Source organism: Mesoplodon densirostris, chromosome 10 (assembly GCF_025265405.1).
Source record: "Mesoplodon densirostris isolate mMesDen1 chromosome 10, mMesDen1 primary haplotype, whole genome shotgun sequence".
In the NCBI taxonomy this organism is placed as follows: domain Eukaryota; kingdom Metazoa; phylum Chordata; class Mammalia; order Artiodactyla; family Ziphiidae; genus Mesoplodon; species Mesoplodon densirostris.
The window spans coordinates 69801124-70068249 of NC_082670.1; the positions used below are offsets into that span (position 1 = coordinate 69801124).

The window sequence follows — 267126 nt, forward strand, 5'->3', positions numbered from 1 at the left end:
CAACTACTGAACCTGCAGTCTAGAGCCCATGAGCCACAACTACTGGGCCCACGCACCACAACAACTGAAGTCCGCGCGACTGGAGCCTATGCTCCACAACAAGAGAAGCCGCTGCAGCGAGAAGCCTGTGCACTGCAACGAAGAGTAGCCCCCGCTCACTGCAACTAGAGAAAGCCCATGCACAGCAACGAAGACCCAACACAGCCAAAAATAAATTAATTAATTAATTAAATATTTTAAAAATTAAAAAAAAATGATTAAGATAGTGAAGTGAAATAAGTCAGAGAAAGACAAATACCGCAGGATCGCCCTTACATGCAGAGTCTAAAAACAAAAACAAATACAAGCTCACAAATACAGAGGACAGACATTGGTGGTTGCTAGAGGTGGAGGGTGAGGGGTTGGAGAAATGGGTGGAGAGGGTCAAAAGGCACAAACTTTGAGTTATAAAATAAATAAGTCATGGGGATGTACTGTACAGCATGGTGACTATAGTTAATAATACTGTATTGCATATTTGAAAGTTGCTGAGAGTAGACCTTAAAATTTCTCATAACAAGAAAAAAATTTTTGTAACTATGTAAGTTGATGAATATTAATTGGACTTATTGTGGTGATCATTTTGCAGTGTATACAAATATTGAATCAAGTTGTACACCTGAAATTAATGTTATATGTCCATTATATCTCAATTAAAAATTTTTAAGGGGCTTCCCTGGTGGCGCAGTGGTTGGGAGTCCGCCTGCCGATACAGGGGACGTGGGTTCGTGTCCCAGTTTGGGAAGATCCCACGTGCCGCGGAGCGGCTGGGCCCGTGAGCCATGGCCGGTGGGCCTGTGCGTCCAGAGCCTGTGCTCCGCAACGGGAGAGGCCACAGCAGTGAGAGGCCCGCGTACCGCAAAAAAAAAAAAAAAAAAAAAAAATTTTTAAATGGTTAACATGGTAAATTTTATGTGTATTTTACCACAATTAAAAATTTGGAAAAAAAGAGAGAAGAGACCAACAGGGACTTCAAATATTGAATTTATTAGATATAATCCATAAAACCACTATGGTTTTTTTCTCTCAGCTTTATTGAGATATAATTGACATAAAATATACTAGTTTAAGGTGTACTATGCTTATTTTTAAGAAATAAAATATAAGTTTGAAACTTTCATCCAAAAATTGGAAAATTGTTAGAAGTGATAGGTTTGAAAAAGAGCCAATGAGAAAATATAATAAATGAAATTATAAGCTTACTGGACATACTGAGCAGTAGATTGGACATAGCAAAAGAATCAGCGAACTAGGGAGATAAGTCAGACGAAATAATTCTTGAAGTTCAGAAAGATCAAAAAACGGGAGGCAGGGGGCAAGGGGGACAGGGTAAGAAAGAAGATACAGTGAGAAGTTCTAATATACATGGAACTGGAGTCACAGAGGATGAGAGAGAGAGTAGAGGCAATAACCAAATAATGATTGAGAGCTACCTAAAAATGACTACAGATATTCATAGATTCAAGAAGCCTAACAAATCCCAAGCATGATAAATAAAGAGATTCTCTATTAGATTCATTTCAGTAAAACTGCAGAAATTCTAAAAGATGTACATCAGAAGAAAAATGATTTCTGATTTGCAAAAAGGAATGAAGGGCAAAGAAAGTGGTAAACAGTGGGTAACTCAATATTTACTGCATAAAACAAAGTGTGTCTTGTGGGGTTTTAAAATGTAGAATTTAAATATTTAACAAAAATAGTACGTAAGTTGTGAGTGGAGAAATGGTAGTATTCTAAGAAGGAAGGTAAAGATACTGATTAACATTAATGTTTGAAAATTAATGATGCACGTTTAATTTCTAGTGAACCAGTAGAAGAGTAGAGACTTGTGTACGTCATCCATAATAGTAGAGTTAGAAAATAATAGGCAGTAAACGAGTGGAATTGAGTATAGGGACAAATGAAAAATAGAAAACGGAATGGTAGCTCCGGCCCAAAATTTATCAGTAATTGCATTAAAATTCTTAGAACAAAAAGGCTTCACTTAAAATGCAAAAATTTCAGATTGGATTTTTAAAAACTAAATATTTCTCTTTCTCTCCTTCCTCTTCCCTTTCTATCCTGAACAATTTATTCCAAAAGCTATTAGGTGAGCATCTGTTTGCACAGGGAAGGAGGCTATGGCAGCCCAGATTGGGGTGTCACAGTCTGAGCCTGGTGAGAAGGGCATCCACACGGTGATTGAGGGGCTGTCCCTTCTGAGATGTCACAATCCAAGAACAGTTAGGAGGGCATCCATGTGGGGGCAACCCAGCACAGGATATCAGGTCCCAAATGTGGTAAGGAGAGTGCTCAGGACACAGAGGAGCAACATGGCATGAGATATCAGAGCCTAGGTGGAGTGAGAAGGGATTTCACATGGGAGAGCTGCCTGGCATGTTTGATCTGAGCCTGAGACAGGTGAGGAAAGCCTCTCCACGGAGAGAGCAGCCTGGCATGAGGTGTCAGAGCCTGAGGGTTTTTTTCTTTTATTTTTTTTAATGGATTTATTTATTTTATGTCATTCATTTTTAAATTTTTGGCTGCGTTGGGTCTTCATTGCTGCGTGCAGGCTTTTCTCTGGTTGCAGCGAGCAGGGGCTACTCTTCATTGCGGTGCGCAGGGTTCTCATTGAGGTGGCTTCTCTTGTTGCGGAGTACGGGCTCTAGGCGTGCTGCCTTCGGTAGTTGTGGCACACGGGCTCGGTAGTTGTGGCTCATGGGCTCTAGACCACAGGCTCAGTAGTTGTGGTGCACGGGCTTAGTTGCTCCACGGCATGTGGGATCTTCCCAGACATAGCACATAGCACATAGAAATTCTAAAATTGAAAAACACATGTACCACAATGTTCATCACAGCTCTATTTACAATAGCCAGGACATGGAAGCAACCTAAGTGTCCATCGACAGATGAGTGGATAAAGAAGATGTGGCACATATATACAATGGAATATTACTCAGCCATAAAAAGAAATGAAATTGGGTTATTTGTAGTAAGGTGGATGGACCTAGAGATTGTCATACAGAGTGAAGTAAGTCAGAAAGCGAAAAACAAATACCATATGCTAACACATATATACAGAATCTAAAAAAAAGAAAAAATGGTGCTGAAGAACCTAGGGGCAGGACAGGAATAAAGATGCAGATGTAGAGAATGGACTTGAGGACACGGGGAGGGGGAAGGGTAAGCTGGGACAAAGTGACAGAGTGGCATGGACATATATACACTACCAAATGTAAAATAGATAGCTAGTGGGAAGCAGCTGCATAGCACAGGGAAATCAGCTCGGTGCTTTGTGACCACCTAGAGGGGTGGGATAGGGAGGGTGCGAGGGAGACGCAAGAGGGAAGAGATATGGGGATATATGTATATGTATAACTGATTAACTTTGTTATAAAGCAGAAACTAACACACCCTTGTAAAGCAATTATACTCCAATAAAGATGTTTAAAAAATAAATAAATAGGGCTTCCCTGGTGGTGCAGTGGTTGAGAGTCCGCCTGCCGATGCAGGGGACATGGGTTCGTGCCCCGGTCTGGGAAGATCCCACATGCCGCGGAGCAGCTGGGCCCGTGAGCCATGGCCGCCAAGCCTGCGCGTCTGGAGCCTGTGCTCCGCAACGGGAGAGGCCACAACAGTGAGAGGCCCGCGTACCACAAAATAAATAAATAAATAAATAAATAAATAAATAAATAAAATACAAAGAAAAACACATTACGGGTAATTGAAATTGATAAGTTGATGGGTAGTTTTAATAGAAAATTAGATACAGCTGGGTAAACTAGAAAATCAAAAGAAATATCTAGAAAGAAGCATGGAGAAATAAGAAAAGAAAAGATAGAGTACAGTGTAAGGCACATAGAGGCTGTAAAGGTACAACATGTATTTAATTAGATTTCCAGAAGGAGAGAAGAAAGAGAATGTAGCAGAAGTAATATATGAAGAAATAATGCCTGATAATTTTTGCTTTATTTCCAGCAATAATCCTCAGAATCAAGGAGACCAAGTATCTCAACAAGGAAAAAAAAAAAAGCCATACCTAAACACATCATAGTGAAACCATAGTTTACTGAGCCTGTGCTCTGGAGCATGAGAGCCACAACTACTGAAGCCCACGTGCCTAGAGCCCATGCTCCACAAGAAGAGAAGCCACTGCAATGAGAAGCCCGTGCACTGCAATGAAGAGTAGCCCCCCCTCACTACAACTAGAGAAAGCCCGTGCGCAACAACGAAGACCCAATGCAGCCAAAAATAAATAAATAAATAAATAAATAAATAACTTTTTTTTAAAGGGCAACGACGCCAGTTATGGGATAAATCAGCATGGCGTGCCACACGATGAGAAGAGGATGGTTCACTTCTGTGATATTCCTGCCAAAATGCTTGACTTAAATCTGATCAGGTGGAAACATCAGACAAATCCAAGCTGAGAAGCAGTCTACAAAGTCACTGGCCGGCACCTTTAAAACCTATGCAGGTTGTGACAGATAAGGAAAGACTTAGGAACTGTTCCAGATTGAAGGAGACCAAAGAGACATAGCAAACATACGTAACACATGATCCTGTACATTATTGGGACAACTGGCAGAATTTGAATAACGTTTGTGGATTAGATGATAGTATTACATCAATGTGAAATCAAAATTCCTCATTTTGATGGTTATGTGGAGGAGATCTTCCTTATTTTTAGGAAATACACACTAAAGTATTTAGGGGTAATTGGGCATCACATCTGCAAACTTTTAGAAGAGAAAGAAAATATAAAGTAAATGTGATAAAGTATCAACAAGAGGGGAAATTGGTAAATGACATACAGGAATTCTTTGCACTCATTTTTTTAAAAAATTATTTATTTATTTATTATTTATTTTTGGCTGCATTCGGTCTTCGTTGCTGGACACAGGCTTTCTCTAGTTGCGGCAAGCAGGGGCTACTCTTCATTGCGGTGCATGGACTTCTCATTGCGGTGGCTTCTCTTGTTGTGGAGCACGGGCTCTAGGCACGCAGGCTCAGTAGTTGTGGCTCACGGGCTCTAGAGTGCAGGCTCAGTAGTTGTTGCACACGGGCTTAGTTGTTCCGCAGCATGTGGGATCTTCCCGGACCAGGGCTCAAACCCGTGTCCCCTGCATTGGCAGGCAGATTCTTAACCGCTGCACTGCCAGGGAAGCCCTGCACTCTTCTTTATATTTTTCTGTTAGTGAAATTATTTCAACAATTTAAAAAACGTACTTAGATATAGTTCACACTACAGTCGAAGCCTTATGACAATTTTTTTTTTTTTTTTTTTTTTTTTTTTTTTTTTGCTGTACGCGGGTCTCTCACTGCTGTGGCCTCTCCCGTTGCGGAGCACAGGCTCCGGACACACAGGCTCCGCGGCCATGGCTCGCGGGCCCAGCCGCTCCGCGGCACGTGGGATCTTCCGGGATCGGGGCACGAACCCGTGTCCCCTGCACCGGCAGGCGGACCCCCAACCACTGCGCCACCAGGGAAGCCCACAATTTTTTATATAACAGTAGGAATAAAGATCAAACCAGGTTTAATAATTTGTTAATATGTGCTGGCCAGAGTTATGGCTCCAAGGTCATTTCCACTCATTCTCTAATGAGAGTACAGAGGACAGTTAAATTGAAACATACACTACAATACATTCAGAAGGATAGTGGTGACATTACTTCTGGATCCCTTGTGAGTCTTATTGGGTTGGCCAAAACGTGACTTAGGTTTCTAAGTAAAAATAAAAGACACATTTTTCATTTTCACCAAGAACTTTATTGAATAATGTATTCACATTTTTGGTCCACTACCTTCTGCCATTTTTCATGCAATTTCATAATTCCATCTTCCCCAAACTTTTTATCTTTTTGAGCAAAGAACCGTTCCAGGTGCCTTTTACAGTCTTCCAGGGAATTGAAATTTTTTCCATTAAGAGAATTTCGTAAAGACCGAAATAAATGGACATCCGAAGGTACAAGGTCTGGTGAATACGGCGGATGAATCAGAACTTCCCTGCCAAGCTGTAACAATTTTTGCCTGGTCATCAAAGAAACATGCAGTCTTGCATTATCCTGATGGAAGATTATGCGTTTTCTGTTGACTAATTCCAGACGCTTTTCGTCAAGTGCTGCTTTCAGTTGGTCTAACTGGGAGCAGTACTTGTTGGAATTAATCATTTGATTTTCCAGAAGGAGCTCATAATAGAGGACTGCCTTCCAATCCCACCATATACACAACATCATCTTCTTTGGATGAAGACCGGCTTTTCGTGTGGTTGGGGGTGGTTCATTTCACTTGCCCCACAATCTCTTCCATTCCACATTACTGTACAGTATCCACTTTTTATCACCCTTCACAATTTGTTTTAAAAATTGAATGTTTTCATTACATTTAAGTAGAGAATCACGTGCAGAAATATGGTCAAGAAGGTTTTCTTTGCTTAACTTATGCAGAACCCAAACATCAAAGCAATTCACATAACCAAGCTGGTGCAAATGATTTTCAATGCTTGATTTGGATATTTTGAATATGTCAGCTATCTCCTGTGTGTATAACGTTGATTGTTCTCAATTAATGTACCTATTTGATTGTTATCAACTTCAACTGGTCTACCTGACCGTGGAGCATCATGCAGCGAGAAATCTCCAGCACAAAACTTCACAAACTAGTCTTGACACGTTTGATCAGTCATAGCACCTTCTCCACACACTGTATAAATCTCTTTTTGTGTTCCAGTTGCACTTTTACCTTTCTTGAAATAATAAAGCATAATATGCCAAAAATGTTGCTTTTTCTTCCATCTTCAATATTAAAATGGCTACACAAAAATTCACCAGTTTTGATAAGTTTTTTCCTAAATGCATGCTGATATGACAGCTGTCACAATACAGTCTAACAAAATTGTTTCAAATGAAGTTAAAGACAACTAAGCGCCACTAGAGCCATCTTATGGAAAACACCAAACGAACTTTTTGGCCAACCAAATAGTTGGAAGAAACTGGGGAAGACTCACTGCTCAGTAGGCCTCCTGGAACCCGAAGGAACCAAAGTCTTGACAAGACAGGCTAAAGACCAGGGACCTGGAGAAGTTTCCTTCACCTGAGGAACTTTAAGATGCAGTTTGAATTAAAGTAGAATTCAGTAACTATCAGTTTAAAAAAATTTAGTGGAGGGTCATTTACTTACAGAAATGCATATAAATTATAAGTGTAGAGCTCGCCAGATTATGCCAAAGTGGACCCCCTGTGTAACCACCACCCAGCTTATGAACTGGAGACAGCCAGAAGCTCCTCTCCACACCTTCTCCAATTATTACTGTTTCCCAGAGATTCTCTGACTTACTGCACCAGAGATTCGTTTTACCAGTTCTAATAATACTTTCAACTGCTCAGGGGTTTCAGCGTTAAATTTTATTTTTAAAATTCAATTTTCTTTTGTTTTTCTGCATACAAATATGTACCTTCACATCCAAGGTAGAAATTCTGAACATTCACTATGTCTTTTAAAGCTTTAACAAATGGCATAGTTCAGTTCTGGAAAAGCCATTTAACAAGGATGAATTTCACAGCTCAACTTTAAAAGTTCTTTCCCTTGGCAGTCAGTCTGGAAAGAAAAGACTCCATTAGCCAATTCATACTCATTCCATAAAGTTATTAGACATCTACAATGGGCCATAGTAATATACTAAGGTCTTAGTAGCATAAGGAAATTATTCTGTTCCCACGTGACATCAGCTAAATGAAGTTAAAATGAGCCATTGCCTACTTAAACACAAGTTAAACATAATTACTGGTTTCAAACTCAGCCTAAGTAACCAAGTATTATTTGCAGTCAGTGACTCTTGACTAACAGCCACTACCACTAATTAACGTAGTAAAGATGAAAATGGCAAAATTGGACAACTGGTCACAGCAGAAGGGTGTTCCCACATATGAATCCCTCCTGGTTCTCTGCTTCTCCTAGGAAGGGCTAAGACAAAGCCCCATAAACTTTTGAGCAAATATAAAGGCAAAAGTCAGAAAAAGAATCCTATCTGGTAGTACACCACCAAGAGAGTGAACAAACCATAAGATTTTTCAATGTTAACGGTTAGCCAGAAAGATTCATAACAGTCTTCAACAACAGTAAAGACAATATCTTGTATAAATCTATTTGTCCTAAGATCCAATGAAGGCTCTCTAGCTACGGCTCAAAGCCTCATTCTGTAGCTATAGCAGCCATATTCACAGAACATCTAACCAATGCCCATCAAAAAATCTGGCTCCCTAGATCTACCAGGCAGTTAAATACATCCTTGGCAACTATTTTGAGCAGCTGAAACTCTAAGGACCATACTTTTTTTTTTTTTTTTGGGAATGAGTCTTAGATAAAAGATAAGTCAGGTCTAAAAGAAACGCATTCCTGCTTTGTGAGAATCTGACCGAAGTACTATAGAGAGTCCTAGGGGGAAGAAATACAGTAGTGAGCGCTGCTGACCTCTAGCGCTGAATAGAAGAATTACATGTCCCACTCAAAAGACCCAAAGGACAGAGGCCTGGCACCAAAAAACCTCTGACTAGCTTGGTCACTGACTTCCCCGGTGTAAGGGCAAAAAGGAGCAAAGTTTAAATCTTTTACATTCATTGTGATCATTGCTATGTTTTGATGTACTGTTATCATCTCATATATATGTATTTTTTCTGTTTACCATGCTTTTTCTTTGCTTCTCTTATATCCTGCCTTCTGTTCAGTTATTAGTTTTATTTCCCTTTGAGTGGCTTGGAGAACTATATTTCTATTTCTTTAGTAGTTATATTTACATTCCTTTTATACGCTAAATAAAATTTTCTAACAAAATCCTAAATCATTCACCTTCTTATCTTCCTCTTAAATAAGACCTTAGTCCTCCTTCTGAATCAGGGGTGGGCATTATTGCCCTAAGCGTTGGTTCATTTGCTCATGATGTGCTTATTCAATAACTGCATTTTTATTTTCTAGGAGTTCTAGTTGGTTCTTTAAATATCTACCATTACCATTTCATTTCTGACCACTTTTATTTCACAATTTCTTATTCTTCTAGAAAAGGTATCCTTCCTTTATGTCTTTGAGTGTTCTAAATATATTTGTTTTAGGTTTTTTTTAACTTTATTTTTTGGCCACACCACGAGGCATGGGGGTTCTTAGTTCCCTGATCAGTGATCGAACCCGCACCCCCTGCATTGGAAGTGCAGAGTCATAGCCACTGGACTGCCAGGGAAGTCCTTAAACATATTTATTTTAAAGTTATTATCAGTTTGCTCCATTATTTTCATTTCAATTACAGTGAATTCATCTCTTGATCCTGATTTTGTTGGTTATCTTTCTTTTGGCTAGGTTTTCTTGTATGTTTTGGAAGCTTAACTTCTAAGCTTTTCATGAATGGAAAAAGTTTCCCCGTACATGTTATCTTTCCTCCCCTCATGGTTTTGTGGTAACCTCTACCCAATTCTCCAGGAACACCAACCAGAAACAAGTCTTACATTAGTAATTTGAGACTCTGTTCGCACCATGAAATTTGGGAGACAGGAGTTCCAGGCACTAAGTGAGAGGGTAGCTGGACTTAGGTCTGGATTCAATGTTGTGTCTGCTTCCTAAGTATTCAACTTCATATAAACTATGTCTTCATGCACAGATGGGATGTAGTTTTTTCAATCTCTATTGAGTTTAGGGAGCCCTAACTAAATTCCTAATTGCAAACAGCAATCCAGGCCCCAGTTAGCCACATGCCATGGTTTTACCCACCCCTTCAATCTGTTACCTTTTAAGTTACAAACTCCAGACTGCCTCTATTTCTGGATCCATAGCCCAGCAAGATTACAGCTCCTGTTCCTGGTCAACAAAAGAGTTTATCTTGCTTTTGAATATGGATATGTAATTTCAATCTTTTCTTGTTAATTCTACCATGTGTTTTGAGCAAAGGGAGTGGCATCAAAGTGTGTACTATCTTGACCAGAAGTCAGTTTCATTCACTTTTCTAAAAAGCCTATATGTTGGTCCTTTGGCAGTACCATGGTTAACAGTGATGGCTAAAAAGCAGCCTGGGAGCTACACATTCTCTTTCCAGTTTTACCAATAAATATTTTATAAGGTTGGGGATAATTGACTTGTACAATTTGGCCAATGACATTAACTAGAGCTTCTGTCAGAAGTAATTGATTTTATAACTGTGTTTACTGCATACCTAAACACGTGATACTTCATTACCCAAATTCCCCTATCTTTGCACTTTGAGGTCCAAAAAATTAACCCATGGAAAGTCAACAAATAAACTATATTCATGTTTTGATGTTGCAGTGATACCAAACTTAAAATATTGGTGCAAAGGACAGGGATAAGATTCAAATTTACCCAAAAGAATTTATCTATAGTTAAGAATTATAAAAATTATATTAAGGATTTACCAGCTTTTTAAAAGTATGATACTTGTTTTGTGACTGTGCTGAATAAAAAAAATCTTACAGAAATGCACCCCAGAGTTTTTACAGATGAAATGGTATAATCTGATTAAAAGAATCTGGGGTGGTGGACATTGGCTGATGGGGATTTATAGATGAAGCAGTTTTGGCCTTGAGTTGATAACTGTTAAAACTAGTTGGGAAAGATGGGGACTATGGGTGTTCATTGTACTGACAGGAACTATGCAGGTGCAGGTCTGGAATTTTAACCTACACAAGCTAAACTGGTAGCTACCCTCTTACTATTCCACTGATGATGGCAGAAGACACAAGCCCCCAGGTCAGACACAAAGGATGTTAATCACAGCAAAAGCAGTTGCCAGACATTCATATTGGTTTGCAACAGTTCTCCTGCCGCAAGTTTCCTGGGTGCGACACAAAGGGCTGGCCACCTTTGTCTGCTCACATAATGGATTTCATTACCAGAGAGGAACACTGAGCTTGGTAGATTCAGTTTTTATAGCAAGTGGAAGCTAAGTCTGCCCTTTGTCATGGGGGAGATAATACTTCTTCCCTCAAGGTTGCTTGCTGAAAACACAATCCTGAGAAATAGCCCAGGTAAAGAGCAGTCAGGGCCTTGCACTCTTGATATACCCAACAAGAACTTGCAGGGGTGCTCAGGGTCCATGGCAGATTGCCTCACCTAACACACACTATCTCTTTACTTGTGTATGTTTGAAATTATTCATAATAGAAAGTAAATTTTAAAAAAGAAATGTACAGGGCTTCCCTGGTGGCGTAGTGGTTGAGAGTCCGCCTGCCGATGCAGGGAACACGGGTTCGTGCCCCAGTCCGGGAAGATCCCACATGCCGTGGAGCGGCTGGGCCCGTGAGCCATGGCCTCTGAGCCTGCGCGTCCGGAGCCTGTGCTCTGCAACAGGAGAGGCCACAACAGTGAGAGGCCTGCGTACCGCAAAAAAAATTTAAAAAAAAGAAATGTACATCTGAGTTGAATATATGTGAAAAGGTATGCACAGCTGCCAGCATAGGTGTGTTAACAGCTACCATTGTAACCACATTTCTTTCTCAGAAGCCCTACATATTCCAAATACTTCATTTCTACTTTTTATTATCATGAAAGGAATGCATACTTTTGGCTCCCCAAAAGCAAACCACATAGAAGAGTATTAACTGAAAACTGAGAGAATCTGACCTAGCTGTACAGTTAAGAATTCTGATATATCCTTTCAGAAATGTCCTGTGCTTACATAAGCATACATATAAACATGTTTTTTTTAAAAAAAATGCCACTTGGTGGAATCTAAAGAAATGGTACAAATCAACTTATTTGCAAAACGGAAACAGAGTCACAGATGTAGAGAGCAGACTTACGGTTGCCAAGGGGGAAAGTGGCGGGGAGGGATGAATTGGGATATTGACATATACAAACTACTATATAATATAAAATAGATAACTAATAAGAACCTACTGTATAGCACAGGGAACTCAACATTCTGTAATGACCTATAATGGGAAAATAATCTAAAAAAGAGTAGATATGTGTATGTGTATAGCTGATTCACTGTGCTGCACAGCAGAAACTGACACAGCATTGTAAATCAACTATACTCCAATAAAAATTGATAAAAAGATAAAAATAAAAAATGCACTTGAGGACTTCCCTGGTGGCGCAGTGTTAAGAATCCACCTGCCAATGCAGGAGACACGGGTTTGAGCCCTGGTCTGGGAAGATCCCACATGCCGCGGAGCAACTAAGTCCATGCGCCACAACTACTAAGCCTACGCTCTAGAGCCCGCGCGCCTAGAGCCCATGCTCCACTACAAGAGAAGCCACTGCGATGAGAAGCCCGAGCACTGTATCGAAGAGTAGTCCTCACTCACTGCAACTAGAGAAAGCCCAAGCACAGCAACAAAGACCCAACGCAGCCAAAAAAAAAAAAAAAAAAAAAAAAAAAAAAGTACTTGGAATCATAAATGTACTGGTTATAGCAGTTGCTTTTTTTACTTGACATTTCCTGTATATTTTCCATGTCTGTACACTAGATCTAACTCATCCTTTTAAACTGTTGCTTCCTCCTTCATTTAATTAATTTTATTATGGACTGAATTGTGTCCATATGTTGAAATTTATATGTTGAATACCTAACCTTCAATGTGACTGTGTTTGGACATGGGGCCTTTAGGGAGGTAACTGAGGTTAAATGAGGTCCTCTGATTGGGGCCCTAATATGATAGGACTGGTGTCCTTACATGAGGAAGCAACACCGGAGACCTCTCTCTCTCCAAGCAACCACAGAAGAAAAGCCATGTGAGGACACTGTCTACAGGTTGTGAGTAGAGGTCTCACCAGAAACCAACTCTGATGGCACATTGATCTTGGATTCATAGCCTCCAGAACTATGAGAAAATAAATTTCTGTTGTTTAAGTCACCCAGTCTTTGGTACTTTGCTCTGAAAGCCCAAGCAGACTAATACAGATGTATTTTTTGGGGGGGGGTCATGCCGCACAGCATGTGGGATCTTAGTTCCCCAACCAAGGATTGAACCTGCGCCCCCTGCATTGGAAGTGTGGAGTCTTAACCACTGGACCACCAGGGAAGTCCCAGATATATTCTATTTCGTTCAATTAGTCTCCTAATAAGAGATGTGTAGGGTTTTTTTAAACATTAAGTATAAGGCACCAATGATTTTCTCACACATTCATGATGATGGTTAGATACACTCTTGGAACTGAAATGGGTCAAAGGGCATGCACATCTTAAATCTGATACTGCCAAACCACCCTTTAAAAAAGTACTACCAATTTCTGTCCCCCCAGTAGGAGTGCTTGTTTCCCTAAACTGGAACCAGCCTCCCAGGTGAAAGTGCTCACTCATTCAACACTTATTCAGTACTTATTTCTGAATAGGACCAGGCACTGTGCAATGTGCTTAGGACACAGTAGTGAACAAAGCATTAAGTTCTTGCTCTCAAGGATCTGTATTCTAGGGAGAAACAGTTGGTAAGTAAGAATACACACATAAATCCATAGGCGGTCTGGGAAGCTGTCTCTGAGATAACATCTGAGCAGAGACCCAGATGGAGACAGAAAACAAATCTTACCAATACTTGAAGAAAGAATGCTAAGAGTGTTTCATGGTTTTAATTGTCTTTTAAAAATAAGCAAAGTTGGGGGACTTCCCTGGTGGTTCGGTGGTTAAGACTCCACGCTTCCAGTGCAGGAGCGTGTTCTATCCCTGTTCGGGGAACTATGATCCCACACGCCACGCAGAGTGGACAAAAAAAAAAAAAAAAAAAAACCAACAACCGCAAAGTTGGGAGTTCCCTGGTGGGCTAGTGCTTAGGATTTGGCGCTTTCACTGCCATGGCCCAGGTTCAGTCCACGGTCGGGAAACTGAGATCCTGCAAGCATGAGAGGTGCGGCCAAAAAGAAAAAAAAGCAAAGTTGCAATTCTATTCCTCCGTATACACCAAACGAATTGAAAACAAACAGGTATTCAAATACTTGTACACCAATGTTCACAGCAGCACTATTCTCAATAGGGCTACCACACACGGAAGAATAAACTGCTAATAGAAGCTCAAAGTAGCGCCTTGAAGAATGAGTAGGAAACATCAGAAGAAGTGGAGGTTTCTAGACAGAGATGTTAGCAAAGAATGAAATCTAGGGACTGGACAGGGATGAGAAAAATAAGGCAGTGTTAAAGTAATGACTAGAAAATAAGAGATAAAATATATGGGAGGGAAGGGAAAAGATAGACACTAACTGGCACTCACTTTGATATAAAATGGATCATTCTATCAGCCTCACCAGATACAGCCATTCATTAAGAGTCCAAGGTTCAAGAATAAGAAAAGACCTTCAGGGACAAAACTAAAAACATAAAATGTGCAAGAAGGAAAAAGTTTAGAATGTTCTACTTGTGCCTCTTGCAGTGCCGCCTCTAGCTTTTGATTTAAGACTTATTTGCACGCTTTTCTCATCCTCTCTTGCAGATTAGAATTTCCTTTGGAGCAGAGACCACGTCTTTATCATTTAACATTCACAACAGCACTTCAAACACAATCTGAATAAAGCTGAATCTATTATCTCCAACTTAATCATATTAACAGTGCATAATCCCTCCAGTCACTCGGGTACAAAGTCAGGTCTCCACACACCTGTGGCCAGGGACCAGCCTGGAGCTCTACAATCACCCTCTCCTTATCTTTCTTGTCTTTTTCTCTGCTGAGCACAGTTCAAGCCCTCATTACACTCATCTAATTAGTATCCTAGCTAATATTTTCCCAGCCAACTCTACCCTCACACTTCCAGAATAACGTCCCTAAAATACTGTATTTTACTCTCATACTTAGAACAATGAAAATGTCTTACAAAAAATAATTGATTAAAAATAAAGTCAAAATCCTAGCGTAGCATTCCTGACTCTGCTTTTTCTGCTCTATCTCCTCTAAAGAACATTCACATACCCAGCCCTCTCTTCACACTGAACTACCGAATAGTTTTAGGATTTGCCCTTTGTTCCACCTGCATGCCTTTGCTCACATGGTTCTCTCTGCCCCTGGAATACTTTATACTTCCTCCCCAGCATTTATAACTTTCTTTTTGCTTTACGCAGGTTTTCATCTTCTCTACTAGGCCCTAAGCAGGGTCTTTGCATTCTCCACACCTGCCTATCAACTGCTATATATCAATATTCTTGCAGGGATCATCCCCACACGTCATAGCACCACGCCCTGCTCAAAATAGAGAATAATTATTTAAATGAATGATGGTCCATGCTCACCTCCCTCACCCTTCTGTCCAACGCAGAGAGAAAGTAAATAACAAATACTTGTTGAATTTAATTGTTTGGACAAAAATGAAGGGATATGGCCACATCTTAAAAGCATATTCTAGGTCTTTCCAGCTGTAAAATCCTGACCCAGCTTCCGAGGTATCCCCCACCGAGATCTCTCCTTTTGAAATTGGATTCCACTGAACGCACACAGGAGCCTCACCTGGAGGACTGCTGCATATAACGGGGATAAGGCCCTTTCTCACTTCTGAGACGTAAGGGCGGAGGGGGAGGGGGCGGGACCTTCAGACCCGCCCAGCAGCACTCCGAGCTGCAAGTGCCACCTTGTCCTTTCCCTAGCGTTGTACCGTTTACAACGCGCCATCACGTAGATTTCATCCTCGTAACAATCTCGTGAGGCAGAAATTCTCATCTCCCTAAAGAAACAAAATCAGAGATGGAGAAGAGAAGAGGCGTGGCAACGAGCCGCGGCGAGGAAGGCGGGTGGAAGCCCGGAGCGCGAGCTGGATTTCGTTCCTGGCTCAGCCCTGATCCGGCCTGCTCACTCGCAGCGCGAGGAGCAGGTCAGGCGCGCAGAGGACCCGAAGGCCCTGCCGCTCTCACACTCCGGATGCTAACACTCTGCGAGAACCCAGACACTCAGACTCGCTCTCTCGGCACCCCCCAGGGCCCCCCGCGCGCCCGCCCCCTTCGCGACCCTGCCGGAAGTCCCGCCTCGCCCGCCGCGGCCGTCCCCCATTGGGCTACGCGCCGGGGTCTCGCCGCCGGTTGGCTGCTCGGCGGCGTGAGCCCTGGGCGGCCACTGCAGGCCCCTGGCGAGGGACCACATCGAGAGCCGCAGAGACGCGAGGTCCAGCGCGGGAGGCGGGGCTGGGGGCGCGGGACGGGGAGCGCCGCCGGCCGGCGGGACTTCCGCCACGGGACCCGGAAGGAGCCGCGCTGCCGCTGGTGGGAGTTGTAGTCCGGCCGTGGTTGGGGGGGGCCCTTGGCTCATGCGCGGTGCACCGAGGCTTGTTTCACATCTGTAACAACAGGTGAATTGGGCTTTTGATTCTCCCTTTTCGTGCCCCATTGAGGAGCTTACCGCGGCCGTGGGTGGTCAGCGCGAGGAGGGGTCCGGGTCCGACCGCCGGCTTGGCGGAGAGTGGGGCGGAGAAGCGGGCGGGCCGGAGGAGCAGGCCGGGCATCCGAGGCCTGCCCGGGAAGCCGGCCGGGCCGAGCCGTGAGCAACCAGGCCTCGGCCTGCCGTTGCCATGGAGCCGGGGCGGGGGCGGGGGCGGGGGCCCGACCGGTCCGCCAGGGCGGGCCTCGTAGCCAGGGGCACCGCGGGGGCCGCGGGAGAGGCCGCTTCATTGGCGCAACGACGCCTCCGTCTCAGGGGATGCTCTGTTTCCCGAGGCAGGGCCTGGAGGAAGCCCCCGGAGTGCCCTGGGACCTTTGTCTGCCCCCGTGCCGCCTGGACCGTTCTTCCACAAAGAGGCCTGGTGCATTCTGGCCCCCCTGGTTTGCCCCCTTTTGCACCGACCTTGTCACTGGGGGAGGCCAAGGGGTGAGGTGTTCTTTGTTTGCTGGTGGTGACTTGCCCCATTTCGCAGGGGAAGACCTAATGCATGTTGGGTCCTTTGTTTGCAGTGAACTGGAGTCCCAGGGGTCCTCAGAGCCCCTGAGCCAGGAGTATGGCGTTAGCATGCTGTCTAATTAGTCCTCGTGTAGCAACACTGGTCACCTTAATTGTGATTTTGCAAGGCAGAGGTTGTCCACTTTGCAACCCCCATCCACAGGGGCTTGTCATACGCTGTAGCAAGTGGACTGCAGATGGCTACTTGCAGATTCTCAACCTGTTTTTGGTTGCAACTTACTGGCCAGAGCGAAATGAGACTTTGATGGTTTCCCTTGCAGTTTCTTTAAAGGCGGTAATCCCGCCGTCATTGTGGGTCTTGACTACATTTTATAATTTACACTTAACCCTTGAAGTTTCCAGGAGGGAGAATTTTTTTTCTTGATGTAGTATTTGGGATTTATATAGTGGTCTTTATTTATGTAGCTGTTTTAGGTGCAGGAAGTACATCCTTTGCTGCATTTTCTTCCTATGTAGGTTGTCCCTTTACCCAAAAGATACTTACTCTCAAAGTGTTTTAATTTATGGAATCGTGGTCCAGAGTTTATCAAAGTTCTTTCCTCTTTCAGGCTTTGAAGATGTCAGTATGAAATATTCTTTCAAAGAATGAATAGGCAACAGCATGATATCATGGAAACAGCATGATATCATGGAAATAAGTGGTATGGTATAAGCATAGAAAACTCTGGAGCTCGGTACCTTAACTGCAGGTTTGCATTCTGCCCTGAGGCAGTTATAACATCTTGGGCAAGTTGTGTAAACTTCTCTGGGAAAATCTGCCTCAATTTCCTTCTCTGGGAAGGATATTTCCTACCTCACTGGGTAGTTGCATAGGTTAAGTGAGATAAAGTCTGTGGAAGTACTTTGTAAACTATAAAAATGGTACTTAGCATTTAATTTTGTTATTTTCCCAATCTGGAAGAGCTTCTTTATCTACCTTAGCTCGATTCATATGATAGTCAGATGGGAGTAGAACTCAAAACTGAAGTAAGTTTTGCTCTGGGCGTGGAGAAAATGCTTTGGGGACTACACATCCCTCTTTACCATGACATATCTTTCTTGGTATCTCACAGGTGTGGATGTAGGGCAGCTCACAATGTGATGGGTATAGAGTGCGTCATGGCAGGTCCTGAAGTGAGGCCAAAGTGTACTGTGTGTGTTTCATGCCACTAACATAACTTGTCCTTGTTGTCAGAGTTAGTAGATGAATTTCAGTGGTCCGGAGCAACTTTCTTTCCCTGCGGGGGCCATCACTTTAGTGACCCAGCATTGTACTTCCCAGGAGGAGGCCCAGCCTCGTGATGAGGAATAGCAAAGAGAGAATTCAGCTCCAGTTCAAAAGCCCACAAAATCTGAGACTGTCACTGCTCTTGTAAGGTAAGTTGATCTAGCCATGCACACAAAGCAGTGGTGGGTCTCATGCCCAGCCACACTGTAAAGCAAAAGGCATGTATTGAATCCATTTGTGACTGTCTTGGAAGAAGGGCATTTTAAATTATACCCTCTCTCTGTCCTTGAATCATCTCATAGTGATTCTGTCTGGAGTTAGGTTTCATTATGCAAGAAATCTTGACATAATATTATTTAACTTATCTCTAGATTATTTTAGAGAAACTCTAAACCATAAAGGTTTCTAACATAATACTGTATAACCAGGAAGGTGGTTTTCTTTTAGATCTCTATGAAATTTTCTAGAGCTCTGTAAAATATCTCTAAAAGATCCTATCTTGAATCTCATAGTATATTTTTTAAGACTGATACATGAAAAGATAGTGCTATATGAGCCTTGGTTGGCATGGAGAGGATCAGGGGCTTTTTAAAAAAGCAAAACCAAGAGTCTGTTTACGAGCAGATGAACTTAAAACTTCTTAGGAAGAAAGTATTGTTTCTTAAAAAATAATCGCTTAGATGTTTTAGATTTTATAATATTCAGAGTTTCTTTAAAATTAGAATCTCAAATTATACTCCTTTTCTTTTAATTTGGATAGAAGGAGTCTATAGAATGTAACTTATTAAAGTAAATTGTATTATTGTTGATATTGTATTGAAGTTTTCTCTCTGAGCTACCATATCCTATCGGCTGAAATTTCCGGCATCCCTGGGGGAGAGGAGGCCATCAGGGCAGACCTGCTATGGACCTGAAAGATTCGTCCCCAGGTCAGCCCTCCACCCCCACCTCCCCATGATTTGAGAATGAGAGGGAATAGCAGTCAGGAACAGGAGTGTAGGCCCCATTAGACTCGTAGTAATGTTGGACATCATCATGATTTGCTAAAATGTTGTGTAGATGTTTTAAACTAATGCCACATAAGATTACTGCACCAACCCAAGAGTACTACAGTATTAGAAACATCTGTAGGGACTTCCCTGGTGGTCCAGTGGTTAAGACTCCGTGCTTCCACTGAAGGGAGCATGGGTTCAATCCTTGGTCGGGTAACTAAGATCCTGCATGCCGCATGGGGCAGCCAAAACAAAACAAAACATACAGACGAACAAAAAAATCTGTAAGTGTGAGTTGGAGTGTTTTTTAAAACAAAATTGTTAAACCAGAGGTGTTACTTATTTGTGTGTGTGTGTGTGTGTGTTTAAGTCTCAAGGTATATTCCTCAGTTAAATGTACTAATAAGCAAAATGCAGCAAAATTTTTGGCCAGCAGTTGAACCTTAACTTAATATTTGTTATTTCATAGAGACTCCGCCATGAAAAGCTTTTTATTTTGAATCACTCTACAGTTACTCTTTGATACTCTCAGTCAAGTCCCATTCCTAAGGGCTTGACTAGGTTTTATGAAAGCCCAGTACACCAGTTTGTTCATAAGGCAATCATCAGTCCCATTTCCTGACGCCACATGAAAAAAGGGGTCCATGTAGGATTTCATTTCTTCCTACACGTCCCAGGATAACTGCAAGTATTGTGATGAGGTGGAAATATATGTCTCTCACGATGGAATGCATCCCTTTCTGTTTAGCAGGGATCAGGGAGTTTAGGACAGAGAAAAGAAGAAAGCTCTCAATTAGAAACAGAGACATGTAATTACTTTGTAGTGGAGATGGCCCTTCCATCCTTAAGACTGGGAGCAGTTGGGGCTCATTAGTGAAGAGCTTCATTTTTCTTGTCTTCTGGACAGTGCTGTCTGTGTTATTGAAATCTTCTCTGTGGGTTCCTGGACCATGAATATTAACCATTGTCTCTCGGCCCTCCTTCTTCTCAGGATTCCAGCTTTCCCTCCTGGCCAGAAATGTTCAGCCTGGACTCATTCAGAAAAGGTAAGAATGTAATTGTGCTTGTGGCCTCAGGCCCTTCCTCCCTGTGACAGGCAGCTATGAAGGCTGTGGAAGTCCCTCACCAGTGTGTAGTCCTTGGACGCCCCTCTTTGGATGACTTTCCAAAGTCCTTTCTTAGCCTTCCTCTTGCGTGGTGTTTATAACCCTTGCCACCCCTTGTCTAGGCCTTTGTGTACATTAGCCACCCCTCTCCCTGAACACCCTCTCCTGCATATTCGCTGCTTATTGAAATCCTACTATTTTTCTGGGCCAGTGTTTTACACCATTTCCTCCGTGAGCCATTCTTGATTCTGTCAACCAAAGACCATTTCTCTTCTCTCTGATTTCCTCAGCACCACATCTGTACTTTCTCGTGCTTAGTCTATCTGAATTACTCATTGCATCACTATATTAGAAGCTCCCCACAGCCGGGGCCTGTTGTGCTCTTCTATCATCCGTGGTACCTGGCATAGCATTTTGCACATGATAGAGCTCAGTAAAAGCTGGTGGAAATGGATTGAGTCATTGTTTTATATTAGTGGTTAGAGAAATTGTGGCAAGTCTTGAAATCAGTACCCTCCAGCAGCTGAGGTGAGAGGATTGCGTAAGCAGTAGCAGAATTGAGACATGGCAGGGCGAGAGGGTAGCATTCAAGGGCTGCTTACAGGAAGAGATATAGGTGGTGAAGACTTGAAGGGGCCAGATCCCAAGGGCATTGTATATCTTAGATAGGAGCAGGACTTTTCTTCTTTAAGGGAATAAAGAGTAAAAGGCCTGTGTCACCTGTATTGAAGCTGACTCTGAGCCTCCTAAGCTGGGCACATTTTACAAATAAATGAGGACCATAACAGGCCATCCTGTTATGGTTCTGACGGATGGTCATATGGCCACTGTTATGGTCATAACTGCTGATGAAAAAGATCCTCCCAGTTGTGTCTCCTCTCCAACTTACGTTCGTAGAGGCCTGGAAAACCTTGGCCAGATGGTGCCCTGTGTAACCCACTGAATGGGGCCAGAAGGAGGCTGGATGTTCCAGGTCTCAGAGCAGCCTCTTCCTGTCTCCTTGTTTGTCTTCAGCCCCTCGATCTGTTTACATATTGCATGAAAAAATTAATCTGTCATCCTCGTTGTATTGGTTAACTGTGTCTGAAAAGGGAAACATTGAACTTGAGTTTAGTGTGGATAGCACATTTTGAGCTGAAAATTAAGTACATTTAATTGCTCTGTGTTTATCTCCTCCTCAGTGGGCTTTGTTGTCCACCCAGTTGTAAAAGGATGAAGACAGGTTCTCTCCTGGTGGGAGAGTCTGAATTAACAGTACTGATTTCATAAAGAGATGGAGAGCCCAATAAAATCACAGTCCTCCTCCTCCCTGTGATAGGGAAATGGTATCAGATGAGAGAGTTTTCGGGGCAAAGTTCCTTTCTAGCATTTGTGATTTTGCTTTCTAGGCTGGAAATTGATTTCTTCAAGAGGTTTTCCTTCAGGGGTGACACTGTCAGCACTCAGCTTAGTGGGAGGCAGCAGGACCTCCCTGAGCCAAAGGCGCCTGGTTCACATCTCACTTCTGCCTCTCGCTGGCCGAGGAGGCTTGGGTGGTGCCTGAGCCTCGCTGTGCGTCCTTCCTTACTATTTAAGTGGGCATAGGGTTGTTCCAAGGATCAGATGAGTTACTATGTGTAAAGAGCTTAGAACAGGGCCTGACACCTGGTAAATTCACAAATCCAAGGTATTAAGTAGCTTCAGGACATAATAATCGGACAGAGTCTGATTTGGGACCTCGCTTTCCACACAGGTAAATGTTTTGTGTTTCTACCAAGAACCGTTTTATGCTTGAAGGTCTCCGGGAAAACCATTAATCAGAAAGAGTTGCTGATTTGAATATTTTCCTTCAGGCAAACCTGTCTTTTCATGGCTGTAAGGCTGAATGCCTTCTCCTGTCTTATGAATGCTGGTCTCATTTGTGGTTTGCATCATGACCTTGGCAATTGGTCATGGGTGGCCTTGTGACACTTTATTGTTGTATAGGACTTCTTTATCTCTTATGGAGTTTTTATGTATTTCTTTGTTCCTCATGGTGAAATTATGAGCTCCCTAGGGCATTGTGAATCTTGAGAGAAAATTTAACATGGTATAAAGCTTGATTCAGACTGGCTAGGGTTCGAATCTGGTCCCCACTAACACTAACAAGGTGTTAACTTACCTGTTTCCCAGCCCCTGTCTTCAGGGGTATAGTGAAGTTTAGAGATGATATAGGAAAAGCACTTGGCTGTAGTCTGTCCCCAGCCCTTAGCCATAGGTTGGCAGGCCTTTAATAAATGATAGGAGGTTGATCTATTTGGGGTACAGCCCTGTAGCCCATGTTTTTCTGGAGAGTGACAGCCTGGCCTCAACATGCACTGTGCTGTGTGGCTGCAAAATTGAGCACCTGCCGTGTACAAGCCACTAGGGTAGAGATAGTTGTATTTCAGAGATGCTTTCTGGCACTCAGGGCTTTACGATCTTAATGGAATGGGCCATTTGATGGTTCTGAAGGTAATGGCCCTAGCAATTCCCTGCAGCGTTGTGGACGGTGGCCCACTGGGTCTTGGGGCTACCATCTTTCCTATTATGTAGTTAAACAGAGCTGCCAACGCCTCCCAACTAGAACCTGGTAAGTGTGCCTGGTAAGTTACCTGTTATTGCCTTCACCAGCATCTTAACACAGGTTTCTTGTCTCTCAGCTGTAATGCCATCAGAATCAGGCCACAAAGAGCAAGCTGAGTCTTTTACAGTCAGCACAAAACTTTGAAAAATACTGTATCATCCACAAGAATGTGCAATTTTTCTCCAGCTCCAGTGGTCAGAAGCGGGCTCAGTGATGTTGTTGTGGAATTGTAACAACCTTCCCCCAGTTACTGAAAATGCTTAATGAAATAAAATAATCATCAAATCATTTATTCTCTTATTTTTCAAGCCAGCATCCTTGGATATGAATGAAGACCTTCCTCAAACAGGAAAGGAGAGGTTGAGCTGGTCATTTACAACCTTAGCTTCAAGGCAAAGCTGGAATTAGTTCCAAGATAACCTTGATCTTAGGCACTTTGTTCCAGAAGTAGCAACATTTCTGCTGTAACAGTACATACGTTTTCTGCAGAATCACACACCTGCAATGTTTTAAGAGGGCTTATGAGAAAAATAGAGTTGAGGCTGTACACCTGCAACTTTATGACCAGAAGATGACAAAAACAGTCATTGGTACCTGGGAAGGAGCTTTGGACCACCAAAGCAGGCAGCTCAGTGTGATGCTACAAATGTACGTTGAGCCTTCTAATGAGAATGGAGCTGGCAGTTGCTGAGACACGCAGGTGGAGGTGGAGCTCTGAGCCCGTGGGGCAGCCGTTAATGAGTGTGTGCCGCTGGGAATGTGGGGGAAGGGGACCTGAGTGCAAGTACCTGCTTTCCCCTAACATTTTATTATGAAAAAATTTCAGAAATACTGAAATGTTGAAGAAGTTGTATAGTGACCACCCATGTATCTACCACCTCGATTCCCTACAGGCACTTGATTTTAATTTTTAAAAAATACAGCTGAAGGGGCTTTTTCTTTTCCTGCTGAAAATTTTCATTCCACTCCTGCTTTTTAGTTCCCTTGCCTTAGAAAAATCAGATTTGAACCAAGGGTTCTTATGTTTACTGATATTGTTCCCCCATTTACCAATTGTACATGAGCTAATTTGCATTATAGAAAAGGACATCATTTTAGCACTACAGGCTGTTGCTCAAGTGTGTAGAGTGTGTATGACTGTCTCTCCCTGCTCCTCTCCTGCCCCATTTATTATACCAAAACGTGGGGCAGAGAGAGCAGAGAGCTCTTGCACCTTTTCCCCCAGACCAGTGATTATCTGATGTTTTCACCATTTCAGTGCTTTTAAAGACCTTAAACCTTTCTTAGTCATACGTTTCCACCTTCCCATGGAACACTCAGTGAGTGTCTTAATTGTAGTTCATGTATATCAGAATTTTGGAACTCCTTAAAAATGTACTTTATGTACCCACTGATGGGTAGTATTTAGTCTCCAAATGAATGGAAATATTTGGAATAGTAAATCATTAACTTTTAGAAAGAAGGAGAAGGCTGGAAAGGGTGGATCTGATACTGGCTCTTGGGGAGGACACCAGCAGTCAATTAGTCCCTCTCTCACCAGTTCTTAGAGGGAGAGAATAATTTGAGATCTGATGGCTTATCTGGGGAACCCATAGCAGATACAGGGGTAGCTTATGTAAGTGGAGGAAAGATAAGTGGAAGAACCCCAGCGATGTGCATGGTACCATGAGACTGTAGAGAAGCACATGGGATGGGCGTTACACTCATGGAGGGTGGCTAAAAGAACAGGGAGAGTTTGAGGGCTTTTTTGAGAGCCAAGGAGGGATCTGTACGAGGCTGTCACGTGTCATGTCTGTATAAGACAATGCCTTCTTTCTGTGTGGCGTTGGTGGCACTGTTTCTCAGAACCTGTGACTGGCTCCAGATATGGTCCAGCAGCTCTGCTGCCCAGAGCTCCTCACGGGTGCTCTGGGGTGAGCCAATCCAGGTGTTCGGAACTGTGAGGGGTGAGAACATGTCACCCTGACGCCCTTTCTCTTTCCCCAGATCGGGCCCAGCACAGGCAGCGTCAGTGCAAACTCCCCCCACCACGTCTTCCGCCCATGTGTGTCAACCCTGCCCCTGGAGGGACCATTTCTCGAGGTAAGGGAGGAGCCATGCCTCCATCACCAGGTTGGTCCAGGGACTCTGGGGAGGCGGGTGGCAGCAGGACCCCGGGTGCCAGGGCCATAGGCCTCTGGAAAGTGGGTGAGGAGTAGTGGGGTTAGCAGAGCTCTCGGAGCCCTCAGGGAGACATCATTTGGAAAGGTCTGGGTTATTTCATGATGCTTGGCCACTTGGCTTAGACCCTTCAGTCTTGTCGGGCCTCCTGGTGTGACCAGGAATAAAGCCTAGGCTCAGTCTGGGTGTCTGGCACCAGTGTGGAGAATCAGAGGGCTTGGACCTTCTAGGCAGTCTCTGGCTCAGGTGCCTCAGAAAGTTCAGGGCGCTTGCAGCAGGGCCAGAACAGAGAGCCCGACTCGGCCTAGTGCCCTCCATCTTGGAGGCTTTGGGGATGCCCGACAAATCACTTCCCTATCTCCCCCAGCACCTCAAAGCACTTTACTGACATTAGAATCTGTCTCTCAGTCCATTTGGCAAGGTAGGCTCTCCTTTTGATCGGGGAGAATGTCAAAGCTCCCCGACAGGTGACAGCTGACCTCAGATCCCACTGGTACCCAGGGATGGGGCCAGTAATAGGACCCAGGGAAGCATCTCTGCTCGTGAGTGTCTCTTCTCTTCCCTCAAACTTAGATCTTTTCCAGGTCTGCTAAGACCAGTGCTCCTGGCGGCCTCTTGTCCTGACAGCTGCTCTTCCCAACTCCATTGGCCACCTGTTCACACGCCTCCCTCAGTTTTTTAGTGGAAGAACACTATTATAGTTCATAGAGTCTTTCCCTTATTTGGAGACAGCATGTCCACTTTAGGCTCTGTCTGTAAAGTGCTTTGAAGGTCAAGAGCTCAGGAAGGGTGCGGGGAACACACAGCACCTCAGTTTCTGCAGCACACACTGCTGCCGTGTTCCCACGTGGTTTCTACATGCACTGCCCTCCTGCCGCAGTGGCCCTGACTGTAGACAGCAGTATAGAAATAAGTACTTCTGGCCCCTGTGACCATTTGACTTAGGTATTAAAGAAATGCCACCCCCTACCGTTGCCAAAACAAGAGTTGATTGCCCTTTTTTCTTTCTTTCTTAAAATGCCCTGTAACTCGAAAAGGCTGAACGTTAACATTTCCAACATGGCAGGTGAGTGGCTCTGAGAGTGTCAGATGTGCTTTGGCTAAGCTTAAAGATGGTTAGTTGGGATTAACCAGGCAGCATGGCTAGGCAGTGCCTCCTTGAGCACATGCAGAGGAGAAGGCCGCTGCTCTTGGAAGGGGCAGCTGCTCCCTGTGGGGCAGCCCAACAGGCCTGCACTGTCTTCCCCAGAGGAAGATAGACACCCGTCTCCCCCTGCCCCCCAGCCTGATTGTCTCCTTACAGCTCCACCTCCAGAAGGTATCTGGGTATATGCATCTTTGCCTTCTCTTTCTTTTTTAAGCTATAAAGCGTTCTTGCCTCTGTTCCTTTATCACAGAAGCAACAATCTCTTAGTCCACGTGACTCTTGGACCTTTCTGCCATGCTTTCTGATTCCCTGCAGGCTTTGCTGGTACCTCTGTCCAGAAGAAGGAAATGCAGGGCAGAAACAATGTCTCCGGTGTTCAAATAGGAAAACAATGCTCAGAAAATAGTGGCCACTTAAATAGGTTACAGTGCCCATCAGAGTCAGATTTGGAATTGGAAAAAAATATCACCTCCTTTCCCAGTCTACCCTTCCCTCTACGGCCAACCTCTTACCAAGGCCACATTCCAAAGTAAAGGGTGAATAAATTAAGAAACTTGCCCCCAACCGTCCCCTGCGAATCTTCCCCACCCATGCAGATCTGAGATGTAGAGCAGCTAGAAAGCAACATGGGATAACACGCCTTCCCATGCAGATCTGAGATGTAGAGCAGCTAGAAAGCAACATGGGATAACACGCCTTCTGGCAGGATTCTGGGGACCACAGGACTGGTCCTGTCCATTCCCTGATATAGACGTATCACCTCTTGGCGTGGTGGTTTACCTCAAGGGACCTTGGGGCTATACATACATGGATGGGAGAGCCGTGAGAATGTGTCGGGTGGTCAGGGTGGCCACCCAGCCCCTGCAGGTCCCCTTACCTTTCTTTTTTCTTTCTTTTTTTTTGTTCCCCTTACCTTTCTCGTTGCCAACCAGGTGGACCATTTCTTGCCATTTTGACCATCCATAAAATATCTAACTATGATTAAGTTGACAGAACTTTGGCTGAGACGTCTAGTTTTTTCAGCTGTCAGTGGTCCCTCTCACTTTCCCTCCAGAAGTTCTCTGGTCTGCCCAAAGTCCATACTGTCTTGGGCTTCCTCCTGTTGCTTTTTCCTGGGGCCTCCAAAGTTTAGAATACTACAACATCCTCCTGTGTATTCAGAAGATCCTTTAACCTTAATTCCGTGCTTCTAGATGTCATTGTTTAGCACTTTGAGTACCAGACATTGTTCTTGATCCAGAAGTGATGGTGAGATCTCTGAGCCAGTAAACCCTTCCTTTTTTCAGAACTTCCCTTCTTTTTCACAGGCAGAGGAGTCAACTTTCTCTCCCCAAAGAATGGAGAGTGGAAGAGAAAGCTTAATGTTGGTGGAAAGGAACCAGGGGCATGCCTGAGCCTCTTTAACTTTCTTCAAGGTCCTCTAAAGCAGGAGTCAGCAAGCTTTCTTTAAGGATTGGAGAGTACACATTCCAGGCTATGCAGGCCATATGGTTTCCCTTGCAGCTACTTAACTCTGCCATTATAGCATGAAAGCAGTAATAGATAATACAGAAACAAGTGAGCAGGGCTATGTTCCAATAAAACTTTATTTTTAAAAACAGGCAGTGGGTGGGTTTGGTCTTCAGACTACACTTTGGCCACCCCTGCTCTAGACCAATGGGGAGATCACAGAACCAGAATGGTTCCAAGAGCTGGTCTAAGAGTTGCCCTCATTTTACAAAAGGCAATGAGGTTTGCGGAGGTGAAATATATGCTCAAGGTGACACCAGCTGTTAGAACCCAGATGAAGTAAATGAAATAGGAAAAGGGGACAAAGAGCGCCCAGAGAACCAACTAGTTGGTTGGCATCACCTGACCTTTTTTTTTATACATAAAATCTCAAATATCTGTTTGAAATATGTTTTCTAAAATAGAGAAAATAGTATAGTAAATCCCTATGTACCTATCACCTGGCTTGAACAATGAACAGCTCATGGACAATCTTACTTTGTGTGTATCTTTCCACTTTGGCCCCTTTGGAAGCAAATCCATGAAATCATAGCATTTCAGCCTTAGCCTAAGTGGCTGTCAGAGCAGAGTGCTATTCTGAGGGCTTCCTGAAACACCAAGATAGACCCAGGCCCTGCTTTCCAGATGGTTTCGGCTGTTGCCTCCTTCAGCCTTCAGACGCCATAATTTTCCAAATTTGGCCTCAGCTACTGCTGCCACTCCCAAGCTTGCTAAGTTTCTGGATTCTTTTGAGGGAATTTGGGCTGCTAACAATCCTTGAAAAGTACTCCTGAAGCTGGGTGGATGCCTTAGGTTTTGGCAAATTAAAGTGCCACTTGGCCAAATTCAAAGCCTTTGTAAATCATGTTCTGCCCCAAGGGTTTTGCCGTCCCTATATGGATGATCTGGGTAGGGGTGTTTGACATGGATGGTGATGTCCCTTTGTGACGTCAGACCACTGCTGCCAGGGCCACCTTCCCTTTTTTGCCCTTTCCTGGTTAAAAACCCACTGAGGAGGGAATGGAGGAGCAGGAGTTGAAGCTGCCCCATTTTGCTCTGGGTCTGCTTCTAAGGGACCTGTCCCCTGTTGTCTCAGATCTCAGAGGGCAGAGGCGTCTCTATCAGAGCACTCTGCAAAGCCCCCTTCCAAACATTCCGATTTTATATTAACCACAGCCATACCAAATGAGTAGAGCAAGTTTGTCCTAATTTCCCCCAGTGATAAAATGGCCCAAGGTTCACAGCTGGCACGTGGTAGACTTGGGTCTAAGCCCAAGTGTTATGACTCAAATCCCATGTTCTTGCCATAGGCCAGCAGTTCTGTGTGTGATCCCAGACCAGCAACCTCAGTATTATCTGGAAACTTGTTAAAAATGCAGATCTTGGGCCCTATTCCAGATCTAATGACTAAGAAACTCTGGGGGGGTGGTGGTGGCTCCCAGTAATGTTTTAATAAGCTCTTCAGGGGATCATCGGAATCACATCTAGAATTATAAAACAAACAACAAACAGCCCCCCACTGCCAGCTGCACCCCAACTGCACTGCCAACCTCTGACCAAGACCTCCTTCCAAGGGATTGAGACCTTGAGGCCCTTGCTGTCACCGCCGCTGCCCCAACATGCAGATCCAGTCTGATTCCCACCTGACCCAAAACCCTGCTCCTCAGTGCCAGAAGAGGAAGAGGAATGAGCCTGGCCAGAACCCAGGTGTAGTAGTTTGGAAGCAGAATCCCATCTGGCTTTCAAACAAGCATGGAACAGCAGCTTCAGACTTTCACTGCAGGAACAGCTCAATTCTTGGGCACAGTGTCCAAGTTGGGTACTTTACATCTTTGACTCCAGCTCTGGAGAGTAAACCTGGTTTGCTTATGTTCAAGAGGTCTTCCCTGTCCTGGCTCCAGATTCTTCACCAGGTTTATTTTGTAAGCCATTAAATGAGGTGGCTGTGCCCCAGCTTAGCAATGATCGTACGCTCTGCTGGCTGGGAGTGCAGACCAATTTGCAAGGGCATGTGGGAGGTATTTACCCGCAATGGGTAGGACCTAGAGGGAACTTCAAGTTCATTTCCTTGGATGGACATTAAGCTAAGGCCTGTACTATTTCCCAAGAAACCCCACTCTCTCTTCCTGCCTCAGCTTCAGATGACGAGTCTGTGGGTTGGATTTACTGGGGGAGTGATTTCGGCAGGGTTCCAGCCCCGGTCTGGTCGGCCCACCGGTTGACTGGAGCGTGCAGCGCTGGAGGCCCTGGGCTGCCTGGGGCGGGAGCCATCTCGGCTCGGTCCCGGGTCCGCCCGTCCGGCAGGGGGAGCGCGGCGCCCGGGCCGCTCGCTCCTGTCCTTCTATCCTGTCCCTGCCGAGCTCCGGAGTCGCGGGGGCGGGCGGGAGCGAGATGGCGGCCGCCAGGAGACTCATGGCGCTGGCCGCCGGCGTCTCTCCGCGCCTGCGGCCGCTGGCTCCCTACACCCCCGGGCGACAGGGACGCCCGCGCGGCCTCTCGACAGGCTGCATCCACCCCGACCGCACGAAGGCGGCCGCTGAGGCTGAGGCGGGGGCGGCCCCCGACGGGCCTGGGGAAGGCGACGGAAGCATGGTGAACGGTGAGGGCAGAGGCAGCCAGGCTGCGACGCCCTTGACTTCGGGGGATAACAGAGCTAGGGGCGCGGGCTGGGGTCGGGCCCTCTCTTGTATGGCTGAGACCGCCATTCATTGGCGGGCTGGAGCCCTGCTGTTGTAAAGCTCAGTGTGGCTCAGGCCCAAATGGTCCCCAAGCGCGGAGGTTCTGGGACTGGAGCGCTTGCACCTTGCAACAGTAGGTGATAGGTGCGTACCACAAGGGAGTTGGGGAAAACAGGTAAACGTCCAGTTCCTGCCAGGTCGGTGGTCAAGGGTTAGAGCATCAAGGTTAAGCACATCCTCGCTGTTGTGAGAAAGGCAAAGAGCTCAAAATACACCTGAGACTTCAGAATCTCGAATAGAGACAGAATGATTGCTCTAGTGGACCCCAGCGCGGTGCCTCCTGAATGGTGCAGGAAATGAAACTGGTAAGAGCATCCCTGCCCATCAAGGATGGACAGAGAGAGCCAGCCTCTGCCCTATAGAGCTGGAGGGGGTACCAGGGCACGTCTGCTGTTACATGTGTGTCTAGTGGGCTACTTAAAGTTGGGTCGTCCTGTGGGATGGAACCCCTTTGAGTCTACTTACATACTGTTTCTCGACTACTCGATTCTCAGTTGCTTTACAAGTTAACATTTAGAGGGAGACAGGGCCAGGCAGACTCCTCCCTCTTGGCCAGTTGACACAGGAGTCTGCTCCAAGGAAATAGCCTCAACCCAGGCAGCAGAGCTACAGCAGAACTCCTGGAGGAGCTTTTTCAAAAAACAGACTTGCCTAACATCATTGCCATTCTCAAGTGCCCTGTGGGGATCAGGGTGGGCAGTGCTGTGAAGAAGCTCCCCAGGTGACTTATGATTGATGCATGCAGGTGCACAGGTGCATATATGTACCCCCTACAAAATTACTTTTTGGAGCTGAATTATAATGCTAGAGACTGGGGGTGGAGAATGAAAAGGCTTCCCATCCCTTCTGCTGGTCTCTGACTCTGCATCTCTTGAAGATCCACTCTGGTGCTTTGGGGCTCTTCCTTTAGTTTTCAGCCACTCTCAGCAGGCTTCTTCATGGTCTAAGTCCTGTGTTTGGCACAAGCTGCTTCTAGGTGGACACCTCACCCATTTGTGCTCTGGGATTGATCCAAAGTGCAATCAACTTCTCACGGTGTTTGATGCATCCTGCCTCCACTTGGTTCACTGCAGTGAACTCCCGGGAGGAATAGCTCATGCCCGTGTCTAAGCTAAGGAGGTCTCTAATCAGTGTCCCTACACATAATCTGACTCTTGGGTGGCCTTTTGCATGGTGTTGAGGTAGAGTTGAGGACTGGGGCCTGGTATTCAGACTCCGCAGCCAATCCTCCCTGTTGTGTGTCTGTTATTTTAGGAGGGGCCTTGCATTGTCTTGATCTCCACTGTGTGTGTGTGGTTGATTTTCTTTTTTGTTTAATGCGTTCTTTCAGACATCAGATTTGGGGGGGTTGTTGCCATGTAGGCTTCTGTAGCTGATGTGTTAAGTCGGGAGCTTGGGTGGGGAAGAGGATCCTGGCTGGTTCCCCTCTGTGGTGTGGGGGGCATTGGCCCTTCTCTTTCAGGAGATGATCGTGCATTGGCTCTAGCCCCACTGTCCGCTGTAAACCCTGAAGTCATTCTCCCTCCTTTTTAAGATGCTCCTGGGTGGTTTGGGATCATGAGCCAACATCCTCAGTATCCAGTCCAGGGTTGTCCTGATACACACCCCATGGAGTTTTTAGAAGAAAAAGCACAACTATAATGCTTTTGTTCTTATTCTCTTAGCTTCTAGGGACCTATTAAAAGAGTTTCCACAGCCCAAAAATCTTCTCAACAGTGTGATTGGAAGAGCCCTTGGCATCTCACATGCAAAAGACAAATTGGTCTACGTGCACACAAATGGACCAAAGAAAAAGGTAACTCTGCTGGTGGCAAGGAGACATGTTGGTCTGATTCTCTGGAAGGAGACTGGCTGCTCCTTTCTCAGATTTCCTGTCAGGGAGGCCATAGAGTGGGTTTTCTGAATTGAGAATGGTCAGCAGAGAATCTCAGAGCAAAGCTAAGTCTGGAGGAGAGCCTGGTTTAGGGAAGGGGAACACGGGCAAGTGAAGTGAGATGTTCTCATCTTGTGTAAGATAGGCCTCTATACTGGGCCCTGGATTTGGTCCCTTCCAACTAATTGGAACTGTAGAGGGTTAGAGTTGATGATAATTCCTGCTCCTAGAGCCGTGTAGGTCCTGGGACCCACAGGAAGCATGCAGGCAAACCATTCTGAATGAAAAATTTTAAGGATAAAGATGGGTCCCACCTTGCCCTCTGGCTAGAACATGGCACTTTGAAGAAGCAAAACAGCTTGAGGTGGGACAGTGGCTTGAGGGTGGGGGAGTCTGAGCCTTCCAAGGAGTTAATGATGGGATTGGGGTTCTGTCTTGCACTCAGGCCTGCTGCCGTGAGGTCTCCAGCTTTGCTGTTGATTCTCCATGTGGTTTGTTATACCTTTGTAGTCTAGAGAGGCAGCGGTCCTGATTCTCTCTTCTCTTCCTCAGAAAGTCACCCTCCACATAAAGTGGCCCAAGAGCGTGGAGGTAGAAGGCTATGGCAGCAAGAAGATCGACGCTGAGAGGCAGGCTGCGGCTGCGGCCTGCCAGCTGTTCAAGGTGACCCTCCCCTAGTGAAAACCACGCAAACCTCCCTCCTGAGAGCTTCCTGAAGTGAGGTCTTTCTGGTGTCAGCTGCACCTAGGTTTAGGTTGGCAGGGTGTTCAGCCACTCACCTGTCCTAAGCCCTTCCCACCTTGTGGTTCCTTTTTTGCTTCAGCCAGTGATGGAATAGATTAATATTATTTTCTTGCCACTGTAGTTATCTACTTTCTGTGGTTTCAAAAACCACAGAGAAGAACCCCTTTATGGAGGACACTCCCTCTGTACAGCACCATGGTGAGACTTCTATTTTGGTTTCTGTTTTTCTTTCCCTGTTATTTCATGTATTTAGGTTTTTCCTTGTAGCCACATAGTCCTCTCTTACTTACAACGGAAGAATAATAGTCACTTCTCTCACTTCCCAGTGGTTGGACGTGGGTTGCTTTCAGTTCTTGATTGCGCAGCATTTCCTAGACCTTCATTGTTGTTCCCAGCCTTTCTTTCCATCCCTAATTGGCTCCCTTCATGGCTGTGCCAACCTTGAATCTTCCTCACATTCCTAGGTCTTTGCTCTTGACAAGGACAAAGCTGTATTCCTTCAGCTTCTCTCCCGCTCACGGTCTGCAGACCTTCATTGTCACTGCTCCTCCTGGGTCTGAGGAGGCAAGGTTCCTCTTCCTGTCCTGGTCTCCCACACGACCCTTCTCTTTTCTCTGTCCTCTCTGTCTCCTCCATCTTGTCTCCCACGCTTTTATTTAATTTTCAGATCTTTCCTCATCTGATTCTTTTCTGTAAGCATCAAAAATTCTTCAGTGTTGGGGAATTCCCTGGCGGTGCAGTGGTTAGGATGCCACACTTTCACTGCCGAGGGCACAGGTTCGATCCTTGGTTGGGGGAACTAGGATCCCGCAAGCGGTGTGGCACAGCCAAAAAAAATTCTTCAGTGTTCTAACCCCTTCCGCAGGCCCTGCTTCCCTGCACACAGCTCTCCGTGCTTGTGGTTTGCATTCTTTCCACTCCAGCATCATAGCCCATGCCATGGTTGCTGGTTCCCTTCACATCCTCATAGCGCCTGGTGGTTGTTGGCTGACTGGGGCAGCTTTGCCAGGCTCACCAGCCTCTCCTCAGTCCTTGCTCTGCTTGAACGGTCTGTGGCTTTGGCACTGCGGGGCATCTTTTCCTCAGCCCCTGGGTTATACCTGCTTTCCTTGTCTCTGGGTCACTCCAGGCTTCTCTTCCTCTCCCACCCTCTATAAACATCTCCTTTTTCTGTACTCCTTCTGCCTGGGGAAATCTTCTCTCTCAGAAATTCAACCATCCTTTCTGTGTTGAATGTCTTGGAAACCGCCGTCTCCCTTAGAGCACCTCTACCTCAGGGGTTGTCAATTTCAGGGGGATTTTGCCCCCCAGGGGACACTTGGTAACGTCTAGAGACATTTTTGGCGGCCACAAGGAGAAGAGTGCTACCTGGTGTGACGCCAGGGATGCTGCTAAACGTCCCACGATGCACAGCCCAGCCCCTCACAACAAAGAATTACCTGGTCCAAAATGTCTCTAGTGCCGAGGGTGAGGATGCTTTTCTGCCTGGATGTAGAAGGCACTTTAAACCAAGACCATGTGCAGCAAGTTGTGATCACATTCCTCCCCAGCCTGTTCTCTGTTCTCTATCTATGCTCATAGCCTTTTTTGTTTGTATGTTTGTTTAATTGTGGATATAAAATTTAGCATCTTAGCCACTTTTAAGTGTACAGTTCAGTAGTATTAAGTGCAGCCACGTTGTTGAGCACCCAGTCTCTAGAACTTCTTCATCTTGGAAAACTGAATCTCTATACCCAGTAAACAACTCCCCATCCTCCCTTCCCCTCAGCCCCTGGCAACCACCATTCTACTTTCTATTGCTGCGAATTTGACTACTCGTCACATAAGTGAAATCACACAGTGTCCTTTTGTGACTGGTTTATGTCACTTAGCATAACGTCCTCAAGGTTCATTCATGTTGTAGCAAGTGTCAGAGTTTCTCTCTTTGTAAAGGCCGATAATATTCAATTGTATGTATATATCACATTTTGTTTATCCATTCATCCATTGATGGACTCTTGGGTCCACTTTTTGGCCATTGTGAAATAAGGCTGCAGTGAAAAAATAACTCTTCAAGACCCTGCTTTTAATCCCCAGAATTGGAATTACTAGATCATATGGTAATTCTATTCTTAATTTTTTGAGGAACTGCCACACTGTTTCCATAGTGTACTATTATACATTCCCACCAACAGTGCACAAGTGTTCTAATTTCTCCACAGCCTCACTAACACTTGTTATTTTCTTTCATTTTATTTATTTATTTTATAGTAGTCATCCTAATGGGTATGAGGTGGTATCTCATTGTGGTTTTGATTTGCATTTCCCTAATGATTAGTGATGTTGAGCATCTTTTCTTGTGCTTATTGGCCATTTATGTATCTTCTTTGTAGAAATGTCTTTTTAAGTCCTTTGCCCATTTTTTAGTCAAATCTTTTTGTTGTTGAGTTATGGGAGTTCTTTATATATTCTGGAGTGTGTAGCCCATTCATTCCTCAATATTTGTACTCAAATTTGTTCAGCTTTTTTCCTCCCAAACTAGATGTGTTTCTTACGCATTGCCCTCAGGCTTGTTGTGAGGTGCTGGCAGCACAGAGGTGACTGAAGGTGCTCTCGGGGCAGCCACAGCCCAGAGAGGAAGCACCCACATGAGGGGAGAGGTGCACCTCAGCCTCCTGAATAAAGCAGGCTATTCTTGAAGAGTGAGTAGAAGTTTTCCAGGGACAGGGATGGAGAGGGCACTCCAGATAGAGGGCACAGAGGCATGGAACCAGGGTGCACGCGAGCAACTAGAGGATTGTGAACGTGGGTCTGAGTGCTTGGCGATGGTGCGAACAGGTGGGCAGGAGCCAGAACATCAAGCCCTTAGGTGTCTCAGGTAGGAGTCTTGATTGATCCTGTGGATGCTATGTCTGCTGACTGGTGGTAATTGGTGGAATGACACAGCTGAGTTTGCCTTTAGGAATAGTCCCCAAAAGCAGTGGGGTCAGGCAAGACCAGAGATGGGGGCACAGGATAGGTGAGAATGCCAGCAGCAGCAATGCAGGAGCTTTCTTCTGGGGATATTAAAGAGCTGGAAAAGACAGTGACTGGTCAGATGGAGGAGGGAGGAAGAGTGGGTTGGTGGGGAAGCATGAGCCAGCACGGGGAGCCCTGGAAGGGAAGCGGGTTGGGTGGGTGTTCATCATCAGGAACACCTCATGGCCTTGGGGGGCGGGTGTGAGTGGGAGGCAGGGAGGTAAAGCATGCTGGCGTCCTGGGGAAGGCCAAGGGGGAGGGTACTGTATGTGTTTTCTGTATAATCAGATCGTCCTTGTAAGCAGGCGGTGACATGACGCAGAAGCGTGGAGGCTGAGCCTTGGGCCAGGCACCCGTACTGCCCTGCCCTGAGTGACTGTGCTTTCATGCGTGTGGATGTGTGTGGCGTGCCCTTTTCACATTCTCTGTCACAGAATCCTACTGTTCTCATGCATCTGTGCTTCCACACAGATTTGACAATTTGTCAAGTGCCCAAAAAGTCTGTCCAGACTTTGATTGGAGTTATGTTACATGGGTTAATTTAGGAGGCTTTTGTCTCTTGACGCAAAAAAGTTTCATCATCAGGAATTCCCATATTTTGTGTCCTTTTACCAAGTTTTATACTTTTAAAAAATATGTAAATCTATTCCTTTAAGTTCATTTTAGGTAGGCTATGGTTATTGTTGCTGTTGTGAATAGAATTTTCCTGATTACATTTTATTTTTTTTTTAGATTTTTTTGATGTGGACCATTTTTAATGTCTTTATTGAATTTGTTACAATATTACTTCTGTTTTATGTTTTGGTTTTTTGGCTGCGAGGCATGTGGGATCTTAGCTCCCCGACCAGGGATCAAACCCACATCCCCTGCATTGGAAGGCGAAGTCTTAACCACTGGACCTCCAGGGAAGTCCCTTCCTGATTACTTTTTTTTTTTTTTAACATCTTTATTGGAGTATAATTGCTTTACAATGTTGTGTTAGTTTCTGCTGTATAACAAAGTGAATCAGCTATATGTATACATATATCCCCGTATCTCCTCCCTCTTGTGTTTCCCTTCCACCCTCCCTATCCCACCACTCTAGGTGGACACAAAGCACCGAGCTGATCTCCCTGTGCTATGTGGCTGCTTCCCACTAGCTACCTGATTACATTTAAAATTTTAGTTGGTTCAAAAAAAAAAAAATTACAGTTGGTTCTTTCAGAAATCTGAGGAGAGAGTTGTTGTTTTTTAAAGATTTAATTTTATTTATTTTTGGCTGTGTTGTGTCTTCGTTGCTGCACGCGGGCTTTCTCTAGTTGTGACGAGCAGGGGCTACTCTTTGTTGCAGTGCACGGGCTTCTTGTGGTGGCTTCTCTTGTTGCGGAGCACGGGCTCTAGGTGTGCGGGCTTCAGTAGTTGTAGCACGTGGGCTCAGTAGTTGTGGGTCTTGGGCTCTAGAGCGCTGGCTCAGTAGTTGTGGCTCATGGGCTTATTTGCTCCGCGGCATGTAGGATCTTCCCAGACCACGGATCGAACCCGTGTCCCCTGCATTGGCAGGCGGATTCTTAACCACTGAGCCACCAGGGAAGTCCCTGAGGAGAGAGTTGTAAGAAGCGAGTGGTCACTCCTCAGCTTGTTACAAGTCAGGTGTGGCTGAAGCCGCACTGTGGAGCGGTGCCTGGATTCTGGCACCTGCCGTCCACTGTCACATGGCTGTAATGTCTGAAACCCTCTTGATGCGCCTGGCTTACCCATGTTGTCTTTACCACTCCCAACTTGAATTTCTTGACCTTGTGCTCTATTCACGTGCTACTCCTGTTCTAGCTTCTTGCTTATTTTTTTGTTCTTTAGACTGTTTTTTTGCATTTTTCTCCTGCCTCTTAGATTCTGAGCTTCTTGAGGGCAGAGACCAGGTCTCATCCCTCCTGATGGTGGCCCGGGGTGGCAAGCATGTTGCTTTGTACATGCTAGAGACTCGGCAAATGTCTTATTTGATTTTCTCTAGAAAAGAATGAAACTGTAATATATTTTAAAATAATATTTTTGTATAATTGGCTTTAAAAACGTTTGGTGTGATTTCTAGAGTATGTTCCCAGCATAGGATTCTTGTGTCAGAGGTATATCTGTTTTATGGTGTAGACGACATATTTCCTAATTGCTACACTCACTGAAGCTTTCTAGATCACTTTGTGAATGCATCTGCTTCCTGTTGCCCTGTGGGGTTTTTCTTTGTTTTGTTTTGTTTCTTTGGTCTTTTGTCTTAATAGCTGTAAGAATTTACCTTGTCATTTTCATCTGTTGAAGCTAGACATGTTAAGTGCTCTCTCTCTGCCCAGTTCTGGACTAGGGCCTGAGGTGAGTAGACAGGTGAAAAAGCATGACTCCCACACATGAGGGACTTATGGTGTAACTGGGCAGGTTCCGAGCAGCCTGAGGTGTGAGGGTGGTATGGGCCCTCACAACGCCCCTTTTTTCCCCAGGGCTGGGGTCTGCTGGGTCCCCGGAATGAGCTGTTTGATGCAGCCAAATACCGTGTGCTAGCTGATCGCTTTGGCTCTCCGGCTGACAGCTGGTGGCGCCCAGAACCCACCATGCCACCTACGTCCTGGCGGCAGCTGAATCCTGAGAGCATCCGGCCAGGGGGACCTGGGGGCCTATCCCGCTCCTTGGGCCGGGAGGAAGAGGAGGATGAGGAGGAAGAGCTAGAAGAGGGGACCATTGATGTCACTGAATTTCTGTCTATGGCCCAGCAGGACTCCCACACCCCACTCAGGGATTCGAGGTACAGCCAGGGGCAGGGAATACAGGGGAAGCTGGCTGCACCTTGACATGGGGTGGGGCGTGTTCCCAGGGAGTCTTCTCTGAGATGGGAGGGCCCCTGCCCCACATCTCAGTCCGTGTCTCTGTTATTCATTGGTACACCTACCTGTTCTTGGGGAAAGCCACTTGTGGCCATGTACTGTATGGCTGGGCTTTTGTGAAGCAGCGGCACGGACCCTCTCTCCAGCTCACACTTGGGTCCTTCAGAGGCCCAGTAACTACTCTGCCTGCCCCCTGCCCCTACCCTCCTATCTGTTTGGGGGAACTGAGGGAGTGCCAGGTGTGCTTTGTGTCTGTGAGAGGATCACAGGCCAAGTGGAAATGCCCCAGCTTCCTGCAACTATGCAGTATCCTAGCCCCTGGGTCTCAGAGCAGGTGAAATTGGCCCAGGAAGAGAGAGTGCTTTTTCACCTAAACTTTCGGTCCTCCCAGGGGGGGTTCCTTTGAAATGACAGATGACGACAGTGCTATTAGGGCTCTGACCCAGTTTCCGCTTCCCAAGAACCTTCTGGCCAAGGTGATTCAGATAGCGACATCGTCCTCCACAGCCAAGGTGAGCTGGGTATCCTATAAGTATGTGTGACTGGGGAGCTGGCTTGGTCAAGTCTGGTTTTCCTCCAGACCAGGTGGGAGGGAGACTACAGGTGTATGGGAGGGCCGAAGATGCCCATTTTCCAAGCCCAGCCTGGGCCAGCTGGGGGAACTCCGGGTCCTTGGAGGGTTGAAGCAGCAGGGACAGATTGGAAGTCAGAACACTGGAGCACAGGGAGGGGGCTGGGGACTGTAGGAGTGGAAGACCTATATCTGTTCAAGGGTTGCGGGCAGGAAAGGAGGGTTTGGCGAGGGGGTGGCTGACTTGCTGAGGTTTTCATCTTTGTTGTCAGGCTGAGGGGCTTTGGTTAAGCACAGCTTCTCTCCAGGTACAAGGCCTTTTTGATCCCCCGGGATGTGCTTGGTTCTTAGCTTGTGTTGACAGCTTCAACCCGCAGCTACCATCACACCTGTTTGCTTTGAAAGTGCTGAGAGGACAGTGGGCTAGGAGGGCAGGTAGTGGCATTGCCCAGATGCCGTTTCCTGCTGTGAAATCGTGGTACCACAGGAGAAGCAAGGCCAGGATCCGGGAGCTGCAGCCCCACAGAGCTGGCTTCTGCCTGTCCAGTGGCACTTCTTTTGTGGCTGATGCTTGGTACCTGCTCAGATGGGGGTTAAATCCGTCTCTGTATCCCTTGGCATTCTGAGAACTCCTGGATGTTTTCATTCCCTGCCTTTTTGTAACCATCTCTCTTGCCCTTTGTGTAGAACCTCATGCAGTTCCATACTGTGGGCACCAAGACCAAGCTGTCCACCCTCACCCTACTCTGGCCCTGTCCCATGACCTTTGTCGCCAAAGGGCGTCGCAAAGCAGAGGCAGAGAATAAGGCGGCAGCCCTGGCTTGTAAGAAACTGAAGGTGAGTGCAAGGTCCTTAGTGTGATGCATGAGATGTCTTGGAGCTCACTGCTACCCTTGGCAAATGGTCCACTTTTCCAGGAAATGAAATCTACCGCTGCCAGGCTTTTGGCCTGGGCACATAAGTATCTGGTGTCCCAGCCTTGCTTGTCAGGCTGTGGGGTGCTGTTTCCAGGGCTTCTCGACAGTCCCCGTGGAGGTGCTTTGCCCATGAGCTCAGCCGTTTCAGCACTGTTGGCTGGAACCTGGGTGAAGCCAGGAGACATGCTCATCATTCTGAATGGTATGGAGCTGGAGAAATGATGTCTCTGTTGAGGGACAGACTTGGTATCTAGAAAGATCTTGATAACTTGGGCTTTGTGGCCAAAACAAACCATGCGAACTTCATCTAGGATGAATATTGAAGGGATCAACATCCAGGTGAAGGCAGTGGGGCTTACAGCTAGCAGTCATTTTGAAGTGGCTTTGGAGGTCAGCTGATAGCCCAGTTGTGGGAGTTACCTGAACCCGTGGGGGTCTGGTTTGCAGAATAAGAGAGGAAGGAGCCCCTGTTTACTCTGAATGGTCGGATATACCTTTGGTGTACATTTGGCTCTGGGAACTGAATTTTAGATAGAGCTGATAGTGAGGGGTAACAAGATCCTGGAGAACTGAAGAGGGATGGGCTCAGGTAAGTGGTGAGAGGGAATGGATGTGTCATTACCTGTGGCTCAAGAGAACAGAACTAGGGCTAACTGGGAGAACTTTGAGGAAGCCTGAATTTTAATTTGATAGACAAAAACGGTGATGAACTTGTTCCCAAGAACTCTTGTTTTAGGAGGGTATTTCCACTGTCCTGGGAGCATTTAATTCAAATTTGTGAAAACTAACGTTGGAATAAGATTGCAACTGTCACCATTGTTCAATCTGCTGAAGTCTGCATTTGTCCCCAAAAAATCAGTTTTCGTTGACTGATTTTATGAAGCAACCGTTACAGATTGAAACTGAAAAATAAATGCATTGACAAAAAACAAAAACAAACAGACAAAAAAGTGATGAGAAGAAGACCCTCAGCATGTTAGAGGCCTGTCTCAGGAAGGAGCAAGCTTCTAGGTGGCGGCAGTGTTCTGAGAGCAGCTGACTGCCCCCGGTCAGAGAGGCTGTAGGTAAATTCTCACAGTCCCAGGAAAGGACAGAGGCCTCCCCTGCAGCAAGGTGGCCCTGTTGGCACCTCTTCTGTTCTGGCACGAGGAGGCGGGGGAGGGGGATTGGTCCCTGTGCAGGTAGACTTCTTAAAGGAGGGAGTGTTTGCTCTGGGTTTTGGAGGGTGTGTGGAATCCGGACATGACAGACTATAGGGGAAAATGACTGCTTTTCCACATTTGCCCAATGTGTTGGAATGCTTTGTCTTATTTCTGGTGGGGTGGCTTTGGGCATATAGGGAAATAAAACAGAGAGTTTCCCTTCCAGTGGTTTATTTTATCAAGTTGCATAAGTAGGTATTTCTGGGAACTTCCATGTACGTTTGTACGGTGGACTGGGTGTCATGCAGAGACAGGTGGAGGTGTGGCAGCTGGACGTGAAATGTGTCAGGGATGGCTGGGGTGGGCAGGCAGTGAAGGCACAGGAGCCTGCGACTGGGTTCTGGGGTGGCTCAGGGCCTGGCTTGCCTGTCTCAGGTGGGGATTCATGGAGGTGAGCCTGGGCTGCTGTGGGGACTCCAGCTGCTCGGGAGAGGATTCTTTGTGGCGCCCATCTGCATGGGTGGGGGCTGTAACACTCAGACACGCCAGGTCTGGTTTTGCTTGAATCATTTTTAACATTTTTTTTTTTTTTTTTTTTTTTTTTTGGTGGAGACCTAACATTTTCCTGGTTCCTAATTTCTCCCTCTTGCACCATATCGGCCCAAACCCAAAAATGTCTTAGAAAAGAGGTTGCTCTGCACGACTTCTCTCAAGCTCCTGAGCAGGTCTGGGTCAGTTCTGGAGAGATAGGCATAGACCAGCCGCCCGTGTCCCCTCTGCAGAGCCTGGGCCTGGTGGACCGGAACAACGAGCCGCTCACCCACGCCATGTATAACCTGGCCTCCTTGCGCGAGCTGGGTGAGACCCAGCGCCGGCCGTGTACCATCCAGGTGCCTGAACCCATCCTCCGCAAGATAGAGACCTTCCTGAACCACGTAAGAGAACCCCCCCATTCCTCCTCACCTGCCCGCCTTCATCTACCCAGACCAAAAGCTTTCACCTGCAGCAGGTGGTAGTGACTCCCCGCTTTCCCCACTGGGGATGGAGCCTGGGCGCACCCTTGCCCTGAGCAGTCCTATCTTGCCCACAAGGGTCCCAGGGCAGTTGAGGACTGAGTCCTGCCCAGCGGGTGGGCCATAGCTTCTGGCCAAGGTGAATTATGTGGAGGGGCTGGCTGGCTGTGGGTAAATGAGAAGAAAGTATTTCTCTTCACCATTTTGTTTGCCTCTCCCGTCCCCCAGTACCCCATGGACAGTTCGTGGATCTCCCCAGAGCTCCGGCTGCAGAGTGATGACATCTTGCCCTTGGGCAAGGACTCGGGGCCGCTGGGTGACCCTATCACAGGCAAGCCCTACGTGCCCCTGTCAGAAACAGAGGAGCTGCGTCTGAGCCAGAGCCTGCTGGAGCTGTGGCGGCGGCGAGGGCCGGTCTGGCAGGAGGCCCCCCAGCTCCCTGTGGACCCTCATCGGGACACCATCCTCAGTGCCATCGAGCAGCACCCGGTGGTGGTCATCGCCGGGGACACGGGCTGTGGGAAGACCACGCGCATCCCCCAGCTGCTGCTGGAGCGCTACGTGACCGAGGGCCGAGGTGCTCGCTGCAACGTGATCATCACTCAGCCACGCCGCATCTCGGCTGTGTCCGTGGCACAGCGGGTCAGCCATGAACTGGGCCCCTCCCTGCGCCGGAACGTGGGCTTCCAGGTGCGGTTGGAAAGCAAGCCTCCAGCCCGAGGCGGGGCTCTGCTCTTCTGTACAGTGGGCATCCTGCTACGGAAGCTGCAGAGCAACCCCAGCCTGGAGGGTGTGAGCCACGTCATCGTGGACGAGGTGCACGAGCGGGACGTGAACACGGACTTCCTGCTGATTCTGCTCAAGGGCCTGCAGCGGCTCAACCCGGCCCTGCGGCTGGTGCTCATGAGTGCCACAGGCGATAATGAGCGTTTCTCCCGCTACTTTGGTGGCTGCCCTGTCATCAAGGTGCCCGGCTTCATGTACCCTGTCAAGGAGCACTACCTGGAGGATATCCTGGCCAAGCTGGGCAAGCACCAGTACCCACACCGGCATCGGCACCACGAGGTGAGGGGATACGCCCGCCCCGTCCTGCCCACAGCTCCTGGGCTTTTCTCCATGGATTCCCCTCCTCCTTCCCAAGCCTTGGTTTCCTTGCTAGAAATGGGAATGATCAGGCCTGCTTGACAAGGGTGTGGTGAGGGTTGGAGGTGATGTGTCACGTGCCTTGACCTCACCGAGTCACGGTGGCCGTGTCCTGTGCACGACCCCTGGCCCCGGGGCTGTGACTGGCCTCTCTTCCCCCACCCCAGTCTGAGGATGAATGCGCTCTCGATTTGGACCTCGTGACTGATCTGGTTCTGCACATTGATGCCCGCGGGGAACCAGGTGGGTGCTTTCTCCTCTGCCCCGTGCCCACCCTGCTCTCCATCTGCCGGGAGCCACTAGCTCATGCCTGCAGGGCCTTTTGCAGGTGGGATCCTCTGCTTCCTGCCTGGGTGGCAGGAGATCAAAGGAGTGCAGCAGCGCCTCCAGGAGGCCCTGGGCATGCATGAGAGCAAGTACCTCATCCTGCCAGGTGAGAGCATGTGTGCAAGGATGGTGGCCCCTGACACCAGGCTTGCCCTCTGTCCTGGGGAGTGACTCACCTGGGCTCAGGGCCTTGGGTTTCTTAATAGGCTGCACTACTTTTTTGCTGGCTCTGTGACCTCTACTGGGCATATTACTGATCTGGACTTCAGTTTCATCAAAATAGGGTCAAAATCCTTGCCTGCCCTCATATGGGGAGGTTTTGGCCAGAGCAGTGCCCGTAACCAGTGTGTTCTTGCTGCCTGCCAGTGCACTCCAACATCCCCATGATGGACCAGAAGGCCATATTCCAGCAGCCTCCCGTTGGGGTGCGCAAGATTGTCTTGGCCACCAACATTGCTGAGACCTCCATCACAATCAATGACATTGTGCACGTGGTGGACAGCGGTCTGCACAAGGAGGAACGCTACGACCTGAAGACCAAGGTGGCACCCATCTCCTGGCCCCGCCCCAGCCCAGATCTACCCTGGGCCTGTGTGTCTGGAGAAGGCCACACCTGTGGGATCTCGGTGTCCCTGCTGTGGGGGGCAGTTGAGGAGCTGAGTGAGGTGAAGGCCAGGCGCAGGGGAGCATGAAGGAAGGCGTGTGGTCTGTGTGGCTGCTCACCTGCCCCCTCCCCCAGGTGTCCTGCCTGGAGACCGTGTGGGTGTCACGAGCCAACGTGATCCAGCGCCGGGGCCGGGCGGGCCGCTGCCAGTCAGGCTTTGCCTATCACCTTTTCCCACGGAGCCGGCTGGAGAAGATGGCCCCTTTCCAGGTGCCGGAGATCCTGCGCACACCCCTTGAGAACCTGGTGCTGCAAGCCAAGATCCACATGCCAGAGAAAACGGTGCGGCGGCGGTGGGCAGGGTGGGCCCTGGGAACGTGCAGGTGGGGTGCGGGCTAACAGGCTCTGCCTCGTTGGTGCTGTAGGCAGTGGAGTTCCTCTCCAAGGCCGTGGACAGTCCAAACATCAAGGCGGTGGACGAGGCCGTGATCTTGCTCCAGGAGATCGGTGAGTGGTGCCGGGCTGGGCCGGGCTGCGGAGTGGCTGTCAGGGGCGGGACTGACAGCTGAGCTTGCAGGGGTGCTGGACCAGCGGGAGTACCTGACCACTCTGGGGCAGCGCCTGGCCCACATCTCCACTGACCCACGGCTGGCCAAGGCCATAGTGTTGGCTGCCATCTTCCGTTGCCTGCACCCGCTGCTAGTGGTCGTTTCCTGCCTCACCCGGGACCCCTTCAGCAGCAGCCTGCAGAACCGGGCGGAGGTGGACAAGGTCAGACCCAGTGCCTTTGCGTGGTCCTCTGCTCTCCCTTCCGGCCCTCCGCTCCCTTCGGTCCCGAGGTGGCTTCCTCTGGTCCCTGCCCCCTGACCCTGGCACCCTCCTCCCCTCCCAGGTGAAGGCACTGTTGAGCCATGACAGTGGCAGTGACCACCTGGCGTTCGTGCGGGCTGTGTCCGGCTGGGAGGAGGTGCTGCGCTGGCAGGACCGCAGCTCTCGTGAGAACTACCTGGAGGAAAACCTGCTCTATGCGCCCAGCCTGCGCTTCATCCACGGTCAGCGGGTCCCGAGCTGCCCTGAGCCCCTCCACCCTTCCCACTCGCACTGGGCCGGTGCACCGTGAGCTGTGAACCAGGGGCCCTAGGTTCACCCTGACTTTGCCTCCCCAGGACTCATCAAGCAGTTCTCAGAGAACATTTATGAGGCTTTCCTGGTGGGGAAGCCCTCGGACTGCACCCTGGCCTCTGCCCAGTGCAACGAGTACAGTGAGGAGGAGGAGCTGGTGAAGGGTGTGCTGATGGCGGGTCTCTACCCCAACCTCATCCAGGTGCTGCCCTGGGGAGGGGGCCCCAGGCCACGACCTCTCCTTCCATCCCAGCTCCTTGCTCATCCCACCCACTTTCTCCTTCATCGTTGCAGGTGAGGCAGGGCAAGGTGACCCGGCAGGGCAAGTTCAAGCCCAACAGTGTCACGTATAGGACCAAATCCGGCAACATCTTGCTGCACAAGTCGACCATTAACAGGTGGAGGAACCGTCAGGCTGGGGCGGGGCAGCTCGGGTGGTTCAGCAGGGGGCCTCACCCAGCTCTTCGTTCCCTAGGGAGGCCACACGGCTACGGAGCCGATGGCTGACGTATTTCATGGCTGTCAAGTCCAACGGCAGCGTCTTTGTCCGGGACTCCTCCCAGGTGCACCCACTAGCTGTGCTGCTACTGACCGACGGGGACATCCACATCCGTGGTGGGTACCTGCACACCTCCCGCCCCACCGCTCCTCCTGCTGCTCTGTCTCCTCAGGGGTCCGGCCTCACTCACCCGGGCTCCCCGCGTCTCTCCCTTCCTCCAGATGATGGGCGCCGGGCCACCATCTCCCTTAGTGACAGCGACCTGCTGCGGCTGGAGGGCGACTCGCGCACCGTGCGGCTGCTGCGGGAGCTGCGCCGGGCCCTGGGCCGCATGGTGGAGCGGAGCCTGCGCAGCGAGCTGGCCGCACTGCCGCCCTGCGTGCAGGAGGAGCACGGGCAGCTGCTTGCGCTGCTGGCGGAGCTGCTGCGCGGGCCCTGTGGCAGCTTTGACGTGCGCAAGACAGCTGACGACTAAGCCCTGTCTCCGCTGGGGCCATGTACAGAGTGCAAATGTTTATTTAAAATAAAGTTCTATTTATCCCTTGTGAGCATCGCTATCCGCTGGGGCTCCCCAAACCAAGAGGAAGAGTGAAGGCTCAGAAGGGAGGGCCCCAAAGTCTTAGGAGAGCAAGGGGCTTAGAACCCAGCCCTCAGGAGCCTGAACCACTCATGCGGGTTCTTGGCTTGTGCTGCTTGGCCCAGTCTAGTTGTCTTTGTCACAGCCGCGGTGGGAGGCAGTGTCCTTGCGTGTGCAGCAGGGCCCGCAGCGTGGATCCTCTGGCTGGCTGCCACCTGCTAACCCAGGCAAACGGGAGGGAGAAGTTCCACAAGCAGCCTTAACCTTTGGTCACAGCCACAGATTCACAGACGAGGGGCTGAGGTCAAGACTGCACGCTGCACCCCAGTCCCTCGATGCGAGGGGACAAGCTGGGGGCTGTGGGGGCCTCGGATGCTGAAGACGTAGACAACCAGGATGTATACAGAAGACAGGGCCTGCGTGGTGGGACATACGAGCTTTATTTGTTCTGGAAATGGTAACAACAATCACAGATCAACATGGTTAACGGCTGAGCCATAAGCAAATGGGGAAGTACAGAAACGTTCCAGCCCCAACGGCTGCAGAATAGAACACAGCACACACGGCCTCTGGTCCCACCTGTCAGGGCGGCCTTCTCAGCTTCTCTGGCTTGTGGGACCCTTCAAGGGAGCTGTGACCAAACCACCTTTCAGAACACTGACCACTCCAGTGCCCCCTAGAGTGCTCTCCGCCGGGGTCACCTCTCCCACCCCTACCTTTCGGCCAACGGAGTAAAAGGACCGAGAGAGCTTGTTGTCCACCCCAGCATCAACACAGGTGCAGGTACCTTTAGGCCCAGCACTGTCACCCCACTGCATCTGGCACCCCACCTCCCACTGCTCCTCCCAGTTTCATCTCACCCTTTCTTGCAGACAAAACACGGATGCCCTGATGTCCCTGGCGCCGTTGAAGCACTGTGTGGACAGTCTCTGGCCCTGGGAGCGCTTTTCCCACAAGACCCCTGCAATTTCTTGGTATGTGCTTGGGGAGCTGGTGTCGAACCTCCCTGGAGAAAATGCTACCTCAGAAAGGGAGAGCACCTGCCCAGCCCAGACACCCTCCCTCTACATGGACTTCGAATCTGATCCTAGGTCAACAGCTCCCACCTTCTCAGTGCCAAGGGATGCCAGAGGAGGAGGTGGGGAGTGTGAGGGGCCAAGTCTGCACTGCAGAAAATGCTCTTCCAGAGGAGAAGCCTTGGAGACTCCCAGGCCATTTCACTACAAACTGTTACGTTTTAATCCTTTATTAGAAACCATGCAAACTTTAATACAAAAAATACAAGTGCAATAAGAATCTTCGTGTCAATACAATTCCCGGGACTTATCATTGCAGCCATCCCAAGACCAGGCCTAACCAGGACACACCCCTTAGGCTGGCCTCGCCTCTCCTCTCTCCCCTCTCCAGTCAGGCCGTAAGGGAGCCTGGATGGCCCATCTCATGTACTTATTTTTAAATTTCCAGACTTGATTCCCCACTATCCACATGAGTTCTGAACACATCGGGCTCCCTGGCAACTGAGGGCTCGAGTGTCCTAGGTTGGAGGCTAGGAGGAATTTGACCTCCATGGCCCTTTCCAGCCCGACCTTGTCTCCCACCAGATCCCAGGGAATGAGACAGACATAGATGCCAAAACCAGCCTCTTGGTTAGAAAAGAAAAGCAGCATACACACAAAATGCCAGAACCACCAGTCCACACTCTGACCAGCCCCTAGCGGTCCCTGCCTGTCCTCTAGCCCACAGCCCCCCACTGCGCCTGCCCTGCCCACACCACCTCCGGGGCCGGGGGCCCCGAGCTGCCCAAGCCAGGGCAGCCTCCAATGCCTCACCTCCCGGTTGGAGGCGTCAGGATCTCCCCTCCCTGTTTCCTTTAACACCTACCAACGACTTTCATTCAGACATGGCTTCAACCTGCAAAACTACTCCACTGGTTTTCAGGTTATTTAAAAAAAAAAAAAAAAAAGATAGTGTGACAGCAGCTAGGTAGGTATGGGAAGCAGCGGGGACAGGCAGCACTGCCCCTGACTAACTTGGGGGAGGGCAGCAAGAGGTGCCTGGCGCCACCTGCGAGGTGGGCACCACTGTGGGGTCAAAGGAAGAGGCAGTGGCTTAGCAGGCTCTAGGGTACGCAGTCAGCACCCAGCCATCACGTGGACATCCACTTCCACTCTTCCCTCCAGATGGACCAGCGAAGAGGGAGGGTATGTCAGTTTCTCTTGGGTTTGGTCCAAAAAACCCAAACAAACGAAGAGGAGGTTGGACTCCGGCTCCCGCCACCCAGATCCCAGGAGGTCCTGAACTAGCCCCCCAACCACCCCACTTTCCACCCAACCTTCTCCGCGGAGCAGCGGCGCAATGGTGAGGACAGGGAGCCAAGCAGGGAGCTGGGCCTGGGGCTGGGAGTGGAGGGAGCATGGGGACGGGGCTGCTGCCACCCTGGGCAAGTGAGGCGGGAGGGAGGGAGGGAGGGATGGAGGGGCCTAGAGGGCAGCCCCAGAGAGGGAGCTAGGGGCCCAGGTGCCTGAGCTGGGGCCGCCAGGGAAGTGGAGGGGGGCGGGAGACAATGTCGGCCCCGTGGTCGGTGCGGGCCCTGGCGTTTGCCCGGAACGTCAGCCTGTAGGTCTCAATCTGCAGTGACACAGGAGGAGGGAAGGGAGAGGGTGACGGGGGAGACAAGAGGGGGAACACGGGGGACGGAAGACGAGACCAGAATGTCATCATTAGATGCCTGGAAAATAAAAGGTTGCTTCGTTAAAATTCAGGCCACACTCCGGTCAGAAAACAAAGGAGTTTCAATCTGCAGCCAGTGGCAGGGCCCCTGGCTGGCCCTTAGGCCGAGCCCAGCCACTTACTTGTCTCCTGGATCTGGCTGTCCAAGGTCTGGGCCTCCCTTTGGTCACCACCCCCTGCCAGGGTGGTGTGGCCACTGAGGCCAGTGGCTGAAGTGGGGGCGCCAGCTTCGGGCGCTGCCTCAGGGACGGCCAGCTCCTCCCCAGCTGGGGGGCCCGGACACGGAGGGGCCTCGCTGCCACCGCCCTCAGTCTACAAATGAAACAGTGGGGGAGACAGTGCAGGGTCAGTCGGGGAGGGCGTGGGATGGTGATGGTGGTGGGTTTCACACACAGTCCCCACCCCCGCTGCTGCGGCTCCCCATTGGCTCAAGGTACAGTCACCTGGGAGTCTAGACCAGGTGCCCCCCACCCCCGCCACCGCCAGACCAACTCCTGGCCTGGGTGGCAGGGTGCTGGGTAAGAACTCAGGCTCTGGGGCAGTAGAGCAGTGCAGCCTGGCTAGTGACACGCTCTGAGAGCCTCCTCTGGGAGACGAAAGGCTTCGTGAAGCCTCTGACATGAGGAGTGAAAGGTGCCTGGCTTCTCAACAAGGCTGATGCCAGATCAAAACACTTATGACAGCAGATTGTTAGCAAAAAAACTAAGGAATGATCTCAAATTGTGGGTCTGGAGCCACTAGGGCTAGGGAGCTCCGGGAGCTTGAACCAGTTCCTGAGGGGTGCAGGCCGCCACCTCAGACCTAATGGATCCTAGGGCACTCCCTGCACATGTGAGTGTTCGGAGAGGCTTTCTCGGCCATTCCTGGGGCAGCGCTGCCCGTGTATCCATCATTCATGCGCCCCTGACACAGGCCGCCTCTGTGCTGGGCACCTTTCTGGGGCCTGGGGACACAGGAGGGAAGAAGGTGTCCAAGGAGGTGTGAGGGAGACTGTGGGGGCCTGGCGAGGAAGACCTTGTGGTGGCCGTGGACACCCAGTGTGAGTCCAGAGCACAAGAGGGAGGGCTGCTGGGAGGCACTGGAACGCCCAAAGGCGACAACAGGAGAAATCAGAGCAGTGAAAGAAATGGGCCTCTGTGTTAGAAAAACAGTTCCAGAAGTGATAAGAAAGGGAGGTGATGTGAGTAAAGAAAAGACTTGCGGTCAGAAAGGCCCAGGCGTGAGCCCTGGTCTGCGTGCGCCCGTCGTGTGGCCGACGGGCCGGGGACAAGTGACTACACCCAAGTTAATGCCCCGGGGGTGCTGACCAGAGAACGGCCCCTCACAAGGTGTGGAGCATGTCCTGAGAGGCTGCGACAGAGGGAGCTAGTCCGGGCTTGAATGGAGCACTGCGGGGGGCGGGACAAAGTGCGGGCTGGGATGGAGCCACGCTGCGGTCAGATGCAGGGGGAAGGCCTGGAGCACTGCTCACGTCCCCTCTCCCTCGCCCACCGCTCCCTGAGCAGCTGCAGCCACCCTCAGGCTTGGAAGCCGGCAAGGCGCTGCCCCCACGGCCCCCGCTACCCGATGACACTGAACAAAGGACAGACAGCATCTTGGCAGACAAAAGGTCTCACGGTACTGTGGAAGGAGCTCGGAGGGAAGAGGGGGAGGGGAGGGAGGAGAGGCCCAACCAGGATGGGAAGCCCACCGCCCAAGTGCGCACAGGCCTCCAGAGGGGGTGGATGCCGGGCCTGCCTTCACAGGCAGCTAAAAATGCGCCATCCCGCTCCCAGGCCTGGAACAGAGCCTGACACAGAGCAGGTACCGAACACTCCCGTCTCAGGAGGTGCTGCGAGAACCGTACCACACAGAACCCGGCCTTGTGGGGACCTGCACTCCAGCCCTGTCCCTCTGAACATGGCTGAGATGGGCTCAAAAAGGCAGGCCACGGCTCTCAGGAGAACATTCCGCCTCCAGCTGGACAGGTGAGAGGTGACCGGGCTGGGGCCTCTTCACCTCTCCTGCCTTGCTCAGGACTGATGACAGACGATGGAAACAGCAATGGTGTGGGTGAAACATGACCCCTGAAGAGACTGAGGGGCGGTGACAGGTGCCCACCTGCTGGGACCCAGACTCCAGCCGCACAACCCCACACCCTAGCTGTGTCCCCACCAGGACCCACTCACTACCTTCACGGCACCTCCTGCAGGCAGGTGGCCCACGTTATCAAGGGACCCCACCTTCGCCTGGGCCTTCTCCTTGAAGTTCAGCTTCTGACTTTCAATCTTGACATCTCCTCCACCTGGAATGAAACAGAAATGGGTCACTGTGGGTGGCAGAGAAATACCCCTACAGGCAAAGCCAGGAGGCTGGCCAAGGACTGGGATGTGCCCAGTATAGAAACAGGGAAAAAGTGACCTGCTCTGAGGACAAAGGAAGAGGCACAGTGAACACATGCTTTCAGCCTCATAAACACCCTGTTGGTCAGGGTCAGGATCCTGGAATCCTGGTGTGCCAGCTGCCAGCACTGATACTGGAGGAGAGGAGTGACTTGCCCAAAGTCACCAGTGAGCCAGTGACTCACAGGATGGAGTATGGTCTAGGTGAGCAGTTTAACTGAATCTCACTGTCATGAAAAGAAGGGAAGGCAAGAGGCGGGAGCAGAGGGGAGGCAGTCTGGACACAGGCAACATTCAGAGCTCAGCCAGAGTGAAGCCACGGGATCAAGGACAAAAGCACTGTCACTGGCCAACCGGGCCCTCAGCTTGGCTTTCCCTTGAGCCCTTCTTCATTCTCCCATCTCCTCTTGGCTCATATCACCGACCTCAACACCTAGCTTCCTGCCAAATTCTCCAGGTATCCTACCCACTGGATTTCTGGCCCCTTGCAAAAACTGGACCTCAAGTCACTCAGTGTCACTAGGGAAGGAGGTATCTCACAAGAGTGGATTTTCCAGATAGAAGGAAAAATGAAGGGTAGTTAAGGGCCAAAGTGTTTTGATCCTTTTAAACAGAACACCTTCTAAAATGGATGACACTTTTTGCTGAGAGGGAAGGGAGTTTCCTTTGCCTTCGCCTTAACTGGCCCGTGGCGTGGAGACTGATCTCTGAGACACCAGACCTGTCAGCCAGTGTGCCTGCCGCTACAGATACGGCCCTGCCCCAAATCTGCTGCTGACCCAGGGTCCCACGAGGCTCTTAGGGTACAGCCGAGGCAAGAACGCAGGCCCTGCTCAGACAACATTGCCAGCGGCTCACAGGCCTCCGCGGGGGTGCCAGGCCACCTGCGCTGCTGGCAGGAGAGTCTTCATTGCTGTAGTGGCAAGATCCACATGGGCAGGCCAAGGCGGCATTACTGAATGGCTCCCTATCTCCTGCTGGAGCTGGTGGTGGATGCTTCACTGCTCGGGAATACCCTTTGCTCCTGAGTCTGACAGGCAAGGCCCGGCCACCACTCTCCAGAGCTCCTTCAGCACCAGCTCCTGAACGCTCGCCTGGGAGGCCGAGAAGAGTTCTTAGCCCACAGCGCACCTTCCCCTAGGCCTAGGTCAACAGCGCCATATGCACACGGCAGGTCCTCAAGATGCTGCTGGTGCAAGGGGCAAACCTTACACACTGTTCCTCCTCCAACTAAAAGGTTAGTGCCCAGAATACCCCCTCCCTGACAGGGACTGAGGACTACGTTGTTTCTACTGCTGTGCCCTGGGTGTGTGGCTCCAGGAATCTTCATGGAAGGACAGAGACATAGGGGTGAAACCTGGGACAAGGGAGGTACCACTCACCAGGCTTGTGCTTAATGTTAGCCTTGGACCCACACTTGGAGGAGACCTTAGAGATGTCCACCTTCTTGTTCTGAATCTGAACCTGAGGAGAAAAACACATAAAAAAATGACTGCCTCAGAGAGAGAGGGTGTACTGCCAGGTCCAAGCCCATGCTCTCTTTATAGTCTCCAAACCCGAGGTCAGAGGCCGCCTTCTCCAAAGCCTTCCCTGGCTCTAACCTCACTCCATCTCTTCTTCATACCACCTCTTGGAGGGACCTCACCATCAGCTGTACACTAATCACTTCATGTGCTCAATCATCATCTATAGCGTACCTACTACCATCAAAACAGCAGCCTCTACTCTGGCTCATCTTTCCAACAAGGCTGCAATTCTCCCTAAACAGGAGCTTGGGGAAATGCACTTTTCCCAGCCACAGATCTGGCAGCTGCTAAAGCAAGCCACCACGTGTCCTCGGCAACGGTGACAGGCTCATCTTGCGCCATCCCTGAGATGACCTGTGAGGAGTCAACAGAGGTCACTCGCCACGGCTGGGCTCTCGCCAGGGTGTGTAGCCCACACACCTGCTGACAGTGTGCCCCAGATGAACCTAGTCCTCAAAAAAAGAATAGTTGATGAGGGGAAGTTCCGCTTTATAGATGTATTCCAGCCAATAAATGAAGAAGGGACAGCAGAATTAGAGTCTCACCACAGTGCACCTTCACTGAACTCATGGTTTTGGGCATCAACAGCCGCCAGCATCACGAGGAGCGAGACGACGAGAAGAGTGAGACATTATGTTTCCTGACAGAAACACCACCACTGCTTATGAACGTCTTGCAAAAATGTGGGGAAAAAAATCAAGTCTGAATCAATCTAAAGAAAACTGTGGGACTAACGAACATGTTAAGTGAAACCATGGGGACATCCTCAGCAGAATCCAAATTCTAGGACAAACCACTCAGTTTACTCTTGAAAAATATTACCGTGAAAAAAGAAAAAATGAACAGGGAACTTGTAGAGGAAGAGAAACCTAAGATCATAAGATGCAAATCAACCAATCACAACTTATGGACCTTACTTGTTTCCTGATTAAGCAAACCTGTTTAACATGCTATGGGATTTTATATTATATACATATGTATATTAGAGTTCTTATCTTTTAAAGTTACATATTAGAATATTTGCAGATAAAAGATATAACTAGAACTGGCTTCAAAATAACTGGGGTGGGCATTTATAGATAAGAATGGCCACAAAGATAATAAATGAAGCTGGGTAAAAAAGTACATCCAGTTCATGTTACCATTTTTTCTACTTTTGTATATGTTTGAAAATTTCTATAATTAAAAGTTTTAGGGACTTCCCTGGTGGCACAGTGGTTAAGAATCCGCCTGTCAATGCAGGGGACACGGGTTTGAGCCCTGGGCCAGAAGATCCCACATGCCGTGGAGCAACTAAGCCCGTGCACCACAACTACTGAGCCTGCGCTCTAGAGCCTGTGAGCCACAACTACTGAAGCCTGCGTGGCCTAGAGCCCACGCACCACAACGAAGAGTAGACCCCGCTCGCCGCAACTAGAGAAAGCCCGCGTGCAGCAACGAAGACCCAAGTCAGCCATAAATAAATAAATAGATAAATATATATATATACATATATATATATATATATAGCTTTAAAAAGCTTAATTGCATCTCACTAAGTTAACAAAGCCTCTGAGACAAGCTCTGCCTTCCCAGGCTGGTACATAGAAGAGCCACAATCCGCTTCCAAAAGCCAAAAGATAACCCCAACCCGCTCCCCTAGCCACCGGCCTCCACTGACGGCTTCGGCTTTAGGGAGCCACGTGCTGCTGCTCTGGCCTAGGACGTGTGTTTCTCGAGCTAGCCCCAAAGTCGCCCGCAGTGACGCCTGGCAGCCAGCACCAGCCTGTTCACCACCAACCAGGCATTCCCGCACCTCGCTCCAGCCGTGTGCTCACGTGATCTGCCCCTGGCCTGCAGGCCACTGCAGGTGTCAATACTGCTACTGAAGTGACACTGCCAACAGGTCTCAGAATCCATGAACATACACACCCCTCCTTGCAAGGGTGAAATGGAACTAAAACTGCTGCAACATTTAAACTGGGATCAGCCACAGAAGTAGCTGCCATGTTCTCACCCGATGTCCTCTCAGTTCTCAACAAGAGGCATGTTTACGTGTACGTGGGAACATGTGGGGAGTACTGACCAGTATCCTGTTCCAAGCCACGAATCCCTGTGGTAACCCCAGAATTTCTCTCTGGGGGGAAGGGGGGCCCTGTGGGGGAATGGGGTTAGACACGTACGGCTGGTGGCCACCCTTCTTATACACAGGTGTATTCATGGTGGTTTTATGGAGGGGCTGATGGAAGGCACGACAGCGCCTTAGTCCAGGCTGTTTACCCTCATCTTCCCACTGGAAACACTGTCACAGGCATTTTCCTAATGCTCTGCTGTTTAAGGAAACCTCCTAAAATGAAAACTCTTTTAAAAAGTATATTCCCTCACCAAAAAAATCTTGTTTGAAGTCATGTGTAGGCAGTGTGGGAAGACCATACTAGGTGACGGATAAACGGGGACTATTTTCAGAGCTCTGACATACACCACACAACATATAGAAATGCATTTGTGTCTCTCACACACACACACACACACACACACACGCAACCCAGTTCCCTCAGAATCCCTGTTCACCTTCTGTTTGCATCTAGGCCAAAGCCTGAGAGGAAAAGGTAGGGCCAGTGCCTACCTGTGCCCTTCACGGGTTGGATCTTTCTCACCTTAACCAGACACTGCCTTTAAAAGCTTCACCCACCTCTGCCTTTCCACACTGGGATGGCTGATCTCTGGCCAACTTCCAAGTTGGCCAAGAACCGGCCACCCAAGTGCCAAGGATGCAGTTTCTGCCCACGCCAGGAAGAGCCAGTGGTGGGGAGATGACCAGGAAGGACGTGCAGTAGGGGAGTTGTGCGGGGGGAAGAAAGAGGGGTTCTTTGTTTGCACCCTCACAGCAGAACTGCAGGGTCAGGCCCTCTGTAAGCCATGGGCAGGATGACATGACCACCGAGGGGGTGGGGGGACAGAGCCTAAAAATGAAGAGGGTAAGCAGAGCGGGACTTAATCCAGGTCAGGAAAGAGAGAAGGAACCGAATGACCCCAAGGGAGACCAGGACAGGGCAGCTCTCTCCCTCTTGGGGTGGGAGAGAAGCGAGGGGAGAGGCGGTGAGGGCAGGGCTCTGTCACAGGGACGTGGCAAATGCAAGTGTGTTCTCCACATGCCAGATGACAGTGGTGACCTACCCCATCTCTCCCTAGACCAGGACCTCCCTATGAGCTCCAGTCACCCGTGTCCCTAGCGCAGATCTTAAGGGTGGCACAGAGTAGCAGCATGATAAACAGGATGTCTGGATGGGAGAGGGAAAGAGCCAAAAAGAAAAGGAAATAGGAGGGAGGGGTTGGAAAAGGGAAAGAGTGGGGGAAGGAGAGCAGAAAGAAAAGAGGGGGAAGGAAGCAGGGAGAGGAGAGGAGAAAGAGCAGAGTCACAGAGATGAAGGGAGGGCACAGGAGGGGTGGGAGCACGTGGAACACAAACTCCCTGCTCTACAACAGCAAGGACTCAAGGATGGGCTCCGGACAAGTCCGGACACCTGTCTCCAGGTGAGGACCACTGCATCCCCAACAGCGGACTCGAGACAGACCACATCCCTCAGACCAGGTCTCTGAACTCCTAAGGCCTCCCACCCCCAGGGGCAAAAGATGCCAAGTGGGTGTCACCCAGCTGTCGTTTAGGGCTCACCAGAAACACTCAGTCTGAACACATTTGAGCATCGGGGTCCCCCCGACTCCGCTCGCCCGCCAGCGCGGGGCGGCCCTCTTTCCAGGGTGCCTCAGACGCCAGCGGCCCCGAGCGCATACTTACATTACCACCTCCAGGGACATGCTTAATATTGTCCTTGGAACCACACTTGGACTGAATATGGCTGTAGCTCACTTTTTTGGAGACTATCTGGACCTGGAGTGTTAGAGAACAGAAAAAACAACACAAAGGGAGAGGGCTGGTTAGAACCGACACGGGGCAGGCAGTGAGTACACACGTGACCACGATGAGCGGCAGGGAGTGCTGTTAAAACCCCACCTTCAGCAGAACAGCTGTGGAAAAGCACAGGCCAAGGAACTGGAAGGAGCAGGAAAGAGAGTGAGAACACGAACAAACAACACAAGGACAGAAGATGTCGCCAGAGCGCTACATGGGCATCCTCACTGCTCCTGGGGGCCGGCTGCAGTTCGCAGGGTGCAGACAGCAGTGGCCCCAATGCCCACTCAGCCACGGCCCACCCCCCGCCTGCTCTCTCCCCGAAGCTCCTCTCTACAAGGGTCCTGCTCATCCGGACCTGTCCTCACCCAAGGACGGCACTTCCCTTAAATCTGGGGCCTGGAATCCCTGCAGCCAGACCTGCTCTAGGAAGCAAAGGCTGTGTGGAGAAGCCCGGGGCCGCTGGCTCACGGCCCAGATCTGACGCTGATGGGAAGGAAGGGACCAGAGGCCGCTGGACCTGCTATGCAGAAGCCTGGGCACCAGGGGGCACAGGCCGAAGCCACACTTCCACGCAGAGCCCACTTGTCTCAGGACTCAAGAAAGCACAGTGCAATTGAGGTTTAAGTCTAGTCTTCTTTTTGATTCCAGGGTAAAACCCCTTCCACAATCCTCCAGATGTCCAATCCTGTGCCCTGTTTCATATGCGAAGAGACTAGGCTCTGGGCAGGGCTGCAGTGAGGCACAATCTGGGGGGAGGGGCACCTGCACACTGTGTTGCATATAAACGGCTCCCCCTGGAACGGAGCAACACAAAGGCTCAGGATCCAAGATCTGGGACAAAGAATTCTTTTTGAGCCTTCTCAAGAAGGAATAGTTGCCAGCATCCTTCCTTCCTTTTCTTAGAGCACTTCACAAATGATGTTGCCCCCAAACTGAAGGGTTCTCCCCAGAGTAATCTACCCTGAGAAACTCCAACTGTTCTTGCCTTCTTTACAATATCAATGATGAACAACTGGTGAGCAAACCACTTTCCTAATGAACCAGAGACCTACAGGACCTCTAGAAGCTCTCAGGAACCATGGTGCAGCCTTCCCCACCTGCCAACCATACAAAGTCCTTGCCCTGGCCACCTACCTGCCACAGATAAGGGCAGAAGGTTCCCAGGGCAAGAGGAGGGCCCTGGCTCCAGGGTGTGGAGACAAGGGGAAAGAACCTAGCGTTTCCCTGCTGCATCCAGGTGACGGAGCAATCCCTATGCTGAGTGGGTTTTCGCTGGGAATCAGCATCCTAACTTTCAGTACAGAGGTCCTTGGAGAACCAGGACAAATGAAGCTATCTCCACACCCAGAGGTGTTGAGAGGGGCCTTCAGTTGAACTTGAAGCACAGGGGCTCCAGGGTTCCTATTGCTGGAAGGTTACCAGTGCCATGTCTTACCGAGGAAGAAGCTGGGTACTCTGTGTGTGTTTGTGTACATAATGGGTGTGTTTCAGATCAAGGTCAGAGTGAAGGAAGTGACTGAAAGTGTTTGGATCCATTTTATCCAGCTAAATAAATATTCCCTAAAGGGCTAGTGGGCTCCTAGCTCTGTTAACTCTCAGGTTAATAGAGAATATTTTGTGATGCCTGAGTCATCAAACACAGAGGAAGGAACACGGGGAGAAGTAGAAACTAGTTAAGGATAGGAAAAAAGTGCAATAGAAGGGAAAGTGACTGAGGCTGGAAGAAACAGTTGACCAGCTTTTACCTTCAAGAGGTAAAAGTCTAAATAAAACTCACTTTCCCAGCAGGCGGTTTCTGTGCACTGCCAATTGGGCCGGCTGCTTTAGTGACTGCGTTAGGTTCAGGCTTTCGAGCTGGAGCAGCTGCCTCTGTTTTTTTCTCTACTTTGGCCTAGATGGAGATAAAGGGAGGGCAAATTTCAAACCAAGAGGACAAGAGCCCAGATACTAAGAAGGGAAGAAGGCTGAAGGGGACTCACATCCAGGCCAGGCCACCATGCAGAAGCAGGTCACCCTTGCTCCTAGAAAAAAACCACCGATTTGCCAGGGCAGACCAAGCTGGAGGGAGAGGGGCTACAGACCAGACTTGAGACACGAGGAAGAGTTCAAGACACCATTCGTGGAGAAGAGGCAAGAAGGAGGCTAAGTGAGCGATTCTCTTCTGAGTGTGTACTGGGGTTTTCAAATCACAGTGTCCCACCCCCCTGCCCCATGTTCTGATAATGCCCCAAGCAAGCTGCCATGGTCACAGGGAGCCACTACTCATGATGGGAAGTGCCACACCCTCAGGTACGTTGGAACAGAAAATGCTTTCATCACCAGACTGAGTTACTCAACTCTTCACCACGACCTGCTGCAACTTTTGCACCATGAAAACATAAGAAGAGCACATGGGCTGGGTGGGGAACGGGCTGCCCGGCAGCACCACAGCCCCAGATGCCTGGCTGGGTATGTTAGAGCCTAATCTCTTGTCAAAAGCAACTCTTGGGCCCTTATCCCAGTTTTCCATCAGTGTCTTTCAACAGCACCAGGATTCCGCTTCATTCTGGACCCTCTTCAATTTTTTAGCAGCTCTGGATTGAAGCAATTTAAGTATCCTATCCTGAGTGGCGGGGGGGCGGGGGGAGGCGCACGCTGGTGGTGGTGGTTTAAGTGCTAGAGAATGAGACAGGAGGTGAGAAGGTTGCTAATCCCGGGACTTCGAACTTGGACTTTTGCCACCACCTTTTCACACATAAGATCCCCGTGGTTGCTAATAGTTAACAAATAATTCTGGGGTGGATGCACCCAGAAAGTCCTTAAAGTGAAGCGCTGTGGCCAGCCATGCTTCTCCATCTCAACACTCTATCAAGGTCCTTTGTTTAGGAAAGCCAGGGGCTTGCAGCAAGTCACCCTGGCCACAAGAGGACACTAGTCCTCGTTCAGACAGACTCTCCACCCAAGACACAGCTTAGAGAACAAAGAGGCGGTCCATCTTCTTTCTGCCTATCCTGCTGTTCACAGTGCAGGGGTAAGAAACAGAACAAACCAGGTTCCCGCCCAGTGTCTCTCACCTGTTCAAGGCTCAGAGGCCTCCTCTGTTTGTTTTGTAAAGCAGAACACTTTTTCCTCCAAAAATGTAAGCCTAAACCCCAAAATGCAGAACAGGAGAGGAGAAGAGAAAGCTCAGAGCCACCTGCTTGCTGCTGCTGGGAGGCGGAGCCCAGGATGAAATTCCCTGACACTGAATGCAACGTCCTGACTGCTCCCTGCATGGTGGGCCCCTTGAGCCGATGCAAGGACATGCCTGGGAACGGTGCTTAGATGTGGCAGGGGAAGAAGCAGGGGCCAGCCTACCGAGGACCCCAAGCTCCCTGGACTCACCCGGCCTCCTCCAGGCTGATGCTTGATGTTTTCCGTGGAGCCAACCTTGGAACGGACATTCTTCAGATCAGGGGCAGAAGCATTGGTAGCCACGCGGCCCAGCCTTGGGGCAGAGGAGCTGGGCTTGGCTGACGTGGGCTTCTTGTCCACAGAAGGAGTCCCAGAGGGCCGGGGAGGCGTGGCTGTGGGCTTGACGCGGCTGGGAGTCACCCCTGCTGGGGGTGCCACCCCAGGGACGGTGGCGCTTTTCTTCATGGAACTGGTGGAGGTGCTCTTTGGGCGACTCACGTCAGCTGCAAAGGTGGGAGTGAGAGATAACAGATGTGCAGGGGAGACAGCAAAGGGAGCCTTAAAGCCATGGAAGAGGTGGGGGTTTAAATATGGGATCCATGAAGCGGCGGATGGGGTCTTACCTGGTGCAGACTTCGTAGCTATCTTCTTGATGTCTGCAGGTTTCCCCTCAGTCTTGACCGCTGCACAAATGTATACTTTTTAACATCACGATTAACAAAATAACCTACTGAATGGCTCATCCAAAACTGAGGTTCATGCATTCATTCAACGATTACTAAACTGTCTGAGCCAGGGGCTGTGCTAGTATCTGAGAACAAACTAATAAATCAGACAGCCAAGTAAAGACCACGCCCTGATGGAGCGTCCATGGTCAAGCACTGTGTCTTACTTTTTTCTGCAGTCTTGACAATGCCTTCCCTTCTACGTGGCCTTTCTCTGAATGGCCTATTTCTTATCATGAAAGTCCACGAACACAACGTGCTGGGTGCTGTGGCGTTACTAAGAAAGGAATAGTAAATTCTACCTTGGAATTCATGAGAATCCCCTTCACTCAGGATTTTTCTGGATACACATACTTACTAACCTCACATGGAGATCGAGGCTATCACTTTTCAACAGACCTCATTAAGGACTGGTGCACAAGCAGGTCTGCACAGCTGTCTGTGATGCCGGCTGGCGCTATGGCTGGAGCAAAAAGCCAAGGCCCCACCCTCCTCCCCACTGGTTCCCGTGGGAGGGAAGCGCAGTACTCACCAGTGGGCCTCTTGGGCAGGGGTGTAGAGGGGCTCCTACTGCTTGGCCCAGCTGAGGCAAGAGTGGCAGCTGCTGTGGCTTTTGGAACAGTCTGGGTGCTCTTGGAGCCAGGCCTACTGGCCAGGGCAGAAGACAACTTGGATGGCGAGGCTGGCTTGGATGGTGAGGCCCGCTTCTCAGGAATCTTTGCCTCTGCAACAGGCTGCTAATAGGAAAGTGGGAATAAGAGCTGCAGGTCAGCAATAGGCCGAGGAAGTCACGCCAAAGGATGGTTCCATATAAGCTTATGCCAGAAAGCAGGGGTACTGTGGGTTTGGCAGCCACTGATAGGAAATATATGTGGCTATATGATCAAAGTCCTCCACACAACATGAGAAATGGCCATGTAGGGTGCCGTGTGATTGGGGATCAGGAAACAGGGAGTCAAACCACCTGAATCCAACCTGAACCAGTGAGAATGAACAGCCCTGAAAATACCCCACACCACAAAGTATGTCTGCCTCAGGATCCACTGCATTAAATACTTATGTATTTAAGGTATTAATATTTGACCAGAGATCAAACAAATACATAAAACAAAAAATTTAAAATGTTCAGTCAAATTCAGCCATTCTTTTGGCTAAGATGCACCCAGTGAATTCCGAACAGGATGGAGCTGCAGCTGGAAACTGCATTGGCCAAATCAGTCAGGTCTAAGCTCCAGCCCCAGGCAGGCCCCCAACTCACAGTGTGATCTTGGGCAAATCACTGAGCCTCTCTGGGTTTTATTTCCTCATCTGGACAAAGGAGGCTGGAACAAAGGATCGCTACGGACCAGCCTTGATAATAAGTGATGTTAGGGATGGGAGGATGAGGATTCTGTAAGAGCACAGGGACAGTGAGAAGCGGCAGTGGAGGGTGCAGGCCTGACCAACAGGGGGAATGAGGCCAATGCCACAGTTCTGACTGAAAGCAAAAGGGAAAAGCCTCTCAAGTGCAGACACAGGCCATCTGGGTCACTCTAGCTCCTCTTCCATGGAGGCTGGGCATGTAGTCACTATCAAGGAAGGGAAGGAATCAATACAGCCTGGTTTCTACAGGAATAGGCAATGAACAGACTGTTTTGATAAGCAAATATACCATGTTACTCAAGAGAGTAAGCCAAACAACAGACAAAGGGGATCCAGCTCTTATACTCCAAGAGAAATGGCCACACAGAGGGTAGTATGTTGGTGGCGACAAGCAGGATACTGCTTAAATGGAAAATCAGCTAAGGAGGTTCTCAGAAATTAAGGGCTGGCAGCCATTTAAATAAAATCTAACCCTGCAAATGCAGGGTAGTGACCATTCCTACAAACGAAGGGCCCAAGCATGGTGTTAAAGAGCCCTAAGGTTGGAATCAGGGGAAGTGGTCCAGCTACCAGCTCTGTCTCGAGCATGTCGTGGGATTCCGTGCAGAGGGACTCCTGCTCTGTTTACTCTAAAATGGAAAGACTAAACCAGATGCTCTCTGGGGTCTCCTTCAAATTTTCAATACTATGAGTCAGAATAATCGGGTGGGGTCTTATATTTTGCTAGTAAGAGTAATAATAATAAAATAAGTTAGAAAAAAGTTGCTTGAGATAGAAATCTCTAAAGGACGTGATGTTCTTTAGACATCAGGCTTTTGGCCTCAGCAGGTTGCAGAACCAGCCTGTTCTCAGAGTTGGAGTCACTCTCCTGTTTTCTCAATTATATTTTCTCCTCTGCCAGAATCACAGATCTTGTTTTTTCTGAATAGTTTTTTCCCCTTTGTTTGCTCCTATAAATCTTTCTACCAAATAAGGAAAAAAACAAATTTCATTAGGCTTTAGTTTTATCCATCTCTCAAAATGTTTCCATCTGTTTCTTATCTAAAAGATAAACAACGGTAATCATTATGAGGCACATCACCTCTTCAGGTCAGCAGTATCTCAAAATGCTGTCTAAAAGCTGCATGGCAAAAAGACAGGAAACAAGAGTGTGGATAGAGGCCTTGCGCACCAGTGTTGGAGTTAGACCCAAGTTCAAATACGGGCTCTGCCGCTTATTAGCACTGGACTACAGAAATGTTATTTAACTGAGCTCTGAAATGAGGATACTAAAATCCACATTATGGGTTGTTGAGAGAGAGAATTAAAAGAGTTCATGTCTATAAAGAAACTACTACAGTATGCTTCATTTTTGTTATTATTACAGAGTGAACTTCACTAGACAGTACCCCCTCCTTCCCATGGCCTCCTCTGTCTCCCCCAGGATTTGTGTCAGGGAGGAGCTGCTGCCACGGCTCCAGCCACCTTCCCTCTGCCCTCTTATTCAAATAAATTGTTTTCTAAACATCAAGAAAAGCAGTGTCAACTGGGTAAATGAGGATCAGAAAGCTGTATGAGATTTTATAATTCCTAGTCTATACTAGGATTTCTCAGTTTCTTGGCCAGGGTTTCAACCTAGCCTATAATTCCTAGGTTCCACCAGTTTGCTTTACAAGATTAAATGAAAACACTGACATTTCAACATGGTAAACTATTCCTCATCATGATTTTAAAGAGTAATATCGGGGCTTCCCTGGTGGCGCAGTGGTTGAGGGTCCGCCTGCCAATGCAGGGGACGTGGGTTTGTGCCCCGGTCCAGGAGGATCCCACGTGCCGCAGAGCGGCTGGGCCCGTAAGCCATGGCCGCTGAGCCTGCGCTTCGCAGCGGGAGAGGCCGCAGCGGTGAGGCCCGTGTACCGCAAAAAAAAAAAAGAGTAATATCAGGCTGACCTAAAAGGCCCTTCTCAAAGAAAACAAGATGTTAGAAAAGGAAGTCACAGATTCCACCCACCCTCTCCTCCAAGAACAAACCTGTGAAGCTACTGCTGTTCCAAACTGACCCGTTTCTAAGCAATAACGTGTGGGTGACCCGGAAAACTGAAAAACTGCAGAAGGAGCCCAGTGAGAGGTAGCCTAATGCCAAAAGCAAAGTAAGTTACCACCTGATGCTGGAATCTGCTGGAAGATAAGCTGGGAGAGCTAATCACGAATCAACTAATGGAGGAAATGCACTTCTGCGGGATGATTAAGAAGAAAGACAAAGAATTGAATCTGACTGGGAATTTGACGGCGGAATTACACCAAAAATGAGTATATGATTGGCATGTGGAGTGGGGAAACTGGTTAACCAGTATGTAAACAGACGAAGAGTGAGGAGGAGCTGGGAGAAAGGAGGAGCCAGAGCAGAGGCAAGAGTGCCTCCAGCCAGGGCAGAAAAGGCACAAAGGAAAACAGGCCACCGAATTTCATGTCGGCATCAAGAGCTCCCAAAATGATCTGAGTTACCCTTCCCCCTTTGCCCTCTCCTTTCCCCTAGTTCCACCAGCCTGCTTCCATGTCTGGAAGCAACAGAGCCTGACTACCTGACACTCGGAGGGGAAAACTTTTCCCTGGCATGGTGCTCAGGTGACTACTTACCTTGGGCTTCCCGTCTTTTGAAGGTAAGGTGGAAGGCCTGGCAGTGGCAGCAGCTGGGCGTTTGGGTGGGGCAGCCGGTGCTGAGCCTGAAGCAAGGCTCATGGGTTTTTTATTCGACCCACCAAAGGTGGTGGGAGCTGGCTGCTTAGGGAGAGAAGTGGGCTGTGTTTTGGCTTTCGATGTTGAAGTCTTTGCAGGTTGAGTGGTGGCCAAAGGCTTTAAGTTGATTTGTTGTTTTTTTTTTAAAGGCCAACATCAAACACACAGACAAGAATAAAAACAAATTTAAAAAAAAGTATAAATTGCACAATTCAAAGTAAAATTATAAGCAATGAGGATAGATGCAACTGAAAATTAGCACTCCTTTCTTCTGAGCTCAGTAAATAGTGGAAAGATGCCAGGATGCAGATAAAGAAAACTGGGAATTGTTTCTTAATGACAGTGTCACAAATTCCAGCAGTTTGGCACCTGAAGATTTAAATTCAGTCATAACTTTAAACAATTAACTAACTTTTGAAGCCTGCAATAATTCTGTGAAGAAAGTCACCAGCAGGTGATTAGGCTATTTAGCATCTGCACCTCTATGAGGCAATATCAACGTCCTGTTTTAAGCCCACACTAAAATGTGGTATTTGTACTTTGCAATAAGTACCAATAAATGTCTGGAGCTATGATCCACCTTAAAAATCTGTGCTCCTTTTTCATTAACAGAGACTTCAGAATGGATTTCTGAATAATTCTGTAATTCCCTTTTTTATTGTTGTTAAGGGAAGCAGAAACAACATCTACAGAACAGATATTCAAGATAATACGGTCAAAAGCAAAGATTTAAAGGTTTGAGTTAGGCCACCATGGTAAAATGGGAATATAAAATATTTTCTAAGCATGTCCAAACTTGAGGAAGGACTCATAATAGCTCAGAAAAAAGAAATTTCATTTGCATGACTCAAGCAATAATAAGCAGAAGATAGTTTTTAAAAATTACAGCAGAAGACAACCCACCATTCTGGCACCTACCTTTGTTTTCTTCTCTGGGCTTGGTGGGAGCTCCTTGTTTGGAGGGGCGGTGATGTCATTTCCGGTCACACTCCCAGTAAGCCGTCCTTCTTCTAGTTTGGCTATTCCTAAAGGGGGAAAAGTTATGCTAAGCAAATGTTTTTCACACCCATTGCGAAAACACAAGTCTTTGCAGAGACACACCACTAACTAGCACTTCATTCTGAGAAAATCCAGAGCTATGCTGCTGAAAGTGGACAAGACTCCCAAGTCCCCCTCACTGTGACAAAGGACAGTTTTAGACTCCAGGGATTCAAGCAGCCTGTCCCTGTGGGAAAGCAACTTAACTAGGATTTGCACAAATGCTCAGTGGAAGGAAATGGCCCTTGAAGTTTCGTTTCCCTTCCCTGGAGACTGGCAAAGGGGTTCTGTCACCCAACCACTAACTCCCAGAGCACATAGGGGACAAAAAACACTTCTACTAGAGTTTATCTCTTGGAATAAAGGTTGCTGAGAGATGGGATAAGAGCCAGAAGATCATCCAATGTCCTCCCCTTCCTTCCTTTCCCTGTAAAGCACCACTTTATGGAGGATGTGAGAGGAACTTGATCTGGTTCTAGCAGTGACCCAGATTTCCAACAAGGCCGAGGAGACCCATGAAATCAGATCCAGGGCCAGAAATAAAGTCTATAGCCTAAGGCTACGCCCAGCAGCACCACTGTGGGGAGGTGACTCCAGATTTCAATAGGGCTATACCAGAAAGCATTAAAATACCATGAAATTTATAACCTGGGTGTGGAGAACACCTTTCTAACTGGCACAAAATCTAGAAGCCACAAAAGATAAGTTGGACTACAGAAAAATAAAAAGCTTCCACGTGCCCCAGAAAACAATACGAAAAGTCAAAAGGCAAATGATAAACAGGAAAAAAGTATTGAACCTCACATCAAAGACACAGAGCTTATTACATAAACTACTCCTACAAATCAACCAACTCCTATAAAGGCCAAAAAGAAAATGAACAGGAAAAATGGCTGAAAGAATATGAACACCGTTTACAGAAAAAGAAATACAAATCACTTTTGAAAATATGAAAAGATACCATTTCTAACCTAACATATTGTCAAAAAGTCCTAAAATCTCAAAGTAGCTGCTGGGGATAATGTGAGGACATATGCTGCTGGAAGTGTGTGAAATGGTACAAATCAGATGCAGGGCAGTCTAGCAGTATCTCCGAAAATTACAAGTACAAATAATTTCTAATCCAGAATTACAACTTCTGGAAATTTATCTTAGAGATATATTCACATACCTGCAAAATAGCAAATGTGTATGGTCTTTCACCAGAGCATTGTTCCTAAAAGCAAAGGACTGAACCCAGAAGTCTGTTAACTGAAAACTGGTTAAAGCATATGGCAGAAGTATCAATGTTATCTCTGAATTTGAAAAAATAAACCATGACTGATAGGGAACGATCTCTACTCAGTGAAAGAAAAGGCACAGAACAGTAGGTATAACATGAAACCATTGTCTAGAAAAGACAATACACTTCTATTGCAAATATACTTGTACGTGCATTTTTAAAAAGTCTTTGGAAGAACGATGATGAAACAAAACAATGGTGACTTAATTTTGGGATGGGGTGGAGGACCAGGCACAAAACTAGGGAGCGTTAGGAGGCTTTATTTTAAAACTTTTTGTTTTGAAGTAAAGATTCACAGGAAGTTACAAAGAAATGTACAGGGAGGTTCTGTGTACCCTTTACCCAGTCTCCCACAATGACACCCTGCATAAAACTATAGTACACTGGGAAACTGATATTGGTACAATCTAGAGAGCTTATCAGACTTTTCCAGTTTTACATACATTCATTTGTGTGTGTGTGTGCGCGTATGTAAGCAGTTCTATGCCATTTTATCACATGTGTAGCTTTATGTAACCACTACTAAGAATCAAAACACATTAATTGTTCCATCACCACAGAGCTCCCTCATGTTACCCTTTTTTTTTTTTATAGCCACCCCACTCCCTCTGCCTTTCCAATCCCTTAATCTCTGGCAGCTATTAATCTGCTTGCCATCTCTAAAATATTATTTCAAGAATATTATGTAAGTGGAATCACACAGTGTCCTACTTTTTGTAGCTGGCCTCTTTCACCCAGCAACACGCTTCTGAGGTGCATCTGTGTTGTACATGAGAAGTCCATGGTGTGGCTGTACCACAGGTTAACTGTTCACCTACTGTAGGACATTTTGGTTGTTTCTGGCTGTTTGCTATTATAAGTAAAGCTGCTACGAATATTTATTACAGGATTTTGAATAAAATAGGTTCATTGTTACTAAATGGAAATGCAATTAATTGTTTCTTACATGTTGATAGTGTATCCTGTGACACTGATAAACTCACTAATTAGTTCTAGGGGTTGTGAGGGTAGATTCCTTGGAATTTTCTACATAAACAATCATATCATCTACAAACACAGCCAGATTTTTTTCTTCCTTTCCAATCTATATGCCTTGTATTTCCTTCTCTTGCTTTACTGTGCTAACCAGGACCTCCAGTACTATGTTAAATAAGAGTGATGACAGCAAGTATCCTTGCCTTGTTCCCAACTTTAGGGTGAAAACATGTAGTCTTTCATTATTAACTATGATGTCAGCTGTAGGTTTTTTGTATATGCTCCTTCTCAAGTTGAGGAGGCTCTCCCTCTATTCTTTGATGACAGTTTATCATAAATGGGTGTTGGATTTTGTTGAATGAATTTTATGTGTTTATGATTTTTCTTCTTTAGACTTTTGATATGGATTATACTGATTGGTTTTTGATTATTGAACCAGCCTTGCATACCTGGAATAAACTCCACTTGGCTGTTGTGTATAATCATCTTAATATACTGCTGGGTGTGATTTGTTAGTACTTTGTTAAAAATTGTTGCACCTAAGTTCATGGGAGATATCAGTCTGTAGTTTGTTCGGTACTGTCTTTGCCTGATTTTGGTTATCAGGATAATACAGACATCATATAATGAGTTAGGAAGTGCTCCTTCCTCTTATATTTTCTGGCAAAGAACGTGTAAAATTGGTGTTAATTATTCTTTAAATGTATGGTAAAATTCTCCACTGAAACCATCAGAAGCTTTTTAATTAAAAATTCAATTTCCTGGGCATATACCCAGACGAAACTATAATTTGAAAAGATTTAGGCACCCCTATGTTCATAGCAGCACTATTTACAATAGCCAAGACATGGAAACAACCTATATGTCCATCAACAGATGAATGGATAAAGAAGATGTGGTGTGTATATATACAACAGAATATTACTCAGCCATAAAAAAGAATGAAATAATGCCATTTGCGGCAACATGGATGGACCCAGAGATAATCATACTAAGTGAAGTCAGTCATAAAGAGAACGACAAATATATGACATCACTTATATGTGAAATCTAAAATATGACCCAAATGAACATATCTACAAAATATAAAGACTCACAAACACAGAGAACAGACTTGTGACGGCTAAAGGGGAGGGAAGGATTGGGAATTTGGGATTAGCAGATGCAAACTCATGTATTTGGGATGAATAAACAAGGCCCTACTGTATCGCACAGGGAACTATATTCAATATCCTCTGATAAACCATAATGGAAAAGAATATTAAAAAAAGAATATATGTATATATGTATAATGGAATCACTTTGCTGTACAGCAGAAATTAAAACAACATTGTAAATCAACTATACTTCAATAAAATAAAAAATTTCAGTTTCTTTAATGGCTCTTCAGGTTACCTATTTCATCGTGGTTGAGTTATGGTAATTTGTGGGATTTAAGGAATTGGTACATTTCTTCGAAGTTATTGAATTTGTGAGGATAAACGTGCTCCTAGTATTCCCCTATTATGCTTCTAATGTCTGTAGTGATATCCCCTGTTCCTGTTATTGGTTGGTTGTGTCTCTTTTTCACCTTTGTCAGTTTTGTTAAAAGTTTATCAGTTGTGTTGGTTTTCTTTAAGAACCAGCTTTTGGTTTAATAAATTTTATTTTCTGTTTTATTGTTTATAATTTCACTGATCTCTGCTTGTTTTGGATTTATTTCATTCTTTTTTCAGTTTCAGAGTGTTGATCTGAGACCTTTTCTCTTTTCTAATGTAAGCACTTAGTGCCACAAATTCCCCTCTCAGTACTGCTATAGATACATTCAACAAATTTTGACATGTTCCTTTTTCTTTTTCTTTGGCTGTGCCACAAGGCTTGTGGGATCATCCCCCAACCAGGGATGGAACCCTGGCCCCGGCAGTGAAATCGCCAAGTCCTAACCACTGTACCGCCAGGGAACTCCTGATACATTCATTTTCATTCAGTTCACTGTATCTTTAAAATGCCCTCTGAGAACTTCCTCTCTGACCCATGGATTATTTAGAAGTATACTGTTTAATTTCTTAGTGATTGAAGATTTTCCTGTGGTCTATTATTGGTTTCTCATTTGTTCCATTATGGTCAGACAATATATTCTGCATGATTTCAATCGTTTAAATGTATTGAAGTTTATTTTATGATCCAGGATCCATCTTGGTGCATGTTCCACGGGCACTTGAAAAGAATCTACAAACAATAAATGTCGGGCTTCCCTGGTGGCGCAGTGGATGAGAGTCAGCCTGCTGATGCAGGGGACACGGGTTGGTGCCCCGGTCTGGGAAGATACCACATGCCGCGGAGCGGCTGGGCCCGTGAGCCATGGCCGTTGAGCCTGCGTGCCCGGAGCCTGTGCTCCGCAACAGGAAAGGCCACAACAGTGAGAGGCCCACATACCGCAAAAAACAAAAAACAAAAAACAATAAATGCCAGAGAGGGTGTGGAGAAGAGGGAACCCTCTTGCACTGTTGGTTGGAATGTAAATTGATACAGCCATAATGGAGAACAGTATGGACGTTCATTAAAAAACTAAAAGTAGAATTACCGTATGACCCAGCAAGCCTACTACGGGGCACATACCCTGAAAAAACCATAATTCAAAAAGATACATGGGGCTTTCCTGGTGGTGCAGTGGTTAAGAATCCGCCTGCCAACGCAGGGGGACACGGGTTTGAGCCCTGGTCCGGGAAGATCCCACATGCCGCGGAGCAACTAAGCCCGTGTGCCACAACTACTGAGCCTGCGCTCTAGAGCCCGCGTGCCACAACTACTGAAGCCCATGCACCCAGAGCCGGTGCTCCACAACAAGAGAAGCCCACACACCACAACGAAGAGTAGCCTCCGCTTGCCACAACTAGAGAAAAGCCTGTGCACAGCAACGAAGACCCAACGCAGCCAAAAATAAAAAATAAATAAATTTTTTAAAAAAAGAAAAAAAAGGGCTTCCCTGGTGGCGCAGTGGTTGAGAGTCCGCCTGCCGATGCAGGGGACACGGGTTCATGCCCCGGTCCGGGAAGATCCCACATGCCGTGGAACGGCTGGGTCCGTGAGCCATGGCCACTGAGCCTGCGCGTCCGGAGCCTGTGCTCCACAACGGGAGAGGCCACAACGAGAGGCCCCTGTACCAAAAAACAAACAAACAAAAAAAAAAAAAAAAGAAAGAAAAAAGAAAAAAAAGACACATGTACCCAAATGTTCACTGCAGCTCTATTCACAACAGCCAGGACATGGAAGCATCCTAAATGTCCACTGACAGATGAATGGATAAAGAAGATGTGGTACATACATCACACACTGTGGTACATATATACCACATCCATATATGGCTGGAATATTACTCAGCCATAAAAAGGAATGAAATTGGCTCATTTGTAGAGATGTGGATGGACCTAGAGTCTGTCATACAGAGTGAAGTAAGTCAGAAAGAGAAAAAGAAATATTGTATATTAACGCATATATGTGGTATCTAGAAAAATGGTACAGATGAACGTATTTGCGGGGCAGGAATAGAGAATGGGAGGGTGGGATGAACTGGGAGATTAGGATGGACATATATACACTACCATGTGTAAAACAGATAGCTAGTGGGAACCTGCTGTATAGCACAGGGAGCTCAGCTCGGTGCCCTGTAATGACCTGGATGGGTAGGAAGGGTGGGGCGGGGGGGGGGTTGGGAGGGAGGTCCAAAAGGGAGGGGATATATGTATACATATAGCTGATTCACTTTGTTGTACAGCAGAAACTAACACAACATTGTAAAGCAATTATACTCTAATTAAAAAAAAAAGAATATTCTGCTGTTGTTAGGTGGAATTTCTATAAATGTCAATTGGATGCTGCTGTTTGATGTTACTGTTAAATTCTTCTTTACCTTTACTAATATTCTGTCCAGTAGTTCTATCAATTGCTTAGAGTGGGATGTAGAAGCCCCCAACTACAACTGTGGATTTGTCTATTTCTCCTTTCAGCTCTACCAGTTTTTATTCATTGTATTTTGTGTGTGTGTGTGTGTGGGTGTGTGTGTGTGTGTGTGTGTGTGTGTGTGTGCTGCGTTGGGTCTTCATTGTGGTGCGCAGGCTTCTCATTGCAGTGGCTTCTCTTGTTGTGGGGCATGGGCTCTAGGGTGCACGGGCTTCAGTAGTTGCAGTAGGCGGGCTCAGTAGTTGTGGCTCACAGACTCTAGAGCGCAGGCTCAGTAGTTGTGGCACATGGGCTTAGTTGCTCCACGGCATGTGGGATCTTCCGGGATCAGGGCTCGAACCCATGTCCCCTGCATTGGCAGACAGATTCTTAACCACTGCACCACCAGGGAAGCCCATAACTTCTATTTCTTTGCTGAGATTTTCTAGTTCCATTTATTTCAAGAGAATTCATAACTTCTTGAAGTAATTTTATGATGGATTTTAAGAAGGGATTTTAAAATCCTTTTTGTATATTAGCAGGTAATCACTGTTTAAATTTAGTGTGCAGGTAGTTTCAATAACAATTTAGTTCCCAGGGCCCTTGTAGTGCAATACAGGCCTGCTGTGTTTTTCTGGTTCCATGAGGCTGTCACTCAATCCCTGTTGGTATTGCCTGCAAGGGCTCAAGGCACTTCCGTGGGACAGATGGTTTCATTGGGTGGGGGATGAGTGATGCTGGACCCATGGAATGCAGACTTTCTCCTGGCCTGATTTCTGGCTGCCTGATGCTGGTGGACTTCCTGTTTTGAAGCCACTGGGAGCAGGAAGCACCTAACTGGCCTGATGATGGAGGAAAGAGTGTAGCAGGAAACCTACCTACCTTTCCTTCTGCTACTGGGTAGAAGGCTGGTGCCGCTGGTGCTGTCACCTAGTGGGGGCGGGATGAGCTTCCCCGCCACTGTGGGTGGATCAGGCCTGCAACTGCTGCCAGGTGTGAAGTGCACAACAGGTAGGCCCTGATGACCTCTGCTGACACTGTACGTGCAAGAAGATTGAGTCCACCAACACTGCTGGATATGGGGAGGGAAATAGGGCTTCCCCGTTCCTGGTCTTTGGTCAAAAGAGAGCAGGTTTTTCTTTCTTTCTTTTTGCCTTTTCTTCTTCTTTTTATCTATGCTTGTGGGTGATTCCAGGTTGTAGACACTCTCCAGTGCCCAGACCAGGACACATGGAAGATTAAAAAGAAAAGCCAGGGAACTCACTGCACTGTCCTTCCTCAAGGCCTGAGCCCTATCCAGCCTGCCCTCTCCCTTCTACCTTTCAGATTCCTTTTCTGATTATCTGGCGCATTCTTTCCAGAGTATCTAGCTGTATTTAGAAGAGAGGAACAGGAAACAGTGAATCAATGTCACCTTCCCTTGGAAGGAGATTTTCTAATGTATAGCATCTTGTACTTTTTGATGCTTGAAACCATATGCATTTCTAGTTGAAAACGGAATTTTTTTAGTTTTAAAAATATGAAGAAAGAAAACCACCCCCACCTTGCAAGGTATTGGTAACGCCTCTGTTCTACAGCAAGCTGAAAGAATATCTCACCAAATGTCTGACTTGCTGCCACTGGCCACTGGCCTCAGACCACCATGAACATTTTTCAATAAGCACAGGATTTTTCAGCAAACAACATGAACACTTCATGAAGTCTCATTGCTTATGATATAAACATGCAACATCTCAACCTGCACAAGTTAAGTGTCACCCAGTGAAAAACGCCTGACCACCACATAAGCAGAAACCATAGTCTTCCTCCCAGATAGTGCTTCTCACCATGACCCTCCTCCTTTGCTTCCGGGGTATATACCAGCCAACTGCTAGAGACCACCACCCAAATATCCCTACAGTTGCACAGAAGAATGTTCAAAAAGAATACAAAACTGCTCCCTTCTGTTGCATCTTTCCATTATTTGTACTACTACTCGCTGGAAAACCCAGGCTCAAAATCACAGCATCATTTTCAACTCCCCCCCCCCGCCCCCCACCCCCTCTCACCTTCCACACCCAGTTTTCAAGTCCAGTTGATTTCGCTTCTGGTATACTTCCCCTATCATGTCCTCAGTAGTTCACCTTTTACTACTACATGAATCCAACTGTCATCATGGGATTTTTTTGCCTTCAATCCTCTGTCTTCCAGTTTATCTTTTCTACTGAGAACAGGTGAATCTTCTCAAAGCCAAATTTGGGCCACTTTATTTATTGTCATAGGCAGTCAGGACAGTTTTTTGAACATGGGAGTAAGGTTTAAACAACTCAGGGAACAACTAAGCTTGGGTTCCAAACAACTTTCTAGATTTGTTATCCCATTATTTCTTGCCACAGATGTACAGATGGCTTTGGCATATTTGCTCAACCCATATCCTTCTCCAGAGGAGCCCCAGATGAAGTGGGCAGCTCAAAATGGCCAAGACTGGTGAAGAAGGCTTTGGTTCCTGGCACACAGGTGACTGGACCAAGCTGAGACAATAAGATATATTTACTCATTCTTTCCCTAAAAGAAAGAAAATATGAAAACTATAGCCAAGCAACCTTGGGTTCCTGAGATATAAAGTAGGGCACAGAACCCAAAACCATGGCAACCAATGTCCTGTACAGACCAGAGACACAAAAGAAGCAAAAAGTAAGAGACGGCAGAGAACAGTTTCCAGAAGGGAAGAGAATGGAACACATGTTCAGGGCAAAGCAGAGGTCCTAAGTGAGACACACAATGGCTGTAGCTGGGCTACACTTCCTGCAATAGGATTCCCTGAGATTGTCAACATATAGCTTTTTATAAATTTGAGTTCCTATGAGCGTGTTTCTGTTCTTTGAAACTAAATAATAATTAAGAGAAGCCCCACAAATACTCGTCATTGTTCTTTTACCTAATATGAGCTGTCTGAACTTCATACCTTTGCCTGGAAGGCTTTTCCTCCACGTTGTTAGGCTTCCAAGGCCACCTCCTCCCAAAAGTTTTCATGATTCACAATCCTCTCATACAACCCCCACCCCCTGACCCCTGCCACCCCAACTAGATCACAAGTCGCTCGAGGGTAAGGACAATATCCGGGGCCTAGGTAGTGGCATATGATAGGTATGGTGAACAATGAATCCTTATATAGCTTTATCTACATAGAGTTTAGCAGTCAGCATTCAAACATTTATTAGGCGAACAGATCAGTGAGGTTTGTCAGTCATCTGACATTTTTTTCCTACCAGCGTGAACTTCTCTTAGTGTGAACTAGGACAAACTTGTTCTGAAATAAACAAAAATCTTCACTCATTACCACCTAGAAGGTATACGGCACTGAACTGGGCACCTGGGGATCAAGCAAAAAAAGATGAGACAGTCCTATCCAGGAGGCCCTTACAGTTCCACTACAGTTAGAAGGAAGCGACAGCATAGAACACCTGAGTCTTACCATCTTGGAGTCGTAAGAAATCACGGAGGAAATATGATGCTTTTTTGCCCACCTCTATTTAAAAAAACAAACACACACAAAAAAACACGTCACACACCTGCCAGTCTTCAAGGGTCCTTTCCACTTACCCTTACCCCTAGAAAATACCACTTCTAATATTAAGAAAAAATGAGTAAAACATTTTTGTAAATATGTACTGAGAGGTATAAATACTAGAGGAAACGGTTCCTAGGAAGAGAGGCTATTTTTATAACAAACAAAACACATATTGTAAATCTCCATTAACTAGCTTGTGAATCACGGTCCTTTGTGCACAAACTGGACTCAGGAAAACAAGCTTTTGTAAGACCACCAACAATAAGACCCGTGGAGGGCTGGGGGTGGGGAAGAGAAGAAAGGGCCAGGAAAAAAGACAAAGCGGCAGCCGCAAGGACCGCAACATTTAGCTGTTTATTAACCACAAGTCTCTCCACTGTCCACTTTCCCCTTCTCCCCACAAATCCTCCTAACACAGAGAGAGAAAACTAGAAGCAAGACCGGGTCAAACATGAAGAACAGGAAAAGAATATTAAATAGCCAGTTTTAAAAGGCTCTTTTTCAGCTTGAACAAAAGCAAAACGTTCTCAAAAGCAAAACGGAAAACAGAGCTTGCACCCAGACTGCGCTACTTAATGAGAGGAGGTTAGTGCTGATAAAGCCATTGTGAATCCACAGTGACAGATTTTCAAGCAAGGAAATCAATCAGTTGTGATTGGATGATTTAGGGCTCGGGAATCATCTGGTTCAAACCAACAGGGAGCTGAGGGGTGGGAGGATGGGGGGAGGGATGGGCAGGGTGACATGAGGTCAAGTAAGGGGCTCTATGTCTTATGCCCACCCCTCTCTGACGGGATTCGGCCCACGCCCTCAGTCCACACCATCTGTCACACCAAGAGACGTGCAGGTTGACCCAGCTAGAGTCACTTTGTGCACTCTCTCGCTTCACTCTCCCCAACCTTCCGATGCAAGGGAATTCAGCTTTCCCTGGGTAGTCACAGGCTCCAAGCAGGAACGAGCCGCCTAACGCTCCTGCCGGTAATCTGTCACTTTGGTTCCTTCCTTGCTGTCTGCTTGTTCCCCATGGAGGCAAAATTTAGAAACATACCATCACGTGGGGTCTCTTCACACAGGAACGATGGAGTGCTCTGGGTTGTGGTGACCTCAATTTCCTTCTTCCCTGCCAGAACTGTCTGTCCTGGCCGTTTCTCACCTCCCCGGCAGACTTGGAAGCATGAATCCGCTCTAGTTTCACTAGTATCTTCTTGTCCTTTTTCCTTGCTGCTTACTTCAGGAATCTGCTCCAGCTTACCATGGAGATAGAACCCAGCAGTGCCCAGTTCCCTCTTCCCAGAGCTGCCGCTGCTGTTGTTGAAGTGGGTCAGTTCTTCTCTCCTCTTGGCCACTGGTTCCTCGCAGTTGAGAGGAGGTATCTCTTCAGTAGACAGAATGGGCAGTTCTCCAGGGTTCAGTTTGTGGCTGGCTGTCTGTTCCTCAGCCACCGTCATGGAGCGCCTGATGGCAGGAGCCCCCAGTTTTTTGGGTGTGGGACTCAGCACTGGGCTACTGGTGAGGGGTAGCAGGCCAGAAGAAAGCTCTTCTTGGGCGGGAAGTTCAGGATACTTATCTGCAAGGTTGACAGCTGGGGGGACTGAGAGATGAGAGCACTCAGACAGGGCCCGGCGCATTGCCTTTTTCTGCTGGGGGGCTTGGTCAAGCAAAGCCCCCCCCTCAGTAGAACTCAATTTCTCCAACTCCTTATCATGGTCTTTGATATGAGAGCTGGCATTCACATAGTCCGGGGTGAACTCGACCCTAGTGATTGGTGGAATGGCAGCGGGTGAGTGTGCAACAGTGGGGGCTGGGTGGGCTACAGCCACCGCTAGGGAGGACTCATATTCGAGCTGCCCAGAGCTATCACTCACCACCCCAATCACCCGGCAGCCAGCAGGGATGTCATTCTCCTTTCCTGGAGTTCCTTCCCTTGAGTGCTGAGGGTCTTGAGCCACTGACACTGGATGAAAGTTGGGGTTCCAAACACTGGTTTCCTGCTCCTTAACATACTGGGTGGGCATGTCAGCAGCCCCAGGGAAATCCAGATCTGGCTGGCTCTCTGTCTCCGGCACATTCTTCCCTGCCACCGTCCCCAGAACTATAGCGGCTTTGTTTTTGTCTGGCCCCTCTCTGGATCCCAGATGTAACTCGGCCGTCTTCTGGTGCACCGAGTTCCCCTCCAAGGGATGGCAGCTGTCTGCAATCACATACCTGCTCGCAAGGTGACCCGAGGTGGCTTGATACTCCTTGTCCTGTGCTTCAATGCCGAGCTCTTTGTCTAGCTTCCCCTCAAAGAAGCAGTGCTTATTCTGCTCCAGGAAGCTGGCATTCTTCACAAGCCCGTCTTTCAGCTGCCCGTCCATGCTGACATTCAGCCCGATCTCATTCAGCTTGCCCTCTGTCCTCTGCCACTCAAACCCAGCTTGGCTCATTTCTTTTGTGGAATCCACCCAGCACTGTGTAGGCTGGCCCTGACAGAGCTGACCGGGAGTGGCAGTGCGTGAGGCTGGCTGCCTGTGTGAGAGCGACATCGCCTCTTCCACGGCTCTCCCCGCCGCTCCTGGAGCTCTAACACCACCTATGATCACAGAGCTGGCAGTGACATCACACCAAGTCCCCAGCATTCATGACTAAACCTGTCTATCACCCAACACTCCTCTCTCCTCAAGCAGTTGGATGATAAATATATTTACTAGTGTGAAAGGAACGAAGGAAGAAGGAAGGAATGAATGAAAAAGAAAGAGAAAGCAAGGAACCTGCTCCTTTCTGCACAATCGAATGCCACTGTTAAACTGAAAATGTAATTTCCTGTTAACTGGCACTCTGTTTAGATCTGCAGTTTAAAACACGGGATGGTGCTAATCTGGGTACTGAGGATAGTAATGATGCCAGCTTTCACCGTGTGTACCCACACACTCGCTTATGTGACACTATGCCCACACTTCCACTGTCACCTACTCAAAAAACTGTTTTAAAAATAAGACTCATTTGCCAATCCTAAGCCATAACCCTTAAAGAACAAAGACTCCAAAAAATTGCTCAAAATTTCACTTAAAAAAAGGAAACTTAATGTAATGTCAAAATTGGAGGCATTCATTTCTCAGAGGAAGAGTAGTTTTGCTGTCATAACAACTTATCAAATTCACTTGAAAACTGACATGAGTGAGTCCCCAAAGCCCAGTGAGAGCTCCATCTTGTAGCTCTGCATTGTGCAAGCATCTAATAAGCGGTTCATTTAAAGGTTTCAGTGATCAGCACTTTGGGGACATGTATCCAAGTTGTAAGACACTTGTGTGACAATACATGCTCGTACTTTTACTCCTGCCCCGATCCCTCTTAGTTTCTTGGACAAGATGTGTCTCTCCCTCCTGCACCAGCCCTGCCTGCTCTTTCCAGCCTGCTGATCACTTAGTTGCCACGGGAACACACTGCAGCAGTTCATCTTCCTCCGAACTCTAGGACTTAGGGACCTTGGCTATCTGTGGCTTAGGGTTTTAGCCGCCCACCAGAGCCCACTGCCCCCATTTAATGCAGCATAGTCCTTTGCTGCCCTGAGCTTTGAGTTTACAAACTGTACTTTCAGGATTGAGGGACCCACGAGAGAAAATTCTTGAAAAAAAAAGTTACACTGAAAGGATAGGAAAAACTCTGCCTTGGACAAAGCTGATTTTTGTTGCCTAGCCTGTAAGTCACTAATCGAAGTAACATAGGATATTGTGAAATAGTCTATCAAGAATACAAGAGGTGGACTTCCCTGGTGGCACAGTGGTTAAGAATCCACCTGCCAATGCAGGGGACACAGGTTCGAGCCCTGGTCCAGGAAGATCCCACATGCCGCGGAGCAACTAAGCCCATGTGCCACAATTACTGAGCCCGCGAGCCACAACTACTGAAGCCCACGTGCCTAGAGCCCGTGCTCCGCAACAAGAGAAGCCACTGGAATGAGAAGCCCACACACCTTGCCACAACTAGAGAAAGTCTGCGTGCAGCAATGAAGACCCAATGCAGCCAAAAAAAAAAAAAAAAAAAGTGAAGAGATTACCAAGGCCCAGCCCAAGACAGCTTCCTTAACTGGAGCCTCTGTCCCCATTACTCAACTTCTCTACTTGCTATTCATACCCTTCACATAATTTTCTCAATTCCCAACTAGAGCGCAAGAACCAACCCTAATATGTTTCCTGCATTAGCATCAGTACCTAACACAGAGCTATGTTCATGGTCAGGAGTGGCAGTGTTGCAATGATGGAAAAAATGTGAACTTAACCTCTGTCCTGAACATTAAATGAACTCGTATACACCTCTCCTTCCCCTTGACCTTAAGTAGCTTAGCAGCAATACATGCGAAAGCACAATAAAGGTTCATTAGCAAGAAACTAGGGTCACCTTACTCTACAGCAAAGCTCTCACCAAGGAAAAGCAAGGAAGGATGTATAATAAAATGAAAAATGAAGGTGGTGCCAGGAGGGTCATGATTCTAATTAGTAACGGGAAAAAATAAGAGATGAGTCTTGGGTATATAAAGGCTTGGTGATAAAACATGGTCAAATTCTGGCTTTCAAAGAATGAGGAAGATGTGTCTTATTCCTTAGCAATTGTCTGCTACTATTTTCCATTCTCAAGTGGACTTACATTTATGTTGGTGTCCTGTTACAGTGCTCAGTGCTGTGAGCATCCCTTCACTGCTGCTTCTGAGTGGGCAAGCAGGTCCCCCAGCTTCACTAAGAAAACATGGAGATCCAGAGGCTTTTACAGAGGGGAGGGGACAGAGTGGCTTATAGTTTGATTACACTATTGTTTTGCAACACGTACCAAGGAAGAGATCACACGGAACAAGAATTAATGTGTTTATTTCTCTCCCAATGAGGTGACTGCTACCTGGATGGCAAACAATGAGAAAAATCTAGTACAGCATAATTAGTAAAACCTGAGGATGACCCTGTCAGTGCCCTAGTCCAATTCAGAATTACAAACACAATCTCACTCAGGAATGCACATTCACCCATGGGAGAGAGCTGCATCAAGGAACTCAATCCCCCCACCCCAGTCACTGTGATATTTTATCAAGTTGGCGGATGAGGAACTTACATGAAGTCTTAGAAAGCTGAGCGTGCCCAGGTAAAAAGAAATGTACTTAAGAACCTGAAGACTTAAATTCTAGACTCAGCTGCGACTAGAATTCCTTGCCTCTGGGTTCTGCTTCTACTCATTCAGAACTCACAGAAATGTCACCTCCTCTGTAAAGTCTCCTAGACCCCCAACTCCTGAACTGAATCCTTAATGTTTACACAGAACTGTACTTGTTCTACTTCTTCTTAGGATTTGGAAACTACACCATAATCTTTTCTGTATGTGCCTTTCCTGGAAGCTTCTAGAAGGCAGGAATAAGACCTGTCCACCTCTGCTATGCAGGTGCCCAGCACAGTGCTTGATACAGTGCTTAAGTAGGCTCTCAAAAAAGTTCTGCTCAAGGAGGAATGGACGGATTCCTTTCACGGACTTCTATCATTTGACCTGATCTCTCCCATCGTTAAACTCATGTAGACAGGTGCCGATTTGGAATGTCCTCTGGGCTGAAGGTTTTTAAGTTCCATTCTATCTGAGTCTGAGGAAAGTGTATGGACTCCCATGTGTCGGTCAGAAGGCGACCTCTCTTTTATCAGACTGTATAACAACTTGTCAAGCTTCCAAGGGCTCTGGCACAGCTTGCAGGTCTCTGATCTCAGCATATGCACTGGCAGATGTTTCTGTTTTTGCCTTGTGCCTTGAGCTAGTACTCAACCTGTTCAGGGCCTTGGTTTTGATACCTCCACAACTGGTTTCTCTGCATTCTTTCACTTACCAAGGCAACAAAACTACTTTCCAGATTGACCAAATGTTCCCTGTTACTGTCTCCAGGAAACAGTTTCTAATAAATTATCATTACAATGAAAGTCGATAAGTCTACTGATTACAATGATGGATGACACTCTACTAATAAAAGCTGAAGACTGTGAAGCTGCAATCTAGTTTCTTACCTGGAAGAAAATGATGTTTGTTTATACATAAATATACATGTATGCAAAAACATTTCAAAACCGTATTCTACTAAATCTTAGAAAAATTTCTAAGTACATGTTTAACTCAAGAAAATCGTGATTCTTCCTGATTAACTTTCAAAAGTTGGGAGGCAGACAGAATGAAAAAACTGAAGCTAGTAGTCTGATTTACGTGACCCTTGATAAAGGTAATTCATTTACCAGGACCCACAAAATGGAGGCCGCCCCAGTGGCTTGGCCCACAAATCTAAATCTAAGTCAGCCTGTACTTCACTGTCAAGGAAAGCACCTCACTGTCAAGGAAACCTAAAACACACCAAACAATCCTACGACTCAGCTTCAGTTAGCTCACCTTACCCTAAAAAATTGGACCTATTAGCCTTATAAGGAAACCCCAGGCCTCCTAGCCAGTCATGCCCTATTTCTCCCAGTTGCCGCTTATAACGCTCTATAAAACTCGCTCTTGCCCAGAATCCCTCGGTAAGAGCGGTCCACTGTTGTCTGCTGTACTCCCCTAATCCATGGATTGTTCTCCCTTAAGTAAAGGACATCACACTCATTACTAAATTGCATTATTTTTGTCATTTAACAGGCAAAAGCATTAAAATGCTTACAGATGAAAAGTCCCCCAAGAAGTACAACTTGGAAATTCCAGGCCTTTTGAGCACTGAACCTAGCATAGCCTCCCTGAAAAAGATAAGAGATTCATGCAAGGAAACTAGGTAAAAGCCCAACTCCCTCCACCAATTACCTCCAGTGTAAAGTTTAAGATCCTCTGCTCATGGAGGTACACACGACTCTCAGGACCCTTGAAGAGCTTACCTTCTTTTCTCCCCAATCTTGTCTCAGAATGTTTCTCCCTGCTCCCCACATGATGTATATACCAGTCACACCCAAATGTTTGCTAGTCCTCAAATATTCCATGCACTTGCACTTCACTATGCCTCTATGCAGTCTATCCCCTAGAATGCCTTACCCTGCTTATCAGCTCTTCAAACTTCCAGACCCATCAAATGTCACCTCCTCCAGTAAGCTTTCTTTTGCTCTCCTAAGAGGACTTACTTTCTGCTCTGTATTCCCATGGCATATAGCTCATCCTTCTATTATAGAACTTCTCTCACTAGAGTAAAATTATCTGTTTATGTGTTTATCTCCCCACTTTGGAATCCTTGAGGAGTAAAAGCTGTGGCTTCTTGATTGACCCTTAGAATGTGGGAATAATGTTACCTGGTGTTTGCTGAATGAATTAATGAACTAAATATTAAAAAATCCGGGCTTCCCTGGTGGCGCAGTGGTTGAGAGTCCGCCTGCCGATGCAGGGGACACGGGTTCGTGCCCCGATCCCGGAAGATCCCACATGCCGCGGAGCGGCTGGGCCCGCGAGCCATGGCCGCGGAGCCTGTGTGTCCGGAGCCTGTGCTCCGCAACGGGAGAGGCCACAGCAGTGAGAGGCCCGCGTACAGCAAAAAAAAAAAAAAAAAAAAATCCAAATCATGTTGAGTGTTCACTATCTGCAGAGCAATAGAAAATGTTTATATGACAATCAGCTTTTTGTCTAAACTTATACAAATTACATCATTGTTGAACAGTTTAAAAACTAGCAATTTCAATCTGCTTATAGCTGAGATGACCTACTCAATGTCACAGGTAAAAATAAGCATGGACGTCCCCTCTACTGTCCACTTCATATTTTAAAGGAGTAAAAATTTCTGCAACACCAAAAGTAAGAAGCAAGTTTGCGGTACGCGGGCCTCTCACTGTTGTGGCCTCTCTCGTTGCGGAGCACAGGCTCCGGACGCACAGGCCCAGCGGCCATGGCTCACGGGCCCAGCCGCTCCGCAGCACGTGGGATCTTCCCGGACCGGGGCACGAACCTATGTCCCCTGCATCGGCAGGGGGACTCTCAACCACTGCACCACCAGGCAAGCCCCATTTGCTTTCTTAATCTTCCAGTGCTGTCAGCCAGAAGGTAAAAGTGAGGGAGTGTGAGGGGAAGAAATTCCTTTTAAAGTAGAACAACCAATATTTGCTGGACTTGTTTCACAGAACATTTAGATGCTCTGGCTCAAATAAGGTGAACAGTAGCACAGAACTGTTTGAGGGTTAAGAGTTTAAGAGAGTGCTGAGCATATAGTAAGTTTCAATAAACAATAACTGTTTTTAGTTATTGAACATATAGAATCTCCCAATAAATTTCATTAATATACAGCTAGTAAGAAGAAAACAAGCCAGAGAATGAGAGGGTAAGTGGGAAGAAAGCGATTAGGAAACTTCACAAATGGCACTACATTTAAGATGTGGCGCAGTGGGTAAGAATCCGCCTGCCAATGCAGGGGACACGGGTTCGAGCCCTGGTCCGGGAAGATCCCACATGCCACGGAACAACTAAGCCCAAGCACCATAACTACGGAGCCTGCGCTCTAGTGCCCACGCGCCTAGAGCCCGAGCTCCACAACAAGAGAAGCCCACGCACCGCAACGAAGAGTAGCTCCTGCCCGCGTGCAGCAACGAAGACCCAACGCAGCCAAAAATAAATAAATAAATTAATTAATTTAAAAAAAAAGATATTACCAAATGGGCACTTCTCCAGTTGTAAGATTGTAGTGAGCTCTAAGATTACAAATGATTTTTTCATCTGCTGAGCATATTTTATTTATGTACAAGGGCCTTGAAACTGTTAGGATTTGAGGTTTATAAATTACTCCAAGTTTCACACCAAAAGAATTTCCCACCATAAACTGACATTCCCAGCTGTTGGAAGACTGTTGATGGGCTCAAGAAAACTGAAGAAAAAGAAATGAAGCCAGATAAAAGGGAGAAATGGCTCTCACTATGGCAAAGGGAAGGGCCTATCTATGGAGACCCATGATAACTGTCTCTCTCACAGAACAACATGCCAAGTGCACTGCCACTCACAGCTCTCCTTGGCTTCCTTCCATGGGAGCGACTACTGTGGAGCCATCGCATATACCAGAGTCCAGTAAGGATCGCCCTTTCAACCTTGCTCTTCCCTGCACAAAAACACGGTCCCAAAAGAAGTCCTTTTCGGACAAGTTGAGCTCAGATTTCCTGAAGTATCTCAATGTTCCCTACTTAGAACAATATGCATAATATGTGAAGAAACCTTCTGCTAAAGTTTCCCTAAACTTTAGACATGAAAAAATAACAGGAGAGGAATCATTAAGCTGGAAGAGACTTTAGCAGTATATTCACTTTCCCTACTTCCAAAGAAGATAAGCGTAGCAAAAGGTAACTCAATTATAATTTAAAAACTGTCATTAGACATCATATACAGTAAAGCTCTATGCTGGGTGGTAGGGAGAACACAGGAATAAATCAAACACAGTCTCTGCCTAGAGAATAAAATGCTAGACAGACTTAAAAGACCTAGATTCTAATCCTAAATTAGCCTCTGATTAGCTTTCTTTTCTTTTTTTTTTTTTTTTTGGCGGTACGTGGGCCTCTCACTGTTGTGGCCTCTCCCGTTGCGGGGCACAGGCTCTGGACGCGCAGGCTCAGCAGCCATGGCTCACAGGCCCATCCGCTCCGCAGCATGTGGGATCTTCCCAGACCGGGGCACGAACCCATGTCCCCTGCATCGGTAGGCGGACTCTCAACCACTGCGCCACCAGGGAAGCCCCATCTTTTTATTTTTAAGAACCTAAAACTTCTGGAAGGTTCCTCTGAGGCAAGAATGAGGAAAGCATGGGCCTTAGAGTCAGAAAGGCTTGGGTTTAAATTCTATTTCTGCCACTTCACTCTCAGTGTGACCTCAACATGGACAGCCTCCATTTCCTCACATGTAAAATGGAGAGAATCCTTCAAAGTACTGGTGTGTGTGTGTGTGTGTGTGTGTGTGTGCGTGTGTGTGTGTGTGTACACGACTATCCACCTACCTATCTACAGACAACTAGACACTTAGTATTCACTCAATAGGTGGCAGATGCTATTATTTTTATGGACACCACTAATAATATCTTTACTGTCCAAACACTGAAAACCATGGGTAACACCATCCGACCACAGGAGAGTTAACATGAATGATTCGAAGTGAGGAACAAAAATAAAGTTTACCAAGGCCAGGTCTATTACCAGTCATGCATGAAACATCAGAGCCCATATGAACCCATAAGGGGTTACCCTGCCTAGTTCCCTATCACAAATCCAGGCACTCCCCACTGCACTCAGTCCCCTGCCTCAGAGCCCAGGCTTGCCTAAAGCTCTGCATCTGCACATTCGCCTGCTTTCTGAACATCTCTGAATAAGCATTATTAGAAACATACAAGATCTTGGGAATTCCCTGGCAGTCCAGTGGTTATGACTCCGCACTTTCACTCCCGAGGGTGGGGGTTCAATCCCTAGTCAGGGAACTAAGACCCCACAAGCCGTGAGGCCGAAGAAACATACAAGATCTGCACAAAGAAAACACCAGCGAGGGACTAAGACACGTAAGCCTGAACACGTGATGTTACTGAATATGGCATGTATTACATGTTGGACAGAAAAACTCAACATACGCAACAACTCTCCCTAGGGTAATCTATACATTTAATGTGATTTCAAGAACAAGACTGACTGGATTTTCCCCCCACAAACCTATGAGCCAATTGTCAAGTTCATATGAAATAATAAACAAGCAAGAATAGTCAGGAAAACTCTGAAAAATAGGGTGACATGTGGGGCTAGACCTATTAGATATTAAAATATATTATTAAGTCACACTGTGTTACTTAGAGCATGACAAAGGCGGCATTTCAGAGGGAGACAGAATATACAAATATAGTGAGACAACCAAGTAATCGTATCTCATATTTCATAAACAAAATACACACACACACAGAAACAAATTAGCAAATTCTAGACTGATCAAAGATTAAAAATGTGAAAATTTTAAAATATTTTTATAAACTCAGAGCAGGGATGGCTTTTATAAACTGGATAATAAAGGAAGTCATTTAAGAAGCAAAACACAAAATACATTTATACCAAGTAATAATTTTTTACCTATTAGATTGGCACACCTTAACAAAAAAGAAAAACCACACTAGTAGGAGAAAGTACAGGGGAACAGGTACTGGTCTACGCTCAGGAAGGGAGTATAGTTCTGGTGCATCTCTGTGCCCTTATGAGGAACAATTTGGCAACACCTACCAAAAAGATAAACATATATTCTTCAAATCAGAGGTTCTAACCCAGAGCCCCATTTTATTATACAGATGTATTTGTATAAGTATGTACGTACGTAAGTATGACATTCTGTATATACAAGATTAGTTTACGCACCTTGTTTCTAATAGAAAAAAAAGGAAAACACCTCCACATCCATCAATAAAGAAGTGGTAAAATACATTAGGGTATCTCCATACAATGAAATACTATACAGCTATTTAAAAAGACTGAGGCCCCTTTCTTTGTACTGATTTGTAAAGAGCTCTAAAATAATTAGGCTTACAAATCAAGGTACACATCAGTATGCATGATATGTCTCACTTTTATAAAATCAGGAAATATATATATCATTGATTCTTTATGCGTAAATTGTCTGGAAGGACTGTAAGACATTGTTAACACTGGTTGCTTGTGGAGAGGGAAACTTGGATGGGGGTTAACAGAGGGAGGCAGACTTACATTTTACTGCATATCCTGTTCTACCATGTGAATGTATTAACCTATTCAAAAGTTAATTTTTGAAAATCTTAATTTTACCTACCAAAATAAAAAAAGTATAGATTGTTCTTAGGGAAGGGGTGTGATAGAATTTAGAGAAGATATTTTGTCCAAGATACATCACTCCCTCCTCAGCCACTCTACAAGGTTACTCCTAACACATGTCGCTGAGGGTGGCCTGGTCAAGGTAGGAGCCCAAAAGTTCTACAGCACCTGGCTTGCCTCCTCCAGAATCAGAATAAATCCTTTTCCTACATTTTTCAGTAATACTGAGCTAAAAGAGATGCCTAAGTTTCAGAAAACTTACATGTTATCCTTTAATTACCACTGAAACCAAAGAACTGGTCTAGAACCTAAAACTAATGAACTGGAGAAAGGGCTGGGAATCTCTAATGAAAGCTGGAAAGCACCTTACATACAACATCATTTTCTGCCTTGGCAACAGGGTAGCTAATGGAAGATAAAAACCGAAAAGATCAGAATGTCTTATGCAAATAATAGCTTCTAGCATTCTCTACTCACACGACACACGTTCCTTACTGGGTACATATTCATGCATAGCACAAGCTTTACCCAAAACAAGTCCATACCATGCAGAACACCATCTCATGATGAAGCCTCTCCAAAAGCCTAACTGGCTACACCAAGGCCAACCAGTGTTTTTTCATTTCTGGAGTTAGTAGCTGCATCATGCAAGCTGGGAAACAGTGATTAAGTAATAGCATCATTTTTAGGCTGTGAACAACCTCAAAGGCCATGATTATAGATGTATACTTTTCAGGGGAAAAAAAAACCTTAACATTTCTAAATCTTAAAGGAATCATCATCTTCTCAGTCTCCTCTCAATTACTTCACTGATTAGAGGCAAAAAGGGCAAAATTATGAGGAATCCTATATGGGCAAGTTTTACAGACTTGCCCATGGATATGGACTATGTTTCATGGACATAGGCTATGCCCAAACTCTAACCCCTGTGAAACCGTGGGCCAATGGCTGTAAGCAACAAACTGGTAAAAGATAGAGCTGCATCACTGAGAGATCATTTCCCACTTCTAGAAACACAAATAAAGTCTGTGCCTACCAATCTGGGTGGAGGCTACCATAAGGGCTTCATTTTCATTCAATCCAAAAGCAATTTGGATATTTAGTCCCACCAGCACAAGTTACATATGTATACTGGAAAAGAAAAAATCCCCCCCCACACAGCTGGACATGAAATGTTTTCTTTCCTCTTGTGAATCCTTATACAAAATAATGATATGATTAAAATTTGGCTGTAAACTTTACACATAGGAGGCACACTTTTTTTTTTTTAATTTAAGAATATTGTGGATGGTGATAGGCTTTCTGCTAAACAATTTATTGTTTGAAATTCAACTTCCCCTGAAAGTCAAGGTTCAGTGCTGGGTAAAAAGGCATGCAACCAAGTCACCAGCCTCCCAAGCTGGACACAAGGCGTGCCTTTGCTGCAGAAAACACATAATTAGCAGTTACAGGTCTTCATGCCAACAAACCAATGGTTAACAAGAATGATTAGAGTCTGGATGGAACCAAGCACAAGCTCTTTGCCTTTCTGATGCTGACCAAAAGCCACAAGCACACACATTTCCCCACGGCAGGTTCATACCACTGGACTTGAGTTGCTTGGATCGCTCTCGTTCCTGGACTGTAGATTTTGGTAAAAGTGGAGTGAGTCCTCGGGACTTGGTGGGTCTCATGTAGCCTTTCATGGGTTCTGCTGCTCTGCTTTTATCTTCCTTCTTCCCTTGTCCTAGTGCCTTTGGTTCAGATTTTTCTGTCATTTTCTCAGGTGCCTCCAAGATCTTGTCTTTGGGTTCTGGGAGTTGAAGAGCCTTGGAAGCAGTCACTACTAACTCATCTACCACCCTTGAAGGAGTCACTTCAACTTTGCCATCTAAGACACCTGACTGGAGTTCTGGTGGTGCCAAGGAAACACATGCCATTTCTCTGATTTCAGAATCCAGACTGATTTCTTCCAATTTATCATTTTCACTTTCTGGAGGCAAAAGAGTTGTATCTACCTCCTTATTCAAACTATCTGGGCCCTGGGAATCTCTATTTTCAGCACGTTGGTCCTCACAGAAACTGGGCTTTTGTGCTTTGTCTCCCATTAGGTCAAGAATTGGAACTGGAGCAGAACCTTCCTCAGACTCTTTCTGTTTGTTTACTGGACATGTTGGAAAATTACTGCTATCTGCACATGCTTCTAGGACTCTGACCCCACCTGCCAGGCTTTGATCTTCTATGAGCACGCCAGAAAGAAGGTGCCCCTCTGCTGGCTCTGTGGTTTCCTCTACTGAGTGCTTTGATGCACCACTGGGCACTGACTCAGATTCTCCTATCACATGCCCTTCGTCTACCCCTGCTTCATTTTTCATGGGACCAGCAAGCTCACCTTTATTCTGAAGACAGCTAACTCCATGGTTGTTAACTGTTTCTATGGCTGCTGTCAGAGTTAGGGCAACTCCTCCTGTGCTCATAGAGGGCACAACAGCACAGGGAGCCTTGGGTCTTTCCTCACCTGGGACTCCAACTTTGCTGCAATGATCTACCTCTAATAATTTGGAAATCTGGGCTGGAGCTGTCTCTTGCCCGCTTTCTGCCAAGGTGTCTGGAAATGAATCACTTTCCTTTACTACTTGAAAAGTAGAAGGGGGCAGTTTTTCACAGGCTGCTGACTCCTGAGCCTCTAGGGGGACTGTCTTATTCATCAACCCTGGTGGTGTTCTAGGGCAGGTAAATGTAATATTTCTATTTTCATCCACATAGCCCATTCCTTCAATTCTGTGGTCCCCTATGGTTTCCATGGGAACATGTATTTTTGTTGCATCTATCTTATTCTCCAGAATGTGCTTCTCAGGGAAACTATTTTTAATCTTTTTGCTTTTTCCATCATTACTCCTTTTATTTGGTTTGTCAGCAACTGCAGTATGTCCCTTGGCCACACCTGTCTGATTCTCCTCAGATGGTACTGAAGGAACAAATCCTGCCCCCTGGATTTGGTCTTGGCAGTTCACATCTGTCACCTTGGTAGCTGGTTCAGTAACAGCAAAATCCTTGCCTGCGTTTGTTTTGTTCCTGCCAAGAGCCCCAAGCTTAGAAGAATTAACCTCAACATTTCTACCCTTTTGGTCAACTCCTTCCACTGTGGGTGTATCTGATATACGTGAGAACAAAGGGTCATGATTTATGGGGAAAGTAAGTTCTAATTCTCTGTTTTGATGGGGAGTACTACCAATATCCCCACCCTTCCCTACAAAAGGTGGGTTGAGGATTTCTTCCTTCCTCTCCATTCTAGCAGGCTGTGTGGAATAACTATTTTTAAACTTTTTGTTTTTGTCTTCCCTGCCTCTTTTTGTAGGCTTTTCAGAAATCCAAGGAGCTGCCTCATGATCCATCCAAGGACATTTTTCCTCCTCGCTCTGGTTGCCGACACGCATGTCTATGGCTACAGTTCCTCTTTCTGTTCTAGCACCGGAAGTCTGAATCATGCCTGACCCATCTCCCAAAGGAATCAACGCCTGCAAGGTGCCTGCCACCCTCAGGTCAGTCATCTCCTTAGGGTCCCGCATCACCACTGCCTCAGTGAGCTCAGCCACGGTCCCTGGTTGCTCTGAAGAACCCAGCCCCAGCTCCTCGCTTTTATCCATTCTTTCCGTTTTAGGCGCTGGCTCATTTGGCACAAGAACAGCTCTGCTGTCCTTCTGGCTGTCCGCAAGCAACAGCAGCTCAGACCTTGCTCTCACCTTCCCAGAACTTGCTCTCATCTTCCCAGAACTTCCCTTTCCCTTCCTGCTTTTGCCATCACCTGCCATTCTCTTAAATGGTTCATTCCCTAGTCCAGGAACCTGAGCTAGCACCATGTCCTGCGGCTGCTCAGAAGCAAAGATGCTGTTCTCCTGTCTTTCCTTGGGAATACTTTCCTTTTTTAGTTCTTTAACCTCTTCAGCTCCCTCAGAAAATTCCTTCTGTTTGTCATTCTGCAGTTTAGTCATTTTACTTTCCTCATTCCCTTCTTTTAGACTACTTACTAATGGATTACCTGCTGTCAAAGTGGGTATGGAATTAGGCAGTTCTTTTGCTGCTTTGGGTTTTGAAACTCCACCCACAGCCTCTTGGTCCAAGACAGGAGAGGAACCCTCTTTGGGTGTGATCTCCAAAGGAATTTCTACTTTGTGTGAAAAAACTTCTGTCAGGGGTCCTTTCAGATTGAGGGAGCCTACTGTCTGGTTTTTATCCACAGGAGTCTTGAGGTGGGGTGCGGGCTGTGGTTTGCACTCATCTTGCTGCAGCAATTTCTTGTCTTGGCTCTGTGGTGCTGACTTGTTACCTCTCACCTCTGCCTCTACTCTCAGTTTGGGCTGAGAATTTACTGCAGTTTTCGGGGGTTCTTCCAAAGGACACAAAGGAATGCTGAGACCCTGTGAAACAAAGTTCTCAGCTACCAGTTTGGCTGCTCTGGAGTCAATTTCACATCCCTTTTTCAAGTTTTCTCTGGATACCAGTCCATGTTCTGTGCCCACAGTGGTAGGCTGGCTGGGGGGAACACCTGACTTTTGTGGGTCAGTGGCAAAGGGATGACCTTTAGGCTCATCTGCATTGTCATCATCCCAAGGTCCCCCAGCCCGGGGCTGAGAGTATCTCTTTTGCTTTGGTTTCTTCTTTTTTTTCTTCATCATCATTGGTGTTCTTTCTATATCCCAGGACTCCCTGCCAAGATCCCTCTGGGGTTCAAGGAAGTCACCATGAATAGTTTTCCTCTGGTTCCCAGGCTCACCACAGGAAGACGAACCAGAAACCCAACCCAACTCAGACAAAGGGCAGGGGCCCAGCCCAGGATCAAGAGTCTTCCGTGGAGAAGAGCCTCCCAGCAGCTCAGGAGGGACCCTGGCAAGCCTGGGCCGGGCGGGCCGGGTGGACCTGCGATCACTGGGTCTGCACGCTTTTTTGGCTTGTGTGGGAAGGGTACCTGCAATACATGAAGTTGGCCAAAATTCCAAACAGAAAACCCCTTGTTATTGTTTCTTTAAGAAAGTGTCCATTTAGTGACTCATTTAAGTAGTCTATTTTCACCAACCCACATACCAGTTCATTTAGGAAAACAGTTTTTTTCCAAAACATTTCTCACTCTTAACTGGGATTAGTAAATATTTAACAAAAATCAAAGATCATCATCTTGGGTAAAGACTTTTTTTTTACAAAATGTATTTACAAAATATTCGAAACTTGATAAAAGAAATTCAAACAGAGATCTTCTAATCTGTATAATAAGCACCTACTGCCTATAAATCTCCTCTGATACTTATTTATATTTGTTATTATTTTTAATAAGTACATAATTCCCAGGATAGTAACAAGATGGTAAGCTCCTCTTTTTGGTGACATTGATTAATTGATTGAGTATGATTTTACAATTCTAAGAGTCTGTCACCAATATTACACTAATTACTTATCAGTATTATACCGATTGCTTGTTAAACAGACCAGAAGGACAGAATTATACTTCTTTTAAAAAAAAAAGAAAGGAAAAAAGAAAAGATACTGAATTAGTATTTTGTCCAGAGAAAAAGTCACATTATTTCAGAACCAGAGCCTCCTACTTTGAAACACAAATGTACTAGATTTCAATGTTCTGTTGCTAAAGGTACTTCCCAAAAGACAGATATATACATAATGCCAAGTATAGGATAATTAATTAAAACAATTAGGATGAGCACCCTTGGAAAAGTTTCAGGAAGTCAATTAGTCCAACCTCCTGCCTCTAAGTCAATGAATGCAGTATGGATCCAAGATCCTGGAAAGAGACCCGGTGAGAGCAGGTCTAGGACAACTCTTGTCAAGTTTGATGCAATAAATGACCTCACAGAATATTAAAATACTCAAATAGTGACTTCTGTCCTTATCTTTATCCCTCCAATGTCCTCCAAATCCTACCCTTTACTTAATACCTCAGGCCAATTATTTTTTTTCCTGAAAAATTGCTAGGCTTTAGCAACCCACAGCATTTATAACATTTAACTTGGCAATTAATCAGCAGCTATTTGGTGCCATTTCTAATACTATTTAATTCAATTATTATATAAATCTTTGGTTTCAGAGTTCACGCCTGGGAACTTCTCTCACTATGCAGGCTAGAAAAGGACCAGGACCCAGGCCTAAGTATCTGTGTGCCTTAGCATGGTGTATACACAATAAGGACTTGAGAAATCTTTAATGATATGTTGAGTCACTAAAACAACATTTTAAAAATCATACATTTATTTAGCTCCCACTTGGTGCTAGACAGTGTTCAAAGCAGTAGAGATTCCAAGTGTAGTAAATCTTGGTCCCTGCCCTCAAGTTCACGATCTCACCACAATCACAGAAAAGGAGGCAGAGAATCACTAAGTTGATAATCACATGCACGTGCTTCTGGCTTACCATCAGAAATGTATAAAGCTCACTGAAATCTGTTTAAGAAAGACAGCTGACTTCGTAAACGGTCCTGCTGATCACCACCTTATAACCAGGAACAATGTCTTCCACCACCTCCCCATCTTTCCCAGTTTAAGCGTTTTCAAACAGGCCACCTGGTTTTCCTGACATACCTGAGGTCTCTGAAGGAAGTTCAGAAGGTTGACTACTGAACGGTTTCTTTTGCTCTAGTTCCTCTGGCACAGAATCCTCATCTGTTGGCAAGTTGTGCTTTTGGCCCATGGCTGTGACTGCTTCTAAAGGTAAAAGTAAAAACCACACAGGTTTCAGAGAAGCACCATTTCAGCTACTTCTCCACCTTCCAGAAATTGGAAACGGACACAGTTTTTGAGGAATGAGGGACGCTCCTATGAGGGCAGGAGAGAAATGGAGTGGCATTTGGAAGGGGGAGTTGGGAGGGTTGGGTTTTTTTTTAAAAAGAAGGGAAAAATAACAAATGTTTTTATGGTGGTGGGAATGATCCAACGTAAAGGGGGAGAAACATGGTGAGAGGCAAGAAAAGAGAATGGCCAGGGCAATGTGTGTAAGCAGACAAGAGAAGACGGGATCTAGTGCAAGACAAAGATGCTGCCCCTCATGACTAGGAGCAGGGACTGTTTGCTGATGGCAACAGGAGGGAAGGCAGAGTCTATGGATAAAGATACAAGTAGTTAGGTAGATGAGAGAGCGGAAGTTTGTGAATGTTCTCTTTTATTGCTTCAATCATCTATAAGAAAAACAGGAAGATGAGCACAGAACAAGGATGGAGAAGGTGTTGGCGGTTGGAGGAGGGTAAAGGTGAGAAAGAACTGTTTAGGGGAGCAGGAATGTGTATAGACTTGCGAAGTACAGTGTGACTGACTGTCTTTATTTTACCTGGCATGACGTCTGTCCCTTACCCTTCTGGAGATTACACCCTTGTAGACAAATACTGCAAGTAAGTGTAAGTCCATACCTGCTGAAATCATGAGAGGAGGTACAGCTGACTGTCCTTCATCCTGGAGAGATTCTAACTGGGAATCCTCACTTGTTTCTTCCTGTGTCCGTGCAGTTTCCACGTCCTTAACAGGAACTGGTGCCACCTCTGCTTCTGCGGATGCTGCAACATCCTTGGCTGGAGCCACATTGTTGGCCAGGGTCACCTCCGTTTGTAGGGGTAGAGCCACATTCTTGCCCAGGGCCATCTCTGTTTCTGGAGATGAAACCATGTCCTTGCCCAGGGCTACCTCTGTTTCTTGAGGTGGAGCCACGTCCTTGCTCAGGGCCATCTCTACTTCTGGGGGTGGAGCCATGTCCTTGACTGGGGTGACTTCTGTTTCTGGAGGTGCAGCCATGTCCTTGACTAGGGCCACCTCTGTTTCTGGGGGTAGTACCATATCCCCAGTCAGGGCCACCTCTGTTTCTGAGGACAGGGCTACCTCCTTGGCTGAGGATATTTCTGTGGATGACACAACGTCCTCATCCAGTGGCGCCTCTATTTCTGAAAGTGATTCTACACCCTTGGGTGGGGCCACCTCTCGGTCTGTGGGTGGTATCATGCCCTCAGCTGGGGCCAAATCCATTTTTACAGGTGGTGTCCTCTCTGTTTCTTTGAACAGTAGTATGTCCTTGGCTGGGGTTACCTCTGTTTCTGTGGGCAGTATCATGTCCTTGGCCAAAGACACATTTGTTTCTGTGGGCAATACATCGTCCTTAACTGGGGTTGCCTCTGTTTCTAGGGGTAGTACCACGTCCTTTACTAAGGCCATATCTGGTTCAATGGATGATTCCATGTCCTTGGCCAGGGCCACATCTGGTTCGGTAGGTGGTTCCGTGTCTTTAGCCAATGCCACCTCTGTTTCTGTGGCTGGCGCCACATCCTTGGCCAGGACCATCTCTGACTCTCGAGATGGTGCCATGTTAGCAGGCTTCAGTCCCATCATCATTTCCAATGCTTTTGCTGGTGCTCCCTCTTCTGCTGATGCCATTTCTACCTCCTCAGCAGGCTCTAAGGGAAATAAATTGGACATTTAGGATCCATCATTGTCTGCTCATAGCTCTTCATTCAAAACTTACTTTCTTAGGGCACGAGAGTATCTGGCTTTTGTGACCATAACATCCTAAACATAACTAAAAAGCTGTCCACTTAATGCATTTGTGCCTACTCTTCAACAGTCCTGATACTTAGAAGAATAGAATACTGGCAGAACAAAGAGTGGAGGAGGAAAGGCAAAGGAGAGAAAAAAACACAGGTCCAAAAAACCAACACAGGTACACAATTAGTGTCAGGAAGGGAACCTGTGGGATATCAAGAAAACTCCCCAGAGTTCTAAATCTGCCCTGAATTACAGAGGGATTGTCTTTGCCCATTGGCCCTAAGTGTTATATTTCAACTACAACTTAATTCCTCCAGCTTTGAAATCAGTAATTTAAGTTTAGAAACATCTGTGACAGTTGTGAAAATTTTACCTACCTATACTGCTGCACAAGGCTCAAAAATGTCTGATGCTTTATATTGATTATTGATACTGTAACTATTAAGTGATAAACAGGGATCCTAATAATGTACCTGCTGTAGGCTGCAGAGGCTGTGTAATGGCCTCAGGGGAAATGAAGGATTCTGAACGTGGAGGGTTTGGAGCTTCCACAGACCACCCCTGAGGAACAACAGCTGCAGGAGCAAATGTGTCACAGGGAAACACACCTAATATTGAAACACAAATACATTTTTCAGACTCAGTCAACATTGGGGAAAAAAGACATTTGATATTTAAAACCAGCTTTATATATTGCCATAAAGACATAGGCCAGGGCTTCCCTGGTGGCGCAGTGGTTGAGGGTCCGCCTGCCGATGCGGGGGACACAGATTCGTGCCCCATTCCGGGAGGATCCCACATGCCGCGGAGTGGCTGGGCCCGTGAGCCATGGCCGCTGAGCCTGCGCATCTGGAGCCTGTGCTCCGCAGCGGGAGAGGCCACGGCAGTGAGAGGCCCGCGTACTGCAAAAAAAAAAAAAAGACATAGGCCAAAAGGACCAACGAGAAACAAAGCAAGAAAGTTTTGAAGTAAAAACCGCTGACATTCTCCAGGTTTTGGCTAATTGTTAGGCTGTTGCGCTGCTGATTGACATTGACTGGCCACCTTCTACAATGTTTTACAAAGATTCAAAAACACCAAAGAATAGGGAGGGTGGGAGGGAGACGCAAGAGGGAGGAGATATGGGGATATATATATTTGTATAGCTGATTCACTTTGTTATAAAGCAGAAACTAACACACCATTGTAAAGCAATTATACTCCAATAAAGATATTTAAAAAATAAATAAATAAAAAATAGCAAAGGACGAGCTCTTGCTCCTACATCACAACTGATAGAATGTAACATACAGTAAGGGACAGTGAATCAGTTTCCTCATCTGTACAGTGAGATTAACATACAACCCTTTCCAACATTAGAAGACACTTTTGTGAAAATGCTTTGTAAATTATTAAGAACTAGACAGATGTAAAAGCATTATTATTATGCTGTCCTCTGCCAGACCTAATATCACATGGGATTTAGTATCGCCTGGTCCTTGCCATCAAGATTATTACAATTTAGTAGAGAGGCAAGACAGACATATATCAAATAAGGTAAACTGTGTAGTATGGACTAAATGCTATAAGAATTTCAAAAGAACCATGAGACCAGCACAGTCAGAAGGCTTCAGAGAAGAAGCAAAAGCAGGAAGAGAGGAGAGAGTAGTCAATTTCAAGGATGGAGAGCTCACTGAGCAAAGAAAAGAACGAGGATGCCAACAGGACAAGAATGTTTCTGGGACTATGAGATTAGTCTGATTCAAACAGATCTTATATACCAGAGAGGGAAAATGGGATTAGAACAAACAGTAGAAGAAAGAATCCAGAAAACCAGAGAATTTAAAGAAAAAAAAGTGTGTGGGGGGTGCTGTCTTAAGGTCTTAAACATAAAAATGAGACAATGAATACAAAACAGGGAGTCAGATGATCAGGTATATTCAGATTTAATTTTAAAGGGGAGCAGGAAGTCTGATAGGTGACTACTGAGGTGGTCTAGGTATGAAGTGATAGGGGCTTGCACTGGGGTAAAGCAGAGGGAGCACAAAGGAAGAGAAGAAAGATGCTGTAAAGAAAGAAGTCAATGCAACTAAGTGACTGCCTAGGTAGTGAGCTGAAAAAACAGGAGTCAAAACCAAAATCAAATCAGGAGACTAGATGGATAGCATCAAAGTCAACTCATTTAACATCCCTCTTGCAAGAGATCATGAGGCCAAAGAAAAGCATAAGTGAAACATATAACTACTAGCCAGGATCTTTACAAATACAAAATTATACGCATTATTTGAAGTGGGACTTACTGATGATGGGTACTGAAGGAAACCAGAACATGTTACCCCAAAATATGCCCCTTTGACATAAAAATTTTGAGCTGAAGGCAATTAAGCAAACAGCAAATTGAGAAAAAGCTCCTCCCTTTTTGCCTAAAGGCAGGACATAAATTTTCCTTTCACTGGCAAGAGACACTTATCAGGCCAGACAGGGCACCAAAGGAATATGCAAACAAACCTGACTCCATTAGTTCCCTCCCATATACTTACCTTCCCGAAGTATGACTCTTGGAAGTATAAAATTGCTTTCCTTTATCCTGTCATTTCTCTACAAATTTAATATTCTTTGTTGAGGATGCTACACAAACTGAATTTCTTTCTTTTATTAAATAAATTTATTTATTTTGTTTTTTTATTTATGTATTTTTGACTGAGTTGGGTCTTCGTTGCTGCACACGGACTTTCTCTAGTTGCAGCGAGCAGGGGCTACTCTTCGTTGAGGTGCGCCGGCTTTTCCTTGTGAAGCATGAGCTCTAGGCCCGTGGGCTTCAGTAGTTGTGGCACACGGGCTCAGTAGTTGTGTCGCAGGCTCTAGAGCGCAGGGCAGTGATTCTGGCGCAAGGGCTTAGCTCCTCCGCAGCATGTGGGATATTCCCAGACCAGGGCTCGAACCCATGTCCCCTGCATTGGCAGGCGGATTCTCAACCACTGTGCCACCAGGGAAGTCCCAAACTGAATTTCTAAGCTACACCTTTGAGTTACTTTCCTTCCATGTGATGTATGTTGCATGCGTTAATAAACTATTTGTTTTTTTTCTTATTAACCTGTCTATAGAGTCTCAACTGAAAACCAAAGATGGGTAGAAGTAAAGTTTTGCCTGCCCTACAGTACCTTGGCCACATTCATGTCAAGTTATACAAAACCAGGAATGAGGAAACTACTAATTGATAACTAAGATCTGTTTAACGTTTAGTTTACCATGTACCAGAAACTATGCGAAGTACTTTTACATAAATTTTATTTCATCAACACCACATCTTTAAGGTAAGAACAAGTGGTGGCCCCATTTTATAAAGAAACCAAAGTTTAGGGAGGACATAACTTGCGGAAGGCCATGAACTAATAAAAATGTGGAGACAGAACCTGGCCCTAGGATATAGGATTCAAGATCCCATGAGAGGAGGTGAGCTGACCCTGAGCAGCCCAACTGTGAATTCTCTGTGACTAATCTAGAAGGAGCCTTGTCAGAGCCAGAGCCCCTAAACATGACTTTGCCTAGTGATTCACTTCAAAGGTGATGGGTGAAAAGCCAAATTAATTGATGGAGTTAAGAAATAAATCCAGCTGGAGAAGTCATACCATAACTGTCTTTCAGGGGATCATTTTGTTCTGCAGATGCTGAAGCACTGGTTGTTCCACTGGGGAGAAAGAGCAAATCTTCCAGGCTGTCATCATGGTGCATCTTAAAGGGATCTGGAATAAAGAAGGAATTTAAAACTCATTCCCAATGAACACAACTAGAAAGATTATCATTCCTTATTATCCTCTGATGAATACTGATTAGCTACATGTGTGTCATCAACAGTGAGTTAAATATGTTGAGATAATATGTGATTGAATGTGGTGGGGAATCAAATATTCATTAATTCATTTGTGACAGGTTAAAAATACATAATCTCATATTCTCTAAGATTTAATTATCTAAATCAGACAGCCAACAAATACATAAAACTAAAACTACAACTAATGCTCGAGTCTATAATATATTAGGAGGTGAGAGTACAAATATAATTAAACTTTCAATATGTATTTACAGAGCAGACATTCATTTTAGGTTATTAAAAAAAAAAAAACAACACAGAACAAGTAAAAGAGACATTTTCACCTCCTGTGGAGAGCATGAAGAAAACTGCATTTCAAAAGCTGTCTGAGGGCTTCCCTGGTGGCGCAGTGGTTGAGAGTCCGCCTGCCGATGCAGGGGACACGGGTTCGTGCCCCGGTCCGGGAAGATCCCACATGCCGCGGAGCGGCTGGGCCCGTGAGCCATGGCCGCTGAGCCTGTGCGTCCGGAGCCTGTGCTCCGCAACGGGAGAGGCCACAACAGTGAGAGGCCCGCGTACCGCAAAAAAAGAAAACAAAAAAAACACCTGTCTGAATGAGACAAGGTGAACTGCTGGCACCTGGAAAGAATGAACTCTAGACTCAGGAGTTGGCATGAGTAAAGGCACTGAAAACATCAGGTAAACTCTGTACCTTCTTACATGAAAAAAGAGCAAAGCCATTCAGGCCAAGCAAGAATTCTGCTCTCCAAGGAGGCCATCTTGAAATGCAACACACATCTGAATTAGCCTGAAAGCTTATAAAAACCCACTGCTGGGCCCTAAGAATCTGCATTTCTAACTAGTTCCTCAGGGAATGCTATTTCCCTTTAGGCACTTCCATTGTCAGAGGCAGCTGCACTGAAGTCCAGGCTTTAAGTGAATGTTCATTCCGGTGGCTCTGAGGCAGCTGCCCCTCCCTCTTCTAGTAAGGGATTTCAGGCTTAGGGGAGAGCGTGGCACTGCAGAATATGAAGGAGCAGAAAGGAAACTGAGAAACTGCTGGCGCTGGAGGAGGCCCCAGTGCTGCTGCTTCAGAACAGCAGAGGAGCTAGAATCTAGACAGATTAGAAAGCTTCATTCTCCCCAGTCTTAACTTGGTTTGGGGTGCCTGCTGCTTGCTCTGCCTCTCACACTTCTGCTGAAGGAAAACAGGACACTTAAACCAGCAATGAGAACAACTGTGGTATGGTTCGCACATTAGGAGGGGAAGAATGCTAAATCACATGTAAAAATCAAAGATTTCTACAAAGTTCTGTGATTTATTCATTACTATTTTACTAGGTGCATATGATATGACAGACCCTGTGTGCTCTAAAAACCCAAAGATGTACAAGATCAGGGTTGAAAACATTTAGGAGATGGATATACTTTAGTTCAAGTCAAGGAAGGTCTTCACTTGACAAATACTTAATCTGAGCACTAAAGAACTGAGTGGTTGCGGGACAGAGGAAGACCTTTTCTTTCTCTACCTACATACATTCCCTCTCTTAGTGATCTCATCCATCTCACAGTTTAAGATTCCATCTATAAGATGATGACACTCAAATTTGTATCTCCAGTCATCTCAACCTCTCCCTTTATTTCCTGACTTCTGTATCAAACTGCCAACACTTAATGTATAAAATAAAGCCAAAATGTAACCTGTTTCCCAAATCACTCCTCCTACAGTCTTCCCATCTCTGATGGCATTCTATCTTTTTGGTCCAAAACCCTGGAGTCATTCTTGATTTCTCTCTTTCATACACCACATCCAAGTCGTCAGGAAATCCAGCTGACTTGACCTTCAAAATGTCCCCCAGGGGGCTTCCCTGGTGGCGCAGTGGATAAGAATCTGCCTGCCAATGCAGGGGACACAGGTTCGAGCCCTGGTCCAGGAAGATCCTACATGCCACGGAGCAACTAAGCCCGTGAGCCACAACTACTGAGCCTGCGCTCTAGAGCCCACGAGCCACAACTACTGAGCCCGCATGCCACAACTACTGAAGCCTGAGCTCCGCAACAAGAGAAGCCACCGCAATGAGAAGCCCACACACCGCAACAAAGAGTAGCCCCTGCTCACCGCAACTAGAGAAAGCCCGTGTGAGGCAACGAAGACCCAACACAGCCAAAAAATAAATAAATAAAATGGAAAAAAAAAGTCTCCCAGGATCACTGAAGCCATCGCCCTGAATTAGTAATTAAAAACTACTCACAAAGAAACGCCCTGGCTGAGATGGCTTCCCTGATGAAATCTACCAAACATTTAAAGAAGCATGAAAATCAGTTCTTCACAAACACTTCCAAAAATATGAAAGAGAGGAGGATACTTCCCAACTCATTGTATGAGACCAATATAAAACTAGACAAAGACATCTCAAGAAAGTAAAACTACTGACCAGTATCTTTTCTGAACATGGATGGAAAAAATCCTCAACAAATGTTTACATATGTGCCAGCATATAAAACTCATTATATACCATGATCAAATGGGATCCATCTCAGGAATGCAACATTGGTTTAACATCCAAAAATCAATTAATGGAATACATACATAACAACAGAATTAAAAAATAAAACCACATGATCATCAATAGATGCAGAAAAATCACTTGGCAAAATCCAACACCCTTTCACGATAAATCAAACACTCAACAAATTAGGAATAGAAGGCATTTTCCTTAATCTCATGAACGACATCAACAAAAACCGCACAGCTAAGACCATGCTTAATGGTAAAAGACTGGATGTTTTTCCCTAACTAAGACCAGGAACAAACAAGGAAGTCTGCTCTTGACACTTCTATTTAACATTGTACTGAAGGTTCTAGTCAGGACAATTAAGCAAGGACAAGAAAAAAAAGGCAGCCTGATTAGAAAGGAAGAAGTAAAACTTTATTGTAGAGGACATGATCTTATATGCAGAAAATCCTATGGAATCAACTAAAATACCATTAGAATTAATGAGTTCAGCAAGGTTGGAAGATACAAGATCAATATACAAAAACCAATTCAGATTCAGAACAATCTGAAAATGAAATTAAGAAAACAATTTCATTCATAAGAATAAAGAAGAATAAAATATTAGGAATAAATTTTACAAAAGGGAGTATAAAACTTACACTCTGAAAACTACAAAAATATTGCTGAAAGAAGTAAGATATAAACACATGGAAAAACATTCTAAGTTTAAGGATTAGAAGACTTAATATTGTTGGGATGGCAAAACTCCCCAGATTGATCTACAGATTTAACACAATTCCTATCAAAAATCCCAGCTGATTTATTTTTCTTTTAATGAATTAATGCATTTATTTATTTTTGGCTGCATTGGGTCTTCGTTGCTGCATACGGGTTTTCTCTAGTTGCGGCGAGCGGGGTCTACTCTTTGCAGTGGTGCGCAGGCTTCTCATTGTGGTGGCTTCTCTTTTGCAGAGCACAGGCTCTAGGTGTGTGGGCTTCAGTAGTTGTGGCACAAGGGCTCAGTAGTTGTGGCTCACGGGCTCCAGAGCGCAGGCTCAATAATTGTGGTGCACAGGCTTAGTCCTCCATGGCATGTGGGATCTTCCCAGACCAGGTATCGAACCCATGTCCCCTGAATTGCCAGACAGATTCTTAACCACTGCGCCACAGAGAAGTCCCCCAGCTGATTTCTTTACAGAAATTCACAAGCTGACTCTAAAATTAATATGGAATTGCAAAGGATACAAAATAGCCAAAACAATCATCAAAAAGAAGACCAAAGTAGGTAGACTCGGGCTTCCCTGGTGGCGCAGTGGTTGAGAGTTCGCCTGCCAATGCAGGGGATGCGGGTTCGTGCCCCGGTCTGGGAGGATCCCACATGCCACGGAGCGGCTGGGCCCATGAGCCATGGCCACTGAGCCTGTGTGTCTGGAGCCTGTGCTTCACAACGGGAGAGGCCACAACAGTGAGAAGCCCGTGTACCGCAAAAAAAAAAAAAAGTAGGTAGACTCATACTACCCAATTGCAAAATTTACCACAAAGCCAACAGTAACCCTGACAGTGTAGTACTGGCATAAGGACAGACATACAGAACAATGGAACAAAACTAAGAGCTGAGAAACAAAACTGTATATCTATGGTCAACAAATTTTCAACAAGGATGCCAAGACAATTCAATGAGGAAAGAATAGACTTTTCAAAAAATGGAGCTGGGACAACTGGATATCCACATGAAGAACAATGAATCTGGACCCCTACACCTTTCACCATACACAAAAATTAACCCACAGTGGATCAAAGACCTCAATATAAGAGCTAAAACTATATAAAATTTTTAGAAGAAAACATAAGGATAAATCTTCATGACATCAGATTTGGCGATGGAATCTTAGATATGACACCAAAGCTTGAGCAACAAAAGAAAAACTAGATAAACTGGACATCATCAAAATTAAAAACTGGGCTTCCCTGCTGGCTCAGTGGTTGAGAATCCACCTGCCGATGCAGGGGACATGGGTTGGAGCCCTGGTCCGGGAGAATCCCATGTCCCGCGGAGCAGCTGAGCCCATGCGCCACAACTACTGAGCCCACGTGCCACACCTACTGAGGCCCGTGCGCCTGGAGCCCGTGCTCCGCAACGGGAGAAGCCACCGCAATGAGAGGCCTCCGCACCGCAGCGAGGAGCAGCCCCCGCTTGCCGCAGCTGGAGAAGGCCCATGTGCAGCAACAAAGACCCAATGCAGCCAAAAATAAATGAATTTAATTAATTATTTAAAACTTTTGTGCTCCAAGGACACTACCAAGAAAATTAGAAGACAACCCACAAAATGGGAGAAAATATTTGCAAATCATAAATCTGATAAGCATCTAGTATGTGGAATATATAAAGAATTCTTACAGCACAACAAAAAGATCAACCAATTAGAAAATGGTCAAAGGATCTGAATACACATTTCTCCAAGGAAGATATACAAATAGCCAATAAGCACATGAAAAGATAAAAAGATAATCAACATCATCAGCCATTAGGAAAATGCAAATCAAAATCACCACAAGATACCATTTCACACCCATTAGGTTAGCTACAGTTGTTTAAAAAGGGAAAACAAGTGTTGTCAAGGATGTAGTGATTACAAACCTCATACGTTACTGGTGGGAATATAAAATGTTGCAGTTGCTTTGGAAAACAGCTTGGCAATTCCTTAAATGATTAAACAGAGTTACCATATGATCAGCAATTCCAATCCAGGTTACATTCCTTCATCTACACAAAATCTTGTACACAAATGCTTTAGAAAGCATTATTTACAATAGCTTGAAAAAAAAAAGGGGGAGACCAACCCAAATGTCCGTCAACTGATGAATAAACAAAATGCAGTGTATCCATACAAAATATTACATGCCCATTTAAAGAATGAAGTTCTAATCCATGCCAAAAAAAGCATGTACCTTGAAAACACTGGGCCAAATGAAAAAAGCCAGTCACAAAAGACCACATATTAACATGATGATTCCATTCATACAAAATGTCCTGAATAGGTAAATTTATAGAGACAGAAAGTAGATTTAGTGGTTGCTTAGGGCTGGGGTGGATAAGGAGATGGGGGTGAAATCTAAGGAGTACTGAGTTTCTTTATGAGGTGACAAAAAATATTCTAAAATGGACTCTGGTGATGGGTGTACATATATGTAAATATACTAAAATCCACTCAATTGTACATTTTAAATAGGTGAATTGTATGGTATGTGAATTACATCTCATTAAAGCTTTCTTCAAAAATTACGTATATCTGGGACAGCCAATGACTGGAGAGTGGTACAGAACATCAAGCACTAGATCATCTGGAACCAGTTATGGGCACCTTATAAGTTAGATAGCAAAAAAGAAACCATATATAAGTGGAAACAAATAACTTGAGCTCTCAATCTGATTAACTCTGGCGTGGAGGTATCGACTACTGCTTTGAGGTGCTTCTGCAGTCCATCCCTCCCACCACTTCCAGCTCTAGGCAACTACAGGTAGGCTTTTTTTGTCTCTATAAATTAGTTTGAATTTTATACAAATTGGGTATAAGTTTTAGTTTTCTTTTTTTTTTGTCAAATGAGGATAATATATACTTGGCAGAGTTAGGTAAGAAACGCAGATAATATGTATATTGAGGCTCTAGTACTGTGCCTGGCACAAAATAGGCATTTGACAAATGGTGCTATTAGTGCTATAATAATTCCTTTTGGAAGAACTAAGGTTCTAAGGTACTACTGATCGTTTAGTCCTCAATGAATATGAATTTCAGCTTTTTACTCAAAACAGGTTTTGAAGGGGAGAAAACAAAGGGGTACCTGCCTCAGAAGAAGGGATAAATAGAGAGGAGAAAGGGTCAACTAAATGTTCAGGGGAAATAATTATACCTTGGTTGTGCTTTACAAGCTATATTTAGGCTGAAATGTTTTATCTCATTTACTGGTGGGAATATAAAATGTTGCAGTTGCTTTGGAAAACAGCTTGAACAGTGGTGATTGTGGCTTTTCCATGTTTATGTCATAGTTCACATTCAGCAGTCACAAGCAAGCCTTGCACTTACCAGTCTGGATAGGATTCACCACTTGCTCGGGTTCAAAGCAAAAGTTTGTATTTTCTGGCCAGTTCTGGCTGTTCTGATATCCCTGGTAGGCCATTTTCTCTTCAAGGAATTCAGTTGGAGACCCTTCAAATAGAAACAGGAAACAAAAGTTATAAGGTACCACTGTTGACATCTGATTATTTTTGGCTTTTGTAAATAATGCTGCTATGAACATTCAAGTACAGGTTTTTGTGTGGACATACGTTTTCAATTCTATTGGGTATATATGCTCAGCAGTTGAACTGCTAGGTGATACAGCAATTCTATGTTTAACATTTTGAGGATCTGCCAAACTTTTCCATAAATGTATATAAATGGCTGTACCAATTTATAATCTCACCAGTAATGTCTGAGGGCTTCAATTTCTCCACATCTTCACTAACACCTACTATTATCTTTTTTTATTTTAGCCATTCTAGATATGGGTGTGAAGTGGTATCTCATCATGGTTTTGATTTGCATTTCCCGGATGACTAATGATGTTATGTATTATTTCATGTGCTTATCTAAGGTCACTTTTATGTTTTTCTTTCCCCAAAGAAAGGTTTATTCAAATAATTTACCCAAGTTTAAATTAAGCTACTTGGTTTTTTTATTATTGAAATGTAAGATTCACTTTCTTGATGATGTCCTTGGAACACAAAAGTTTTTAATTTCAACGAAGTCCAGTTTATCTACTTTTTCAGTCATCTGTGCTTTCGGTGTCGTATCTAAGAAACCATTGACTAATCTAAGGTTACAAAGATTTATGCCCATGTTTTCTTGTAAGAGGTCTTATAGTTTTACCTCTTGCATATACGTATATGATCCATTTTGGGTTAATTTTTTATATGGTGTTAGGTAGGGGTCTTAACTTCACTCCTTTGCATGCAGCTATCCAGTTTTCCCAGCACCATTTCTTGAAAAGACTGTGCTTCCCCCATTAACTTATCTTGGCACCCTTTCTGAAAAATGTAAGAGTTTACATCTAGACTTTGCCAGTTTCTTAAACTGTTAAACTTAGACTTATCACATGACCCAGCAATTCCACTCCTAGGTGTCTACCCGAGAGAAATGAAAACAAATATCTATACAAAGACAATATATGAATGTTCACAGCCATGTTATTCATAATAGCTAAAGACTGGAAACAAACACAAAATTCATTGGCTGATGAATGGATCAACAAAATATGGTACATATATTGGAATATTATTCAGCTGTAAATGGTAATGAAATACTGATAAACACCTCAACATGGATGGATAAACTTCACAAGCATTAATAAGCTAAGTGAGAAAAGCACGACATGAAAGACTATATGCTGTATGATTCTGTTTATATGAGTTTTCTAGAAAAGATGACTATAAAGAAGCAAATCAGTGGTTGCCTAGACTGTAAATAGAGATGGGGACTGAGTGTAAATGGACTCAAGATAACTTTAAGGGTGGTAAAAAAATTTTTTGAAAAATGGGATTGTGGTGATGAATGCACAGCTCTGTAAATTTACAATGGGTGAATTTTATAGTATGTAAATTATATCTCAATAAAGTGGTTAAAAAAAAAATCTAGGACTCCCAGGTATGTGCCTTTAGCATATACTTCCCTTGTTGGGGGCTATGAATTTTTGTGGAGAAGGGTATGGAAGTGAGTGAGGAAAGAAGTTTTGAAAGGCTGAATAGCTACAGTACGAACACGGTTGAAGCTTCCCTACTGCTCTGCTTCTGGAAAAAAGACTAGGACTTTAAAAAGATGTACCTGGGAGAAGGAGAAGGCTCAGCCACAGGGTACTTCAAAAAGATCCACATACCTGCTGCTAGTCTCAAGACAAACTTCGAGGGTAAGTGGCAGAACTGTCCCTCCTTTATTACTAGCTAACTCATCAGGTTGCCTTGAAGTGCAAATTTTCCCCTTCATGATTGTCCTTTATTTTCATGTTTCATAGAATCACCTAAATCTGATTTCAACTACATGAAGCGTTTGAGGAAAGAGGAGGAAGAGGAATGAAAAAAAAAATTTATCCTAGATTACATTCCCTGAAATGTTCCTTCAGGAACACATCCCAAGAGAATGTTAGATATCTGAGGCTATTTTTTTTTCTCTAAACATTTTTACTTAAGCATAATAAATCTGTGGACTTTAAGTTATCTTCCATGCCTGCAAGAATGGAAGGGGGATAATATACTGTATTTTTACTTAAGATATTTCAATTATAATTTTATAATTAAAACTTTTATGTAAGTGAAATGCCTAATCTCTGAGAAACTTATCTGCTGAAGGTAGACTGTACATGACAAAGCCTCCCAAGTTCCACCTGGCAAAGAGAGCTTCTGGCAGTTGTTCTTCTCTGAAGGTTCCAGGCCTCCAGACCTGCATACAACTAAGAAACTTCTGCTATAAGTTATAAGAGAAGGAAGCAAATCAATTCTTCAGGAGAGACTTTTTCTAAAATTTAGGCAGTATCTGTCATGAATATCTTTTTAAGATGGAAACTGATCATCATAATCATCTTTCATCAATAACAGTTTACAATGGATGTAGAGGATGTTCCACACATAGCTATTCCCTAGGTCAACTATCAATAAATGACAAAGGTACAGAAGTAAATACACCATTAGTTATGGTACAACCTGGGGACAGGGATTAGAGAAAAGCTCAGCAATACAGCTCAGCTATGGCATCTACCAGAAGGGACTTAAAACATCCTGCAATGTGGCCCTGGCAAACTCATGTCTAAGACCTCCAGAGGTTGAAATGCAACCTCTCCATCCCCTCAAAGCACTCCCTCCCTCCCCTTTTTGGTCTCTCCCCAGGATTCTTTCTCTTTTCTGTCCCTCCTTTGGCTTTAAGAGAGCCAAATTTAAATGGCATTTCAACACAAGGAAGTTCTCCATAGCTGACTATAGTCCAACTGGGTTAACTGTGTGATTTAAAATCAGCAGATATATATATAGGTCCAGTTTGATATCTGCCACATTCTGATTTTTAGATGGTGCTGGAGAAAAAGTCGCAAGGCTGATGGAAACAAAAGACGTAAAATCCTCAGGAGAGCAATAAGATAGCAAGAACCAATCAACTGGTAATTACGCAGCTCTGAATTAACAGCACCAAGAAATATGAAATATTAAAAAAAACAGAGATTGAGGTTCTTCACTTCAGTTTTCCCCAGGCAAACTTCCCACCTTTTCAATACTTTCTGATCTCTTTCCCTATCTGCTGTACACTGCTGGTGTACATGATTTGGGTTATTTACAGGGAGTTCAAAAAAAGAAATAGAAAAACAAGAAGCACCAATAAGAATTATTTTACTCGGAATTATTAATTGACAGATAGATTTCTTATGAACAGTATTAGTGGTCATAATTTGCATATTACTAACAAAAAAACAAATCTGTGACCGCTTCTATTTCATGTCCTTGGCTCTTTCCTTATCCGTCCCCCCTCCCCTGCCCTAGCGGCAACCTTAGAATTTTAGAGAAGAAGGCACCTAGGAGATCACCTAGTCCAAGCCCCTGAAGTTTAAACCATATCTCATTCAATTATCTATTTAAGCACCTGCTATATGCCAGTCACTGTTCTAGGTATTAGTGATACAGCAGCAAACCAAACGGTGAAAGGTCCTGCTCTCACAGACACTGATCACTATCATCACCATTACACCATTACTTGGGCACTATGGAAACCGAGCAGCAAGTATTAGTCTAGCTGAGGGTTTAAGATATACCCAACAATGCAAACCTCTGCAAGCCTCAGTTTTCACATCTGGTACCTGCCTTACTTACTTCATAAGGCTGAGGGAGGATATGTGAAAGTGCTTAGAAAACTATGAAGAACATGATAGTCCCACAACTATAATGGGTCATATGGGATAAGTGTCTACAATAACATGTATTAAGTGTTGCTACTGGAGTTTAAAGGTCACATAATATGGTCATGGGATGATCTGGAATATTTTCCACAGGAGATTAGAATTTAACTGGACCTGGAAGGATAGTTAGGAGGTTATAATTAAATGGAGCTGGGAGACTGAGAAAGAGACAAAGTGGAGAAGATATCCAGCAGAGGAAAATATGAGTTAAGACCACGGGCAAGAATGGGAAAGTAAGGAGCACACTAATTTGGCTGGAACACACTTACTGGGGGCAGCAGTTCTCCATAGAGGGCAGCTAGAGAATAGCTAGGGTGTCAAATGCCAAACAGAGTGGCATCCAAGAGTTGTCTGCCTGTATCCCATCTAAAGGGAACCACCTCAGTCCCTTCCAGGTGATCCTGGTATGGCTGTCCATCGTGGTACTTTGCTTTCCTGGCCAAACAAGTATACTTTTGATTCAGGCAGTCCCAAAGTCCTTTGGGGAAATCTGATATACAGACATTTTAGAACTTGAGCCATAAGGCTACACTACACCTGGGCTGCCAGTAATCATTCTTCCCACCTTGAAAGAATCTGCCTGAGAATGAAGCCAAAGAGGGGGCAGGGATGACAGAGGGAGAGAAGGAAGAATGGAAAAGAGGGAGGAAGAGAGGTAGAGGAAGAGAGAAAAAAGGGGGAGGTGAGAAAAGCAAGAGAGAAGAAAGAGACTTTTGAGCCAAATATGTTATTCTAAAAACTTTACATGTTTAAAAAAACCAAAAAACTAGCTGTAGGCAGCCAACAAAGATGAAAATGCAATGCCCAGCTCCTTTAATTGAGGAAAAGTCTAAAAAGTAAAAAATATGTATTTTGCCTAGAGCTGTCTAAAGGTTTCTTCACATGCTAGAAATCTAAATCAGAAAGAAATATGATATTAAAGAAAGAAAACTGGACTGCAAATCAGGAGATCTATATTCCAGTCCTGGCTCTCCCACTTAACTTTGGGTGTGACCTTGAGACTTTTAGAACCACAAACCATTCATCTATAGTAAAACACCAAACCAAACCAAACCAAATCCACAAAAAAAACATGAAACACAATAGGGTTGTGCTATATATATAATTTTCTTTTTTTTTTTTTTTTTGCTGTACGCAGGCCTCTCACTGTTGTGGCCTCTCCCATTGTGGAGCACAGGCTCCAGATGCGCAGGCTCAGCGGGCATGGCTCACGGGCCCAGCCGCTCCACGGCATGTGGGATCTTCCCGGACCGGGGCACGAACCTGTGAAGCCCTATGATTTTTAAAATGCATTTTAATTCTAAAATTAAATTTTAAGACCTTTGATTTATCTATTCATTTTTATATCCCCCCAAAACCTGGCAAGATACAATTTGCGCAAAAGTACTCAGCAGGGGGCCTCCCTGGTGGCGCAAGTGGTTAAGAGTCCGCCTGCCGATGCAGGGGATACGGGTTCGTGCCCCGGTCTGGGAGGATCCCATATGCCGCGGAGCGGCTGGGCCCGTGAGCCATGGCCGCTGGGCCTGCGCATCCGGAGCCTGTGCTCCGCAACGGGAGAGGCCACAACAGTGAGAGGCCCACATACCGCAAAAAGAAAAAAAAAAAAAAAAAAAAAAAAGTACTCAGCAGGAAGTACTGGTCATTTGCTTAAGCCAGAAAAATTACAATGAATCAAAGAACAAACCACAGTGTCTCTGGGAAGGTTCACAAGCATATGGAGGAGGGAAGAAGAAAAAGTGGTAAAAACTTGGATAAATAAAGGGGAAGGGTGGGAGGGATAAATTAGGAGGTTGGGATTAACATATACACACTACTGTATAGCACAGGGAGCTATACTTAGTATTTTGTAATAAACTATAAGGGAAAAGAATCTGAAAAAGAATATATATCCGTGTGTGTGTGTGTGTGTATATATATATATATATACACACACACACACATATATATACACACACACAAACACACATATATACACATATGTATAAACTGAATCACTGTGCTGTACACTGGAAAGTAACACAACACTGTAAATCAACTATACTTCAATTAAAAAAAAGAAAAGAAGATTGTCGGTTGGATTTCTACCAGGTCCCTGGTGTTTTAATAGAATATGCGCTTAATAATTCTCTTTGGAAACAAAAACGTGGAGAAATAAATAGCTCTTAAAATTAGTAAAAGTGGGACTTCCCTGGTGGCGCAGTGGTTGGGAGTCTGCCTGCCGGTGCGGGGGACGTGGGTTCGAGCCCTGGTCCAGGAGGATCCCACATGCCGTGGAGCAACTGGGTCCATGCGCCACAGTGGCTGAGCCTGTGCTCTAGAGCCTGAGAGCCACAACTGCTGAGCCCATGTGCCACGACTGCTGAAGCCCGTGCACAAGGAGCCCAGTGTTCCGCAGCGGGAGAAGCCACCGCAATGAGAGGCCCGTGCACCGCAACAAGAGGCCTGCACACCTCAACAAAGAGTAGTGCCGCGGCTGGAGTGAGCCCGTGCGCAGCAACGGGGGCCCAGTGCAGCCATAAATAAATAAATAAATAAATTTTAAAAAAATTGGTAAAAGTGCTGTGGATAAGAATCCACATGCCAACGCAGGGGACACGGGTTTGATCCCTGGTCCGAGAAGATCCCACATGCCGCGGAGCAACTAAGCCCGTGCGCCACAGCTACTGAGTCTGCGCTCTACTGCCTGCGAGCCACAACTACTGAGCCCACGTGCCACAACTACTGAAGCCCACATGCCTAGAGCTCATGCTCCGCAACAAGAGACGCCAATGCAATGAGAAGCCCACGTGCCACAACAAAGAGTAGCCTTCGCTCACCACAATTAGAGAAAGTCTGTGCGCAGCAGTGAAGACCCAACGCAGCCACAAATAAATAAAAAAATATATTTATTTTTAAAACTTTAAAAAAATTAGTAAAAATATTTTAAAAACAGTAATATTTCATAGGATTAATTTATCTCAGTTCTAAAATAAACTTTAAAAGGCTGTGATTCTCCTTACATTTCTTAACCTTTTGGAGAAAAGTAGTTTTTAATCAGAGAAGTGGGTACATTTTGCCCGCACATTCTGGAGAAGGAACATGCAACTCTGGTTATCTCCCCTCCACATTGGTGCCGCAGCACAGCTTAGAGAGGCTCTCCTGGGAGCAGCATTCAGAACAGCCCCTGGCCAACAGTGTTATTAAACAGCATGTTTGACAGAGGCTCACTCCCACATCTTCATTCAGTGTTACTGACCTAGATTTCCTTCTTAAAACTCAAGCAAAAGCAAGAAAACTCCCTTGCAGGAACAACAGCCTTCAGAATAAATGTGGTGGGTTTTTTTTTTTAGCATAATTGCAATCTACTCAGAGAGTCTATTTCAGTAAAAGAATGAAAAATGAAATTCAAAAAAGAAGCAATTTACTTAATGCACTGGAAACAACCCTAGATACCCTGGTTCTCCTATAAATGTAGAATGGGAAAAAATAGTGGCCAGTTTCTATTTCTGTGAATTGGAAGCATTTAACAGAAGGGGCAAATGGCTAAATATTTAAGAAGTATCAATTAATCAAGTAGTAATATCTGTATATATATCAAAGCCAGAATAATTCTATCAGGTAACACCCATTCCAAGTCTAAGACAGACCAAGAGATCTTAATATTTAAGAGAATATAAAAAGTTCATTGATATGGTTTCAGATTCTACATTGCAAATAACCTTTAAGAAACTACCACTTGTCCAGTTTTGATGTCAAATCAAAGAATATCCACAGTTATCGGAAAAAAAAACTATCAAAATACCCTTTCTCTTAGCTTACATATATAAGTGAAATGGATTTTCTTCATATACTTCAACTCAAACAACATATTGTGACAGATTGAATGCAGCTGTCTTCTATTAAACCAGACAGTTCACCAGAACTAAACTTTTTAAAAGAAGTATACTTACTAAACTTTTTAAAAGAAGTATACTTATTGAACTTACACTAAACTTTTACTAAAGTTTTACTTACTAACTTTAAGTTAGTAAACTTTTTTTTTAAATTTATATATATTTTTTAATTAGTTTCTGCTTTATAACAAAGTGAATCAGTCATACATATACATCTGTTCCCACATCCCTTCCCTCATGCATCTCCCTCCCTCCCACCCTCCCCATCCCACCCCTCCAGGCGGTCACAAAGCACCGAGCTGATCTCCCTGTGCTCTGCGGCTGCTTCCCACTATCTATCTACCTTACGTTTGGTAGTGTATATATGTCCATGCCTCTCTTTCGCTTTGTCACAGCTTACCCTTCCCCCTCCCCATATCCTCAAGTCCATTCTCAAGTAGGTCTGTGTCTTTATTCCCGTTTTACCCCTAGGTTCTTCATGACATTTTTTTTTTTAAATTCCGTATATATGTGTTAGCATACGGTATTTGTCTTTCTCTTTCTGACTTACTTCACTCTGTATGACAGACTCTAGGTCTATCCACCTCATTACAAATAGCTCAGTTTCGTTTCTTTTTAGTAAACTTTTACTAAACTTTTTTTTTAAGAAGTATACTTATTAAAAACATTGGGGGGGGGAATGTTAACATTACGTATAATGAATTTATTGTTATTTTAACGAATACTTTTTTAAAGTCTCTCAGTTGTAATATCTAATTTGAAAAATATTGATAGATATAACCCATATAAACAAAAGCTCTTTGGGGTCCTTAAAAATTCTGTAAATAGCTTTACTGAGGTACAATTAACATACAATAAGCTCCACATATTTAAACTGTATATTTTGATTAATCTTGACTATGTATGCCATCACCACAAGAGAGAGAACCTATTCGTCACCCTCCAAAGTTTCCCAATTTTTAAGAGTGAAAAGTGGTCTTGATAACAAAAAGTTTGAGAGCTGATGCCTTAAGAGTATTTAGAGACATTGTCCCTCTGGAGAATTCTGCTATTTACTTGGAGAGTCAAGTAAAAAGATAAAGAAGCAAAAAAGAACATAGATTGGGGCAGCAGACTAAGGTTCTAGTCCAGCTCTTTGGAGAGACCTTAGTTATTAACTCATTTAATTCCTTCAAACCCCAATGTTCTCACCCACATCATCAAAACATTGCACCAGTATCTGGTATCTAAGCTCCCTTCCACTTATAAAAGTCTATTATATTAGTCCACACCTCTCCATACTACACTGTAGGCTTATGTATTACCACTATCATTCTTCTAGCCCCCTCCCCCAACACCTCCCCTCTCTCCCCCTGGAGTCAAGAAGTCGAAGACAAAGTTCAGGCTTCACTATGTTCTGTGATAGAAATTTAGCCATCTTAGAAATGAGAAAATAATACAATATCTCACTAAGGGCTAAACTGTACGATGGAGATGTTTAAAGTACACACGTAAAGAGAAGTAAGAAAATTAATGCTGGCAAGAGGGCTTCACAGATAAGACAGGAGGCAATCTTTGAACGTGATATTTTCAATTATTGTTGACACTATAATACATGTGAGAATGCCTTAGATTATTATTACAAATATAAAACAAAATTGGCCAGGGAAATAACGTGTATATCCATACACACATTGATTGTAGAAAGACAAAGCAGTTGTGGCAAAATACTATTGATTGGTGAATCTGGAAAAACACACAAAAGTTCTTTGTTTTATTTGTTCTTTTCTTTCGTTTGTCTGTATATTTCCAATTATTTCAAAATAAAAATTTAAGTACTTCTATTTTCTAAAAATAGAAAAAAAAGTGACAGAAGAAAGCTAACTCCTTTCTCAGATTTTCCACCAACTCTACTTTCTTTTTTTTCTTTTTTTTTTTTTTTCTTTTTGCGGTATGCGGGCCTCTCACTGTCGTGGCCTCTCCCGTTGCGGAGCACGGGCTCCGGACGCACAGGCCCAGCGGCCATGGCTCACGGGCCCAGCCGCTCCGCGGCATATGGGATCCTCCCAGACCGGGGCACGAACCCGCATCCCCTGCATCGGCAGGCGGACTCTCAACCACTGCGCCACCAGGGAGGCCCTACTTTCTTTAATAGATTTAAATGCTCATATCCAACTATATTAGGATGTCTTTCTCCTTTGTACTAAACAGGCAAAAAGCTCACCAACCTTCCTGATTTGAATAATATTTGACCATCCCTAAAATGGCTGGAGACTTTTTTTAAAGACTTCCAGAGCTCTAACAATATTTGAAAACAATGAAGCATTGAAAGTCTCAAGCAGGAAAGAGATGATGACTTTGAGTTAACAGTTTCTTTTCGGTTTGCTGTAAAACAAACCAGCATGCTTGTCTTGGAAATGTCATTAAAAAAAAAAAAAAAAAAAAACCACAGTATGCTTGTTTTGCTTAAACAAGAAATCCTGCAGGATGCTCCCCAGAGTGGGCTCAGGTGAAGGATGCCACCATGAGGCCACAATACACCTTAAGTTAGCAATAGTTTAGCTATAAACACTACATTGTTTTCAGCTGTTCCTTTTACCTCCCATGACACTCGACTATCATACTGAATGTACACTGTTCCTATAAAAACATGTATCTCTACACAACTTCCTTTCTTGTTCTCCAAAGAGGTTGTTACATATACTCTCTTCTCCAGCATTTTCCATCCCAACATATAAACTCTTACTTTATAGAAAATAATATTCTTCCACTGCCCTGTCCTCTATTGAAAACTTACCTACATGAGTCCACCATTACTCCTTTCCTTCCTATTTATGAGAGGTATAATCTTCCACCTTTTTTTTAATAATAAAAAAAACCCCTGCCCAACTAGAGAATATAAGAAATGCATTCTTATATTCTCCTTTCCAAGGACAGCATTTATGCAAGTATGCCCTTCATACTGTCCCTTGCCATTCAGTCCTCCAGCCCCCTAGACTTGCTTTTTAATCTCTATTCTCCTCCTCTGGTTATAAGCACAATTAAATCTCAAGCATCTTTAAAACATAAACAAAATCCAAACTGTGTTAAAGAAAAAAAATCCCTATAGAAGAATCTATGGATTAAAAGAACTTTAGATTCTAATTCTAACAAACCAGTTATTAAAAAACAAACAAGTGAGATAACTGGGGGAAATACTGGTGAATTGAATACTGACTGGACATCTGATATTATGAATTGGGGTGTGTGTGTGAATGGGTAATTATGTTTTAAAAAGGAATCGATTTTGAGAGATACAGACAGGTATAAAGATAAGATAATATGATGCCTGGAATTTGCTTCCAAAAAACATCTAGGGTTGGGTGAGGGACAGATTGCCCATCTGTTTGAAAAGTTGAACAACCAACTAAAGAGTCTCTGCCTCTAGCCTGACGCTCCTCTTCTTAGCATAAAACATGTTCATATTAGTCCCTGGTTTAAAACCCTTTAATGTTTCCCCATAACCTAGAGATTACAGAGCAAATTTATCACATAAGGTCCTATATAAGCCAGTCTTAATGTTTCAGTGTCGTTCCCAGCTAACCATACTATTCCTTACCCACATTCCTCTACTCTTTCACATGAGCTGCTCTATCCATCTAGAATACTTTACTTTGCTCCCCCATACTGTCTGCCTGCCCTAAGCTTACTCATCCTCCCAGGGTCACCCTCTAGGAAACATCTGCATGTACCACTCCTCTTAAACACAGGGACTTCTTTCCTCAGTGTTTGCATGGCAGCCTGTGCTTACACGTAAACACGTGATATAAGACATTGCTCAATGGCTCTCTGGCTGGCCAACTGAGAGCAAGGAGTGTGTCTTCCCATTCAGTATTCCCAGCCCCATATGCTGTGCCTGACACCTAGATGGTGCCCAATAAATGGTTGTTGAATGAACAAATGACTGCAATTTGGAGGGGAAAAGATTAATCTGGACATAAAAATACTGGTAACTCTGGTGGGCTTTTCTTAGAGATACAACCTGCAAATTAAGATTCTACTTTTTGCAATACCTTTGTTCCATTTAATTTTATTCACATTATATTTTTTGCTGAATACTAAAATATAATCAGTATATAATTTACTTTTTCTAAATGTTCAGGGCTATTAAACAATAGAAATTTATGTTAAACTAAATCAGCCTATTCAAAGACTTAAGTCTGCCTGGTCAGAGCAGATTAATACACTTGAGAGTAAAAACAGTACAATTAATAATTATGTCAGGGCAACAGACATCATAAACCATGACTGTTGTGTACCTGTTACATGATAGACAGCTATCCTAAGTAGAGAGAGATAAAAACTAGGCTCTTTCTTCAGACAAAATAGGAATTAAAATATTCCCTCAAAATAGCAATAACTCATAATAAGCCCCATTTCTATTTTCACATTCTGCTAAACAGGGTATATAAATGGAAGTATTTAAATTATTTTGGTTTAAAGCCAGAAAACATTTTACAAGTAGCCATAATCAAAATTCAACTGTGGTAGAAATCACATGTGAACATTAAACTGCATTCATGTCCACAGTCCATATTTCACTGACTTCTACTCATCCTGCCAATTTGTTCCAGACAATTATGGATACTTGACATTCCAGCTCTAAACTGAGAATGAAAAAACACTTTCCCAAGTAGGGCAAATTATTCATGGATATTTAACATTCTCATTATAGAATATGATCTGGAACACTACAACACACACGAATCAAGAAGGAAGTTATCTTTTTTTTTTTTTTTTTTTTCTGTACGCGGGCCTCTCACTGTTGTGGCCTCTCCCGTTGCAGAGCACAGGCTCCGGACGCACAGGCTCAGCGGCCATGGCTCACGGGCCCAGCCGCTCCGCGGCATGTGGGATCTTCCCAGACCGGGGCACGAACCCGTGTCCCCTGCATGGGCAGGCGGACTCTCAACCACTGCGCCACCAGGGAAGCCCAAGAAGGAAATTAATGTCCAAACAATTTACTCTCACTGTTTCTGGTTCCCTCAGATTCAAAAAGATTTCTTCACACTCTGATAACAAGTCTGTCAGCAGTGTGGGGTCTTGGAAGGGTTTGGTTTCCCACGACTTTTGTACCCCTTCCTCCTCCGGACATAGAGCTAACATGTAGTGAGACCTTCTATTGGGGCAGCACAGAGAGGCAGCCAGCTAGGTGCAGGATGAGATGTCAATCCCCCTCCTCTCCACACACAACCGGAGGCACGTTTCTTTCCTACTCTGCCTAACTACCATACAACGACGAAGACAAGGGAGGCAAGGCCAAATAATCTGCCAGAATCCTCCTAGACCCAACACACCTCTGTTTCTTTGGTTTACTAATGCCTGATAAAAGGATTATCACTGCAGGCACCTGATGCGGTAGCTTCCTCTCTGCTCTGAAAAAAAATGCAACGAAAACTCACTTTTGTGCCCTCAGGTTGTAACTGTGGCCCGTTCTTCTAAAGAAGGGTGTGTTAACAGTGCATGCAAACACACACCAAATCTTCAGAAGAGGGGTCCATCAGTGCCCTAGCAGGTGATCAATTTTCTTTAAGCCAAATGAAGGTATCCTTTAACTCAGCCATTCAGAATTTCACATTTAACAATTTCAATTGGTGGACCAGGTCAAATTACAGTTTTTCTTTAAGTGGAATGACTCAAACGTAACAAAGATACCAACAATCTAATGTTATCTTGAGCTGTACTCGTTTATTCCTTCAACAACCATTTAAGTATCCATACTATGTTCCATGTTCCAGGGATAAAGCAATGAATAAAATGTGCCTGGTTCCAATGTGTTTTCTTATCTTTTTGTTCCCATGGTGCTCTGCTGCTGTGTGGGACACCGAATGGTGCTCACCCCCACGAGTTTCAGTGTCACCCCACAGGTGACCTTGCGTTAGTTCAGCTGTCACCCTGGCCAACTCCTAGTGAGTTTCCTAGAGAGTTTTGTTGGTACCCCAGCAAGTGGTAGTCCTCAGCCTGTGGCATCTCAGGAACTTCTCCACACTCCAGTGGACTTCAAAGATGTCTGAATCTCAGCTTTGGGTGGGCTCTCTTTTACATATATCCCTTTCTTATATACCCTGCCTCAGTTCCCATATCTGCTATTCCTCTATTCTTCAGAGTTCTCTTTACCCTTTAGTGGGTAATCTCTATGTGTTAGTAATTCTTCATATTAACTTTCCCTTGTTCAAATTACTATGTTTCTGTTTCCTGACTGGACCCAACACAGAATTGGTACCAAAAGCAGGGTGATTCCAGAAGACAGACTTACAAACATGGGATGTGGGGACGGATTTTTGTCACACCTTTGGGTTTAAATGCAATGCTAACAAGCACCTTACCAATGGGAAATAGGATGCTAAGTAATCCATGGCACACAGTGGCAATACAATTAGTTGAGCTATCAACTGTGATTGTGTTGAAGTGTAAACTAAAGTAAGTACCTGGGGAGCCCAACCACCTGTTGTACTTGAATGTTATGGTGGTAACAATGACTACAATAACTGTAGTATGGATAGATCCTACTGCACACACTGAGTGCTCACAGAAAGAAAATGACAAACTCAGGTCTCTCAAGCCCTGAGAGTTAGCCTGAAAACCAGACAGTGTATATCACAGCCCCAAAGAATCTCTTATTTCCTGTAGCCACAGGTCTAAAATTGTTAACAATAAATTTTTTTTCATTACAAAATTTGTTGAACTCACAGTCTCACCAAGTTTCTCATGTGAAATTAGGACACTGACTGGAAAAGAATGGAATAATGACACTTGGAATGGAGACAACTAGTTATAGCTAGATGAAATTTATCACCTTGATGCCCCAAGTCACTCTGGGCCACACCAGAGAAGGAGCTGGCCCTTTGGTGCCTCGGATACTAGCCTTCCTGATTAAAATCCCTGAGAAAACTTCACCCGGGGCAGATGCTTTCAAAGAGGACGCTCATTTCCCTCGTCGCCCACCACAACCACCCTCTGTTGCCGGAGACCCATAACCAGGTCAAATCTCAGCATGCTCTAGGGCAGGGTTTGGTAGGCTACAGTCCATGGGCCAAATCCACCCAGCCACCTGTTTTTGTACAGCCCACAACCCAAGACTTTAAACTAGTTTTAGGTTCACAGCAAAACTGAACAGAAGGTACACAGATTTCCCAAATACCCCCTGTACCACCATCCACCCCCCTGCATCAACATCCACACCACTGTGGTACACTTTGTTACAATCAATGAACCTACACGAACATCATTATCACCCGAAGTCCATAGGGTTATTACATTTTTTAATGGTTTAAAAAATTAAAAGAGGAAAGAAAATTTGTGAAATTCACATTTCAGTGTCCACAAACAAATGGACATAGACACACTCATTTGCTTACGTACTGTCTAGGGCTGCTTTGGTGCTACAGCAGCAGAGTTGAGTATTTGTGACAGAGACCAAATGCCAACCCAGGTCTAGGGAAACAGGTACACACTATGATCCTGAAGGAAATAGCTTGCACAGCAAAAAAAGACTCTGGTAATAATATATTGGCAGAAACCTGGGGAACATGTGTAGAAATAGATTCTAAGGACATTTGACCAAGGAGGGTAGAATATAATTCTATATTGGGCCTACTTTATTGATACAGGTTCACCTACTAGATATTCCAAGTTTAATTAACTTATGCAGCTAGAAGTGGCTCTAACAGCTCACTCAGTTGGCTGACTAAAATTTGGACTCAACAGTGACCCACGTTTAATGAGAGAGATGCCAAAGTTTCCACGGCAGAGAATCCAAAGGCTTAGGAAGATGGAAATGTTCAATAGATTTTTCATCTGTGATCTAAGTTGCACAAGAATTCCCAGAAGGCACTGAGAAATACATTAGTCAGGGGGACCATCCGCATCCTTGAAAAGCTCTGTGGTTGTTCTCCTGTGTAGTACGTACCTGGTTCCCCTAGACCTGGGTTGGCAAACTTTATCTGTAAAGGGCCAGATGTAAGTATTTATGCTTTGCAGGCCATACAGGCGCTGTCACAACCCCCAGGTATGACCATGGGGGATGTCATCACTGAAGTGGATTCTCTGATTCCAATAGGGATCATGGGATCCTAGAATAGCAGAGGCCAAGTGGCAGCACTTACTTGCCAAAGACAAGGTGGGTACATCTGCCATAAAAGGCAGCAGGGCTGTATTAGTAATCAGAATGCCTTGGCCCACCAGGAGCTTTAGTGGTAGTTAATTGATTTCAGTGTTCCATAGGGAGCCTGCTAAAAAGTTTTTTCCTGTTGTATATAGATCGATCTGTATAATAGGAAAAAACTTTACCCCTGGTAGTAAAAACTGTTCTTGATAAGTCAGGATCAAGATCTCTCATCCAGTTTCCAGACCCAAGTCAATTCACAAACCCAGGACCCCTTAAGGAAGGATCCTGCATTGTTCCCACAAGTGCATACTGTGAATCCTGCCTCTACGCTTCCCCAAAGGCCACTTATAAGAGTGACTATTGATTAGGGAAAAGGAAATACCCGGACCTTTTAGGGATAACTAATTCCTGAGGTTCCAAAGTGCCACTGTGGCCAACCAGTCAAAGTGAGGGCTTATGGTAGTCAGGTAACAGATGGAGTGCTTAACTCAAGTCCAACTCACAGCGGACCCAATTGTTCCATGGACCCATTTTACGGTTATTTCCTTAGTTCCTAGATGAATAATTGAGAACAGACATAATTGACAAGGGTCTTTAAAATAGGGAGAGCTGAGTGGGAATCCCCCAGAACATCCCCTCCCTACTAAGATATTAAACCAGAAGCAATACTCTGTACCTAGGAGATTTAAAGAGATTAATGTCACTATCACAGACCTGAAAGAAACAAAGGTGGGTGATATCTACCACATTCCCATTTAACTCATCAGTTTGGCCAGTGCAGAAGTTGGATGGATCTTGGAGAATGACTATGGATAATCCTAAACTAATTAGATTTTTCCATCTGGCAGCTGATACACCAGCACCTTTACTGGAGTAAATTAACATGGTCCCGGCACTTGGCATACTGCTACTGACCCGGCTAGTGTCTTTTTTTTCTATACTCATTTGCAAGGACCACCAGAAGCACTTTGCTTTTACCTGCCCTTTATATGCCTCTGAGTCTTGCCTCGGGCCTACCTCAGTTCTCCTATAATATAGCCCACAGTGATGCTGAACAAAAAATATCACACAGGCCCACTATATATTGGCATTATGCTAATTGGGTCTGATTAGTAGGACACAGCAAATATATGATCCGGTAGGTCCAATGACAGTTGAAGTGTCCATGGCAAATAGGGATGCTGAATGGGGCGTCTAGCAAGCAAAAATAACAGAATTCGAGAGCCCAAACCTCTACATTTTGGGAGAAAATCTATATTCTGCAGACAACTATTCACCTTTAAAAAAAAAATAGCTTCATGCTTGCTATTGGGCCTTGCTAGAGACTAAATGCCTAACCATGGGGCATAATGTGATCACACGACCATGAGCTACTCATCATGAACTAGATGTTGTCTAACTCATGCAACCATAATGGTGGGCATGTGCAGTACCAACCCATCATCAGGAGGAAACATGTAAGAGACCAAATTCAAGCAGGTCCAAAGATATGAGTAAGTTACCTAAGCAGGTGGCTCAGCCTCCCTCAACTCTGACTCCTGTTGCAAAGCCCCCTCCACACCAAGAGCCTCCTAAGAGTTCCATATGACCAGCTGAATGGGGAAGTCTGGTTTACACATGGATCTGCACAATATGCTGGTACAGATGCAGCACTACAGCCCCGCTTAAAGGTAACCCTGAAGGACAGTGTAGAGAGAAAATCCTCCAAGCGGGTGGAACTTTGAGCAGCACATCTGGTTGCCCCTCTGCCTGCAGTGAGAGATGGTCAGAGCACAGATTTACATTGTTTATACTAACATATTTGTGCCCCAAGTGACTAATCATTAAAGGGCACTCATTGTAAAGGAAGCCTTTAATAACCAGGTTGACAGAATAACATGCTCTATGGATATCAGTCAGCCTCTTGCCCCAGCCACCAGTGCTTCCTCAATGGTAGGGAGAGAGGCTATGTATTGGATCAACAACATGGACTTCCCCTAAACCAGGCTGACCTGGCTAAAGTTACTGCCAGGTGTGTCTAATCTGCCAATAGCACAGACCCAAACTCAGCCTCCTATAGGGTACCATTCCCAGGGAGACCAGCTAGTTGATTACACTAAACTTATATCATGGGGGGGACTGTGGGAGCAGTTAGGGAGGGGCAGAGATTTGTCCTCAGTGGACTAGACATGTATTCTGGATATAGATTTGCCTTCTCTGCCTACCTTGCTTCTGCCAGTGCTCATAAAATGCCTGATCCACCATCAGAACATTTCACACAGCACTGCTTTCAATCAATAAAGTCATTTCACAACAAATTGAAAAAAAAAAAGGACTCAAGCCCATGGAATTAACTGGTATTGTCACACCCCATCACCCAGGACGGCTGGCCTAACTAAAAGATAGAATAATCACCTACTGAAGACTCAGTTACAGTTTCAGCTGGGAGACAACACCCTAAAAGAATGGGGTAATGCTTTGCATCAGAGACCCTTATAGAGTGCTGTCTCCCCAACAGCCATAATATGCGGGTCTGAGAATCAAGAGGAATAGTACTGTATCCAATAACCCACTCATCGAATTTTCACTTCAACTCCTGGCAACTTTGAGTTCTGTTAGTTTGAAGGTCTTAGTCCCCAAGGAGGAAATATACCTACCAGCATATATAACGGTTCAACCACATTAGAAAATGAGACTCCTACATGGCCATTTGGGACTCCTTATTCCACTGAACCAACAGGCAGAAAAAAGAGGGTTACTTTACTGGCTGGAATGATTGAGCCTCATTATCAAGGGAAAACTGGGTTGCTGCAACACAATAAAAGCAAGGAGGACTATGTCTGGAACCCAAGGGATTCTCTGAGGTACCTCTTAATACTTCCATGCCAATAATAAAGGTTCATGGAAAACTAGGGCAACTAAAAAAAGGGCCAGACTACTGAAGAAATGAAAATTTGAAATTCTGGATCATTTCACCAGGTAAAGAATTTCTACCAGCTGAGGTTCTGGCTGAGGGCAAAGGGAAACATAAAATGGGTAGCTGAAGAAAGAACTCACAGATGTCAATTCTGGTCTCGTGACTAATTACAGAAATGAGAACTCTGATGGCTTTGTATATTTTCTCTTTGTTATATTCTGTTTATTTGTACATTCTAACCATTTTCTTCTTTTCTTCCTTCTTCCCATTATTATAAGTTGTCAAAGGTTAACTTTTCAATCAGTCTCTTGACAAAAGAATATTCAGTGGAACTGTGATTTGAGGAGTGATTAATATATCCAGCAATGAATACCATGACTACTGGTACTGAGCATCTCATTTTGGGGAAAGGATGAAAGCTGCTTCATCATATGAGAGACAGCTATATCTTGTTAGATGCAAACAAAAGAGTTGTTCTGTTGATATGTGAAAGCTCAAACATATGTAGACAAGTACATATGGATGCTAAGTAGCCAAAGGGGTAGATTGTGCCAGTTATCAATTTATTGCTTCTCAGCTCCAAATTGCCCCTTCACTACCCTGCTTGTGATAATGGAGCTGGACCCTGTAAACGTTTCTCCTTTGCCAGTGGGCATGATACTAAGGTTACTAGAAGGTGATGGAGGCAGGGGCTTCTCTTCCTGCTTCCAGCGTGCTTTTCCATCTTCTTGCTCCTGTGGTGCTCTGCTGGTATGCAGAACACCCAATGGTACTCATCCCAACATGTTTTAGTGGGCACCCCTGTGAGCATCTTCTCAGGCAAGTTCTGCCACTGCCCGAAGCTGGCTTCCTGGTGATTCAGCAGCACCTCCATGTACGGTTTCCTGTTTGCCAGCCTTGGTCTACATCTCCTCAGCAAACATCCAGTGAAGATATCCAAGATAAGAAGCTGGCTTTGGAGGAGGAGGGTATTCTTCCAAATTTTTCTTTCCTTTGTACTCTGCCTCAGTCCTGGGGTAGTAACTGCTCCCCTAGGTAGTAACTGCTCCCCTGCCATTCTTGGATTCTTTAGAGTTCTCTCTACCCCTCAGTAGTTAATTCCCTGTTCAAACTACTGTGTGGTTTCTGTCTCCTGACTAGGCCCTGATTGATACAGATACTGAGAATTAAATCAGCAAGAGGGCTAAAAGAGTAAAAAGTTCTCATCACAAGGGGAAAAAAAAAAACTTTGTAACTAAGTGTGGTGATGGATATTAACTAGACTTTTTGTAGTGATCATTTCACAACATGTACAAATACCAAATCATTATGTTGTACACCTGAAACTAATAGTGTTTTATGTCAATTATACCTCAATAATAAATAAATAAATAAATAACCAACCCGTGAGATGACTTAAATCCACATTATAGGAAAAAATGGGGGAAAGAATGAGCGACGTTTAATGCAAAGAAAATAAATCATAGGGCACATGCTAAGCTCTAGTTAAAAGGCTATCGTGTGCATGAGAGAACACACTGCATCTTTGCTGCTCACGACCAACAACTACAGCAGCTGCAACAGCAGACTAGCTCTTTATTTTACACGGAAAAGCAAAGACCAGAAATATTAACTTTTACTAAACAGAGAGCAGAACTCTTCAGTGAAGACCTCTAAGAAGTCTAATGTCAATACTTAAATTTGTAATTTACACATCTTTGCATCTTCTCAGCTCATTTCAAGTTGTTGTAATCCCCACTGGAGGATCAGCTGTCCCAGGTTTTTGCAGTAACAAAGTCCTAAATTAATTTTCTCACAAGGAACAAAACAAAGGCTCTTCCTTCAGTTTGCCTGGAATCCTTTAAAGTTTCGCCTTCAATTCTGTCCTCTAGAAATAGAGAATCTCCAAAGACAAAGGACACCAAACGCGCTCTAGTTACATCCAATTAAAATACTGTTATACACTCATTTAAATAGGAAAAGGGGCTGACGGCCAAAGAATGATTTACTGGCAGAACTATATACTAGGTTGAACCCGTAAGAACTTTCTATGTGGACATTAATCATTATCCCAATATCATTTTACATTTATTAACCCCTTCAACCAGGTTACAAAGCACTGAAAATATTTTCTGTCCCTTAACACAAACAATTCTTTTATTACTCGTTCTCATTTTATAGAGGAAGAACTTTGGGCTTAAAGAGGGCAAATAACTTGCCTAAGAGACCAAAGCTAGCAGGTGGTAGATCTAGGCCTGTTCTTTACACAGCTTTCTCAAATTTAAACAAACCACTAAGGGGATTTATTTCCAGAAAGACATGTACCAATAACCTGTCAAAAATTATTGCAATTGGGCCTCCCTGGTGGCGCAAGTGGTTAAGAGTCCGCCTGCCGATGCAGGGGATACGGGTTCGTGCCCCGGTCTGGGAGGATCCCATATGCCGCGGAGCGGCTGGGCCCGTGAGCCATGGCCGCTGGGCCTGCGCATCCGGAGCCTGTGCTCCGCAACGGGAGAGGCCACAACAGTGAGAGGCCCACATACCGCAAAAAGGAAAAAAAAAAAAAAAAAAAAAAAAAAAAATTATTGCAATTATATCTGACCTTGCTCTTAACGTTCTTTGCCTACATGAGGCCTGAAACAAACAGAAAGAACCACCTACTCAGAGAAAAATGCTGGTGAAGAGAAAGGAAGAAAACATAATCAAACTGCTCAGGCAACTTCACAATATACAAAAATGTAAGCTAGATAATCTGTTTATACACAAGACAGCAAGGTGGCCCACTCCTCTTCAACGTTAAACAAAACAGCTGTTATGGTCTAGGACAAAAGTTTGTAATTTTCTCAATAGCGCAGAAAGATCATAGCGCAAGTCTTTATTGCTTTAAAAAGTTGTTTTTTTTTTTTTTTTTTTTTACCTCAGTGACAATGTTATAGCCATGAAAATGTATTAGGTAAAGAGGGAGATGGAAAACCATAACAGACTTAACATTGTCAGGGATACGAGAGTAACATCAGAGCAAATGGGCTGAATGGCACATGCTCAGGCTCTGCCACGGGAGAGGGGAAAGGATATGTCTGTTTCAAGGACAAATGTAAAATTCCCTGCCACGTCTCTTAAATGCTACAGAAACACAGCAAGGGATCTATGGGCCAAAGTCTTTTTTTTAAAAAATAAATTTATTTACTTATTTATTTGTTTGTTTTATTTTTGGCTGCATTGGGTCTTTGTTGCTGCGCACGGGCTTTCTCTAGTTATGGCGAGCGGGGGCTACTCTTTGTTGCGGTGCGCGGGCTTCTCATTGTGGAGGCTTCTCTTGTTGCAGAGCACAGGCTCTAGGCGCACGGGCTTCAGTAGTTGTGGCACACAGGCTCAGTAGTTGTGGCTCGCGGGCTCTAGAGCACAAGCTCAGTAGTTGTGGTGCACGGGCTTAGTTGCTCCGCGGCATGTGGGATCTTCCCGGAACAGGGATCGAACTCGTGTCCCCTGCATTGGCAGGCGGATTCTCAACCACTAAGCCACCAGGGAGGCCCTGGGCCAAAGTCTTGATATGCTTTAGAATGACCCAGAAATCCCCTCCTTCACTGCTAGAGGGGCTCTGCCGTGGCTCCTCCCCCAGAGCTCCCCTCTCTGCTCCCATCAGTGCCTCCTCCCAGCCTTTCGCCTACCTAACTTCCATCTTAGGAGACATAACACTGCCAGTTTAGAACAGACTCCTTCCTTAGAACCACATTTCTTTCCTCCACTTTTTTTTTTTTTAAAAAAACACATTCAACAAGATTATTCATTCAATAGCTACTGTGCACCTACTCTATGCCAGACACTGGTCTAGGTGCTGGGCCACAGCAGTGACCAAAACAAAAGCCCCACCGTCTCATAACATTTATCTTCTAGTGGGGAAAGTCAGACAATAAACAATATAAATAATTAATGTGTACAAATAATAAAGCGACAGGTGCCATGGAGAAAAATTAAAGCAGAGAAGTAGGGGAGAAAACTGGAAGGGGTACAATTTTAGGTAAGATAGAAAAGACCTCGCTGAGAAGGTGGAGAGCGAACTATGAGTATATATGAGGGAAGAGTATTCCAGACAGAGAAAACAGCTAGTGCTCAGAGCCCAAGGCAGGGGCCCACCTGGCTTGTCCAGGAACAGTGGTGAGAACACCAGTGAAGCAAAGTTAGCAAAGGGGAAAATCAGGAGACGGGGTCAGAGGGGTGACAGGGGTCACCTGTCCCATGGCCTTATGGTATCTGGTAAGGACTTTGGCTTTTACTCTGAAATAGGAAACTACTGGAAGACTCTGAGCAAAAGAATAACATGATCTATGTGCAGGACCACTCTGGGTGCTTTTGAGAATATACTATAAGGAGCAAATGAATGCAAGGAGGGAGACTAATTTGGGAGGTTACTGCAATAGTCACAGTGAGAGCTGGTGGCTCAAATCAGAGACGAGCAGGAGGTTGGTGAGGAGTGGTCAGGTTCCAGATCCATTTTTCTGACAAAACAGATGCGGGATGCAAGATAGGGGAAGGCAAACATTCAGCCTGAGCAACTAGAAGAACATTCTATTTCTATTTAAAGAGCTGGAGGTTTTAGTTTTTTTGTTTGTTTTAGTTGCAGGGGTGGGATCAGAAGTACAGTTTAGGACACCTCAAATTTGAGATGCCAACTCTACATCTAAATGGAGATTTCAAGCTCTAATTTCAAATTTTCTTAGTTCTCATCCAACCTCCTCACGGAATTTAGCTAATATTACATATGTTCTTACAAAATGTTCCTTTAAACTCTGGTTAGCATTTAAGTAATGTTTATAAATTTGTGCATTTCTCCCTGCAACTGGAAAAATTAGAACAAACCCACAAGGCAGCTAACATATAAAGCAACACTTTAATTCTAAAGAGGTCTGTACGTACACGATGGTTAATTTGAAAGTCACCTTTTATTTTAAATGAGCTAGCTTTATTTATTTATGTCTACCATTTTAAACGTGCAGTTCAGTGGCATTAGGTACATTCACACTGTTAGGCAAACATCACGGCCATCCATCTCCAGAACTTTTTTTTCATCTTGCAAAACTGAAACTCTGTACCCATTGAAAAATAACTTCCCATTCCCCCCCTCCAATTCCTGTCAACCACCATTCTACTTTCTGTCTCTATGAATTTGATTACTTATAGGCAGTACCTCATATAAATGGAATCATATTAAGTGGCATCAGCATTTGTCCTTTTGTGACTGGCTTATTTCACTTAGCATAATGTCTTCAAGGCTCATCCAGGTTGGAGCACATGTTGGAATTTCCTTCCTTTTTAAGGCTGAATAACACTCCATTGTATGTATATATAACTTAGGTTGCTTCCACCTTTTGACTATTGTGAATAATGCTGCTATAAACAAGGTTGTACAAAGCCCCTGCTTTCATTTGGGTACATATCCAAAAGTGGGACTGCTGGATCATACAGTAATTCTATTTTTAATTTTTTGAGGACCTCCCATACTGTTTCCTATAATGGTTGCACCATTTTACATTCCTACCAGCAGTGCGCAAGAGTTCCAACTTTTCCACATCCTCACCAATACTTGTTATTTTCTGTTTGTTTGCTTTAAAATAATAGCCTAGATCCTAATGGGTGTGAAGTGGTATCTCATTGTGCTTTTGATTTGCATTTTCCTAATGATTAGTGATGTTAAGCATCTTTTCATGTGCTTATTGGCTTATATATCTTCTTTGGAGAAGTATCTATTGAAGTCCCTTGCTCTTTTTAAATCAAGTTGTTTTCATGTGGTTGAAATGTAGGAGTGCTTTATATATTCTGGATATTAACCCCTTGTCAGATGTATGTTTTGTAAATATCTTTTCCCATTCCATGAGTTGCCTTTTTACTCTATGGATAGTGTCTTTTGATGCACAAAAGTTTTTAACTTTGGTGGAGTCCAATTTATCTATTTTTACTTTTCTTGCCTGTGCTTTTGGTGTCACATCCAACAAATCATTGCCGAATCTAATTTCATGAAGATTTTGCCCTATGTTGTCTTCTAAGAGTTTTACAGTTTTAGCACTTACATTTAGGTCCTTGATCCATTTTGAGTTAATTTTTGTATACGGTGTAAAGTAAGGATCCACCTTCATCCCAACACCAAGACTACCTTTTCCCCACTGGACGGTCTTAGCGCCTTCGTCTAAAATCATTTGACCATATATACAAGGGTTTATTTCTGGGCTCCCTGTTCTATTCCTTAGACTATATGTCTGTCGTTATGCCAGTATCACCACTGTTTTAATTACTGTAGCATTTTGTAAATTCTGAAATCAGGAAGACTGAGAGCTCTAACTTTATCTTTTTCAAGATTGCTTTGACTATTCAGGATCCTTTGAGATTCCATGAGTTTTAGGACAGATTTTTCTATTTCTACAAAAAAAGGTAGTTGATATTTTAAGGGAAAAAATCCTTTGAAAAAGCACTTTTTTTCTTTTCCATAATGGTTCATTATAGGATATTGAATATAGTTCCCTGTGCTATACAGTAGGACCTTGTTGTTTAACCATTCTATATATAATAGTTTGCATCTGCTAATCCCAAACTCCCAATCCATCCCTTCCCCCCGCCTCCCCCCTTGGCAACCATAGTCTGTTCATATATAATAGTTTGCATCTGCTAATCCCAAACTCCCAATCCATCCCTTCCCCCGCCCCCCCCCCCCTTGGCAACCATAGTCTGTTCTCTATGTCTGTGAGTCTGTTTCTATTTCATAGGTAAGTTCATTTGTGTGATATTTTAGATTCCACATATAAATGAGATCATATGGTATTTGTCTTTCTCTTTCTGACTTACTTCACTTACTATGATCATCTCTAGGTCCATCCATGTTGCTGCAAATGGCATGATTTCGTTCTTTTTTATGGCTCAGTAATATTCCATTGTATATATGTACCACATCTTTATCCATTCATCTGTCAATGGACATTTAGGTTGTTTCCATGTCTTGGCTATTGTAAACAGTGCTGCTATAAACACAGGGGTGCATGTATCTTTTTGGATTACAGTTTTGTCTGGATACATGCCCAGGAGTGGGACTGCTGGATCATATGGCAACTCTATTTTTAGTTTTTTAAGGAACCTCCATACTGTTTTCCATAGTGGCTGCAACTTACATTCCCACCAACAGTGTAGGAAGGTTCCCTTTTCCCCCATACCCTCCCTCTCCGGCATTTGTTATTTTTTGACTTTTCATCGATGGCCATTCTGACCAATGGGAGGTGGTAACCTCACTGTAGTTTTGAGTTGTGATAATTAGCAATGATGAGCATCCTGAAAAAGCACTTTGAATCTTCTACCAGTGACTGATATTTCCCTACTGTTGCTGGAAGCTCATAGTTGGAATAATCATTTGTATACATCCTCTTATCCACACCCCAGAATTTTTCACAAGGCATTAATCCTTGAACAATGTAAAAAGCATATAAAAATTAGTATTATTCAAATTTCTCCTTAAAACATTACGATGGGAGCCCTAAAATATATGAAGCAAAAACTAACAAAATTGAGAAATAGATAATTCATCAATGATTGTTGTTGAAGACTTCAGTGCACCACTTTTAATACTGGATAGAACAACTAGGAAGAATACCAACAAGAAACAGAAGACCTGAACAATATTATAAACCAAGCAGACCTACCAGACATTTATAGAACACTCCACCCAACAACAGAAGAACATACATACACATGGAACATTCTCTAGGACAGACCATATGTTAGGCAATAAAACAAGCCTGAATATATTCAAAAGGATTGAAATTACACAAAGTTCTCCAACCCCATGAAATGAAATTAGGAGATGACAACAGTAAGTAATTTGGGAAATTCCTAAATATGTGGAAATTAACAACACCCTCCTAAATCACCAATAGGTCAAAGAAATCACAAAGGATATTAGAAAATACTTTGAGATGAATGAAAGTGAAAACACAACACTTAGGAAAACCAAAACTTATGAGATGCAGCTAAAGCACTGCTCAGAGGGAAATTTATACCTGTAAATACCTACAATAACAGGGAAGGAAAAAAAAAAATCTCAAGTCAACAACATAACCTTCCACCTTAAAAAATTAGAAAAAGAAGAGCAAACCAAACCCAAAGCAAGCAGAAGGAAAGAAATAACACAGATTGGAGAGGAAATAAATGAAATAGAGAAATGAAATAAAAAAGAGAAAAACAGAGAAAACCAAAGTTGACTCTTTGAAAAGCTCAATGAAACTGACAAATCTTTAGCTAGACCAATCAAGAAAAAGAGAGATGACTCAAATTACTCAATTCAGGAATAAAAGAGAAGACATCAACGCCAATGTTACAGAAATAAAAAGGTTTCTAAAGGAACACCAAGAACTATGGTATGTCAACAAAATACATAACCTAATTGAAATGGACATTCTAGAAAGATAGAAATTACTGAAACTGATTCATAAAGAAAACATTAGGATGGAAAATTCCAAAACTAAAATTGTGGTTAGTTACACAGTTTCTAACAATTAGGCTTGGAAATTAGTTCCATGATAGATGGAGTTGAGTCAAATTTCCCAGTATAGAAATCAAAGATCTCATATTCCATGATAAAGTACAGGCAGACAAATCTTTTGTTGAATTAACCTCTTGGTTAATTGGACACCACTTGTGCCCCCCGCCTCTCACCCTTTAAATCCCATCCAACAGGACTAAGCTGTCTTTGTCCACAGCAGTGACTAAGTTAGTAATACTTTACTGTATTGGTTTTTCATCTTTCCGTTTTCACTTTTTGCAGTCTCCCACTCTTGTTTCCTGAGATCACTTCTCAAAATAAACTACCTACATGCAAAACCCTTGCCTCAGCCTAGATTTTCTCCCAGAAGATAGTGCCTAAGAAAGGCTTTAAATAGGCCTTCAAACTTCCGTTCCTTCCAACTACCTTTCTGATGATTAGTTAGCACTTAAGAAGATCCACTGAGACATGACACTGTGGTAGAAAGAGCACAGCACTTCTTCCCAGACTGGGTACAGCCTGGAGCTCTCTTACTAACCTAAGTTCAACCTCTTCAAATGAAAAATGGATACTGTTATCCATTCAAAAGCACTTTACAAACTCTAATGTGTTATACAAATGACAGTTACCCTTATTACTAATGAGATGTATCAGACAGAAGAATCTGTTCATGTCTAGATTCAGGTAAAAATACAAGATCAACTTATAGTAGTTGTGTGTGAATGTTAGTTCTATGAGTAAAAATCTTCTGGACTCTGATAGAGTGTGGCTCTATCTACAATGCTTTAGTTTTTCTGAGAAAGGAGAATGTATTCATATATTACTTACCGAATTACAAATAAAGTATTTTACAAATGCCTTTTACATACTTACAAATGCCTTTTGACATAGGGTAGAGTATCATTCCACAAAGAGAAGCAAATTATATAAACGAGGTAACAGTTTAAAAAGTATTTCAGAATTATGGACTCACTCAAAGCTCAGGAAGAAGCTATTTTGTTTCATTTAACACAAAACTCCAACAGAAATAGAAATCGAATGGCTCACAGTATAATTAAATGCTTTGCTTAGATGAAGGTTCTTAAGCTCAGTCCCTGAGCTGGTTTCAAGGGAGTCCTAAACGCCCTAGAAGTAAATATAACATGTGTGTTAATGGGTACATGTGGATTTTTCTGAGAAGTTTTATATTTTTACCAGAAAACAATAAACCAAAAAAGAAAAACTTTAAGAAACATTAGATGTTGGTATTTTACTGGTGTGTTTCCAAAATGCAACGCATATCTGAAAAAAGAAAGGAAAAAAAAAACCTAAAGCTTTGTTTTCAGGATTTGAGGAGGGGCAGTGGGAATGGCTGCCTTGCTGTGTCTACATCTAGGAACACAGTGTGCAGCTTTATGTTCAGGCTTCATTTATGAGCTATAATGCCAGCATATGGGTTGGTTACAATAGCTCTTCAGAAACTCTAACATTACAGATTTTTCTGTTAAGATTTCACATTTTTGATGACTTAAATTTTATCTAATACAAAATCCTTTGCATTCCATCTGATGATACAAGTGACAGGGATGAAACACCTAGGATACTTTCTGTGTCATGACATTCTAACAAAGCAGTTTTACTGTTTCACTGCTGTGCTGACCTGAGGGAATGATAACACATCCCATTCAGAAGAGTTATCGCAATAAAAAGCCATGACTCTGATCACAATGGAAACCACCAGTAACACTGCCATTTGTGGAGCACTTAGTGTACTGCATCTAGCCCCAGTGTAAATAACAGTAATTTGGCTCCATGGCAGCAGAGATGTTTATTTGTGGTTAAGTCTTGTTAAGCCCTCATTGTAATGAAAACAGCATCAAAATAAAGTGGAGGATAATCCAGTTTTACGCATGACTTAGAAATAAAACTAACACTCTGTTCCTGCCCCACCAGTCCTGTGTCTTTGTCCAGAACCCTCTCTAGTCTCCCAGCCCCACCATATTACCAGGCCAACAAGGAGGAAGAATCCACCTGAAGCCGGGTTTCATCTCACTTTCATCAAAATGAATACACTAATAAAACCCAACAGTTGTTCCCATCACCAAAAGTTTAATCCTAGGGTACCTATAAGGTTAGTCAAGATTGAGAATTATTCTTTACAGTACTTAAATTATTGTGCTTCAAACCTAAGAACAGATTATTGAGCTCTCTTAATGCAAAGAAACCTAAGAACATTAAATTGAGCTTTCTTAATAAAAAGAAATGTTTGCCAAGCTAAAAAAGTTCTTTATGCCATGCAAATTACCTTAGGTATTCAGTCTTTTAACGTCTTAATTCAGTCAACATACTGCGTTTGCAAATCTATCTACTGTAAAGACACACTAACCCACAATGGCTAGGAAATTGGGCATTCCATTGAATTTTTCCCAGATACAGCCTACTAGATTATCAAACAATAAGGTTACAAAATTAAAATGTTATTGAATGTAACACGTTTTATATATTAATTCAAAAGGCATTTTAGGAAGACTGTGAATGTGAATTTTAATTGGACTAAACAAAACATAAGTATAGTGTTAGAAAGTATCTAACAGTAATTGATACACCATGGAAACTGTCTTTTGGAATAACTTCTTATTGCTACTCTGCCAACTGTCTTTCTCATCAGATGCTATAAAATATCAAATAGTCATTTGGGCTTCTTAACTCTTATAGATTCCGGATAAAAGGGAGTTCACTCTGATAATCCAAAATGACAACGTAAGTGAAGGTGCCTGGCAAAAAGTAAAAAGCCCATATAATTATGGAATTACTATGAATCGGATTAGAAGCTTTGTCAGACCAAGAGCTCATGTCTCAAGGGTCTTTAATTACAAAACTCATGTTCTGGCCACATTATACTTCAATAATTAAGACCCCAACCAAAATCCAGTCCATACGGTGTTGGTGTAAGATGTTTATTAGTGTAATTTATTTAGCACAATGATCACATTAAAATGTCCCAATATACAAAACTGTTGAAATCTAAAGTCACAAAAAATACAAACTTAGGTGAGTGAATAAAGTTATAAAAATATTATTTAAAAACAAAGTTCTACATCTTCAACACTGGGCCAAAGAAGGAAAAAAACAAGAGAGAGAGAGAGAGAAAGAGAAAGAGAGAGATTGCACATAAGAAACAACACATTTCAATAGAGCAACCCTGACAGGTCTTGGCTACCTCACCAGTGAGATCCTGGGCCACTGGGTGTGACCATGATGGCAATACAGCGTTTCATTGCAGGACTGGCTACTTCATATGAAGCTGTATGTGAAACGTTCCATTTATTTCCTTCAAAATGAAACATCCAAGTGAAACAGAGCTAACAATATACACTAAATTTTAGCTGGCTGATAGTAGAAATGTTCAACAATTCCATAAACTCAAAGAGAAACATTTGGAAAAAAACAAATTTCAAAGAGAAATAAACATGACAAAATGGAAATTAAAGTGGAATAAATCAATGTCAATAATGAAGTGTGAGTGTATGTTTCTGACCACAGCTATACCACAGGGGTCACACCCAGGCTTTTCTACCCACCTGTCACCTAGACAAACTGCAGAGATTAGTTAGAAGTGATGGAAGGATGTCAAGCATGATTTTTTAAAGTTAGCACTAACAGTTGTGAAAAGTTCCTTGGCTAGGGAAAAAAAGTCACAAAAAAATATGAAACAACTACATGCCAAATGAAAAGAGCTATGTTTTATTTGATGGTGCGCTCTCCTATGGTATTTTTCATATTTTTCTCCTTTGCTAAGAGTTTTCATATTTACCAACTGCTTAGAATGTTAGCATAAGCACTTCCCTCTAAAATGTGCCTCCCTTAGCGTCTTCTCTCCAGAACCCACAGAAGGAATTCCTGGCAGACGAACAAGCCACAGGACCACAGGAGGGAATGCTTCCTAAATTCCAGAAGTCATTGCAGGGTCTTGGTTTAAACTTTCATAATATTCTAACTTTCCCATCCCCAAAGTAGTTTTGTATCAGGGGACCTAAAACAATGTACATCTCAAATCTTCCTCAGAACATGGTGCCAAATATTTAATCTGAAATAATCAGTAGCTTAGTGATTATACAAACCTGCATAGTCAGTAAGAGGATAGAAAATTTTAAAGAGTATCTCACATTCCAGATCTTAAACCAGAACTCCTCTACAATTTCAAAACATGGCCCATGTTTTATATTCTATTTCTAAAAATCCGATCAAAGCTTATCATTTGAAAAGTTCCACAGTATTTGTCCCAGATGGTTTCAGATTTTTTTAGCTTTTAGTTTGGGAAAATGAGGAATGAGAAAAAGAAAGTCCTGCTGGGACAATCCTCAGAATGTGTGAAAGTAAATCCTAAGGTTCGTGGTAAAGGACTTGACACACAGGTATTTATATGTGACCCACCAATCCCACCTCAGGGTGTACAAAGGCACCTCCACAGTTCATAGGGAGGCTAACACTGAACAGAGCTGGAGTCCAGTCAGATAATCATTTCATTAGAAACCTAATAATTGGTTGTAGTTCTTCAATGTGTTGCAATTTAACTTCATTCTCAGGTTGCTACAGAAAAAGTTACTTTCTATCTGTATCAACATCCCAGTATTCTAACAATACAGGATTCCATTTTCCTTAACTTCCCAATTATTATCTTGATAGTTCATGATCATGTTAAGAAAGTTGGGATATGAAATTCCACACACAATAATAAGGCTGTCAAATTTTCAGGAGAATCTAAGCCTGGACAAATAGATCATAATTTCGTAATAGAAACAATTTCAGCCCAACTTGCAAATAACAAAGGATGATTTCATTTCAGGAAATATTTTTCAAAGTTTAATCAGAACTACTCTAAATTAGAGAACTTTAAATTAAAATAGCTATAATTATTCAGATGTTAGTAAGGTAGAGAGAAACATAGGTAGCCTGAAAGATGAATCTACCCTAAAAGCGAGCTCACAGAGGGAGGGAGGAGGGAGAGAAGAAGGGAGGTTCACGGCAGTGCTGGTGGCCTCGATCCCTTTATGAAAGCACACCTTCTCATTTGCTGCTACATTACCCTGATTCAGGTTGAAGATCTGAAAACCAAATGAAAAAGGCCAACTAAGGGGCCTCCCTGGTGGCGCAGTGGTTGAGAGTCCGCCTGCCGATGCAGGGGACACGGGTTCGTGCCCCGATCCCGGAGGATCCCACATGCCGCGGAGCGGCTGGGCCCGCGAGCCATGGCCGCGGAGCCTGTGTGTCCGGAGCCTGTGCTCCGCAACGGGAGAGGCCGCAGCAGTGAGAGGCCCGCGTACAGCAAAAAAAAAAAAAAAAAAAAAAAAAAAAAAAAAAAAAAAAAAAAAAAAAAGGCCAACTAAAAATGTTTAAAGAAAAGAAAAATGTGAGACTGAATTAAATTAAAAAATGAGTTTTAAAAGAGAACAAGAAATAAAAGACATTAGATGACCTTCATAAAAATACTAAAATTAAAAAGAATTCATCTGGTACTTTGTGCTCACAAAGGGAAACGAGGTTCCATCAAGCCCTGCGGAGCACAAAAGGAAGCAGGTGGTTTGCTCAGGCATCAGCAGAAATGGGCCCCGAAGAACTACCCTCAGCTTCTTCTATATCGTGTCCAGGAAGGAAAGCAAAGCTCTGCAAAATGCTGAAGGTTTTACAAGTGTAACGGTGCTTAGGAAAGATCACTGGTCTGGTGTTGCAGCAGCCCCAGTGTTGAGAGACACGCTAGGCTTCTAGGAGGAGAAAAATAGAAAGAGAGGAAGAAGTAGGAAAGGGAAGGAAAGGGTGGAAAAGCACAGATCATTAGTAAACAGCAAGTTCAACATTGCAAGATGCTCATAAACCCTTTATACACTGTCAGCAGAGCGGGTCTGCTCTTAGGACTACAGATTAACACTCTGAAGGAAGCAGAAGTAGGAATTTCCAAAAGAGCATGGAGCTACATGCTCCAGTTAGTGATGGCCAAATTAGAATGATGTCACAACATGCTCTGAAAACATGCACTCTTGGCCCCCTCCCTACTCCTTTCCACCCCCAATGAAACATGCATATTTTCAGTAAAGCACCTTCTTTAATATAGTCAAGAGGTCAGGTTGAGAACACAACATCTCCCCAGGTGTGCAAACTATATTCTACACAATGGTGGAGAGGTGTCCAAGAGCAGAAAGACCTGCTCTCATAATGGCACTGGGCAGTTCATAAACAGCTGGGTTCTTTTTTGCAGCTAGAGAACTGAAGTCTTCAAACAGTAAGGGCCAGGCTGCATGTTCTTCCTGTTCTTTTTTCCTGCACAGTTAAGCTGTGGCAGTGGGAAACAATTGCTACATAAAGTCTGAGTCTCCTCTGGTCAGACCTGACATCCTGCTGGAGAAGAAACCTACTCTAGTGTGGTAGTCATTTCCTTCCCGGATGAAAATGGCATTCATTCTTCCAAATGGCTAACCAAATCAATCCCTTCAAGCCATTCCTTCCCCTAGCACTGCCTCCTCATTAAAGAAAGCTGAATTTATTCATTTTTTAAAAGTTTGTGTTCAAGCTTCTTCTCCTTTCATCATGGGGATATTTCTACAAACATTTTCTTAAAACCAAAATTATATAGACCTTTGCTTTCAAAGCAGACACAGAAACAGTCAACACTACATACGAACTAAGATTATCAAAAAAACAAAAAAATTTCAGTTCACAAAACTGGAAGATAAATAAGGTCGCACTTCAGGTTGTTTCTAGCTTTTGAAGTAAAGAGTTCCTAATTAATGAGTTGCTAATAAGGATTTATTGTCACTGGGTAAAACTATCATTCATAACTAATAGAACCTAGTCATCAGTAAACCTAACATACAAAGATGTATACAACATTTCTAAAGGTCACAGAATAAAGAGTAAATCCTGGAATAACCGCTAGTGATAACAGAAGGCTTTTTGGAAGCCTTAGAAACCGAGAAATCCTATGGTGGCTCAAGGAAAGGCTTCTCAAGGCTAAGGTATGCGTGCAAGAAGAGGAACACAGACATGGCTAGCACTTGCCTCCCTGCAGTAATGTGAAGCAAGCGTTATGCCCAGTTAAAAGTCTTTTCAGTTGGGTCAACAGTGTCAGCCTGATTGCGCACTTAAGCTATTAAGTGCAGTTATTTTTTAAAATTCAACATGGCTCTCATATCAGCTACCTAAACAAAGATTTACATAGTATTGTACATCCCTATGGACGCTGCTACTGCTTCAGGAATTTTCCTCACTTCAGATACACTGGGGGAACCCACAGGAACTCAGTGCTAGTCCTGGTAATGGGCTAGGCATCAGAGACAGATTTCAAAAGTAACAGTTAAGGGGAAAATAAAGGAAAAACAGACTGAGGGCACAACAGAAAGGAAAGAACTTTTAATTTCCAGCTCTCAAGTTTCCTAACATTGAGCCATGGAAAGCAAACTGAGTACAGTGTGCATTCAGGGATGAGACCTGCCCAAAGAACTGTAGCAGCCAAAGGACTCCATTATAATAACAATTTTTTGGTCATTCTGCAACAAAAGCATATTGTTAAGACTGATCCAGCGCCTATGTGGTACAACTACAAAAGATATTCAAGGAATATCAAATGAAATTCTCTCTTTCCATTGTTGGAAATGTTATGGGGCAGATGCCCTGGGTTAATACAACCACCAAGAACAAGAGTACCCTTAGAAATAATCCATACGCTTCCACTAACAATCCTCCTCAAAGGAGCTGATCAAGGTGTTTACTGTGACTGTTTCACCCACACATTTGGGGACTCCTGGAAATCACTTACCAGTGGCATCATTCCCTTCTATTCCGTGGTCACCGTTGGCAAGCACTGTTGCTTGAGAAGATGAAGTACCTGCAATGACCACAAAGAATAATTACCCACTGTGACAGATAGAAAAATGAAAAACAGACGCAACTACTGTCTAACTAGTAGAATTTTTGTCACTCTTCATAGCATTAGCTTAAAGCAGATAAAATCTGTCCAAAATTTAAAGATCCAATAAAAGGAAATCTAGAAACACAGAATACAACTGAGTCATTGATTTCTATGGCATCCAAACTCTGATAAGCACCACGACTACAGGAGAAGCTTTCCTAATAACAAGTCTAAGTCTTTCCTGCTCTGTACATTGTCAAAGGTTACTATTATACTCAATAAAACCATCATGAAGCACCATAGGTTTAGAACCTGTGATTCAAACCAAATGGTCCAAGGACACAGAGCCGTTTAAAACAACCCCCACGTGGGACTTCCCTGGTGGTCCAGTGGTAAAGAATCCACCTTCCAATGCAGGGGATGCGAGTTCAATCCCTGGTCCGGGAACCAGGACCCCACAGGCTGTGGGACAACTAAGCCTACGCGCCACAACTAGAGAGCCCATGAGCTCTGGAGCCTGAGTGCCACAACTAGAGAGAAGCCCGCACGCTGCAATGAAAGATCCCGCATGCTGCAACACAGCCAAATAAATAAATATTAAAACAACAACAACAACAACAACAACCCATGTAGAAAGTCCAGGGCACCATCACTGCTCCTGTACATGAGGATTACCTGGAAGTCACCAGCAGCTCTGGAAGCAGAGGGCTTTTTTTTTTTTTTTTTTTTAAGGTATCCTTATAGACTATAGTTGTATCTTATTTCCTAATAACTAAGGATGTTGAGCAACTTTTCACCTGTTTACGTGCCATTCTTTTATTTTCTTTGGTGAATTGAACAGTCAAATTTTTTGGACTATTTTTTTAATTGGGTTGTGTATTTTCTTATTATTGAATTTTGAAGACTGTTTGTTGTTCTGAATACCAACCGTTATCAGATGAGTTTTGCAAATATTTTCTCCCATAAACGTATTTTCCAAGAAAATACATCCAAGAAATGTATTTTTGTTTTCTTAACTGTCTTTTGAACAGCAAAAGCTTTCGATTTTGATAAAGTCTAATTTATCATTTTTTCCTTCATGCTTCCATGCTTTTGGTGGGATATCTAAGAAATTTCTGCCTAACCCAAGGTCACAGGATTTTCTCCTATGCTTTCCTCTAGAAGTTTTATAGTTTTCATTTAGGTTTCCCACTGAGGTCTATGATACATTTGGAGTTAAATTTTTTACGTGGTATAAGATATGGGTCTATGTTCATATTTTTGTACGTTGACATCTAATTGTTCCTTTACTCCACTGATTCCTTTGCACCTTTCTTGAAAATCAACTGACCATATTACGTGTAGGTCTGTTTCTGGACTCTCCTGTTCCACTGACCTATAAATCTATACATTTTGCCAGTACCACAATGTCTGGATTACTGTATTTGTATAAAGTCTTGAAATGATGTCACACAAGTCCTGCAAATTAGGTCTTTTCCAAAATTGTCTTGGTTATATTTTAGTGTCTTTGCTTTTCCATGTAAGTTTTAGAATCAGTTGTTGATTTATACAAAAAAATCCTGATGGGATCTTGACTGCACTGATTGTATAGATCAATTTGAGGACATACAACCTTTTCTGAAAGGCTCTGACGATATCTAACATTTCAGCAACCTGCTTAGTCTGCAGTCAGCCTGCCAACCCAAGAGGTTCCTACAAATCACTCTTACTTAACAACCTCACAGGGATTTCCCTGGTGGCATGGTGGTTAAGAATCCGCCTGCCAATGCAGGGGACACGGGTTCGAGCTCTGGTAAGGGAAGATCCCACATGCCGCGGAGCAACTAAGCCTGTGCGCCACAACTGCTGAGCCTGTGCTTCTAGAGCCCTCGAGCCACAACTACTGAAGCCCGCGTGCCTAGAGCCCATGCTCTGCAACAAGAGAAGCCACCACAATGAGAAGCCTGTGCACTGCAACGAAGAGTAGCCCCCACTCTCTGCAACTAGAGAAAGCCTGCACACAGCAACAAAGACCCAATGCTGCCAAAAATAAATAAATAAATTAATTAATTAATTTTAAAAAAGATTAGGGAACTAAGTCAAATAATGCTTAGTTCCCTAAGATTAGGAGAAAAAAAAAAACCTCACAGACATATTTTTCATAAGACAAGTAAAAATCTAGAACATATGCTATTAAAATATAAAATGCAAGATTTTACTTTGGAAGACAGCAAACTACAATGTCCAAGCTTCTGGGTCCCACAAATCCAAAGCAGACATCTTTCATATAAACTCATTGAAAAGATCATTCATTCTGTAATCTCAGGTAACAGAGGAACAACTAAAGAGAACAACCTAAAAGAACAAGGCAGACTGAAAGAAAATATCAACTAACTGGAAGAAGAAGAGGAAAATAAAGGAATGAAAGATAACAGACTTTTATTAAATACCCAGTATGCACCATGCTAGGGCTTCACATATTGTTTTACTTATCCAGAGAGATAGAACAAATATGAGCTAGAACATATTTGGCCTAAATAAATTCCCTTTTACCCTCAGACAGTAAGCTTATAAAATTTATTCTTCCTAGCTCAAGAAAAAATGCATATTTTCAAAACTCTGCCTCAGATGAAAATGCAAATTGCAAAAAAAATAAATAAAATGCAGACTATAGGAAAATGCGAATTACAAAAATGATTCCGTCTTCTGGCCATGAGAGTGATAAAATCTTTTTTTTAATTTGATAATAGCCTGTGTTGGCAAAGGTGTAGGAAAATGGGTAATCTCATACTCCACTGGAGGAATATAAATGTAAACAACTTTTTTATGAGAAAATCTGGCAGTCTATCAAATTCTGAAATACCAGTTTAACTCAAGAATCCATTTTAGGTGCTGGAGAGGGTGTGGAGAAAAGGTAACCCTCTTGCACTGTTGGTGGGAATGATACAGCCACTATGGAGAACAGTATGGAGATTCCTTAAAAAACTAAAAATAGAACTACCATATGACCCAGCAATCCCACTACTGGGCATATACCCTTGAGAAAACCATAATTCAAAGAGTCATGTACCACAATGTTCATTGCAGCACTATTTACAATAGCCAGGACATGGAAGCAACCTAAGTATCCATCAACAGATGAATGGATAAAGAAGATGTGGCACATATATACAATGGGATATTACTCAGCCATAAAAAGAAATGAAACTGAGTTATTTGTAGTGAGGTGGATGGACCTAGAGTCTGTCATACAGAGTGAAGTAAGTCAAAAAGAGAAAAGCACATACCATATGCTAACACATATATATGGAATCTAAAAAAAAAAAAATGGTTCTGATGAACCTAGGGGCAGGACAGGAATAAAGACACAGAGGTAGATAATGGACTTGAGGACACGGGGAGGGGGAAGGGTAAGCTGGGGCAAAGTGATAGAGTAACAATGACATATATACACTACCAAATGTAAGACAGATAGCTAGTGGGAAGCAGCTGCACAGCACAGGGAGATGAGCCCCGTGTTTTGCAACCACCTAGAGGGGTGGGATAAGGAGGGTAGGAGGGAGACGCAAGAGGGAGGGGTTATGGGGATATACGTATGCATATAGCTGATTCACTTTGTTATACAGCAGAAGCTAAGACAATATTGTAAAGAAATTATACTCCAATAAAGATGTTTTTTAAAAAAAGGAATCCATTTTAGGTATGTAGTTCACAAAAAGACATACAACACACATAAATAATCAGAAAAGGTGTGGGGAAAAAAATATACCAAACACCACTGGTAACTGCTAAGGAATGTAGTGCAGGGAAATAGAGATGGGGATAAAAAGGAAGACTTTCACAGATGTAAAGTCCTGTTTTAACTGAGCCCCTTAAATAGTGGATAGATAGCCAACTGAAGCACACAGGCCAGCTTCAACATAGTATCACAAGCAGTTAGAAGCAGCAGGAAAGATTGCTAAAAAAATTAAGTAATAAAAGATCTAGAAATCAAGAAGGGTACCCCCCAGTGGAGCAGAAATTACAAGGAATATCCAAGAAAGTGAAGCAGATAGACCACACTAAGGAGAAACCCCAGCCCAAAGAAGGCACAGGAAAACAGGACTCCAAGGTACTCTAGGCTTAGAGACAGCAGCGATGATGGGACTCAGTTAAAAGCTGTCAGGTCAGTCCCCACTTCCCCCATGCTTTCCTTCCCTCACCCCACAATAGTCACCTTTGTGCCAAACCCAAGATGGGAACAGAGACTGAATGCTTTGGCACAAGAGGAAGCCAACGGGTGCATGGTGATACCCAGAGGAGTTGGGGGGGAGCCCCCCCCCACACCTGGCAGCACTGTCACACCCCTGCCAGAGGCGTGTGGTAGAAAAGTCATGTTATCACAGGGAATCTCAAGTATTGCCAAATAACTGAGGAAAACTACTACCAAAAAAGAAAGGCATCATGTTCAAAGAGAATAAATGTCACCCAGCGAAACAATGTTGATACGGCAAATAGGAGACTTTTAAAAAGAAATATGTCATTTTCCTCTAGGGATGAAAGAAACTATCACACATCTGTGAAACAAAAGCAAACCCCTAAACAAAGTGAATTATCTAATGACTAACAAATCCTTTCCAGGTTAGGTAGTTCTCAATTCTTTGCTTCTCCAGAATTCAAAGGGGTCATAATGTTTAATAATACTGAGTTATGGAATGCTTAGCATGTAACTCAAAGATTTAAAGATATTACCACAATAAAGCTTCCATTCCCACATACTTAGCTGAGTGAATAAGGTTTTTCGGCTATTATTATCTATAAAAACAATAGGACTAAATATTGTTAAAACCTTTCCATCCTAACAAAAAATAGTTATCCAGATTTATGGTCTAATCAAGGAAATTAATAGTCCCCATAATCTCATCAGAAAAACATTTCCAATCAGATTCAACTTTTATGGTTGTTAATAATTTGTCAAAAAAAAACTGTGATCAACTGGGTACTACTAGTATTGATAATTGTGATGATAAATCTCCTCTGGACCAAGTTAATGCTTAGGAGCCTTTGGTTACAGAAACTTTTTAAATTAAAATTTAAGGGTTTTTTTTTTTATGTGGACCATTTTTTATTTATTTTTTATCTACCTATCTATCTTTGGCTGCATTGGGTCTTCATTGCTGTGCACGGCTTTCTCTAGCTGCAGCGAGTGGGTGCTACTCTTTGTTGTGGTGCGCAGGCTTCTCATTGCAGTGGATTCTCTTGTTGTGGAGCACAGGCTCTAGGCACGCGGGCTTCAGTAGTTGTGGCTCGCGGGCTCTAGAGCGCAGGCTCAGTAGTTGTGGTGCACGGGCTTAGCTGTTTCGTGGCATGTGGGATCTTCGCAGACCAGGGATCATACCCACATCCCCTGCATTGGCAGGCGGATTTTTTTTTTTAACATCTGTATTAGAGTGTAATTGCTTTACAATGTTGTGTTAGTTTCTGTGGTATTACAAAGTGTATCAGCTATATATCCCCATATCCCCTCCCTCCTGCATTTCCCTCCCACCCTTCCTATGTCACCCCTTTAGGTGATCACAAAGCTCCAAGCTGAGCTCCCTGTGCTATGCAGCTGCCTCCTACTAGCTATCTATCTTACATTTGGTAATGTATATATGTCAATGCCACTATCTCACTACATCCCAGCTTACCTTTACCCTTCCGTGTCCCCAAGTCCATTCTCTACATCTGCGTCTTTATTCCCGTCCTGCCCCTAGGTTCATCAGAACCTTTTTTTTTTTTTTTTTTTAGATTCCATATATATGTATTAGCATACGGTATTTGTTTTTCTCTTTCTGACTTACTCACTCTGTATGACAGACTCTAGGTCCATCCTCACTACAAATAACTCAATTTCATTTCTTTTTATGGCTAATATTCCATTGTCTGTATGTGCCATATGTTCTCTATCCATTCATCTGTCATTGGGCACTTAGGTTGCTTCCATGTCCTGGCCATTGTAAATAGAGCTGCAGTGAACATTGTGGTAACATGACTCATTTTGAATTATGGTTTTCTCAGGGTATATGCCCAGTAGTGGGATTGCTGGGTCATATGGTAGTTCTATTTATACTTTTTTAAGGAATCTCCATACTGATCTCCATAGTGGCTGTATCAATTTATATTCCCACCAACAGGGCAAGAGGGTTCCCTTTTCTCCACACCCTCTCCAGCATTTATTATTTGTAGATTTTTTGATGATGCCCATTCTGACTGGTGTGAGGTGAAACCTCATTGTAGTTTTGATTTGCATTTCTCTAATGATTAGTGATGTTGAGCATTGGCAGGTGGATTCTTAACCACTGCGCCACCATGGAAGTCCCAAGACCTACCACTTTAGTTTGTAGACATTCATTACTTGCTAGTCTGCACATTAACATAACCCAAACCTGAACAAAATGATTCTAGTTCAATAACAGATAAAATGACTTCAATTCAGTTTAACGAGCAATGATTGTATATCTACCATGTGCCAAGAGCAGTGATCTCTCTTTAACGCATATCTGACCATGTTTCCCAGTCCCACCTTATCTCCCCACAGACTGTGAGACTCTGCATGATGTCACTGGATGTGCTTCTCCATGTTCCACCCTGTCACTTGTCTCACTTGTCATTTTGACCTCTGTTTTCTTATCACTGTGCAACTTGAGGTTGCTGGTAAACTCTGAACTATTCTGTGCCTCTTTGCTTTTCCTAAATGTGTCATTCTGCAGGAATATAAAAATAAACAAAACACTATCCCTACTCTAGAGTAGCTTAAGTGTGAGACAACAAATAGCTTAACTATGACCTTACAAGTGCCATGAGAAAGGAAGGTTCAGGGAAGAAAGGCACTTACCAAGGGGAAGACGAAAAGATAAAGGGGGTTGTGGGAGAAGATGGGAGAGGGAAGTCAGGGAATGTTCTTGGAAGATTACATCTAAACCCATTCGTAAAGGATTTTTTGTAGAAGACCACCTTTAGCCAATGCTTTATCATCAACCTCCTGATATGTATCTTTAGCCCAGAACTCTCCTCTCAATTCCAGACTCTCTTATCTAGCTGCCTACTGCTCTCGACTAGGTATCTTCTCCACTATCAGATAAGCTGAAATTCTTACCTTTCCCTCAAAATCTACTCCTTCTACAGCCTTCCCAATCTTACAAGATGACAATTCCTTCCTTTTGGTTGCTCAGGCCAAAACCTTGAGTCATCCTGGATTCATCCTTGGCAATGTATACCTTCAAAGGAGCAGCTGGGTGACATGGTGTGGGTTAAAGTCAGATGGGAGTGGGTTCAAGAGAGAATGAAAGGGGGGCTTCCTTGGTGGTGCAGTGGTTAAGACTCCGCGTTCCCAATGCAGGCGACCCAGGTTCAATCCCTGGTCAGGGAACTAGATCCCACATGCATGCCACAACTAAGAGTTTGCATGCCACAACTAAGAGTTCGCATGCCACAATTAAGAGTTCGCGTGCCACAACTAAGGAGCTGGTGAGCCTCAACTAACACCCAGAAAAACCAAATAAATAAATAAATAATTTTGTAAACAGAAGAAAGAATGAGAGGAAAGGAATTGGGATTAGGGAGTAGATACACCTTTTTCAAAGAAGGAACAGAATAAAAGAAAGTAAATGAGATAGACATAGACTGAGATAGGATTTTTTATGAAGGAAAAAATTATGGTATGTTTGATGCTGATGAATGGCCCAGCTGAAGAGAGGAACTGATGATGCAGGAGACAGAAGAGACAACTGCTATAGCAGTACCCTTGAGTGAGAGCATGAGCAGTTCACTCATGACAATAAAAGTAATAGCAGAGTAAAGGGCACAGATAAAAGTAGTTTAGGAGATGGGGGGGTGCATAAACTCTCTTTTGATTGAGTTTACTGATTATCTGTTCTAAAAGTCATCAGCTGAGAATATGAACAGGAAAGCAAGTGCTGGAGGTCTGAACAGAGAGAAGATGTGAAATAGCTGTCTAGGAAAGCGGAAGATTTTATAAATTCATATGAATTAGTAGCAGAGTCCTCAAGTACATGCTCTTTATGCAAATAAGACTCCCATTTACATTTCCTGAACATAATGTTTATAGGTCTAATAATTCTGCCTTTTGATCTAAATAAGTGAACATTTAGTTTTGAAAAATAGTTATCTATGAGACATTAAATCAATCAGAAAGTATGCATTCAGGAAGATGGTAAGGGTTCACAGAAAGAACATGGGGTTTAAAAATCATAAGAGGGCCTCCCTGGTGGCGCAAGTGGTTGAGAGTCCGCCTGCCGATGCAGGGGATACGGGTTCGTGCCCCGGTCTGGGAGGATCCCATGTGCCGCGGAGCGGCTGGGCCCGTGAGCCATGGCCGCTGAGCCTGCGCGTCCGGAGCCTGCGCGTCCGGAGCCTGTGCTCCGCAACGGGGGAGGCCACAACAGTGAGAGGCCCGCATACCGCAAAAAAAAATAAAATAAAAAAATAAAAATAAAAATAAAAAAATAAAAATCATAAGATCTGGGTTCAGGGCTTCCCTGGTGGCACAGTGGTTGAGAGTCCGCCTGCCGATGCATGGGACACGGGTTTGCGCCCCAGTCTGGGAAGATCCCACATGACGCAGAGCAGCTGGGCCCGTGAGCCATGGCCACTGGGCCTGCGCGTCCGGAGCCTGTGCTCCGCAACGGGAGAGGCCACAACAGTAAGAGGCCCGTGTACCGCAAAAAAAAAAAAAAAAAAAAAGATCTGGGTTCAGGTTGTGGTTCTGTCACTATAAACTAAATGATCAAATGCAATTCCCTTGTGCTCCCTAAGCCTGAATAGCCTCACCTGAAAGACGGGATAATATCTACTTCCCATGGTCACCAAGAGGACTAAACACAATAACACTGGAGGCAGCACCGTGGCAATTGCACAGTGTTAAGTACATGTTAACTATTATTATTCTCATTGTTGTTTAACTGTAGATTGATCAACTATATTGACCTACCTATAGAACAATTATAGATTGTTGACTGTAGATTGATCACTAAACTACAAAGTAACCTCAAGAGAACACTGAAATTAATTTACTTTTGCCTTATATAAAACCCATTTAAATGACATTACCAGACTAGGTAATAACTGCAAGACTAAGAAATAAGCAATTTACCAGAATAAAATAAAAGCAACACAAGGAGGTTAGAAGAAAATAAAAGGGAGATAGAGATTCTACCATACACATAACACCTAACGATCTCAAAATCTACGCTCAGAAGAGAAGAATAAAAACATTACAACATAAAAACAATTAGGTTTTAGAGTAGGAAAAAGCTTTGCATACTTCTCTGGAGATAAGGCTTGGGCTCTAATAATTGGAAATGATTAGACGTACCCTACTGGACATACGCAGTAGGGTATGTCCTCATTCGAAAGGTGCTATACTGTCTTCTTTCTGATATCCCAGAGGGACAGACTCCTATTTCATGAAGTGAAAACTTTCTCAGCTAAATACATACAGCACTGAAAACAACACAAGTTTTTTTTTTTTTTTTTTTTTTTTTGCTGTACGCGGGCCTCTCACTGCCGTGGCCTCCCCCGTCGCGGAGCACAGGCTCCGGACACACAGGCTCCGCGGCCATGGCTCGCGGGCCCAGCCGCTCCGCGGCACGTGGGATCCTCCGGGATCGGGGCACGAACCCGCGTCCCCCGCACCGGCAGGCGGACTCTCAACCACCGCGCCACCAGGGAGGCCCAACACAAGTTTTTTAAACTAATCACTTGCTCTGAGATATAAGGATATTGAAATTTACTTTTTTTTTTTTTTAATCTCTTCTCCTGCAATCTCTTCTCTTTCCCAGCAGTGGGATTTCAGAGTCCCACCACTGGCAAATCAATTTGGCAGAGAAGGGAAGTAGGAAGAAGGTGAGAGGGCACGTGTGCTGTGAAGAAGAGACACACAGTGAGTGCGCTTTGGGCAAAATGGGGAGGCTTCAGCATGGTCTCAATGCATGGCCTCCTTCTTGTGTAAAAGTCAGGCTTGTACCAACATCGCCCTCTGGTGGCCAATGAAGGTAGTTACAAAGCTCCACAACAGAAAGCCCCAGTCAGTTGAACAAGGAAAAGTTCTGTAGTATCTAGTTATAATCCTTCCCAGGACTTACTTAGGACCTTTCTCCAGGATCAAAGTTTCTCAGTCATGGACATGCATCCAAGTCACTTGCAAGGGCTTGTTTAAAAAACAGATTGCTGGGACTTCCCGGATGGCTCAGTGGTTAAGAATCCGCCTGCCAACGCAGGGGACACCGGTTCAAGCCCTGGTCCGGGAAGATCCCACATACCGCAGAGCAACTAAGCCCGAGCACCATAACTAGGGAGCCTGCGCTCTAGAGCCCGCGCGCCACAACTACTGAGCCCACGTGCCACAACTACTGAAATGAAGCCCACGCGCCTAGAGCCCGAGCTCCGCAACAAGAGAAGCCACCGCGATGAGAAGCCTGCGCACAGCAACAAAGAATAGCCCCCTGCTCTCCCCAATTAGAGAAAGCCCGCGTGCAGCAATGAAGAACCAACACAGCCATAAATAAATATAAATTTAAAAAAAAAGCCAATTGCTAAGTCCTATCCCCAGCGTTTGCCTAAGAATTGAATTTTGAACAAGGTCCCAAGTGATACTGCTGGTCCAAGAACCATACTTTGAGAACCACTGTCCTAAGATTAAAACATTCTATAGAAATAAGTTCTTAGCCTCAAAAACCTCCTGGAATGTTGGGGAGTAAGTATCCTCTCAGTATCATAATTGCTCTATCTAAGCACATGGAGTACAGAAAAATTAAGTGGCTTACCCACAAATTTGCCAACTATTTGTGTTTAAGGGTCAACAATGTATCAGATGTTCATTCAAACATCTGTGACAATGTTTTGAATGAACAAGAGTGACAGAAGTTATACTGTTACAGCTGAGAGAAAGCTTCTGTCTTTTGTCTTCCTAGCCTTGAAAACAGAGCCATACAGAGCTGATAATGAACAAGTATTAGGAAGATAACATTTCTGAAGGAAAAAAAAAGTAATACATATGTTCTGAAAAAGTATCTTGAGAATTGTTTCCCAAGGAGACAGGCATTTTTAGAAGAAGTTTAAAAACAGTTTCATTTCTAGGTATTTGGCTATTTAGGTTGGTTTTTTTTTTTTTTTTGCGGTATGCGGGCCTCTCACCACCGTAGCCTCTCCCGTCGCGGAGCACAGGCTCTGGACGCGCAGGCTCAGCGGCCGTGGCTCACGGGCCTAGCCGCTCCGCGGCATGTGGGATCTGCCCGGACCGGGGCACGAACCCGCGTCCCCTGCATTGGCAGGCGGACTCTCAACCATTGCGCCACCAGAGAAGCCCTATTTAGGTATTTTATGGCGGCAATGCTATGGGAAAATACTTTTAGACTCACAACTAAATGGGGGTAAAATGGGAAAGAATATAGTACAGAAAAGGTATCCCTAGCACCCACACTGTAAACTTGAAATATCATAGTTTCTTGGAGAAATCATTTTTTTTCCAGGTTTGGGGCAAGAACTATACCTGGGGGGAAAAAAAGCAACATTTCCTACTTTGTGCTAAGTGCCATAAAGGCAGTCTCACTTTCCTTCTCTCTCATTTTAAAGCTAAGGGCAATTACAGTAGGTGTATAATAATTAAAAGAAATAAAAACACCACTGCCCAGAGAGTTCCATTATGTGTAACCCACTTAACTAACCTTTCTATATCTAGATGCAGGAAGCTGGTTGATAAATTTCCAGTAGTTGGCCTAAGTTAGCCTGTTGTAAAATCACATCAAGAGCACCAGTGATGGGGCTTCCCTGGTGGCGCAGTGGTTAAGAAGGTTAATTACAGGTTATTCAAATATTAAAAATATCAGCAGGAAAAACTTAATAATTTTTATAAGCAAAACAGTTTCTTAAAAATTCTCCTCCGGGCTGCCTGGCGCGGCGGCGCGGGCTGCGCTCCGCGCGCCTCGCTCCAGCTTTGCGTGCGCTTCGCGGGGCCCCGCCGTCCCTGCGCGTTATGAGCCAGACCGGCTGTGAGGCTGACACATAACAGCGTTCCTAGAGCTTTCTGAGTACTTCGGGGATTTGCATAGGAGCTGGGGATGCTACAAACTGAGGATTTGCTGAAGGGGATGCTAAAGGAGATAAAACCAAGGTGAAGGATGAACCACAGAGAAGATCTGCAAGGTTATCTGCTTGGCTGGTATTGAATGACTTACTCTGCTATGGACTCTTGCCCATTTGGAATTTGCTGGTTCTGAAATTGTGATGGCTGTAGCCAAAGTGGGACACTTCCGAGTGTTACTTGAGTGGGTTTCTGAAGATATGAAGTTCTAATGGAAAGCCCGCCACAAACTTTACAAAAAACCTGCTCCTCCAAAGCCAGAGCCCAAGCCTAAAAAGGCCCCTGCAAAGAAGGGAGAGAAGGTACCCAAAGGGAAAAAGGGGAAAGCTGATGCTGGCAAGGATGGGAATAACCCTGCAGAAAACGGAGTTGCCAAAACAGACCAGGCACAGAAAGCTGAAGGTGCTGGAGATGCCAAGTGAAGTGTGCATTTTTGATAACTGTGTACTTCTGGTGACTGTACAGTTTGAAATACTATTTTTTATCAAGTTTTATAAAAATGCAGAATTTTGTTTTACTTTTTTTTTTTTTAAGCTATGTTGTTAGCATACAGAACACTTCATTGTTGTTTTTTGGGGGAAGAGCACATGTCACTAATAGATTGTCTCTGAAGCTGGATTGACATGGGGAAAAAAAAAACCTTTCCCGTCTGGTTTTGAGAGACTTCCTCTTGGTTCCCAGGACGGAGGGGTTCCTTGATATTGACACACAGTAGCCACCTTGGCACAAATGCCTTGTGGTGTGGAGAAACGAAAATTAGTTTTTACGTCCTCTTCTCCCTCTCCACCTTCAGCATAGACTTGACTCCCTTAACCCAGAGACCTGTTGGAACCTGACCCCCCAAAATTGGTTACCAGTATGTCAGGCAATCTGGACTTTGCATTGTCACCATTGAGATGGTGTCCCTCAAAAGAGCAGCGGTTCCTTTTTTAGATTGTGGATCTTCAGATTGATACTTTTGCCATTTTCATTTCCATTTCCTGAAAGTCAGGGTCGGCTTGTGAAAAGTTGTTAAACAACATACTAAATGTGAAATGTCAACCCTCACTCTAAACTTTCCCTGTTCAGAGCATCACATGAAGACTTAATGGGGTTTTATAGTGGCTTTCTGATTTTGGTAGTCCATTGCAAAAGGGAGTTTGAAAGTTGTTGTATACTGTTAACGATTGTCTGCCCATGTCCTGCCTGAAATACCATGATTGTTTATGAAAAGTATCTTTAATAAAGCTGGATACAGTTTGAAAAAAAAAAAAAAAATTCTCCTCCGGGGCTTCCCTGGTGGTGCAGTGGTTGGGAGTCTGCCTGCTAATGCAGGGGACACGGGTTCGAGCCCTGGTCCGGGAAGATCCCACATGCCGTGGAGCGACTAGGCCCGTGAGCCACAACTATTGAGCCTGGGCGTCTGGAGCCTGTGCTCCTCAAGAGAGGCCGCGATAGTGAGAGGCCCGCACACCACGATGAAGAGTGGCCCCCGCTTGCCACAACTAGAGAAAGCCCTCACACAGGAGCGAAGACCCAACACAGCAAAAATTAATTAATTAATTAATAAACTCCTAAAAAAAAAAAAATTCTCCTCCTCTTGGGTCAAGTTCAGGGTACATAGATCAAGTCACCCAAGATGAACCACGAGAAAATCTACTGCTACCATCTATCTCATTATCCTCACCCACCTAAGCTGAGTCCCAGGTGGTAGGAGCCACACACAGCTAAAGGAAGATTTTAAATGAAAAGGAGCAAGCTTCCTCCACCTATGACTGATGAGGGTAAGTTAATGCGGATGGGAAGAGTATCTTAGTCATGACTCAAGTTATTAAAATATTTACTCTGTACCATTTCCTTTCTTCCAACTAAAGTGTTCCTTTTAGGTTAATCAAAGGACAAACAACTCCACTGACCGTTACGGATTAAAAGAGAACAGACATTTCCATTTTCCATTAACGAATCCAATTTTTTTCTCAGAGTAAATATTTATACGGATATAATTTGATTTTAAACTCTCAATAATATTTCTTCTGATCACTTGTGGTTACCCTTCCACCCCCCAAATAAAGCACATATAAAAGAAGCAGGAGTTCCTCTTCCACTCAGGCTACAGAAAGCCAGAAGAAATGTCACTCCCACCCTATCAACAACAAAAAACCCAGATCAACTACAAAATCGAACTCAACTACAAAAACGAACGCACCAGAGAGCTGAGGTTTTAGGGCAACCAAGTAGTGTGGAATCCAAAGAAAGACATTCCCCTCAAGGAGATATGGGAGGTAAGCAATGGTTCTCCTATGTCTCATGTGCCATGCAAGCAGGTGAGAAGAATTCAACTAAAGAGTTTAATGATTTGCTAAAGGCTAAGTGAAGGCTAGCATGAGAGTAAAGGGTCCCTGGGATCCACAGACACAAAAGGAGTTCATACCCACTTGCAGGTTAGAAAGACTGGAGGCAGAGGGGGGACCAGAGAGCTGCTCTAGGTGGTGCAGACCTGGAAAAAGCTGCCACTAAAAGCAAAGGCAAGAAGCCCTGGGCCCTAGGACTCCTCTCTCCTAGGCAAACAGAAGCTTTAAGCTGCTGGGGGAGGAGTATCAAACCCTGTCAGCCCCAGGGCCCGGGTGAAGACCCACTGCAGCTGGGGAAGAAGTTAACAAGAAAACCCCCTCTTACCCTAGGGGAGGAGCCAGAAGGAGCCCTAGCCCAGGATCCTATGCCAATACCTTTTGAAAACACCATCCATGTAAGAGGGATAATATGACTGAGAAAAAGACTCAACCACAAGATGCATGCACACAGGCCTGAGCCTAAACCAAGACCAAAAAACAAAAATAAAAAAACTCCTGCCCACTACCAGGGTATCCCTCTTCTGATAAGGGAGGGGAGAGCATGGAGAGAAATCCTCCTGAGGCACAGGTGCACAGCAGGGCCAAAAGCTAGGAGTGGAACAAGAACTTTGAGAAAAGAACTTTTTTTTTTCTTGCAGTGCGCGGGCCTCTCACTGTTGTGGCCTCTCCCGTTGCAGAGCACAGGCTCCGGATGCGCAGGCTCAGCGGCCATGGCTCACGGTCCCAGCCACTCCGCGGCATATGGGATCTTCCCGGACCGGGGCACGAACCCATGTCCTCTGCATCGGCAGGTGGACTCTCAACCACTGCGCCACCAGGGAAGCCCCAGAAAAGAACTTTTGAGAAAAGCTTTCCAGCATCCCAGTCCCTACTCTACGCACCAGAAATGGAAGAATTTGAAGCCAGTAGTGCACTGAAGACCATCATAGCAACAACAAAGCCCAACCCTAGTTCAGCCCTGCCCTAAATTGACTTAACCCTTTGAAAGTATTAATTAACTAGTAAAAGAAAAGAGTTGCCCATTGTTGGGTTGTACCTCGCAGGCCTACAAGGTCTGTGCTTGCCCAGCTCTAAAATCAAAGAAAAAGCCCAGAGTCAGCAACAGAGACATCAATGGTGTAATGGATGGGGGACCTTACACAGCTGAAGCAAGGTCCTGGAGCAACACCCCACCATGTGTGGCAGACAGCAGGCAGGACATGGTAGCAGTCTTCACTGCCGGCAGGGGTTAGGGAGTCATAGGATTACCAGTTATAAGAGAATTATGTCAGGTGGGTTCATTAGTTACCAGGGAAACCAGCAGAGGGGCACGCCCCTCATTACGCCTTTGATAAAAACAATCACCAGCTGGAGCAGGGGCAAGAGTGTAGGAAGTTTGGGCATGTGAGTAGGGTACAGGTGAAGCAGGCACTGGTCGAGAAGGGAATGTACAGAGAGCAAGAGAACAGCCATCTTGAGTGGCCTGACCATACACTCATTTCCAGGCATAAATATTTTATTTCAGTCTCTACTGTTTTACATGTGAGGTCCAGCATTCACTCAAAAATTAAGATACACATAAAAAGTACCAGAAAAAAACAATAAAGAGACAAAATAATCAGACTGAGAGATGACCCAGATGTTCAAATTACTGGACAGACATTTAAAATAATTATGATTAATGTGTTAAAGTCTATAGTGGAAGAGATAGAAATATGCATTAATAGATGGATAATTTCAGCAGAGAGATGGAAACTCTAAAAGTCAAACAGAAATGCTAGAAGTTAAAAACAGTAAAGATATTAAAGATAAAGAATGCCACTGAGTGCTCATCATTAGACTCAACGCAACCAGGAAAAAAATCAAGGAATTTGAAGATAAATGAAAAGAAAGTACCCAAAATAGAGCATCCAAGAACTGTGGGACAATACTCAAAAATCTAACAAAAATGTAACTGGAATCCCAGAAGGAGAAGAGAGAAAGAAAGAGGCAAAGCACAGATCAAGCTCAGAGAAGCCAAGAAGGACAAATAACAAAATATCACCTAAACACAACACATTCAAACTGCTAAAAACCCAAGATAAAGATAGCCTTGAAGGTGGCGGGGGTGAGGGGAGAACAATGATCAAGATTGTAACAGATTTCTCATAGGAAACTATGCAAGTAGGACAACTAATTTTCCTTTAAATTACTGAAAGAAAAAACTAACACAGAATAGGACACCTAGCAAAAAGTACCTTCCAAAACTTAAGGTTTGTTTTTCAAATAAAACAAAGCTGAGATAATTCACTGCTAAGCAGGTTTGTACTATAAGAGAAGAAGTGTTACAAGTTTTTCAGGCAGAAGGACTATGGTGCTAGACAGAAATTTGGGTCTATACAAAGAAATGAAGAATGCCCAAAATGGTAAAAATTAGAGTAAAGGTATATTTTCCCCATATTTTTATTCATTCTAAAAGATAATTGACAAGCTAAAGCAAAAATAGTAACAAGGTAAGTAACTAACATAAGTCAAATTATATGTATGACAATAACACAAAAAATGACAGAGGAACTGGACATTTACTATTTTGCATGGAATTTTACACTATACATGAAATGGTAGAATATTACTGGAAGGCAAACTGGAAGAAATTGACATACACAGTAAACTCTAGGTCAAATATAAAACAATTTTTAAAAGAAATATATATAATAAGCCAATGTTGGAGTTAAAACAGTATTTTAAAAAATATTCAGGGACTTCCCTGGCAGCACAGTGATTAGGAATTCACCTGCCAATGCAGGGGACATGGGTTCAAGCCCTGGTCCAGGAAGATACCACGTGCCACAGAGCAACTAAGCCCGTGTGCCACAACTACTGAGCCTGAGCTCTAGAGCCCACGAGCCACAACTACTGAACCCACATGCTGCAGCTACTGAAGCCCGCGCGCCTAGAGTCCGTGCTCTGCAACAAGAGAAGCCACCACAATGAGAAGCCCGCGCACTGCAATGAAGAGTTGCCCCTGCTCACCGCAACTAGAGAAAGCCCATGCACCGCAACAAACCCCCAACACAGACAAAAATAAAATAAGTAAATTTTTTTAAAAAAAGCCTATTTTAGGTGGTTGCCAGAGGTGGGGGGTGGGCAAATGGGTGAAAGGAGTCAAAATAAATAAAATTAAAAAGTTATAAAACAAATAAGTCCTGAGGATACAATGTATGGCGTGGTGTCTACAGTTAATAATAACACTGTACTATATTTGAAAGTTGCTAAGAGAGTAGATATTAGAAATCCTCATCACAATTGGAAAAAAATTCATAACTATATGTGGTGATGGATGTTAACTAGACTTGTGGTCATCATTTCACAATGAAAACAAATATTGAATCATTATGTTGTATACCTGAAACTAATATGTTTTATGTCAATTATATCTCAATTTTAAAAAAATGCTTATTTTAGAAAAGAAATGTTTCAAATCAATTATCTAAGCTGCCACCTTAAAAAACTAGAAAAAGAGCAAATCAACTAAAAGTAAGCAGAAGGAAGGAAATATTAAAAGATACAAGCAGGAATTGAAAACAGAGAGGATATGACAAGAGATCCTACAGACATTAAAAGAATAAGGTAATATTATAATTTTATCTCCATTAATTCGATGACTTAAAGGAAACAGACCAATTCCTTGAAAGATACAAAACACCAAAGCTCACTTGAAAAGAAAGAAAACTTGAACAGTTCTGTATCTCTTAAACAAACTGAATTCCTAGTTAAAAACTTGACATAGAAAACTCCAGATCCAGATGACTTCACTGACAGTCTGTCAAACATTAAAGAAAAAAACATCAATTCAACACAAACTGTTCTAGAAAACAGAATAGGAGGGAACACTTCCCAACTCATTCTATGATGTCAGCATGACCTCAGTTCTAAAACCGGACAAAGGCCTCACAAGAAAACAACAGACCAATACCCCACATGCACATAGATGCAAAAATCCTCATTCAAATGTTAGCAAATCTGACCCAGCAATATATAAAGACAGCAAATCTCTTTTAAAGGGTTTAACCCATTTTTTAATCCTGACCTAGGATTACTCTCAAAGACAGGTGGCATCTAACTCTGTTCCAGATTGTCGTGGTATAAATACAGAATTTAAAGTATCTAACTTTACAAAGCTACTTTCAAAGAAAAGGCACAGCAGACAGTTTAATTTAGGAAATTAAGAGGCAAATTATATAGCCATTGAGACATTATAGAAGAAACTTTAGGGTTAAGAGTAATCTACAGCTTCAAGAACACATGCTCTACTGAAGGGTAATGAACCTACCTCCTTGGTTTCCAAGAAATTTAGATAAAGAGAAAGTTACTAGCCTATACTAAAAAACTCAGTTCAGTTTCCTCAAAGGTTTCTAAGATTATGACCCAAAGCGTAATCCCTTATCTACTTTCTGAACCTATCTATCCAGTCTGGCTTAATTACTTACCTTCAGCCTGGCTAGTGTCTGAGCATGGTTTCTTCTTTGACTCCGAATTCCCGGTTTTCTCATCAACATCCAGTAGAGGAATATAGTCTGTTTTTCCAACAGTTTCTCCCACAACATCATCAAAGGCCTCTGCCTCCAGTGTGGCAATAAAGTCCCGTTTTATCTCTTCCTCAATTTCTGGAGGTGGCTCTGTTAATGCATCTGCAAGACTGAGGTCTGCCATTCTGCACCACTGCAACTGCCTGGTTAAGGGGGAAAAAATGTTTCATATGATGAGAACTGCAAAGGGAAAAACATTCCTAGAAACTCTTGTCATCATTTTAAACAAAAAAGGAATTAAAATCTAAAATTTTAGAGCTAAAAGAGCCTCCCCCATTTTATAGATTAGAAAATCACAGCTCCGTAACAGACAGTCTTACCCAAGGTAAACACTTTTTCTTGCATCTCTGGGAGGTAAATAGAGCAAGTGCCATTTTGTCCTTTTCATTAATAAGAAAAATGAAGTGCAAAAAAACCCCTCTATTTATCCAAGGTTACAGCCAGTAAGATTCAAATCAGGTCTTTTGATTTCAAGTCTTAAAACCCTTTCAACTATTCCATTTATCTTAATTTCCAAATCATGTCACAGAATAATTCTTAAAAATATATACAAAAGGAGGTCAGATTAGGTTATATTCCCATTTTTTTAAAAAAACGGTTCATTATTATCAGGCAAATGAAGTCACTTTTCTTTACCAGGGACTAGGAATATGGACCTTATCTTGTAGGGGTAAGCAGTGCTTCATGAATCACTTGGACATGGCTCTGTCAACTGAACTACTCTTACTAGTTCCCTGATGGCATGAAAAATACAGACAATGTTCTCTGAATTACCTAGGGGAGGCAGTCCCTCTCTGTGGTCACGTACATTAGCATCTTTGCAGAACACCAGGCTTTCAATTTTTAAACATAACCTGAAATTAAGAAGTATATGGGGAGGCTTCCCTGGTGGCACAGTGGTTGGGAGTCCGCCTGCCTTTGCAGGGGACACGGGTTCGTGCCCTGGTCCGCGAGGATCCCACATGCCGCGGAGCCGCTAGGCCCGTGAGCCATGGCCGCTGAGCCTGTGCATCCGGAGCCTGTGCTCTGCAACGGGAGAGGCCACAACAGTGAGAGGCCCCCGTACGGCAAAAAAAAAAAAAAAAAAAAAGTATATGGGGGACTTCCCTGGTGGAGCAGTGGTTAAGAATCTGCCTGTCAATGCAGGGGACGCGGGTTCGAGCCCTGCTCCGGGAAGATCCCACATGTCGCGGAGCAACTAAGCCTGGTGCGGGAAGATCCCACATGCTGCGGAGCAACTAAGCCACAACTACTGAGCCTGTTCTCTAGAGCCCGCAAGCCACAACTACTGAGCCCGCACGCCTAGAGCCTGTGCTCCACGACAGAGGAAGCCACCACAATGAGAAGCCCGCGCACCACAAGGAAGAGTAGCTCCCACTCGCCGCAACCAGAGAAGAGCCCGCACGCAGCAACGAAGACCCAACACAGCCAAGACTAAAATAAATAAAAAAATAAAGAACTTTGCAAAGGCCTGACATATGTCAAAGGGTTCCATAAAGAGGAACTGCTTTTCCCTTTTCTATCTATGATAGCTATTATTACCAGTTAGCCTTTGAAAGCTGTTATGAACAAAAAACAATAAAGAATGTCTATAATTAAGCAGTTTCATTGTCAAAGAGAACTTGTAAGGAACACCTGTACCATCTTTAACAACATACAATAAGAGCCCAACAGATTTATTTGTCCTAGAAATATGTAATTATGACACTTACTTCATGCAATCTTCTCAGACTTTTCCTAATTTATGACACTGGTGAAAATACAGACAAAACCAGCAATTCTTTTTTTTTTTTTTTTTTTGCGGTACGCCGGCCCCTCACTGTTGTGGCCTCTCCCATTGCGGAGCACAGGCTCCGGACGCGCAGGCTCAGCGGCCATGGCTCATGGGCCCAGCCGCTCCGCGGCATGTGGGATCTTCCCGGACCGGGGCATGAACCCGTGTCCCCTGCATCGGCAGGCGGACTCTCAACCACTGCACCACCAGGGAAGCCCTCAAAGGGCAACTTTTTATTCACTGTAATCTTTCCCCTCCTCCCCGCCTCCCAACCTCCCAAATCATTTTCTGGGCTGACATGTGGTTCATGGAATATGAACAGCAGCTTAAATTCAGCCTAAGAGGGTAAAATTGATAGAAAATTAGACAGCTGGAAGTGGGAAGGTCACTTGGCTCCCAGTACATGCATCCAACCACCAAGTATCTGTATCTCAAAACAGTTTAGCTATTCTTTTCATGTCATCACATATAAATAGAAGTATGATTTAAGCACACACACACACACACACACACACACAATCTACTTATGGAAAATGACCCTTGTAAAAGCAATACTAGCTAGTGGAAGTGAAAATACTGGCTTTTAGCCAAAAAGCCCCAGTTTTCAATAAATTAAAGAGAAGACTACTCAATTTTATAGTTATTCTATTCTAAAATATGTGTAAGTATAATAAACTCCTTAGGGGCTCTACAGATCTGTTAAGCTGGTTCTGCAAGTGCTCCAGAATTGATCTTAATAACTTCATGACTGAATGTCATCCCACATTTAACAGAATCATTTAAGGTCACAATATTTATTCATGCCTTAAAATGTTTAGTTATGTATTTTATGGACAAACGGATTTGACACAGTGTTCTTCTCAAACCTGGATATACAGGAAAATTCAAAAACATACCCTTGTTAATGAGAAGTATCTACTTTAAAAATTCTCTCATTGACTATTTATGCTTTTCCTCCTCTATTTGTATAGATAACAGAGAAAATTAACTGAGTTTGGATTTTTTTTAATTTAAGTACAGTTGATTTGCAATGTTTCAGGTGTACAGCAAAGTGATTCAGTTATATACATATTCTTTTTCAGATTCTTTTCCGTTATAGGTTATTACAAGATACTGAATATAGTTCCCTGTTCTGTTAACTTTAAATGGATTTGTTGATAGGAGGCAAGAAACGAAAGCCGGTTAAAGAAGTTTCCATGCTTCACTAGTTCAGTCTGATTCTCACTATCGTTTTGAGTGAGTCACCTTCCGGGGCTGAGTTCCCTAGGCTGTAAAATGAGAGTGGTATGTTAAACGATTCTTGAGGTTGACTATTCTATAAGCTACTTATAATTCAGTTTCATCACTTAAATTAGAAATAAACAAACAAAATTCATATAGATCCTCTGTGTGACTATTATTTTATACATCAAGTACTCTCAGTTATAACTGGGTTCAGGTTTATTAAAAGGTAAAAAGCCTTTCGGCAAAGGGAGAGACTAAAAACCAACTACACAGTGCACAGTGCCTGCTTGAGCAAATCTGACTGGAGCTTAAGAAACTCCACCCAGTTCTGGCTAACATCAAAGGAGACTTGACACCACTCTGCCAGAAAATTAGCCCCATATTATTTAACCAGGCACCAAGAGCGTACCGTTTTCAAGCATAGCACTCTGGACATCTGATCTTTCATTCTGACTTCATGCCTGATGTGAGACTATCTGGTGAGAACGTTTTGAAAATACCTAGGTAAACCAAGGCAAGAGGAAATGACAGGACATGATGATGAAGCACAGAAGAGAATTTTGGCCTCTTGACTATTCTTTTACTATTAATAGCTATGTGCTCATAAAGAATAAATAGGAATACATAATGAGATCACAAGTGCCTTCTCTGTTGTATGGTTTTCTTCAGATCACAAACTCCGGAATTAATTACTGAACTAAAAATATTTTCTAGGTCTATACAGATTAAATAGTGTTCATATCTAACTTAAATGCACAGAAGTATGGGCAAGTTTTCAAGCTCCCAGAAGTCCTTGTGAAAATTTTAGGTCAGTCATATCTATAGTCACTCAGTTGGGATCTGTGCTCATTCTGGTTGATGAGAAATTAGCATTCTAGTTTGCAAATGGCCTGTTGTTGCCTCTGTCCTCCCTTACTAACCTCCCCGCATCCCCGCCCCTGACCAAAGGTGCTGCTTTGAAACTAAACTGGAGGAAGAAAACTCATGAAAAGGAAGAAGAGAAGCCTAATTCCCACCAACATACTCACACACTTTTCTTTTTTTTTTTTTTTTTTTTTTGCGGTATGCGGGCCTCTCACTGTTGTGGCCTCCCCCGTTGCGGAGCACAGGCTCCGGACGCGCAGGCTCCGGACGCGCAGGCCCAGCGGCCATGGCTCAAGGGCCCAGCCGCTCCGCGGCATATGGGATCCTCCCAGACCGGGGCACGAACCCGTATCCCCTGCATCGGCAGGCGGACTCTCAACCACTTGCGCCACCAGGGAGGCCCTTCACACACTTTTCATAACCACTGTAATATTTTCATTTCACTCGGTCACATTAGCCAAACTTCTACCAAGATTCATTCAATGCAGCAGCCAGCATTCTCTTTTAAAGTACAGAATCCTATTTCACAATTTAAAGGGGGCGATAAAGGGACATACACCCCTTGAAGGACCATCATTCCACCTTATGTGAGTTTAGTTATCAAGTAGCTTTCCTCCTAACCCCAGAGATAAATTCCATTGGAAGTGTCTGAGTTTCTGGTTTTAGGATAAAAAGGAAGAGACATAATTTAGCAACATGGAATATTTCAGGGAAAAAAGCAGACCTGGATAAGGTACCAAAGTAGGGAGAAGGTATGTGGGCCCAGAGACCCTAGGAGGTAAGAGAAAGGGAGGTGACAATGCCAAAGGCAAGCTCAACACCTTTCAAAACACTGCCTGTCAGTTTTAGAAAAAAGAAAGAAACTTTCTTCTCAGTAATTGGGACTAGTTTAGAACCAAAATTATCATTTATAACATTGTTTATCTAAGGAAAATGTATTCTGAGTTCCAAATAACCAATTTAAAAAAGAAACATTTAATAATAATTCTTAAAGGTAGGAGACTGTTCATAATACTCACTTAAATTGTACCCATGATGGATATTCTGTTTTGTTTGGGGGGTGGGGGTGGGGTGGAGGGGTGAGTTATGGACAAGACACAGAACTGTAAAGATATGTGGGCTAATATTTTCTTCTACACTTTTTTTTCCATGACAGAGAATTCTGAAGCCAGCACTAAGCCGTTATCCCAGGACAGTGCTGCGGCCAAAAATGCAGGGCTTGTTCCTCAAGCTTGGAAGAAACCCAGCATCCCAAACAGTCCCAGAGACCATTTATAATCTGACATGCTTAAAGGTATAGTCTGCATCATAAAGATTTCACATTCAACATGAGATTTTTTTAGTTTGCCTAGCAAGCTTTCAGTTACTAAATGGGGACTTTATTCCTCAGATTTGTTTTAATGAATTTCTTTCAAAGGCTTATTACATATCAAGCTGAACCTTATTTGTCTGGAGGCTGTGTTCTGTTTTTAATTTATTTAACTAGAACACCTTGATTTATACTTTCAAATGAAACAGTATTTCATTCGAAGTAAAACCAAATATTTATTAAGGACCTCTAGGGGTCCTTATACAGCTCACAGGCACTTATAATCCCTGAAGCTGAGCTAAATTTCTGCTGCTCCTCCCCAGAACCAGACTGGAAACAGCAACAGACAGCTCAGCAACATCTTGACTGTCCTAAGCAATAAACTCCAAACCCCCTGTCGAATATATTAACTTTCCACCCCCAGGTGCCTCCCTACCCACTACAAGGACAACAGCTGTACTATGACCAAGTGATGGAATTTCCAGGCTCAGCGGGGTTCTGTTCATCACCACCATTTGTCCTGCTCATCACAGGATTAGCAACAGGAGAGAGCCCTTGATTACTAGAATAGCTGAGGCCATCAACCAGTGACATTCCTATATGAAAGAACACACTGATACACATTACTTCCATGTAGTCCCCAAAACAAAGTGTTCCTTTTCCCACTGCTAGTTTAGGAAGCCCTGTCCTGTAAGTATAAAAACACTGCACACACACACACAAAAAAAACCACTGCACACACATGCACACACATATTCACATACCCAAGACCTTGCAACACAAGGCTTAAAGCCTAGCTTACTTACTTACAGGGACTATCCAGGCAGCTTAGATTCGGTCCTGACTGAATGCATTTTGGATCTCTAAACAAGCACCTGCCACATTTCTATCCAAGTGAATTTGAATCTATTTCCCCAAGAAGAAGAATCTACACTAGATACCTCCCACTGTTAGCCATGTGATACAGATGGCATGATGTCTGCTGAAGTCCAGTTATATGTGCCAAAACAAGAGATGACAATGACACAGCACTTACATTTCTGTTATAACTGTCCTCAAGACCAAATCTTCAATTTTATCTCAATTTTTTTAAAAGAAGAGCGAAACTTAAGATGATTCTCAATACCTAATGCCCCCAAATTTTGAAAAAAGAGAAAGTATTTTTTAACACTTTCATCCCAGTTAGTCTAACCTCAGTCTAACAGATAAAAAGTTATTCAGAGTTTGCTTACTCTTACCCATAAATTATTTCTAAACACTTAAGATTTCTAAAGGCTTTTTAAAAAACACCAGTTCAAATAATCTAGGATCCAATTCCCTCACTTTAACAGATGACAAAAAGAGAATCAGAGAAAATGAATCACTTATAAATGAAACCGGGATTGAGGATCGGGCTAAGAGGAGACCCAGTGAACACCAGACACAGATCAGGGTGTGACGAAACTGGCAAAATCTTGGAATTTTACAGTCTCTGCTTTAACTTGACACAATGATATCACTATACTTCAAAATCAATTTTTTTTGCTCCACCTTTTCTTCTTAAAGGATGAAGGCAGTTGGGAAGACTCCTAATATCAGGAAAACATATCAGTTGATTTAAAAGGACCCCAATGCCTATTTAAAAACAAAACAAAACTCCTTAGTGTGATATCAAGGCCAAACAATCCTAGAAGACCCAGTCCTACCACCTACTACAATCATCAGCAGTTTTCCACTTGGGGCTCCCTAAATTTTAGTCACATGGGACCAGCTGCCATTTTACAAGCAGACCACTGACTTTATCACTGTATACTCTTGCTCATATTGCTCTCTCAAATTCTCTTTACTTCCTCCTTGTTAGTCTTGAAATTGAGGTCCACATCCTATCACCTTTTCTCTGATTCCTTTTTAGAATCTGTTCTCCCAGTACCATTCAGAACTAATACATCGTCTATACTTCTATTGTAATAAACAGTACAGTCAGATCTATACTGTAGTGAGCTGAATATACTAGCAGCTCCTGTAACCTACTAGGTCCCAAAGGGGAAAGACCATGTCTAAGTGATGTGTATACCTTCTCTTAGTGGATTACTTTATACAGAACATGGGCCAAAACAGCAAAAGCCAACAAAATGAAGGGGATAACTAAACAGATAGTTCTAAAATGGTAAATGGAAGTTAATAAAAACCATGTCTAATCTGAAATTAATCAGAGATGCCAAAGCTACAAAAAGTCAGAACTGGAAAAAGAATCAACAGCAACTTCCCTGGTGGCGCAGTGGTTAAGAATCCGCCTGCCAATGCAGGGGACGCGTGTTCGAGCCCTGGTCCGGGAAGATCCCACATGCCACAGAGCAACTAAGCCTGTGCGCCACAACTACTGAGCCTGTGCTCTAGAGCCTGTGAGCCACCACTACTGAGCCCGCGTGCCGCAACTACTGAAGCCCACATGCCTAGAGCCCATGCTCCGCAACAAGAGAAGCCACTGCAATGAGAAGCACACGCAGCACAAGGAAGGTAGCCCCCGCTCGCCGCAACCAGAGAAAGCCCACGTGCAGCAACGAAGACCCAACGCAGCCAAAAATAAATAAATAAAAATTAATTTAAAAAAAAAACCTCAAAGAAAAAAAAGAATAAACAGATTAAAGGTGGAAGGTCATCAGTAATTAAGAATATTCACCTCATTTCTCCTACTTTCTAAACATGTCCCGTGCCAGAGCAATCATGAAAAAAAAGCCAACCAGGAGTAACCAGACAAGCCAGCTCTCCATGCTGGTCATCTTATCATTATTAGGCAGGGCAACAAAAATAGCTCTCTGCTTTTAGAAAAGCACAACATGATGCAATGTAACAAAAACAAATCGTTTTTTGTTCAAGAGATCAGCTACCACCATCATGTTACTATCACTTTTATAATTAAATAGCTTAAATCTCTATAGTATCAGCTCACATGTCTCTGTCAAGGAGTAACAAATATATTATAGAATTTTAAGCTACTTAGGCTTGGGGAAATTGGATGAAGTAATCACACTTGATCAGCTCTTAGCTTTTGAGAACTATTTTATTTAAGAAAAACCTCTCGGGACTTCCCTGGTGGCGCAATGGTTAAGAATCCGCCTGCCGGGCTTCCCTGGTGGCGCAGTGGTTGAGAGTCCGCCTGCCGATGAAGGGGATGCGGGTTCATGCCTCGGTCTGGGAAGATCCCACATGCCGCTGAGCGGCTGGGCCCGTGAGCCATGGCCGCTGAGCCTGTGCGTCCGGAGCCTGTGCTCCGCAACGGGAGAGGCCACAACAGTGAGAGGCCGGTGTACCGGAAAAAAAAAAAAAAAAAAAGAATCCGCCTGCCAATGCAGGGGACACAGGTTCAGTTCAAGCCCTGGTCCAGGAAGATCCCACATGCAGAGGAGCAATTAAGCCCGTGTGCCACAACTACTGAGCCTGTGCTATAGAGCCCGTGAGCCACAATTACTGAGCCCACGTGCCACAGCTACTGAAGCTCGCAAGCTCTAGGGCCTGTGTGCCGCAACAAGAGAAGCCACCGCAATGAGAAGCCCACGCACCACAACGAAGAGTAGCCCGCGCTCACCAGAACTAGAGAAAGCCCGCGCGCAGCAATGAAGACCCAACGTAGACAAAAATAAATTTAAAAAAGAAAGAAAGAAAAAAAAAAACCTCTCCATCAAGTGAAGTTTCTCTCTGAAGTTCAGAGCCACAGTATGCCACACTTCATTGTAGAAAATGTCAGTGAAAGTGAGGGGAAATGGAAGATAGAACTAAGAGGAGATAGGGATTTGTGCTGATACTTCTGTAATTATTTATCTACAATGTGTGTCTCTTTCAGAGCCCGCCTTGGACTCTGAAATAATACTGGACTCTGAAACAATACTTTTAAGTGAAAACTGAACAAGCAAAGTCAAAAGTCAAAGGAATCTTTCAAGTTATTATTTACCATAACTTTGAACGTTTTACCTGAAATAGAGGAAAAGATCTGAGTTAAAAGTGAAAAGCCACTGGAACAGAATCAATCAGAGACAGAGTTGAGCAATTTCAGTTTTTAAGAGTTAATTCTGAAGGACACCCACAATTGAGAGCTACTGAATTAAGCAATAATCTACCTAATACACTAAAGATAAAGTTCATCAAAATGAAACATAAAACAGGGTTTGTAAAACTTAACACTAGAAAGAGATAAAGTTCTCCCTTGTCGGGAGGGTAGGTGCTTTAGATCCAGTTTACTAGAAGCAGAGCCTGAAACAGGGATTTTTATAGAAGTGGTTTATTGAGGGAGTGCCCTCAGGAGAAAGATGTAGAAGGAAGGGAGCCAGCACTGGTTTCAGCCGAGTCCCCCTGTCTGCCTCTTCCCTGGGAAGCTGTGGAGCACAACAGCAGCACTGAGTCAGTGGCGCCATGAGGGAAGGGGGCCGGGTTTCTGTAACCCTTGTCAAGGCACTCATTGGCTGAGGGACACACTGGCTGGTTAAGTGGATCCAAACAGGGTACCAGTAGCATCTACTGCAGAACATTCAACTGTGTAACAAAAAGGCATACCAGATTGGTGTATATAAATATCAAGCAAAATCAACTCTAAGCAAAAAAACACTAGTAGAAATAAAATGACAAAAAGTTTAATTCACTAAGAGTTATCAATATTAAATATCAAACTTGTACATACCTAACAACACAGATGTGCAAAAATACATAAAACTGATAGTAATGAGGAGAAACAGATGAATCCTCCTTCATAGGGGGATTTGTAATATACCTCTCCCAGCAACTGACACATCAAGTAGACAAAAATCAGCAAATACAATATAAGCTTTGAGCAACTCAGTATACAGGTTTCAACTACTGGACTACAGAGTACACTGGAGAAGACACTTTCTCTTCTAGCACACATGAAACTTTCTTTTTAAAATAAATGTATACTAGGAAATAAAGTCTCATATTTTAAAAATTATTATACAATCCACATTTATGAAACATATAAATAAGTTAGAAATAAAAACCTGAATTTTTTAATGTATTAGGAAATTTTAAAACACTACAAATAACCCATGAGCTAAACCATAATAGAAATGAAAAAATACTAGAACTGAATAATACCAAAAATATTATATAGCAAAGTTTGTGGAATACACCTAAAGAGGGAATTCAAGAATGTCTCCAGCCTTAAGTGCTTATATTAGAGAAGGAAGAAAAACATTAATTAGTTAACATACATCTTAAGAGTTAGATAAAAATAAATCTGAATAAAATCAAAGGAAGGAAATAAAATCATGAACAAAAATAAAGCACAAAGAAACAGAAGAGGATGGACTTCCCTGGTGGTGCAGTGGTTGAGAATCCGCCTGCCAATGCAGCGGACATGGGTTCGAGCCCTGGTCCAGGAAGATCCCACATGCCGCGGAGCAACTAAGCCCGTGTGCCACAACTACTGAGCCTGTGCTCTAGAGCCTGTGAGCCACAACTACTGAGCCTGCGTGCCACAACTACTGAAGCCCGCATGCCAAGAACCAGTGCTATGCAGCAAGAACCTACCTCAATGAGAGGCCTGTGCACCACAATGAAGATTAGCCCACGCTTGCTGCAACTAGAAAAAGCCCGCGTGCAGCAACGCAGACCCAATGCAGCCAAATAAATAAATAAATATATTTTAAAAAAAAAAAAAAGATTGATCCTTTAAAAAAAAAAAAAAGAAACAGAAGAGATCAGCAAAGCAAAACTCCTCTTTGAGGACTGATGAAGTTAACAAACCACTGGGAAGACTGACAAAAAAAGAAGAGAAGGCACAAATGAACAATTTTAGGAAGGAAAAAGAATAATGCCACAAATGCAGGAGAGAGAAAAAAAGATAATATAAAACTATGCCAACAAATTTGAAGATCAGATAAAAAACATCAATTCCTAAGAGTATATATCACAAAAACTGATCCAAAATATAATAAATAGAAAACCTAAACAGTACAAAATCAATTAAAGAAATTGAAACAGTATTTTTAAATCTTCCAAATACACACACACACACACACACACACAAACACACACACATATCCTACAAAGGGTTATATAGAAGTTCTACTAAATATTTAAGGTGCTGATCTAACACAAACTCTAGAAATTAGAAAAAGAATGCTCCCCAACTCATTTTATGAAACTAATATCAATATAAGTATAATGTAGTAGAGGCCGGGGTCCACACTGGACCACCAGAGGTTCAAATTTGGGTTCTACCATTTAGTATCTATGTGACCTTGGGCAAGTTTCTTAACTTCTTTACTTCAGCTTCCTCAAATATAAGTTGGGGATAACAGAATTAACTACTTCTGGATCTGTTAATATTTAAAATGTTAGAACAGTGCCTGGAACACTGTATGTGCTTTAGGTATTTGCTAGTGATTACTATATGATTATTGGTAATATACCCCAATATCAAAACCAGACAAGAATACAGTAATGGAAAATTATAAGCAAAAGTAAACTTATGAACTTAGATCGCAGGTCAGCAAATATTTTCTGTAAAGAGCCAGATAATAAATTGTTTAAACTCTGAGGCCCATATAATCTCTGTCACAAATACAGGCAGTCCTTGCTTTGCAAGGTTCTAACATCCACAAATTTCAATTACCATAGTTTAGCTAAATAACACCAGTCCTTCAACAACCTGTTTCAAGTTCCAGTTACCATGGTATATTAACTGTAAGTAATTGCATAAAGCACAAAATTTGCTGCTAGCTCTTCAGTCCACAAATCACTACATAAATAACAGGTGTGCATCAAGATCAGTGACCTATCACATCATAAAGTATGTTAGTGACTGGTCACTGAGCATCTGTTATTCAGTTCATACACAAACAGTTGTGTTGCCTCGTCTCCCAGTGATAAACCCATGTGACATTTTGTAAAAAGGATAGGTGTAAGAGGGAACTGGTCAACAAAAACGAAAAGTGCAGCAAAGAACTAAAAAGGAGCAACATTGGAAGTGAAATCCAAATCGAATGTGAACGGAGTTACAGAAGTAACAGCTACGCTGTGGGATGTTGACTCTACCGTCATTCAAAAGACTCTGGATATGGTTAAGAATCCACCTGCCAATGCAGGGGACACGAGTTCGATCCCTGGTCCAGGAAGATCCCACATGCCACGGAGCCACTAAGCCCATGTGCCACAACTACTGAAGCCCGCACACCTATAGCCCGTGCTCCACAACAAGAGAAGCCACCGCAATGAGAAGGCTGCGCTCTGCAATGAAGAGTACCCCCAGCTCACCACAACTAGAGAAAGCCCGTGCACAGCAACAAAGACCCAACGCAGCCAAAAATAAATAAATAAAATAAATTAAAAAAAAAAAAAAAAGACTCTGGATATGCAGCCGGAGGAATTTAGTGAAGGTGAGCTTATCTATGTGTGTTTGGTGAAAAAGATGAGGATGTCCCGGAGGAAGTGACTTGGGCAAGAAACTTCACATTAAAAGAATTCTCAAATATACTTTGTGACACTGAAAACCCAAACGATAAAATCCTGGAAGCAGATCCAAACTTAGAAAGGAGTATAACAACATGCCAAGGCAGAGAAAAGATGCCCATTCCACATCATAAGTCACAAGAAGAGAAGAAACTACTCTTGATAAGTTTTTTACTAAGAAATAAAACATCTTAATTCTCAAAGTTTCTAATGTTTTAAATTACAGTGTACTAAATATTAATCTTCCTATTTTTTTCATTTCCCTATGCATTTATAACAGGCAACAAGAGAACTTTTAAAGTTTCTGGGGACTTCCCTAGTGGCACAGTGGTTAAGAATCCGCCTGCCCATACAGGGCACACAGGTTCGAGCCCCGGTCCAAGAAGAACACACATGCCGCAGAGCAAGTAAGCCCATGTGCCGCAACTACTGAGCCTGAGCTCTAGAGCCCACGAGCTACAACTACTGAGTCCACGGGCCACAATTACTGAAGCCTGCGTGACTAGAGCCCAAGCTCTGCAACAAGAGAAGCCACCGCAATGAGAAGGCCGCGCACCGCAACGAAGAGTAGCCCCCGCTCGTGGCAACTAGAGAAAGCCTGCACGCAGCAACGAAGACCCAACACAGCCAAAAAAAAAAACAAAAACAAAACACTGGCATTATTTGCAGGAAACATAACTATAAAAATATAGAGAAAATCAAATAAACTGTTAGAATTAGTAAATGAATTTATTTAGCAAGGTTGTTGAACTCCAGGTAAATTGCTAAAACTCCAACTGCATTTCCACATACAGCAAAAATAACTGGAAAACAAATTTTTCAAAAATACCACTGACAATGGTATTTTTGAAAAAAAACTAAGAATAACTTTAATGAAAGATACCCATGACCACTAGAAAACATATTAAAAAAAAGAGAGAGAAATTAAAGACCTAAATAAATGGCAGGAGCTTCCCTGGTGGCGCAGTGGTTGAGAGTCCGCCTGCCGATGCAGGCGACACGGGTTTGTGCCCCGGTCTGGGAAGATCCCACATGCCGTGGGGCGGCTGGGCCCGTGAGCCATGGCCGCTGAGCCTGCACATCCGGAGCCTGTGCTCCACAATGGGAGAGGCCACAACAGTGAGAGGCCCGCATACCGCAAAAAATAAAAAAATAAAAAAAAGAATGGCAAGATATATCACGATTATGTACTATATACTAGAAGACTCAGTATTTTTTAAAATGTCAACTATTTCCAAACTTATCTACAGAATGAACATTTCCAAGCAAAATTCCAATAGTTTTTTCTTTTTAATTCAAACTCAAAAGCCAATTCTAAATTTTATATAAAAATGCAAAAAGCCAAGAATAGCTAAGACAATATTAGAGAACAAACTTAGAAGAACTTAAGTTACTGTATATCAAAACTTACTACTGGATTGAATCATAGGAAATTGCTAAAAGCTGATGAACTAAAAATGTGCCCATTTCATATGCTTCAACCTACTACATATAAATACAATAATGAAGACACTGTGGTACTGGCACAACCACCAAGAAAGAGCCCAATACAAGAGAACAGTTTCAAAACAGAACCACTACATATGGACACTTAACTTATGACAAATGTGACAATGCAGAGCAGTAGGGAAAGAACTGTCTTTTCAATAAGTGGTGTTGAGTCAACTGGATATCCAACTATTGGGGAAAATATATCTTGAGTTCTACCTCACACCATACACAAAAATCAATTCCAGATGGACAGCAGGTCTAAACGTGAAAGATGAAACAATAAGGCTACCAGTCAGAATGGTCATCATCAAAAAATCTACAAACAATAAATGCTGGAGAGGGTGTGGAGAAAAGGGAACCCTCTTGCACTGTTGGTGGGAATGTAAATTGATACAACCACTATGGAGAACAGTATGGAGGTTCCTCAAAAAACTAAAAATAGAACTACGACATGACCCAGCAATCCCACTACTGGACACGTACCCTGAGAAAACCATAATTCAAAAAGAGTCATGTACCACAATGTTCACTGCAGCTCTATTTACAATAGCCAGGACATGGAAGCAACGTAAGTGCCCAATGACAGATGAATGGATAAAGAACATATGGCACATATAGACAATGGAATATTACTCAGCCATAAAAAGAAACGAAAATGAGTTATTTGTAGTGAGGTGGATGGACCTAGAGACTGTCATACAGAGTGAAGTAAGTCAGAAAGAAAGAAACAGGGCTTCCCTGGTGGCGCAGTGGTTGAGAGTCCGCCTGCCAATGCAGGGGACACGGGTTCGTGCCCCAGTCCGGGAAGATCCCACATGCTGCGGAGCAGCTGGGCCCGTGAGCCATGGCCGTTGAGCCTGCGCGTCCGGAGCCTGTGCTCCGCAATGGGAGAGGCCACAACAGTGAGAGGCCCACATACCTCAAAAAAAAAAAAGAAAGAAAGAAAAAAACAAATACCGTATGCTAATACATATATATGGAATTAGAAAAAAAAAGGTCCTGAAGAACCTAGAGGCAGGACAGGAATAAAGACGCAGACATAGAGAATGGACTTGAGGACACGGGGAGGGGGAACGGTAAGCTGGGACGAGAGAGTGGTATGGACATATATACACTACCAAATGTAAAACAGATAGCTAGTGGGAAGCAGCCACATAGCAGAGGGAGATCAGCTCCCTGCTTTGTGTCCACCCAGAGGGCTGGGATAGGGAGGGTAGGAGGGAGACGCAAGAGGGAGGAGATATGGGATATATGTATATGTATAGCTGATTCACTTTGTTATACAGCAGAAACTAACACAACATTGTAAAGCAATTATACTCCAATAAAGATGTTAAAAAAAAATAAGGCTTCTAGAAGATAATATGAAGAGTATCTTCTTCATGCTCATGTGGTAATAAGCAAAGATTTCTTAAACAGGTCACACAATTCACTAACCATAAAGGGCTAGAAATGATAAATTGGACAACATTTAAGTAAGAATTTATATCCATCCAAATATACCATTAAGAGAGTGAAAGCCACAGAGTTGAAGATGATATCTGCAATATGCAAAAAGAAAGAACTCATATATGGGACATATAAAGAACTTCTACAAATAAAAAGCACAATAAAACATAACAGTCACCTCTTATAGGAGCCTATCCAAAAATCCAATAAACATAAAAGGTGCTTACTTTCACTAATCACCAGGGGATAGGTAAATTAAAACTACTCTGAGATCCAATAAATACTTGCCAGAATTGCTAAAATGAAACAGTCAGACAATATCAAGCGTCAGGAAGGATGACCAGCAACTAGGCCTCTCCTGCACTGCTGTAAATTGATACAATCATTTTACACAACAGTATATCATTGTTTATAAGAATTTGTATATAAACTCTTGCATTCATGTACAAGAATGTGAAAGCAGTATTATTCATAATAACAAGAACCTGATAACAACCCAAATGTACATCAACAGAGAACAGATTAAATTTTACATTAATACATATAATAAAATCAATACAGCATTGAAAATAAATTTACAGATATACATATCAACATGATTGAATTTCAACACATAGTGTTAATGGAATCATACATTTGTACTCTGTATTAAAATAAACACAAAGATTAATTCCTAGTGATATGTATATTGTAAGATATGAATTCAGCATGAAAGGAGTCATAAAGTGTGACACACTACTAGACCCATTCTTATAATCTTCTATGCATTTTATTTTGAATCTACTGTATTTAGCACAGAGTCTGGATGTGGCAGGAACATAATAAAACATTTATTAAATAAACAATAAAATAAACACAAACAGAGGCACAAATTCAGAATAGCAATACTCTCTGGCGTGGAGAAAATCAAAAAGGAAGAGACAATAAGGGGTTTAGAAAAGTCCAATTTCGTTAAGTTGGGTGGTAGATTCATAGATATTTATCTTTTTATTATCTTTAAATTTTGCACATATTTTACACACAAAAAGGTACATATAACATATCACAGCAAAAAGGGGGATGGGGGAGACAGGGATGATGGAGGGAGCAGAGAGACAGGGACAGAAGGGAGAAAGGAGAAAAAAAGAAAATTTCCCCAAGCACTGTCTACCAAGTTATGAGAAACAGATTTGCTTCTGACTTCTAATAGCAACACTGGATGCTAGAAAGCAATGGAGTGACGCCTTGAGAACTGAGAGAAATTATTTTGAACCTAGAGTTTTATACCTGACCCATCTATGCAGTCAGGACCAAAGCAGGAAATTCAAACATGCAGTAAATCCAAAAAGTTTACTTTCCAGACACCCTTTCTAAAAATGAACTTTCAGCACAGACTCCAGGAAAATGACAAATGAACACAGCATCCTAGGAAAGCCACAGTATCAAAGTAATAGTACAATTAACCTATATGAGAAACAAAAAGAAATCCCAGGATGATGGTTATGCACTAGGATCTAGAAACAACTCTGTACAAAACTAATCTTTCCAAAAACAGCATAATTTTTGTCTTTTTTTTTTTTTTTGGCCGCACCCTTGAGAATGCGAGATCTTAGTTCCTGGACCAGGGATCAGACCCATGCCTGCTGCAGTGGAAGCGCAGAGTCTTAACCACTGGACCACCAGGGAAGTCCCCAAAGGCAGTATAATTTTTTAAAGCTACAGACTTAGACATTTGGTACAGATAGCATATATTTTTCTGCCAACAACAAAAAAAGGCAACTGGGATTTCCCTGGCGGTCCAGTGGTTAGGACTCCGCACTTTCACTGCCAAGGGCCCGGGTTCAATCCCTGGTCCGGGAACTAAAAAAAAAAAAAAAAGGCAACTTCAGGGAGGGGGCGGGTTTGATTTACTAGAGGGGTAACTACACAAGAAAGTATTGATTCACATACAGTGCAAACTGAACTGTGGCATTATTTTGAGATAATTATATATTTTAAGAAAAAAATGAATTTAATACTTAGGCTTACAACATTCTCATCAGATTTACTAACATAGGATGGATGCATGAGGAATGATATGTTTTGGTCTTAAGTACAAAATGGTATATATAATGGATCACAGAAAGGGGGTTGGGGGGGATAACTAAAACAGCAGCTGAAATCAAAGCTGAAAGGCTTTTGCTGACTCTAAGTTTAATCTTAAGTGGGCAGAAGGCAAAGAGAACTTTGCCTCCTCACTGGAATGTGCTTCCTTATTGGTCTGCAAGTCTGCATGTGCTGACCTTTAAAAGACAGTGTAAGGTTTCTCTGTTCTCCCTTTTGCTAGTGGGCTGACAGACTGAACATGGGTGGACAATGACTTGGTGGCTCTGGTGTTGGCTGTGTTCAATATTCTAGTGTATTTCTTGTATAAGCAATGGGAGATTTTTGCCATTGATGCATTTTTAATCCTTCAAAAATAAGCAAGGCATAATGAGGTTTAAAAAAAGTTTAAGCAGAAATGAAATTACAAAAGAAAATAACATGATATAACCATCTTGGGGTAAAAAAACAACAACAACAAAAAAAAAACTTTCATAAATATAGCAAGCACCAAAGAGTTTACAAACCAAAATAACAGAGTCCCAAACTAAATTTCTTCTAAGAAAATTTGGAAGTAAATTCTGAGTAATCAAAGGTACAAAAAGTAGCACACAATAGGAGATTTTTGTGGTGAATACAGAATCTAAGAATGTATTATACAAACTGAATGGGAGTACAGCATAGATGCTCAATGCTCAACCAATCCCCTTTCTTCTTCCTAGGCACTCAGAAAAACATCTCCCACCCACCTCCCTTGCAGTTGAGACCATACTAGGTTCTAGACAGCAGGATTCCAGCTGAAGTAATATGCTTCCCCACAAAACATTCAACGAGATCTTTGTTGCTGGTGCTCTTTGTTGTCAACCAAATGAATGCAAAGGAGCTGGAATTCTTCAATCACCACATGAAGCAAGAAATAAACTTTGTGTTAAAGCACTGAAATGCTAGATATATTAGACAGCATTAGTTACACTAATACAGGGATCTTACATATCTAACATACTCATTTTACAAATAAAATGAGAAAGAGATTTTCCAAAAATTACTCTAGTTGTTGAAAGAACCAGGTTCTTCTTTTGTTACAAGACCACAGAAAAGGCAGTAATATAAACAGTTGCTCACATAAACATGAGGGGTCTTAAACTTCTTTTTAAAAATGCTTGTGAAAATCTCAGAGGCGTCCATCCCAAACAGTATGATTGACACTGGCTCTCACATCTGACTTGTATCTTAAAATATGGCTGAAATTATTAAAAACTTTGTACACCACAAAAGACTAATAAATTACATAAAACATTGTATAATTTGTTACTCTATTACCTTATTATTATTTTTTTTTTTTGTAGTACGCGGGCCTCTCACTGTTGTGGCCTCTCCCGTTGCGGAGCACAGGCTCTGGATGCGCAGGCTCAGCGGCCATGGCTCACAGGCCCAGCCGCTCCGCGGCATGTGGGACCTTCCCGGACCGGGGCACGAACCCGTGTCCCCTGCTTCGGCAGGAGGACTCTCAACCACTGCGCCACCAGGGAAGCCCCTTATTTTCTTTTTTTTAAATAAATTTATTTATTTTACTTATTTATTTTGGCTGTGTTGGGTCTTCGTTGCTGCACGGGCTTTCTCTAGTTGTGGTGAGCAGGGGCTACTCTTTATTGAGGCATGCGGGCTTCTCATTGCGGTGTGCGGGCTTCTCATTGCGGTGGCCTCTCGTTGCAGAGCATGGGCTCTAGGCGCGTGGGCTTCAGCAGGTGTGACTCATGGGCTCTAGAGCACAGGCTCAGTAGTTGTGGCACACGGGCTTAGCTGCTCCACAGCATGTGGGATCCTCCCGGACCAGGGCTCGAACCCGTGTCCCCTACATTGGCAAGCATATTCTTAACCACTGCGCCACCAGGGAAACCCCTTATTTTCTAAGAAGTAATTTTAATGTATACTATGTAAGTATACATTAATGTATACTATACTATACTATGTAAGTAGACATCATGTGAAAACAGTATTTGTGATCATTTCTATGAAGAGTACCGTGGGCACTAGGTCTACGGTCAAATACACAGCTTCAGGTTATGTCTTTATTTCTACAGGAGAAAGAAAAAATCCAAACTTTTAACAGTATCTCAAGTCAAATTTAAAATAATTTGCCATTGGCAGATCATCTGGCCTCTCTTTACCTCAGCCATAAACTGGATAAAAGGTCTCAGGCAAATCACCTCCCTTTATTTGTAAAAAGAATTATCCAGGACTTCTCTGGTGGCGCAGTGGTTAAGAATCCACCTGCCAATTCAGGGGACACGGGTTCAAGCCCTGGTCCATGAAGATCCCACATGCTGTGGAGCAACTAAGCCCATGTGCCACAACTACTGAGCCTGCGCTCTAGAGCCCACAAGCCACAACTACTGAAGCCCACGCGCTAGATCTTGTGCTCCGCAACAAAGAGAAGCCACCACAATGAGATGCCCACGCACCACAATGAAGAGTAGCCCCTAATCACCGCAACTAGAGAAAGCCCGCGCGCAGCAACGAAGACCCAACGCAGCCAAAAAATTAATTAATTAATTAATTTAAAAAAAAAAGAATTATACAGAAGTCCTTTTTAAGCCTACCATTTTGACTATGATCTCACTCTGTTCAGGTCAACAAAATGTATTGAAGGGCTTCCCTGGTGGCGCAGTGGTTGAGAGTCCGCCTGCCGAAGCAGGGGACACGGGTTCATGCCCCGGTCTGGGAGGATCCCAAATGCCGCGGAGCAGCTGGGCCCGTGAGCCACGGCCGCTGAGCCTGCGCGTCCAGAGCCTGTGCTCCGCAACGGGAGAGGCCACAATGGTGAGAGGCCCGCGTACCACAAAAAAAAAAAAAAAAAAAGTGTATTGAATATTTATTAAGTGGAACGACATAAAATTATTGATATTTGATTGGTTTTGGGGGGGTTAAAATATATTTATTTTTGGCTGCATTGGGTCTTCGCTGCAGTGCACAGGCTTCTCATTGCGGTGACTTCTCTTGTTGCGGAGCATGGGCTCTAGGTGCGTGAGCTTCAGTAGTTGTGGCATGCGGGCTCAGTAGTTGTGGCTCATGGGTTCTAGAGCGCAGGCTCAGTAGTTGTGGCGCACAGGCTTAGTTGCTCCGCGGCACGTGGGATCTTCCCGGGTCAGGGACGGAACCTGTGTCACCTGCACTGGCAGGCAGATTCTTAAGTACTGCGCCACCAGGGAAGCCCAATATTTGATTGTTTTTGACCTAGAAAAACTGCATTTTTGTATGGCTTAACCGAATACTAAGCACTATGCACTATGTTAAAAAATACTAATTTGGGGGGCTTCCCTGGTTGCGCAGTGGTTGAGAGTCCGCCTGCCGATGCAGGGGACACGGGTTCATGCCCCGGTCCGGGAAGATCCCACATGCCGTGAAGCAGCTGGGTCCGTGAGCCATGGCCGCTGAGCCTGCGCGTCTGGAGCCTGTGCTCCGCAACGGGAGAGGCCACGACAGTGAGAGGCCCGCGTACAGCAAAAAAAAAAAAAAAAACTATTTTTTTTAGGTGTGTATACAAATGTACATTTTTTTAGAAAAAAACTAGTATGTTGATTTAGGGGCTCCTGACTGCTGTCATTAGATCTAAAGAGCAAAGTCTATACATCTGACCAGAAAAACCTTTCACATACTCTCTTATCCTGAGTACTTATAGCTATGTGCTATTTACAAAGAAGCGACACAATTTCTGTTAATTAGTATACTGTATCAGAATACTAATTCAAATGTTTTGGCCAAAATTGCTGCAGTAACTGGGTAAACATAAATCCCACCTGTCTATTATTCCATCAGTTGAGACTGCTACTTAAAGATTTAGGATTAAGTTTGCCTTGTGAGGCTCACAGAGGATTAAATTACTCGTAAATAGCCATTCCCATGAAAGACTAAGTCATGAATGCTCATGTTACAACCTAATCAAATACAAAAACTTTGGCAATCCATACAAAACAGGAATTTAGACTGGTCCTTAGGATAGAGATATGTTTATTAACCAAATCACCTAACATCAAGATACTTTATTCCAAAGACAACACTTAGAGCCAAATGAACATATTTTTACAAAAATCCTACATCTGGGGACTTCCCTGGTGGTGCAGCGGTTAAGAATCCACCTGCCAATGCAGGGGACACAGGTTCGAGCCCTGCTCCGGAAAGATCCCACATGCCGCGAAGCAGATAAGCCCATGAGCCACAACTACTGAGCCCACGTGCCACAACTACTGAAGCCCACGCGCCTAGAGCCCGTGCTCTGCAACAAGAGAAGCTATCGCAATGAGAAGTCCGCGCACCACCACGAGGAGTAGCCCCTGCTTGCCGAAACTAGAGACAGCCTGCGTGCAGCAACGAAGACCCAACGCAGCCAATAATAAATAAAATAAATTAATTTTTTAAAAAAGTCTTACTTTTCTGGAAGTAACAACCACTAACTCCTTTGAAGAGTTTTAATCAATGACATGAAAAGCTCTGTCCTGATACCTCTGCTTTAAGGAAAGAGCAAGAATGCATACTTCTATTTCCTAAGGCAGTAATCTAATGGTTTAAAATTCTATATATTACAGCTACAGACCACTAGTTTAATGGTATTTTACATAATACATATTTTAAGATTTAGTACTATATTGCAATAAAACCACAGCAAAAGGAGAGACAGAAAAGAGAAAAGAATGGGAGAAAGAAGTCTAAATTAGGAACAAGCCAAAATATTTTCCCATAAATATGACATTTCCACTCTGTTCAAACATAGATAGGGACTTCCCTGGTGGCGCAGTGGTTAAGAATCCACCTGCCAATTCAGGGGACACAGGTTTGAGCCCTCATCTGGAAAGATTCCACATGCCACAGAGCAACTAAGCCTGTGTGCCACAACTACTGAGCCTGCACTCTAGAACCTGCGAGCCACAACTACTGAGCCCGTCTGCCACAACTACTGAAGCTCATGCGCCCTAGAGCCCGTGCGCCCCAACTACTGAGCCCACACACCGCAACTACTGAAGCCTGCGCGCTCTAGGGCCCATGTGCTGCAACTACTGAAGCCCACACACCCTAGAGCCCACGCACCACAACTACTGAAGCCCACGCACCTAGAGCCCGTGCTCCACAGCAAGAGAAGCCACTACAGTGAGAAGCCCCCACTTGCCGCAACTAGAGAAAAAGCCCATGTGCAGCAGTGAAGACACAACACAGCCAAAAATTAATTAATTAATTAATTTTTTAAAAACACAGATAAAGTTTAATTAAAATCTTCAGGGGCATTCCAGTAAGCAACAAGCACACCTGGTGTCCAGGGCTTGGTTTCTAATACCATCTCTTACCCAGGAAACAGGGCTCCCTGGAGAAATGACTAATTCTAGGACTGGGACAGAAAATATACAAGCAAAGACTCAAACATCTTGTAATGCCAGAAAGTTAGGAAATGCTATAAAAATAATAATTAATTAATTAATGAGGGAATGTGAAAGGCACACAGGGGTCAAATGAAAGAGCTTCCAATGACCAAAGCTGGAAAAATTTGAGCAAGAAAATACAGTATTGGATTGTAACCCAAAATACAAAATAAGTATTCATGAATCCATACTGGTATAAATAATGATTGAATAAATTAGTGATGGAGAATAAATAAATCTACCATGAAGAAGAATTGCAAAGAATTAGTCTAGACATTCCAGCTTCTAGGTAGTAGAACTTAACCCTGATTGCTTAAGTGTGGGTGGGTCACATAGTGACCTCCTTCCAAAGAGTACAATATGAAAAGGGAGACAAAAGAGAAACCTGACAAACACTATCTAAACCAGGTGATCAAGATTAACGTTAACAGTGATGAGTTATGTTGATAGTATGCGCCCTTGATATGTGATAAGAATGGCATTTTACCTCTATAATCTTCCTCTCAAAAACTGTAACCCTGGTCTAGTCATAAGAAAAAGATCAGATAAATCCCAGTTGAAGGCTTTCTACAAAATATCAGACTAGTACTCCTCAAAACTGTCAAGATCATGAAAAAAAAGATCATCAAAAACCAAGTCTGAGAAACTGTCCTAGCCAAGAGAAGCCTAAGCATAACAACTAAATGTAATACGGTATCCTGGATGAGACCCAGAACAGAAAAGGGTTGTTAGGTAAAAACTATATCCAAACAAAGTATGAACTTTAATTAATAATAATGTATCAAAATTGGTTCATTAATTGTAACAAATATACCATACTAATGTAAGATGTTAATAATAGGAGGAGATCCTAACAACTTTTCTGTAAATCTATTTTCCATAAGCTACAAAATTAATTTTAAAAATATTTAGATGGGCTTATTTACATAAAAATATTGATGCAATCATTATAAGTTGTCTTTACTTCTGAACATGGTCAAAATGTACACTTCCAAAGTGATCAGGGAGTTTGCTCTATGGCTGTAGGTAAGCACTTGAATGGCTAGTGCCGTTTCAGTATTTAACATTGTTTAAGCATCAAAAATCATGAACCTGGGCCTTATTTACAGAAATTTCTGAAATACAGAAAAATATAAATTGCCTACAATATATCCCCTATTTTCCCTAGGACAGGTATTCAGAAACAGATCTAAAGAAAAGAACAGCACAGTACTTATACAATCCACGGTCGGCTGAATCCATGGACATTGAACCATGGATACAGAGGGCTGGCTATGGAACTTAAGCACCAGGGGATTTTGGTATCTGAAGTGGGTCCTAGAACAAATCTCCTATGACTACCGAGGGACAACTGTATACAACGTCTGTCTTTAACATTCTAGTAACAAACTGTATTCACTTCCAACTTAAATCTGACCCATGACCAAAAACTGCACTCTCACACAATCTACAATTCCATGGAGAAACTTACTATGGAAGAAAATCTGTATAAGTAACGTCCAAGTCTCTAATCACTGAAAACTAGCTGGCCCTCCATTAAAGCTTCAAATCTGAAGTTCTACCACTGGTACTATTGAAACAGGAGAGAAGGGAGCAGGGCATAACCTCTGAAAGAATGACATAGCCTGAGGACATGACATAAACGGATTAGAACCAAATGGGTCTAAGATGGTGGACAAGTCGACTCCCACTAGACCTTGAACCTCAGTATACGCTCGCTGTAACACATCAGCAAGCTAAATGACACACCCACAGGCGCCATGACAGTTCTAAGGTGACGATAAGAATGAAAAAGTGGGCAGTGGCCCAATTCCTGGGAATCCCCACCCCTTCCCAAAATAGCTGGAATACTCCTCCCACTCACTAGCCTATGAAATTACCCACCACTATAAAAACTGACAACCCCATATCCTGGTTCCTTTCTCACCTTCTGAGATGGCCCACTCTCTCTGTCTGTGGAGTGTGTTTCTCTCTAAATAAATCCACTTATTACTTATCACTTTGTCTCTCACTGAATTCTTTCTGTGATGAGACATCAAGAACCTGAGCTTCATTAAGTCCTGAAACCAGGTGTGATCTCAGTTGGAAGACTGTGGGTTTTGGCCACGTTCAAGTCCCAGCCGCGTGGGTTCAAGTCCCAATCTGGGTTTTGGCTGGGTTCGAGTGCCAACTGTGTGCGTTCAAGTCCCAATCTGAGTTTCACGGTTTCACTATTAATTCTAACTTAATTTGTAGATTCACAAACAGTGACCAACTCTAATAAAGACTTATTTATTACACTCAGAGAAACAAAACAAAATAACTTAGCAATGTGTGTCTGATATTTCCAACCAAATCACAAAAAAGGGGCATTTGAATCCAAACTCCTTATTTTATAAGTGAGAAAAGAGCCAAGGGGATTAACAAAGATACTTATTCAAGGTCATCTTGAATCTCAACTAGAACCAGGATTTCCTCTCAGCCCTATACTATTCCAAAGAAGGAAACAAGGGCAAGATAAAGGGTATTATAATTCTGACCACTTCCTATGCTAGGTTAGAAAGCTTTAGTTTTCTCAGAGGTCAACAAAATAAGCCAGCCTACCTATTGGAAATAGCACCAAATAGCTATCCTTTTTTTAAGTGACATGCCCTCCTGACACAGATTCTGTCTCCTATTTAATTATCAATTCTTGAATTGTGCCACTATTCAATATCCATGATGTGAAAGTTGAAGCCTTGGTTAAAGCTTGTAAGTGTTCAACTTAATTTGGTACAAACAGAAGAGTGAGTGTATTAGTTTTCCTCCCAGTTATCCGAATAATTTTTCTTTTTCTTTTGTTATTGAGATGAAATTTACAGAACATACACTTGAGCATTTTATTTTTTTTTAATTTTTTAAAAACATTTTGAAGTATACAATTCCAAGGCATCAACCTTTCTTTAGTTTCAAAATGCCAAATATTTTTCATTAGAGATGCACTAATCCAAATGTAGAAGGACTACTGTTTTCAATTAATTCATCACATCTCAGAGAAGGCCTAAACCCAGGTTCCAACCTTAAGTGTGGCCTGAGCCCCTTTATCATTCTAATCTCTTTCCACACGTGGCCAGCCACAGTGCAGAGGTATTGTGCCAAGCACCTTTCACCTTCTTCCACATATCAGTAGTATTCTATCACACTCTCCTGCCCTGAACATACCCACAAAGTCAGGCTTATTGTGTGGTTAGCCAACCCGGCAGGCTTTTGTTTCAGCAAATACTTCAAACTTTGCAAACTAGTTAGGAAGGAATGATCTCATCCCACTGACCCAACAGCCAACTTTATCAAAAAAGCTTTTTGTTACAAGCTGTGATAACCTAGGAAACCAGATCTATTTGTACTGTACAGGCACGGAAAAGGAAAAGAAGAAATCATAAGGAAAAAAACAGCTCACATGTTGACCATTTTAAAAAATTACTTATCCTCCAGAACTTCCCCCATTCTTTGATATCTGGCTGCAAGTGAACAAAAAGACTTTTAGAATTTTTCAATGCCCCCAAAAAAATCATTATTGTGACAATTAAAAAGCAAACTTCATATTCTAGACCAAATATTGAACGTACCCTGGGTCAGATTTGTAAGAAAAAATAAGGATTCCTCTCCAACATTATCTCAACATTTACTGAGTGCTTATGTTCCAGGTACTATTCTAATCACTTTACATACAACAATTCAATGAATATGTTGAGGACTTCCCTGATGGCGCAGTGGTTAAGAATCCGCCTGCCAATGCAGGGGACACGGGTTCAAGCCCTGGTCTGGGAAGACCCCACATGCCGCGAAGCAACTAAGCCCGTGCGCCACAACTACTGAGCCTGCGCTCGAGAGCCCGCAAGCCACAACTACTGAGCCCCCGTGCCACAACTACTGAAGCCTGCATGCCTAGAGCCCGTTCTCCACAACAAGAGAAGCTACCGCAACGAGAAGCCTGTGCACTACAACAAAGAGTAACCCCCGCTTGCCACAACTAGAGAAAGACCACACACAGCAACGAAGACCCAACACAGCCAAAAATAAATAAATTAAATTAATTTTAAAAAAAGAATATGTTGAACAATTCTAGTATGTAGGTACATTATTATCCCCATTTAAAATAGGGGGACACTATGGCACTTAGAGGTTAAGCAACTTGCCTGAGGTCACTTGCCTAGTAAATAGTGGACTCCCACTCTTAACTGTTACCCCACACTGTCTCTCGCAGCAACTTTTTAAAAAATAAATTTATTTATTTATTTATGGCTGCGTTGGGTCTTCGTTGCTGCACACAGGCTTTCTCTAGTTGCAGCGAGTAGGGCCTACTCTTTCATTGTAGTGCATGGGCTCCTCAGTGCGGTGGCTTCTCTTGTTGCAGAGCACGGGCTCTAGGCGCAGGGGCTTCAGTAGTTGTGGCCCACGGGCTTAGTTGCTCTGTAGCATGTGGGATCTTCCCGGACCAGGGCTCGAACCCGGTTCCCTGCATTGGCAGGTGGATTCTTAACCACTGCGCCACCAGGGAAGTCCCTATTTTTTTAGTTCTTAAAAAAAGTTGTGATTCATCATCTATTATACACCTGGGTATTCAAAGCACATGGATGTGCCCTTTCTCTGCTTGGCCTCCAAGCAGCATACTGTCACAGATGGAGCTATGGCCAAATGCTGTGACACAGGGTGCGGACCTCCACAGCCTTGCCCAGGCAGTTCCTTCTGCTTAGGTGGTAGGTGATCAGCCTCTACTCTAAAACATTCAGGAAAAACAAATTAGATCAAGAGCACTATTTAGAGTGAATCGTCCTAAATCTGTATGTGTCAGTATGCATGTGAGAATCAGGTGACTAAAGGCAGCTGATGTAAACAAAGGATTCTACAGCAGACAACTATAAGGAACAAAAGCTAACAATCTCTGATAGTTTGTGGAGCAGCTGTGGGACATTCTAAAGCTGAATGTTAGCCTACCTTAAGATAAAACCAAAAAAATGGTTACAAAGTCTAATGAGAGATAAAGGCTAAAGTTAGATTACTGGCCTAGAGCCTGAAAAGAATTCTAAAGACAGAAGCACACACAGTTTACCCTTCTGAAATGCATAAAGCTTTCCCCAGATCTCAACTAGACCTCCCCCACTGTCCTGGACTCTTAGTGGGTCCAAGTACATCTAATGAGGACAGTAATACAAGCACTAACATGAAATAAAATTTGAAAAGGAAACAAGTAAACTCCAGTAAAGAAAGCTCCAAGAGCAGGAAAGAAAGAGTGCCTCCAGAAAGAGGAAAGCTGTGATAAAAGCTATAGAACCTCCCTTAAGCTCCTCCCTTAAGCTCCCTTAAGATCCCCATGCACTCGGGTGCTACACCAGAATGAGTGTAGGCAGTATATGAATAAGAGTGGATAAGTACATCACTACACTGAATTAGGAATAACTTACACAGATATATAGATATAGATATCAATTCTTCTTCTTCAGTCCTAAAATCATTCTCTCTCACTTAATAACTAAAATGCCATTTTTCTTTTCCACCTTTTCACGGCCTACCTCTACTCTCTCAGTCCGTCTCTATGAAAGCCTCCATGGCTTCCAGAGCACTCTAGCTATGTGATGTGTGCTACTAGTACACCACCAACCAACTTTATTATTTATATGCCTATTACCCACTATAAACTGTGAGCGCAAGAGCAATAATGTTCAGTAATCTCTGGTTATTCTCTAGCACCTATCTCAGTTCCATGAACATGGCAGATACAAAATAATGCAAAATATGTTACACATTTTTCTAATTCAGAGGCCTTTAATCTTTTTCTCTTTATATCACAACCCATGGGGGGAAAATCATTTCATAAAATGACCCATATTCACACACATTTAGTTACACACACACACATACACATAAATGAAACAGAAATATGTAAAATGTACTGATATCTTCTGTTCCTGCTTTTTAAGGGCTTCCTGTGAAAATTTCAATTTCTGGTAAAAATAATCTCTTAAGAGAAGCAGGTACACAATTAAAAGCAGTTTTCAAACTTTAATGTGGACATCCCTTGGGAAGATGGTTTAAAATACATTACAGAGAACTATGCCCAGAATCTGATTTAGTAAGTCTGGGTAGAAGCCCAGGAATCTGCCTTTCAAATTACCCCAAATCATTCTGATGTAGATGATAAAACTATACTTATCAGACACATGCCCATATAATTTAAGATTTAATCTCAAAAGACATAGTTTCAACTCTTCCTACACTAGCTACAGGTTAACCAAACTATCTGCAAGAGATTCCTGCCTTGCTAAGAGACTGGTTTTTCATCTGAAAGCTGTCTGGCTCAACAATCCTTTTATAGACTTTCTCTAATGCAATTGGTAAACCACTAAAATCTAACTGTTCTCTTAACTACAGCTCTTCGCACCAAGAAAAACAAAAGAATGATATGAATGAAAGGCATTTTTGTTGCCAAGTCATTTGCTTTATAACTGAAAGGGCTTTTGAAAACCAGTCACATTGGCCATACAAGTGGCATATGTAGTCATCAGTTTGGAACTCCTAAGTACAAGTGGCCTATAGCTCAAAAGTGATCACTAAATAACTCAAAGTCTGACCACAAACTGCTTGAAAGCTACTATACAAGCCTCCATGTCTTGTAATTATAAGCCAATAAGAAGACCCTTGATTCCTGAAAGTTTTAAATTCAACAAAGTCAATATTAAAATAGCACCAAACACTTGCAATGAACAATTCAAAAATGAAATTAAGAAAACAATTCCATTTACAACAGCATCAAAAAGAACATTTAACAATAAAATTTAACAAAAGAAGCACAAAACTTATAGTACTCTGAAAAATACAAAAAATGGAGAAAGAAGATCTTCCAAATTCATGGATGGGAAGACTTAACATTGTTAAGAAGAGGGAATTCCCCATCGGTACAATGGAAGAAGGCAATACTTCTCCCAAACTCATCTACAGATTCGATGCAATCCCCATCAAAATCCCAATTAGCTTCTTTGCAGAAACTGACAAGCTAAATCTAAAAGTCATATGGAGGGACTTCCCTGGTGGTGCAGTTCTTAAGAATCTGCCTGCCAATGCAGGTAACACGGGTTCAATCCCTGGTCTGGAAAGATCCCACATGCCATGGAGCAACTAAGCCCGTGTGCCACAACTACTGAGCCTGCGCTCTAGAACCCACGAGCCACAACTACTGAGCCCACGTGCCACAACTACTGAAGCCCACGTGCCTAGAGCCCGTGCTCCACAACAAGAGAAGCCACAGCAATGAGACCCCAGCACACCCCAACGAAGAGTAGCCCCCGCTCACCACAACTAGAGAAAGCCTGCACACATCAATGAAGACCCAATGCAGCCAAAAATAAATAAATGAATGAATAAATAAATTTATTAAAAATTAAAAAATAAAAGTCATAGGGAAATTCAAAGGACCCAGAACAGCCACAACAATCTTGAAAGAACAATGCAGTTGGAAGACTCACACTTCCTCATTTCAAAACATACTACAAAGTCATAGCAATCAAGACAATGTGGTACTAGTACAAGCACAGACATAAAGATCAATGGGACAGAACAGAAAGTTCAAAAACAAATCTTCACATTTACAGTCAATGTTCAAGAAAGGTGCCAATACAATTCAATAGGGAAAGAACAGTCTTTTTGACAAACGGTGCTGGGACAACTGGATATCCAGAAGCAAAAGAGTGAAGTCGGACCCCCTACTCACACCATATACAAAAATTAACTCAAGATGGAACAAAGTGGGCTTCCCTGGTGGCACAGTGGTTAAGAATCCACCTGCCAGTGCAGAGGACACGTGTTCGAGCCCTGGTCCAGGAAGATCCCACATGCCACGGGGCAACTAAGCCTGTGTGCCACAACTACTGAGCCTGCGCTCTAGAGCCCACGAGCCACAACTACTGAGCCCATGTGCCACAACTACTGAAGCCCGCGCATCTAGAGCCCGTGCTCCACAACAAGAGAAGCCACCTTAATGAGAGGCCTGCTCACCGCAACTAGAGAAAGTCTGTGCGCAGCAATAAAGACCCAACACAGCCAAAATTAAATAAATTAATTAAAACAAAAAAAGATGGAACAAAGACCTAATTCAACTGCTAAAACTATAAATCCCTTAGAGGAAAACATGGGATAAATCTTCATGACCCTGGATTTGGCAATAATTTCTTAAATTTAGCATCAAAAGTGCAAGCAACAAGGGAAGAAGATTAAACTGGACTTCATCAAAATTTTAATTTTTTTTGGCTTCAAAGGACACCATCAAGAAAGTGAAAAGACAGGGCTTCCCTGGTGGCGCAGTGGTTGAGAGTCCGCCTGCCAATGCAGGGGATACGGGTTTGTGCCCCGGTCCGGGAAGATCCCACATGCCGCGGAGCGGCTGGGCCCGTGAGCCATGGCCGCTGAGCCTGCGTGTCCGGAGCCTGTGCTCCACAACGGGAGAGGCCACAACAGTGAAAGGCCCGCGTACCGCCAAAAAAAAAAAAAAAAGCTGAGAAGAAAGTGAAAAGACAGACACAACCCAACACAAAGACTAGGAGAAAATATTTACAAATCATATATCTATGATAAGGAACTTATATCTAGAATATATTTTTTAAAAAACTCTTACAAAGCAGTCATAAGAAGACAAAATAACCTAATTTTTAAATGGGCAGGGACTTCCCTGGCGGTCCAGTGGTTAAGACTCCGCACTTCCAATGCAGGGGGTGTGGGTTTGATCCCTGGTCAGAGAATTAAGTTCCCACATGCTGCAGGGTGCAACCAAAAAAAGAAAAAAATGGGCAAATAATCTGAACAGACATTTCTCCAAAGATGATACACAAATAGCCAGTAAGCACATCAATCATCAGGAAAATGAAAGTCAATACCACAATGAGATACCACTTCATACCCACTAGGATGATGATAATCACAAGGACAGAAATTGGAACCCTCATATAGTGCTAATGGAAATGTAAAATGGTGTGGCCATTTTATTAATAGAAAACAGTATGGCAGTTCCTCAACAGGTTAAACATACGACCCAGCAATTCCACTCCTAGGTATAAGCCCAAGAGAAGTGAAACCCTATGTCTACACAAAAACTTGAACACAAATGTTCACAGCGGCATTATTCATAATAGCGAAAAAGTGGAAACATAAATGTCCATCTACAGATGAATGAATAAACAAAATGTGGTATATCCAAACTGTAGAATGTTATATGTCCATAAAAAGGAATGAAGTAGTAATACAAGCTACAAGACAGATGAACCTTGAAAATATTATGCTAAGTGAAAGAAGCCAGTCACAAAAGACTACATACTGTATCACTCCATTTATATGAAATGTCCAGAACAGGCAAATCTAGAGGGACAGAAAGTTTAGTGGTTCTCAAGGGCTTGGGAAGAGGGGGTGCTGAAAAGATTAGGGAGTGATGGCTACAGAGTATTGGGTTTCTTTTGGGAGTGATGAAAATGTTCTAAAACTGTGGTAATAGTCACACATATCTGTAAATATACTAAAAACCATTGATTTCTATACTTTAAATGGGTGAACTGTATGGTATGTGAATAATACCTCAATAAAACTGTTACCCCCTAAAAAAGAGACACAGAGCACCAAACACATGAAACTAACATCTTCTTTCCTGAGACTGCCCTTAATACCAACTTAAAGGATATTTCCTTTCTTGTTATCAGAAGATAGATATGTTATTTCTTTTCCAGTAAGTAAAATTTTTTTTTTTTAAAAGCAAAGCTTGCTTAAAGAAACATGCTTTGTTGTTAGATGCATATAAAAACTTCTGCAGGGCTTCCCTGGTGGCGCAGTGGTTGAGAGTCCGCCTGCCGATGCAGGGGACGCGGGTTCGTGCCCCGGTCCGGGAAGATCCCACATGCCGCGGAGCGGCTGGGCCCGCGAGCCATGGCCGCTGAGCCTGTGCGTCCGGAGCCTGTGCTCCGCAACGGGAGAGGCCACAACAGTGAGAGGCCCGCGTACAGGAAAAAAAAAAAAGTGAAATTTCTTGCCCATGTCACTTTCTCCTCTGGGATATCTTCATCTTTTTCACCAAACCATTTTCCTCATTTACATAGATAAGCTCACCTTCACTGAGCTTCTCTAGCTGCATATCCAGAGTCTTTTGTATGACAGTAGTGTCAACATTCCCACAGTGAAGTTATTTCTTCTGTAACTCCATTCACATATGATTTGCATTTCACTTCCAACCCTGGAAGTGAACTTTTTGGCTCTTTGCTGCACCTTCTTTTTTTTTTTTTTTTTTTTGCCGTACGCGGGCCTCTCACTGTTGTGGACTCTCCCGTTGTGGAGCACAGGCTCCGGACGCACAGGCTCAGCGGCCATGGCTCAGGGGCCCAGCCGCTCCGTGGCGTGTGGGATCCTCCCGGACCAGGGCACGAACCCACGTCCCCTGGATCGGCAGGCGGACTCTCAACCACTGCGCCACCAGGGAAGCCTGCTGCACCTTCTCCTTTGTTCTTTCTTTATTTCAATAATCCATTTTTGTAAAATGTCACATGGATTTATCACTGGGTGACATGGAGGCAACGGAACTGCATGCTTTGCTATTTGTGCATGAACTGAATAACACATGTGCAGTGAACAGTCACCAACAGGCTTTGAAAGAAGTGAGATGACAGATCACTGATACTGATGTACACCTGTTATTTACATAGTAATCTGTAGAGAGAAGAGCTAGCGGCAATTCTGTAGTTTATGCAATTACAGGTAGTATATGTTATTAGGGAATGGGTGTTATTTAACTGAATCATGGTAAGTAAAATTTGTGCATATCAGAACCACGCAAACCAAGGAGTCCCTGTATATCAAATCACAGAATCTTGGCATTTCTAGAAAGCTCCCTCAGGGTAATCTAACCAAACCACCCTTGATGTAGATGATTGATGACCATCACGTGACACACATTATGTCAAAGGGTAGCTCTTCCACCAATGAACAGCTCTAATGATTAGAAAAATAAACCCCCAAGCAGTCAAGAGCACAGGTTCTAGAATCAGACTGCCTGACTTCCCATCCTGGCTTTTCCTTTTGTAGAGCTAGGTAAACTTGGGAAAGTTATGTAATCTCTCCGTGACTCAGTTTCCTCATTTGTAAAATAAAAATGTTATGACCTGCAATCATGGGACTGTTATGAGAGTTAAATTCATAGACAGTACTTATTAATTCTAGCACATAATAAGTGTTCAATAAGTGGTAGCCTCTATAATTAATCATATCACCATCATGAACTGTACAGTGCTTGACCTTCCTCATTCAAACCCTTTCCGTCACCTGGACTCTATACCAGCCTCTTAACAGAGCCCTCAGACACAGTCTCTCACCCGACTCTCCATATGGTCATCAGAATTATACCCCTCAAAATCGAATCTGACCCTCTTCCCCTTGCCAACAATTCAGCCTAAAGCATCAGGTAGGGCAGAGCAAAGTCAGAGTCCTTGTTTTGGGGTGGGGAGGGAGCCATAGTGGCCCAGAGCAGGGTGTCAAAGACCAAGTTAGGGTAAGGCAGGAATTCACATGGTAAGGTGGCCTGGCCCAATTTATTTAACTTATACGGGGTCAGAAGATAGCTACCATTTTAAAAGATCAAATGAATTTCAAAACTGAAGAAACATAAATAATAGTCCAAGGGGGAATAATTAAGCTTAACTTTAAAAAGAAAACAACTTATCACAAGTAGACAAAATGACAATACACAACTGGTAACCCTGATTCCTTGGAAGTAGGCTGGCATTTCAATGTTTGTTCATTATTTTCTCAGTGCCAGTGTTCACTGCATTCATTTTCAAAATAAAATTTCATTTGGAATGGTGGTCTCTCTTGAACTTGTTAACAAAAGGAAACTCCTGGTGAAGCCTACTCATCAACTACATAAATATTAGGTATTTGAAAAAATGCTAGGTCTTCAACAACACATCCCTGGTTTCCTGTCTCTTAAAAGCAATGAGAGAGAAAGGAAAAAGTTAAAAGAAAAGGATGAAGGAGAAAAGAAAAAAACAAGGACAAAGAACAAGGCAGACAATAATAACTCTGAAACTAAAATAGGCTGTAGAGTTGCTCCTGAGCTGTAAACTGATCATGATGCACTGATCCTCTCCCATTACACCAACACACGAAAGCCACAGGATAACAGAGCAAGCCACCACCTCCTTGTATTACAATCTCATACACTTGCTTTGGATGCTGTGCCTCCTAATCACACCTAGTTTAAGTAGCATCATATATCTGGCAACATCTAGTATTTAAGAACCAAGTAAAAACCTGAAAGGAATTACTAAGCAAGGCTGCATGGTACTATGCAAGTACATACACTTTATCGTCAAAAGATTGAGATTTGAATCTGTCTTTTTACTGGCTGTGCAACCTTGGGCCTTATCTTCTCTAACGTCTATCATTCCCAACTTTATAGATGAGGAAAGTGTCTACACAGAAATATTATATGGACTGAATGAAACAATACATGAAACACCCAGTACAAGCCTGCCTTGGACCAGACAAAAGTATGTCATAAAACCCCTCAAACTCAATTCTAAAATCTGGTTTCCTAAACCACAGCAGCTTATAAGAAAAAAATTAGAAAAGAAAAATAAAGATTTTTTCCCCCCCACAAAATAAAGTACAGAGACAGAAGCACTACAAAGCAAGCACTCAAAATCATAGCCATGTGAGGCGTTCAGGGGTAAAACCTACACGATTCAACAAGTGTGAAGCATATGATTCTACATTATGAGCCATCATATTTGTTATACGAAATGATGACTAACAAATCACTGGAAAATATTATATTTAGGTTATAATAATCACTTCCTATATATGAATTCCTTTTTTTTTTTTTTTTTTTTTGCGGTATGCAGGCCTCTCACCGTTGTGGCCTCTCCCGTTGCGGAGCACAGGCTCTGGACGTGCAGGCTCAGTGGCCACGGCTCACAGGCCCAGCCGCTCCGCAGCATGTGGGATCTTCCCGGACCGGGGCACGAACCCGTGTCCCCTGCATTGGCAGGCAGACTCTCAACCACTGCGCCACCAGGGAAGCCCCTGAATTCCTTTTATGCAAAGTTCAAAATACATAGATTACATTTTACTTGATAAAACAGATTCAATTTAAGCATAAGAAATTCCCAAGTCACTCCTACTAGGATATATAAAAATAGGGAACTGGGCAATTGGGTAAAGAAAATGGACATAAATGGACAACACAGCTAAAGACATATTTGTAATGCAGTCTTAGAAGAGATGGAGACAGCTGGCTGTGGAACTGCAGTTATACAGGAAGAAGAGGTGAATAAATAGGGTAAACAATGCCAGATCAGTGTTATTACCTTCTTACGAACATGAAATTAGCATGGGTCATAATCCTTATGTAATATATTAAGTGGGGGTACTTCCCTGGTAGTCCAGCAGTAAAGAATCCACCTTGCAATGCAGGGGACGCGGGTTCAATCCCTGGTCGGGGAACTAAGATCCCACATGTCGCAGAGCAACTAAGTCCGCATGCCACAACTACTGAGCCCGTGTGCCACAACTACTGAGCCTGCATGCCTCAACTAGAGACCCTGTGTGCCACAAACCACAGAGCCCATGTGCTCTGGAACCCACTCGCCACAACTAGAGCCCACACGCCCAAGCCTGCGCACCATGACTAGAGAAGAGAAAACCTGCACGCCGCAACTAGAGAGAAACCCACCTGTCACAACGAAAGATCCCGCATGCCTCAACGAAGATCCCACACACCGCAACTAAGACCTGACGCAGCACTCCCCCCACCAAAATAATAAATAAATAAATGAATGAATGAGTGAATGAATGAAGTGGGGAAAGTTGAGAAATTATCCCAGAATACATGTGGATTTGCTCAGTAATGGGTTTAACTTATGCTTTACCCATATCAAGAACCCAGGTCACTTTGCATCTCCCTATCAATGTGATCCAGGATAGAACGTAGTAGTTAAGAAACAACAAAAGTTAGGGGGATTTCCATGGTGGCACAGTGGTTAAGAATCCGCCTGCCAATGCAGGGGACACGGGTTCAAGCCCTGGTCCGGGAAGATCCCACATGCCGTGGAGCAACTAAGCCCGTGCACCACAACTACTGAGCCTCTGCTCTAGAGCCCATGTACCACAACTACTGAAGCCCACGCGCCTAGAGCCCGTGCTCCACAACAAGAGAAGCCACCGCAATGAGAAGCCCATGCACCGCAAAGAAGAGTAGCCCCCACTTGCTGCAACTAAAGAAAGCCCACACGCGACGAAGACCCAATGCAGCCAAAAATTAATTAATTAATTAATTAAAGAAACAACAAATTTTAAAAGTAATTAAATATAATTAAATGTAAGACCATACAGAAAATAGTCTTTGTATGCACACATGCAATAAAACATTGAAATTTTAAATGCAAATACAGAAAGTACAAACTTAACTGAAAGTAAAAAATTATGAATTTAAGGTATTTGAAGTTGTTTTATTATGAGCTGTCTGCTCTTTTTTTTTTGAAGAAACTATATAAAATAAAGGCACATCTATTAAAGGAGTTAAAATAAAAATACTGACTGTACCAAATGCCCATGAAGATGCAGAAAAACTGGACTTCTCCTACACTGCTGGTTGGAATGCAATGGAACTGCCAATCCAGAAAACAGTTAGACAGTTTCTTCAAAAATCAAACATACCCTTACCATACAACCCAGCAATCACACTCTTGGGTATTTATTCCAAAGAAAAGATAACGTGTGTTCACTCAAAAACCTATACACAAATGTGCATAGCAGCTTTATTCACAACAAAACATGAGCCAACCCAAATAACTGTCAACAGTGTAAAGCTAAACACATGACATCCATACCATCTAATATTACTTAGCTATAAAAGGGAACAAATTATTGATACATACAATGGGCCACAAGGGCATTATGCTTAGGAAAAAAAGCTAATCTCCAAAGATCACATACTGTATGATTCCAATTTGATGTCATTCTCAAAATGACAGAGAGAGAACAAATTAGTGGTTGCCAGAGGACCAAGACAGGTTGAAGGAAGGGGTTCACAAAAACTACACACACACACACACACACACACAAATGCAGGTTAAAAAAATTAGGGAAAACTGAAAAAGGTCTGCAGTGTAGTTAACAGTAATGTACCAATCAATGTCAGTTTCCTGGTTTTGATATTATACTGCAGCTATTTAAGATGTCACTATTGGGGGAAGCTGGGTGAAGGGTACACAAGACTCTACTATTTTCAACTTCCTGTGAGTTCAAAATATTTACAAATAAAAAGTTAAAAAATAAAATAAGGGCCTTTATGGATTCACTTTTTCATGGATTTACTTTCAAGTTCCACTGAAAAGCATTACACAGTGGCTAAAAGCATGAAGTGACCACCATTTACTGTTTGGTGATCTCTTGATACCTCAGTTTCCTCATCTATATAAAGAAGATAATTATTAAAATCTTACTAAATTTCTCACATGCAAACTTCCCTATCAAGAAGGCTCTCCAGAACTTATTACCTTTGTGTATATGGAAGAAATACTTTATTACTAAAGTTCAAAAGCCCAGAAATCAAAGTAAAATATTGAAATCTCATTTTAAAAACTAACAAGTCAAAAGGCAAACAACACACAAGGGGAAAAATATTTGTATTACAAATAATACATAAAGGGCTAATTTTTATTATATACTAAGAGCTCTCACAAATAAATAAGAAAAATATCAACAACCCAATAGAAAAATAAGCCCAGGATACAAACTCTTCACAGAAATTCAAATGATTAATAAATTTATGAAAAGATATTCAGACTCTCTCACATTACAAAAAATACAAATTAAACAATGAGAAACCAATTTTCACTTGCCAGGAAGAAAGTTTCAGTTTTCATTTAATACTCCTGTACTAAATTTTCTTAGTATTGTTTGTCTTAATTTATTATAAACTTTTTAAAAAACACTCAACATGTACCATATTCTAGAAAAATTTTTTTTTAATTTGGAAAACTTCACATTTGTGAAGACTTTAAAAAGAGTTTAACTGAAAAATTCACTTCAATTAATCACTGTATTTTCTCTACAAGAAAAGAAGTTGTTATAATATCCACAAAATACATGTCTGACTTTTCTCAAAAATATTATATTACACGTCTGATTTTTCTCAAAAATATTATATTACATGTCTGATTTTTCTCAAAAATATAATACATTTAAGGGGCTTCCCTGGTGGCACAGTGGTTAAGAATATGCCTGCCAATGCAGGAGACAGGGGTTTAAACCCTGGTCTGGGAAGATCCCACATGCCACAAAGCCACTAAGCCCATGCGCCACAACTACTGAGCCTGCGCTCTAGAGCCCACGAGCCACAACTGCTGAAGCCCATGCACCTAGAACCCGTGCACCGGAACAAGAGAAGCCCCCACTCACTGCAACTAGAGAAAGCCCATGCGCAGCAATGAAGACCCAAAGCAGCCAATAAATAAATTAATTAATAATTTAAAAAATAATAATAATATAATACATTTAAGAGAGGGATTACCTTTCTTTAATCCTTCCTCTCACCAAACATAATACAGGACAAAAACTGACAAACATGGAGAAAAAAAATGAAGACATAAGGGGAGAGAAGACAAACAGATCTTGGATTCACGTTTAGTCTCATTAAATAGCACCGCCTCTGGAAAGCACAAGATTTCAAAATACACACACATATCCTCTGCCAGTAAGCCATACCACAGCCAGTCTCTAATTTCATTTATAGGGCTGTTGAGACTTTTTAAATGACTTCCATTAAAATATTTTCTTTGAAACAAACTATAAAATCAGACCTTATGTACACTCTTTTATGCAATCATTGATTTTGGTAGGGTAGAGGAATTTAAGAGAGGAAACACAATCAATATAGCTACGTGGAGGCTACCAATCTAGACATTCATTATAAAATAACTAAGAATCACTTTAGTTCAAACTACCACCACATATCTTTTCATTCAACAAATACGTACCAAATCAGGCTCTGGGCTAGGACCCACTGCTCTCAGTGAGCACATATTATACACTAAACTAGACTGAGGCTCTTAGGTCCCTAAGGTTCCCTTTTCTAGATTTGATATATAGATCTTGCATAGAAAATAATGTCCTACTGCCAATGTGTGAGCTAAAAATTTGATCTGTAATTGTTTAATTCTCTTCTGGACCAGTTTCTCAACCCCTGTCCTATTCACATTTTGTACCAGATCATTCTTTGTAGTGGGGTGTTATCCTGTGCATAGCAGCATCCCTGGCCTCTACCCACTAGATGCCAAAAGTACCCTCCCAGTTGTGACAATGAAAAACATCTCCAGACATTGTCAAATGTCCCCTAGGGGGCAAAACCACATCTCTACCCCAACCCCCACTGAGAACTACTATTCTATAGACCACCAAAACCATTTGAGAAACTTTTGTTTTTAAATTCAGATTCTGCAACTTCACACCCTCTAGGATAGATATAACCAAAAGACAGATTAAGTGTTGACAAGAATATGGAGAAACACGAAGCCTCATATGTTGTTAAAGGGACTGAAAAATGGTACAGACACTTTGGAAAACCAATATAGCAGCTCCCCAGAAGGTTACACCTAGAGTTACCATTTGATCCAGCAATTCCACCCCTAAGTACATACCCAAGAAAAATTAAAACAAATGTCCACACAAAAATGTGTACTCAAATGTTCACAGTAGCATAATTCATAACAGCCAAAAAGTACAAACAACCCTAATGTCCATCAACTTATGAATGTATAAACAAAATGCAGTATATTCATACAATATTATGTGTCCATAAAAAGGAATGAAGTACTGATACACGCTATAATACAGATGAACCTTAAAAACATTATGCTAAATGAAAGAGGCCAGCCACAAAAGACTACATGTTGTATGATTCTATTTATATGAAACATCCAGAATAGGCAAATCTATAGAGATAGAAAGTAGATTAGTGGTTGCCTAGGGCTGGGGCCCAGGGGTTGGGGGGTAGATAGAGGAATTAAGGGGGTAATGGCTAAGAGGGGCAGGGGTTTTGTACGGTCTAACAAAACCTTCTAAAATCAATTGTGGTGATAAATACACAATTCTGAAAATACTAAAAACCACTGAAAGGTACACTTTCAATGGCTGAATTGTAAGGTATGTGAATTATATCTCAATAAAGCTATTTTTAAGAATTCAGATCCTAGACTCCACCTCAGATCTAATAAATGAGAATAAAAGGCAGAAAGCCAAAACTATTTTAAAAGACCCTCCAGGTGATCCCAATGAAGCTGGTATGGGACATTTGGGGTTCACTACCAGATAGTGATGAACATCCCAAACCACAAGCTGCAGAGACTGGCAAAGAGGAAACAGCTTGCTGAGCACTTCTCAATGGTAAACTGCTTGTAAAAGAATATGAAAACTAGTAACTTGGTAATTTTTTTTCCTTTTTCTAAATTTAAATTTTTTTTTCATAGCATTACTTATCCCTTTTGGAAAGGAAAAAGTAAATAAATATGATTATTAAGTTTTAAAAATATGATCAATAACATCTCAATTTCATGTCTAATTAATGACTCCATGCTAAGTTGAAAGATTGCTTGTTAAACAAATTATGACATATGCACCTTCATATTTCAAGAAATAGAAACTAAAACAACTCTATATATTACAAACTTCTACATCTATGCTCATTTGTAAAGTGATTTTATAATTATTAGTTTCAGTTTGACATACAGTGCAACTATTCACATGATACTAAGAAAAAGATTATACAAAGTGGAAAAAAATGAAAGAGTAATAATTTTTAATTAGATCTGCTACATGAACCTGGACATCTAATACTAAAAGTTCCAATCTATGAAATTTAAACTTCCCAATAAATCTGAACATCTGGAATTATACTACACAGCAATTAGAAAAAGTTGCACTATGGAAAATGATTTAAATCATTCTGGCTTATGTTTTGCAAACTCCAGCAGAAAACTAATGCTAGGGTTCACTGAAACAAACACTGCTGGTATCTCCTATTTCCTCCAAGAAAAAACAAGAAAGCCATTATTATCTCTGATTTTCTCCTGAAGAGTATAATGACCCCTCTTATGACATAATGGAAAATATGAACAAGAATTTTAATCAAAATAGCATTTATAAAGACTTGTGGATACTTTTAAACTTTAAAATCTAAATACCTACCCATACACCCAGAGTTTCTGAAACTAATGGCTAAATCTGATTTACTTCAGACTCCCTTTTGTAAAAAAGCAATGTCTAAACACTGAGATTCATGTGAAACAGTACATCCTTTATTTGTACAGGAACTCTCTCTCAGGTACTTAACCTAGCAGAGTAATACATACGGATCACCTCCTGAATGTGATTACATTACCACTTAATTGATACCACAAAAAATGGCATTATATGTAAGTATTTATTGACAAAGAATGATGCTTATAATAGTTAAGTGGAAAGTTCTTAAATAGTATAAACAATTCATATTTTAGCAAGAAAAATATGTATGCATATTCACAGAAAATAGCTGAAAGAATATATGTCAAAATGTTGTTATTCTTTTATAATTTTTGTATGTTCTAAATTTTCTACATTAAATATATATTCTCATAAACAGAAAAATAAATATCATTTTAAAAACAATATAAAAACTTTTCTGCTTTTATGAAAACAGAGAAGATCTACCTTTTCCTCTTCCTTCCACTAGGTACAACTAAAAACCCTGGACATTATACATACATAAAACAAACGTTAACACTCTGAAAGGTGGAGAGAATAAGTTAGAATGGCAAGGGACCTTGGGAACCTGAGGAACAAAAAAGTGATGAGTTCCCTGGGTTTCCTTTTTGCCTTACAGATCTCAATACTGGAAATGACGAGCCTGGCAACCTAGAAACACCTAAGAGTACAGACAAGAAAAACTCCAACAAAAGCCTGCTCACTTCAGCCAAAGGACCAGGAAAGGGGCAGCTTAGCAAGATAGAAAACTTTTAGACAATAAACATTTTACTCCAGCCAAACACCACAGAAAACACAGTGGGCCCAACACCACCCATACAGTAAAGGCCAAGCCCTCTCCAGGCTGGAATGAGGCACCCAACACCCTCTCCAGGGTGAAGTCAGAGGCCAAGGAGGGGAGCCAGGACTTCACCCCTGCAGTCGGCAAAGGCACCACAGTGTCAGTGAAGACCACTTACAGAGCCTGGACTACCACCATATTATATCAATGTAAATGGCGTTTCTCTAAAAACTAAACATGCAACTACCATATGACCCAGCAATTACACTCTCAGGCAAACTGCCAAACTGTTTTCCAGAGGAGCTGTACCATTTACTGTTAACTGTTTCTATGTCAATACCCTGGTTGTTATACGGTTTTGCAAAATACTACCACAGAAGGGAAACTGAACAAAGGGTACAAGGGATCTCTCTGTATTGTTTTCTTACAACTGCATATGTATCTACAATTATCTCCAAGTTAAAAGTTTAATTAAAAAACAGAATTTAAAAATTATATTAAAAACTACTATTGATAACTATGTATAAAGTAGATAACTAATGAGAACCTACCGTATAGCACAGGGAACTCTACTCAATGCTCTGTGGTGACCTAAATGGGAAGTAAGTCCAAAAAAGAAAGGATATATGTATATGTATAGCTGATTCATTTTGCTATACAGTACAAACTAACACAACATTGTAAAGCAACTATACTCCAATAAAAATTAATTTTTTAAAAAAACTGACAAATATACTAAATATTTGGACTTCTTAAGGCAGGACTTACATAGTCTTATAGCCATAGCACCTAAACTGAACCTAGAACATATCAGACACTCAAGAAACACTTATTGGGGAGTTCCCTGGTGGCCTAGTGGATTAGGATTCTGAGCCTTCACCACCGTGGCCTAGGTTCAATCCCTGGTCATGGAACTGAGATCCCACAAGCTGCACAGCACGGCCAAAAGAAAAAGGAAAGAAAAAAAAAGAAAAGAAACACTTATTGAATTAGATTGAATAATATAAGCAACATTTCAAAAATAAGATGCTTAAAAAACCGAACAGTTCCATTTCATTGGCTTTAAACAAAACAACCTTAAAACAAGTGTCAAAAAAAAAGTCTCTTTCAAGAAAATAAAGTATCCTGGAATTTTTCCACAAAGAGAACAGTGACTCAGACTTAGACTACAATGAGGTAGAAAGATATTACCTCATCATTTTAGTCAATTTATTGCTGGCTTGTTAGGGAAAAAAAAAACAAGAAGAAAGAGAAAGAAAGCTTGCAGGGCTTAAAAGTACCATGTATGTCCACCCCAATGCTCATAGCAACACTATTTACAATAGCCAAAGGACTTCCTTGGTGGTCCAGTGGGTAACACGCCATGCTCCCAATGCAGGGGGCCTGGGTTCGATCCCTGGTTGGGGAACTAGATCCCACATGCATGCTGCAACTAAGAAGCCTGCTGCCACTACTAAGACCTGGAGCAGCCAAATTAAAAAAAAAAAAAAACAGCCAAGACATGGAAGCAACCTAAACGTCCATCGACAGATGAATGGATAAAGTAGATGCAGTACATATATACAATGGAATATTACTCAGCCATAAGAAAAAGAATGAAATAATGTTATTTGCAGCAACATGGATGGACCTAGAGATTATCATACTAAGTGAAGTAAGTCAGAAAGACAAATACCATATGATATCATTTATATGTGGAATCTAAAATATGATGCAGGGCTTCCCTGGTGGTGCAGTGGTTAAGAATCCGCCTGCCAGGGCTTCCCTGGTGGCGCAGTGGTTGAGAGTCCGCCTGCTGATGCAGGGGACACGGGTTCGTGCCCTGGTCCGGGAAGATCCCACATGCCGTGGAGCGGCTGGGCCCGTGAGCCATGGCCACTGAGCCTGCACGTCCGGAGCCTGTGCTCCGCAATGGGAGAGGCCACAACAGTGAGAGGCCCGCGTACCGCAAAAAAAAAAAAAGAATCTGCCTGCCAATGCAGGGGACACGGGTTCGAACCCTGGTCCAGGAAGATCCCACATGCTGCGGAGCAACTAAGTCCATGCGTCACAACTACTAACAGTCTTTGTTTTTTGTGTTTTTTTTTTTTTGCGTTACACGGGCCTCTCACTGCTGTGGCCTCTCCCGTTGCAGAGCACAGGCTCCGGATGCACAGGCTCAGCAGCCATGGCTCGCGGGCCCAGCCGCTCCGCGGCATGTGGGATCTTCCCGGACTGGGGCACGAACCCGCGTCCCCTGCATCGGCAGGCGGACTCTCAACCATTGCACCACCAGGGAAGCCCACGTCACAACTACTGAGCCTGCGCTCTAGAGCCTGCGAGCCACAACTACTGAGCCTGCGTGCTGCAACTACTGAAGCCCGCACACCTAGAGCCCGTGCTCTGAAACAATAGAAGCCGCCGCAATGAGAAGCCTGCGCACCGCAAGGAAGAGTAGCCCCCACTCATCACAACTAGAGAAAGCCCGCGTGCAGCAACGAAGATCCAACACTGCCAAAAATAAATAAAATAAATAAAATTTTAAAATAATATATGATACAAATGAACTTATTTACGAAACAGAAACAGACTCACAGACATAGAAAACAAACTTATGGTTACCAAAGGGGAAAGGAGGTAGGGGAGAGAACAATTAGGAGTTTGGGATTAGCAGATACAAAGAACTATATATAAAACAGATCAACAACAAGATCCTACTGTGTAGCACAGGGGAACTATATTCAATATCCTGTTTAAACCATAATGGAAAAGAATATGAAAAAGAATATATATATATATATGTATAACTAAAATCACTCTGCTATACACTAGAGACTAACATAACATTGTAAATCAACTATACTTCAATAAAAATAACAAAATATAAACCTAAATTGAAAAAAAGAGTACCACATATGAAATTTGAAATTACCATATAGAGATTCTTTAGAAACCAAGAAGCACACATAAATACTATGTATACCCACCCACTTTCAAATGTCCTTAGGCCAAAAACCTCATTCTACTCGCCTAACTCTTCGTCAGTATGTCTGATTTTACCTGGTCTGGCTAAATGGGATGTATCTTGAACAGAATGTCTTTAAGATTAACTGTCACAATTGGTGACCATCTCCTTTTACCTGACAAAACCGTCATTTAATAACAAAACAGTCTCTTATTCTACCAGAAAGACCCAATCAATTCATTAATGAAAGGAAAAAAATGTATACAGGGACCTGTGTTGTCACTTCACTTAAAACCAATAAAACAGCCATCTTTTCTGACATAAGTTCCCCTGCATGGACACCTGATTTGAAAATAAAGGTGCAGCATCAGCAGCCTTCATGATTAGTAATGAAAGTGAAAGTAGAGTTAACAGCCAATTAACAGACTTCATGACTGAATAATGCAAGTAAAAGTACAGGGTTACAGCCAAAACTACATAAACTAAGTTGATAAAGATAAAAACTACCAAGGATATCAACTTTAGAATAATGGCCAACTATCCTTACTTTGATTCTTTATGGTCCACTAAATCTATGGACATATGAAGCCTTAATTATTTCAGAATTAAACTACTCTTGAATGTCTCTCTCAAACCTCTGGTCTTTAAAATCCCAATCATACAGCTTTTTTTCTTTCCCCCCCAGTCATATAGTTTTTAATATACACAGGTTCAGGAAGTGTCAGTTTGCAGCAGAACTCTGCAGTAAACAATAAACAGTTCCATCACCAAAAGATACCTGGGTCACATCCCAACTAGTACAAACTCAGGCATTCATAACATTACTAATCCATTTCCTTTGGAATGTTATACAACACAAGGCAAGTCATTATGTTGACCTTCCTTGCCTACTAAAAAGTCTTAACAGTTATGCTCCTGAATGCTGCAGAAACTGCAACAGAACAAAGTCCTAGAGAACCCATCAAAACTAAGGAAGGTTAGGGAATTCTCTGGAAGTCCAGTGGTTAGGACTTTGCGCTTTCACTGCCGCGGGCCCAGGTTCAATCCCTGGTTGGGGAACTAAGATCCCACAAGCCGTGCAGCACAGCCAAAGAAATTTTAAAAATAAATAAAAATAAAATAAAACTTCTGATTTGCAAAATGGGCTGTTAAGAAAATGAAAAGATAAGCTACAGACTGGGAGAAAATTTTTGCAAAACACAAATCTGATAAAGGACTGATACCCAAAATATACAAAAAACTCTTAAGACTCAACAATGAGAAATGAACAGGGCTTCCCTGGTGGCACAGTGGTTAAGAATCCACCTGCCGGGCTTCCCTGGTGGCGCAGTGGTTGAGAGTCCGCCTGCCGATGCAGGGAACACAGGTTCGTACCCCGGTCTGGGAGGATCCCACATGCCGCGGAGCGGCTGGGCCCGTGAGCCATGGCCGCTGAGCCTGCGCATCCGGAGCCTGTGCTCCGCAACGGGAGAGGCCACAACGATGAGAGGCCAACGCACCGCAAAAAGAAAAAAAAAAAAAAAGAATCCACCTGCCAATGCAGGGGACACAGGTTCGATAACTGCTCCGGGAAGATCCCACATGCCACAGAGCAACCAGCCCGTGCGCCACAACTACTGAGCGTGTGCTTTAGAGCCTGCGAGCCACAACTACTGAAGCCCAGGCACCTAAAGCCCGTGCTCCACAAAAGAGAAGCCGCCTCAATGAGAAGCCTGTGCACTGCAATGAGGAGTAGCCCCTGCTCGGCGCAACTAGAGAAAGCCCATGTGCAGCAACGAAGACCCAATGCAGCCAAAAATAAATCTATAAATAAATAAATTTATATATATATATATATATATTTTTTTTTTTTTTTTTTTTTTTTTTTTTTTTTTGCAGTACGCGGGCCTCTCACTGTTGTGGCCTCTCCCGTTGCGGAGCACAGGCTCCGGACGCGCAGGCTCAGCGGCCATGGCTCACGGGCCCAGCCGCTCCACAGCATGTGGGATCTTCCCGGACCGGGGCACGAACCTGCGTCCCCTGCATCGACAGGCAGACTCTCAACCACTGTGCCACCAGGGAAGCCCTATAAAAATTTTTTGAACAAATAGATTTTTTTAAATGGGCAAAAGATCTGAACAGACACCTCACAAGAGAAGAAACATAATGGCAAATAAGAGCATGAAAAGATGCTCAACATCATGTCATTAGGGAATTGCAAATTAAAACAACAAGATAGCACCAAATATCTATTAGAAAGGCCAAAATCCAAAACACTGACAACATCAAATGCCGACTAGGATGTGGAGCAACAGGAACTTTCATTCATTGCTAATGAGAATATTAAATGGTACAGCCACTTAGGAAGACAATTTGGCAGCTTCTTACAAAACATAGTCTTACCATCCAATTCAGCAATTGTGGTCTCTGGTATTTACCCAAATGAGCTGAAAACTTACGTCCATGCAGAAACCTGCCCGTTAGTGTTTATAGCAGCTTTATTCATAATTGTCAAAACTTGGAAGCAACCAAGATATTCTTCAATAGGTGAATTTGGTTCCTCAGAATCAGAATCTCCATTATAACCATATCCTCTATATACACACTAAAATCTGAGAAGCCCTAATCTAGAGCTTCAGTTCAAGGGCCAAGCAGAGCAAGGGAGAGAGAAATCAGGGCCCTCCCAAGGTTAAGTCTTATAAAGAGACATCCCACTTTACCTCTCAAGGTGAACCAGATTTAAACCAAGACCCAATTTTCCACAACCCCAGGGGACACAGAGAAGCCTGCGGTAGTGGCAAAAGAACAAAAAATTCCTGAGAAATTATTGCCACAGAATATCCCTTATATGCACTGGCACCCAAGGTTCTCATAATCTGGATAAGCCAAGTACCCTCAAATTGTACACTTTTAGGTAATCAACTACTAGGACTGCCATAGAATACTTGACAGAAAAGAACACCAAGAGTAACTTCCCAACAGTAATAGTGTAAGCCAAAAGATAATGGAATGACAAATTCAATATGAAAGAAAATATAAGCAAACATACAATTCTATTCCCAAAAAAAGTACTTTTCAAGGATGAGAGCAAAACAGACATATGCATACATAGAAGGTGTTAGGTTCTCAAAGGGATCTGTACTCAATAATATTAAAAACCACTTACAGGGCTTCCCTGGTGGCGCAGTGGTTGGGAGTCCGCCTGCCGATGCAGGGGACACGGGTTCGTCCTTATATTTTTAATCCTAAGAATCTATAATCTTTATGCTTCTGATTGCCTGAATAATACCATCTCTTAATTACCACCCCAAGGCCAAGAAAGAAGCATTTGAAGAACTGTTTTAAAGAATAGCATATTTAACTGTATGATATCACTTACATGTAGAATCTAAAAAATACAACAGACTAGTGAATATAACAAAAAAGCAGACTCACAGATATAGAGAACAAACTAGTGGTTACCAGTAGGGAGAGGGAAGGGGGGAGGGGCAAGATAGGGGTAGTGGATTAAGTGGTACAAACTATTACATATGAAATAAGCTACGGGACTTCCCTGGTGGCACAGTGGTTAAGAATCCACCTGCCAGTGCAGGGAACACAGGTTCAAGCCCTGGTCCGGGAAGATCCCACATGCCGCAGAGCAACTAAGCCTGTGTACCACAACTGCTGAGCCTGTGCTCTAGAGCCCGTGAGCCACAACTACTGAGCCCATGGGCCACAACTACTGAAGCCCGTGCACCTAGAGCCCGTGCTCCGCAACAAGAGAAGCCACCGCAATGAGAAGCCCGCGCACAGCAACGAGGAGTAGCCCCCGCTCGCCGCAACTACAGAAAGCCCACGTGCAGCAACGAAGACCCAACGTGCCAAAAATAAATAAATAAATAAATAAATTGAGAAAATAAGCTACAAGGATATATTGTACAACACAGGGAATACAGCCAATATCTTATAGTAACTATAAATGGACTATAAGCTTTAAAAATTGTGGGGAAAAAAAGTTTAACAACATAGCAAAAAAAAAAAAAAAGAAAGAAAAGGAAATTCTCTGGCAGTCCAGTAGGTGCTTTCACTCCTGTGGCCGGGGGATTCAGTCCCTGGTCGGGAACTAAGAGCCCTCAAGCCACAAGCTGTGGCCAAAAACAAACAAACAAACAAAACAAAACAAAACAAACAAAGAATTAAAATTAAAAAATCACCTGCTGCATGTATCACAGTGCTATGCACAAAGAAGATAACAGAAGTACCTGTGGTATTAAGCTGAACATAGTAAAAAGAATGCTAGAGATTAAACTTCAAGTCCTGACTCAGCTACAAATGTCGCATGTGACCTTAAAGAAGACAATTATTCTGGGCCTCAAAGTGGTTTCATGAGTCCATGAATTTCATGTTTCACAGACGATTTACTATATATATGATAAAAATGAAACTTAGAGACAATGTAATTTCCATTGAAAACACCAATACACCACCAATTCCATATCCACCAAGACTATACTTTGATATGAATCACTAGGCAATATCTCACTAGCATTTTAAAGGGTACTTTCCCATTCACATATCTCTTAATTCTCACAACAACCCTGTAAGATAGACTAGTTGAAAGGCACCCCTATTCCTGACTGATGAACTGGCTTGTTTGCCCCTGAGGCATTTCAGCAAGCCTCAGCTACACTATGCATATAAAATTGTTCAGAATATCCTTCAAACATTTCTTTGTCTCCATTATTAATGTTAACCCCCATTTTAGTTTGCTAAAGAAGAGCTGTCTGGGTAGCCTGCTGACATTCACCTTAAATTATACCCAACCCAAGAGAATCACACTAAAATGGACAGTGATTGAGTACTAGGCAACCAGCTATTTCAGAGAACCTCATTCTTAGTGATCCAATCTTACCCTTGATTATTAGGTATATGATTATGCAATACTTTTTCTGTCACCGTTTAAAAAAAGACAGATGTGATTAAAACAGTGAGATTTTTCCTATTTAACCTATTAAATTAGCAATTTTTAATGTATAATTTTTTTAATGATAAAATTTTCTTAATGATAATTCTCAATGCTACAAAGGGTATGATGAAATGAGCGTTGGTAAGAATGTAAAATTTTCCAGAAAGCAATTTTGCAAAATGTATCAAAAGCCTTAAATTTACACACTGTCTGACTCAGTAATTAAATATATATTTAAGAATCTAGGGCTTCCCTGGTGGCGCAATGGTTAAGAATCCGCCTGCCAATGCAGGGGACATGGGCTCGAGCCTTGGTCCGGGAAGATCCCACATGCCGCGGAGCAACTAAAGCCCATGCACCACAACTACTGACCCTGCGCTCTAGGGCCCGCAAGTCACAACTACTGAAGCCCGCATGCCTAGAGCCCGTGCTCCACAAGAGAAGCCACTGCAATGAGAAGCCCACACACCACAAGGAAGAGGAGCCCCCGCTCATTGCAACTAGAGAAAGCCCGCACGCAACAACGAAGACCCAACGCAGCCAAAAATAATAAATAAAATAAATGAATTTGAAAAAAAAAAGAAGAATCTATCATAATTTTTTTTTTTGACCATACTGTGCAGCTTACAGGATTCTGAGTTCCCTGACCAGGGATTGAACCAGGGCCCTCTGCAGTGACAGTGTGGAGTCTTAACCACTGGACCACCAGGGAATTCCCCCAAGGATGCTTTTTTAAAAGAATTTCTTGGGAGTTCCCTGGTGATACAGTGGTTAAGACTCTGAGATCCCACTAACGGAGGTTTGGGTTCAATCCCTGGTCAGGGAACTAAGATTCCACATGCCAGGCAGCACGGCCAAAAAAAAAAAAATTTCTTCATGTCTGGTAATGAAAGGTAGACAAAACAATAACAAAAGAACAGGGGACTTCCCTGGTGGTCCAGTGGCTAAGACTCCCAATATTGGAGGCCCAGGTTTGATCCCTGGTCAGGGAACTAGATCCCACATGCATGCCACAACTAAGAGTTTGCATGACACAACTAAGGAGCCCATGGACCACAACTGAGAAGCCCACCTGCCACAATTAATGAGCTCACATGCCACAACTAAGGAGCCTGCCTGCCACAACTAAGACCCAGTGGAACCAAATAAGTAAATAATTTTTTTAATTAAAAAAAATAAAGTGGGCCTCCCTGGTGGCGCAGTGGTTGAGAGTCCGCCTGCCGATGCAGGGGATACGGGTTCGTGCCCCGATCTGGGAGGATCCCATATGCCGCGGAGCGGCTGGGCCCGTGAGCCATGGCCGCTGGGCCTGCGCATCCGGAGCCTGTGCTCCGCAACGGGAGAGGCCACGACAGTGAGAGGCCCGCATACCGCAAAAAGAAAAAAAAATAAAAATAAAAATAAAAAAAAAATAAAGTGATAAAGTCAGAAGTAAGGAGAAAATAAAGCATAAAGTTTTATTTCTAATTACCTACTACTAGGATCTGATCTTGACATTCTCTAGGTGAATATTTTCTTAATCTATTCAAGGAAAAAGAAAGAAAGAACATATCAAAGTTATAGACATAGAAAGGATAACAAAGGCAAAGGATAACAGAATCAGGATTCCCCTTTGGAACAATGGACAGAAATCAGGAGTTACAGAAGGAATATAGGAGTGTAAAAAAGTCCAACACATAGATTCAAAAAACCAACCAGGGGCTTCCCTGGTGGGACAGTGGTTAAGAATCCGCCTGCCAGTGCAGGGGACACGGGTTTGAGCCCTGGGCCAGAAGATCCCACATGCCGTGGAGCAACTAAGCCCGTGTGCCACAACTACTGAGCTTGCGCTCTAGAGCCCGCGAGCCACAACTACTGAGCCCACATGCCACAACTACTGAAGCCCACACGCCTAGAGCCCGTGCTCCACAACAAGAGAAGCCACCGCAACGAGAAGCCTGCGCACTGCAACGAGTAGCCCCCCCTCACCACAACTAGAGAAAGCCCACGCGCAGCAACGAAGACCCAACGCAGCCCAAAATAAATTAATTAATTAATTTTAAAAAATCAAACAAACAACCAACTGAGGACAAAGACTTGGGTTAATAGCAGTTCTAGAGAAAAAAAGACTTACAGGTGACCTTACTACCAGACAAGTATAAACTAACACTGAAAAGTGGATATTGAAAGAAAAAAGAACCTAATTTATTCTAAAGCAATATTGATGGAAACTAAGCTCCCCAAGGGCAGGGATCATTTTAAATTCCGTAATCACTTTACTTTCAGGGCCTAATACAGTAGTATCTGGATCAGAACATATGTGACAAACTGACAAACTGTAGCATGTCCAGAGGATGATGCCCAACATGGTAAAAAGTTTAGAAAGCACATTTCAGAAGAGGTGGCTAGAAGGAAAAAACTGTTTAGTCTGGAAAATAAAAAATTTAAGTGGGACAAAATAACTGTCACTGAATAGCTGTAAAGTGGAGATTGGAGCTACAAGGAATAATTGTAGACAGCAAAATTAGAACCAGTGAATAAAAACTGCAGGGACGCAGCTCTGAGATAATTATCAAGGAAGTCTTTCTAAATGACAAATTTGCAAACCTGGAATTGATAGCCACCAGCTGTGAAGTCCCTGTCTAGGGGAATACTTCCTAAAAGAGAGGACTGGATGAATCACTTATACTGTGTGAAAAACTGCACTAGATTATCTCTAAGATCTCTACCAAGTCTATGATTCTACAAGTAGGAAGAAGTCCAGTAAAGGAATTATTTTTGCTCTCAACACTGCCAAAGTTTAAAAAAAAACCTAAAACCCAGAAATTTCTTTAATTTAAAGGAACAATCCCACCAAGAAGGGATAAAGGTTGACCTATTGGTCAAGATACTTGATATGAAGAGACTGCTTTGCTTGGGATTAAGCTTTTCATTGGGAGTGAGAATAGGTCACCAATTCCAGCTACAGTCACTCACTTCCTGTTTGGCCAGGGGCAAATGACTTCACCTCTCCACTGGAACTGAAATATAGTAATTTAAAATACCAATATTACAGGAATATAATTTAAATTAGTTAACTGCAAAATACTTTAGAATTTACCTTATGTGACAATTAAAACTGTATTTTCCACCTGAAACTAACATAACATTGTAAATCAGTTACACTCCGATATAAAATAAAATTTAAATTAAAAAAAAAGAAATACTAAAAAAAAAAACCCTGCATTTTCCTACTTTACACATACACTACGGTTGAACTATTAAGTAAATCTATTATAAATAATAAGAGCCAAGTTTCTCACTGACAGAGAAAGAAATTACAAATAAGCAAGGAGGTGAATGCTAGAATGAACTCTGAGGTGCTGGATTAGAGTCAGAAGAGACCAGTATGAACCCATGTTTATATTTATATACAGAGAGATACAGAAACAGATCTGTGTAGGGACTTCCCTGGTGGTCCAGTGGTTAGGACTCTCTGCCCTTTCACTGTTGAGGGCGCAGGTTCAAACCCTGGTCGGAGAACTAAGATCCTGCAAGCTGCGAGGCATGGCCAAAACAAAACAAAACAGGTATGTGTATACCTGGGTCAGTATACATACATATATTTCCCAGCTCTGTTCCCTAAGAGTGCCAGGAAGCAGTGATATCCCAATAGCAATGAGTACACCCAGTTCATTTAGAAACCAGACCTTGGTTTCTAAATATTCTTCTACAATAAAAGAAACCAGAGCTCCTTGAAGAAATGGTTGGTTCTAGGGCCAGGGCAGGGGAAATAAAGATGAGACTGGAGCATCTTGCAGCACCAGAAAGTAAAAATGTGATCCAAAAAAAAAAAGGGGGGGGGCCTCATGTCAAAAGAACATAGGTGGCAAATGGCCAAAGCTATAAGAATTTATGCAACAAAATATAGTACTGGATTACAATCCAAAGGGAGAAAAATATTCATGAATCCATACTGATATAAATGATTAAATAAATAAATGGGGGAGAGGCACAAATCTTCCTTACAGAAGAATTCCAAATAATAAATGTAGGAGGAATGAGGGAAACAGAAAATCACCACTATAATAACACAATAATTGCTGCTGCAGGCAAGTTTCACTGCCGAATGCTAAAATTAGTGGATGAAACTTTAAGAATATCAGATCTTTGTTTAGCCTCACAGAGATATTTACTAATTACTGTGGGTGGTTTTAACTTATGCTCACAAATTCTTTGATACTCATCCCTTCAGGAGGTGGAGCTTAAATTCCCTTGCCCTAGAGTGTGGGCTTGACTTGGTGACTCATTTCTAGCTTCTAACAAATGAAGTAAGGAAACGGGAAAAGAGTCACTTTATTGAAAGCAGGCAGCCACACGACCTTCAATCAAGCTACCAAAGTTAACATCAGTAATAAATCGTGTTGATATCAGATATCCTCTGATACGAAATATGATGGGACAAGAAGGGCATACGATCTCTCTGGTAATCTTCCCTAAAATGCCTAACCTCAGGCTAATCAAGAGAAAACAGAAAATGCAAATTCAGGAACACTTTACGAATGACCACTATTCTTCAAAAGTGTCAAGCGTCCATATATATGGAATTTAAGAAAAAAAATGTCATGAAGAACATAGGGATAAGACAGGAATAAAGACACAGACCTACTAGAGAACGGACTTGAGGATATGGGGAGGGGGAAGGGTAAGCTGTGACAAAGCGAAAGAGAGGCATGGACATATATACACTACCAAACGTAAGGTAGATAGCTAGTGGGAAGCAGCCGCATAGCACAGGGAGATCAGCTCGGTGCTTTGTGACCGCCTGGAGGGGTGGGATAGGGAGGGTGGGAGGGAGATGCAAGAGGGAGGGGATATGGGAACATATGTATATGCATAACTGATTCATTTTGTTATAAAGCAGAAACTAACAACAACAACAACAAAAAGATCCTTGCTTGTGACCGCACAAGTGATAAATGACAGAGATGGATCAGAACCTGGAGCTCCTGAGCCCTAACCCCTAGTCCTGCTGTCAGATCCTTTCCCCTTCCTACTGGACTCAGAGTGTGCCCATAAAGTAATTAAACTTCTTCCATCGGGAAAAAAATAAAAATAAAAAATAAATTTAAAAAAATAAAAAATAAATAAAGTGTCAAGCGTCAAAAGCAAAGAGAAACCAAGAAACTGTCACTGGTTGGGAGAAACTAAGGAACCATGACATCTAAAGTGCAATGTGGTAACCTGGATTGAATCCTGTAACACAAAAAGAGTACCAGTGTGGAAAAACTGGGGAAATCAGAGGAAAGTCTGTAAGTTAGTTGATACCATTAAACTAATGTTGATTTATTGGGGCTTCTCTGGTGGCGCAGTGGTTAAGAATCTGCCTGCCAACGCAGGTGACACGGGTTCGAGCCCTGGTCCGGGAAGATCCCACACGCTGCGGAGCAACTAGGCCCATGCGCCACAACTACTGAGCCTGCACTCTGGAGCCCACAAGCCACAACTACTGAGCCCGTGTGCCACAACTACTGAAGCCCGCGTGCCTAGAGCCCATGCTCCGCAACAGGAGAGGCCACCGCGATGAGAAGCCCGCGCACTGCAATGAAGAGTAGCCCCCGCTCGCCACAACTAGAGAAAGCCTGCGCGCAGTAACAAAGACCCAACACAGCCAAAAATAAATAAATACATTACTGGGGGCTTCCCTGGTGGCGCAGTGGTTGGGAGTCTGCCTGCTGATGCAGGGGGCGTGGGTTCATGCCCCGGGTCCGGGAGGATCCCACGTGCCGCGGAGCGGCTGGGCCTGTAAACCATGCCTCTGGGCCTGCGCGTCCAGAGCCTGTGCTCCACGGCGGGAGAGGCCACAGGAGTGAGAGGCCCAAGTACCGCAAAAAAAAAAAACAAAAAAAAAACTAATGTTGATTTCTTAATTTTGATAAATGTATGATGATTATATAAGATGTTAACATGAAGGGAAGCTGAATGAAGAGTATACAGAAATTGTGTACTATCTTTACAACTCTTCTCTAATCTAAAATTATCTCAAAATAAAAGGTTTTTTAAAATTGCATTTACCGGGCTTCCCTGGTGGTGCAGTGGTTGAGAATCTGCCTGCCAATGCAGGGGACGCGGGTTCGAGCCCTGGTCTGGGAAGATCCCACGTGCCGCGGAGCCACTGGGCCTGTGAGCCACAACTACTGAGCCTGTGCGTCTGAAGCCTGTGCTCTGCAACAAGAGAGGCCGCGATAGTGAGAGGCCAGCGCACTGCGATGAAGAGTGGCCCCTGCTCACCGCAACTACAGAAAGCCCTCACACAGAAACAAAGACCCAACACAACAAAGATAAATAAATAAATAAATTTTAAAATGTCCAAAACAAAAAGCTAAAAATTAAAAAAAAAAAAAAATTGCATTTACCTTGTAAAATTAGGGAGAGTGAGGAAAGGTTATAAATACATTTCAGGGCTTCCCTGGTGGCACAATGATTGAGAGTCCGCCTGCCGATGCAGGGGACACGGGTTCGTGCCCCGGTCCGGGAAGATCCCACATGCCGCGGAGCGGCTATGCCCGTGACCCATGCTCGCTGAGCCTGCGCGTCCGGAGCCTATGCTCCACAACGGGAGAGGCCACAACAGTGAGAGGCCCGCGTACTGCGCAAAAAAAAAAAAAAAAAAAAAAATACATTTCAAACGATACTTAAATGCAAACTAACAAAATGGATTTTACGGGGCTTCTCTGGTGGCGCAGTGGTTAAGAATCCACCTGCCAATGCAGGAGACATAGGTTCGAGCCCTGGTCCGGGAAGATCCCACATGCCGCAGAGCAACTAAGCCTGTGCACCACAACTACTGAGCCTACGCTCTAGAGCCCACGAGCCACAACTACTGAAAGCCCACGTGCCACAACTACTGAAGGCTGCGTGCCTAGAGCCTGTGCTCTGCAACAAGAGAAGCCACCGCAATGAGAGGCTGACGCACCGCAACGAAGAGTAGCCTCTGCCCTCCGCAACTAGAGGAAGCCCACACACAGCACCAGACGCAGCCAAAAATTATTTACTATTTTTTTAATGGGTTTTACGGTGAGAAGATTAACTTTTCAACCTGTAAAGAATCACAAAAGTACATTCGGCTGACTTTCAAGCTTAAAATTTTAATGACATACAAATTAGTTCCCCTAAGGTCTGCGTTGAGAAATTAGCCTACAATGCTCTAAGAAGGTAGTGTGTACAAGCCCCTCATATATATCAGTTTGCTCTATCCCCTTTCTTGACCCTCACTGTCCTCAACATACTCACTCCTAGCAATAAGGCCACAGTAACCTGGTTCTAAGAGTGCCATTTAGAAGGACAAAGTGAAATCAGTTGATATCTACTCGGTTTCCTTTTCACACTGAGCAAGTCAAATGAACTACACCAAGATGACTTCAAAATGTTCCTCTCAGTTTTCTCGCTTTTTAAAGAAAAATAAAACCTACATATCAACGACTGATGCTTAATATTTAAAAAGGAGGAGGAGAAGGAGGAGGAGGAAAACAGCCATGTCAAAAATTTGAAGTATCAACAGCAAAAGTTTACACAGCCAAAGGATGGACCATCAAATTCAGAAACAAGATTAGGAAAAAGAACAAGACCCTAAGATCAATAGGAACCATATCTCTAAAACTAAGCAACCTATCTTGATGTAGGTGGGAGGTTCAAACCACACAAAGGAACACTCATTCCCACCCCCACCCTACAACCAAAATTAAAACTGCAAGCAAGGGCTTCCCTGGTGGCGCAGTGGTTGAGAATCCACCTGCTAATGCAGGGGACATGGGTTCGAGCCCTGGTCCAGGAAGATCCCACGTGCCACGGAGCAACTAGGCCCGTGAGCCACAACTACTGAGCCTGAGAGTCTGGAGCCTGTCTGCAACAAGCGAGGCCATGACAGTGAGAGGCCCACGCACTGCGATAAAGAGTGGCCCCCGCTCGTTGCAACTAGAGAAAGCCCTCGCACAGAAACGAAGACCCAACACAGCTAAAAATAAAAAAATAAAAACTGCAGGCAAGTATCTTTCCTTGTTCTCAAGCCATTTTGAAAAAGTATGACAAACTTGTCCTACTCTCCCCTGAAAGCCAATTAATTAATAAAAGTTTTCATACCCTCTAAAAAATAAAGTTAAGCCACTAGTCATAAGAAAGACAGGTGTTTCCTTCACTGTCAGCAAACAATGGAAAATGCCTTTTTTAATATGTAATATAAACTTATTTATAAATTTGGGAATTTTAACTCAAGTAAGTATATGCTGGTATGACAAATATAGGAAGAGACGACTTAAAAAACTGAGACAGTGGGGAAATGTGTGAGAACCTCCCCAGCACTGTCCAACATAAATATTCCATAAGTTACAGGAAAAAACCCAAAGGAACTTTTTGGCCAACCCAATAGGAGTTTGCATAGTAGAGAAAGAAAGCAGACCCACTAGGTTTCTGTGACTTGATTAAAACATCCCCTAAGAACCTACAGTGCCCTTAGTTTCAATTCTATAATCAACTGCATCCTTATTACTGATTTGGCTGCCCAGAAACAAAGGAGGTGCCCTGGCCAGTGGATAATTAATTCCCATGTGCATATGGCACTTAAAACTTTGGACATAAATAAGTTTTTTAAATTTTTAAATATTTATTTATTTTGGCTGCACTGGGTCTTCGCTGCGGCACGCGGGATCTTCATTGCAGCATGTGGACTCTTAGTTGTGGCATGCATGCATGCAGGATCTAGTTCCCCAACCAGGGATTGAACCCAGGCCCCCTGCATTGGGAGCACAGTCTTACCCATGGACCACCAGGGAAGTCCCTGACGTAAATAAACTGATATCTGGCTTATCAGTCTCCAGTGAGATTACTCTGCATGAATAAATTCTTAAGTGCTTGAATCACCCCTGTGTGAACCAAAAATGTCCAGTTTCTGAAATGTCCAGTTTCTGAACTACTGTGGGAGTCAGAGGGACCTTGGTGTGGATGCCACTTTATCTGTGTGACCTTGATTCCTGTCAGTCTCAATTTCTTCATCTGTAAATAAACACCAACAACTAGTGCCTGGAAGATGGCAAGTGCTCAAAAAATGATAGCTTTATTATATTTAGGCAAATTTGAAAGGAAGTGTATAATTGAGGTAAAAACATTTCATTTAAAAAGCAGCGGGGGCCTCCCTGGTGGAGCAGTGGTTGAGAGTCCGCCTGCCGATGCAGGGGATACGGGTTCGTGCCCTGGTCTGGGAGGATCCCATATGCCGCGGAGCGGCTGGGCCTGTGAGCCATGGCCGCTGGGCCTGCGCGTCCGGAGCCTGTGCTCCGCAGCGGGAGAGGCCACAACAGTGAGAGGCCCGCATACTGCAAAAAAAAAAAAAAAAAAAAAAGCAGCGGTATGGGACTTCCCTGGTGGCCCAGTGGTTAAGAATCCGCCTGCCAATGCCGGAGACACGGGTTCGAGCCCTGGTCCAGGAAGATCTCACATGTTGCAGAGCAACTAAGCCCGTGCGCCACAACTACTGAGCCTGCGCTCTAGAGCCCATGCTCCACAAGAGAAGCCACCGCAACGAGAAGCCTGCGCACTGCCACGAAGAGTAGTTCCCGCTCACTGCAACTAGAGAAAGCCCGTACGCAGCAACAAAGACCCAACGCAGCCAAAGTAAATAAATAAATTCATTTTTTAAAAAAAAGCAGCGGTATGGACCATCAAACCACATCAATTTAAAAGACATCCCCTGACAAGAGATGTCCCATGCAAGAGAGTTGAGAAGCGCAGTTAAAATGCTACAAGTAAAGTACCCCCTGCACTGTACAGATGGAGTCTCTTGCTTAGCAACTCTAGTGTTGTCTACCAAACACCCAGCCCATAATAGTTAGAGCATGACAACTGTTCACTCTAAATCCATGTGCTCAACTTGGATTCAGAACTGATTTATAAAAATAGCTGCTGCTGCCGCTCTTTGAATCTCTTTGAGCTGATGACTGGGCAGTGTTACCCTATAGGTCTAGAGCAGCTGTATTCCCTCACCACACCCATTTCTCTGTCTGCCCAGCCGAGCTGACGGCACCCCCACCCCACCCCACCCCCATCTCTGCAGCATACTATTCTCCCTCTTCCCGGGCTGAGTGAGCAAATTACAAGCACAAATATCCCCTGATGCAATGCCACAACCATCCCTGGGAAAGAGCAGAGGCAGTTGCCAAAAGCGCAGCAGCAGGAAAATGGGCGGGAGACACACACACGCAGAGCAAGAAACACTGCAATCCTAGGGAGCCAGGGAGAGGGAATCGAGAGGCCCTGGGGAGCAATACTGTAACTGGACCGAAGAGGGTGAGGAGAAAAGGGGGTTCCCAGGAGAAAGCTGGGTAACACTAACCATTCCGAGAAGCACGTTTCACTCTAGGTCTGGGTCCTAAAACAGACCTAAGCGTAATCACTGTCTCCTCCCCAAAGCAGCAAATGCATTTAATTTACCCATTCCTGGATGGAAGCAAAACCCTAACATCGCCCCCACCCACCCCCCAACGGGGTAATTTCACCGAAGAGCTCAAGCAACATACCAGCGGAGAACCTGGCCCATGTGCTAAATCACAATCTCTGTTCTGGGTAACATTTCCAACTGACCCCCAGGTGCCTGTCCTATCCTCGCATCCCCACCCTTTACAGCGAGCGACCCCTGCGCACTCCCGCAGCCAGAAACTTGCTTAGTCCCAAACAGTGCTAGGGCCACGCACGCAGGGAGAGCCCTGCCTGGGGCCCCGTTCTCCCGACCACCCTCCAGCCCCTCCCGTAACCCTTGACCCTGTACCCTCTCTAAGGCTCGCCTCAGCCCCACCTCAACTGACCCCCAAAGCCTCACGGGACAACCTTTGAGTTCTCCTACGTCCCCGAGCCCCACCCAGGGCCTGACCCTGCACCCTCTCTAAGGCTCGCCTCAGCCCCACTTCAACTGACCCCCCAAACCTCACGGGACAACCTTTGAGTTTTCCTACGTCCCCGAGCCCCACCCAGGGCCCCAGGCTGCAGCCGACCCTCGCTCCCCAGGCTCAGCCCCATCCCGCGCCCAAGGCGTGCCTGTCGGCCCCACCGCTCCAGACCCCAGCAGCTGGAACTCTCAGCCCGCCCCGCCCGGCGGGTCCCCGGATAGCGCCTCGAAGACTTGGAAGATCACGCCCGCAGGCCCCGCGCCCGGCCGCCCCCGCGTCCCGAAGCCGGCGGCCACCGCCCTTCCCCGCCTCGGGCGGGCCTCGTGGGGTCCCGGGCGGCCGCGGGGCGAGGCTCGGGCAGTCCCGAGGGCAGTGGGGAAGCCAGCCCTCTGATCGGGCCCCGCCTGCCGCTGCACCTACCTGCCGCCGCCGCCGCGCCGGAGCCGGAGCCGGAGCCGGAGGGAGCCGGGAGAGGGCCGAGAGCAGCCGGGAGGAGCCGGGAGCCAGCGAGCGAGCCCGAGGGGCGGGACGCAGGGAGAGGCCGCTTCCTCGTCGCCCTCTTGAGGGCCGGCGCGAGGGAGGGACGCCGCCACCGCCTATCCCGCGGGCGCCGCGGCTCCGGCCAATAAGCGCGGTGAGGGGGCGGGCGGACGACAGAGGCGGACCAATAGGCGCCGGCCCCGCCTCCTCGACCCCGCCGGGGTAGCAGCCAAGCGGAGGGCTGTTGGGGGCGAGGTACACACGGGGGCTTCAGACGCCCGCCTCCCGCCCGCCTGCTGCCGCCAGAGTGGCGGGAGGACAGACCGGCCTAGTCCGCTGCTCTGTGCATTGATCGTCGCTTCCTTTTAGAACTTGGTGCCTGGAGCGGGGAGGATGTGAGCGGCGGGACACACGCGGCCGGGCCTGTGGCTCCATGACGTAACCTGGGAGGGGCGCGGGGCGGGGCCTGGGGCGCTGCCCAGCTGGTCGCTGGAAAGAACCCTAGCGGGATGAGGACGCAGCTGGGGGGCCTCTCCGGGGCTGCTCTGCCACCAGCCACAAGTGACGTGGCTGTTCCAAGTTGAGATACTTTATAAGTGTAGAATACACACCGAATTTCCGAGACTTAAAAAATATATAAAATAGCGCATTCATAATCATTGATTACAATTTGGGTCATTACAAAATTGATTGCAGGTTTGAATATCTTTGGTTAAATAAAATATATTTTAAAACAATTTCATGTTTCTTTTTTACTACTTTTTAAATGTAACTACTAGAGGGACTTCCCTGGTGGCGCAGTGGTTAAGAATCCGCCTGCCAATGCAGGGAACACGGGTTCGATCCCTGCAGAGCAACTAAGCCCGCGAGCCACGACATCTGAACCCACGTGCCACAACTACTGAAGCCCGCGCGCCTAGAGCCTGTGCTCTGCAACAAGAGAAGCCACCACAATGAGAAGCCCGCGCACCGCAACGAAGAGTAACCCCTGCTTGCTGCAACTAGAGAAAGCCCGCGCGCAGCAACAAAGACCCAATACAGCCAAATAAAGAAAATAAACAAAATGTAACTACCAGAAAAAGTAGAATTACTGTTTGGTTCACATTGCATTTCTGATGGGTAACGCTGGTCCAGAAGTTAAAAGTGATAGCTGACACTGTATTGAATGCTCACTATATTCCAGGCACTCTAAGTATGTGATACCTAATAACTCATTTAAATCATCACAACAGTCCTATATGGTTGGTATTCATGTTTTTATTATCATTTTACAGATGAGAAAACAAACAGAACTTTAGTGACTTACCTAACTGGTGGTTGCTAGAGAGGAGGAGGGTGAGGAGTTGGGCAAAATAGGTGAAGGGGGTTAAGAGGTACAAACTTCCAATTATAAGTAAGTCACAGGGATGTAATATACAGCATAAGGAATATAGTTGATAATAGTAAATACTGTAATAATTTTGTATGGTGAAAGAAGGTTACTAGACATTGTGGTGATCATTTTGTAATGTATTTAAATGTTGAATCACTGGGAATTCTCTGGTGGTCCAGTGGTTAGGACTCCACACTTTCACTGCTGAGGATGTAGGTTCAATCCCTGGTCGGGGAACTAAGATCCCACAAGCGTTGGAGTGCGGCCAAAAATAAATAAATAAATAAATATTGACTCACTATGTTGTACACTTGAAACTAACATAATATTGCATATCAACTATACTTAATAAAATTAAATAAATTAAAGGATAAGTGGAAAAGGGATAGCACTGCGAATTTGGAGCCCTGGAAAGGACTTTAAGCCAAACACAGAAAACTAAAATGACTGATCTGGATCACACACCAATTAATAAGACAGGTGTCTTGGCCCAAACCCAGAGATTTCCCCCTCTCACCTTACCCAGACTCCAAAGTAGGGGAACTACCATTGCAAGCCTGAATTCATTCATCCAACAGATGTTGACTGAGTACCTGCACATCAGGAAGGGCCACACAGTGAGCGGCACATGTACAAAGATAAAAAAGATAGGTTTCCTCTCGTGAAATTAGCATTACTTCACACCAAAGCCCACTGACTTGGTCTAAGCAGGAATTTACTATTGAAGAAAAACACACAGGTGGGAGCTAAAAAAGTTACTTTGCTCCTTCTCCCTGCTGCCTGGAATAACCAGCCCCTAGGCCTATCCCAGGCTTTATGAATAGAATTGGCTTTGAAATCCTTAGAAGACAGATGGCTAGGAAGATTCAAAAGTGTTGGAATCCTCCACTTCTTCCTTAATGTAATAGAGTCACCATGTTCTGTGTATCCCAAGCTAGACAACCATCTCAGTTATTCCATTCCTTCTCCCTTCTCAGGCCTACCAGATGCTCCTCCTGCCTCAGAAACACCTCCATCAACACGGATGCTGTTCCCTGTTCTCTTTCCTGTATACTGCCATGGCTACTTCCAAGCCCTCTGCCAAGCTTGACAACCTTCTGGACAGCCCCCCTCCAATTCATATACACCCTCCTGCACCCCTTATATACCTCTCTATTAACAGTACTCACCACATATGTGGTAATTATTTGTGTAAACATAGATCTGCCCTAATTGTTTCTCAAGGTATAGGTACTTTCTGTTTGCACACCTGCAATAGGAAAGAACATTCCCTTCAGTTCCAGGGTCCCCAGGATGAAAACATAGAGCCCCAGGGAATTCCCTGGCCGTCCAGTGGTTAGGACTCCGAGGTTCCACTGCTGGGGGCTGGGGGTTCCACTCCTGGTTGGGGAGCTAAGATCCTGCAAGCCACACGGAATGGCCAAAAAAACAAAACATAGATCCCCAGCATCTCAGAGTTGGAAGGGAATCTTAGCAAACACCTAGTCCCATGTCTAAGGATATATATATATATATATATATATATATATATATTTTTTTTTTTTTTTTTTTTTTTTTTTGCGGTATGCGGGCCTCTCACTGTTGTGGCCTCTCCCGTTGCGGAGCACAGGCTCCAGATGCGCAGGCTCAGCGGCCATGGTGCATGGGCCCAGCCACTCCGCGGCATGTGGGATCTTCCCGGACCGAGGCATGAACACGTGTCCCCTGCATCGGCAGGCGGACTCTCAACCACTGCACCACCAGGGAAGCCCTAAGGATATATTCTTGAAGCTCTACAAGTTCACAAGAAGACATTTTAGGGTTATCCAATATATTTATTATCCATGAAAATCATGCTTTATATTTATTCATCCAATTTTTTTTAAGGCGGAGCCAGGTGGCACGTGGGCATGTGGGATTTTAGTTCCCTGACCAAGGACTGAACCCAGCACCCTGCATTGGAAGCATGGCGTCTGAACCACTGGACCTCCAGGGAAGGCCCTATTCATCCAAATTTTGATCAAAATGTTGGCCAGGACACAAACATGGGCAGAGTCCAGTGGCTTACCATAGAGCCTTCCCTCTAGTTTTAACCTAAACTACTTCAGTAGCTTTCCTTTGCATATTACAATCTTGAAAATGGCTTCCAAGATCCTGTGCAATGATGCTGTCTCTGTTAGCCCTCATCATCTGCCTTGTTTCTCAATATGTCCAGCATTATCTGCCTTCTTTGTTTCCTGAACTTTCCCCTCTCAGGACCTTCCTCAGGCTGTTTTCTCTGCCTATCCTGATTTGTAGGTAATATGAATTTCTGCATAGAAAATTAGGGAAGATCTACAAACTATTAGAATTAATAAGAATTCAGCAAGGTTACTGGATACGAAGTTAACATACAAAAAGGAATAGCATTCCTAAATACCAAAAATCATCAATTACAAAATGGGATAGAAAAAAAATCTCATTCATCACAGTGAAACAATAAAATTGTTATGGAACCTAGGAATAAACCTAACAACAGAATTGTAAGACTCCGATAGAAAAATGTTATAAAACTTTACAACTTTTAGAAGAAAATATAGGGAGATATCTTGATGCACTCAAGGTAGGAATCTCTGGCTGAAATTTCTTGGTACCAACATTTGTCAGATAAATACACAATTTTTACATACCAGTTTTTATCATAATTTATGATGTTTATGTTAGAATTCCATGAGGAGAGGGAAATATAATTACGTGGATTCAAATTCAAATAGGATAGAGAAATAGAACTTAGGAGCCAGAAGGGTCTTTTGGGGTCATTTAGCCCAAACCTTTTTCAGGTGAGGTAATTGGAACATGTCGAGGACCCACAAAAAAGTGGCAGAATCCAGACTTAAACCCATTTTCCGACTCTCAGGAGGGTGCTTTTTGCCCCCACCCCTTCTTTCATCTTTAAAATGGTGTAGCATAGTGATTCAGCAAGCATACGTATGTATGTGTGTGTGTGTGTATATATATATATATATATATATATATATATATATAAAACATGTATATGTACATACATGTATACTCATTAATCTATATTACATGTTATATATAATACAACATATTAATATGTAACATAGAATATTTTATATATGTATTATATATATTATATAGAGCTTTCAGGTAAGCCTTTGTAAAAAGACAAACTCAGCTGCATTTCTTCCACCTGTCCAGAATATGGACACAATGCCTAGAGGTAAAGCAGCCATCTTATGACAATAAAGACAAAAGCTATGGGTTATGGGCTGAGGGTGAAAACAGGAAGACAGGAGGAGACTAGGTCCTTAACATCTTCCAGCAGCTACACTAATCTTTGACTGCCCACCTCCGGACTTCCTGTGAAGTGAGAAAAGTACCCCCTATCTCTTAAAGCCATCATTAGTCAATAAATCTCCATTGGTGTAAGCCCCCATTGGTCTATGCCATTTGCAGTGAAATGCAACCCCAAATGGTACATGGAGTAAAAGTCCTGGACTCCAAATTGAGAAACCCCGTTACAGTCCCAGCTCTGCCAGGAACAAGCTGTATGGCCTTGGGCTAGCCATTTCCCATCCCTGGGCCTCAGGTTGCTCATCTCTATCAGGGGAAGTAGAACAAGATGGCCTCACCTCTCTCTTCACTCACTTGCATGCTGTGTAATGTACAGGATGGGACTTCCTCTCCCTTGAAATAAGACTACTTCTTTCAAGGTTCACTAAGTGTTTCCATGTTCCTGTGACCTCTGGAGTAATTACAAGGGCCTGTTCCTTTTGAGTGCATGTGATACAAAACACAACTTTGGGGTATTCCCTGAACACAAAATCCCCCTAGCTAGGTCCTTGCTCTCTCTTCCTTTGGTGAGTTTCATTTACCTACAACTAGAGGGAGCACAAAGGGGATTTTACTCTAAAACTAATGGAGCACTGTGCCCACCTCTGCCCTACAGTTGCTGTGTAATTTCTCCTCTTGGGGTCTCGAATTCATCGTTTATGAAATGAGAGGGTTGCAGATGTTCCAAGGGCCCTTCAAGCCCTGACATTCTAACACTGCATTACACCTTCTGAATTTCATCTCACATTGGGATGGTCCTTCCCTGGTTGCTAAATGATTTGCTCTCTGGTATTACAGTTAAGCTTTCTATAACTCTGAGATAGGCAGGGCTAGTATCATCATCCCTATTTGGAAACTGAGGAAACATTCAGGGATGTGGAGTGATATGCCTATCATCAAACACTTAGTAAGTGGTAGATCTGGAACTAGAAGCCCCATCCTTTGATTCCTTGTTCAGTGCTCTTTCCACTACACCTTGATTATTTTGTTTCCTCTTTCATTTTTCTCTCCAGGATCCACTTCCTGGCTACAAGTCAAAACTGCTCTCAACTGTGACCCTATCACTGTGACTGCTCAGAGTAATACCCTCAGTTCCAGGCACTTGGCCAGCTCAGCAGACACCTGGCTTTCCCCCAATTCTTCTTCCATTTTCCATTCTGAACCCTCAGTCTCAATAAAACCTCCTAGCTTCTCCCCAACTCTGACTCCAAGCATCATATCCCATCTAGAGTTCCACCGGATATATCACCATGTTGAACCAGAATCTGGCCCTTTGTCTCAATATGCTTGAGACAACTCTCATCCTGGTTCTGATATTGCTTCTTCACCTCACTCTTCACTCCATCCAACCTCTTGTTCAGCATCTGAAGCCCCTAAAGAGATAAGCCACGGTCAGAGAAGATGTTAACTGGAAGGCCCTTAGAGATCTTCCAGTCCAAAGGCCCAGCAGAAGTTGAAAATGAGGAAATTGATTAGTCACAATATAAAAGAGTGGGGTGGGGACCGTGAGGAGCAGGAGGGTGCTGACCCCAACTCCAGCCAATTGCTGCCTGTTCCTGGAAATGTGGGCCCAGTGTGGTCACACTGGAGCCAAACGTTTATGTACAGTATCCTGGTTGTTGAGTGTCGACAACTAATTAAGCCTTTTTAAAAATACTGTCGGGCTTCCCTGGTGGCGCAGTGGTTGAGAGTCCACCTGCAGATGCAGGGGACACGGGTTTGTGCCCCGGTCCGGGAAGATCCCACATGCCACGGAGTGGCTGGGCCCGTGAGCCATGGCCGCTGAGCCTGCGCGTCCGGAGCCTGTGCTCCGCAATGGGAGAGGCCACAGCAGTGAGAGGCCCGTGTACCGCAAAAAAAAAAAAAAAAAATACTGTCTAGGCCAAACACAGCTGTGGACCAGTGGCTCTTGGATTGCCAATTTGCAACCTGTGCTCTGGTCCAAATCCTTCACCCACAGATAAGAGGCCAACATCATGCACCAGATCAGCAGGAGAGGAGGAGGCAGGACCCAGACTTCAGACCCTCTATTCAGAGCTCACCATCCGTCACTCTGAAGCCAGAAAGCAGTTTTGGCCAATTTAACAAGCCTCTGGTGAGAGCCTGCTCTAGAAAGATGTTCTGAGAGGAGACAAAGATGAAGGGATTCTTTTAAAAGATGCCGGCCTTAGCTCCATGGCACTTCTTCACTTAGCTTGGGATCAAAGATTTGGCAGGTTGGGACAAACTAACTTATATTTAGGAAAGAGCTGCCCACGTTCATGGAATTCCTGTGGGCACAGTCCACACTGATTGAATTAGGATTCCGGGGACTTTGCGGGGGAGCATTTTCTGAAATTTGTATTTGGAAATAATTTCAAACATACAAAATTGCAAGGATAAAATAGTGCATAGCACTCTCATGTACCCTTTACCAAAATTCACCTCTTTTTCAGATTTGTCCCATTTGCTTGATTATGTGCTGCACACACACACACCACACACAAATAATATATTTGGAGTTTGAGTGTAGATCACATGCATCATAGCTTTTTACCCCTAAATAGTTCAAACATGTGTTCCTAATGATGCTATTTCTTATAACCACAATACAGATTTCACCGCAGTAAATGTATTTATTTATTTATTATTTTTAGTTGCGGCATGCAGGCTCATAGTTGTGGCACACAGGTTTCTTAGTTGCAGCATGTGGCCTTCTTAGTTGCACCATGTGGACTGCTTAGTTGTGGCATGTGCACTCTTAGGTGCAGCGTGAATGTGGGATCTAGTTCCATGACCAGGGATCGAACCCGGGCCCCCTGAATTGGGAGCGCGGAGTCTTAACTACTACTGCACCACCATGGAAGTCCCAACTTCAGTAAATTTACATTGACTCAGTTCTATCTAATCTACCATTCATATTCCAATTTTGTCAATTGACCCAGTAATGTCCCTTAAAGTATTTTTTTTCTTCCTCCAAAACAGGACCCAGTCCAGGATCAAACATCACATTTCGTTGTCATGTCTCTTTAGTTTCCTTTAATGTGGAATATTTTCACAGCCTTTGTGTGTGTGTGTATATGTGTATGTTTTTTAATGACATTAACATTTTTGAAGAATACAAATTCTTCAATATTCCCCTTTTTTTAAATTAGAATGTATCTCATCTGGGGAGTCTGATGTTTTCTCGTGGTTAGATTCAGCTTATATCAATACATCCCAGTCAGAATACTGCATGAACAATGGCATGTCCTCAGAATATCATACTAGGAGGCATGCTGTGACCATCTGCCCATCACTGGTGATGTTAATTTTTTTTTTTTTTTTTTTTTTCCCTGCTGTACGCGGGCCTCTCACTGCTGTGGCCTCTCCCGTTGCGGAGCACAGGCTCCGGACACACAGGCTCCGCGGCCATGGCTCGCGGGCCCAGCCGCTCCGCGGCATGTGGGATCTTCCGGGATAGGGGCACGAGCCCGTGTCCCCTGCATCGGCAGGCGGACTCTCAACCACTGCGCCACCAGGGAAGCCCTGGTGATGTTAATTTTGATCATTGAGACAAGTTGTGTTCTGATTTCTCCAGTGTACTGTTACTATTTTTTCCCTTGCAACTAATATGCAATCTGTGGAGAGATGCTTTACCACATGCTCAGATCCTGCTCCTCATCAAAGTTATTCCCCAGATTCGTCACCCATTGATGAGTCCTGCCTAAACCAACCTTTCCTATGATGACTGCACAGTGGTGTATTTTCCATTCCACCTCTCCTTCCACAGTTACCTGTTGACACTCAGCATTTTGTTGTCAACTATATCTGTCCCTTCTGGATGGGTGCAGTGTTGATCTCTATCAAGGTAAGTGAGATCTGGAGTTCCACTAGAAAACAATCATTCATAGCCAACATTGCCCAGCCCCTAAGAGCAGATAAAGGTGAACTGGAACAGTAACTCCAAGGGTTTCAGCTAAAGGAGCTGAGACCCTCAGAGAAGTAAAGTGGCACAGAGATTCCTCTATGCAGGGGCTTCACACAAACAGTGTCTGTTTCAGGACTTCCCTGGTGGTCCAGTGGGTAAGACTCCACACTCCCAATGCAGGGGGCCTGGCGCAGCCTAAATAAATAAATATTTTTTAAAAAATTATAAAACGAAACAAAACAAAACAAAAAAACAGTGTTTGTTTCAAATTCTGTCTCTGTCTCTTCCCCTCACCTGCTCTGTAACCTCCAACAGCTCACCTAACTTCTTTCAGCCTCTGGTTCCTAATTCTTACCTTAGAGGCTCATTGGGAAGATTAAGAAACAATGCTCATCTTACTGGGCCCACAGAGTGCTAAATGAGAGGTACATATTATACGGAATATAGGAAAATTAGGTTGTGCTTGAATTATGTTTCATTTCAACAAACATCTGCTGAGAATCTACCACGTACCAAGGCACTATGGTGGAGGCTAAAGACTAGCCTAGAGGTAGAGACTAAATATATCAGCCCTCAAAAAGCTCACAATCTAGAGGAAGAAAAAGACAAACTTAATTCCACTCCTAGTACTTACCCCCTCCCCAAATTAAAACATACATCCACACAAAAATTTCTTCAAGAATGTTTATGGCAGGACTTCCCTGGTGGCTCAGTGGTTAAGAATCTGCCTGCCAACGCAGGGGACACCGGTTCGAGCCCTGGTCCGGGAAGATTCCCACCTGCCATGGAGTAACTAAGCCCGTGTGCCACAACTATTGAGCCTGCGCTCTAGAGCCCACGAGCCACAGCTACTGAGCCCAAGTGCCACAATTACTGAGGCCTGCGCACCTAGAGCCCACACTCCTCAACAAGAGAAGCCACCGCAGTGAGAAGCCCGCACACCGCAACAAAGAGTAGCCACAGCTAGAGAAAGCTCGCACGCAGCAACAAAGACCCAACACAGCCAAATATAAATAAAATAAATTTATTTTTAAAAATAGATGGATAGCAGCATGGAGAGATGGACAGATATGTGATAAAACAAGGATGATAAAGTGTTAACGGTAGAAACAAGATGTCAGAGAAATGGGAGTTAACTGGAAAATTCTCTCAGCTTTGCTGTATGTGTGAAATATTTCATAATAAAATGTTGCAGTGGAAAGCCAGTACTGTACAGTGTGAGTCAGAGTTTGATAAATGATGTGGTAGAGAAATAACCAGTTTTCTCTGCTGTGGGAGTGGAGAGGAGAAAGTGATTACTTCTGCTGGGAGTGGATGGTGGCAGGGGTCAAGCAGAGTCTCAGAGAGGAGGAGTCCTAGGAAATGGGCCTAAAAGATAAGATTTTAAACGCAGAAGAGGGAAAGGGGGAAAAGGGCATCCCAGTAGATAAAACAGGGTAGCGTGAAAATGCTAGGCTCTTTTGGGAAGCTGCAAGGGAGCAGAGAGACTTTGGGGGCAGAATGGCAAGAGAGGAGGCCGATGAGTTGAACTGTGCTCAGGCTGGGATGGGAATTAAAAGACAGACAAGAGCATGTGGTTTTGACTCAGTAAACAATGGGAAGCCACTGAGTGTGTGTATGTGTAAGGCTTTGACATCTGACAGCAGGAGTAGAGGAAGGCAGTGGAGACAGCCAGCAATGCGAAGAACAGCCAGCAGTGGGGAGAACAGCAAGTCAAAGTTTTCTATTGCTTTTATTAGCCAGCTGACAAGGGGGGCAATTTTTGTGACAGAAAAGTGGTCAAGACATGACCTTCCCGGAGGTGAGAAGTCTGAAAGTGAATCAGGGAGATAATTCAGCTTGTCTTTAATTCCCAGCTCTCTAGTAACTTTGATCTCCCTAAAGACTTCCTGTTCCCTTTGAAGGTCTAGGCTGCCCGTTGACCTCCCCTCTGACCCTCAGCCACAGCCCAGAATCTGCAGCTCACCCTCAGCACCCTCCGGAATGAACACACTGGGAGTCGGGAAGCCTGCTTTCCAGTCCTGCTGTTGCCACCATCCCTCTCTGCGGCCCAGATTCCTCACCTGTAAATCAGTTGTGCTGGCCCCACTGTTCCCTGTGGTTCCTTCCAGTTTGGAGACTTCTCTACTCCAGTCTTTTTCTTTTCTTTCTTTCTTTCTTTTTTTTTTTTTTTTTTTTTTTTTTTTGGCTTTGCCACGCAGCTTGCAGGGTCTCAGTTCCCTGACCAGGGATCTAACCCATGCCCCCTGCAGTGGAAGCACGGAGTCCTAACCACTGGAATGCCAGGGAATTCCCTGCTCCAGGCTTCTTGCAACCAGCCTGCCAGGCTCTCTCTCAAATGTTAATTTTCCCCTTGATGTGCAGGTGTCTTTCTGATCACAGCCCCCACTGTCGTTTTCCTATCTTACCTCTTTCCTCCCCGGTCAGGGGTGTCACTGCGGTGTCCAGCTCCAGCTCCTGGCTGATCTGGGCTGACGCTTGAAAGAGCTCTGCTGGCAGGTCAGGAGCCTCTGAGCTTCAGGGGCTGAAAGTGTGAAAGGGGTAACAATTCCCACTGCCCTGGTTGTAAGAATAACAAGAAAGTGATGTGTGAATGCACAGCCTGGGGACTTATCTTCTCTCCTCCACACCTTCCCTCCATTTCCCCAAGTTCACAGAGGACAGGTAGTGACTTACCTGAAAAGGATACAGGACAGTCACAGCCCTCCTTGGTCCAGCACCCATGACACCTGTTTCCAATCTTCACACCAGCCCTGCAAGCAAAACAGGACAGAAATGCCCCATATCCCCAACTCTTACTGAGTTCTAGGAAAAGCTCAAAGTTTCACACACATAATCTCCTTTAATTCTCACAGTGAGGCTGAGGTTGGTATCTGTTCCCCTTCTGACAGTTAAGGAACTGAAGGCTCAGAGAAGCTACATAACTTGTCCAAGGTCACATAGCCAAATCCCAGAAATTCACAACCGAAGTATCAAAAGGAAGAATTACTTGGTGTCCTATATGCCCAGCACCGACTTTTAAAAATATATACTATATTGGGCTTCCCTGGTGGTGCAGTGGTTGAGAGTCCACCTGCCGATGCAGGGGACATGGGTTCGTGCCCCGGTCCGGGAGGATCCCACATGCCACAGAGAGGCTGGGCCCATGAGCCATGGCCGCTGAGCCTGCGTGTCCAGAGCCTGTGCTCCGTAATGGGAGAGGCCACAGCAGCGAGAGGCCCGCATATCGCAAAAAAAAAAAAAAAAAAAAAAAATATATATATATATATATATATATATATATATATATATACATACATACTATAATCCCCACAGCTAGAGTCCACTCAGGCCCTGAGAAGCCTGCCCCGGGGTCCTGGCGCACACATGGGAAGGTGGGGTTGGGCAGGGTTGCTCACCAGTCTGGGGTGGCAAAAGGAAAAGGCCTAGAGGTGGCATTTGCTGCTTCCTGAGGGACAGTAGGACTTCCCCAGACTCATCCTTTCACTGAGCTAATCCTGAAGCTTCACCTGAGAGTCAACTGGTGGGAAAGAGGCAAGGGAGGGCCTTCCAGGGTCTCTCAAAGACACAGAGTCAGCAAGCTGAGAAATGGCAAGGCACATGCAGGGCGGGCATGTTCAGAGAAGTAGGAGCAGAGAGGAGAGTAGACTCCCTTTGGTGGGTGGAGGTCCCTCTAGGCCTCGGCTCCCAGGAGCAGCTTCCCATGCTATCTGAGCAGGCAGGCCATGTGCGGTCAACCTTCTACGGATAACCCCAGCACCGCACTTATGGCCTCAATAAAATCTTCAGAAGAATGCAGCTCAGATGCCACCCCTGGCGGCCCTTCCCTGACTCTACTCGGGGGAAGAGGTTCATGTCCTCAGGTTATGTGTTCACCAGAGGATGAGCACCTTCTGCCCTGGTCCAAGCCACTTCTGATTCCTCCATCCACAGCAAGTGGTGCTGTGTCTTCACTGGGTTGTGTACTTATACTGCCTCAACTACTGCCAGGGCTCATGGTCCCCTAAATAGATGACATGCGGGCAGGACTGCTTGATCCCCATGGGAGGCTGGGTCCCTTGGAGTCCCACTCAGCTCGGAGAGCCCATGACTTCTGAACAGACAAACCTTCCCATCCTCATTATCTGTGGTTACTTAAAAATAGGTCCAGGGCCTCCCTGGTGGCGCGGTGGTTGGGAGTCCGCCTGCCGATGCGGGGGATGCGGGTTCGTGCCCCGGTCTGGGAGGATCCCGTGTGCCGCGGAGCGGCTGGGCCCGTGGGCCGTGGCCGCTGGGCCTGCGCGTCCGGAGCCTGTGCTCCGCAACGGGAGAGGCCACAACGGTGAGAGGCCCGCATACCGCAAAAAAAGACAAAAAAAAAAAAAAAAAAAATAGGTCCAAAAATTCTTAGACACTTTTCCCTTTCAAAGGTGGAGCCTCATTCTTCTCCCCTTGAATGAGGGCCAGACTTAGCGACTTGTTTCTACTGCATAGAATGTGGCAGAAGCAGTGCTCTGACTTTGGAGGCCAACACACAAAAAGTTATAGCTTCCTCCTCGTTCCTTCCTCTTGGACCGCTCACTCTGGAGGACGTCAGTCACCATGTCTTTAGGACACTTATGCAGCCCTGTGGAGGAGCCCCTGTGGGAAGGGAGGTCTCCCACCATCAAAGCCAGCACCAGCCGGCCAGGTGAGTGAGTGAGCCCCATGGAAGGGGATGCCCCAGCCTTAGCCAAGCCTTCAGATGACTGCAGCCCCTGCCCATGCATGACCACAATGCTTGAGACTTCAAGCCAGGACTGGCCAGCCAAGCCATTCTCGAATTCCTGATCCACAGAAACTGTGAGAGATAATGAATGTATCTTGTTGAATTAAGCCACTAAGTTTAGGGTAATTTGTTGCACAGCAGTGGATAACTAAGACATTACCCTCCTCCCCATTGCCTCTCAGAAAGCTCCCTCTGCTCCAGCCATACTGAACCACTCCACGTTCAAAGCAACACATTTCTGCTGAGTACCTTGTGTGCCAACCCAGGCCAGACACGGGATAGGGCAGTGAACCGGTTAGATCAGCATGGCCACTGTCCTGAGGAGCTTAAGGAGTCACACACTCCAAACATTTACAGATCCTGCTTTTGCCCACATTGTGCCCTCACCCAGAAAGCTTGCCCCAGCCCACCCCTTATAGCTAGATCCTGAACATTTTTGTTTTTGTTTTTTTTTTTTTTCTTTTTGCGGTATGCGGGCCCCTCACTGCCGTGGCCTCTCCTGTTGTGGAGCACAGGCTCCGGATGCGCAGGCCCAGCGGCCATGGCTCACGGGCCCAGCCGCTCCGCGGCATATGGGATCCTCCCAGACCGGGGCACGAACCCGTATCCCCTGCATCGGCAGGCGGACTCTCAACCACTGCGCCACCAGGGAGGCCCTCCTGAACATTTTTGAATTGACCATTCTCCTTCAGCCCTGAACCTCCTCCACGAAGCCTTTTCTGATTGCCCCATTGGAAATGAGCCTTCTCATCTCTGAACTCCTATAAAGCTTTATCTCAACCTTAGCTTGATCACTTAGCATCTTCCTTGTATTATGATTATTCATATTTATTACCTCTCAGGTTAGCTGCTGTAGTCCCCTTGGGGAAGATGTCTTATATGTGTCTGTATTCCCCACATAACTAGTATACAAAGTGTCATGTGCATAGTTATCATTCAAGAAATGTACATTATACGGGCTTCCCTGGTGGCGCAGTGGTTGAGAGTCCGCCTGCCAATGCAGGGGACGCGGGTTCGTGCCCCAGTCCGGGAAGATCCCACATGCTGCAGAGCAGCTGGGCCCGTGAGCCGTGGCCGCTGAGCCTGCGCATCCGGAGCCTGTGCTCTGCAACGGGAGAGGCCACAACAGTGAGAGGCCCACGTACCGCAAAAAAAAAAAAAATGTACATTATGCAGATGAACATGTGAATGAAGCTTTCCGAACCCCTCCTTTAGAATTTTTATGGAGGCTGCTTTACACCGATGGGATCTATTAAATCTCTGGCGATTGATTCAACCTCCAGCCCCTCTGCCCTCCCCAGAGGTCAAGGGGGTGGGATGAAAGTTCCAACCTCTAATCACCTGGTTAGTTTCCCTGGCAACCAGCCTCCATCCTTAGGTGCTTTCCAAAAGTCACTAGGTTGATGTAAACTAGGGTGTGGTTGACCAGAGTTTGTTATGAATATCAAGATATCTTTATTGATCTTTCTGCTTAGGAAACTTCAAGAGATTTAGGAACTCTAATGGAGTTCTAATGGAGCCAGGAATGGAGATGAAGGCCAAATATATATTTATTATAAATCACAATATCACAGTGAAAAGTCTCATTGGGCGGTGGGATTTCAAACAAGTACAGAGCAGCATTTTACTTGCCAAACTTACTTGACAAAGTAACAGCTTATCTTCCTGAACTTTCTCAGTGGTAGAGTTTGGATTCAAGCATTAAGCTCTCTTAACACATTTTTTAAAGTTATTGTAAAATATATGTAGCATAGAACTTAACATTTTAATAATTTTTAAGTGTACAGTTCAGTGGCAGTAAGTACCCTCACATTCTTCTGCAACCCACACCACTATCCATCTCCAGAACTTTTTCATCATCCCATATTGGAATTCTCTACCCATTGAACACTAACTCCCCAGTCTCCCTGCCCCAGTCCCTGGTAACCATTGTTCTATATTCTATCTATGAATTTGACTACTCTAGGTATCACATATAAGTAGAATCATACAGTATTTGTTTTTTATGGCTGGCTTATTTCAGTTAACATAATGTCTTCAATGTTCATCCATGTTGTAGCATACATCAGAACTGCATTCTTTTTTTTAATGTCTTTTTTTTAACATCTTTATTGGAGTATAATTGCTAACGTCTTTTTAAAAAGAATATATTTATTTATTTATTTATTTGGCTGCACCAGGTCTTAGTTGCAGCACTTGGGATCTTCGGTGAAGCATGCAGGATCTTTCAGTTGCGGCATGCGGGATCTAGTTCCCCAACTAGGGATCAAACCCGAGCCCCCGGCAGTGCAAGCATGGAGTCCTAACCACTGGACCACCAGGGAAGTCTCAAATGCTTTTTGATAAAAATGATTGTGTTATGAGCATCCTTACTTTGAGCATAATGCGTGTTTCTTGATGCTTCAGTGTTGACACGCCGAATCCTTCTACCTCTGTCAGTGCCTGTTTCTCTCTACAGTGAAAGGGCTCACCTGGGTCTTCTTTATAGCTATGACTCTGGCTTTTGCCTTCCTTGAAGACTTGGGCCCTGACTCCATCTGTCCCTTGGGCAGGAGTGGGTGGACTGTGTGTTCTCTAGACAGAGAAGGGATATGACCTTGGTCAGCACATTTTCTTGGCCTGGAAAGCCCATCGTAAGGGGTGGGTAAGCACAGTATAATAAATATAAACAAGAATATTGTACTATCATTATAAATGAGATAAATATTGCTGTATCAGCAATCATATCACAATATCTAAATGTATCAAAGTAACACCTTGTATACCTTAAAATTATACAACGTTACACATCAAATTTATTCAACTAAAATATTTTTTAATAATAAAAATAAAAGGGTGCACAAGTGAGTCGAAGGAGATGAACTCAGGGAGTCTGATGCCATAGCTAGGAACACACATCTGACTCTTGCATCATGACAGGCCACACCCCTCTCTGCTCAAGCAGGTTGGTGAAAACCACCTCCAGGCATTTCTCCTGGCACATATCACCCCAGAACCCAGCCAGAGATCAGCACTGATGTCAATGGGGAATCCCAGGCAATCAGCATGCCCAAGACCCAGCCTGAAGAGAGGGACATGGCAGCCTAGTCTGGCTCTTCCGGACACCCAGGTGAGAAAAACACTGCCTAGAGGCATGGTTAACAGTTTATGTATGGAAGGAAGCCCCTGCCCCAGAGAACTTCTCTGAGATCCCACAAGGGGATACAGCACCCACATGCTGTACCTGCCTGTCCCAGACCTGAGACTCATGGGCGTGTTCAGCATCCTTCCTTAAAAGCATGGGAGATAAGTATGACGCTGTACACGCCAGCATCACCCTGTTTCTGGGCTCCAGTTCTGGCTCCTTCATAATGAGCTGTGAGGACTTTAGGTGATGTATAAAAGTACCAGAACCCAGCATGCCCTTGGTAAGTGGAATCAAGGCTCATCGTCATCATGTTTCAGCTCTGTTGGAGGGGAGAGTAGGTTGACCATGAGAGGTTATGGGTTTTGTCATCTACAGCATGCGAAAAACCAGAGAAGACCGATGGAAAGGAACACAGTGAGCAGGAGCAGAGAGCTGTTTCCAGGCTGCCATGGACCTGGGGGGGCAGGTCACACACTCACCAGTCCAGTCCCATTCTCAGCAGTCAGAAGAAGCTCTTGCCCAGGTCACTTGCTCAAGCTGGGGACTCACCTGCCCAGTTTAGACTGGAAAGTTACTGGAGAAGACCCTGTTCAGCCAATGGGCAAGAAAAAGACCCACACTTTGTTCCAAGATAGAACCTAAGGGGGCTGTGCTTCATGCGACTCCCCTGGCTCTTCCCTGGGTGCCGGTGATGTTGCTCACATCATCAGGAATGAAGCACTGCACAAGTAATTTGGGGCCAAAGCACCTGGCTGTGAGCACTGGCTTTGTCACTCACCAGGGAGTGATCTTGGGCAAGTCAGTTAAGTTCCATAAACCCCAAGTTGCTCATCTATAAATCAAGCACAGGGTTAGTGAGAGGGTCAAGGGAGATAGACAACACACGAAAGTGCTCTGTAAATGATCAAACTCTACACAAAGGATAGGTATTATTATTGTTAAATAACTCCATGGCCAGGATTCTGGATTCTGGTATTGGCCCTGCCTTTACCTAGAGTAAGTCCCTAGCCTCTCTGCCCATTTAAATTGTTGGGCTAGGGACTTCCCTGGTGGTGCAGTGGTTAAGATTCTGTGCTGCCAATGCAGGGGGCCTGGGTTCAATCCCTGGTCTAGAAACTAGATCCCACATGCATGCTGCAACTAAGAGTTCGCATGTCACAACTAAGGAGCCCTCTTACCGCAACTAAGACCTGGTGCAACCAAAAAAATAATTGGGCTAGAAGAGTTTCTTTATTTGATTCAGTCTAACAGTCAACAAGATCAGAGTAGGAAAGGCAGGGGTTGTGAACCTTGTGTGGGCGGGCCATGCAAAGGCAAACGGACAGCAGCAACCAGCACTGAAAGACCACAGGAAGAGACCTCACATGGGGTGGCCTAAAGTACGGCATTGAGCCAAGCTTCTGGCAGTGCTGGGTTTAAGCAGGGAGACCTCAGCTCAACCTCAGTTTCCTGAGCAGCTCCAGGACAAAGCTGGCACCACTGTTTGGAAGGGCCACTCCGTGCAGGACTGGTGTCTGCAGGCCAGGCAGACATGATGTCATCTGTGCATCTGGAAACCACAGACCAGCGCTCCTGGGTCTCCAGCGGCTCTCATGTTTTCTGGCCAGGATCCCCAAGTTCCGTTCTCTCTATATCCCCAATCCTTTGCATTCCAGGCTCCCAAGGAACTGAGCTAGGACCTCCTGGGCTTCCGTCCAAGCATCTAGTTCCAAATTCCGCCCGCCTTCGTCCCTTGGGAGTAAACAATATGACTTTAAACAAAGACTGCTGCCTCAGCCTTGAGGAAAATCCTGGGCCAGTTTCCGTGCTCTGCTGACTGTTTATTTCTTCATACCCACACTTAGTGCCAAGATAGAACCTGAGGGGCTGTGTTTATTGAGATTCTCCTGTCTCCTCCCTGGGCTTCCAGGTGCTGCGAAAGGTGCTCACATTCACAAGGTCCACACAAGTGCAGCAGGTGTGTTTCAAATCAGAAACTTGGTCGTTCAATCCCAGCTCTCTCCTTTCGTTAACTGGCAAGTCTGTCACCCTCTCTGAAACTTAGCGTCTTTGTCTGCAAAATGGGGCCAATAATATTGATGTCACAAGGTTGCTGTGAGGATGGTATCATTCCGGGCACGTCCGGTGGCTGCACACAGTGGGTGCTCAACATCAATGACCTTTCTGCTCTCCTCTCCCCCTTCCATTAGACCATGGTTCTCTCTCCCCTGGAGGGGAGTTCAAGTTCCCATTTCTGGGCCTCACCACCACAGTATCTGATTCAGCATTTCTGAGATTTGCATTGCTAACAAGCCCCCAAGGGCTGCTGCTCCGGTGGTCCAGAGGCTACTCTTGGAGAACCCTCATCTCCCTTGTGAGGAGGAGGTGGAGGGTCTCTATTCCCAGCCTGGCACACAGGGGAGCTCCAGGATGGACTTGTCAAAAGTGAAAGACTTCAGGGCTTCCCTGGTGGCGCAGTGGTTGAGTCTGCCTGCCGATGCAGGGGACATGGGTTTGTGCCCCAGTCCGGGAAGATCCCACATGCCGTGGAGCGGCTGGGCCCGTGAGCCATGGCCGCTGAGCCTGCGCGTCCGGAGCCTGTGCTCCGCAACGGGAGAGGCCAAAACAGTGAGAGGCCCGCGTACTGCAAAAAAAAAAAAAAAAAAAAAAAGTGTAAGACTTCAAGTATTTATTATATTATAATTGACATATCAAAAAATTCACCCATTTTAAGGTGTACGGTTTGATAAGCTTTAGTAAATTTACAGAATTGTGCAACCATCTCCACAATCCAGTTTTAAAATATTCCCACCACTCCAAAAAGTTCTCTTGGGCCATCTGTGGTCAATCCATGTCCACTCCAAGCTCCAGGCAACCACTGGTCTGCCTTCTGTCTCTAAGTTTTGTTTTTACAAGAAATTTCACATACATGGACTCATATAATTTGTAGTCTTTTGTGGCCAGCTTCTTCTGGTCAGCATAATGTTGTTTTTTTGTTTTGTTTTGTTTTGTTTGCGGTACGCAGGCCTCTCACTGTTGTGGTCTCTCCCGTTGCGGAGCACAGGCTCTGGACGCACAGGCTCAGCGGCCATGGCTCACGGGCCCAGCCGCTCCACGGCATGTGGGACCTTCCCAGACTGGGGCATGAACCCGTGTCCCCTGCATCGGCAGGTGGACTCTCAACCACTGCACCACCAGGGAAGCCCCAGCATAATGTTTTTGAAGTTCATCCATGTCATAGCATGTGTCAGGAGTTCATTCCTCTTTACTGCTGAGTACTATTCCATCGTGTGGGTGCATCACAATTGGTTTATCCACTCGCCAACGATGGACACCTGAATTGTTTCCAGTTTTTGATATTATGAATAATATTGTTATGAACATTCACACACGTGCCCTTGTGTGGACATGTGTTTCCAAATGCTGTCTTTAAAGGTAAATCGTAATTTACCAAGTCTCTCCTTCCCAGTCCTTGGAGCGTCTGCAGCCAATACTGTTAGCGACTAAGGGCTAATGGGAAGCCCAGGCTCTCCTGTCAGCAGCTAAGATCAAACTCAGACCCCTCCCCAGGCCCTGTCTCCCTGCAGCCTCACCTTACCCACTAGTCACGGCCCTCCCCCCCTCCATTACCCCAAATGTCATGCCTTGATTTAGAACTGGTGATTAAAGGATTTTGCCTTTCAGTTAAATTAAACTGCTCAAAGCAGCCAGCAGGGAAGAGAATGAAAACAGGATTGACCCAGATCTCTTAAAAGTCCTGGGGTTTCTCATCTCTCCTGAGCATCACTAGGACTAGATAGATGTCCCCATGGATACAGCACTGTCTGGTCCAAAAGTAGCATCCTCTGTATGTGCACAGCGGTCAGAGCAAACCGAGGACCCAGACACTGGCCTTCTACCCCAACGCCCCTGATTCTTGCTGCTATTTGGCTCCCCTTGGTTTGGCTGACTTCATGTCTGACACACCTAGACTCTATTCCTTCTCTCCCACGGACATCCCAGCCGCTGTACGGGAAAGTATTTTTCCTGCTCCACTTCCGAGTCCTTCCATCTGCCACACGAGGGGGGCACCAAAGCTGTTATCCTGGACACACACACTGTCCCTTGCAAGGGCCCCAAAAGAATCGACTGAGCAAAGGCTGACTGCCTAAGACCCTTTGCCCTGAGCCAGTTCCCCTCTCCCATTCCAATAAACCTCTCCCATGTCCAGGTAGTTTCCGGGCTCAAATCTTAAGCCATGCCATTTGGTAAAGGAGGTTCTGGCCTCAGGGCTCAAAGATTTGAGTTTGCATACCTGTGCGGACTTGTGGCAGCAGTGACCTCGGGCTCTATACCACGAAGAAATTGATGTTTTTCATCCCGCCGGCCTCCGGGTGCAGATGAGATAACAGGAAGAGATTTGTTGGGTGCACCGCTCTGGAAACCCGTGGGGCACATGTAGGCCCCAGGTCAAAAGGATTCAGAGAGCAGGAAAGACTTCACTCCTGTCACCAGTGAGTGTAGAAACAAGGACCTTTTCAGAGAAATGGCCTCTCAGGAACTGCCATCCTTGACTTGCTCTCCGGATTTGCCAAGTCAAATGGTGGCCCTGACAGGAGTTAAAGAGGTGCATCATAGTGGTGGATTATAGTTGTGTTTTTATCTAGTAATGAGAGGTTGGGTGACTTAGGTTGGGAAATGTCTGTGCATATACTGCAGAAGGGATTATAACGAGTAGCTGAGAACGAAGGCCTGGAGTGTGAATCCTAGCCCTGCTACTTACTAGCTGTGTGACCTTAGGCAAATTACTTAACATCTCTGGGACTTCGTTTCCTCATCTATAAAATGGGAGTAGGGCTTCCCTGGTGGCGCAGTGGTTAAGAATCTGCATGCCAATGCAGGGGACACGGGTTCGAGCCCCGGTCCGGGAAGATCCCACATGCCGCAGAGCAAATAAGTCCATGCACCGCAACTACTGAGCCTGCGCTCTAGAGCCCACGAGCCGCAACTACTGAAGCCCACGTGCCACAACTACTGAAGGCTGCGTGCCTAGAGCCTGTGCTCTGCAATAAGAGAAGCCACCGCAATGAGAACCCTGTGCACCACAACGAAGAGTAGCCCCCACTCGCCTCAACTAGAGAAAGCCCGCGCGCAGCAACAAAAACCCAAATGCAGCCAAAAATAAATAAATAAATAAATAAATTTTTTTTTAAAAATGGGAGTAATCATCTTACAAGGTTACTGTGAAAATTAAGTGAGGGAATGTGTGTGAAATTCTCAGCTCATTAGTTGATAGTGTGTCAAGAGTGGCAATTTTCTTGTTTATGTTTTATTTTTAATAAAGCATTTCCTGAGTGCCTCTTATCCATTCGGTTATCCATTCGTTTGTTCATTCATTTGTTCATTCATCTAGTCAGCAGAAACCTTCAAGTGCTAACAGTGTGCCAGAATCTATGAAATGCACTCGAAAAAGAAAATAATACAGTGCTTGACCATTTTTAAAGCTCTTTTACATGCATTGCCTTGTTTTACCTTCCCACTACCTTCAGGGCGACGTTAAGAGAACAGAGGCTCTGAGGATGCAGTGATTTGCCTAAGATACCAAATAAACAGTGGCACAACTCCCTCCAACTCATGTTTTCATTTCTTTTTTTCAATTAAAAAAATTTTTTTTAATATTTATTTATTTACCTTGGCTGCACCAGGTCTTCGTTGTGGCATGCATGTGGGATCTAGTTCCCTGACCGGGGATCGAACCTGGGCCCCCTGCATTGGGAGCATTGGGAGCTTGGAGTCTTACTCACTGGACCACGAGGGAAGTCCCCCAACTCATGTTTTCAGACATTCAATCCAGTTTACTTTATAGGACACCTCACTGCCAGAAGGACAGGGTCATTAATAAATGAGTAAGACGGGGCCTCTCCCTGCCAGTCTCCATAGTCTCTGCTCCCAGAACTCAGGACACCTCCCCTCACTGTAGTCTTTTCCCCAGGGCTCTATTAGAGTTGCTTGTTCTGATTTATCTCCGGACACCAGGAGTCTGCCCAGAACACGGTATGGCATCTGGATGATGCCTGTGTCCATCTGGGTTCTCAGCTGCCAATAATGGGGCAGGGCCCAGGGCCCAGGTGGTGCCCCAGCTGTAAAGAGTCTGGTAAAGCTTAGGTCTGGCTTCTACCTGGAGGAGTGGGACTCAGAGTGGGGGAGTCCACAGCACAGGAGAATGTTCAAAGTTTCTGGGAAGCCAAAGAGAATCCACGTGTACTGTGTCCTGGCCTGAAACTGAATCTGGGTGGCTGGGGAGACCTATATACGTTTAGCCTAATTAAAGAGTAAGGAATCCTTCCAGCAGAGCCTCAGTGACTCTACGGGGGCTTAGGGCCAGGATCCAAGACTTCTGATGGCCAAAGGTATTCAGATGGATTCCTGGCCAAGGAGGCCTCACGCTGCACAGGCTCAGAGACACACAGCCTCCTGGCCTTGCCCCACCCATGTGCAGGGGCAGGATTCACTGGCATGTGGCCACTCCCAGGCAAGGTGGGAACCTCAATAATGAGGGGCCCGAGGCAGCTCCTTCCTGGACACCAGCTTTGGGAGCAGTCATCGAGTCTGACCCTGAGCATTCCACAAACTGCGTCCAGCTGAGCTATGGGTTCCAGGGGTGATCCCGTTCTCCATGCTCTGATACCCTATGATACCCTAAAAAGTACACAACTCCTCTACCCAGCTCAGTTTCTCTTAGGCCAATTCTGTTGAGAATAGGGAGAGCCAGAGAAACACAAAGAGAATAAGAGAAATGGCAGCTAAGATAAACATGAGATAAGTGCATGGAAAAGCCCCTGGGAAAGCAGAGGAAGAGCTGATTAATGCTGCCTGGGGGGCCTGAGAATGCTGGGGAGGAGGACCGAACCCAGTGAAAAGGATTGGCAAAGCGGGGGAAGGAAAGGTGTTTCATGAGAGGGAACAGAGTTCAGGAACATAGATCTGTGAATAGGCAAATCACTGAGGCTCGCTGAGGATGCACAGGGCTGAGGATGCACGGGAGGCAGGAAGCAGGCAGGAAAGGCCAGCAGGGCAAACCGGAACGTGAGACCTTGCTGTGACCTTCAGACAGAGACCAAACTGCTTGGGAAATTGAGGCATTTGAAAGGAAAATGAACATTTGGGCTGAGACATAAAGCTGTGTATGGAGTGCCTCCTCTTTGCCCAGTGGCTTACAGGCATTTTCTCCACATCACGCAATGTGCACATTTTACAGGGGCAGACACGACAGAGCCATGGTTTTTCTATGGTATAAGCCCTGTCCAAGGAGGAGGCAGGGCAGAAGGGAGCTCGGCAGAGCCATAGCAGCTCCTTGAGGGTGAGGACCCCCTTACACGGAAGGAAGCAAGTTGGAGCTTATTAAAGAGTTCACTCTTCTGATCTTAAGACCTGAAACCTGGTCCGTACTCTGGGTCACCATAACGCTGTCAAGGTCACCACACCCAACTCCTTGAATGAGCCACCTGTCAAGAAACACCCACACTGAGGCTTCTCAGTGGCAGGGCCCATGTGCCTGGTGCCTGGCAGGTGCTCAGTGATAGCTGTTGGATGAAGCTTTCTGTAAAGAATTATTTTCGTTGTCTCCTGGCTTTGGCCAACACCTCAGGAAGTAACTCCCAGTCTCTCTGGTTCACCGAAGTCATTCAGAAGAGGAAGGGGCCCTTCCACTTCCACGGGGCCGCCCAGCGTGGGAGTGCTGCCAGAGCCCCGCAGGCAGCTGAGTCAGGGTTGGGGGAAGACTTCTTAGAGTAGGAGAGGCCTAGGTGACCCCATGGAAGTGGGGGGTGGGTAAGTGGAGGGGGCAGTGGGAGGTGGGCTCAGGAGTGAGGACGGGTCTGGTGGAGGAAAGAATGTCGGCGCCCTCCCACCTCTCAGGGCCGTGTTTTCCTCTGTGAACAGCAGCTTCTCCTGCCTCAGCAGCCTTCTCCAAGGTGTTGGATTTAAGGAGAGGGTGGAGGGAGGGAAGGAACCAGCTCTGCCTGAGCCGGGGTATGGACTAGGTCCTCTTGCTATGTGCCAGCCTCAGGTGTTATCTGTGGTGACTCACAGCCCCTCCCGGCCTGTTTACCCATCTACAAAATGGGCTCCGTTATGGGGTTTCCTGAAGGTGTTAGGTGATTTTTGTTGTTCTCTTGATTTTGTCTGTTGTTTTTGAGTTCTGTGGAGGATAACAGATGAACCAACTGGACCCTCTGTGTTGGACTCACCACAGTCAGACCTGGCATTTTTGAGTACTTGCTGGAACTATTCTAACTTCCTTATATGTATTGTCATTTCATTCTCAAACCACCCTGCTATTATCCGCATTTTGCAGATAATGAATGTGAGCTTTCCATCCACCCATTCCCTCACCCAGCACGCTCATCAGGTGCCCAGTGGCCTGGGCTCCGGGTCAGCCCACACTTGTCAGCACACTTGGCCTTCCGAGACAGCCAGATGTCTGGGCAGGACTTGCAGCTCTTAGTTAGACCTGTCATCACACCCTGTTTCAGCCCCGACTGGCCTCCTTCCCTACCTGCCTGGGTAGCTCGGCAGCTGCCAAGGCTTGTCATGCTTCCCCCCCAACCCAGTTGTTTGGGTGCCGGCAAATGCCAGGCAGGTGAGGAGCCCCAGCTTCCACCAGCCCAGCTGCCCTCGCCTTCCAGGTGCAGGGTAGGTGTGGGGCAGGGAGTAGGGGAGAGACAGGGTGTCTCCCAGGCTCAGAATTGTTGAGATGGAACCTCAACTGAATCACAGTATTAACTCGTCTAGAACTGGGGCTCAGGAAAACAAAATACCTGTGTGTGTACAGGGAGAGACCTGGCATCCTAGTAACATGAGTGGCCAGGAGGTGTCCTCCGCCCAGGTGCAGGCGCAATTTACTTCCCTCTTCAAACTTAAATCAAGTGGTCCCAACTTCTCCCTTTCTTCAGAACCATTTGTTCAGGACCCATCACGAGCCCAGGAAAGAGAGGGAAAGTGGGGCTTCCTGCATAAAATAGGAAATTAAGTCTCACAGGAATCCAGCAATGTTGCAGTCACCCAGAGGTGGCTTCTGGGCTCAAGAAGCTGAAGCCCAGATCCAGAACTGATGGTCTTAGGAAGGGGGCTTGGACATACTAGGAGAAAGTCAGGAAAGAGTCTTGGACTTGGAACCTGAAGCACAAACGTCTACTCCCACCTCTGCTGTTTGGTGGCCAAGTAAGCGAAAGTGACTCACCCATCGATGAGCACGAGTGTCCGCGTCCCTGAAATGGAGGCAACCCCACCTCATGAGAATCTAGCGAGAATGGCCACAGAGGAGAGAAACCAGCATCCACAAAGCCAGTCCTCAGGAACCCAGCTCCATGGAAGAAGTGCTCTGTGGGTAAATAGGTTTGGAAAATGCTCTCTCCTCTCCTGAAATGTGTGCCACAGGTGAAGGATTCAGAGAAGCCCTGCAATAAGGAAAGCAGGTGGAAATTGTTTAACACAGCGTTTCCCAAACTTGGCCCAGGAAAGAAGTGTTCTGTGGGGTGGTGCTGTGAGTGCCCTGAACGTGAACATTAGGTGGCTGTGGTGTTTGGAAAACGGCAAGTAGCCCACTTTCGTTGGGGAGAGGATTCAACAGCAATGTGGAAACCAGGTAGGCCTTCAACACACTCCTACACAGTGGGTGGAAGTGGACATGGACATGGCTGCGTTGAAGACAGTTTGACTACACTGATTAAAATGTCGAAGTCTCTACCGCTTGATCTGGTAATTCCACTTCTAGTAAATTATCTTGCATAAGTACTTGCACTTAATTATATGTACAAGAATGTTCACTGAAGCATCACATGTAAATATAAAAAGAAAAAAAAGAAGTAAACAATCTAGACATCCAGCCCTAGGGGAGCATTTGAGTGATGACTGTCTGTGCATATGGCAGCCTGGGTCGCTACCATGGATAAAGCGTGGCTGCGCACTCTGACATGCAAGACCTCCTAGATATGCACTTCAGCAGAAAAATAACTTTGTTTTCCTCTCTCTCTCTCTCTCTATGTATATACACATAGATATAATATATGTCTGGCTTTTTATATTTATGAATAACACTTCAGTGGACATTCTTGTACATATAGCCCATGTAAGTATTTATATATGATAAATTCCTAGAAGTGAAATTGCCATATCAAAAAAAATTTAAGATATATATATATAGAGAGACAGAGATAGACATATAGATACGGATGCACATATGCATCCATATATCTACACATATTTATTTGTGTAATATGTATATATACACATATGTTATATATATAAACACACATATACACATATGCAAATGTGTATATATACATGTATTTATACAAAGATATATGGGTGTATATGTATCTAAATAGAAATGACACATCCATATCCATATGTACCACATATCATATATTATAAATACATAGAAAAGTGTCCAGAAAGGGACATGACAAAGTTAACAGGGGCTTTCTCTTCAGAGGAATGTGGGATTAGGAAGAAGGGTGGGAAGGACAATGAGACTTACCAGCATTTCCATGCTGTTTTTATTTTTTACAGTGAACGTGCATTACTTTTGAAATTTTGAAAAATATGTCTTTTTAAAAAAAATTAATTAATTTATTTATTTTTGGCTGCATTGGGTCTTCATTGCTGCATGAGGGCTTTCTTTCACTGCGGTGAGCGAGGGCTACTCTTCATTGCAGTGCATGGGCTTCTCAATGCGGTGGCTTCTCTTGTTGTGGAGCAAGGGCTCTAGATGTGCGAGCTTCAGTAGTTGTGGCACGCGGGCTCAGTAGTTGTGGCTCGTGGGCTCTAGAGCACAGGCTCAGTAGTTGTGGCGCACAGGCTTAGCTGCTCTGTGGCATGTGGGATCTTCCCGGACCAGGGCTCGAACCTGTGTCCCCTGTACTGGCAGGCGGATTCTCAACCACTGCGCCACCAGGGAAGTCCAGATGTCTTTTAATTGGTAGGAAAAAACACTAAAACAAGGCTCAGGAGGATGGCTTTTCTTTTGTAGCCAACTCAAAGCCTTTGTTTTTTTGTAACCTGGAGCCATGGGTGTTTGTTATGAATATAAGCACTGAATGACTATTGGATCCCCAGATTCACTGCTTTTGGTTTCAAAATAAAAACACTTTTTTTTGCTTGTTTGTATTTGAAAAATACTGAAGATTGCAATAATGTATAACATACCACTTAAAAAATATCTTGAAAGAAAGATGTCAGAGCTACCTTGGTTAACCTGACCAGTCCTCTCTCTGGAAATAACCCTAGTAATAATCTCCAGTGAATAGGGTGGTGCAGATTCTGCAGTGGATTTTGAATGGAAGTATTGTGATGCTGTGGGGCACCCTCAGAGTCAGTTTGTCTGTTTTTCATTCAGAGTCCCTGGTCTCTGGAGCACACAGCCTAGAGGGGGCATGTGAGCCAGCAATGCCCACCTACCCTGTTCCCACACTCACATCTGTATGTTTATTATTGTGCTTTTCCTCGGATCCCTGACCTTCTGGGATCCTTTCCCATGCTTTTGAAGTGTATCCTTTAGAAGTTCACCTAGTTCAGTTCTCTTGGTGGGGAACTCGTTTCTTTTGTTTATCTGTGATTCTCTTTGTTTTACACTCGTTCTTGTAAGGTGGTTTTGCCAGTTACACCATTCTAACTTGACTTTCAACACGTTGTGCACAGCCTCCCAGAGTCTTAAGTCTCCCATTGTTGCTGGTGAGCAGCTGCTGAGTTGTCCCTGTGTTAAGGGCTCTAGTCTTTGATTCAGTGTGTGCTTAAGATCCTTTGTCTTTGGTGTTCTGCCCACATTACATGCCCAGCAGCAGATTTCTTCTTATTTACTCTGCTTAGGATTCATGGGGTTTTCTTGATTTTGTGGATTCCAATTTTTCATCAGGCACTCTTTCTTTAAAAATTAACTTTCCTCCATTTTCTCTACTCTTTCCTCTGGGACTCAAATTTGATGTAGAGAGACCTTTCCATTATGTTTTATTTCTTCTCTTTCCACCTCTTTCCTACTCTCCTGATCAGTGTTATGATAAATACCTGTTTTACAGTTACATTCTAAATAATTTCCTAGCACATTTCTCCAGTGTATTATCTTTTCAATTGGGTCTAATCTGTAGCTTAACCTATCAACTGAGTTTTAAATTTCAACAATTATATTACTCATTTTTACAAGAATAAATAAATTCTCTGGAAAAAGAAGGGCATTCCCCAGAGGTGTCAGCAAAGGTGAGAACATGAGTGCAAGAATGGGAGAGGAGTCCTGGGTTGGAGGGATGGGGGTGCTATCCAAGCCCATTCTTTATTGATAAGAACTCTGAAGTCCAGAGAGTCACACAGGGGTCACACAGCTAGCTAAGGGCAGAGCCAGGATTAGAACATAGGCCTTTTTTCTTTCTTTCTTTGGCTGCATCAGGTCTTAGTTGCGGCATGCAGGATCTTCGTTGTGGCATTTGGGATCTTTCGTTGCGGCACGCGGGCTTCTCTCTAGTTGTGAGCTTCTCTCTAGCTGCCATGCGAGGGCTCTAGAGCGCACGGGGTCAGTAGTTGTGGCACCCAGGCTTAGTTGCATGTGGGATCTTAGTTCCCCCACCAGGGATCGAACTTGCGTCCCCTGCATTGGAAGGCGGATTCTTAACCACTGGACCACCAGGGAAGTCCCCGCCTTCTTATTTCTTGATTAGAGTCTAGCAATTGGTCAGAACCATCCAAGAGGGAAGGAATTAGGTATTGAAAAGACTGAGATGGATTCCACCCTGTGTCGTCCAAAATAAACTACGAATGAAGTATAGAGAAACGCAACAAAAGTCAGTTGTTCTTCCATAATAACTACTTTGACGTATTTATTAAAAATATACACTGATAAACCACCCGAATCCTCCTCTTTTTGTTTCCCTTTTTGGTGCCCCTGCCTTGTGGTACATGAAGCACACGCTCAAACTAGGCTACTGGGAACTGCAGGCTGAAAAAGAAGCCACAACTTTGCCAGCACTGGGGCAGGCAGGATGTCCTTGAATGCAGCTGTAAGGCAGGGCGCGGTGCGGGGCTCCCGCGGACCCCCCCCAACTCCTCCCAGTTGCTGATTCCGGGAAGAGAGGCTGGAAGGCAGATGCTTGAGGAGGCTAACCTTGGGGCACCGTCGCCACCTGGTGGCGTACTCCGGTTCTTGCAGTGGTCGCGCCTGCAAGCGCCGCGAGGCGAAAGGAGAGAACAAAGAAAATGAGGGCGGAGGGGCCAGGGTGGGCTATTTGACTTTGCCCGAAGACCTGACCCGCTTTGTCCATCACTGGAAGGTGATGCGCCCCCCGGAAGGGCTGAGCTCCCTGTCCTGAGAGTGTGCAAACAGGGAGCCCTAGACTGGGCTTTACACTACTTCCAGGCGTCATCACTTGGAAATCAGAAAGGCCAAAGTCTTAAGATATTAGAATCATCGAGGAGGTAATCCCAACTCCCACCCCTGCCGCCAGGTCACAGTCACAAGGGGCTGAGAACTGCCCGAGATCACTCAGCTCCGGCTACTCCTCCGCCCCGCCCCAGTGTGGGCAGCCTTTGTTCATCAAGGTCTCAGAGACATTCCGGCCACAGGCAGCGGAGTTTACCTTATCTCTGTGATCCTCCCTGGGGCACTTGGCCTGCAGCTCCACGCCCTCTCCTTCCCCCTCTCCCTGAGATCTGACATCCCTCCCGCCTCTGGCTCCCCTTCCCTCGGGTCCCCGCCCCCACTGGACCTCTCTCCACCTGTCCCTTCAACTGCCATTTGCATGCCTGGGACAAGTTGCTGTCACCAGCCTGGATATTTCTCCAGAGCAATCCCCTCACGTTCATCCCCTAACCACCCAGGAATCTGGACAGTCCACTGTCCAAACCCCGCCCTGTCCACTGCTGTCCCCTCCTCCTAAAATGTTTTCTTTTGAAATATCATACTTACAGAAAAGCTGCAAGAATAGTACAAAGAACTCCCCTACCCACTTTACCAAGTCATTTATTTTTTAACATTTGCCTCATTTGCTTTCTCCTCTCTGTTCGTCTCTATTACACACACACACACACACACAGTTTCTTTTATGAAACCATTTGGAAGTAGGTTACATCATAGTCCTTAACCTTAACCTCAGTGTGTTATTTCCTGAAAATAAGGATATCCTTCTATAATTATCAAATTCAGGAAATTTAACATCAAGACAATATTTTAACCTAATCAATAGTCCATATTTCCACTTGGTCAGTTGTCCCCAAAATGTCCTATCTAGCACTTTTTGTTTTTTTGTTTGGTCCCAGATCCCATCCAGGATCACATATTTCATTTACTTGTCATGTCTCTCTTTTTTTTTTTTGCGGTTCGCAGGCCTCTCACTGTTGTGGCCTCTCCCATTGTGGAGCACAGGCTCCGGACGCGCAGGCTCAGCGGCCATGGCTCACGGGCCCAGCCGCTCCGCGGCATGTGGGATCTTCCCCACCTGGGGCACGAACCCGCATCCCCTGCATCGGCAGGTGGACTCTCAACCACTGCGCCACCAGGGAAGCCCTGTCATGTCTCTTGAGCCTCCTTAATCTGAACAGTTCCTTAGCCTCTCCGTTGTGTATGACACTGACGTGTGAAGAATCTAGGCTGGTAATTTTATATAGTTCCTCAGTGCAGGTACTTCCTTTCCTCCTGCATTTTTTTGCTCTAAGTGCCAAGGATCTACCCAGTTCCTCAGGTTAGGAACCTAGATCCCTCCCTCCCTCCCTCCTGCCCAGCCCTCATCAGGTCCTCATGCCCACTGCCCTTCTCTTCAATGCCCTCATCATTCCTCACCAACCAGCCATCCTCCACCCTGCCATCAGCGACTGTACTGCTTCACACAAGCTAGCTGTTTAAAGTGTGGTCCAAGGACCTGCAGCATCAGGAGCTTGTTAGAAATGCAGAATCTCAGGCCCCAGCCCTACAGAATCAGAACCTGCATTTTTAAAAAAAATATATTTTATTTATTTATTTATTTTTGGCTGCGTTGGGTCTTCGTTGCTGTGCGCAGGCTTTCTCTAATTGCAGAGCGGGGTCTCCCTTCGTTGCGGTGCGAGGGCTTCTCATTGTGGTGGCTTCTCTTGTTGCGGAGCACGGGCTCTAGGTGCGCAGGCTTCAGTAGTTGCGGCACGTTGGCTCTAGAGCACAGGCTCAGTAATTGTGGCGCACGGGCTTAGTTGCTCCACGGCATGTGGGATCTTCCCAGACCAGGGCTCGAACCCATGTCCCCTGCATTGGCAGGCGGATTCCTAACCACTGCGCCACCAGGGAAGTCCAGAACCAGGATTTTAACATGTTCCCCAAGTGTTTCTTCTGCTAAGTCTGAGAAGTCCTGCTCTCAGAGATCCCTGAAGCAGACCCCTCAGCTCCATATTGAAGGAGTGTCCCTCTCTACCACCCCTGACCCCCAAACTTCATTCTTACCGCACCTACATTCATGAGGGTATGCTGTCACCTTTGTACCATTTAGTCCTTCTTCCTGGAATGCCCTCTCTCTCCTGAGACTTCTACTCGAGATTAGGCTTAATGGTCACTTCTGTGGTGTGCTTCCTGCCACTCCTCTTGGGCGCCATTTCCTCTGAACCTGCCTCTTATCCTAGCTTCAGTTACATGCAAGTGTTACTCCCAAGGGCTCCTGATCTTTAAGGAGTTCCTCCTCCCATTAGTTGGTGAGCTCCTTTAGGGAAAGCCTGCATCTCACACACCTCCTTATCTGCAGTGCCTGGAACAATTCGAATGTCTGTTGAATGGGCACGTAAAAAACAAGCTTCTTCCACAGAGGTACTTCTTCCCAGTAGATCCTGAAGTGGGTACTGGGGTATCCAAAGGGCCATCCAAATACCTGAGCCACAGAATGTTAGGACAGGGGTGGCCACAGGGAAACATCTACTTCAAATGCCCTTTGTGATCCATGAGAAAAGGCCCCAGAGAAGGAGAAGTGGCTTACTTGCAGCTTCGTCCCCTGGAGTGGTTGGCCCAGCGAGTCACTATTGACCCATGTTTTGACCTTCCTGGAGCAAAGTGCCCTCATGTGGTTTAGTGTGAGAAGCAGAGTAGTAAAAACCAGAGTTGCAGATGAATGCGCACAAAATGGAGACTTATGTAGAAGTTTTAAACATGAAAAACTATTCTGTATCTTCTTGCTTAGGAAAGTCATGCCAGTGAAGGATAATGGTTACCTTGAGGAGGATGCGGGAAGACTGGAGGGTTTATAACCAAGCTGGGGTAGGCAGGGGGCTTCAGCCATGCTGTTTACTCTTAAGCTGTGTGTGGAATATGAGTGTTGAATTATTTTTTATACATACTTATGTCCTTTAAAAATTCTTATCTGAACCAAGGGATCATGCCTTGCACACAGTTGTCCTCAAATTTTTTAATGAGTTTTCTTGCTGAAGGCTTTCAGTTAACCAGCCCTCAACCTTGTGGGTGCCCATTAAGTTTTTTGTTTTTTTTTTAATAGTAAATGTAAACTTTCTGCATGGCAAGCTTCCAGCTCTAACAAGCAAAGTTCAGAGGGCAGGGTGCATTCTGGAAAACAGAATACCACCCTGTTATTGGAGCTTAAGATGAACACAAATAAGGCTGGGATTATATCTTAGCACATGGGCTAGAGTTCAGGTTTCATTTTATAGGCAAAGAAACACTAAATTCTCAAGGAAGAATGGTTTGAACCAATTATTCATTTTAGCAAGGTGACCGTGGCAACAACGGGCCAGACAGGAGACCAGCTAGCTTTGGCAACAATCCAGAAGTATTACCTGCTCAAAGTAAATTTATTTTATTTTTTTTTGGCCACACCGTGCAGCTTGTGGGATCTTAATTCTCCAACCAGGGATCGCACCCCTGCCCCCTGCAGTGGAAATGCGGAGTCCTAACCACTGGACCACCAGGGAATTCCCTCAAAGTAAATTTAAAAAGCAAAATGGGGTGAGGTGAAGAGAAACAAGACTTGCTCTGAGTAGATGTTGAAGCTGTGTGATGCACAGAAAAGGGGCTTCTTATTCTTTTATGTTTGAAATTCCTCATGATTAAAAAAGGTAGTGGGGCTTCCCTGGTGGTGCAGTGGTTGAGAGTCCGCCTGCCGATGCAGGGGATGCGGGTTCGTGCCCCGGTCCGGGAAGATCCCACATGCCACGGAGCGGCTGGGCCCGTGAGCCATGGCCACTGAGCCTGCGTGTCCGGAGCCTGTGCTCCGCAACGGGAGAGGCCACAACAGTGAGAGGTCCGCGTATAGAAGTCATAAATATACACTGACATGACAAATGAAAAAACCCTAATTACAAGAAAGGATAGTTGGTTTTGGCATAAAGTTTTTCATAAATGAATTAGAAAAGTACTGTTCACCTCAAATACATGATACAGAAATAGCCCATGATATAGAAATAGATGTTGAAGAGTTTAAATAACAATTCATTCTGAAAGACTGAGAAAAAGCAGCATATCTAAATTAACATTTATATACTTTTAAATGTGTACAAATAATATATTTATAGCTGTGGTAGATATTTAGCTATTTCCGCCATGAAACTTAGTTTGTGGTCTAACTAATCAAAACTTTCTAATCTTCTCATTAGGAATATGGAGTCTTGTCTTTGGGAAGGTACTGTAATATGGGATGGGTTAAACAGAGTACAGCCATGTGATTTTATATGCAGTTGAAAATCACCTCTAGATATTATTGTACATAACTCTTTATATATGTACATGTATATATACCTACATATATATACTGTTTAAAAAATTGGTGTGACAAAAGTTGAGTGGAGAGTAGGGTGGCCGTGCTTAGACATACAGTGTCTCTTTGGAAGGGTTAATAAACCATCTGGGAGAGGAAGTGGGGAGATGAAGGAGATAGTGCTCTCTCCTCCAAATCTTTATGAGCACGTTAACAGTAACACTCACTGGAGGTTGGTATCACAGGGGACTTCCTTTCTTCACACATTGTCTTATAATTTTTTTTTAAAGGCTGGAATAATGCCTCTACTATAGAGGCAAATCAGAAGGGAACTATGTCTAAATGATGCTTGAGGGAATTCCCTGGTGTCCAGTGGTTAGGAATCTGTGCTTTCACTGCTGAGGGCCTGTGTTCCATCCCTGGTGGGGAAACTGAGATCGCACAAGCCACGTGGTACGCCCCCCCGCAAAAAAAGAACACAGATTACTTGCTATCTCGGCACCACTCTATTTTGTAATAGACTTTTGCTCGAGCTGGTATCCGTTGTGGCAATAGCCCCCAGCATTACAGGTCCAAGTTTCTCTGGTTGCATGTGGGCCCGTGACTCACCATCTGCCTGATTTCCTTCTGCAGTATCCTCTCTGGCTCCTTCAGAACACAACTGAAACTCCTATCTCCTTTACAGTGGCCCCTCTTTTGGTCTGTTGCTCAATCCTATGAATTAATACATCTTGTAAGAGAATGTCAGAGGTTCAGGCAGGCTTTTCATGCCCCTACTGCATCTTGTAAATCAACCTGAATCACAAGTTTGTTTTTGGACTCAGAGTAATAACTGAAGGTCATCTGGCCATCCCTGACGTCAAGCCACATGACAGCTCTTTGGCCTCTTAAAGAAATGTCGCTGCCCCAGCCTCTGGTTTTTAGTCAAGTGTGGTCCCAGAACTTTTAAAGGGACTCACAATTCCCTTTAAATACATTATGAAGTAGGCAGAGAGCACGGGTTCAAGATTGTTTTTATTTTCAGAGCCTGCAACAGTTGGTTACCAGTGTTACTAAGCTGGTACATTCTGAAGGCCATCCCACCTCCCTTTTCAGGCATTCAACCAACAGAATCCCTACAAACAAGATTACAGACTAATTAAGATGTGTCTCAATGTGTGTGGGGGAAGAGGCCTTCTCCCCCTGCTCCCCTCCTCCCCACATACTTTTTCTAACAAGATTGCTTTATAGTCAAATGCAACTCAAACCCATAACATAGCAACCAGTCATCTCCAGTATCACTGATTCTCTCCCCGCCCCCAGAACAGGAAGCCGGGGCAAGAGGGGAGACGGAATCTGCTGTATAAGAAAAACTTCGCTATACCCCAATGGAGCAAAGATGGTGAGGAAGCCAGCGCCTAAGGGTGGGGATGAGCAGGAACCAAACAGGCCTGTCTAGAATCAATCAACTCAGCCCCAGCTCCTTGGGAGGTGTTCCTTTGAGACCCCTACTTCTGTGGGATGAGATGAGGGGCAACTGGTGATAATCCATCTCTCCCTGTCCCTCAAAACATGATAAACTCAAAGTTTTACCTTCAAAATCCACCACGCTGCCTCCTGAGAAACACATTCTATAGTCATCTCTGCCAGCACCCACTCCCTTCTAATGCCCAGGGCTTCCAGCCCCTCTCCCCAACCTTGGGTGGCCCAGCCAACATTGATTTGATACTCCTTGACTCATAAAATGACTATTTTTAAAAAATTAAAATAGAAGCCATCAAAGAGTATCAGAGTAATAGAAGAAAGACACTCAATATATACTCCCTTCCCTTATCTGGTAGAGCCCCCCATCCCTGCCCGCCTACACTGGGATACCTGCTCTACCATGTTCCAACACTGACCTGGGGGTGGCCCAATGGAAGCCGCCTCAAGTGCTTTCCTGACCATGACTCCTAGACCAGCAACATCACAGTGAGCAGGGTCACCCCAGTAGATCTCAGGGGCCTTCGAGGTAGGTCTGGGAGGTTTAGCTTATGTCCTGCAGCCAAGCCTGAGTCTGGGGCCTGCTCCCACCAGTATCTCAGTCCTTGGCTGTAAATAGCAGCAGCCCCAGTACTGCAGCGCCTCCTGGGGGTGACAGAGTGCCTAGTTCTCTGTCCCACAGTTCATGTCCCTCTTCTTCCCCCTCCCTTTTTCTTTTTTTTTTAAAAATTAAAGGCAGAGGTAGTCCCTGGGATGATAAAACCCCACCTAGGATGGCAGTATTGTAACTTAAAGAAGCAGTTAAATAAAAGTCTCCAGGAGTTGATTACAAAAAAAGAAAGAAACAAAAGTGACTGATAAAGTTGAATAAATTAATGATATGGGTTATCCCACAAAGACCTTTCCTTCGAAGGCTGTCTTTGGTATTTGGCCAGCAGCATTTGTGAGTCTTCTCTCCATTCAGACTCTCCTACCCCTCCCCTCAGGAAAGAAGGCCATTGCCCAACGAGGCCCAGGCGGCTCATCCAGCTGTGGGGGATGAGGAGTCAGAACATCTTGACTTGGTGCTTGGAACTGTGCTGTGGCACTTGACAGCCTTGGCAGACTGTCCTGTTGCAGAAGGAGGACAACTTACAGGGACAGAAGAGCCAGCAGGATGCTCTGGGTTCCAGCCCTGGGAGAGTTGGAGGTAGGTTTAAGACATGGAAGCCTCAGGCCTTCTCTCCAAATGTCACACAGCTGGCCCCTTTGCTCAAGTTTCTCTATAGCAAACAGGGGAGGGGGGCAGGGAGGGAGGCTCAGGCTGCTGCTGTCTGGCACTGAGACCCTCAGAGCTTCTTCAGACGGCTATACATCTCTCTCTTGCTCTTTTCCCCGGCCCAGGTCCGGCTCTTGGTGCGGAACTTCTTCAGGTCTTCTTTAAAGTCCTTGTGGTGCATGGGCCGGTAACTGGGGGGCTCGCAGTGAGACTGGCGGGAAGATAGGACGAAGTCAGGGCACACCTGCTTCATAAGCACACTCCTGCGCCCTCCCTGCTGGGGGCTGCAAAGCTCTGCTCAGCAGGTTCTAGGGCCCTTCTGTGTGCAGGGCAAATCCCCAGACCCCTGGCAAGAAACACCCATGACCACCAGACATCTGGGTGGAGAGGCGGCCCCTGCCCTTCAGAGAGTCCATCTTACCTGGCATTTCAGGAAGAACTCCTTATATCCGCCCTTCAGGACATATAGTTCCGGGTAGTGGAGTTTGGGGTACTCATTACCAAGCCGATCTCTCTCTCTCACATATCGGCACCTATAAAGGGGAAGGAAAGCCAAAGCATGGTTAGCTCTACACAGTGAAAGCAGTGTTCCTTACACACATCTCCCCAACTTTACCTTCATTCTTGGAAACAATCAGTGTCGACTTGTGATTTCCTGGCCACCTATTATCTTCAGGAATAGTGTTCACAGCCGGTGCCACTGCCTCGTATTGGCAGGTAGATGGTCTCTTCCCAACTTTTCAAGTTAAACAGCCCTAGCAACTGATCTCTGCCCAGCATCTTCCCTGCCACCACCAGCACCTCATCTTCGGTGACAGCTTCTCAGCCAGCTTCCCTCTGCATTCTCCACTCTCCACAACCAGTGTCTCTCCCTTACCTCCTTCTGAGCTTTGTTCCTGTCTCAGGGCACCTACTTGCATCCTGTACTAAAATGGACTATTGTGTAGTGTACTGTATACTCCTGTAGTTATGTGTGTGCAAATGCAGCAAAATATCACCAGTCGATGAAATCAGGGGAAGCATGCACTCTTTCTGAGCTTGAAATGGTTACAAATAAAAAGGTGGCACAAGAACTTGAACCCAGCCCCATGAGAAAAGTCTCTCTTGGAACCTTCTAGTGAAGCTGCACTGCTCCCTGCCACCTCTGTCCCTGTTTGCTCAGCATTTGTCACAACCATCTTCCGTCTCTCCACTGGGACCTCCCCTGCGGCAGGTTAGTCCTGTTTACTCACTGCTGTACCTTCATTGCCTCAATAGCCCCTGACACGTCCAGGCTGGCAGTCCTTTCTGAAGGGACCTAGCACAGATGGGCAGCTGTTTGGCCCTCCCCCTAGCTTTTTAATACCACCACACACTTCTGACCACATTTTCAGAACCAGTCCTGTCACCATTAATGAGTGTGGAAAGATGTTGTTAGAGCATCAGAGTGTTATTTTAAATCTGAAGTGATGTTATTTTATTGTAATTATACTTTCACTTATTTTGGTATAAAACTTATCTTTGTAGTAAACTATAACAGGGCCTTAGTCAACAAAGCCCTAACAGAAGTTCTTATTAATAAGGGGTGGGGATGGGGGGGCGGGCGGCATTTCTTTTCACCTCTAATGTGGCGATAACGTGAAGGTAACATAACCCACTCCCTTGCAAACGTGGATTTGACAAGTGTTCGAGAGCATCACATCAAGTTTTGCAGAGAGGACATCACACTTTTCTGGCATTTGCATAAGGAGCAACCACACTGTACCTGAAGGATGTCACCTGAGAACAGTAGCCCCATAGGTAGAAATAAGGACAGTGGGGGAAACTGGAAGAGCCAGAGTTTAATTCAATACAAAGGAAGGTTGGACAGTGAGCCATGCCCAGCAGTAGCCAGGACTAACTCAGGAGCGGGGGTGATGAAGCAGAGGCCAGATCCTCGGGGGATGTTGCACAGGGAACACCTGTGTCACAGGCTGGACTGGGGAAGCCAGAAAGCCCTCCATGACGACTACTGTGAAACTGTTAGGGCAAGCCTATAAACTACACTCCAGGAAGCTGTTCATGAAATCAATTGACTGCAAAACAGGTAAGGATTTGAGAGAATACCTGTTACACGTGAATTGATACTTTTACAAAACTAGGTATTTACACACCATGTGTGTAGGCTAAGGCATGGAAATGACATTCGATGTGCAACAGGTGGTCCCACAAAAGCACCACGGGGGCCATGCCCTGGAGCCCACTCACATGCGAGGGCCTCGCTCAGAAGAAAACTCGCAGTGGAACACCACGATGACACGCTTGCCATCCGTAGGTACGATGGGCTTCTTGAGTAAGAAGTCTTCAACCTCCTCTTCCATGTGCAAGTTCACTGCACCCTGTGAAGGCACCAGAGACTCTCGTTTCACACTCGCAGTAATGATTCTTCGAGAGTGGTCTTCAAATGGGCACCCCAAATTCTGTTATGACTGTGTGCACTGTATGAGTGGTATTTGTGAATGCCCGGGACTTTCACAGCCATGACAGTGGCAAACACTAACACTGTATTTAAAGTACCTCCTTACCGTATTTCAACACTATATTATTGGTTAAAAGATTAAAAGGGCACAACCAATTACTTTCTTCCTGGGAAAGTATGTTCCAACACCCACCTAACCAGGCAACTATAAATGTAAGAGGCATCACTAGGCTTGGTACAGACTGGAACATGTTGCCAGAGACTGGCTTCTCCTCATGGCTTCATGTCCAGGCATGGCTTAGAAGTCAGTGGGTACCATTTAGAAATGCCTGATGGTGATAGTGATGGCCTGAGGGACAGAACAGGAAGCAGTTGCGTACAGTGTGGTAGAGATTAGTGCAGACCAGGGAACATTCTTTCAGTGCACCAGGAGTCAAATGCCTTTCACGCCCACTGCTTCTTTTTACAATTCTCAGAACCAGCATGTGAGCATTATAATGAGCAGCCAGGTGTCACCTCCCCCTTTTAAAAAAAAATCACAGATGCTGTCCAGGGATCCTGCTATGCCTCCAACAGCAGGGCTCGCCCACAAGCCTCAGGAATCCATACCTTGATGTGCCCTCCCTCATATTCATACGGGTATCGGCAGTCAATGATAACAAACTCTTTAATGAGGTTGGCAAACTTGCCACTCAAAACAGACGCTATCTGTGGAGAGAAAGCCAAGGAGAATCAACTCTGGCTGCCAGGAACACGTAGATTCCATGTGTGGCAGGTTCCAAAAGGATGACTTACAATTTCTGGAGAGATGTATTTTAAATCCTGATGCTTTCCAGCAACTGTATGAAAGAGGTAACACTTAAAAAAAAAGAGAGAGAAAGAGAGAGAGAAATACTTATGTTGGTTACTTGTCTAGGCACTTCATTAATATCCTGACATTGAATTTTCACACAGACCTATAAGGCACATTATCCCCATTTCCATATGTCAAAGCTAGGTACCTTGTCCAAGGTTAGCCAGCAAGTAAGCCAGACTTGAATACAGAAACCTCAGGTGATTTCCCTTTTCTCCCGCTTTTGTTAGGAACCCTCACCTCAGCAGCCAGACTGTGTGCAGCACATAAAGGACACAGAGAGGAATGACTTCATTGTTTACTAAGCACCTGCTATGTCCAGCATGGTGCTAGACACTGGAGGTGGAATGAGTGAGGCTGGGCCCAGACTTGAGGGGGAAGGACAGGCACATCAGTAATTACTAGGGCTGACTGGCCGAGTCAAGTGCTCACCCAATCCCATGGCCGTATGTGGGGTTATTATGACAAACACAACCAACCACAGCTTCAATTCAGGTGCAAGCTTCTACCAGCAAGGACACACCACACCCAGGTCTTGGCTTGCTCTTCCCTTCAGACTAGAACTGTCTTCTATTTTTTAAAAAATTTTATTTATTTTTTAACATCTTTATTGGAGTATAATTGCCTTAAAATGGTGTGTTACTTTCTGCTGTACAATGAAGTGAATCAGCTATATGTATACATATATCCCCATATCCCCTCCCTCTTGCGTCTCCCTCCCCCCTCCCTATCCCACCCCTCTAGGTGGTCACAGAGCACCAAGCTGATCTCCCTGTGCTATGCGGCTGCTTCCCACCAACTATCTATTTTACATTTGGTAGTATATGTAAGTCCATGCCACTCTCTCACTTCGTCCCAGTTTACCCTTCCCCCTCCCTGTTGTCTTCTATTTTTAATCCACTTATTTCTCCCACCTGGTTGAAATATCTAGTCCAGATCCAAACCTTCCCTAATCGCCTAGCTGAGACTGAGACAAGCCTTTTATTTCTTAGTCTGCTGCTTTCACTGCGCTGATGTTTACTTCAATCCACCATGTGATACATGTAGTACATGTCCATGTGGCATGATGTCTTACTGACCACATGTTAAGTGTTTTGAGGGAAGGAACTGTGTCTCATTTTGGAATCTTTGCCTTACACATAATAAGTGTTTCCAGAAATGTTAGCTACATTAATATGTAAAAGACTGACCTGGGGACCTTCAAATCATATGTGGCTAAACAAGCTACTACTGACACAGGAATGTGTCACATTTCACCACAGCTCAAAGGCAGCCAACCTGTATCAGGCCATCAGCAGACCTTCCTCTGGACCTCCCTAAGGACCTTTTCCCTCGAGGGCCATGCTCTTCTGGACAATGGAGAAATTTAGTCTCAATCCTGGACATTCTAAGAGGACCTTTTGATATACAGACTTATATACAGTGAGGCTAGAGGTTTATTTCTGCTTCTTTACACTTTTCTGCAATACTGCTTTTATAATCACAAACACAGTTCCCAGAGAGCCTGGTCTTTGGGTTGGTGTCAAGGCTGGTGGGTGGCTCCCTACTTGAAACCTCTGACCAGCACCAGTAAGGTCTATAGTCCCACAGAGACTGAGATACACCTGATCAAGAATGTGTTTCCTTATCTTAAAAAAAATTTCAAACTGTGTCCCCTTAGTGGGGTGGGGTGGGGGGAACCCCAGGAGCCACTTCAGGGAGGGAGGAAGGCTGAGGGGGGGCGTTTTAGGTACCCCCCTGCCAATCCTGCATCACAGAGCAGTTCTGCGTGCAATTACCTTGGAGAAGTCTCCTATAAGGTCCCTTGGGTCATTATCCAAAATATTCTCAATGGTCCCTTCTGGGGAAGATACCAGGCATAAAGACTGATGTAGAATCTGTAACAAATCAAAGGTGGAGGATGAGGCCAGGCTTCTGAACAGAACTTATGAAAACCTTCACCTGGAACATGTCAGGAAGAAGAGACTGAAATGTTAACATCCATATTTAGCAAAAAGATACCTTTCTTATTTGACTGAATCTAGAGTGAAAAAAAGAATATGGGTTACTGACTAGGTATACTATTATTTGAACTGAATTCAATTCTAACTGAATTGCTCTGAAACTTCCTTTTTTTTTTTTTTTTTTTAAAAAAGGAGGGGGGCTTCCCTGGTGGCGCAGTGGTTGAGAGTCCGCCTGCCAATGCAGGGGACATGGGTTCATGCCCCGGTCCGGGAAGATCCCACATGCCACAGAGCGGCTAGGCCCGTGAGCCATGGCCGCTGAGTCTGTGCGTCCGGAGCCTGTGCTCTGCAACAGGAGAGGCCCGCGTACCGCAAAAAAAAAAGGAGGATTAAAATTAGGGCTAAGTCTAGGGCCTCCCTGGTGGCGCAGTGGTTGAGAGTCCGCCTGCCGATGCAGGGGATACGGGTTCGTGCCCCGGTCTGGGAGGATCCCATATGCCGCGGAGCGGCTGGGCCCGTGAGCCATGGCCGCTGGGCCTGCGCATCCGGAGCCTGTGCTCCGCAACGGGAGAGGCCACAACAGTGAGAGGCCCGCATACCGCAAAAAGAAAAGAAAAAAAAAAAAAAAAAAAAATTAGGGCTAAGTCTAAAAAAAGTATTTCTTAGCTCTACCCACTGAGAAGCTCCAGGGTTGCAGTAAGTAGCCCCTAGGTCAGTGTGCTCCCTAAATAATACAGCTGACCCCTGAACAACACGGGGGTTAGGGCCACCATCTCACATCCCTGAATTCAACCAACCACAGATCGTGCAGTACCACAGTATGTACTTATTGAAAAAAATCTGCGTATAAGGGGACCTTCACAGTTCAAACCCATGTTGTTCAAGGGTCAACTGTATTTTCCACTAAAAGAAACCAGAGCTTTTTGATAGACTCCAGGCTGGGACAAGAAATGTACAAGATAAACCTGGAACACTTTGTCATTAGTAGCAAGGAAGCACTCATATTTCAAAGGACACGTCAAAAGGACTAATCGTGGGGAAGTAAGGATTTCTTTTATACACTTAGTGTATTTTATATTTATTTATCTGGCTGCATCAGGTCTTAGTTGTGGCATGCAAACTCTTGGCTGCAGCATGTGGGATCTAGCTGCCTGACCAAGGATCGAACCCGGGCCCCCCGCATTGGGAACGTGGAGTCCTAGCCACTGGACCACCAGGGAAGTCCCAGGATTTCTTAAGTAGTACACAAAAAACACGAAACATAAAAAGACTGATAAATTAAAACATGTTTAAAAAAAAATCAAGAAATTGTTCATCAAAACAACAAGATTAGGTAAGAACAGGCAAGCCAGAGTGGGCAGATATGCATTCTTCTCAATAAAAGATTCATCTCTGAATATATAAAGCATTCCCACAAATAAGAGACAACCCAATAGAAATATGGGCTAGAAACTTGGCCGAGTAATAGAGAAGAAAATCTAAGACCAAGAAAAATAACTATCAGGGAAATGAGAGTTAAAATCAGATACTACACACTCACCAGAATGGCTAAAGTTAAAGGGATGAACAACACCGGATACTACTGGTAAGGATGTGGAAGAACTGGAACTCTCACACACTGTTCTGAGTACAGCCAGCCCTCGGTATCTGTGAGATAGGTTTCAGGGCACCCAAGGATGCTCATATAAAATGACACGTAGTAGCACTTCCGGGTAAGATGGCGGAAGAGTAAGACGCGGAGATCACCTTCCTCCCCACAGATACACCAGAAATACAGCTACACGTGGAACAACTCCTACAGAACACCTACTGAACGCTGGCAGAAGACCCCAGACCTCCCAAAAGGCAAGAAACTCCCCACATACCTGGGTAGGGCAAAGCAGAGAGATTCCCGCACAGAGGAGCGGTGCCGAGCGGCACTCACCAGCCCGAGAGGCTGGTCTGCTCCCCCACCGGGGCGGGCGGCGCTGGAGCTGAGGCTCGGGCTTCGGTCAGAGCGCAGGGAGAGGACTGGGGCTGGCGGCGAGAACTCAGCCTGAAGGGGGCTAATGTGCCACAGCTAGCC

At 44.2% G+C, this 267126-nt stretch overlaps 3 protein-coding genes and 1 non-coding gene across 25 annotated transcripts in view; 1 reads left to right on the forward strand and 3 right to left on the reverse strand.

The window, feature by feature from the left end:
- Nucleotides 1–16185: 16185 nt before the first annotated feature.
- Nucleotides 16186–46645, forward strand: DHX30 (DExH-box helicase 30). Of its 5 annotated transcripts, XM_060111194.1 has the most exons (25): nt 16206–16278; nt 16647–16793; nt 18145–18239; nt 18913–19019; nt 20074–20128; nt 24759–24854; nt 25970–25998; nt 31970–32100; nt 32731–32841; nt 38382–38683; nt 39154–39274; nt 40021–40170; nt 42175–42327; nt 42634–43470; nt 43716–43791; nt 43877–43981; nt 44242–44417; nt 44615–44821; nt 44905–44986; nt 45057–45250; nt 45372–45531; nt 45646–45803; nt 45896–45999; nt 46077–46216; nt 46322–46645. In XM_060111194.1, exons 4-25 carry the CDS (start codon nt 18995–18997, stop codon nt 46573–46575), a joined length of 3666 nt encoding a protein of 1221 aa, XP_059967177.1. In that variant the 5' UTR covers nt 16206–16278; nt 16647–16793; nt 18145–18239; nt 18913–18994; the 3' UTR covers nt 46576–46645. The 5 variants fall into 5 exon arrangements, with proteins under 5 accessions (XP_059967175.1, XP_059967178.1, XP_059967179.1 ...); XM_060111192.1 differs by lacking the exon at nt 16647–16793 and having other exon boundaries at nt 16186–16278; XM_060111195.1 differs by lacking the exons at nt 16647–16793; nt 25970–25998 and having other exon boundaries at nt 16186–16278.
- Nucleotides 46646–47098: 453 nt separating this feature from the next.
- Nucleotides 47099–223185, reverse strand: MAP4 (microtubule associated protein 4). 15 transcript variants are annotated; one of them, XM_060111181.1, is made up of 20 exons: nt 222940–223174; nt 160576–160817; nt 141605–141673; nt 106540–106662; nt 99778–99891; nt 96643–96777; nt 95050–96081; nt 94229–94351; nt 89248–92610; nt 66080–66186; nt 65063–65278; nt 61617–61821; nt 60983–61042; nt 60570–60862; nt 58984–59097; nt 57090–57182; nt 53171–53252; nt 51630–51691; nt 49530–49719; nt 47099–49405 (listed from the first exon to the last, which is right to left on the reverse strand). In XM_060111181.1, the coding sequence occupies exons 2-20, from the start codon at nt 160796–160798 to the stop codon at nt 49398–49400; spliced, it is 6612 nt and encodes a 2203-aa protein (XP_059967164.1). In that variant the 5' UTR covers nt 160799–160817; nt 222940–223174; the 3' UTR covers nt 47099–49397. The 15 variants fall into 15 exon arrangements, with proteins under 15 accessions (XP_059967164.1, XP_059967163.1, XP_059967162.1 ...); XM_060111180.1 differs by having other exon boundaries at nt 47099–49305; nt 51579–51691; nt 222940–223172; XM_060111179.1 differs by having other exon boundaries at nt 51579–51691; nt 222940–223171.
- TRNAD-GUC (transfer RNA aspartic acid (anticodon GUC)) lies at nt 212267–212339 on the reverse strand. The gene has a single exon. It is a non-coding gene; the product is annotated as a tRNA-Asp (tRNA).
- A 34928-nt stretch (nt 223186–258113) lies between the features above and the next one.
- The window catches only part of CDC25A (cell division cycle 25A), a 32664-nt gene continuing 23651 nt past the window's right edge, over nt 258114–267126 (reverse strand). For all 4 annotated transcript variants that reach the window (XM_060110604.1, XM_060110602.1, XM_060110603.1 and 1 more), the window contains 6 exons: nt 264897–264995; nt 263061–263123; nt 262875–262973; nt 262055–262185; nt 260250–260361; nt 258114–260039 (listed from right to left, as the gene is read on the reverse strand). In XM_060110604.1, coding sequence (XP_059966587.1) covers nt 259899–260039; nt 260250–260361; nt 262055–262185; nt 262875–262973; nt 263061–263123; nt 264897–264995 — 645 coding nt within the window. In that variant the 3' untranslated portion in view covers nt 258114–259898. The remainder of the gene's footprint in view (nt 260040–260249; nt 260362–262054; nt 262186–262874; nt 262974–263060; nt 263124–264896; nt 264996–267126) is intronic.

Excerpts from the sequence above, each read along its gene's own strand:
- MAP4 (XM_060111175.1), bottom strand. The coding sequence starts at position 160,798 with ATGGCAGACCTCAGTCTTGCAGATGCATTAACAGAGCCACCTCCAGAA. Across the intron at positions 96,778-99,777 it reads TCCCCTGAAAGACAGTTATG|GTGTGTTTCCCTGTGACACA; the intron begins GTATGACTTCTC and ends TTTCAATATTAG. Across the intron at positions 65,279-66,079 it reads GCCCAGAGAAGAAAACAAAG|CCTTTGGCCACCACTCAACC; the intron begins GTAGGTGCCAGA and ends ATCAACTTAAAG.
- DHX30 (XM_060111191.1), top strand. The coding sequence starts at position 29,959 with ATGGCGGCCGCCAGGAGACTCATGGCGCTGGCCGCCGGCGTCTCTCCG. Across the intron at positions 39,275-40,020 it reads CATCGTCCTCCACAGCCAAG|AACCTCATGCAGTTCCATAC; the intron begins GTGAGCTGGGTA and ends CCCTTTGTGTAG. Across the intron at positions 40,171-42,174 it reads TGGCTTGTAAGAAACTGAAG|AGCCTGGGCCTGGTGGACCG; the intron begins GTGAGTGCAAGG and ends TCCCCTCTGCAG.